At 39.8% G+C, this 217229-nt stretch overlaps 2 protein-coding genes across 3 annotated transcripts; both read right to left on the bottom strand.

Moving 5' to 3' along the window:
- Positions 1 to 19864: 19864 nt before the first annotated feature.
- Positions 19865 to 37275, bottom strand: LOC118684199 (immunoglobulin kappa light chain). Its single transcript, XM_036378963.1, has 6 exons — positions 36907 to 37275; positions 36466 to 36783; positions 29714 to 29755; positions 22247 to 22537; positions 20763 to 20816; positions 19865 to 20005 (listed from the first exon to the last, which is right to left on the bottom strand). The coding sequence occupies exons 1-6, from the start codon at positions 36947 to 36949 to the stop codon at positions 19872 to 19874; spliced, it is 882 nt and encodes a 293-aa protein (XP_036234856.1). The 5' UTR covers positions 36950 to 37275; the 3' UTR covers positions 19865 to 19871.
- Positions 37276 to 59650: 22375 nt separating this feature from the next.
- On the bottom strand, positions 59651 to 183806 carry AMPH (amphiphysin). 2 transcript variants are annotated; one of them, XM_054516542.1, is made up of 23 exons: positions 183637 to 183806; positions 125018 to 125098; positions 114687 to 114741; positions 108316 to 108410; positions 103384 to 103479; positions 101951 to 102058; positions 101479 to 101564; positions 99804 to 99879; positions 98844 to 98926; positions 95146 to 95284; positions 93535 to 93663; positions 88247 to 88354; positions 85562 to 85585; positions 84277 to 84300; positions 83489 to 83989; positions 81631 to 81663; positions 80183 to 80233; positions 78051 to 78161; positions 72100 to 72156; positions 67153 to 67290; positions 65744 to 66007; positions 63308 to 63409; positions 59651 to 60817 (listed from the first exon to the last, which is right to left on the bottom strand). In XM_054516542.1, the coding sequence occupies exons 1-23, from the start codon at positions 183703 to 183705 to the stop codon at positions 60710 to 60712; spliced, it is 2538 nt and encodes an 845-aa protein (XP_054372517.1). In that variant the 5' UTR covers positions 183706 to 183806; the 3' UTR covers positions 59651 to 60709. The 2 variants fall into 2 exon arrangements, with proteins under 2 accessions (XP_054372517.1, XP_036253044.1); XM_036397151.2 differs by lacking the exon at positions 83489 to 83989 and having other exon boundaries at positions 183637 to 183802.
- Between the last annotated feature and the right edge of the window lie 33423 nt (positions 183807 to 217229).

Raw genomic sequence — 217229 nt, 5'->3', positions numbered from 1 at the left:
TGAGAGTTAGTACCTTTGCTTCACCAGAGTGGTTTTCAAAGAACAGCCATCTTGACAACATAAAACTAAAGCGTTCTGTCTCAGGATGTCTCCTGGACTTGGAAAATAAAATTCCTTCCCTGTTGAGATACCTTGTAAGTAGCAGGTCTACTTAGGCCTTTTTATTAAATAGGAGACACACTTTGGTGATCACATAGATCATTGTGCTGTTAACTCTTTGCTTTTTGTTGTGTACTTACTCAGTAGAAACTCATAACTCTTGATTAGTTCTTAATCATAGGTATTCTGAAGATACTTTGGAAGTTTTCAGTATGTACAAAACTCTGCTAAAACCTTATTTGGTTCATTCACTTTTCATTCACTTCCTCTAAACCGCCCCATTGAAGCTGGACGTTTTATGGCACAGGGAAAACTGCAGCTTCAATATGAAACTGTGAGAGTCAGATAAGAACTTTTTCTGGGGTAGAGGTAAAGTATCAGTACATTCTTTCTTAAAATCAAGATTTCTAGTAGATTTTTTAAAGAAAAGTTATTAACAGTTCTGTTAGCAGGGGCATATTAATTGAAGAGATTCCAAAGTTCTTGCTACCAGAAAATTAAAACAAATTCAACAAAATATCCAGAACAAGATTCCTAATAGGAGGTACCAGGAAAAGCAATAAGAAGGGAGAAAAAAAAAGGCATTATTATTTTGTCTTGGTCCAGTATGGGCATGAGAAAAAATGTAAGTAATTATGACTGACAACTGGATAGCAATATGGAAAACTTTTTAAAATTTATTTTTACCAAAGCACAATTCATTTAATCAGAACTGCAGAACCACTGTATCTGTGATGAACAAATGAATAGAACGCGACAGTACCAGTATTGCTGGAGACCACACATTGCTTAATGGCCAAATAAGAGTCAAGCATTAGGTGTAATTATGAAAAGCTTATGGAGTAAGTTATTATATTTGGTCAGTTCAACTGGGGCTTGGTTGAGGGTAGGTTATGTTTAATTACATTACTCAGGTAATTTTATTGGTGGTTGCAAGGCAACAGGGACAATTTTTAGTGGCTCTTGGATGTTGGGTTATACCAATTTACTAGTCACAAAAAGGCACGAGGTTAGTACAAGGTAGGCATAAAGATAACTAACATTACATAATACCATTATTGAGGGCATGTTTTTTTAACGCCCAGCATGGTTTGTCCTTCCCTCAAGTTTATATGGTTTTGTTTAGTCTATGGAGGGCTCAGTGAAAGATTTGGTGAGTGTTGTATTACAGGACAGACAGCAGCACCAAAAAGGTATGTGCTTGAGTGGCAGTTCAGGGGCACTGAAGTAGCCACTCCGCTTGGAAACAACAGGAGCTGTTGTTTCATTTTTTGACGCTTAAAAATTAAAAAAATAAAAAATAATTTTTGGTTGCTTAACCCCCATGCAATTTCCAATAAAGGCACAATTTTTTGTGTGTAAAGGACACAAAAATTATGCTAGAGGAAGGAGATCAAAAGCTTGGAAAATGACAAAACGAATACTCTGCTTACAAAAAAATTTATTTCTGACAGCAAATAAACATCACCACCACCAAACTGATAGGTTCAGTGATGCTGTTTTGCTGTGATGAGGTTCTGGCACTTTGGGGAGAGAAATCAGAAAATGGTCAGTTGGAGAAGGCTCCTGTCCAGCCTTGCCCATTTGTAGTGCCCGGCCATGTTAGTGGCCGTGCTCAGAACTCCACCCAAACCTACCAATCAGCCCTTCATTCTGAAAGAGAACAGGATGGCAGGACTAGTGCCACCTCCTCCAGTTAACCAGGAGATCAACCTCTTCACACCTGCAAGGGTGAGGGGAAGCATGTATGCCCATTGCTGTCTTTTACTACCCACTATGCTACCCATGCAGTGAGGCCAGGTACCCACCTTAAGAGACCCGCTGCTTGAAGAAGATGTGATCCCAGATGATGTTCTCATCCATCTTGAAGGAGGTGTACCTGCCAGGGTGGCACTGGCAGTGAATCCATTCTGCAGACAGTCACAACACTTCCCGATGCAGTCCAGGCACCAGCTAGAATCTTCCTTCAGAAAAAAAATAACAAATGCATGAAAGTAAATTAAAACTAAAAACCTGGAACCAGTTACAAGGTAAAATGTTATCACTGTATCACAGGCCCGAGGAAGACTGAACCATTATCTTCAAGGAATAAACCTCCCCACAGGTCAGGAAAAAACTTGCCTTTGCCTTTCCCAGCCCCTCTGCAAGGGCCTGCAAAGCAAACCTGTTGGTGCGTGGATTCAGAACTTCTGCCTCTGCTACCCCCAGGGGTAGAGGTTTTTATCAGGCTTCCCCAGCCCATGCCAGGGTGGGTGGTGAAAGCTGTCAGCAAGGCTAGGAACTAGCTCCCCTTCCACAGCACTCATGCCCTCCCCTACAAAAAAAAAAACCAACCTGGCAACTGGCTGAAAAATTAATCCTGCTGCACCACAGCAAATCAGGGAACCTCCAGTGCCCAGCCAGGCTGGACTATGCAATGCCTGGGACCAGGAGCATTCCCTCTCTCACTAGGTGTAGACTCAACCTTGATTTTAACTAGGCGTAGACTGTCCTCAAGGAAGGTGCTGCAACCACAGTCAATCAGCTTTGCCCTGCTGGTGGCCAAGCCAAGGATGGTTGTGCTACAGGATGCTACAGTTTTACTCCAGGTTGCAGGAAGGCCACGAAGTCAGCGATCTGCAGTGGGGATGTTTCCCCTTTTCTGGTCTGTGGAAACTTCACTGGACTGCCATTCTCAAATACTATGGAGAGTGCTTTGCCACGTCTGCAACTTCCCCCAGGACTAGCAGAAGCATCTCATCAGCTGTGATCCCTACTCCAGGCTATGCTTGCAGAGAAAGTCTGATTTTCTTGGCTTCTTAATGCCATGAGATGTGTAGAGCTGTTACTTGCTGGATCCTACTGTGCAGAGGGATGGATCTTTGCCATCTCTTGGAGTAGGTGAATGTTCTGTAGCCATGAATGGTTGAAAAGGTCTTCCAATGATGGCCTGTCCAAGGGACAAATGGATTAACACGATTTGACAAGGTGCTGGCGCTCTGGGAAGAGCAATAAAAAAAGCTGCTGGACAGTGGTCCCCTCTTTTCAAGGGTCTGCAGTGCCCAGGCTGTGCCCAAACCTTCCAATCTCTATTTTGCAGAGCAGGATGGTAGGACATGTGCCAGCTCCTCCAGCTAACCATGGGAAATCAATCTCCTCTGTAGTTGCAAGAAGAGGATGCTCGTATACCACCTGTAATCTCCTAAAACTGTTATTCCTACTGTGAGGCAAACCAGGTACCAGCTCAAGACACCCATGGCAGGAAGAAGATAATGGCCCAGAATAATGTCCTCATCTCTGTTTAAGGGATAGAACCTGCAGACCATGTCATAGAGCAGAATGGCCAGGGACCAGATCATCACTGTATGTCCATGGTAGCAGAGGAAGATTATCCTCCCCTCAGGTGGGCTGTACACCTGCTTTCCTGTGACATACAGATGGAACTCATACAGGTGCACACTGCCCTTGTCTAGCATCCCTGAGGATGCAGGGACTGCACTGGTGGAACACAGGGTCACCTGCTGCCTTCTTGCCAGCACCTGACTCCTGTTGACAAACTTTAGGTTGTAAAAGAAAGCCCTTGATGCTGAAAGAGGGCAGAGTGAGCCCCAAGAAGATCCAACCTTATGCAAGGAAAATACCCATGTAGGAGTAGGGAAAACACTGCCTTTTATCTGCCCCCACTCCTGCACTGGTCAAGAAAAATATCATAGGCCAAGGCAGAAGAGGGGGCTAGAGCATCACAAGCCCTTCCATGCCTGCAAATGAAAGTTGCCAGCACAAGGGTTTTGCAAACACGCCTCTGCTAACCTCCACAGGTTGTTTTTGTTGGGCTGGCTCCCCCCACATCAATCCCAGCTGGCTCCCATTCTACAAAATCCATCCTCACTCACCCTCCATGAAAAAAGCAACTTGAAAAATTATTCCCACCCCAGCAAAGGCTGCCCTTTTGTGCCTGACCAGGCCCTAGTGTGGGCTCACCTGAAAACTAGGTACATAGCATGTCCTTTGGATTTGTGCTGTGTCTCGGTCTCTCTGCGAGCCTCTCAGGAACCCTGGGCCAGTCTCGAGTCGGCAGACACCGGGGAGGGCAGCCCCAACACGGCCGACAGCGGGGAGACACTCTCTGTGTGTGCCCCAAGAGTACTGAGGGCACCTGGGCTGGGCGCCTTTGCAGCACAAGAGACACCAGAGACATCGGTAGAAGAGAAAGGGCTGACTCTTAGCAGGGGTTAATCCAAGGTTTTATTAGGATCCCAAAGGAGCTCCTGCACCTCAGGGGCCTCCTGCCGAGAGCCCCGGGAGATGTCCGAAGGTCACATTTAAAGGGAGGAGGAAACCAAAAGTAGATAACATTTTACCAACCAATAGGTATCTCTGAGGGATGGGAACTGGGGGATAGACATATAGGGCAGCGTATGGGACTAGGCCTGGGGGGCTGACCCCTGGCCTCTGGCAAATCACTCGACAACTTGGACCGAAACTTCTGGATGGGGGGGATGGGATGCTGAGTGATTGACAGAGAGCCAGGGTGGGGGTCTTGGGGATGATCTCATCCCAGGAGAGGGATAACACAGGTAAAGGGAGGGGAATACAGTCTGGGATAAACCATTTGGGAAAAATATTGGAATACAAAACAAAACTACTTCAAAATATTACAAAATATAAAAACGCACTACAACAGTGCTGCAAATTGTGCTGAAAAAAAGTTGATCAGCTTCACCTCACTGGTGGCCAGGTTGAGGATGATGTTTTCAGCCTTGACGTTGCGTGAAGTGCAGGCCCTCCTGACTGGTGTGGGGAGAGCCATTAGGGTTACAGGCCTGTAGTTTCCAGGATCTTCCAGTCCTTGTTGTAGATAAGTATATTTGTCAGCTTCCTGTAACCTGGGACCTCCCCAGTTATCCAGGACTCCTATAAATGATTGTCATTGGCTTGGTGAGCTCTTCCACTAGTTTCCTCAGTGTCCTGGTGGGCAGTTGTCTGGAGTGCCTCAACCTTCCCAAAGAAGCATCGTGAAAAAGACACCTCGGTGGCACAGGCACATCTGTACTCACATCAAGTGATTAGCTTTTCTGTGATCCAGGCATTGTAGAAGGCAAGACAGGGTCCTCGTGTGGGATTTCAAGGAGAGCTTTATTGAGCATCTTCCTCAGAAGGATCCAGGGTCAAAGTCTCACTCTGTCAGGGAAAGCAGGGGTTTATATATGGATTTTGAGAGGTGGGGCAGAACACCAGGGCCAATGGGATGAGGGCACAGCTGTGGAGTGAGGGGGAAGGGCCAATGGGATACATTGAATCTGCATGTTGCAGGAAGGCATGCTGGGAGAAGCTTTTTCCTCACCCTAACAACAGTAGTTATTGCTTGAGGGGTTTTCCCTCCAGGGCAGTGTTGGGGACTCTTTCCCTGTAGGCCCACTGGCCTCCACACCTCAGTACCCTTGAGTGGAAATCATCCCGTTCCATAGACTCATGAATGCCTAAGTGGCATATCAGGTCGCTGACCATTACCTCCTGAATTATGGGAGATACATTTCTGCTCCTGCTGTGCTTCTGTTCCTGTCTTCCAGCTTGAGAGGCAGGGTACCTGGAGAACAATGGATCTTGCTATTAAAGACTGAGAGAAAAAAGGTATTAAGTATCTCATCCTTTTTAACCATGTTTCCTCCTACATCCAATAAGGGAGGGAGATTCTCCTTAGCCCTTCTTTGTTGCTGGTGTATTGTGAAAACATCTTTTGTAGTCTTTTATGACAGAAGTCAGATTAAGTTCTACTTGGGTTTTGACCCTTCTAATTTTCTTCCTGTATCCTTGTACTCTTCATGAGTTGTTGAGCCACTTTCCTGAGTTCCAGCCAATGCTCTTTTTTTCAGCCAGGCCAGTATTTTTTTTCATGGCTTATCTTTCAGTACATTGGGGATAGCCTGGTCTTGTGCCTTTAAGGTTTCCTTCTGGAAAAATATTCAGCTTTTCTGGACCCCTTTGCTTTCTCAGGACCGCCTTCCAATGGACTATGTCAACCAGTGTCTTAAACTGGCTGAAGTCTGCCCTCCAGAAGTCCAAGGCAGCATTTCTGCCTTGGACTTACTTTCCTTACTTTTCCAAATAACGAAAGCTGTATCATTTTATGATCCCTGTGCACAAGATGGTCTCTAACTGTCACATCACCCACCAGTCCTTCACTGTTTAGAAACAGTAGGTCGGCAGAGACTTATCCAGTTGGCTCACTTACCGTCTTCTTGTAGAAATAATGTTTGTTATTTTTCATTTTAGAAATGTCTCATGTAATGATGATTGACCAATAGAGATGGACTTTCCTAACATGTTCAAAGTGGCGCTTTCATTACTTTTAAGGGATTTGGAGTGTCTAGGACCACTTGATTCTGATTTTTTTTTTTTGTGTCTCTCAGGTCTACTTTATATCAGGATTGGTGTTTACTGTTGAAGCTGGTAGTAAATGCATTAGGAAGTACAGTGGAGAGCTGATGGTGAATCTTATATAGCTTCAGGGGTTGCTTTAAGTGTACTCTGCCAGGTTCTAGAGACCAGTCTGGGCATAGGGAAGCCAGTGCGCTCTTTTCCTCCTGTGTTGTGACTGTGTAAGCACCTGTGTGTAAGGCTCTAACAAAAGGAATTTACAGTAGTTCATGTACCCTGGTTTAGACACTTGGGAGAAACACTGACCAGATATTCTCAAAAGGCCAAAACAAGACAAAAGTTTACTGGCAAACTGTAGAAAGTCAGGGAATTTTGGCAAAAGATTTAGTACAACGGCCAATCAACATTAAACACTGCTCAAAACATTAATTTGGCCCATTAAATTTAGCAGTTTTTAAACCCATTCAATGTTAAGTTACTCAAAATATTTCAAGAAGAGGGAATTAGAAAGCAGAAAGACAGGAAATATATAGAAAAGCACACATATGAAAGATATAGAAAAGCCAACTCCTGCATTCCAGCAGCATTCGGATACAAACTCCAAGGGGAAGGTGTGCACTGGCCTCATTTTATACCTTAAATACCTCTTGTCCTTCCTGGGCCTTCCCCACAGGTGGAACTTCTGGTCATTTGACCACTCAGAAGCTGGGTTAGGCAAGAGTGGAGCACTGCCTCCTATGTGCTGATGACTGGCAGACACTGGAGCTAGGATACAGGCTCTTGGGGTAGGTGGTGGAGAGCAGTTCACTGTCTTACCAGGGCAAGGTTTAACCTAGCCTGCCTTCCCCCCATGCATCCCAAAATACCTTGGCACATCAATCTTTTCAGTGTATTAGCTAGCCTGTCAGCTCTGATATGGCTATCCAGCTAGAGCAGAAAATCAGTTGTCACAGTGACAAATGTGGTTTGAGAAACAGAATCTGGACTCTGCCTTGATTTGGTGCTGATATGGCTTGCCATGAAGACTGAGAGCTCTCAAAACTCTGCTTTGAGGCATGGGCCAGGGGGTATTTTAAGGGTAGAGCCTTGCAGCAGAGAGCTTCCCTGCTTGTTCTAATGGGCTTGATGCATTTGTCCCTGATAAAATGTAACTTCAAACACCAAGGAAGTACCCTCTATTTGTGATTTTGCACTGTTAATACTGCAGTAGGTGACGTGTTAGGGGAATGTCTATTAAATTGTTTTAAGTATATGTAGCACTGACTGGTTTTTATTTGTCTGTGTGCTACTTTTTGAAGTGGTGTCCTGGTTTAGGGCAAATGTGGGAGAAAACCTCCAAAGGGAGCCCCTCCAGGAAGCAAACCCACACAGCCCCTCTCCCCAACCGGTTCAGGAAGGATTCCTTGGAGACAAGTGGAAAGAACCTGTTTATTTAACAGGCACAGCACCCCCCAGCTCACAAAATTAACAATACCGGATGACAACACTCTTTCATCTCTCTGAAAAAGATGACAAATTCAGAAAGTCTCTCCTGGGAGTGGTTGCTCTGTTATTGGTCCCTCTGGCCCTGGGAATGGCTGCTGCAGGCCACAAAGTGCAAACTCTTGGTGTTTCCTAGGTCCCAGTTCGGAGCAGGCGCGAGTGGTTTCAAGAAAGGGAAAGAGAAATAGTCCAGAGAAAATTTGGGCTGCCTAGCTAAACTAACTAACAAGCAGGAGCAAAAGCAGGAGCAAAGTAGGAGCAAAAGCAAAGTGAAAGCAAGTGCAAAAAGCAAAAGCTGCACTGTGTACTGCCCCCGTCTTTGTGTCCCGCTGACTCTTGGAGGAGTGAGTAGACTGATAACTGATAACTAAACAAAATAAAGCTTCACTCTTCAGAGCCAGTTTTGAAGGTATAGAACATAATATCCAGCATAAACAGAATGACGACTGGGGATACAAGCAACATAACGTCACCCTAGGACAAGTGGCTTCTTCCAATGTGAGGATATGGAGAGACAAGTACATCCCAGGGTTATGGTGGCAGAGGAAAGATTCACAGCCTCATCTGCCCCATGTGAAGAGGCATGAGACTCCTCTCTTTCTGTACTTGGTAAACAGAAGTCACTCTTATGCTTAGTTTGTCCATGTTAGTCCCTGCAGTTCAGTACCTGCTGAATGTTTTATGTTCCTCCATAATACAATGTTAGGACTATTGACCTAAAACTTACAGGCTTACTCCGAGAATCAGTAATTCCAGTGGGGGGTGTAAACCTGTCTGTAGTATCAGAAGAATGTAAACAGGGTGAACTCTTTCCTCCTTTTGTCACTTTAATATCCCTGCAGCCTGCAGTAACTGTTTCCTGTAACTAGAAAGCAAGCTTTGTGTGAAGCCTGCTTTAAGCATAGGAAACCCCTTCAACCTGAGTGTGCTGCTGCTTCTCATTTCTGTGTTGGTATGCCTACGACTGTCAAGAAAGCAAGGCTGGTCTCTCTCTGGAAACTGCTGTAGAACCTCTAGTAAATGCTGAGTATCTCATATCATATACTTTCTCTGCTCTTAGGTGATGGAGGTCCAGACTAAGTCTCATTGTTCCATATTTTTTGGTGTGCCTCTCTAACATTGGGGAGATGCAGCTTTACGCTTTAGAGGGTTTCCTTCCAGTGTGCCAAAAAAAACTTGTATATCAGTAGATGATGGTAGGTACATTCAAACTCTAGATGGAGTGGTTGTTATTTCTGTTCATTGTGTATTGTTAGAAAGGGGCAGTTAGTGGGTAAAATACATCTAGCAAAGAGCGCTGTACCCATAAAATAATGATTTGAAAAATATAGTTGCAGGTTTTTGCTTATGGCAAGAGGTCACTGGTGGTTTGGGAGAGGATGGTGATAACCTTGCAGAAGATATCTTATTTGAGGAACTAGTGATCTTGAGCAGACCATGTCTGCTCTATTGCACCTTGTACTTGAAGCCTGAGAAGCGCATAGCATTCTTCATACAGTCTCTAATGTCTTAGGGAAAGGTAAACTCCATGTGGATCAATATGTGGAATGTAATGATCCTGACCAGAGGCCCCTGTGTATTGTGGAGTGGTAATGGTTTTGGTTCGCCAATTCGAAATTTCGCCAATTTTGAGATTTCCTGGCCAATGCACCAATGAGCATAGTGGTTCGGTGCTGGCCAATTACCAATGCACTCACTTCTTGCTGTGAGATAGGATTAGGAGAAAGGCGAAGCAGGCTCAATACCTTAGAAGGGTATAAAGAAAAATTTATTAACAGTAACTAAAAGAAAGAGTAACGAAAATCAGGACAAAAGCTTCAGAACATTTCTCCCCTCACAACCTTTTCTTCCCATTGACAATGTAAAGAAACAAAACCTAAAATTGCAGTCACTTTACTTCCTCTAAAATAGTCTTTCTTCAGTTCACTTAGCGAGAGAAGTCCCTCTTGTTAACATTATGGAGACTTCTCCACAAGGAAATAAAAGTTCTCTCGTGGCTCTCAATTTTGTCATGAATAGCAGCTGCCTGGGGAAATCTGCAATCATGAAGTGCTTCCCATTTTCCACAAGCTTTTCCCACACCTGTGTTTATGGGCCATGTCAACTTATGAGGTACTGTTTTAAAGATGAGCTGCTCAAAGGTAAAACTTCTCATTATCTATCTCTAAAATCATCATCTCTGGGAACAGAGGTCCTCTTCTTCTCTCCCTGGGGGCACAGGGTCTCATCACTCCTCTCTCTCTGTTCAAACTTCTCATAGATTACAACTACTTTATCATCAGCTTACTTTGGCATGGAAGTCTTTGCCCGATATCAATTTGAACACTTTCATCTCCCCATACCTTCATGCATCATAGGGAAAAAGAGTCTTTCTCCATAGCTATTACAAGAGGATTTCAGCCCCAAGATTAAGACATACCCTCATCCCTCCCCTCTAGGACTTGACTTCTTCACTGACCTCAATGTCTTCATGTTGCTCCTTTGCATGCTTGCATCTTTTTCCTTTCTCTCACTCGAGGGTGGATTGAAGCACTGCAAGAGTTAACATCTTGCCCTGGGCAGATGGTCACTCACTGCTTGCAATGGTGGGAACTGTGGCTGGGGCTGTGTCAGGATTGGCTGCATGGCCAGTCTTTGGTTTTCTCTGCATGGGCTGCGGGGCTGCCTCCGGTCTCAGCCACATGATCTCGTGTGGTGGCCGCACTGCAGGGAGGGGACCTGGTGGCATGACGTTAACAGCCATGGCCTGGCCCTGCTTCGGCCAGAGCCCCTGTGGTCTGCCATCCCCCTGCCTGGCAGCTTCTGGGGCCCAGCCTGGCCAGGGCTCCTCGGAGAGGGACCTGGCCCCGTGGCTGAGCCTGCCCGGCCCAGCGCAGCTGAGACAGGGCTCAGGCCAGCCTTGCTACCTGTTCCCAGGCCGCAAAGAAAAGAGGCAGTTCCCAGGTTTCTTTCATCTTTAATGTGTGTTTTTTGCAGAGGTGTGTTCAGCTTTCCAGTGACTGGAAGCTTTGCATCACTTCCCTAAATGTCTTCCATGCAAAACCATGACATTGGTCTATATATAACACTTAACCTCAGCAGATGCAAGCCTGTCCTACAGATACAAAATGGCCTCAGGCTCTGTGTGCTGCACAGGTTCCATGGCTGCAAGATGAAGTCAGCCAGCTCATTGTAAGTTAGTAGTTGCAGGCAAGCTCCCACTTGTTAGCAGTGGTTACGCCACTTCCATGGTGTGGTTTCATCTATAAACACAGCAAGAAATTCTTCTGTGATCATCCTTAATGAATAGAGCTATTGTCCTATAAGAAAATTATAAGATAACTCAAATGACCAAATAAAAAAGAAGAATCTCACCTATTGACACAGTCTGTCCAGCATGATGGATCAGAGGCCTGTTCAAAGCTACAGTGCCCAGTGTTCCTGCTACCTCAAGCGATGTAAGATTGCCTATAATATACTCTCCTTATAGTGTTAGTTTTAGTAAATAGCACTTCTACCTATAGTTTAGAGAGCCTGAGTACCTCTGTCTCTGAATTGTTACATGCTAACAACTTCTTGTGCAAAACAGAGTCTTTACCCTATGGATAAGTAAGCTATAGCTAAAGTATTTTTCAGTTTGAAATTAGGAGTCTACAGTTAGAATTCTATCCATCTAACTTGTAATCACACTTGCAGTCTATTTTATGTACCCCCCACAATGTATTAAAATAGAGCAAGTTCATACTGTCAGGAGCATTTATTCTGTGGAATTCGGGGGGTCTCAGTTTATTAGGAAGATTGAGGCAATACCTTAACAATTAAGGTAATATCTTTGAAAGATAAAAGTCTTCCAAGGGAGGCAGAAATCCTTCTGGAATAGAAGGGTCCCTCCGAATGATTGTAACTATGAAATTATGGGGATTAAAGAAAAATAAAGAAAAAGAAAATATAGAAAAAATATAGAAAACGGAATAACAGTTCTTTATTAGAAAATAGAACAGAACAGGACAAACAACAACACAGTAACAGAAGTTTCCAACGCGCTGAGCACTTTTGCTCTCTGGGTGTAGTTATGATTGCTGCCGGCAGGGGGCGCGGGCCAGCTGCGGGCAGCAAAGCCGTCGCACCCGACCCGGGCCAGCGGCAGCGCTGGGATGAGAGCGCCGGGATGCGAGCGCTGGGATGAGAGCTCTGGGATGAGAGCGCTGGGATGAGAGCTCTGGGATGAGAGCGCCGGGATGCGAGCGCTGGGATGAGAGCTCTGGGATGAGAGCTCTGGGATGCGAGCGCTGGGATGAGAGCTCTGGGATGAGAGCGCCGGGATGCGAGCGCCGGGATGCGAGCGCTGGGATGAGAGCTCTGGGATGAGAGCTCTGGGATGAGAGCGCTGGGATGAGAGCGCCGGGATGCAAGCGCTGGGATGAGAGCTCTGGGATGAGAGCTCTGGGATGCGAGCGCTGGGATGAGAGCGCCGGGATGCGAGCGCGGAGCTGCCCGCGGGGCGCGGGCTGGCGCCAGCACGGGGCGATAGCAGGGGGTGCTCTGTCTTTCAAAAGGTTACTGCAAACTCAGGCTGGTGGTGGGGGTTCTTAATGCTGGCCGTTGCTGAAAAGTCTGAGTCCGCCGGGGGAAAGAATGCTCTCGCCAGCAGCGAGCGCAGGCAGGGGAGCAGGTGGAACTCGAGCTGAGCTGCTGCATAGAAAAGAAGCCGGTGAGACTACACGGCTCCCGGCGGCACACCACGCGACAGCTCCCGGTCTCAGAGTGGATGAGAAAAAAACCCACCAGCTAAAAAACCCCTGCCAAACCCCTATTCCTCTCGTCAAAAGGATTTCGTTAGTATGCCAGGGCTATCAACCACCTCCCTTTAACTTTATCACTGACCATCCACCCCCAAGGAGCCTCCTCCTGCTTCTTCATGATGCAATGGGAAAAATTCTCTAAAAAGCCATAATAGGTAATAATAACCCATAAAAACCCATAATAGGTAATAAAGTTGTAGGAAGTCCATTAAATCTGTTGTTTTTGTTGCAGTAGTCCGCTAACACCCATGAAAATTTTTCTTGAAGCAGAGAAAACTCTTAGTCAAAAGTGATTGCAGAGTGACAAATATGAGAACAAAAGGTATTGTGAGATGAAGCCCCAGCCTCTCATCACCATGAACCTCTCACAGTCCCCAACTCCCAGAACTCTGACACCTATACCCAATATAATTTAACTGTGGATTTAGTGGTCCACTGTGGAGTTAGTGGCACGGTTTGCTACCTCCTTGCTTCCCAGCAGAAAGCACTCTCTGGGTAGATGAGAAATGTAGCGAGGGCTCATTAGAAGGGAAAACACAACCAGACATCAATGCTGAAATGAAGAGTACCTGGAACACGAAAGACCAAAGATCCATTTTCCGGAGATGTTTCTCCATAATGTGAGAGTTAGGCTGGACAGAAGTCCCGTGTCAGTCTAAAAGCCAGGGAATGGGACTGGAAGCTCTCTTTTAGATTAGCTCCTTGGTCTGAGCTAATATCTCTTTAGCTCCTTGGTCTGAGCACTGGCTTTGTCACACCTCACTCTTAGACAACCAATTTTCCTTCTGAATCACACAGGACAGGCACTTTGACTCTATTCCAGGCTGTGCACCTAAGTCCTGAGCACCTAACCCAGGGACCTAAGGTTTACACTTCCCCTAGTCCCCCTCCCAGTAGTAAATATTGTACCAGAGAGCCATCTACAGAACAGAGATAAGGGATCAACTGTGTTCTGACACCCCTGTGGTGAAAACATTCAGCCAAGTTGCTTTTACACATGTTCCAAGACTGTGCTTTGTCTCTGCATTTGCAGACTGTTACATTTCTTATTACTTTGTCTTGGATAATCCACATATTAACCCAGAGTAATGCCCATTGAACTTAGTGGGACGTGGTGTAGTAGGGTAACCAGACAACATTTTCCCCAGAAATTCATGGCAGGAATGGTTAGGGAATTTGCTGTGAGGTACTTAAAAAAAAAAAAAAAAAGAAGCCCATATTGCAGGAAGAAGCAGCTGGCCTTAACACTTCTGTGTTTGATGAATACATGACTTAAACAGCTTTCAGTGAAGCATTGCAGAGGTGGGACCTCTACAATAGAAATGTGGCCCCTATCAAACGTGGAACAGCTATTTGTGTCTTATTGCATGTCCTCTATGGTCCTGTCCTTAGCTGGAGGGGATACATGATCAGGTTTCCCTTCTTGTGTAGGAGTGACTGGTGAGTTGCAGTCAGGAATATTATGCCTTCAGCTTTGAAAGAACCGCTGGACACTAAATGTATCCTTTGGCACCTTTTAGAGTTCTAAAGTTCTAAAAAGTTGATATTTTTCAGTTTAATTGATGCCTTACCAGCTTCTAAGTGTTTTTTTTTTTTTTTTGACAGCACTGTGTCATACCTTAATCATATTCACTTTGATAGTTCACCAAGGTTTCTTAGCACTCTTAATGGTGTTGGGTAGAAAGAAAAGCAAAACTATTGGTCTGAGTCATGTGGAGACTTAATCTGCCAGGAGTCTGAGCTGCCTCTCTTGCTTGGAGATGCTACTTATTTGACTCCTGAAACCTGACAGCCCTTTTGCTTTCTGACCCAGAATTTCACTGGAAGACCTTTGCTGAAGGAAGGATTTTTATTCCTGCCAAATCTTTCATTCAGAAAGCACATTCAGAATGAATGTGCTGTCTGGCTGTTGCTCTGTCCTTAAATTTGCCTAAAGGAATGTGTCAGAGTTTAGAGAATGGCCTTTCGCAAAGCTTTCTGAAGGAAGTGGATTTTTTTTCCCCAAGAAGTAGAAGCCTGCAGAAATAGAATTGTCAGCCTGGGGCAGAAGTCCTCATAACCTTTCATGGCCTTTGTAAGCCTATGTGCAAATTCTATGTGTTTTTCCTTGCACTGAGGGATTTGCTTGCCTATGTGCAAATTCTATGTGCATTTGTAAGCCTATGTGCAAATTCTATGTGTTTTTCCTTGCACTGAGGGATTTTGCAAACTTATGTGAAGATGAGCAGGTATGCTCTGTACCTATTCAAGATATTTATTGTGTATTCAAGTATATTCAAGATAGATGTTAAAAGCTTTCTCAAGAGGAATTAGAACTTGATAAAACAGCAAGACCCTTGGTGTAACGGTCTTAAAGCTCTGCCTTGGGGTGACAAAGCATCAGGATGATGAAGAATATAACACTGTGCAGTACCAATGAACTGTGAATTAAGGTCTGTTTTTGACATAGAAAACGGAAGGGGAAAAACTTGGGTTACCATAGTACAGGTGATGAATTAAATAACCTACTTACTGGTCAGGATGATGAGGCTCCAGGTACAGTCAGTCTTTCCTGCATGGAGATTCTTGGAATTTTATGCAGTGGCATGATCCCTGGGAATACTGTAGACTAAAAAGCTAATGACTCAAAAGGAAAAATATGTATTTTAGTAAACATAATCAGTGATCTGGTTTTGATTGCTGGTTTAATAAGGCCTCTAGGTGGAAACAGTGCTTTCACCAAAAAAAGCAAATTGAAACTGCAGGACATAAGCTGTTCACATTTTTAAGATGAGGCCCAGCCTTTTGCTGTGGGTGTAGCAGTCAAACTTGAAGATTCAGAAAGTTTTGAAAAACTGTATGTTAATTTTGGAAGTGTTCTCCTTTTGTTCCTATAGGTGTGACTGTACTTGAAGGTAGGAATGTTTTCGATTCTCCCTCCTTTTACTCCTTTTCTTCCCTGTCCACATGCATGAGTTGAACAAACTGTTGTCCATTACAGTTTAACCAGGTTAATGTTGTATGTGAATTCAGGTATCATGCCTCATATTCCATGTGGTGGGGTGGGGCCTGTGACCACCATTATTCTGACTTCGAGAAGCTGCTGCTTGGGCCTCAGTAACAGCTTGAGATGTGTCAGAATAAAAGCTGACACTTTTTTTCTGCTAGTCTGCTGTAGCTGTCAAGTAAAAAGTGTTGGTTGGTTCATTCACTCTTTATGGGTATAAGAAATGAAATTAAATTAAAGTATATGAAAGGTTAGAGACTTAGAGACTTCATATTAAATGTGAAGGGATGAGATATGTAATCTTGGTTGCTGACTAATCATTCTCCTAGTAGCAAGTTCGAAATTGTTCTGGAAGAAGTTTATTCCTACTGTTATTTTACAATTTGAGCCTCAAAATGATTGCTAGTTATATTATTCTAGAAGGGGAAAGGAAAAATCTCCCTGACGTTACTAATTCATCAAGCCACATTCCTACAAGGCAGTGCCTCATGCAGGAACTGTCTCTGGACACACTGTCCTGTGACCATCTAAGCTTTTTTGGGGGAGGCCTCTGAGCACTTTGTCACATCAGAGACCTGTATCTTTTTGTAGTGCATTTTGGTTCTGTGTAGAGATAATTTCCTCATTTTGGGAAATGCTTCATTTATTTTCAGGATTATCTTGCTCAATGCATTAACTTTTCCACAAATGGCAAAGCTCCAAGTGGCATAAGAATGAAATTTTCTTTAGAAGCTGAAGCTTCTGATTTGAAATCTTCTGGTGTTCTTTTAGAACAGTAGGTCACCTTTCCTTTTGAGCCCCCCTATTTTCACATATTTGAGCCCCCTACCACATATTTGTTGGTTTGAATCTCATTTTTATTCATCTTCACGTCTGTAAAAGAAAATCTTTGTGAGAAGTTATTGGGATTTTCTGGTGGAGCTGCTAAGAGAGTTCCTTTATTAGAAAACAAACAGAATGATTCCCATATGCTGTAGTATCTCACAACAAGGCATCTTCTTGACATATGTGTATTAGGTTGGCTCCCTGTTGGTATGAAAATACTGGTCTGAAATGTATTCTCTGGTTCCTGAGATTAATCTCAAGAACTAGGAAGTTACTGGAAATTGTGTTCTCATGTACCTTATGAGGAAACTGGTAATGAAAGAAGTAAAAGTTATCTGTTGTAGAACTGTATTTAATGACAGTTTGGACTCATTAGTTAAAACTTGACAAGTACTTGTTAATTGTCATTTGATTTATTTCCCTGTAACTGTCTATAGGTGCAGACATACAATTGCTTGGACTATTCCTCTGAGGTTTTTTGTTTTCTCATCACTTTCTAAGTGTATGTTGCTTCTCTAGCAGTTTCAAAAATCCCAAACTGAATAGTCTACAATTTGAATGTCTCTTAAAATTTATTAGTGTTGGTACCTAGTATCAACAGATATTAGCCGTTGGCAGACTGCAATCACCCTTATGTAGATCTTTCTCATTTACAGCTACATGTGAGAAGAATGCATGAGAGGGTTTCTGTATCACCTGTTGTAGGTCGTTTTGATTGTTGAGAAGTCATTATTCTCAAGCATGTGTAAGTAATAGTACCATATAGGACACAAAATTATTGTAACATGATAAAGAATATGCAAATGTCTTTACACAAGTAAATTCATTTGTGCTGATGACTTCTTTGTACTCTCATAGCAAAAGTTTATTGTGTTCTATCTTCTTTTCTTCTTTTCTGGAAGCACCAGACTGCCTGTAACCATTTCTGTAGCATTTGCATTAATTCTGCAACTCTATAACAGTAGAGCAGCTGTAGTAGTGCTCATACTCGTAGAAGCTTGAAATCGCTGAGAATTAGTAGTGTAAGATAAGTACTTGAGAAGTCATGTCTTTCAAGTTTTAGCAAAGTCCCAACAAGAGAAGTTTACACTTCATAGATAACATCTAACTCTGTCCTGCACTTAGGACAGATGTCCTGCAGCACCTGAATTACTGGGGTAGCAATAGTCCCTATGTATCATAAATATGCAATTAGACCAGGGTGTATCAGTGAGTTTCACCGTGGTATTCAGAAGTAACTTAGGCATGTGGTTTTTGTAACTTTTTATTTGTATTAAAAGGAAATGGTTTAGAAGCCTACTGTGTTAAAAGGCTGTGGTCTAACTGTCCTCAGCTAATCACCCATTCTCATCACAGCCCACCTCCTCTGAACCAGTTGTGACTGGTTCAGTTTATAGGGTTTTTCCACTACATAACCAAACCTTCCTGTAAACAAACACCCCAGCACCCAGAAGCCTTAAAAGTCTACTTTTCCTCTTATTTGTGCTAAATAAATAAGAATTAAAATCTTAGTAGGAGCTGTTTATGTTTGTATAAACAAACTTAAGGCATATGTGAACTGTTGGAAGGTGTAAAACCTGCAACCAAGTATTTGAAAAATACTTGAAACTGAGAGGTGATGGTTTAGGGTTGCATGTAGGCAAGGGGTTTCCTGTGTATTCTCTCTGTTTTTCTGAACTGCATGGACAATATTTTTCAGTTTTGTGTAGGAGACACAAAGAGTGGATTTGGGGATCATGTAGTGAGAGAGCTTGGTTCCTTAATGCAGTCAAACATTTGTCTAGCAGAGACAGAGGAGATCCATGTAATACCCAGGTAAAATCCATGATGCTACTGAAATCTACAGTTACTGCATTCCAAAAATACCTTTGTAGATGGTTTTTTAAAATTTTGATTGGAACCAAACCTTAATAAACAATAGCATGGGATCCCAGGTATTTCTCAGAGTTTAACTGAAGACTACAAATCACAGCTTTTTTCACATTGAAGAGCAACATGACATTGAGGGCAGTAATTAGTTGCTTTGCCATTAGTAAAATAGCTGTGTTTGTTAGAACTCAGCCTCGTATGTTTTCTTTCCCTTATGATGGCATGAGCCCTAGGAGGTAGTTCTGTTGTAACAACATTTTCTGTTGGCATGGCTTAGCTGTGTTACAAAGATTAGCTTTCTGTTTTATAACAGAAAAGATGTCACAAACTAGTATTTATTATTCCATGTCAAAGTGTTCTTATTAACATATTGAAATGCAGAAAAGTGATGTTTTAAGGACCTTTGATTTCCTGAGAAATTTATATGAACAGAGAAATTAATCAGGTTTTCTAGACATCTTTGTACAGGCTGTGGAAATGCTGGAGAACAAACACAGGCCTCATAAAGACAGCTGGAGGAAAGCTTTTATTGCCATCATCATTACAGACACAGTGAATGTAAATGCTGCAGAGGCATATTTCCAAAACCTAGGGCAGTGTTTTGCCCAAAACCAAGCAAGTGACTTATCCCAATATGTCTACTTCCTATTTTTCCACATAAATTTGAAAGGAATTGATGTGTGGAACTGGGAGATTAAGAGTTCAAAGTCTCTTAGAATTTTTCTTCCTTTGTGAAAGTTAGAGATTCGTATTTGTAGTTTTGTTTCAGTTTTAAAAGGTGTCTTTAAACAAGGTGATGCTCATGATCATTGTGATAATTTTCTTTTTTTTAAATTACAATGTGCAGATTTTCAGACCATGTCGCTGGTGGATTTCTTCAATTTCTGCACATGTGCACCTTAGAATTGCTTTTATTCTCATCTGACTTCTTAATTCAAAATTCTTTTGTTCACTTTTTAAAGTTTTGTTTAATTGTCTATTACAGCATACCACTTCAGAATAATTAATTCCTCATCTGTTGGATACATGAGAGTTGCAACAAGTCACTGAAAGTAAAAATTAACCAAACCTGTGAATTTACCGCACAGGAATGCTCCTAATTAAGCCTTAAATGCAGTGACAAAACACATCTGTGCTTTATATGTCAAAAGCGCTGTTATATCCCCAAGCTTCTGGATGCATAGCTACTTCTGACATGGCTACCGTCTTCATTTTGCAATATGGACTTGGATTAAAATGCATTATTCCTATTGCCTATCTTTATTCAATATTCAGAAAAAAATAAGAAAACAAGACTGATATAGAAACACTAGCAGTAAAGCAAAATGAGCCCTTATGCACTAATAACAGAAAATTATTTTGGAATATTGTTTTTGCCGTTACATCTAACACTGAGAGCAGGGGATTCTATATGGATAAACGTACTGCAAAGTAAGTTGAAGATCAGTTTGTAGCCTTTCTTAAAACAGCATTTATGCTTTCTTTCCTCGGTGCTTGGTTAAAGCCCACATTCTGTAGATGAAGAAGAGTATGATAATATTGTACATGGAGCTCTTCAGAAGAAGGATGACGTATACTAAATATGCTGTCCTGTGCATTAATTGATCTGTAACAAATAGACGACAGAAAAGTCTTGTTTAATGTCAACACTGTATAGCATTCTAAAAATGGAAAAAAATGGAACAATGCAGTCAGTTTACTGCTGCAATTACATTGACACCAGTACACAGTATAAACACATACAAAATCTGTTCTGTTCTTTAAATGGGTTTGCACTGCTAATGAGTTCTAGACCTAGTGGGTTTCTTAGCACTAAACTGACTCTCAGTATCACTGGGTTATACTTCCTTGTAAAGACAAGCTGTAAAAGCATAACTGTATGCTTTATGTAAAAGCATAACTGTAGTGCTTCCAGCAGTTAGTACAATGTTTGTTTAAATCCTTTTGTGTTGTATTTATTGAAGATAACAGCTCATGATTCTTCCTAAATACCATTCAAGCAAAAAAAAAAAATGTTTGTCCAAAGTTCTGGGCAATTGCTAGGCTGATGTAGCATCAGCCAAAGTGTTTAACTTGTCCAAGTGTTTAAAAACTTGGCGGTGCTTAATGCAGGCTAATAATCTAGTAGCCCAAACAGCATCTGTAGCATCTTACTAAAGCTATCTGATAAACGTAGGAGAATCCCTATTAAAAAGTTAGTTAAGAGTAGCGCTGAAAGTTTTTTGAGTTGCCAATTCCATATTTGAAAGATTTCCTGCATACTACTAAGAAATATAAATTTTGTGATGTTCAGAGCATATTTAGCAATATCTAACTCTTGCATGACATGAATCACTTTCCCACCTTTTAACACATTAAATTACCTCTATTAAAAACTGTTCCACAGTCCTCTTCCTGAGAAGCAGTCTTCACAGAATCTGTTGGAAAGAGAGTTTAAATGCCTCAGTTAGGCTTTTCTTTAATTTTAACAAACATTAATTGAGAAATAGGGAAAAAAAGAGGCTGTACAGGAACAAGGCTGGGAAAATGGTTAGTTAGTATTAAATAAAAAAACTGGAGCCTTAAAATGGGTCTGCAAAGCAGATATCCACAAGATATTCATTTGCAGAGAGAATTTGAAGAGGAGAAATGCTTGAAGAAGTGGCTGGGTACTTGTTGCCATAAGTGGGAGAAGTATCTTTGCTCTTTCAGGCATGTGCCCATTAGGCTGTTCCTTGGCAAAGTCTCTTTTATTTGGAACAGGAGGCAGTTTGACCACCTGACCTTGTCAGTGAAGAAGCTGAAGTCCATTTGCCTTCACAACCTAACTGTTCTCAGAAACGAAGAATCATTTACATTGGAAGAGACTTCAGTTAATATGTTAATATTTTTAGTGGTTGTTCAACAGAAAAGAACTACTGGGAATTCCCCTACTGGGAATCTTGGTGCTGTTTTTTTTCTCTAAAATACATCCTTTTTGTTCTTGAAGTAGCAAATTGGAGTTTGTTCTTGGTTATGTTGTTTGTATGCATTGATACAAACATTAAAGACATTTATATTGCATCTCTAAATACATCCTCCATCTAAATAAGCTTAAAATATATTTTTGTCAGAATATATTTTGAAGGTTGAAATGTAATTGTTGTTTATGGCCATGCTCTCACTCATTGGAGTTAGGTTAATTTTTAGCAAGTTAAGCAGAGATGGGTATGGAGAGAAGATTAATCTAAACCAATTTAGACCTCTTTTTTATAGATGATTTAAACAATTTTCATTGAGTAGAAGTTAATTTTTCTTTAAAGTTGCATTGTCTTTCAGATTTGGCTTTGCATAATCAATCTTTCCACAAATAAAAAAAAAATCTTATTTTTATACATGGTTATTAACTTATTATTTCTGGATTGTGGGCAAGTAATATTTTTAAACTTGCTATCAGTAACCTCATTTTTAACTTCTTAGTTTTTTATAGCTGTGACTAATGTCAGGGGGTGTCAGAGGGACGTAGAACTGTAAGCTATGAGAGGTAATACTGTTTTCAGAAACTTCTGTAATGTGGAAAGTAACAGACATGTTTCAGTGCAGATCTGTTGGACCTGTGCTAGTTTACATCTGATGAGGTTCACTATTTTAAAAGAACTATTATTTTTCTGTTACAATGGGATGCTTACTTGGGGACTATAACACACGCTGACTTACTTTTCCTGGGAAAACTTCCGGTAGTTTCTCCAGTTGGGTACTTTAGCTATTGTGCCTAGGAGCACAGATGTCTTCATCAATAATAGAAAGCATTATTACTCCAGTTTTATAGAAAAGAAAAATGATGTTTATAATAGTACACCAAATTACATTTTTAACATGTGGAATATACCTTGTGTTGGCAGTGAAGTACTTTTCTCTTCATGCTCATATTTGCAGTAGTATTTCTTGTCTTCACTCTCTGCTGGCACAGTTAACCAACTGGCAATTGAGTATTCATCCTCTTTTGTGGACTGCCAAGTGTCACCTTTTACTACGTTGTCTGTTACCTCCTTTTCATCTTCCGTCCATGTCACCCTAATAACTTCTGGATAGAATTTCTCAATAAAGCAAACATACATGATCTGATTTTCATGTTTTTTCTGCAGGATTTCAGAGCTTTTTGGGGGAGAACTTCTTTTTTCTGGATGGTTATTGATGAAGAAAATTAACAAAACAGAGAGTTGGAAGATTAGTAGTGTACAGCAAATAAATACACAGACAAAAATACAAATTCTGAAGAGCAACAAAATAAATGCCTTATTAACAAATATTAATATGCTTGTAAAAAATGTAAATGCTCTTTTGAGGAACATTAAGAAACTGAAATACTGTTGAATATGTCAATAGCTGTTAATGTCACTGAAAACTGAGTTAGAAAACTTAAGGTGGCTACTGAAGTGCCTATATCCCACAACCTTCCAAGCAGTTCTGCTGTCAGAGTGTATTTGACTGTTCAAGTCTCTCACAATTAAATATTTCCTGAACAAGCTTCATTTATTCAATAAGAGGAATTTATTATTGCTTTACAATATTTATGCAAAACAAGTACATTAAAATTTTGTCCACAGAATATTAAACATAGACTGCCTACCTTTAAAATCTTAGCAGTCTTATGACCCCAGTATAAGTCTCCACTGCTATATAATGAACACCTGCTACACCTATTAATTTTTTAAAAGCCAATATTAATTTTGTGATATTTTTTAGGGCACGAGAGAAGGGAAGATAACAATGATTGCTCTGTTTTTAAGGCATTCCATGTATTTGCCAGGTGAAGATTTTTATCAAGACAGGAAAATGGAATCACAAAATGCCCTACACACCAAAGGCTGGCAATGCTATTCTGCCATACTAGATCTGTTTAAATTATTGAATTAAAACATCTGAAAATTTAAAACCAAAACTAAACTAAAGCAGAATATATGCTATAGCAGGATAACATTGTCACATCTAAACAGTATATCTAGGCAGACTTGTCTGCATAGATGTTGTGCTTTGGGAAAAATGCTCAGTATGAATATAGATTAATATATTTAAAATTAAAAGTGAGCTGTTTCCACAAGATTATTTGACCTAATCTCCATTTCATTTGCCATTCTGGATTAAGCCTGGATGCTCTCTAGATTAGGAGGAGACAAAATCATCTAAATTTTGTCCACACTGAAATGACATTTTGATATTATTTAAATGTATAGTAAATTTAAGGGTCTGATTTAGGTAAATGTCAACTTCTGCAATGAGTGCATAGGCAGTGCTCACAGGCAATCATTTCTGCCTATGCTTAAATACAAGTAAAGGCTGAATACAGTTTTCAAAACTGACTTTTGTTACATAGAAACAAAGAAAGTACTGCTTAAGACTATTTTTTAAGGCGGCAGAGACATTTTAGGTGTCCCCTTATCCCACTTTTTCTCTTGAATTCCTATGTAAGTCTCTGCCACTGAATTTGAGCAAGTAGATGCATGGGGTTTAAGTTGTGGTCTGACTGATCGATGCAAATTTAATGCATTAGGAGAAAATACATTACTATAAAATGCATTTTTGCCAAAAAGCTTTCACTTTTCTTTAAATGATCTGGCTGTTCTAGAAAAATCTTCTATATTGCATTCTCCCTGAAACAACTTACTGATCCTTGAAGTATTTCAAACTTGGTGTTTAAAGAGAAAGGTTAACTACCTACCTACCTACCTACCTACCTACCTACCTTCAAAAGAGTGTCTACCTTCTGTATATTAAGAATTTCCTTCATTTTAGAGATGCCATTAAAATGACAATGTGGACTGAGCTATGTTGTACCAGAAATAAAGTTGCTGACAACTTTATAGTTCTCTAACATTAATTTAGGAGTTAATTTTATCTTCTTTATGCATCGGTCCTCCCAAGGATGAAAAATTAAAGTAATTTCTAAAGTTATCTATTTGTTCCAGAGTCATACATATGTTCACAAGATCATGAAGTAGCTCTTGTCTGAGTGATATTGCACTCTGCAAAGCTTCATGAATATTTTAGAGGTTTCTTTTAGATTTTTTTAGTAACTTGTTCTAGCTAATTTCAGTACATATAATAGCTTAGTTTGACGTTATTCTCTTAGGATATCAAGTTTAAATGGAGAGGCGAGAGAGATTCTTCCAACTGCTAGTTCATTCTGCTCATTTTAGAGACTTCTGTTATGATAGAATAATTTCCACCTCTGGAATTGCCAATGTCATTCCATTTACTGTAAAAACGCCCTAGGTATGCAGCTTACATGAAACACCTACATCATGCCACAATACTTAGGAAACGCATTGCTTGAAAAATTGCAGCTGTGTGCATGCATTGAAGTGTTGCTTGTATGTATATGGGTAAATGGATTGCAGTGGAGAACTGAAAGAATTAAGTTTTGCATCTATCTATCTAGCTATCCATCTATCTATCTATCTATCTATCTATCTATCTATCTATCTATCTATCTATCTAATCTCCCTATCTATAGCTTTTTATGTGAGAAAAAAATCTTTGTATGCATGTTTCTGAAAAAAAAAAAAGAAAACTTGTAGAATTGGCTGTCTTCTAAGTCTTTGAAGTCAGCAAGATAGCTGACACTGGATTTTCTAGGCAAATTAACTGATTCCTTCTGAAGAATTTTCAAGTATTGAATTTGCACTCCTCTGTCAGTTTTGATTCAGGTAAACATTGAAAATGTTGTGGTTTACCTTGTTAAACAGTTTTCTAAGGCAGGTTTTAAGAGGTATATAGATGTTACTTTTACACATAAAATAGAGGTATGACCAGGTATTTCTTAAGCTAACATTTGTCTTTTCTCTTATGTAACAATGCAGTGAGGCTGTAAAACACTATTCAAACTATATACTGGAGTTAGGTTCATAACCAATGAGCTGTTAAAAAATTAAGTTCAAAATATATATTTATATAGATTAGCTGTCAAAAGTTTTCTTAATGAAACTCCTCTATAGTTTCTTTATAAGTATCTATAAATCAGATTTATGAATAAAGTCACTGTGTTCTTAAACTGAAATTTTAATTCTCACTAATTGGATGATCCCACAAAATGGAGTAATTTTAGACTGACACTCAAAGCTCCTCTGTTTTACTCCAAGCCAGTGGGACCTGAGGGCACTCAGCACCCTCAGCTCATAAACAGCATTCTTGTCCTACTTGACAGCCACTTCAGGGATTATAACTGGTAATGATACAGTATAGTCCTGACCTATGGTGAGCCTTTCCAGACACCTTAAAGAGCTGTCAGCCTTCTTTCCAAAGCTTTCCTATTGCAAAACTTTTAAAAACATAAAACTGTGAAAAAACTTACTGGAGACAATGAGTTTTGCGCCAGAACCAAATACCAAATTCCCTCCCACACTGGTACATTCCTTTACAGAAACGGCCATCTGAAGGATGGGATGACATACAAAGGGACCTGGACAAGCTCAAGAAGTGGGTCCATGGAAATTTCATGATGTTTAACAAGACCAAGTGCAAGGTGCTCCACATGGGTCAGGGCAAGCCCTGGTATCAACACAGGCTGAGGGATGAACAGATTGAAAGCAGCCCCGCTGAGAAGGACCTGGGGGAGTCGGTGGATGAGAGGCTGGACATGACCCAGCCATGTGCACTCACAGCCCAGAGAGACAAACGTGCCTGGACTGCATCAAAAACAACATGACCAGCAGGGCAAGGGAGGGGATTCTGCCCCTCTGCTTTGCTCTGATGAGACCCCTCCTGGAGTGCTGAGTCCAGTTCTGGGGTCCCCAGCACAGGACAGATACTGACCTGTTGGAACAAGCCCAGAGGAGGCCAACACATTGATTAGACCTCTTCTATGAGGAAAGGCTGAGAGAACTGGTATTGTTCAGCCTGGAGAAGAGAAGGCTTTGTGTTGGATCTTAGGAAGAAATTCTTTACTGTGAATGTGGTGAGGCACTGTAACAGAGCGTCCAGAAAAGTTGTGGATGCTCCATCCCTAGAAGTATTTAAGACCAGGTCGGATGGAGCTCTGAGCAACCTCATCTAGTGGAAAGTGTCCCTGGCCACAGCACTGGGGTTTAAACTAAATGATCTTTTTCAACCCAAGGCATTCTATGATTTTGGGCAGTAAAGTACCATATTTAACAACTATAATATGAACAACAAGATTCTCTTGATTTGGCTTTGTGAATGTAAACTATCTGGATTCAATCTCAGCTAATGCTGCTAATCATGAAGACCCTTATCTTAAATCCTGGCTTCCTCAATTTCTTAATTAAGTTCTTAAATATGAAGTAACTACAGCCCTTTTACTCAATTAATGATTCAAAAGCCTTGGGCTCATAAAGACAAAATCCTACAGAATTATAGTGATGATTGAAAATAATTTATTTTAAACTGTATATAGGAAAAGCATGGCAACTACCTGATTAGGTAGGTAAGAGTTTTCACTAAAAGCAACACGCTTATCATGCCACAGATATTTCCAGTGAATTATAGATGTGATTTACTTAGTCCTTCTGGAGTAAATCATTAAACCAATCTTTGCTTGATATGTTAATATAGGTTTATGTATTAATCAGGCTTAAAACTCTTGATAGCAGTACTTCCTCTGCCTTGTATTTGTTTAGTTGTTCACTTCAGGATTATGGCATTTAAAGCACATGTGGAAAATGGGAAAAAATATTTTTGTCTGCTACTTTCCATTAATATAAATGTCTCTGCAAGAAAGACAAAAAAGGATCACTTCTTCATTAAGTAATTATTAAGCAGTAATTCACCATAATAAATGCTGAATAATTAATTATTTGTTAAGCAATTATCAAGCAATGAGAAGAACATTTGGAGGTACTAATTTATTTCTAATGGTGAAATGTCATGTATGTGATAAAATACTTATGAACAAGTTATTTATCTTTTTCTAGCCTAATCCAAAAGGATTTTTTGCAATGTCCATTGCATACTGTTCTTTGTATCTGTATTAGAAAGAGGTTTTCTTTTTTCACGCTTAATTCTCAGCTGCTTGATTCGCTGCTAATTCCTTCAGTACAGCTGGAGGAAAGAATGAGGTCTCTGAAAATTATTACAGACCATTTTCCACCAGATTTCTAGGAAAACTATGATCAAAAGTGGCTTGAAATAGGTTCTTTTTAGGCATGTTTGTGATCCTAAACCACTGCATTACAAATACAAGGATGAATGTAGGAATGGTGAGCTGGGAAGGAAAATCCTGCACAAGGAATGGTGCTGACTGAGGCTCTAAGTGGACTGAGTGACCTCTGAGATAGTATAATACTCATCTATATGACCACTCCAAGCTCCTATAGCTTATTGTATGAACAATATATGTACAACTTACCTGAGACAATGAGTTTTGTACCTGAGCCGAACACCTTGTTGTAATAACCAATCACAGTGAATAAAGCCTTTACAATATCAGTGCAGCTCAGTTGTGTTTGCATGGCTATATAGTACTCTTTAAAGAAAATCAGATTTGCTGTATAACCAATTTTTAGATGCTAGGGAAGTGAAAAAGGAACAGTCACCCAAAATAAACTAAAGTTAAAAAAATGGAAAAATGTGGAATTTTTGGAGGGCATATAAGTTGTTAAATGAATAGAACTCATCTCAACTAATTTGAGTCTACTGAAGGTTCAGGTGGACAATGCAGATGGAGCACCTTGGCTCCATCTCTGCTTTCTGGAAACAGGTAGCATCACCCTAAGATTTATTTGATGAGATACTGATAAAGTAATTTGCTCCTTATACACCCCCATAAGATCAGACCCAGAGCTGGTGAATATTATATAGAGATCTGAGGACCACGAGACTACTGACCAATATTTTTGTTACCAGTAACATGAAGCAAAACCGCATTGATTGGAATCAAAATTCCCACTAACAAGATACACCATTTCAGCTGGTCAAAATTAGACAAACTATTTTCATCTCAGATGCTTAGCTGAGCCAAATTACGGACAAGTATCACAGCACCTAGGGTTTACTTGAAGCAAAATATTTTGAATAGTAGTAATAACTGATAATAAGCAGTTTCTGCAAAATCTAGGAAGAGAGAACAGCCTTTCAACTCTGCCTATCTTAAAAGGTGCAACTTACTGTTCTGGGCATATCTGAGATAACTCTCATTTTCATTCATAGTCAGATACAGTCCAAAAGAAAAATGTTTAGCTTTTCAAAGAATATGTGTAACACAGAGGTTGGACATATTATTTTAGAATGAATTAGGAATATCACAAAGGTCAAATGTGCATACATTTCTCTGTTCTCCAAATACTGTCTTTGCCATATTTAAATTCATTTTTACATAGGAAATCATAATGGGATAAGTTATAGGTCTCTGCTGCAATAGCTGTTGTGTTTCCCCCATTTCATGCATAAATACAGAACAATTACAATGTGTCCTGCAAATGCAAATGGAAATGCCGTTTAAGGGGAAATCCTGCAAAGTATTCAGAACAGTTAGAATTAGAGAGAATTAAAATAGCAGAGCACTTCATGCCAGCCAATATCTAGTTGTATTAAAAAGCATTTCAGAAGTAGTCAAGTTTTACATTTTGTACTTACTTGAAACTCTAAGTTCAGTTCCACTTCCAAATATTTTGATGTCAGGATCCCACAGTCTGATAATGCTTATCAATATCTCGTGCACTGCACTTTTCTTGCATAGGCTACAGAAGAAGTCTCTCTGGTTTAGAGGCTGGTGATAAATCTGACTGAGTGCTTTAGCTGAATTTTCAACTTTGCTTAGAGTGCCATTTCTAGAAATACTTTAATTTTTGTAGTGAGTAAAAAGTTCTGAAAATTTTTGGTCAGAGGCATGGATAGAAAACATTTAAATTTCTCTGCAATTCTCCCCAGCAGTTTGCAATTTGAATTAATTATAGCCACCTTGATAATGTCATGTAGTTTCTGAGTAACATACTCTTGGCATTGCTATATGCTTTATACTGAAAACAGCATTCATCCTTTTGATTGCATAGCTTCACCACAAGTGAAAATAATACAAATACAAAAGTAAAACAGTTGCTTTCAGTACAGTCAGGAACTAGAAATGTATTGCACTCAGTGAATTTTTCTTCCCAATCAATTTAGACCACTTCTGTCAATAAGAAACTCTTTCATTTCTCACATGCAGTTCTGGAAGTTAACTTTCAAGCAGTTTGCTATTGTTTCCTAGAACAGGATGAAACCATCCCAATATATTAATCTACCTACCCAATTGGGGCACCATGCGCTATGCACAAACAAAATATGATTTAACAGGGACAAAATAATTTTCCCAGAACTTGAATGATTATCTGAAAATCTGTTCAATGATAATGGTACTTACCAGAGACAACTAGCTTTGTTCCCATGCCGAAGTATTTGATCCAGGTGCTCCACACTACGTTTTGACTTTACAATAAGCCAGCATGCTCTCTTGATATACCATTGGTGAAGAAAATCCCAACCATCCATGGGAGTCTGCATGAAGACCAGGTCCTTGGCTGCTGGGAGGTCATCGGGAATTTCAGATGTGCATCTGTATATTCAGCCGATAGCTAATGTCCTTCAGAAAAAATCTCTTTCTTGTTAGATAACCCTCCACCTAATGTCTTAGAACTTGATTATGAATTCTCTTCGATTTTAGACAGTAAATAAGACACAGAGTTCTGCATATAAAATAAACATGTACCTTCAGATGAAAATCCTGCTCTTTACCAAAGGTGTCCACCTGCAATTACATGATATCAAGTACTACTAGCATGGAGTTAATTTTCGTTGTCGGAACACAGAAGAGAGAAAGGAGGGCAAGCCAGCGCCAAAAGCATTGTGAAAGTGTCTGTGTGCTGCATGCGGTCCCAAGTAAGTGGTTATTGTCTGCCCATCTCTTGGAATCACTCCAGGCTTTGCTACAGCAACTCACTGGCAGCTTTTTTATATAACAACTGGTGGGAAAAGGAGGCTTTTCCTTGAGTGGGTTTTTTTATAAAACAGCCCAAGATAACATCAGAGGAGTCACTACTACTGTCAATCAAACAGCCTGCATGCTTAGTTTGGCATTTAAAATAAACTGAATTAGAGTTTACTTCTGGGATCTCTTGTAGCATACTGACTGCAAAATTATGTTGAGAAATTACTATTTGTGGAGAGAGAGAGGAACTAGAGGGTGAAGGTCTTTCAACTGGAGTACGTGTAAAAAACCCCAGTGGTCTACTTTGAAATCTTCTGAACAGAAACATCCTAATCACAACCACAAATCAAGGGCAGGAGTGACGTAGACAGAATGACACTTGCTGGTGTTTTTCCTGCTACACCCTTTGACATGCAGTGAAGGAAACCATCTCAGTTCTGGCCAGATAGTGTTAATTTTTGCAGTAGATGGGAGAGTGCATGGCTAGGACACACAAGTTACTCTACATCACCTCACCTTATTACTGGATGTGGGGGAATGAAGTCTCTTCTGGGGGATAAGGTGATTACCTGACTCTGACATTATGTCCTTCTGGTCAAGGACATGTAGCAGAGTGAGCAGTTGGGTAATACTGGTTCTGGGCTGGAGGGAGCAGTCAGCTAATGCCAGTTTCAAGCAATCACCTGGGAATTGTTTTGTATGTTACACACTTCATCATTAACATTGTTGCTGTTATTGTTTGGTTTTTATCTCATTGCTGTTTACAGTAAATAGCTCTTATCTCAAGAGATAAGATTTTTGCCTTCTGTGCCTTCAATTCTAATCTCAAGCCCTCCACAAGAGAGTAGGGGGAGCTAGCAAGTATAACATGGATTGAAGAGCATGGGAGCACTACACTGGGGAGTACAATTCCTAAGCCATGACAGCCTTACTTGGTGTTCAAACGGAGTATGAAATGTTGAGATAACAACAGGTCTGTCCAGAGATGGTTAAAAACAAATTTGCTCGATCTGTTCACATGGTTGTGGTACCTAACCCTGTTTATATTCCTTTGTATGCTCCTTGCAGTGCTCTTTTTCAGAGCAGGGAAAAGGATCAGGGTTTCTTTGTTGATGCATTAGCTAATGACATGACAATGTCAAAGTCAATGAGGAACATTTGGGATGTGTATTCAGTGTTGCTCTCCTACCCTTACCTTGGGCACAGCCTTTGGGGGTCTATTAATAATCATAGCCAGTTTGTGGAAGGAGGAAAAGAGGATGATTTTCCCAAGATTTTCACCCCCCTTTCCAGCTTCAGGCCTGTTGCAACAGCTTTTGAGAATTCTGAATTTCCCTTGGGTGTTAAAGAAAACATGTTCTTGTTGTCAGATCCCCTCAGTGCGGCCCGCACCATGTTTAGAGTCAGGACAGAGATACATAGGGGGTTATTCAGAGATCTAACTTGAGAGTGGATAGTCATGACTGCCATGAGGGTAGGAGATAATGGGGCAGTTTTGAAGGATTACTCTGCTCCAATGTTTTGGAAGTTCACCCACCCCTGACATCCACAGTTTTGGGGTTGAGTGAGATGAAGATTTTGCTCTAAGGCTGTGGGAGAAATCCCCTTATGGTGAACAAAAACTCACCCCCATTGTCCCCTGTGAGTTCATATGTAAAATTATTACTAGAAAGTTCTTTGTTCCTCCTATTGTTATTGGTTTTTATATGCTGCATTGATATTAACATTCCTAACCCCAGTTTGTGATTAGTACCCTGCCCCTCATATTCCTCCCCTAACCTATCCTATATATATATCACTGATCCTACCCTGACCCTTGCCTTTTTAGTGCACCCTATACCCTGGTTTGCAGTCTCTGCTCTTTGTTGTTTTTGCTGATTGAAACTATCTCTTATTTTCAGGTCACTAAATCATGCCTGTCTCTATTTATTTGCCACGCGGACTTTCTCCGAATAGTCCTGAGGTGACATCTCCGAATAGTCCTGGCATGCCATCCAGGCCTGGTGTGCCACACTGCAGGACACTGGCAGAAGTGTAACTTACTGCAATGTGCCCTGTCTACTCTTTACTGGACATAGTTCAATACCAGACAGCACCCTCAGGGGGGAGAAGAGGAAAACAGACCAACAGGCACTGTGGCCACTCAAACTGCAGCTGAATGAGAAGAACAACCCATGCTAGTACAGAAGAAGAAATCCAAGACAAAATCAGTTTGTTTAGTGAGGGATGAAAAATAGGGACCTGTAGTGGTTTACTAATTTTAGATTTTGCTAATTATTTCTGGTTAATGCACTAAGGAGTGTGGTGGGTTTAGTGTTGGCTAATCACTAATGCACTCACTTGTTGTGAGATAGGATTAGGAGAAAAGCAAAGCAGGCTCAAAACTTTAAAAATGTATAAAGAAAAACTTATTAACACTAATTAAAAGAAAGAGTAGTCAGAACAAAACCTTCAGAATACTTCTCATCCTCTCACAGCCTTTTCTTTCTTGCTGACAGTGTAAAGAAAGAAAATTTAAAATTTCAGTCTGCTTACCACCACTAGAATAGTCTTTCTTCAGTTTATTTAGGGAGATAAGTCCTTCTTGTTAATGTCATGGAGACTTCTCTACAAGAAAAACAGTTCTCTCATAGCTCTCATGAATAGCAGCCTCTTGGGGAAATTTGTAATTGTGAACTCTCTCTCATCTTTTATAAGCTTTTTTCACAGTTGTGTTTATGGCTATGTTAACTTATGGGGTATTGTTTTAACAATGAACTGTTTAAAGGTAAAAGGTCTCATTATCTGTCTCTAAAATCATCTTTATCTTTAGGAGCAGAGATCTTCTTTTCTTCTTGAGGGCACAGGACTACTCTCCTCTGTTCAAACTTCTCAGGATCACAGCTACTTTAACATCTGCTTACTTTAGTATGGAAGCTTTTGCTCAATATCTACAATTTGAACATCTCTCTATACCTTTATGTATTATAGGGAAAAGGAGACTTTCTCTATAGCTTTATAAGAGGATTTCAGCCCCAAGATTAAGGCATCTTCTCATCCCTCCCATCTGGGACTTGACTTCCTCTTCACTAACTTTAGTGTTTTTATGTTGCTCTTTTACATACTTGCATCTTGCTCTTTTTTTACTCAGGAGAGGATTAAAGAACTGAAAGAGTTAACATCTCACTTGAAGTTTGTATACAGTTACCTAACCTACGACTAGAAGGGCAGCTAAAATTTAATCAGTCAGTCTAAAACTCAGCAGCAACACACCAAAAGAGGAGGGAGTGGTGTATAGCTTCTCTTTCCCCCTGCCCAATAGCTATACTAGCAGAATCTAATCTGAGCTGTCTCGGCCCAGGCTGTTCCTGAAAGTTAACAGACTCAGCTCAGCCCCAGGATAGTACCAAGATGTTAGAAATTGCAACCATAGCCTGACCTCTGACACTCCCTCCCCTGATCAGCAGCCAATAAAAAGCCAGCGAGCGCCCAGCAGGGAGAAAGGAGGTGGCCCCGCCCGGCCTGGCCTAGCTAAGACAGGGGCTGGGGCCTGTTACCTCTTTACCAACCAGAAGAGAAAGTTTTTACAAAATTTTCCATATTTAACATGTGTTTTTCACAGAGGTGTGTACAGCTTCTCAGTAGTTCGGTAGACTGTCAGTTACACAAAAGCTTTTACATCACATCTGTAGATGCCTCTCAGGCAAAACAGGAGCTCACAACAGGAGGAAGAGGCAAGGCCAGAGATAGACACTAATCCCTACCCCAGGTGAGCTGTGAGATATGTGAAAAGATTTCAGCTGCCAGTCAGGAGAGCCCTTGGTGACCTTCCTGCTCTGATGCTGGGAAATCGTGGCCCACAACATAAAAGGAGATGGTAGTGAAGCCAAGCAGCTGGGATCCTTGTTCTGGGATCTGAGCATTGGCAAGGTGATTGGGAAGAGGACAGAAACTTTCAGCCTCTGGAGGCAACTCCTGTCAAGTGGAAGGGAAAGGATTCTTTCATTCTCTCAAAGATGATCCAACAGGGTACCCAAGTAGGTGGAATACCATGGAAAAAGGTATCCAGTACCTGAGCAAATTAGCTGTGCTGAAGGTAATCTTTAAGGATTCAAATAACAAGCAGTCTCTTGTCCAGCGTACACAATGTATGTGGCAGAAGTTTGTATGGAGCTTAACATCATCGTATACCAACCCTTTGAAATCCTTTTCATTGATGTCAATGAAAGAAGAAGAATCACTGCTTCAGGTGATTACACGACTCTAACAATATGTTCTTCTTTTTTCCTCCCTTCCAACCTAAGCTTTGGCTGTGGAAACATTGCCCAAGACTCTGGACTGACTCAAAAGATTCAAGCATGTTAGAGAGGAAATGTCTGATGTTCTGCCAGTGTGGACCACAGTCTCTTCTACTGGGAGCATGCAGCTCCCTGCTCAAGAGAGAGGTATGTACCACGAGGTAACCTAGAGGCGGTTTTACTTGTATGACTACAGAGAGGATATGAGGAAGCACCTCTGCCCTAGCAGCACAAGTACACGAGTGTGCTGGTTTAAAAACACAGGTGGAAAATTAAACCCCATTTAAGCTTCTCTTTCCCCCCAAACCCCTTCTTAGGTGAGAGACTAAAAGCAGAGATTCTGAGTTAAGAACCATTTACTTGAAAAAAAAATATGAATAAAATAAGAAAAACGACCGGTAAGTATATTAAAGTACACAAAATAAAGGTGATTTACATACAGAAGGTTATTCACCAACCAAGACCCTGCACAACCTGAGACAAAGAAAGTGAGACCTGGCCTCTCCTCCCATGCGCTGGGCCATACACAACCTGGGAAACTAGCTAGGGAGTCTGAATGGCAGCCATGCTGCTGAAAAATGCTGGCTCTATCAGTTGCAGCAGTGGTCCAAATGCAGGGGTCCCTTTCCCCAGGGCAGTGGTTATCCCAGTAGTGGTCCTGGTGGGCACTGCAGCTTGCATTGGGGTTCTTGGCAGCTGCAGAATTAACAGCAACAGTAGCAGCAGCTGTGGCAGTAGCAGCATTTTCCCCTTTTGAGTTTCTCATGGCTGTGTGTTTAAGGGAACAGTTTATTCTTTCCTACCCAAGGTGAGACTGACTGCTTCCAGCTTCTGATGCATCTTGCTCAGCCTTTTCTGCTGCAACCAAACTCCAGCCATGATGTAAATGGTATGGAATTAAACAGTGTTAGAAACTCCACCCCTCTTTTTTAGCTCTGTATCCAGGACAACCTCTGCAGGAAATTCTTCAAGGATAAATGCCCCTCCACCTTACAGTGGGCAAATCCTCAGACAAAGCAGGAAGGCTGATGTTACTTCTGATCGTCTTGAAGGGACCTCCAGTTCATGTTTACAAGAACTGAGAAATGAGTACTATGAGCAGAAGTAGAGGGGACTCCAGCCAGGTGGAGAAAAGGGACAATCAGATCTATTGGACTCTATGAATCTGATGGCCTGATGCAAGACTGTAAGGCTTTAGTTGGCACTGGCACACAATGTACCCTGATGCCATTAAGATCTATAGGGACAGAATCTGTGATTATAAGCAGCACATCATCAGCTCTGGTAGGTAAGACATTGCAAATCTCTAATTTGAACTGGTCTGTGTGGAATTTTGTGGTAACTGAATTAGGGTAGACAGGGCTTACAGTTTTTCCAACAGCTTACAGTTGCTTACATGTACAGCAGGGAATATTACATGGTAAAACTTTTTCTCCAAAGTGCTAGGCAGTGGCAAGCATATAATTCCCACCACTAAGGTACTTCCTTCAGCACACTGTATTTCTTTTCTTCCTACTCTTTCCTATGGAGAAAAGTGGCCAGACTAGAAGATTACTGCTTCTCTGTTTGCTCCCCCAAAGACCACCAGAATTATGCCATGGCTGTGTAAAAGCACCATAGGAGCAGGTGAATGTCCAGTATTTATGTGCTAAGTTTTAAGGCAGTGAAGATTTCCTTTACCCTTAACATAGTAGATGTGCGTTGAAGACAGAACTGCTAATGATAAACCAGACTTTGAGAAGGACATCTATGTGGGATTACCCACTCTTTTGGAGTAGCAGAAAAAGGTTGGGCTTTTCAGCAGCTCACTCAGATGCAGTGAGAAGACTGGTGGGGTGGCACAGTTACAACCTTGTGGTTCAGATGTTGCGGGTGTTTTTTTTGCCTTGATGATTGTGTTTCTACCACAGTGAGGATCCCAGTAGGCACAGTAGTAAGTAGCAGCATCATCTGGAATTACATCTTTTATTGTAAGAACACACCGCTTCTGGACAGAACTTAACTCAGTCATGTATCTGTTTGCTTGAAAGCCACTTTCAATGGCAACTTTGCCTCCTGAAACAAACAGAAGCCTCTCTGGAGCTTCACCCTCCTTCTGCTTATACCAGTGTATGACGATGTCATCAAAATTTGCCTCTAATGTTTGAATTTCACATGTCATCCGTGCACTTTTTTCAAACTTGGTGATGGATATAGGACTCTGCATGGGAATTTCCTGTGCAAATCCATCTAGGAAAGAGAAGAGGATAAATTATGTAATTAGCTGGAATTCAGGGATTTGGAAAGATGCCTGTGATGGATGCAAAGCCATGGGTCCTGTGAAGAAAGGTAGGAAAATAAGGAAGTACTTACAAGACCAAGAGGCTGTGGCCACAAACACTACGAGCAGCAGCATGTTTGCTTGTCACGCTTCGCTCTCATAGAGATTCAGAGGAGGAAGAAAGGGACTCCAAATGGGAACCGTTTTGTACGGAAGGAGGAGGTGGCTCTCTTGAATGGTCTTCAGTGATGAACTTTCTGTGTGCAAGCAGATGGGATGTTTTTGCAGAAAACCCTCTCCGGACTGTCAAACATTAAAATTGGTAAAAAGGCTGTCCTGTCTGCTTTTCAAGTAAATATGGGAAATATTGATAAAATCCAAGGATTGTGGCCCTATAAAACTCAGTCAAAGTGACTGAGAAAAGGTTGCAACCAAGAGCATGTCCAGATATGTATGGTGGAGTGAAGGTTTCAGCCAGGAGGTTACCCTGGTGGGCAGTGATTGCATCTCACCTGAGAGGTGCAGAGAGGTGCACAGTCTCAGAGCAGGTGAGGACTGCCTTTTGCTGCTTCAGCTTAATCACCTAGATGCAAGGTGCAGAAGTGCCCAGGGTGCCCCTGTGCTGGTATTGCCCTCCACCAAAGCTGAAGACCATCAACCTGCAGTGACTGCAGTGACTGCAGAAACTTGACTGTTGGGACTTGCCTTTGCTTTGATTTGGGGTGCGGGAGGAAGTGCATAGCCACAGGATTTCAGTTTCATAGCTTAGCTGAGATGCAAACAATTCTTGGAAAAAAGGCTGGAAAATAAAAGAGAACATCTATTGTCAACAACCATTGCAGAGAGACATCTTGAAGAGTGGGTTTGATGCAAACAATTCTTGGAAAAAAGGCTGGAAAATAAAAGAGAACATCTATTGTCAACAACCATTGCAGAGAGACATCTTGAAGAGTGGGTTTGCTGCTGTGGGGTCTCCCCTGTGACTGATGAGCCCAGGCTGATCCTCCTCCACCAAAGGCTATATCTTTCTTGCTCCAAACTTTCCATCTGGTCTCAGGTGTCTGGGATACCTGAAGGCCATTTTATGGGTAAATGCTGAGGCAAAGGAAATACTGAGTACCTCAGGTTTTTCCATGTCATACATCACCAGTTTCCCTGCCCCATCCAGCAGCTTTCCCTAGTGTTTCTTTTGCTGCTGCTGTATTTAGAATCCTTTCTTGTTCCCCTTTACCTCATTTGCCAAATTCAATTCTAGCTGGTTTATTGCTTTCTTAAGTCCATTCCTGCATGGTTGAACAGCAGCTCCATACTCCTCCTGGATCACCAGCCCCTGATTCCACCTCTTTTATACTTCATTTTTATGAAGCTCTTCTCTGTCCAGAAGTCAGCAGATTTTTGCTCACTCTTGAGAAACTCCTGTTGCCTCTATTTGGTTTCCTAGGTGTCAGACTGGACCTTTCTTGAACTTGAGAAGATTCTTGGATATCAACTAGCATTCCTGGACACTTCAGGGTTGTATTCACGGTGATGTTTCCAAGCAGATCTCTGAAGAATTTTAAAGGCTACTCTCCTGAAGTCCAGGGCTGAGGTCCTGCCTTTTGCCCTGCTGCCTTCTCTCAGGAGTTGAATGCCACTGGCTCATAGTCACTGCAGCCAAGGCTGCCCTTACCTTTCCATCCACAACAAGGTCCTTATTGGCTGCCCAATCATCCATGTCAGGAAGTTGCTGCCAGCTGACTCCTGAAACCTCCTAGACTGGTTGTGAGGAATTCTCAGATGCCACAATACAATGACAAAAGGCAGGCTGACTGAAGTTAACATCACAGGTCACATGTACCACAACCTATTTTTCAAATAGTTGAGGAAGACAGAAACATCCATAGCAAGATGTTATATACTTAAATCACATAGAAGCTTTAGCAAAAAATGTTCAGAGCCTGTAGAACTAAAAATCCATCACCGTGGAGGTATGTGTGCTCATTTTTAAAAGATACTGAACATGTGCACTCCAATCCAGGAAATGTAAGACATAAAAGTATCTCAGTGTTTTGACCTAGCTTTCAGGAAAATGCCAGCTTTCCTGGAACCAGTCTTTGTAGAATCTGATTTCTAAAACTCAGCACACTTAATCCAAAGGCTCTGGGAGTATTTGCTTGTCTGTGGTACAGCTCGTGGCTGAGGATTTCAATTTATGCCTTGGACATATCAAATGAGGAATCGTGATGAAAAAATTAGGTTTTCTGTGCCATTGTAGGACTTTTTAGTGACTGAGATGCAAAGGAAGGCAAAAGGAAAATATGAAGGAGGATGTGCAAGATCAGCTGGTCTTCCCCCCTTCTTTCCTATTCCTGCTTTTTTTCAAGAGAAAATACTAAGGGATGAAGAAATGTTGCTCTGAGAATGCTGCAGAGAACAGAGAAGGGAAATCTATAACTGACACACAGAGACTGTGTCACTGTCAGGTGAGTGCTTTCAGTAAAATATAGACTTCATTTTAGGAGCAATGTTTCATATATTTATCTTAAAGTGACAGGAAGGCTTCACTTTCTGGATATTGCAGAAAAATCTGAGGACAGAAATGATACACTGATTGTCAACATCAGATATTTAACACTTGTCATAAGGCTTTGTTTTTCCTCTCGTGCTGCAGAAAATCATGAAAGGGGTGGAATAAGGAAGTATTTGAATTTTTAGCAGAGTTCACAGCTTGCGGTTCAGAGCACAACAAAGAGTCTTTTTGTAAGGCTTATCTTTGCCAAACTTATGCTGTGGTAAAACCAGTATGCACAGTAGTAAGTGCCAGAATCCCTCGGGGTTAAAGAATTTATCACAAGATCATACACAGGCTGAGTAGGATGATTCCGAACTTGAAATCTATTTCTATCATTGTTGTCCTCAAAAACAGCTGTCCCTCCAGTCTCGTACAGTATCCTCTTTGGCGGCTGTCCGGGAAGCTGCCTGTACCAATGCACAACATTTTTCTCTCCCAGTTGACATGACATGCTGGCAGACATGCCCTTCATCTGCATCTGCATCTCTGGGGTTTGCACTGGCACTGACTGCATGTCTACACCTGGAAGTGAAAGCAGAGAAATTGCATGAGGGGAGAAACTTCTGGAGTTTGGAAAAAGGCTTATGTTCACTGTAGACAGGAAGGAGAGAGAAGAGGAAAAAGGTCTTACAGGACCAAAATGAAGTTGCAAGAAGGACTGGAAACAGCAACATATTGCCTGTGCAGATTAGACCTGAAAATGAAATAAATAGAAATGTTATAAAGCCCTTCAGGTGGACAAATCATCAAATGACTGGGAGGAGGAAATTACTCAATTCAGCGCATCCAATGGTCGTTCTTCAACACACTACCACAGAGGGTGTTAAATTTACTGACAAGCTAAACCATGGCAGAAGCAGCATAGAAAGGACAAAAAATACTCAATCTGAAAAAAACTTCTTCCTCTGTCTACTACTAGACTTATATCAGACTTACCTACTGAGCATACTCAAGTTGTTCAGCCTGGCCCTTCCCAAGAATGTTTTCCTCTCCTCAGACACCTCAAAGATGTCCCAGAAGAATGTTTCACCTTTCCTTAGAACTTCGGAGAATCACAGAATAATAGAATGCTTTGGGTTGGGAGGGACCTTAAAGATCATCGAGCTCTCACCTCTACCCCTCTCATCCCTACATATGCAGGGATGTCACCCTCTAGGTCAGGTTGTTCAGGGGCCCATCCAACCTGGCTTTGAAGACATTACAAGGGATAGAACATCTAGATCTTCTCTAGGTTGTCTGTTCTAGTGCCTCACGACTCTCAGAGTAAAGAATTTCTTCCTAAGATCTACTCAAAAGCTCTTTCAGTTTAAAACTCTTCCCCCTTCTTCTATCACTCTCTACCCATGTAAAGATTTGTTTTATGTAAGTGCCCTTTAGATACTGGAAGGCTTCAATAAGGTCTCCCCTAAGCATTTTTGTGTCCAGGCTGAACAGCCCCAACTAAGCCTTAACTAGGCCTGTAGTGTCTGGCAAGGTTCCATACTGGGTCCAGTATTGTTTAACTTGTTCATCAATGACTTGGGGGAAGGGGCAGATGCCTCCTCAGTTCACTGATAGCATGAAGCTGGGAGGAGTGGCTGATACTCCAGAAGGCTGTGCAGCCCTTCACAGGGATCTTGACAGGATGGAGAGATGGTCAGGCTACTTCCCACCTGAGGGCATCTGCCCGCAACAGCATGGCAAATGGACGGAATTGTACAGTGTTGCTTTAAGTAGGCGTGGAATTTATGAGGCTGGTTGAGGATAACATGACCTGGGCTCTGTGCTGCCCTTACATCTGGCTCGAGCAAGGTCTCACAACCAAAGGATGCCTGGGGCGAAGTGGAGGTCTCACAGCCCTGTGTTCAGTGGCACAGAGAAGCACCTGTGCCTATGTACCACCCCTTGTGCTCACCCTCCCTTCACCCTGAAAGGTGAGCTGTGTTGTAAATCTGGTCTGATGAGAAGAAAAGGCACACAAAAACTCTCTGGAAAAGATCAGACAACAAAGGCTGCCTCAGACATTGGAGAGAGACCAAACTGTTTATTTTACCTTTGTGTTAATAAATTCTCACCAAAAGTAAGTGACACTCTAATCGGCATATTTAACTTTCATGTTCCTTGGAATGCAAATGAAGAAGAAGATGTGATATATGTATCAGCAAAGTTACCAAACCCCATCTACGGCATGTGATTGTTCCATCTCATTGGAAAGGGCCAAAAATTTATAGTATAAAGGGGGGGCTTTGGGGCAGTGTTGGGAGTTGGGTTTTTCTTTCCTTTTCTTTCCTTGTTACTTGTGGATTTTTTTTTCCCATTGAGTTGCTAAGAAGCACTGATGGCGGGGTGCTTGAGAGGCGTGGAGGGGGAACTCCTCTGTTTTTTGGGAGTTTCTCCCAGAGGGACAGAGATACCGCGAGAAAAGAGGCAGGTAAAAGGACAGGTGAAAGGACAGGGTTTGGGGCAGCGGGGAACTCTCTCTCGCTCTGTGTTTTGGAGGAGGATGGTTGGACCTGCAGCTTGGAAAAGGAATTCGCTGGCACTGCCATAACCCAGCTGGGAGCTTCTTTTCGTCTGCTCCTGGGCCCCGCACCCCCTGCCCTGCCGGGACATCCCACAGTTTCCAGCTACTGCTGCAGAGCTCCTGATACATCTTGTCCACCTCCCCAGAATTTCTGCTCATTGCTGCCGTCCCAGCTTGCTGCTTCCAAGAGTCCTGCTGGGGCCCCGGGACGGACAAGGTCCGGCAGGTTTCCTGAGGCAAAGCCTCTCTTCCATCCAGCCGTGTGGGGAATCTGCGCAGGCGCCCTGCCCGGGAGCGAACAGCGCCCCCTGCCGGCGGTGACCGCAACTGCACCGAAGGGGAGCCGGCGGCCCGGCGGGCTGTCACCGGTTCCTGGTTCTGTTTGTTACTGATGCTGTAGTTGTTGTTGCTGTTTTATGTGCCTTGTTATACATATTAGTCAAAAACTGTTATTCTTATTCCCATATCTTTGCCTCAGAGCCCCTTAATTTCAAAATTATAATAATTCAGCGGGAGGGAGTTTCCGTTCTCCATTCCAAGGGAGGGTCCTGTCTTCCCTAGCAGACACCTGTCTTTCAAACCAAGACAGGCAGAAAGAGATGGAGGGGCAGAAAAAAGTTTTGCCTGCTTCAGATTGGTCTATGGACTGTGTCTCTCCCCCTCTCCTGAGGGGAAGGATTTTGGTTAGCTTTGCACCTCCAAAGCTGCAAAGCTATGCACCTTTGGATAGGAACAGGCCTAGGAATACTTAACTATATCTGTCTATTTAGGTATCTTAGAAAAAAACAGGCAGCTGTTAATTTCACTGTGCATGAAGAATTACAGATACAGAAAATACCGTGTAAATGTTTGACTGCACTGACTAGCCATGACACATTTCTTTTGAAGATCTTTGCATTTCTGTTGCATGAAATGAGGAGCTCCTCTGGCAGTAGTGTCTTGCCAGCAGTGAGGCGATTGGACCTCTGTGCAAGTGCCTGGCTTCCTTGATAATGGGGTTGTAGCACCAAATAGGAAAAATACAGCTGGTGACTCTGTTGCAAGACAGCCTCAGTGGCTGTGGCAAAACCAGAGCAAAGCATGCATTTCTACCAGATAGTTATTTGCTGCCCCTTGCTTTTTCTTGTACTTTCCCTGATTCCAAAGGCTGAAAGTGGAAAGACTTTGTAGCAAATGGTCCCATGGGCAGCAGCCGTCATACATCATGCTCTTCCCTGAGAAAAAAATTCACATTTTCTGACCCAAAAGAGAGAATCCTCTGGATCTTTTTTAGGACTTTGTCAATAGCACTGTACACAAATAAATCTCATGTTACAACTGGTACAGAAAGTTAATATTCTTCTCTTGTCCTTGTGATAAATACATGAGTTTGTGTCAGGTCCTGTAGTGCAGATATATCCACAATGAAAGAACAAAAAAAGAGCTCACATGGATGGGGGTTGTGAATACCCTTGCCACATGAAATTTCACTGCAGCTCTCCTCAGAGCTGATTGAGCAGTGCTGTATCATCATTTCTATATGTTCCTAGGTTTAATCTGCAGCTTGTCCTTGTAAATGGTCTTCACAACTCTTTCTTGGAGCAGTCTTTTCAGGTTTGCACAGTGTAATATCCTTGCCTACGAAAGTCATTGTCATCATAACCATTCAGTTGGAAGTTACTACTGATAAGTATCACCTGTATCTTCACCATCACCTGTATTTGAAGCCTCTCAGGCTAGATCTTAAGTGCAAATATCCTTCTCCTATGCTCCCTCCCCAATATTTCTTCATTTTTGCTTTCTCAGACTGTATTTGGGAAAGAACCTGTATTGTTCAGAGATTATCTGTGTTACTATATAATTTAGCTGCAATGCCATCACCCACAGGAGTGCTCATTTTCCCCAGCACAGAGCAGTATACCACCTAAGTTGTAGCACATCTTTGCTTTACTCCTTGTCTGATATTCATGTAAACATACTCAGCATAAACATGTTGAAGTGTTTTAGAGGTAGGAAAGTACAATTATGATTCTCTGTGTTTGACAGAAAGCCTTCCCCTCATGGCGCAGGCAGCTTTCTGCACTGGCTGCCTGTCACCTGTTAGTTCTGTGGAAATGCCAGTAGGCACAGTAGTAGGAACCTACATCACTGGAGTTAAGGTCATTGATTGTGAAAGTGCAGACGTTTGTACCTTTCTTTGAAGAAGAATACTTGTTCCTATAGGAATTGTCATCATAAGAAACTGCACTTGGTCCAATGTACAGAATCCATTCTGGAACTTTGGCGGGTACGTGTCGGTACCAATGTACATTTGCATACTGGAGGTCAGGAATACCCTCGGCTATACAGTCCATTGATGCAGTTGTCTTGTGCCCTGTGTTAATGGATATTTCTCTCTGCTTCAGAAGCACTTGTGCTTGGCCATCTAGAAAGAAAGAGAGAAAACAGAACAAATACTCTTAGCTTGCTATTCATTCACACACATAAACATGGGATGCTGCCTTCCACTGCCCTGTGTCATGGTCACAAAGGGAACCTACAAGACCAGGCTGCAGCCAGGGCCAGGAGAGGAAGCAGCAGCATCCTGAGTGCTCTTGCTTGTGTGTGCCCTCAGGAGGAAGTTTACAGCACTCCCAGCAGGGGCAGAGCACAGCAACTGAGGAGAGGAAATTATCACTTGGGCCTTTGGAGAGGTTGTCCTGGCAGGTGTTGTCTGAGATAATGCAGCCTGATTGAACCCTGCTAAATTAACAGTCAGATTATAGCTTTACATAAGCAGCACAAACCTCTCCCTCCCTCCCCGCTCCAATTACCTTAACTCATCTACAAAGTAATTTTGTAGTCTGAAGCAAATTTTACCACTGCTTGACTAGTTGAAATCTTCTAAACAACTCCTGGATTTTCCTTGGTCTTTCGGACCAAGGAAATGTGTAAGAGCCTAAATGAGAGATGTGGGACTCCAGGAGGCTCTCCAAAATGCAGTTTATTCCATCCAAGAGGTTACAGCAGTCCAGGGTCGTGGCAACAGAGCCTGTGCCTAGAGCTGTCAGCTCCAGCTGCAGGCAGGCCTGGAGACCCTTTGGCCTTGGTTACAATGCATTATATACTTTTCTTTGCTTAGCATCTTAATAGAGTAGAACCAGTCTATACCTTAACTATTATCTACAGCCTATCATAACTGCTATAATTACCATATTCATGTTTATTATTCTCCAATCACTAAAAGAGATTAATATGTTACAGTTTAAGCTAGAAGTTGTTTTTCAGTTTTCATGCAGTGGAAAATTCTGAGACCTTTTTTCTTCTTGCAACTTTGCTGACTTGTTTGCCTGTGGTATCTTTCTGCTTGGTAAAAACATCTTCTTGCTTGAGGTGGGTTTATCCTTTGCTCTAAGTCATAAAAGCCCCTTCTATCTAACACACCCTTTGCCTCCTTGGTTATCCATCCAATAAGACTGGCTCAGAAATTCTTTTCTTCTATATCAAAACTTGCTTCCATCTCTATTCCTTCTTCAGACTCTACAATTAAAAGCATACATATCTGTGAGACTTTCTTGTCAGACTTTCATCCTTCCCAACAGAAATGGACTTTTCCTCAGGTTGGCTGCCAATAAAACATAAAAAAATAAAACTCAAATCATGGAGCTAAATGAATTGGAGGGGTGTGAAATTACTGCTCATGACACAGATCAAACATTGAAGACAGGAAAATATACAGCAGACATCTGGGAGCTCAAAAGCAGGATTGTTGAGTTTGTGACTGTTTCTTGTCACAGGTAAGGTGAGATGCTACACCTCAGAGTGGCTTCTCCAAATGCTGGAAAGAATCACAATGCAAAGAAACACAAATGCTTTACAACCCCCATAGGCCTAGTTTAAAATAAAGACAATTAGGTCAAGCAAAATATAGAAATTATTTTGTGCAATTCAAAGCAATTTTTCAGACACAAGGTCACTTGTAGTTCCCTTGGAAAGAAAACAAAACCAATTCCCCTTTTCCTCTTGTTATCATGTCGTTTTACTTATGTTAGCCAGCTTTTTTTTTTTCTTTCCAAGCATTTTTACACAGATTCAGTAACTGTTGTCCTACAGTTGTACTAGGAATCTGTTTTTTCAATCTCCTGTGAAATGCAGCTGGTGCCCCAGTGCTCAGTGTGCTCTGAAGACATCATACTTGTGATTGGCAATACTGAGTCCTTTGGGATAGGAACACAATGGTCCTGTGACTTTATCTATGACTATATCTATATGTCCATAAACAGAAAGAGCTGAAATAACTCAAAGAAATGTTTTTCTGTTTGCAAAAATAAAAACACCTATTCCTTGGCTACAGTCATGCTATGTAGGATGAGAAGCCCCACTGAAGTAAATTAGGACACTTGTATATGAAATTGACACTAAATGAAAATTTGATCAACTCCAAGAAGAAAACAAAGAGAAAATAAAACCAGATCCTCTAGTGACAAAGAAGTACAAAATGGGTATATTGCATCTGCAGTCTTAATTGGTGCTTCAAGTTTATTTTTATGTATAACCTTCTATTCTGTCACACAAATGACAGAACAGGGGTTTTATTCCAAAGATGTAACTTGAAGGGTAGTGAGAATAGAAAGATTTTGCCTGCTTTTAGTAGGACCCTGCTTTTAGCCAAACCTACCATCTTATAAACCCACTCAGAGGCAATCCATCCTGGCCCAAAAAATGCCCTTTTTGTTGGCAAAGTGAAATAACAGGTCTGCTGCTACTGGCTGTAGTGTGCATCTGCAAAGCTCAGCAGCATCTTTTATATCTGGCTGTCTGTGGCTTCTGGGAAAAGTAGGGTGACTGTTCTTGCGTGTTGTCGAACACTTCAGATTCTTATTTGGAAAGTAGAGCATGTCTTTGTGCAGGTCCCTTGTGGCTTTCTACTACTGTGCATCCCAACTAGCACAATAGTAGGTGGCAGAGTCTTGCAGTGTTACTTTGCTCACTGTAAGGGTGCAGACAGATTTGCTGGGATCCTTCTCAACAGTAAACTTCCCCTCATCAGACTGATCTTCAAGGAAAAAGCTGGAGAACATGTAGGCAACACGCCTGGGAGCTGCATTGACCCTCTTTTGGTACCAGTGAATAAAAATGTTGCTAAAATCACGACTGGAGACATGGCAATTAATTAGCACTGTTTTGCCTTCTGGCTTGGTGATGGATATAGGGGTTTGCTGCAAGTCTTGTGCAGAGCCACCTGTGGCAGTAAAAGAGAAAAAACAGAGAAGCTATGAGAACATCCCCTTTTCCTCTGGTGACTGTGCAGGCAGCAGGATAAGCAGGGCACATACAAGTACAAGAAAAAAGAGTTGCCAGTAAGAAAGTGCTCAGCAACCACATCACCACTGTTCTTCTTAGGGCTTCCTTACAGACACAGGGTCAGGGTCAGCCTCAAGAGGGGGTGGAGCAGATCTGAGTGGCTAAAAACTATCCAATGAGGCTGTGCCAGCTACAGGTCAAATAATGATGCATGAGCCATTTCCTTTTGGTTAACTGAAACAGAATAGAAAAAACCAAAAAACAGGCAACCTCCCCCCCGCCCCAAGCCCAAAAACCACTCATCTCCAAAACGCACCTTTGTAAGAAGAGAGCTCACTACTGAGAAAAACTTCTTTTTTTCCTTTGTTTTTATTTCCACAGGGAATTTGCCTGGGTGATGAGTAGAGTCACCTGTTTTTCCTTTGCTTGTTGTACTGTGAGCCCTGCTCTCCAAGATGTATTTGCCAGACAAGGTACTAGACAGAGATCAGCTTAATTTCTTACCTCTCTTACAGACCAAGGTTATATAGGATGATTTTTCATCCCATGACGATACCTCCAAAATGTTTCTTTTAACAATTTGTCCTATTTATTTTGAATATTGAACATCAAATAGAAGCCTGTAATACAGCTTCTTCCAGAAATCCCTCTTCTTACAGTCATTGTTTGGAGTTATCCAGTACAGCAAAAAAAAATTCCCAGTGTTTTCAAACTTTTACTGATGACTCCAATAATTAAAATATCACAAATATACATCAAAAGTATGCCCAACCAGCAAACATCTTTTATTACCTGGCCTTACAGCTGCTGGTTTTCACATTACTCAATAGGTGGGATTTCTCTCTGCCTATCAAGGCCACTGTCTTCATAGTCAGGCTTTTCCCACAGTCTTGTTACCCTTACACATTTCAGCAGGCTGAAATGTAAGTTTAGCTCTCCAGCTTAAATGAAAATGTTTTGTCATATAAACTTATATGACATGTCATCAGTAGTAATATACTCATTTTCATGTTCTTATGTTTTGAAATCAGCAAGAGACCCCTTTTTAGAACATGCTTTTTATGCATCTAGTGCAGTTTACTGTCTGATTTTTAAATCAAAACAGTGATTAAAACTGTTTAACAGGAGATTGGTCCTTCCGAAGCCAAATGCAGTACATAGGTCTAAGTATTTTTATATCAGCTGGCATTAATCAAACAGACCAGAAAAAAAAGTCCATACTGAAGTCTGAAAACCTGCTAATGAACAGCTGTCTTACACGGCTATCTCCCATCTCCACTGCTTCCTCATCCAGATAATCTGAAAAAAGGTATGACAGTTTACCGATACTGTTGCTATTGGGGTTCTTTGTTTTTAAGGTAGAAACAAATCGCTTATACAAGATATAATTTTCCCAGAATAACAAAGTAATTCCCACACTTCCACACTCTGTAATTCAGTTCCCAAATTTGTTTGTATTTCACAAAGTCTAAGGGGTCTTCCTATGTGTCCGCTAAGAATGTATGTTTAAGACCCTTGTTTCTGTAAATAGGTCTTGTTTATACTTGACTTTTATTTGATAAATATACCACAGTTTAGCATCTTCTCCCAGCTGCTTATTAATTGTGTGGCTTACTTCACATCATTTAACAGCCTTAGAGGGAGGAGGCAACAACCTGGGGAGGGACAGGCAGCATAGTACAAAGTAGGATACTCTGTACTATACTAGTTCATGATACCTCTCATTAACTCTCGGAAAGACTGCACTTGTATTGAATTGCTCTGGAGTAGCAAGAAGGGGCTGCAGCAAAACACTGCTATGTGGCTGTTAGAATGGCCCCTTGGAAATCACAGGTATATGCAGTCCCTTCTGTCTCCTGTCCAGGTCTTCAACTGAAGATAGTTTGGGAAAGACTCTCAGCTACACATGGATTTCTCTCATAAGGATTTCCCAGCATTTACTTTGCCCTTCCCAATTCACACCTGGACATCATTTTCTTTATCCATTTCTCTGGGTTTTGCATCTGTAAAGTTGCTTATCCTGGGGTAAAGCTTGGAAACTGCCACAGGACATGTAAACTCAGCAATTTCATACAAAATTCCGTCTTTCCCCTTTGTCATTTAGAATTGCTTTTCTCCCTTCTCCTTTCCCCCATCTTGGATGTCCCCACTTCCCTATCGAGCACTTCCTGACATTTCTGGCTGCTGTTTTCCCATGTCCAGACAAAGAAGCTGGCATGTCTCCATGCAAAAAGTTCATGTCATTTTTTGATCATTCTTCTGCCAACACATTACAGCTGCAGTAAATGACAGAGGTTGAGGGAATGGTTGTGGGTGCAGTCCCACACCATGCAGTGAGTGATAACACTTGCTGAGTTGGTCGTCCAGCTCATGCACCAGCAGCATGCAGGCATCTGTGTGGGTAGATACTTCTTTTGGAGGAAATCTATGATTCCAATTAATATCAGACCCAGAAAGGGTGATACAGACCAATCTCTGTGTATGTAAAGGGGGTCCCAGGTGACATTTGGTACCAGTGGATGTAGGTGAACTATGACCACCAGTTACTTTGCAGATAAACTTGACAGTGTCCTCTGGGAGTGACTGGGCTGTGTGATGGAGGCTGGCTCCTGGTAAAGAGCTGGTAAAGGACCCAGAACAGACCTGAAGGGAGAGCACAGAGAATGCAGCAGTGATGAAGTTGCATTAAGAAATCCCCATCACTGGCTTCAAGGAGGCATCCTCAAATACAGGGAGCCCATCCATGAGGAAGAGAGTCTGAGCTTTACTCCGTGCTTGTGCTGGTAAAGACAGAATGCTCCACAATATAAGGAGGAAGAGAAATGCAAAAGCTTTTCTCTGTCTTTTGGCTTATAATGCACACATTTCTCAGCCATCACACAGGGTAATCAAGGTATTTGTGCACAAGTTATCTGCCAAGTGTAATTTGAATTTGAGACTTGGGTAATAGAACATTGTGGATATTAAAATATACAAGTAGGCTGGGTGACAATGGAAGTGTGATATAAACCCAAGAAGAAATATATTCTGACACCCTTAAGAATAGCTAATAAATACCATATGCTTACAAGGCCAGAGACAAGATTGGAAGGTTTTAAAGAAGCCTGTAATTTTATCTACTTCTACTCAGTGGCTCCTCAGAAAAGGAAGTTCAGAGATACTAGGATCAGCATCTCTGATGTGATCCCATTATCTCTATTTTTATCTCTGTGATGATATAAAAACCCCCCAGATATATAACTTTCCCCCTCAAGAAGTCAAATTAATTGGTGAAGAGACAAGTGATTTTTAAATCATGTTAGCCTAATTTCCTGTTAAAAAAGAGCACAGAGGTGTGTGTTGATATGAAAACTTGATGATGTCATTCACAAATGCTGCCTGTCCCTGGAAGACTCTAATCAGAACAAGTCACTATGCTGTTGTTTTGCCTGTCAGGCACCTGCATCTTTCTCTGCTTTGCCTCTCTGTGCTAGGTTATGGCTGTTTCTGAGCCCCCTCATGGCTCTTCTGGATAATAACAGAGAATTGACTGAGGGACAAGTTTTTGAGAGCTGGGAAGCACCCACAGAGGTCTTACTGGAGAGAGATGTGCTTTATTCTCCTGGCATCCAGCCAGCAAATCTTCCCAAACCCAAACTAGCTACATGTACCTTTGTATGAGCACACCCCCCTCCCTGTCCTCTGTCCTTTGCCTGTTGCACTGCCTGAGATTGTGAGTGCTCAGACATCTATATATTTAGACAGCTAGCCTAGGTGTTTTTTAACATACTTAACATAGTTAACAGGCTTGCAGGTTAGTCTGATATTGTGTGATGACATAACAGTAGTAAGGCGTTCATTGTACCAGGATATGAGTAGGATATCATTAATAAAAATAGGAACAATGCCCTTATATCCTGGGAGCAATACTTTGTGCCCAGGGTCTTGTCTTTCTCCACAATACGATTTCACTTCTTCCTGTGCATACTTCCTCTCATCATGGGCAGAGACCACAGCTCCAGGTGGCTAATACTGATGTCTTAAGCTTTAGCTTTCATATTTTTCAGATTTTGAGCTGCTTAGGGGTGTAGCTCTTAGCATCATATTAAAAGTTGATAGGTTTTCTTCTCAGGGTAGGTAGACAAAATAATCCTTTTCCAGCTTGAGACCAAGGACTACTGTTACAAGGTTCATGCTAAAAGGTATAAACAACAGGAAACTGAAGAAGAGGCAAACAAGGAGGATGGGACTTCCTATAACCTGAAGCTATAATTGGACAACTAACTCCAATATGCAAATGGACCAAAACTTATAAAAGTGTGAGATCTTGTGACTGGTCGTCCATTTTGTGACCATTTTGGATCCATCTTGGGTGTAGCCCTTGCCAGGCTCTTGTACTGCCCAAGGTGTATATCCTTTAAGGCCTTTCAATGCATACCTCTTCTATTCCTTTAGCTCTATCTAGTCTCTGTTCCAGGTTCAGCCCCTCAAGGCATCAATACTCCTCCCATTTTATCTTATAAAGTACAACACAATAAGCAACATGCCTTCACCCCATTAAATCTCCTGCACCACCCAGTGTCTGAGACATAATCAGTGAACACATCAGTTATGTTTTAGTAAGAAGTGATACAGTTTTGACAGATCAAGGGGTTTTTACAATTTTACAGTAAAACAATGGTGGAGGAGGGTCATACACACTGTACTGAGCTGTGGTCTCATCAGACCATGTATTGAACGGGAATGTTTCTCCAGACATCTCCCTCCTCCTGAGGAAGGGCTTAATGATCTGGCTCTTTCCTCCCTGCTAGCCCAGGCACGCCCATGAACAACCTCGAGAAAGAGTGTGGCTGCAGCTCTCTTCACAGGAGCAGCAGGCACAACTTTCCCTGGATTTTTCCTGGGGAAGGCTGTGAGAAAGCTCAGAGAGAGAAGAAAAACAATTCTTATCTTAATCTCTGCACCTGTTGTTGTGCATATGTGGAATGTGTTATGGAGATTGTTTACCAAAAGGTAGTTTCCTAATTGGACACTGCTGATGGTGGTTTTGATTGATTGACCAATTAGGTCAAAGCTGTGTCATGACTGTCTGTAAGGGTCACAGGTCTTTCTTTAGTACAGTGTTAGTTTAGTATGTAGTATAGTATAGTACAGCTTAGTAATGCAATTGTTCAGCTTTCTGCAGTCATGGCGTCAAGGCTCATTATTCCCTGCATTGGGGACACCTTGCCACAATGAAAGAGCCCTGCTGGAGCCTAACCTCCAGCCCCCTCTCCCTCTCTCGCTACTCCCAGGTCACTTGCAAAATCTTGGACTTGTAGTGGTGGAGAAGGCTGCCATGAGCTCAGCTTGGCTTGATGATACCCTGCCAGAAACTTCTCTGTGTTGAAGTGCCACACTTGAAACAAATTAGTAATTTTGCACCCTTTCCCTAGTCTTCATATCTTTTGTCTTTTGACTGGGAGCATAACTCCCCAGAGGTAAGCATGGTTTCACAGACGTTACTTCTGAAGCACCAAACACAGCAGTGGGTCACTCACAGACAGACATAACCATGACAGCAAACACAACAACGGAATTAAGTTCCTGCTAAATGTTCCTTTTATGACATGGAGGATTTTGTTTAAGATAGTTGGTTCTCTGTTTTGTTTGGAGAGCAGTGTGGTTCCCGCCTGGAGTACTACTAATGAGATTGTATCTAGCAGGCTAATGAGAAAGGGTCAGATTGAACATAAAGACAACCCTATTTTCATTGAATGATAAAATCAATAGGAGAGCAAAGTTTGGACTTTTTCAGGACTAAAGCAAAATATCTGATCAGTGCAGGCACTACTTACTCAGATATAGGAAAAATATTATTACACCTTAAAGCATATGAAAAGGTGTATCAAAAGCGTATGCACAAATCTCTAGCCACAATTCATAGTTACAGGGAAAGACATCCTGTGTTAACCTGGGTACATTAACAGCCATGAGCAATCATGATTACAGTATGACAACTTCTCCATCAGTACTGAAAGCAAAAATACTTAATTCTACCCTCTTCAAAGTGAGTACAAACCGCTGCAGTCTTCAAGCATTCAAACTGGATGAAAGAAAAGACTCAGTTTTGAAATCTGTCATGTTAATAAACTATCACAGCATTTGCTAAGGTGTCACCCCCTGCATCTACCTGTAGAGTCACTGCATTTTGTGACCATTTGGTAATAGGCTTAAAGCAACTGACCACAAAAATAAATCTTTCAGTCGTTTCACAGGGTGTGAGGGTTTGCTCAAAAGGTCATTTCTAAAGAGTAAAATCTTTGAATAGATGAAGAAAAGTTATGTAAAGCAGACGTTGTTTTCATCTGATCATTCATAATGAGAACATCAAACTTCCATTAAACTTCAAACTCATTCCCCTGCCATTTTATTAGGGAGAGTTTTAAGTCTGTCAAAAAATGGTATGAAGTTGCAAATCACTAAACCTGCTAAGCTCTGCTCAAAGTGTTTAACGCTGGAAACCAAGTTACTTCATCAGTCCATTCTTTACTATGCTGATAGGACTTGCTGCCCACTACCTACCAATATTTCTGGAGTTGTTGCAGAGCAAAGAGAACTGCTGCCAGGCCTGACAACCTTAAGGGAAGCCATCTGGAAATATGTTTCTAGAATTTCATCTTCTTACCACTCTCACCATCACTGCTTTTCTTAGCTTGGAGAGGCCAGGATGGCTGGGATGGCTGTCAGGACAGCAGCACTGAGGCTCCAGCATGGAGATTGTGGGCTAGGAGGAAATGGGAGTACATGGTCATGGAGCTGCCACAATGAGGCTGCTGATGACAGGATGATGATAGTCTTTGCTGAGCAGAAAACTTGCCGAGGCATCCAGAGAGGCATCCCTTTGGGAACCAGCCCCTAAGGATATTTTTTTTGGGGGGGTCTCTTCTGGCTTGTTTGCCCCCTCTTGATCTTTCCATCCTTTGTATAAAATGCATCCTTTAGTATAAAGTGCCCTTGGGCACTTTAGCGTATTTTAAATATTCCTAGGACCTTCTGCTATGGCAGGGCATATTACATAATCCTGACAGATAACTTTTCTTGGTTGTTTCAAAATACTTTCCCGCAACTAATAATTTAGCTATTTACTTAACCACAGGTAGACTATAAAACTATTTAAAGCAGAAGTAGCATGTAAAATTATTTTTCCTCTTAAACCAACATTGTCACTTTGAATTGAACCAGCTGAACAACTTATTTGGTGCAGATTTACCATGTTTGGTATACAACATGTTTCAACATGCATGAAATTCAAGGATATGTTGCTCTAGTTACTTGAGCTGCAGCTTGATAAAGCAGTTTTCTGTCTTTGTTTGCCTGCAGATTGAAGAAGCCAGTTAGCATGCATAAAACAGATTTTTTTTTCTGGTATGGCACTGAATTTGCTGTATGTGGCTGCAGACATTAGCCAACTTCAGATAATGAGAGATATTAATGAAACAAACTCATAGTTGAAGATCGAGCCAAATGACAGTTTATTTGGCCAATGCAAATTCTAGCGTCTACTACCCTCTGCTGGGTGTAAAGGAGTAAAACGCTCAGAAGCCCTTTGTGAGCAGCTGTGCAATCCATAGGCATGGATGGATGCCAAGGATTTTAAAGGAAAACTATTTAACATCTGTCTTTTAAATTTGCATGAGTTCTTTTTAGGTGGACAGTAGTGTGATATTCTTTCTTGGGCTAGGAGATATCTAAAGATCCTCAGTATTTGTACAGCCTCTCATGTGAAGCATCTTACAGACTTAAAATACAGGGTTCTGAATCTCTGCCAAAGACTATCAACAACCTCCACTTCTGTGTGTATCTCTATGACACCATGGGAGTTACAGAACCCTGACAGGTCTGTCAGATTTTACCCACTCAGAGAATTTTGCATGACCTTCTGTAGTGGAGGCTGGCTGGATGCCACGTGCCCACCAAATCTGGTCTCTTACTCCCTTCCACAAACTGGACAGGAGAGAGAAAATGTAACAAAAAATTTAACAAAATTTATTAAATTTTTCTCATGGCTTGAGATAACAATGGGGAGAGATCATTCACTGAATTGGGCAATGGACAAAACAGACTCAACACAGAGATTTGGTTTAAATTTATTTCTAAATAAAATCAGACCAGGATAATGAGAAGTAAAATAAAAGCTTAAAAACACCTTTCCCCGACCTACCCTCCTTCCCTGCTCTACCTCCTTCCCCAGTGGGGCAGGAAGACAGAGAATAGGGGTTATGGTCAGCTCACTCACTGCTCAGGGAGAGGAGTCCTTCTTGTGCTCTGCAGTGGGGTCCCTCCCACAGAAGACAGTTTTCTAAGAACTTCTGCAGCATGAGTCCATCTCATGAGCAGCAGCTCCCTGTGAACTGCTGCAATGTGAGCCCATACCACAGGCAACAGTCCTTGCCAAACTGCTGCAGCATGGGTCACTCTTCCACAGGGTGCAGTTCTTGAAGCACAGGCTACTCCAGAGTGGGCTTCTCTCTCCATGGGACTCCCACGGGGTCACAGTCTCCTCTCAGGCATCCACCTGCTCTGGCAAGGGCTCCTCTATGGGCTGCAGGTGGATCTCTGCATCCTCTTGGTCCTGCATGGGCTGCAGGGGCCCAGCTGCTTCACCATGGTCTTCACCACAATATGCAGTAGAATCCCAGTTTTGGTGCCTGGAGCACCTCCTCCCCCTTCTTCTCCACTGACCTTGGTGGCTGCAGAGTTTTTCCTCTCCCATATTGTCGCCCCACTCATCTCTGGCCACAATTACAATTGTGCAGTAACTTTTCTCCTTTCTTCTTAAATCTGTTATTACAGAGGCATCACCACCATTTCCAACTGGCCCAGTCTTGACCAGCAGCACATCCCTCTTTGGAGCCACTAGGGATTAGCTCTGCCAAACATGAAGGAAGCTTCCAGCAGTTTCTCACAGAAGCCTGCAGGCCATGCAACCCCAGTACACCTCATCATTTGGCAATTATGTGTTAACCTGCACAGTTAATTCTTCAAAATTACATGTTTTGTTTATTTTTTCATTCACTGACATACAGCCAGATTCTTCCTTCCATTGGAGGTCAAAATGTTTAATTTAAAAACCTTTAATACAGAAATGTTGACTTTCTTATGAATTAAGTTTGCAAATCTGGACTATCTTAACCTTCTCCTTTGCAGCATGTACCTTGGAAATGTAATAATTTAAGTACATAACTACTTACCTTTCCAGTGCTTTGATGTACCTTGTACCTCAAGCAGTCTGTCTAGGCAAATATAAAGGCAAATATAAATATAAAATATAAAGTGGTGACTGGGGGTTTATCTGGTTCACACCAAAGCCTACGCTCTGACAGCACCAAAAGAAACCCCAGCCTCTTTTCTCCTCTGAAACCAGGCTGAGGACATAGAGGATTTTGCATTTTGGACTGTCTTCAGCAGATATGAGTACCATTGGCTCCTGAAGACTCAAGTTTTGGTGGCTACACAGTACTTTGTTGTTATCTGCATTGCATTTAGTGCCTGTGGCTGGATAGAAAGCCTGCATACACACAGAGTGGTACTTCTATTACTGTCTGGGGCTTTTCTTTCATGAAAGTTTCCTTTAACTGCTATTAAGCATCTGAATATGAAGTACAACCCTCTTGTGGATAATTTCAGCTTTTGCAAATTAATGCTAATTAAGAGGTCTTCCTGTTGGTTACAGGAGAAACCATTTGGAAAGTGCTGCATTTTTCCCTGTGTGATGCTTCTGTGGTGTATAAACAGGCCAGAGTGAAAAGAGGGAAATAGTTGAGATGCTGGTAGAGACAAGGTGCACAAAGCATCAGAGCTCAAATTACATGGATGAAGACTGTTGGGACAAAAGAGTTAAAAGTCAAAGAATGGTGAAGATGGTAGATGCGCTCAAGTGAACTTGCAGCTGGGAAAAGATAGATCTTTCAAATCTATTTTAAAAACTGACAATAAAATATGATTTTGTACTTCAAACAGCAAACTGTGGTGGGTTTGAGGCTACTGTGGTACTTATGCCTGCTACTTGCTTATGCTCTGCCTGCACAGAGCAGATGTGACAACCTTGTAAAGTGCTCTTCAGCCAATGGTTGCTCCTTCCCAATCCCATTCACCTAAAATACTCATCACAGTGGCTTTCTTTTGATGCCTTTTTCTCTTTGGCAGCAAGACACTACAAATTTTTTGTTAAGAATGAGCTTAATGAGACTTTGATTTATTTAACATCTCTCTGATAATTAGGGCATCAGTAATCAGAACATCCTGGAACTGAACACCCTGCTATTTGAGTAGGACTGTACCCCTCAGCCTCCCCTCCTTCTTCTGTGGCAGGGACAGATGCACCTAGTGGAAGAGATGAAGCAAGATAGGGAGAGGAGGAGAAGAGAAAGGACAGAAGCGTTGCTCAGCTTATACAGTTTTCATTATTCAGGAAAGGTCGTAAACCAGATAGATGAGCTGCAAATACACAAAATTTATTTGTTTATTCACACAACATGTTCCATGTTCCTCTATCTTCAGTTACTTTGTCTTTCTTTAAAGATCTTACCATGAATAATCAGTCTGTGGGATTAGGAGATTGGATCTCTAAATCTTTCAAGGGGTTATTTTATGTAGAATTATAAATTACACCTACTCAAAAAGGTTAGTAGTATATGCTCTCTTAGGCGTAAATAAGCCTTTAGAGAAAACAAGAAACAATGTGTTTTACAATTCTGAAAGCACAAAATTCAGTAATTTGACAAATGCAACACTGTAAATCAAAAAAAAATCCAAGTAAAGGGAGAAATAATTTTGGGCTAATATAATTTCAGATGGAGTGTAACTCCAGCTAATGCAGTGTAACACAAGTGTATCATGTATGTAATAGCAGTACATAGTGGAAAGTATTTCCCTTGCCTGTTCTAGAATAAAGTTTTATAGATCACAGAGAAATACACTTACTGCACAGGACTCACCTCATGAGCTGTAGACATAAGAGTGTATCATCCTAGTAAATGGAATTTTGCAAACAATAATTTTCCTCATCCTTTCTGCAAGACACTTGTGGCTCTGGGTTATGTATGTTAGATGTGAAGACATACTCAATGTCAGAATGGTATGCCATATACACAGTAACCTGCAACATTTAAATTACACAACATGAGTGATACCACAGCTTTTGGAACATTACCAGTACATCTTGTTGCCAACAAATGATGACAGTACCATGAAAGCTCTTTGCTGTAGGCCAGAGACCTTTTCTATCTATGTACAATCTTAAGTGTACTTGAAAACCCTCTGTGAATCTGTCACATTGCGCTGTGACCAAGGAGATTAGAAGAATCAAGACCAAAGGTGTTTGACTTTGACATCAATACTTCTAAAACCAAGAGGGCCCCTAATAATAGTAACTGCATGTGATGGACACCTGGTAAAATAATACATTTGGCTGATCATAGCAATGCTTTGGTCTGATCATAATGACCTTAGGGTTAGGACTGTCACACATAACAATCTCACTTGACAGTAGGTCCCTTTCAAAGAGGTGGTGACACGGTGTCCACAGGGAAAATGAAGCTCCATTGTACAGTGCTGGGCTTTTCCAGTGATACGTAGAGCAGCCATTACTGAAATGTAAGTGTTGAGACGCAGTTAAGCAAGAAGCTAGCCTGGAGGTTATCACGAGTATCACTGTAAACCAAGTGTAATAGGTTACTATGTCCACCTCAAAATGGCATGCTGAAGTCTGGAATTTATTGTAAGAAGAAAACCAAAAGCAAGTTTTGTCCTTGGAGAGATCTTGGCCCGAGATCAAACCTGTTGAAGGAAAGAACAGAAAACCAGAATGCTTTCCTGTAACCTCCTTAGACTCACTGGATATTTCAAATCCAAAATCCCAGCCTTCACAACTGAGCCATTCAGCCTCTTCACAAAACACAGCTATCATTGGACTTACCTTTGAAACCTAATGAGAGAGACCCTGAAAAACAGAGAAAATCAACCCTCCTCTTCTTCAAGAAGCACAGTTTCTTCAACTGAGATTTAGCAAATTAGGAATGGAGTAGAAACACATATTGTTTGCATACGAGATGACAAATATTTAATGAAAAATAACTGAATTCTGAGGAAAATATAGATATTCCTAAATATTTGCAGCTTCCATGCCTCAGCAAACATAATGGAGCAGATTTATAGAAAACTTACTTATGAAAAAAGTGGACAAGTGAAGAATCAATAAGATACAGAGATCTTCAGCTTGAGTGATGGTTAAATACAGATAATCTCCCTTTCTTACTGGACAGATATTAGCTGGTGGTCAGAGCTGGGAACAGGAAGAGCAGCAGAGAGACATACTGAGCTGGGGTTCAGACTTTTTGGAACTCTAGCCACAACTTGGGTTGAGAACAAGAATTTAGAGGTTGCACCTGTTATGCTATATTCCTTTGGAAAAAGAGGTATTAAGATTAGATTACATAACACAATGTATAAATTATATGGACTTCTTACAAAACTTCAAAAGCACCACAGAAGAAACAGCTTCTTTGGAACAAGGGTTTATTTTTAATGACACAGCACTGGAAAACATAAGTTACAGATGACTTTTTGATACAGGATATCTATATCTTACTTTAAAAGGTTCTGTGAAGGTATGCTGCATAAATACATATAGTGAAAATATATTGTGTTTATTTATTCTCAGAGATTAGTTCTGGTTTTTTTTGAAAATGTATTCAGCCAATTAAATAAAAAAGTATAGATTAGCATCATAACAACTCCCCCCTCCAGGTTATCTCATTGTAACTACTGCAGCTGGAAGAGGAGACTGAGCCATGCCTTCTCAAAGGTTAGCAGCTTTGAACATGATGTTATTCATCATCTAAGAATGAAAATTCCACATTACGAACGCACATATTGTATCATGTTTTGGCAATGGAGTAGTTAGTTTTGCTTTGAACAAAACTGTTTCCTGTAATGCCAGACAATGAAAAAGCAATGCATGTACTGGATGATACTACACAGCCAAAGAGCTACAATGAAGTTGTGAAAATGCATATAGCCATATGCACTTATATATACACATATAAGTTCTTGTGTATATATATTATGCATGTCCAAAAATAACACTGAAAAACGTTGCAGTAGTTAACTATCTTTTTAACATATGGAACTTGTAATAGTTTGACCTTATAACTACAGGATAATTAATTAAATCTTCTGCAGTGCAACGGAATACAATACACTTAGTGCAGAGAAGTTAAGGTTTTGGTATTGAGGAAGCTAATTTCAGATTTCTTGGGAAAGGATCAAATACAGGATCACCATAGCTCTGACAAAGCACAAACAAACCTGTTGCCACATACTCGTGAACAAATAAGGACATTTCATTTTTATCTGTTTTTTTTTCCCATGTACTGCTTCAGAAATTACAGCTTAACTGTTTGCACTCATGCTCATTTGATATGTTTCAACTAGCTTTGTCTGGCACCAGTCTGTAAACCATTAACAGCTTAAACAACAAAAAGGTGGGCTCCTGTGTTTCAAAGAGGTTAAAAACCTACTGACTGAGCTTCATACTATATTTGTCTGCCTGGGAGAACTACTCCAGCTGGCGTGTGAAGTTCTCTGGGAAAAGTCCTTTATAACTATTTGCATCTCTGTACTGAAGCCACTCGGATTCCTTAATGCCAGTCAACCAGCCAGCCTCCTGCAAAGAAAAAAGACAGAGACTCTTAAATTTTAGGTATCCCATTCCTCACTATGATCTTCAGACTTAAGATGTTTCAGAAAAACATGGCTAAAAGGATTTGGTGTTTTGGTTAAAAAGCTGCCTCTAATTTTGTACAGATGATAATCTCTGTTCTACCGGACTACAATTTTGTGACACCAAGTGACTGCAAGCACACGATAGCCTTTAGCCCATCTAGGTGGGGGAAGAATGGTTCTGAATCCTAATTTTTTCCTCTGAGATATTTTTTCTCTCATTCATGTATCAACAGTCAGAAGAAAGAACAGTTCTTGCAGTCTCAGGAGTTACTATCTCCAGAAAGTATGTAATTATTTTTCAAAAAATTCCTGGAAACATAAACCAATACTTGATAGATAAGCAAAATATCAACAAATCAGCAGCTGTCCAAGCAAACAAAAGAGAGATTTCATATTGGAAAGTACTGGATTCTCTCCAGTGTGATAAATTCTACCTAGAATAAAATAATTTTGTATTTTAAAAAATGACCAATCTACTCTCATTTCACTAAGAAACTCTGTATCTTTTTCCTTTAAAGAAAAGGAACTGAAGCAAAGCCATGGCAAACAGAACTTCTAATGTTGTCATATTATTATTGTACAGACAGTACATATGCAGATAGAACAGCTTGAACAGATCACCACATACACCATCAAATCATGATTATGGGGTGGCAGTGTGTGCTGGTGGGGGCTCTCTGCCCCAAATAAGCATCATTAAAACAGATCAAGCTTATCTGTGACATTGACTGTGTACATTTAAGTGAGGCATGTGGAATATCTAAGAGGTAGAGGAACTGCAGCTCTTCAGCATAGGCAATATAGACCGTAGAAAGGAATACACAGTTTTACTGGATAATAACTTCAACACAAGTCTAATGGAAAAAGCCACTGGCTTCAAATGGAGGTTGATGTTACCAGGTGTATTGGAATTACGGCTTTAGACAGGTCATTTTTGAAGGAGAATAAAGAATAACAAAGATAAGCCTTTATAAAAATCAACAAAGTATTGGGCAAAAGACAAAAGTATTGAGCTTTATGGTGATGTTAAACATGAAGGGGAAATATGTAATGTGCAATAAATATAAGAAAAGAATGGCTTCAGAAACATGAATACATAAAGGTTTATTTTCTCCATCACTGCACACAATTTACTTCAATTAATGCTAATGGGAATTTCAGTGCATACCCAGAAGAAAAATTACACTTCATGGACTCACCAAGCATTATCATGTATTTAACACCCAATATCCTAGCAAAAAATAGACTAAGTCAGAGACCATATTTTGCTATCCTTAGAGTAGTGTCCTATTCTGCAAACACTGACAGTGAAATCAATTGAACTGCCTATGAGGTAAGACAGCATAATTTGAGTAGGGACAATAGAGTTCATTCCAATAAAAAGAGTTATGTATCTGCTGTAGTATAAATATTTTGTTTTGAAATAAGTAAAAAAACCCCACTCACAAAAGCCAAGAATTTGTATCTTGAATTAAAGAAAGCACAGCTGAGAGGACTGATAATTACCTAACTTCAAACAGCATCTAGCAGCAAAACAATTTCAAACACAGTTCTCAGGGCTCATATATGCTTAATTAGTATTTAGGCCTGTTTTAAGAGATATTCTTCTTTCAGAGCAGTTCTCTTGGCTACCTGATCAGGCAAGATCCAGTCCCCCACTTCTCAACCCCCAAATCAATTGGGAGACTTCTTACCAACACTACAGGCACTAAGAGATGCCCATGGAATGGCTGGTGCTAATAGTGTACAGTACAGTCTTCTCTTTTAAAGCAGCAGCCAAAATCAACATACTTCCCTGCAATTCAATTTAACATATGGAATACAATTGTTTAAAAATTCACCTGACATACAATGTTAGCACAAAATTATAGGCCTTAAGTTAAAGTATGGTTTAATTCAGATTCAGGCTTCCGAGGGGCGAAGTTATCTTATCAGAAGCACCTAACACAGAGCACCATCTCTATACCTTTAGGCTGTAGGACACCCCAGTTTGTGTGCATTTAGTGCTCTCTCTGGGTGAATTTGCACTATTTCTACAAATCACACATAAAAACCGAACATTTAGGGATCATGTAATCAATTCTACTGGAATGCTGACAAGATGATATAGAACAATGTAACAGAGTTTGTAGGTCATCCTCTGCATGAAATCTTTGTGTACCTGTGTGTCAGTATAAAATACAATGTAGCACAAAAAAGCCCTAAACATATGCAGAGGTCAGATCCTGCTAATAACATGTATCTGTGACTCCAGGTATAGTCAATTGTGCCACTTAGTCTCAAATGAAACTACATACAAAGGCATAAGTAAAATCTTTGTGTTTTCTTACAGGAACATAATTTTGAATACACATTTCCATTAACTATAACCTGTAAGAAAAAAAGTTGAGACAAATAAAAATGGCAACAAAAGCAAGAACCATGTTTTTACCTGATCAGCTGTGGTCTCAGAAGGAATCACTAGCACAATATCTCCTCGTTTTAAATTAAGCTCATCACTGTTAGCTGCCTCAAAATCATGTAAAACTTCAACCTAAAGAAAAAAACACCACACATATAGATGTGATCTAAATCAAGACATTTTCTCAACAAAATTACCTGTTAAATCTGGACTGAAAAAAAAATCATCTTTATGCAAACATATGGCTATAGATGAGTACATTCAAATTATCATAGAATCAGGGAATGCTAACAGGTTGTAACGTACCTTAAAGATCATCTAGTCCCAACCTCCCCTGCCTTGGGCAGGGACACCCTACACTAGGTTGTTCAAGGCCTTATCCAACCTGGTTTGGATATTGCCAGGGCTGGGGCATCCGCATCCAACTCCCTGGGCAACTGGTTCCACTGTCTCACCACTCTCCCAGTAAAAATTTCTTCCTAATACCTAATCCAAATTTTGCCTCTTTCAATTTGTACCCATCGCTCCTTGTCCTACAAGGAACTACAGTTCCTGAAGAAGAGTCCCTCTCCAGCTTCCCTGTAGGTCCCCTTCAGATACCGGAAGGTTGCCATGAGTTCTGCATGAAGCCTTCTCTTCTCCAGGCTGAACAGCCCTAATTTTCTCAGCCTGTGTTTGAGGTGGCACTGTTCCAGTCCTCTTATCAACCCTCTTATCAACCCCTCCTCTGGATTTGTTCCAACAATTCCATGTCCTTCTTATGCTGGGGACACCAGAACTGTATGCAGCACTCCAGGTGGGATCTCACAATAATAGAACCACCTCCTTTGATCTGGCATAAATTGATAATAAAGACATTGATTCATGTCAGTTTTTAACACATTTCCTTAGAAGCAGGGCCAAGTTAAGGATAGTTTATTTTCCTGAGACTATCAGAAGAAACTTAAGATCCTTCCCCGAGATTACAAGATCTCAAGGACAGATGATAATGCAGCATTCCACAAGTCCTGCCTCTTGGGCAAGGCCTGTCGCTGTCATTTTTCCCATGTAAGGAACTGCCTTCCATTCCCCATTATCATGACAAGATCTGCGAGAGGGGTGGCAGGATTTTACAAATAAAATTGAGAAATGTTCTCAAAAACTTTATATTCTCTCATTCTCTTGTTGTGGCCATTATTGTATTACTCTTCTTGTGAATATCTATAAACATTTGAGTCAGATACATAGTACCCATTGCAATAGATGATCCAAGAGGTGAGTAATGGGAACCCGAATTCATGATTGCCTTGGAACTCCCACTTAGCAGCAGATGGGTATGCCCATAATATGCCCAAAAATATCTGCCTTTCAAAGGGGTGAGCATTCAAACACTGGCAAGATCAGCATGTCATTGTAACAGACCATTTTAAGTAAATGGTTTTATCTCCTTAAAAGATAGCTAGTCTAATTTTCTCAATGCACAGACAGCTCCACGATAACTCTGCAATTATGAAGGAAAGTGGCATTGGGAACCAGACTGAAAGCATGTATTTTGCTTCTCCTTCTCTATGTCTGACCCCAGAGAGTGGGATGAAAAGCAAAAGATTTACTATGACAGCATGTTGAGTTGCATAGTGTTTACCTTTACCCTACTGCTATCCACAAGTTTGCAGAAAATATTGAGCAATGAGAATAAACCAAAAAGAATGGCATACTTAGAGAGTGCTATGGGACTAATTAGTCTGAACTATGCAAATTATAGTAGGAAGCATGTAAAGTTCATCCATCCTCAAGGAGTTTTTTGCTGCTCAGTGATTCTAAATGAAAAGTATTTTCAAAGAACCTTGTGAACCAGGAAACCCTGGGGGTTTTGCCAGCCAAGGAAAAAACTTCTCTTATGCCTCATTAAATTTTTCTGTTTGATTACCATAATAGTTTATATTATTAGTAAAGTTACTGAATGACATTTTGGCTTCATTACCATTAATTGTAGCCATGGGTTTCAATAGAGTCAGTACTTCCACTAAAGATTTTCAGGCCAGAAAAAAAGCCATTTTTTAAACGATCATAGAATCATAGAATGCTTTGGGTTTGCAAGGGACCTTAGAGATCAAATATACTGTTAGCATATCAGATATATAATTAGCATATATCAACAATATTCCTGATTAACTATGCAGCAGTGCAGTTTTATTCCATATATTAATTTTCAGCAGTCATCTGGTGAGATTCAAGTGTTCTTGTACTTCAATGAATCTTACAGCTATGTAATATATGCACAGTAACAAGCATGCAGAAAATGTATCTTCTCAGACTTTATTTATGAAGCAGCAACACAATATTACACTTGTAGTTGCATGTATTTGTGCATGTATGTGGCTGATAAACTATGAATCCTTTGCCCTCAACATATCACAACACTACCTGTGCAGACAAGACTCATCCACAGAAGCTAGGGATATCTAAAAGAAGAATGGAGAAGCAGACCTTATAGAGAAAACCAGGTGGCATTGCTGAAGCTGCATCTTCTGCTGGAACAGGCTGATCCTGAGAAAGTACAGCCTGGATTTCTTCAGCAGGTTTCTGATCATTTCCAGATTGGGAAGTTTCACTGAGAGAAGTGTCAGTGACCTGAGCACCCATCTCTGTTGTGGCATCTTTGGACTCATTCATGATGACTTCGTGTTCTCCCTCCCCCTCGTTGTTTGATGCTGGATCTATTACTACTGCAGGGATGCTGCTGACCTTCTCCTGGGGGAAAAAAAAAACAAAAAACAACCCCCCCCCCAGAAAATAAATACAAAACTGTTTAGTACTTTATTTCAAGCAGGAAAACACTATCGTTTGTTTATTGCATAGGGCATATATGGGGATGAGAATTTCTTTTTTTCTCTGCTATGAATTCTTAAGACAGAAAACAGTATTCGTGCAAGAATGTCAAGGAATAATCCCCTCCCTTTTATCACTGCTCCCCTTAGTCCTCCTAAACCTACTTTACACATTATTGCACTAAATAATAAAAATGCTCTGTAGGTAGCTTGGGCTACCTACAGAGAATTTTTATTATTTTCAACATTCCTGGAAATTATTAGACCTTTTTCCTTCACTCTGCCCTTTAGTTTCAGCAAGTTTGAGTGAAGCCAGTAGTTCCAGTAATCACTGTACTGTTTTTATTTGGAAATTGAATTCAGCAGGATAATAGTGATAGAAGGTGATGAAACAAGGAAATATGACCTATTTCTTTGACTGAAGGGATCTCTCCTGATTTACAACAATGGAACTGGGAACAGAGAAAGCAAAAAATCTAAGCAGCATCTGACCAATCATGAATCCCAGCAAAAAAGCATTTAACAAAACTTGTTGTAGCACCCAACCTGAAAAAAAGAAAGTTCATAGATACTTTTCCAAACCATCTTATCCTGGAGCACAGATGAAATAGAGTATGCAATGAAATCAGGTGGTGACTGGCTGCTCAGCTACAGGGTCTGCTCTAGCAGGTGTTTGTCAGCTCCTCAGAGGCTGCAGAGGAAAAGGCAGCAGGCCAGATATGGATACATGGCTTGACCACCATGACTTACAGGAAACAAAGTAATGCTATTGATAGGACATGATGCCAGGATATAAGAAAAATCAAATTGTTTCTCTGCCTATTTCTCCAGAAAGCCCTGTTATGTGATAAATGTTATCGGCACAACCCAAAGTAAGGACTTAGAAGAAAGGATACCCTGTGTGAGACCTTTCTAGGGCCATCCCAAGAGAACATCAATCTTGCTGCTGGTTGAACCTGTATTGGTTGAACCTGGGGGCACAGAGCTGCAGTAGCCTTGCCCTCTCTCAGGCTGTTTAATCTGTCCTGATTCCCCTAACACACTCTCCCATGCACTGACATGAGTTACCTGAGACATATCAGCCTCTTTTTCTTCTCCCTGAGGTTTGTCACCTTCAGCAACATCCTCCTGCTCAGTGGTGGCAGCTCCTGCTGCCACAGCTGCACTGTCTTCTGACACCGCAGTGCTCTCACCAACAGGCATCACCTAAAAACAACAGAAGGGAGCGACCTTTCAGGATATGAGTTACAGATACTTGCTGGAGAGAACATGGGCCAGCCTCTGCTATGTGACCTCCCTGTGTGATGCTGACCTATGGTCTTGAGTTCTCTGGTGTTCCTCTTGATTTATGGAGAAGAGCAGGGCTGGGGACAAGCTTGTATAGAAGAAACTGATTAAAAGGTGGGAGAGAGACATTTTATGAAACCTCACCAGGCAACATTTAGCAAAGTCCTCAGGTGTTCTGAGTGGAGTAACTGTTTGTCAAAGCTGTTTTATTTCTCTTGTCTTTCAGCTGTATTGTGGAAGAAATTTACCACTGATTTTTCTGCAGAGGAGGAGGAGCTTGCAAACTGTCTAGGGGTCCACAGGACCCTGCTAATGGAGTCTGTTCTTAGGAAGAGCCTTCAAGCCTTCTCTAGCTAGTCACCTACTTCACCACAGACCTTGCCTGGCTTCAAAAATCATGTAATCTTAGTTACACATTCTTTTCTAACAGAGAGACTTACAAATCAGGTCATGTTAGGAGAAGTAAATATATTCTACATCTAGGTAAGTATCAGAAAAAAATTAACCACAAAGATCTATACTTATGTCAGCATAAAAAGATACATTTAAAGCCTGGCTGTGACTGAATAATTTCTTATCAGTCTGTGTTAAGAAGTTAATGCATGATTTATTCAAACTGATGAAAAGTGCATAGAAAAGTAACTGCCTAAATCCTTCATCCAGCAAAAACTGTTACTTGTTGTTGTGGGTAACTCAAAAGGTTATTGTATTCCCTATCTATCTGCTCCCCAAATTGTTACTGTCTCTTTAAGACCCTGCAGCTGGAAAAACTGGGGCAGGACGCTATCGTGGGCATTGTTACAGTCTGCCCTAGCAGGGCAGGCTGTCTCCCTCTTGCTGCTTGGTTTTTCTTTGCTAGCTACCTGGGCTTTGCTTAAGCAGAGGCTTCTCCCTTGCTGGGTTCTCTTTTCTTATTTTTTTCTTCTTCCTTGTCTTCGAGAGACTGAAAATGGAGGCTTTAAGCTGCCTTGGGATGAATTCCGCAGGTGCCCATCTGCAGTCGAGGTATCGCGCCGACAGAAGCGGAGCAGCCCTGGCACTGGTCCAGACTGTTATCAGCCGTGAGTGGCCCCGGCCCAATTGCTTTGCCTGGCCCTGCCTGCCCTGCTGTCTCCTGCTGTGAGGAGGGCACTGACCCCAGAGGGGCTGTCGGGTCTTCATCTACCACTGGAATTGCTCCATGAGCTCCTGCCTTCCTGGGAGGGATCGGACACCATCCTGTCCCTTTGTCTTTCCCATACTGTCAGGCGCTATCTCAGGAAAGGGTGTTTGCTGGCATTTTGGAGCTCTCTTTGTTCTCAAGGGTTCGTAAGATTTAGCTATTTTGTATCTAGCAGTTATTTATTGTTGGCTTTTGCCTGTTACTGTTTAATTTATTAAGAAACTGTTATTTTTCACTTGTATCTACTTTTATTCATTTCTTAGTGGCTGAAAGGGATTGGTTGAACTTAAAAAGGGAGGTAACTCATTCCACAGTGTTCTCCTTTTAAGCTGTCTTAAACCAAGATGCTTGTAATTCATGCATCCCCCCTAACACTTGCATTGCTATATACTGCTTATGGTAGCATATTTGGTATATACTTAAAATGGATTAATTTTAAGGTTTGGTTGAAGGTAAATGATGAAACTCATTGTTTTAATCTAATTAAGTTCAAGACAGAATTTTTACCTTACAGCAGATGGCTCAAGGATCAAGAAAAAACACTGAAGGAAACCTCTTTTCAAGGTACTAATGTCAAGCCACAGTTAGTAGTAATCTCTCTGATCTCCAGTGAACAGTCTGATGCTATTTATTTCCTCAGTTTGATCTTTCCCCTGTGGATGAAGCTAACTTCACTACCCGAACTCAGCAACTGTTCAAGGGCACTGTTCAGGCATTGCCTTTTAGCAACATTAAATATTCACCGCTACTCCTATTTGCTGTTATTAATCGATGTGATAAAGAAATCCTCCTGGAATCCATGAAGACGGACAATATTGTATGGATTTATAGAAATCACTGGGCAACTTAAATTCAATTTAAATGGAAACTGCTGCTGCTGAAGTATGCTTTATTGTAAGAGGAAATAACATCAACAGAGAAGGTCAGATGTTGACATTTTCTCCTATAAGGCATGCAAGTCTGCCACTCATTAGTATTACCAATTTTAGCAGTCTTGATCCAAGAAGATACACAAATAAATGGTGAATGTTAAAGTCCTGGAAGAGGTTAGTAGGAAAGAGTGGGAATAAAGTGCACATCAGATTGATTTGACACCATGCATTTCTAAGACCATGCTGCAGAAATTGGTCTTGCTGTCTATTCTGATTAAGATCAACAACTTCTTTTCTGCTTATTGGATTCCTATGGATTGGATTCCTAAGGAGGAGGATACTATTTTACCTGAATTGGCTCACATATGCCCCACAGTGAAAGAGAGTGATACTCTCACAGCATGCAGTCATGAGTCACTAAATGTATATCACAGTTCACAATCATTTTTCTTGTGTCTTAGTGTACAAAACCATTAAAAGCTAGATGATTAAAAAAAGCTTTTATAAAAAGGCATATGAGGTAGCACAGAAGGAACCTCATTATCAGCCTCAAATATCTGATTAGGATGGAAGAGTAAAAAAAAGGGCAGAAGGCTGAATTCATAACCAGCTGTGTTGAACCACATCCTTGCAAATACAGCTACTTGTATTACCTTAATTCACACTGTAAACCAATCCTACAAATCTCTTTTATATAGGTAATTAATAACATTAGGCAGTCTAATAGTACTCCAAATTAGCTATCTCTAGCTGTCCAAATTTCAAATTATTGAAATTTGGACAGCTGTCCCATTACACCAAGCACACAGGGGCAAAAAAAAGGATCAACCAGTATAATGAGGGGTGTGATAGAACCACTCAACTGTTTTAATTGCACAGATGTGAATTTTTCTTTACCCAGGATGCAGCTTATCCACACAGTTGTACTCTCATAGCATTACTGTTAGCTCAACACAATGCCACAGATTCAGCAGTAGCAATAAAGAGCCCAGGAGAATGGGCCCAAGCCTGTTGCTGGGGTCTGCCAGAGGAGCACCCTCAGATACATTCATCTTCCAGAGGTGAAGTTCTGGATTTAGAACTGGAATGGGTAATTTTTATGACAGTTGGTCATAATCACAGCTAAGCTATCTAATGTCAAGAGAGACCAATCATCAAGTTTGAGGGAATGCATCAGTTGCAAAGTCTTGGAAAATTCTGAAGTAGTACTGAATAATTTGTTATGCAAGTTACAGAGTAGCAAAGGGACCACGCTCCATTAACAGTCAAATACTGGCTTAGCAAATACCTGAATCTCTTATGGCAGCTCTTCTGCATACAGTAATACTGTTTTAAACAGCTGTTTTAAACAGAACATGGGCAAATTCACTCTCAGAGAGTGAACAAGTAGTATCAGAATAAAGGGGGAATATTTCTAAGACTTAGCCTTAGTGCTAGCACAACTATGAGGCATTTCTTGCATATTTCTTCTAGAACCAGACTTGTTGGGAGTGACAAGGAAATGCTTAAGGAACAACACAACGCTCTCTTGCACTGAGTAGTCCACGCCAAGCTGGGCTTGATCTACCACTCCCACTCTGCACTTTCTTCCAATGCAATTCCACTCGCTTCCATGTGGATATGGCAGTGCTGGTGAGGAATACAGCACCAGTGAGTCCCAAATTCACTTCCAAGTGACACTGGTATGCCCTACAGCATACCACAAATATATCCTTGGCTCTAGCAGACCTAATATATATCCTTGGCTCTATCAGACCTAATGCAGGACAATGAACCTAAGCCTGGACAGATGAATGTAGCTTATTCTGAAACCAGTTCATTACCTTTTTGTATATATCATGGCATCAAAATGAGTAACAACAAAAAAAAGCAGATTGCTCTAGCACTGAGATATAGATTGCTAGTCTTGAGATACAAATCCTGAGCGATTAATACCTAGGAGTTATTTCCCAGCCCCTATTTCTATTCCTGAGTTTAATATGCAGCCAATCCTCTTGTGCTGCCCTCTGTGCACATTTGAACACATTGTAGTTTCACTTTAGTATACAAGGATTCAGAGTAAGTACTTTAATAACCCCTAAAGAAATATAAGCAACATGCAATCATTCAAGTCCACATATGCACAGCCTAAAGTATGTCACTGAGCTTTTAATTTGCTTTGTAATTCGATTTTAACTGTATCTAATAATGCCAGACTATGCTTTAGGAAACTAACTCATAACATGATTATTTCCAAGTATCTGTTTTAGCTCAGTGCATATTGTGCTAGGAAAAATAAATGATTAACCATAGGATTTTTTTAATAAAGGAATTTACAGAAAGACTAGGTAAACAAATATACAGAAATTTGTAGGAGCTACTGGGAATCTATGCAGCGTATTTCCAAATGTCAACAGAAACAGCATTATACCTCCCTTAGCCATGGAGCTGCTTTATTTGCTGCCCTGAAATATTTGTCACTCTATACTGCTACAATAGGCAGCTTCTAAAATAAATCCTGCATTGAATGAGAGGTGATATGTTAGAATATATGCCATGGGTGGAGATATATCTGTGCAGTGTTAGACTTACATACCACAGCTAGGTCGCAGTTGCATGGTACTGGCCTGCCTATTGATGACATGCAAATGACAAATATTTTGCCATGGTTCAAAATATCAAAGCACAACCACACTCGAGTCTATTCATATGTACCTCGCTTTCCTTCTCGGCAGCTCCAGTTGTCTCCTTATCTCCTGCCTCAACATTCTCCTGTATAAAAAGGAAATATGGTCATCACCTTACACATGCTGAAGCAATGGCTGCAGAGAAATTGGTATTAATCAAGCTAATGGAAGCGTGCCATGTATGGATGCAATGATATGAATGGCTAAATGAGCTAGTATAGACTATCGAGCAGAAAGATACTGCCCCATATAATCTGAAATAGAAGTATTTATGTGCTAAAACAAACCCTTTACATATGTTATCATCATCCCACTGGAACTGTTAAGGACAATCTGACTTTTACTACTACCATTCTCATAAAAGCACCAGCTTTGAAGAATTGTTTAATAAGGAACCTTGCAGTCTCCACCAAGCTCAAATTTCTGCCACTGGTGACTCAAACTGTTTCCATTATTATCTGCTGCTGTTTCTGTAATTCACCAGGGCCTCAGTGTAAACTTCATAAAATACTACTTCCACTCATGTTGGACTCATTTAAAGGGGCTGTTCAAATGATGTGGGTCACAAAGTTCAGATTTTTTTGGTTTTTTTTTTTTTTTTTTTTTAGAATCACACATATTCAGTGGTACATGCAGCAAGTACCTGACATTAAAAAATTAGACATTAGTGGTTTGCCAAATCTGACACTCATTTAGGTGTTCAAATGATTGAATGTACTGACCAGTAACAAACTCCTCCCAAATAGTACTTGTTACTAGCACCAGGTCTTTTTCCACAAAAGGTCAACAGTCAAAACCACTAAAATTCAGGTTTGGTATGGAATGGTTGGAAGTGCTTTTTTAGCTGTTTGGGTTTGACTCTCTGCAGACATGGTTATTTCTAAAGACACTCTGCTAAGCAAAACCAAGTCAAAGCCCTGTTATGGAAATCAATTTTGCTAATAAATTTTGACACAGCTAGGTCAGATTTTTCTACAGAGCTGTAAGGGTGAAGAGAAGTTATGCAAACATACTTGGGTCATGGTATATTGGAGTGTCTGCTTTGGCAGTCAGGAGCCAGGAAACCTCACATACTCAGGGCTCCAGCTACCTGCCTTCACACACAACTGTCACGTCAAAATTCCTTAAAGTGTCAGCTGAAATGGTTGCATATTTCTTTTTTAATAAAAGAATGGTGACTTACATGCAAACTTCATTATCACTCTTTTTTTTTTTTCTACTCTAACCTAGCATTGTTTGCAGTCAGTCATAAGCCCCAAATATGCTCAGATGTCAGGACAGGGCAGCTGCTGACACTAGTGTTGCCAAAGAAATCTCTTAGAGCCTTATCCCTGTTAAAATTGCAGTATTATATAACTTTTTAAAAATTAATAATTCCTTTTTTTCTTAAGTTGCCAAGCCTCTGATATGTGGTCTTCAATTTTATAGTTTGAGGAGGCTGTAGAGGGTCTTAAATAGAAAAAAACAAATATCAGCAGGAAAATATAAATATTTCACACTCTAGTAATGTATGTATATACAGAGACACCCAGAGGAATTTTTTTTTCCTAGAGCAGAGCAAACTGTTGCCCATAAAAGCATTATGTCCAACTGCAAGTCCGTACACAGATGACTTCCCTAATTGTACTATTAAAAAGTGCTGAATTTCTGCCAGCAGCTCTATTTACAATTTGCCTTCAGAAATTAGTATGATCTTGCACTTCAAAGTCAGGAACATGTTGGCCTTTTTCATTTTCTTAGTAATTCCCCAGCAATATTCTCTGGTAAGAATGCCACCAGCCCAGCTTTGGGTATCTTTGCAGAACGATTTAATATACACATATGCATATTTTTGAATAATAACTGTTTTCTCATTAACTAAAAGCACAATTATAGTTGGAAAGGTGAAAGTAAGGAGAGCTTCTTTTATTTCCCAAAGCTTGAGATTTCCTGAAGCTAATTTGACTATTGTGTACTAGTCAATTTAGTAGGGTTTTGCTTTTCTGATTACCTGGAAGTTGGGATTTTGTGATTAATGGAGTTAACCACAAATGGAGAAGAGAGGCATGATAAACTGTATCACTTTTAGAGCATGAAGCCCTAGAAAAAAGGATGACTGGAATAACATTAGAGAACTAACACCCTGGTTCCAGAGAGAAAAATCTGCTTCTGGAGACTTCAACAGAAAGACACTATTCTACACCAGTTCTCTCCTGTAAAAGAGAGCCATATATTTTTAATGGCCTTATGCTCCCATTTTTCACCTGCACTTAGCTTCATGCTCAGAATCTGGGCATAGCTGACTGCTCTTCTGTATCTAATCATTGTATTGCTCTCCCAAACTACCCATTCCACCATTTGGGCACTGTGAATAGTACCTGAAGTGGGATTGAACCCTAATTAGATACACTTGGTTGCAGGCTGTTCCCTGGCCTCTGCTGTACTCACTCTGTCTGCAAAGAGCTTATCAGGAGGTCACTTCACGTATGCTTATACTACTCTGAATATACTACTCTGAATATACTACTCTGAAAACCACAGCATTTAGCTGAGTGTCTGACTGCTTTAATGGGAGAACATCAGAGTCCAGGCAGGCATCAGACCCAAAGCACTAGGAAGCTTTTTCCAAACGAATAAGTGCAGTGGAAGTAGAAAAGTTGATCTCAAGCATTATGTCTCACATGCAGGAAAAGAAGAAAGGGAAATAGCAACATTTCATAAGCATTCACTATATTATGATGTCCTCATGATATCTTTGATTGAATGTGAAAACTTGAGAAGGGCGGAGATGTCCTCATGACATCTTTGCTTGAATGTGAAAAATTGTGGTGAGAAGGGCAGTATTATTTGAAAGAGAAAGAAGCCAGTGGTTAAGGCATTATATCCTTCAGACTAACCTTTGGATTTATAGCTGCCTTTGGGGATGCTTTAGAAACAGAAAAACAACTCTTTCTGTGCGGAGAATTCCATGCATAAACTGTTTACCATGGTTAACTTTTCTTCTGTTGGCACACGCGGTCATCCTGTCCCTTTAATTACCCTTTCATCCCCTCCCCAAAAAAGATCAACTGTTGAGAGCTACTAATAAAAACTTTATTTGTTCTATGGCACTGGAGATCTGAAGGACCAAGACAAAGATATGTAGAGATCCTAGGCAACAATTCTGACGAGCTCTTCTAATGAAGTTTTGCCAATCTCGATCAGGCAGACTATGAAACAGCAAACTGAATCCAAAATGCCCAGACAGGCAAGTAGTACCCTATCCCCTGGACCATTCTATCTATAATTTAAATGAACACCCTGCCAGAAAATTTACTGTGAAGTTCCTACAATGAGGGATCTGTGCAATAAATTTTCTGGGTTAACAGGATGTGACCAGAAACTTACCACAGAAAAACTCAGCTGAGGACTGGCTGTCACTACAAACTGGAAGCAATTAAACTCAATAAAAGACTGCCAATTATTATTTTACAATTCTACTTTTAAAGGAAACTGTCACTCATAAAGCAAATGAATGTACAAGTGCTGCAGGGAAATGATATGTTTTCATCTTTTGCAATTCAGTGTACTTTTCCTTAGCTTTGAACATATTTGTCATTAATCCTAATCTTCAAAACTCTTATTTGCAAGTCTGGAAAACCCTCTCTGAAATAAAAACCTTTCCGAAACAAATGCAGTCGCTCCATTTCAGGCATTTTTAAAACCAACACTTTGGGTTTTTTCCCAAATTAGTAAGGACAACATGATTTTGAATTAGCAACAAAACAACAAGAACAAACCTAATCAAAACTGTTTAACTTCTATTTAATGCCTACGCTCCTCCTCTTGGATTGCTCTTAAATCATCTGTCTCTTGCATTGTTTATCTCTGCCTCTCTTCCAATAGCTCTGCACTCCTTTGACTCAGCCAGAGCAGCTTACAACATGACCCAGAACTCCTCAGCAGCAAAATGGATCAACTGAAAAGGTCATGCCAGCCAGCAAGAAAATGCATAGTACTGCAGACAGAGACTGTTTAATTAGTGCTTACGATGTGCAACAGGCTTCAGAGTATTGCTTTGTCTTAGTGCAGGACAAAAATGTTTCCTTTTGGAAAAATGGGGAACTTTTACATTTTTTTCTATATAAAACCACTTTTCTGGCTTCAATAATATCTTTTCTTCCACATTATTCCCTGCAATGCACTCATGGGAAGAGAAGAGCTCCAGATCAATGACCAATTTTCCATTTCTTCTCTCTCCACCTTCCCTCCCACTTTCTTTATTCCAAACCATCACATTTACATGAGGCATTTTTATCAACAGTCTGACAAAAAAATGTGCCTCAGATAGGTAATTTAATTTTTTTGCCTTCCTACAGAGCTGACAATATGAACCGGAAACACATAGAAAGGTTTCCAGAGCCTGGTCTACACAGACCATGAGCTTTCTTCATCTAGTTATGTCAGTAGAAGGGGATGATCCTGAAATAATTTCCTCCAGTGTGAACCATGGAGCCAAGCAAAAGTGAATTAAAATATGAAACAAATACTCAAAATTCATGCAAGTGTAATCAGAACTAAACCTAAATGTAGTTCTGGGGAAGACACTGTGTCTGCTTCCCTCCATAAGGTCCAATGATGCTAGGTGTCCCCAGAGAACGGGTAAGGCTGGACAGAGCCAGGAATTATCTGCCCTTTCCCCCAAAGTCCTGCAGAACAGCCCACCTAGTCCTGCCCAACTTTCCTCACACAATGAATTATTTTCCCTCTATTAGAAAGAGCTCAGTATCTTGATATCTGATAATTAGATATCTATCCATGCTCTCTGCTGCCACATTTATAGCTGCATCTACAGATACTTCCACTTTCTTCAGCTAATTTGCATGTACATTAGATTAATATTGATATCCATATGGCAGTAATCAAGCACTTACTGAAAACTACCTAATTTTATGGTCATTTGGGTATCATCACCCCTGCTTAGAAGCAGAAGACACACAGGGTCTCCCCCAAGTCCAAGTGCAGCTCAGCAAGCTTAAACCTTCTCTTCTAAGAACGCTTATAACACCAAACTATGCTTGATAGACAAAGAGCACAGTTATGTATCTTCCACCAGCTTCCGTGGCAGAGGAACTGACACACAAAACAACTCCTTTTTTCCATCCAGGTTTTCAGTACTAATCTTCATATTCTACCAGCAACTCATTAGAGCCTCTGGATATGTTACTGTCTTCAGGAAAGCATGAAAGATGTCAGACTATAAAAACAGATGCAGTTTTCATCCAGGGTTTCTTAGCCTGTGAGTATCATCCACCACCAAGACTTTCTGACACTAGTGTGTTGGATAAAAAGAATATGCAGTGAGATACCTGTATAAAAAGTAATGCTAGTCAGCAGGCAAACTCCATGCCTACTGTCTCAGACCATCTCTTAATTTTCAGTGATATTGGATGCCTTGCTTTGTTCCTCATGCAGAGCTGTAATTTCTTCTTCATCTCCTGAATTCTGACCTGTAAAAAGTCTCCGAACTGGTGTTTGGTGTCCTCTTCTCTGGCTCACAACTGGCTTCTAAAACTCTGAGCTTTGTAAACCTACTACAATAACTTTTTAATGCAATTTTCCTGCTGTAGTAAGGACCGTACAAGATATATATTATCCTAAATATGAAATGAAATTTGAAATAAATTGAGAATATATCCTAAATTTGAAATGAAATGAGAAAATTGCTAATAATGTAATTTAAAAATGGCACCAATTCTTTCCCATTCTGAAGTTCATCTGACACCAAACAACTTGTGAAACCACAACCACTCAGCCAAACTTGAGCCTAAGATGCCCAGTGTAAGAGGAATGACATTTTAGGGCTGAAAGGGGCACATGCTGGAGAGGCATGCTATGCAGAGAAACTATCCATGGAGGATGACAGTGGAAAGAATGGCTGAAATGCAGCAAGCACATTCACCATAACAAAAAGTGGCTCCAATGAGGCCTGGGAGATGGCATGGAGGACAGATCACTCACCACAGCCTGCTCTGCTGGCTCAGCAGGGACGGCCTCCTTTTCTACAACAGCAGCAGCAGGCGTTTCCTCAACCTTAGGTTCCCCAGGTGGAGTTTCTTCAGCCTCAGTCTTCTGTTATTGATTTTTAAGTAGATAGTGGAAAAATTGTTGAGGAGCATATGATGTTGGGAAGAAAGAGGGAGAAAGGGAACTGTGCCTGGCACAGTGTTGCTTCAGGCTCAGTCTTGCCAGGCTTTGTCCCAGTAAAAGACAGCATGAAAAGGGCATTTTCATCATCAGTGTAAAATGAGCCAGTCCTACATGCCTCCCTCACAAGGAAAGCTTCCTGAGTTATAGTGAGAGGTCATGGAAGTGGGGGAAAGCACCCAGTTTGCTCAAAAATGCTCCAGAAACTGCTGGCAAGGCGAGAAATTGAAACTGGCACCCATGTGTACCAATCCTAGTCTTCAAACATGAGTTTTAAAAATTAACTCTTCCTCCCTGGTTCTGTCTGTTCTCAGACAATATACCCTCCTCCAGTGAGGGTAAGAAGCAATGAACAGAGAGTGAGACTCAAACAGTTTTTATTTGCACAAACAATGACTGATTGAATACTAGCAATGAATCCTAGCAATCACCGCTGTTTTTTTATGAAAATGCATTTTCTCTTGAGCTCTTAATCACCTATGAGGCACTCATTTATCAACGCACTATTGGGACTTCCACCCTTTTAAATTCTGGCCTCAGGGTGTTTTCCAACAAGAGGACCTATAAAATATCACCAGCCTTGCAACATGTTCAGTCTTGTGGCAAAACAGCTCACAGCAGAAGAGTGATCTCCAATAGAGATATTACTCTGCAAATACATGCACCTAACAAGAGGAGAGCTCTAAGCTGTGCTCAGCAGATTTGATTTATAAAGATGGCTGACTCAATCAGATTATCATAAGCCAAATTGATTAATTTGCCATGAACAAATTGCTCAGCATAATATGAAGCTCAAAAACAATTGCTTTGCGGATGATAACAGGTTGCTGGCTAGAATGTGATATCTCCTGTGATGAAGAGTCAGCTTCTATGAAATTCTTTAACATCTTAAAGACCTTCTCCTCCTGATATTTTTCAGGAAAAAAACCAATCACATAGCCTCTCAATTCTTTGCATATACTCCTTAAGCAGTCTGATTTTTAATGAAGTACAGAGAAGTCTGCCTATGCAAGACCTTCACGAATTGGCATAGCATTAAGGACCATTCACTCGTATATTATACAATACTTTGCAAAAATTTCTCTGTGTGCATCAATGCACATTAATGACAACTCTAGAGAATTTCCTAAGAAATAGGACTCAAATGAGAAACATAAAGTACATTTATCCCAGGTAATGTGTTTCCTGACATTTAATGTGGGAAAATTCTTTCAGACTTAAAATCACAAGTAACATAGAGCAGACTACATTGATGCGCTTCGAGTCACTTGTTGAAAAGCATATTCAGATGACTTACCACATTGCAGCTATGAGTAAAAATATTCTCACTATATTCAGTAACCATCATGAGCACAAACACCACATTAAATAACATTAAATATCACCCTGCTGCTATTAAGTAAACTGCAGCAATGTTGTTATTCTCATCCTTGCCCCATGCTAAGCAAAGACTGTAAGAGGAGCTAAGAAACTGCTAAGAAACTGATCAATTTTGAGAAGATTGTGCCCTCCTTAGAAGTAGGCTGTGCCCACTATTGATATGGAGGTGAGTCGATAAAATTACAGCAATTTTGGAGATCTATAACAGCTATCACGTACTATCAGGTCCTTGCTGTACACTGGACCATAGTACTCATTCAAGTATTTTCTTAAATGCAATAAACAACCAAACTGTTTGACTACACCTTTATAAAATAAACATACCTTACAACGTTCTGGTTTTCTTTTCTTTTGCTCTGTGCTATCCTTGTGAAAGATTGTTTCAGTGAATATGGATTTACAACTACAATGGTATCACCAGCTCTTCCAAATGGAAGACTTGCATAAGGTGGTGTGATTTAAAGGATAGAAAACAAAAAAAAAAAAGTGAAAATATCTTTGCAAAAAGGAAAAATTTTACCCTTTTTGACAAGACATTTTAAAAGGAACTAAAAGCCACAACTTACCAAAGGCTCTTCCACATTTTCATTTGATTGCACTGTAAATGCAGAGATATCCTAGACATAGAAATGAAAAACAATCACGTAAAAATATTTGAGACAGTATATTTGCAGGTGTCCATCAAAGACCTGATTTTTTAATGGTTTATTCCGATAAAATCACTAAGTACATTTACATAGAATAAGATGGCAAATAAATGGAACTAATATGATATTTATAATTTATTTAGATTATCTGAGTACTATTAATACTAAAACTATTATTTTTTCAGTTTTATATTCAATGTTTCTAAACCAACATTTTTCACCTCACTAAAGGTAGTGAATACATGTGATTCACACCCTTCATAAATACATGTGATTCACAAGGACTTAATTTAAGGTGCAATGCACTTCTAAATTGTAGAACTCTGAATCCTAGATTACACATGGCTGTGCCTGCAGAGTACACCAGCTGTAAGGTACTTCCCTCTTGATCATGGGCTTTTATTTGAATAATAACTATGGCAATTACAAATACAAAATTTTACCTGTACTAAGCAGAAAAATGGAGGTGTTTCCCAACATCTCGCTCACTCAAAACCAATTAATTTGCAAAATACTGGTGGGCCAAATTATTTTCCTACCACAGAGGACAGAGAAAATACATATTTTCTCCAGATAAACATTTTGTCTTAATTATCAGATCCTTGTGCTTTGCCCCTTCCATCTGGATCCTTTACTACACTAAATACCCTGGAACAGAATGGTAAATCATAGCGAGACTCATTTCCATCCTCGTGTAAGCTGAGCCTTTTTGGGTACTTCTAAAATTCGGTGTACAGAGGGTGCTGTGGTTGAGTCAGTCTCTAAGAGAATGCTGGAAAATAATGAGGCCCTAGGTAATCCACCTGAAATTTGGGATCTTAATACAGCCCGGGAATCTGAAAGCATAAACACAGTGTGTTCATGTGCTGTATCTCTGTAATGCGTACCACAGACTCACCATCAGCACCACAGCAGATAAATAACTTAGGTTAAACTTTGAGAGTAAAATGTATCTTAAGTGAAAATGAAGAAAAAAATAAAACCCACTACATATTTACATACAGAGTTACTAAAAATAGGTGAAACTGAAAATGTGCTTTACAGGATTTTGGGATTGTGAGAAAAATAATCCACAAAAGAGCACAATAAAACAGCTAGACTAGCCATTTTAGGAGAAAATAGCTGTCCCACTAAGGTAATCAGATTTTTTGCTTTAGACTCAGTCAGGCCAAGAGTCCTAAGGGTATTATAATCTTTCTAGCAACATCGAAGAATTTCTGACAACAGACAAGGTCTGGATTTGAGACTAAATGATGTTTCAATGCAGCTTGTCTGTAGAACAGATTTCCTGAATTTGTATAGCCAGTTCTAGTGCCTTTCTAATAGCACAGAAAAAAAAATTATCTCAAAACTTGTTTATTTCTTACCTGCGCAAATCCATTAAATGCTATGGTGGATGCCTAAGTAGAAGTGAAGATCACAACAAATTATAATTTGTTTACTAAATCTGAACATGAGCTAAAACATTTTTATTTGCAAAATAAAAATGTAGGCCAGACATTAAAAAAAAGGAACAAAAAAAGAGAAAAAAAAAAGAAGGGTAAGCCAGTAAGAAATTTTTACAACAGTGGTATTTGATAACAGACATCAGAGGCTTAAAGAAAATGACAAAAAGAAAAAGCAGAGTACCTTAAATATTTAAAAAAAAAAAAAAAAAAAAAAAGACCAGGTGCATTTAAACATCTACAGATAAAACACAAAAGCTGCCAGACACAATGTGTCTTCACAGTTCAATGCTTCATTCACCATTTTGAAATGCATTGTTTTCAGCCTGCTTGAAGGGCTGAAGGGCACCACACCATGAAGAGTTGCATGGCAATTTTTCAAAAAAAGAATAGCATGGACTTAGGAAGGGCAGTAGGAAACACACAAATGGAATGTTTTAAAACAACAAGCTTATGCATGGCCTAAGGAACTCTTTGTCTAGACTACACTACACACTGGGGTAGGTACCTCTTCTTTATCAGCCTCAATTTCCTGGTACAACAATCCATATCTCCGGTTAGCAATTTCATCTTCAGATAAATCTGAGTTGTTGGTCTCATTGTCTTTAGGACTAGTTGAACTCTCGGTGCTAGCATTTCTGGAATTTCCCATTTGAAACAGAGACAAGGGTCTAGCTATCTCCTTGCTCGGTCCAGGATTGCTAATGCCTGCCTGCTCCCCGGGCAAACCTTGTTTTACTAGTGCCTCCTGAATTATGTGGCCTGTGCTCGCACCTACTTCCCCCCAGCTGTTATCAGCAGCTCCTAGGTCTTCTGTAGACCATTTATTACTAATGCCTAACCAAACATTTTCCATATTACCTTCCTCTGAGTTTTGCTGCTTGGGGAAAAAGGGCCAATTATCCAGTCCATTGGCTTGGCTATCTGACAGACTAGAAAAACCCCAGGAATCATTAGTAACTGTTGGATCCCAGTTTGCCAGCCAGGGCTCTGTTTCCAAGGCTTCAGGGACACCACTGCTAATCACTTCAGTGACTGCTGTTGTTGTCCTACCTGTCACTCGGTCATCTGCATTATCTAGGCAAGGATTATCACAGCTTGTGCTGGCAGCATCAGCTGCCTTGGGCAGCAATGCCCACTGTTCTTCAGCAGCAGCTTGACCTTTAGTACCAGTACTACAATTTGGGAGGTGACTGATGCTATTATCTTCAGTTCCTTTACCAGACTCTTCTGCATTGAATAATTCAGCATCACATAGATCACTTCCAGTATCTGGAGGGTACTTGCCTGTGTGGTCTAGGTCAACATGTGCCCTCATGTTTATACACTCCATGGATGTACTCTGTCCAGTACCACTGTCAGTTTGATCTAAGGCCTCCTCAAATGTATTTTCATGGTCCTCATCCCAGATACCAAGGACTCTCTCAGGTTCAGAGCCAGTGCTTTCTATAGTCTTACAGTTGTACACCCCTATTTTGTCCCCACTTTCCAGCCCTGTGCTCAACAGTGGTATTTCTCTATCCGTCTCCTCAATGACATTGACCTGTTTGAATTCTTCTTCTGTAGAGTTTTCTAGGTTAGCACCACTAGCTCTCTCAGTATCCCCATAATTATCTTCAAACTCATGTAAACCTTCTACCTCTGTGCTGACTAAAATTTCAAGATCTGATTTTGCTAAACCGTTATGGAATTCTGCCTCACTGCTTCCTTTGGTTTCATAACCTTGCTCTTCCAGTTCCTCTGTATGTTCTACCTCCTTGTAGTTAGCTCCAGTCTCTACCTTTTCACTTGGCTTGACACCTGCCCACTCGTCTTCCTCACGCTCTTCCTCTGCCTTTTGCACATCACATGGGAGTGGTTCATCCAACAAGCTATCAGTTCCCAGGATGGGTGCCTCAAAACTGGTTACATTCTCTAAAGGCTGATTGGTCACCACATCTTTCCACATGACACTTTTGGCATCCAACTGGTCCTCCAGTGAAGTCCTCTGGTTTTCGCTTACAGAAGCTGGCCCTGGTGCAGCATCCTCCTGCTCACCTACTGCAGGCCAAACATTAGCAGGCAGAGTACCCGTGGATTCGCTTGAGGTTTGCTCTGCCCTGGGGAAAAGCAAAGAACTGCCTGCAGTAATTTCCTGGCTGATACTGGGTGTGCTAATATCTAGGCCCCAGTTGAGTGAACCTAGATCAGTTTGAGATCGGTTAGTATCTTCTGATGACCCACTGTTTGGGGTTTCCTCCATGATCAGGTTACACAGGGAAAGACTTTTTGAAGAATCAGGCTTTAAGCAGACAGAAAGCAAAGAAAAAACACAAGATGAAAAAGATAAAGGCGAACTTGATGAGAAAACACAACATTTATATTTTACAAGAGCAATTTAAATCTAAAGAATGAAGTGACTAGATTAGGCAATTTTAGGAAAAGCTATGTGATTTGCAACATCTGAAGGCAATAAATTTTAATGCAAAAGAGCAGCACTGATACACAAAACCAGAAAACTATGTATTGCACCACAGTGATTAAAGAAGTCTCTAGAGTGGTTGTGATTTTGGAGGGAGGTTTGCTTACCGGCTGCACCAATTCGCTGCTTGTCTGTAGAGAACGAAGTCATACACATAAAACACAGAAAAGAAGAACATGATTTACTTTGATACAGCAGCAGTTCATTAATTAGCAGCTCTCTAACCAGCTGCGGTTACCTATCAGAGTGGGGAAGAAGCAGTGGGTCCTTTCCCACCACTCCACCCAAGACTAATTCCAGGCCTGTGAATTTCAAAACTCTGAATTACATTATAAAAAAAGTTCTTCATGTATGTTGAATATTGATCACCTCTTGCTTTCCCCTGTGAGTCACCAACATTTTTATTTCAAATGTTTAGCTATGAAGCACACTGGACTTCTTTAAAAATAGAGCAAAGATGAAAAAAATGATAATACAGAATGAATACATAACATTAAAAAGCTATAAATAAAACTGTGCAAAAGAAGACATTAATAAAGCTATATCTAATCTAATCTAAGTTTAGAGCAATACATTCTCAACATTTCTGGTTTATTTCATGTGGTCCAGATATTTGCAGCCTTGAAATTTTGGCTAGCCTACATACATGACTGTTTTTATCAAGCTTTATTTAACCTCACTCAATATAAGGACATACGCAATTAATGCACATCATATGTGGAATGTGAAAAAAACAGTGCTGTGTATCTGAATACATTCACAGATTTCTGTACTGGCTGAAGCTACAAAAGGTCAAACATGAACATATCAGGCTCCATGTCAAGTCAACCCAGGTAACTCCATTACATACAGTCAAAAGAAAGCTCACAAAAATGGGTTGTTTTCTCTCTGCAGATCATTTAATGTGATTTGGCACCAGGAGGAAGAAGGAAGGATTCATTCAGTTTCCTATAGCAGCGTTTTCTCTTGGGAGTAACTCCAGTTCACTGTATTGCCCACAAAGACAAGCTAAATTCTGTCTTTACTCCTGGTTTTGAGAAAATGGTTATCCACTGGGTTAATGGACACTGTCAGGTATTTAAAACAAGCGACTTATATCCATTATTACCTTCTAATAGCTGTACTTTGGGCATAATAAAAGCAACACACTTAGCTGTAGTGATTGTGAATCTTTTAGCCTAGATTTCTGACATCCTTTAGGTTTTGCAACCTAAGAAACAGATTATTTTTTGTTGTATTTAGTTTTAAAAGATACTGAGTGGCTTCATATACTTGAAAGAGCTTTTTCATGGTCTGTGAATTCTTTATCTTGGATTTTGGTAAAAGAATTGTAAATCTGAGTTTAACTTACAATTAGAGGCACAGAAATACTATTATGTATATCAGGCTTACCGTCCATAGATCCCATGGCAATGTCTAGAAAAAGTAGTGAAAAAAAGAGCTTGTCAGAAAAATACCATTCCTGTACTCTATGTCCAACATGCTACGTAACAATGCCCATTAAATGAGGAGAACTTATTTATAAGCATGCTTATAGTACATACATATTTTATATATTAGCACATGTCCTGTGTGTGTGTCTCTGTATGTATCTGCATAATGCTTTTGGTTATAAAGGATGGGAAGTATGCAATGCATTGTGGTATTTTCCATTTCAAAGTAGTTGCTGCTTTCCAGCAAACTCACATTGTTGTGTCCATGAGTAATGACCAGGTTTGGAGCTGGGGACTGAGTAACTTTCAATAGGTATATGAGCCTCTGCAAGGTGTCAGCCTTAAAGAGCTAACAAAGTTGGAGTTTTCTAGCCAGTTAAAAATGACACAGCTATCTACTGAAAGTGGCCTTCCTCACAACACTGACACTAGAAAGGAAAATGGCATACTATTTGTGAAAGGAAATAAGAAAGTTGACCAATATTTTATTTTTCTTGATCAGTCTGTTAATCAATGCTAGTGACCTCTCAACAGAAGAGCTAAACAGACAAATGAAAAAAAGCAGCAGACTTCATGCCAAATATTTATGGCCCACCACATGAGACGGAACTCTGCCGGTTCGTATCAAAAGAGAAGAGAACCAGACAGGTTTAGAAAGGTCCCTTCTAATGCAGCCATAGAAAGAGAAAAGCAGCTGAAGGAAGGACAGACCAGGGCTCACCTACGATGGTTGGATCACCCTGGCAGAGCAGTGGAGGGAGGTAATTAATTAAATTAACAACAGACAAGTCATGCCAGGCCTTCCAAGGCATCATGCACAGATGACTATTCCTGTCTTCACATTCATACCTCAGCTGTTTGCTGAATGGAAAATATCCATGACTGAAGCAAAAACTATACACATATGGAAATACCATATAAGGCTCTCTTCTTAATCTCCCTGCAAGCACAGGGCTCTGCAGCCACAGGTTTCATTCTCTCTATACTGCCATAGTAATGACCCTGTCAGTTCCAGGGAAAACAAGACCCAGAATGCAGGGCTGTCTTCCCTTCTAAAATCACGGTGTTCTGACTCATCCACAGCTCTTGTAGATGTGGGCCATTCTTTCTCATATGCCTTTGTTCTGCAGAAAGGTGACAGAGTGAGTAAAGGTGCTCAGTGGATTCTTCCTACGACCCTAGATGAAAAGTTACTATGTAACTTTTTTAATACAAATTTTCTACACAAAATTATATTCTGTATTTTGTGGCATAGTTGAATATAAAATAACTGTTTTTCACCAAAGTAATAAACTTTTCTACAATCTGTACAATATGGTGTCAGAACAAACATGTTCTGTCATAAAAGTTAAGTATCTTTTGTTTAATGATCCCACTGCTCTAATCAGCATTGTTATAAAACAAGCTGAAAGAGTAGTTAGCAAAGTGCCACTTAGTCTTTTCTGTCACTGCTGAATGCTATGGAATGTCATTTGCCTTCCCCTTCCTTTTCTCTGTTTAAAGGGAGAAAAAGCATAACAAGTAAAATGCACAAAGCTTTTGCTAGAATGGAAAACATCTTGTAGCAAATCTCAATAAGAAAATTCAGCTAATGTTCAGAGTGTTGACAGTACATTCTTTTTCTGACAGCACATACCTTGTCAGAGATCACTACAGATCTCATTACATAACTACGGCTTCACACTGAATAAGAAATTAACTGAGGTAGAGATCAGCAGAGAATCAGGACTATCTCAGCCTTAAAGCTTCTTGTCTTCTCACTCCTTTCCTGTGCTGCACTTCTGAACTGCTGGTAAGTCTTCTCGTGTCTCACAGAATGAGCCAGATTAGTGATAGGTCTTGCTAATAGTGTATTAACATCATTTCTTTATGTACAAAACAGGGATACAGACATGCTGGCCACGAGATCTTCCCTACTTTGCTACCTGCCTACTGGGCAGTGAGGGTGAATTCTACTTTTTAAAATAGCATGTCCTGCAGGATAAGCCAATGAATATCAGCAACTTGATATATTAGCATTTTCTTTTTATTTTTCATCTTTTTTTTTCATAGTGCTGCGAAAAACTACCATTAGAAACATTACTATTGAATGTAGACTTTCAGTAACACAACATTCTACAAGAAAACACCCTATTCCATACTCTAATTTTCCTTGAGATTAGGTCTAAAGTAGATTAATAGCAAAAGCACTTAGATCATACCACTGCTTGATACAGAAACTCCATCACAGTAAAGCAACTGCATGCTGACTCCTAGAGACCTAGGTCCTCTAAGGCATCTTTCCAGACATGAAGAATCAAAGGCAGGTCAGAAAAGTTGTCAGAAAAACAAGCACTGGAGAATAATAATGTTTACACTAAGAGTTATTCTAATAATGGAAAGTAATAGCATGCTAAAGTCAAGGCCAAGGTACCAGCAACCATTCTCATCAGCAGACATCTCATTTTACCACCTAACAATTTCCTCTCCTTCCAGTACATCATCAAGTACATGGTTACTGATGGGGAAGACAGAAGGCTGACTTGTGCTTCTCAGGAAGATAAAATTTTTCAGATACTTCCTATTAATTCATGAGGCAAAGCTTTTCTACCAAACACAGTATATTGCATTCATATGCTTTGATTATGTCAAGGCAAAGAGATACCTGAGACATGGGTGAATGACCAACTCCTGTTGATACTGCTTCTGGCTTGAAAGGGTCGAAGTCCAAATCCAGTAACGATTCCTCTTTCTTAGCTTCAGGTACTTCATTCTTTTAGAAGAGAAATATAATTCTTGAAAAACTTATCTTTTAAAAGCTGCTCTGGGCAGTAAAATATTAAAATGATTAAGAAAAAAACCAAAACACTCCACAGATTTACTAGCTGTGGTGCACACAAAGGGGAGGAAGCTCTGAAGATTTTCCTGAGCTTTAGTACAAGTCTTACTTTTATGAGATTCACTCTTATGATGTCTTTGTTTTCTCTGTAGTAGAGCTTTGCCTTTTCAGGCTAAACAGTCACTGCCCTTTCAAAGAAACGTTGAGTGTGCATCACTTGTTGGTGAAGGCCCTTTTAAAGGGCTTTGAGACATACATCAAAGTTAAAAAATACATAAATGACACCCAATGTCCATACATTCTAATAAGTTAGCCTCTCCCCAAACACAAACATTAGTAAAAAGTGAATACAGAAGGATCTAAAGGCATTTGAATGAAGTTTTAATTCTGAACATGTATAGCAATTTACAATTAATATTGTCTTTGGCTCTAAACTTTAGGAAACATCTGATGGTAAGGCACTGCAAGGCTGCCCAACAAGGTTGCCCACTGGAAGGTTGCCAAGTAAGGTTGCCCAGAGTAGTCATGGATATTCCATCCCTAAAAGTGTTCAAAGCCAAGTTGGATGGGGCTTTGAGCAACCTGGTCTTGTGAGAGCTATCCCTGTCCATGGCAGAGGGGATGGAACTAGAGGATCTTTACGGTCCCTTTCAACCAAAACCATTTTATGATTCTATGATATACTCTTATTAAACCGGATTACCATGGTAGAGTCTTTTTGGTTTGCGATTAATAAATTAGCCAAGGCCTCTGAGATCACTATAAAAATATATACACATATATGTTCAATGGGCTACAGGTCTTATCTGCGATAAATTAACCTGAAAAAACTATTAGAGTGTTTCACTATTAGTGTGAAACTATAGCTGAGATTTAATTATCATTAATTGCAAATATTCTAGGCAAGCATCTTGGCCTTGCTAACAAGGCTAGTACTGCCTACTGCTAGTTGTTCAGTTAAACAGCGAGAGAGCTTGTACGACTGGGCAAGTCTACTGCAATATGGCACATATAAACCCAGCAAAACTAGGAGATAATAATAATAGTGATGATCACAATGATAGTAAAATTAATGAGCAAAGATTTTGTTATTAAAACATTTAAGAGTATAAACGTTACAAAATACTGTTACTATTGGTAAACAGATGTTCAATTAGGTAATTAATGGCTTCCATTATCCCACAAAACACCTTAACTCTCTGTGTAACCTGCAAACATGGTCAAAAGAGCTACTCAGCTCCCACGTTAGGAATGACAGAGTAACCTAGAACTCTTCAGTTTGTAAGAGGTGCTAGGGGTGATGTCTATACCAGTGTGAGAGGCACAGAGGTTTGGCTACTCCCTGATTCTTGAAGGAGGCAGGAAAGCAGTTGGCAGCAAAGTTGATGGGGGAAAATGTAAAATAAAGAAGTGGTGCTGCTCCATGTGGCACAGGGTCCAGCTGGGGACCTTCTTGGCTTCAGGTAACGTGAATGTGAAAAATGCTGAAAGAGTGAATAAATTTGTGGCAAAGTAGTCTGCTGAGGCTTACTAAATTGGTAGAAATCATGTTGAGGAAACCCCAGAGCAGCAAAAGAATGGAGGCTAAGAGATTAATAGAAGAGGGTGTCGGGAGTACCAACATTGCTTGCCCTGATTTATCTTCTTCCTTTAGCCTTCTGGCATCACTGGTGATGAAGGATAACTGGTCTGATACACTGAAGCTAGCATTATAGTCTCACACTTTAAAAAGTCAAATCCACCACTCCGACCAGTAACCAACATAACGTTTATTCTCTCATGCCTTCCATCGAGTGTATTTAGATTTCATCACATGTGCTCTTGAGGCACTAATACTCATATGGTCATACAACTTGATGAAACAACAGCATCTGCTGGCATATAATCAGAATCGGGTGGAGACATAAAAGATGTCTCCTTTCACTGAGATTTGAGAATGAAGTTGCTACCTTTGAGGACTGAATCAAATTAACAAGAGTCTTCCTTAGGCCATAGACCAGATAAGGTATTGGAAGTCACAGGATATTGATCACTGATTGCCAAATTACCCATACCCCTCAGACCAAAATGAAATGAACACTCAACTTTAATGACAAAGCCCCAAATAAACATACAGAGTACCTAAGATACCACATTACCTGGAGATGCAGGAGAAACAGGAACATCAGGAAATTCCTCAATAAGGGACAAAGCTATGACAGGAAGGTCTGCCAAATATACTGTATTTATTCCACAACAGCATGATGAAGCATGAAAAAATTAAACATTTGAAAGAGGCAGCTGAGACGGAAGCAAGGCTGTACCTCTCAGATGTATATACAAGGAGTGAAGAAGGCACAAGAAACCTTCAAGGACTACAAGAACTGTTACCTCTCTCTGTACACAGTCTGTACAAGCCTTAAAATAGCTTTAGCAGTTATGGATCATTCACTTTAGAGCTGTCAGGCACACTCAGCCACATTATCTATCTGTAGGGGGCATATAAAGGCCTACGATGTCCAAGTTAGTAACTGGACAGTAGGGAGAAATGTGATGTGAAGAAAAGGAGAAATAAAGCAAGGAACACACATTTCTGAATGATCCTTTCATCTGGTCGACCAAATATTTCATCTTCTCACCTCCTTCTTTTACTTGGCAGTAATTAAGTCCATTTTTGACAATGAATAACCTGAATAACTGTTGAATCAGTGCACAAATATTCAACAGCATCAAGGAGAGCTGCCTTTAGCCATCTTGCACTAATGCAGTGAATGCATCAGTACTGCTTAGTAAAGAAGGGGGAACAGCAACAATTATAGGATATTTGTGTTTCAAGAAACAAAAGTTTGGCCTGTTTGTAATCCTCTCCCAAACACTGTACTAAAGCAGCAAAGCTCTTCTCATCTGTCTCTTGGTTTTGTGCCTCTGCAGGAGCAGTGTCTGCAGGAGCAGTGGTGGTCACTTGGGAAGTACCATTGGTAGGCTCTGCAGGCCAAATAGCTTTCTCCATACTGCTCAACAAGGGCTTAGAGAGTTTGGGAGGAGCCCTAAACATAAGAGGAATAAGCCCACATTTCCTGTGGATTTCATGCTACGTATTTTCCTTAACTGGTTCACATACACAAGGATACAAAATCTATACATCACATTATTTGAGTATGTCCGTACATACTCAGAGATCTCAAATATAGTAAAGATGCTTTAGTGATGCGGGTGGGTTTTGTGGAGGCAGAAGTGCAAATGATTGATGAGAAGGTGGTCAGGGAATAGCTTAGGATACTCCCTGGTCATTGACTGTGGAGGAGGGAAGGACATAAATCACTCACTAAAGAGAGATCCATTTTCCTTGAGAGACGAGGAAAAGATTTCAGTTCTCAAAAGCACGCCCACTTTAATTATGCCATTCCATTTCTATGCCAATCTCTCACAGAAAGGTTATAAGGATTCTGGAAATGTGACTTAGACTAATTTAAAGCCTTGTTCTGGTGTCATCTCTTAATGGAAAAGCAAACCAGTTTCATTTCTGCTTCCTTGGATGGCCTGATGTATGCATGTTAGTTAGATACAGTATTTAATGCAAGGGGCCATATCTAGCACAGGTTACACCAACTCTTACCAGTGATTTCAAGGCTCATGCTCCTACAGCAATTAATTCCTATGAAGGCAGAGTACAGTGATGCCTCACATCTCCCTTCAGAAAGAGTGCCTACCAGCAGCTACATTCTGGGAGTAGCCTTTAATTCTTTAATTGTTTAATTTAACTTGAAGAAAAAGAAGTCCTTTCCAAATAGATCTCTACACACAGCAATGCCTGTTTCTCCCTACCACAAGAAAACAAAGCATCACATGTTCAAATTGTACAAAATGCATTTTTCATTGCTCTGCCTTTGTTCTCCTGTGTTGTCAAATGAGTTAGAAGAAACCAATAATTCAAATGAAAACAGATATTCCTACATTTTGCACAAGCTTCAGATCTACATACTATCCAATCTATCAGATGCAGGCTCGGATTTCAGAGTTACAGTTACCATGAAAGAAAGGGTCCATTATTGGAAAAAAATGGTAATCAATTTAACTATGTAAAAACTGAATAGCTGATTACAAATTTTATGGACTTATTTTGCACAATTCTGGCTTTTCTGTTTATTATATGCAACTTAGAAATACCATTATAAGATAAAATGAATTTTGAACCCTTCTCTGTGCAGCTACTGTTTCTATGAGCAAAGCCAAGTGAATGAATCATCTAGGTGGTTTTTATACCTATAGAAACCAGCCGAGTTTCATTTTTTAAAAATCACTCAACAGAAAGACAGAATACTTTTAAATGAAGGAAACAGAAGAGATTTTGATGAAGGAAACAGAAGTAATGAAGGATCTCTGTGAAGTTCCACTTGAGATGTTTAGCATTAAAAAAAGCATCTTAGATCAACTCTCAGCTAGTAACGAGGCCACTTCGATGTGATACCGTTGGATAAGAATAGGGGAAACAAGCTGGGGATTAAGCAACCAGTGTCCAATCACTGACAAAGGTCATAGTGACCTTCGCTGAAACAGGATGATGGGGGAGAAAATCACTTGCCAGAAAATGAAGATAGCCTAGGTAGAGTAGCTATAAGAATGTAAACATAGAAACAAAATAATCATTAGAGCATAGAAGTAGGTGTGGTTGATCTAAGTGTGCTTTAACCAATAATGAGCTCAGCTTTTGCAATATGTATAAGCTTCATTAACACCAATATAAATATGTGTGAGCTATCAATAAACTTTGGGATTTGCTGTTCACGCATATTGTGTGAGGCAATTCCTCTGCCGACCACGACAGTAACGCAACCTGGATGCATTTAAATCTCAAACATGACTGTATCACAGTATTTTCAGTCAGACCTCTCAGAAACTGCTCTTTTTTTCAATATGTTAGCAGTGTTAGCCCTTTTGAGTGATTATGGGTGACCTATTCAAAGGCAAAACATCATAAGTGTAACTCTTTCATGATAACAGAAAGTGTTAATTGTGCCTCTGCCTTGTACCTCGCCCTCCTCCTCCCCCCCCCATGAAGATCAGCCCCCAGGGCACTATCTTGGAGAACAGGGCGATTACATGGCTGGACCTCTACACAATTCACTGAAGCTTACCTGTGATGGGGTCGTCACATTGATTTCTGGGACAAAGTTGTCGTCAAATAAGTTAATGATGTTCTCCTGTTGCAACTCCTTTGTGGGTGTGAGCTTAGGCAGTGGTGGGACTGGCGGACCTTTCCTCAGCTAGGCAGACAGCAAAAATGTCACAGACTAGTTCAGGTATAAAAGAAAATCTTTAAACTAGACCTAAACAAATTGTCTTAGGTTTTTACTTTGGCTGCTTCACCCTAAATAAGCCATGGGAATAAGCCATGTATGGAATGGAACTGTTTAGCTGTTTACCACCAAGTACTTGGAAATAAACATTATGGGAAGAGCAAAACAACCCTATGTTTCAAAGTCATTAAAACTCAAGGTTTCAGATTTGATACAAAATCAAGTCCTGGTTGTTTTTTCTTCTGCTGCGACAGGCACCCAGCGCAAGACACTAGCTCTTCTATGTGGCCCATAGCTGGAAGGGTGATACTGAACTCTGCAGCTTTTTGGCTTCTTGAGTTCATCTGCGTTTAGCTTTGGGATTTTGTCACTACCCACCTGTTACCAGTGTACTTAATGCTAGGACCATATCATCTCTGGGACCTACAGCACTTCAAAGGTGCCTAGTTCACTACATTCCTCCTGCTCTCCAGAGATTCACATAACTATGACAAACTAATTGCTTGGAATAATACAAAATAGTATTGGATGATTTTTAAATCTATCAAAACCCCAAGAAAATAAATCCACAAAAAAAAAAATCCTCAGGTGGTATAGGGATATAACACCATTGGCACCAATGAGGCTGAGTCCTACCAGGTGAATACTCAGGCAGTGAGTTGTCACACTTTGGGAGACCAGAGAAAATAAGCATGCTCATTAGATACAAAATTAATTTTCTTCTGATGTGCAGGCAGCATAGAAACAGCAATCAGCACAGAAGCAATCACAATTCCAAAAACATCCAGAACATCAACACAAATCTTTGAAGTATCATATACAACTCATGCTACAGATGGAATTGACGAATGAAACCAATTCTTATTTTATCAATACTAGTGAGAATAGAAGTTACTCCATTCATTACAACAGTGTCAAACTTCCCAATCAGTGTTTAAAACAACCAATAAGACTAACTATCAGTAATTAGCAGAGCAGTATTTCAACTAGCTTTATTTTTCATTGTTTTAGAGATTGGCCAGATCAGTGGTACTCATTGGCTAATTTTTCCCAAGGTACGCATAAATCTGAAGATGAATGAGGAGCAGAAATATATAATGTACAAAAATTCATAAGGAGGTTTTAGAAATACGCTTTTCAAACTGTCATTGCTGGTATATAGGCCCTTAGAGACAATGCAACTTTTAAAGTGTTTTGCTTCGTCACTGCACGTCCCACCAATTCACCGGTCACCTAACATTTTCTTCCTTCCCCTAATGTAAAAAAACATTTTCTATTCATGTTCTGACACAGGGATGAACAACTGATGAACAGAACAGACTGCAACAGAACCAGTAGCCTCCCTGCCACTACTCAGTGACAGCCTAGATGAAAAATCCACCACATACATGATCTCAGCTATCTCTCACTGCACAACAGGTCAGGCCCCTCTGCTAGGTGTCTCCTTACCTGTGTAGGTGACTTAGGTCGGGCTGGTGCCGGAGATGCTGGTGCCAGCATATGATTGGGACCAGCAGTAGGGCTAGGTAGGGGAGAGACCTCCTCTGGTGGTGACGGTGTTTTTGCAAAGCGGAGTGGGCCTGAATCACTAGACAAAAGCAAAGGAATGGCAAGGACATATATATTTTGCTGACTTACAACCTTCAAAATCGGATTCAACAGTTGAACGGCATCCCTGATGTAATGTCAGGGACCACAAAAGAGAGTACACGCTGGAGATGAATCAAGCATTATATAGTGACTAAAATTAAAATTGCAATTAAAGACAATTAAAATTCAGTGTCAAAGGAAGTTTTAATTTTGAATGATCGTGATTTTTGGAACATTTGTTTACCTGATCATTCTAACTTGAAGAAAACAAGAGTACTTGCATTTTTTCAGATTCTATACTTGAAATACCTCTTCACTTATAAATTTATAACTATTACAAAATGTGAAATGGATTTACTGTCTTCATTTCACAGAACAGAACACTCTAAAGATTAAAAAACCCACAGGAAGGCATAATTTTAATAACACTGCAATAATAACACTGCAAATAATTTTAAAAGCTCAGCAACTTCAGAAAGGTTTCAATAAAACAGAACACAGTCAATATTATTATAAAGATATCACTATTTAGAAGGACAAATCGCAACAATTAAAAACAAGCAGCAGTCTAGTGACTTCAACAGAGCTCTGCTGATACTAAGAAAAGATCTAATGAAGTAATAGAAAGCATCTGCACTTCCCATGAAAGGACCTGGTGCAAACACTGAGAAAATATTCAGCTACCTAGATATGCTTAAAGCTTACAATGAGGGAGGCTATGAATTACAGTACTCAACAACCACAGTACTCAGTAGAAGCGACTCGTACACATACTCAGGGAGAGCAGAAGCACTACCCGATTGAGACCACAGCATAAACATGATCTTAATGCTAACACAAGGAAAAACCATTCTTTGGAAGGACAAACTCAGCTCACACTCACCACCTCTTTCTGTGGAAATATTAAAAGAGAAAAAATAAGCAGTCATTAAGAAATTTATGTTCCAAGTTGCAATCTTTGCCTTCAGGACAGAGTATTGAGTAGCACACAAGTTCATAAGATGTTTCTTTTTATGCAGTTCTTTAAAATAAAGATTAGATATTGTACTTGTCTAGTATCAACTTCTCATGCATCTAAAATGGAAAGCTTTTTTATCTCATGAAGACCCACTTCAGAAATTTTTAGAGTATCATTACTAATAAGGAAAGTCAAAATCTATCCAGATTTTCACACAAGGCTCTGCAAACAGGACAGCAAAAGACTGAAGTAACAAAGTAAATGAAAAAATGGATTTTAGAAAGCTTTTTTAAAGTAAGTTCACAATACATTAAATGACATCTAGTAATTTGTGGCAAAAATAATTTTGTTGCATAATTCTTTTGCTCCCAGCAATGGAAGGAATAATTCAGTAGGAACAAGCATGTGCATGTTGGACATGGTCTAAAAGACAGAGGTGGATAAAATACCTGCTGGTTACACAATGTGCTTGAAATCTTCCAACACTACATTTTCTACATTGCATAAAAGTGCTTTACAAATCCTTTATGGGAACATAGTCCAGATTGTGAGTCCATCCTAAATGGGCCAAACTTAACAGCACCGAAGGCAATATGTAATATACAAGCATGCATTATCACTGAAGTAATCTAAAATACAAATTCTAGTGATGTGCTTATAGTAGTTCTGAATTTTGCATTATGTCAGAAGTTTCAGATTTCATTCTTTGTTCTTCCAAAGTGAGATTAAAACAAATGGAGAAATATCTTCCATATTTTTGAGGCAGACATTACGCTGCTTGGTTAGTCTTAATTGTTGCTAATCTACCTCCATCTTGCGGGCAAATTAGCAGTAGCTAATTTGAATAGGAACCAATTTAATTTTTATTTATACCTCAACATTATCTGGCTTTTGTGTTATAAACCGATTTTCTGATACTGGGTGGAAAATTTCTACATGGGCTGAGCACTAAGACGTGCAGATGGTGCCTAGCACACATGAGGGGGCGGAGACCACTGACATTACAGTCCCTAAGCAGGCAACCCCTTTAAAGAATGGAGACTTCGCCTGACAGGCAATCAGGGCATCCAAATCTTCCACCACTGCGCTGCCACAGCCTCCCTCTGCAGGGGGAAACACCTGCTGTCCAGCGCAAATTCCCTGACTAGCCAAGGGTCGTCCCACAAAGAGCGGCCTGTGGGAGGAGCCTGAGCACATAAAAGCATTTAACCGCGGTCCAACCACCCCCCCACTGCCTGTTTCTGAGCCGAGCGGCTCGTCTAGAGGTTTGCCTCGGTCGGCCCCTGCTGCCTGCTTCTTCCCTGACTCTTCGCCCTGTCATCTGTTCCGTCTACTCTTCTAAGCTTCCCCGATTCCCGCAGCAGCCTGCCCGCCGCTCCGCCCCAGCGCCTGCTCCGCGCCTCCCGCCGCCCCTCGACGCGCATCGTCCTGGCTGCGGCCTTCGCAGCCGCGCTCTCGCGAGAGCTGGGCAGCCTCCCCCGGCAGGGAGCGCGGGCTCCACCTGCCGGTGGATGCCGCCGGTGGGGCCCGCGGTTCTGACGGTAGGGTTCTGACGCTGGCCTCCTTTCTCTCTCTCTGTCTTTCTTTTCACTTCTCTGCTTAACTTTCCATCCCTCTCCAGTAGGGAGACACATATCCTTCTTTATCATTAAATAGTTCTCAGATATAATATTTGCCTCGTTTGTGTTTTTGTCCAAGAAATCCATTTAAAAAATCCTCTATGGTTTCCCTTAGAGTGGGATGTGAAAAGCTATAAAACATTGTTCAGATTGCTTCTGACTAGCTGGGATTAAATGGAAATTCAGGCTTTATATATTAACTCTAAATATCACTGTGTCTTTATAAGTCTCACTGTTTTACATTTCAACCTTTTCTGCACATCAGTATTAGAAATAAAATTATGGCAGAAAGGCTACATTTGTTGAAAGTACAGAAAGTACATATCTGTTGTCAGTACAGAAATACTGTACTGGCATCCACTGACCTTTAGAAAGCACATCTGATTTTAAACTCCTTTTGGTTTTGTGCTTTAAAACAAGATTTTTCTTGAAAGTCTAAAAAGATTGTATTTTGTGACATTCTCTTTATTTCAGGTTTTTTTGCTTTTATGATGTACCCTCAGATCTTTACTTTCCCCCCATAAGTAGATGAGATAAAAGCTGATGTTCAAAGTTTGGGATTCTCACCTAATAATAGGAGCTAAAAACATATCTCAGTATTTCAAGGCTTTAAACAAGTTATGAGAGTTAGCAACATAGCTGATTTTCTGACATTCTGTGCATCTAAGAATAAATGAGCTATACACCTAGTTGGTGCAAATTGATGTAACAGTCTACAGTGAGCTTGGCTAAATTGAAACAGCCTTCATTCTTTTTTGGTTTTGAAAGGACTTTCTAGAAAAATAGTCAGTGAAGAAGGAAGCTTTGCATATTTGCTCCTGTTGAGAAGAACTTCATCCCAGATACGTTCATCTACCATCCTGAACAAATAATGCCTGTCACCATGCGTAGGTGTTACACATGGTGTAGGTGGTTACTGCCTATGCTGAAACCCACAAAGCCTACAGCAATGCAATTCATTAGAAAGGCAATAAATTCACCTTGGTGCCCCTTGAATGGTGAAGGCCTTGTCTGCATGCTGATCCCCCAGCTTTGTCATCACTTCATATAGTTTGTGACATAACTGTGAAAACAAAACAGTTGCCTGAGTTTATGTGAACAACTACAGTCATGATTAAAAAGACATGATTAAAATGATAAATCTGGTTTGATACATGTTAACTTGATAACTTTATGTTACAGTATAAAACCTTCCAAAAATTCTGAGTGCCATGCATAGCAAAAGCCTAAACAGAAGCCCATCAAAATCCATAGAATCAAAGATAATAGCAGTTCTTAAAAAACATGAGCTGTTTTTCAGAGAACAAGTTCATAAGTATAGCTGACTGCTATGTGAGCTCTGATGAAGGAGGTCATCTGAAGTTTAAAGCAACATGGGCAGCCAAGAAGATCTGTGTTTTCCCCTCAAAAATCTAATCCAAATTTTCACAGAGCTTCAGTAAAGTGAGTTTTCAAAAAAATTTTGGTTCCAATTTGAAGGTTGCTATAGATAATATGTTACTGTTTAGCCAGGTACATTCACAAGATCCTCAATGAAACAGCTTGATTTGCCTGACAGTCACTGATAGAATACTGCATTGCTGACAATGCATATAGCAGACTTGAAGGGAATATTTGACATGTTTTTTTTCCTGCTGATTAAAGCAAAGAGGTGCTTAGCAATTGGACACAGCAAAAATACTGAAGGCAACAGTAAATTATCAAAATAGAAAGTGAATTTAGTGCTACAACTGATAATGCACCGCAGTACAAAATTGTAGGGGCTGCTCCTTCCTTAAGGAGAGAACAAATAGGGCAAGTAGAAATGAATATTATGATTATAGCACAAATCTGGATCTATGGCAAATTCTCCTGTGTGCCTCTGCTAGATTTTTACTATAAGGTATTTTTTAGCTGTCATGCATATCATAATCCATTATACATGAGATAGTTTTACTCACTAAAGCTATTTCCTTGTGAAACTTGGCTTCAAGGCTGGATACATTTTTGAAGGTGTTCACATAGAAGCCAATTCGTCTACGGAGGATGGCACAAAAAAGGAAAAAGAGAATAAAAGGAATGTGTGGGAGGGGCACAAAGGCAGATTAATTAACTGTTTTCTGGACTACAAACAACATTCTTGAGTATTACCCTCAGCAAAAAAAATGATGAAATGTCAAAATTTCAGACTAATTTGTTCATGATTATTTCCATTAGTGCTAAGATATGTATTCCACACCATCCAGTCAACCAAGCTGAGACTACTTCACATCAGATGTCTTCAGCTTTTGTTAAAGAAGAGTGGAAAAGCATGGTCTCAACTACAGCACAAGTGCAGTGAAGGCAAGATGCTCTGGGCTTCCATCTCCCACCAGACAGCACACAACCATTTCTTGAAAGCAGAAAGGTACCATTCCAGCACTGTGAGCCCCTGTGCCCAAATCTTATCACAGCATCAAGGTGATGCAGTTGCATCTTGGGTCAGCTCAGTACAGCCCAGATGTGGGTGTCCCAAGCTCAGCTCTGAAACACATGCACAGGTATATAAAAAAAGAGAATTTAATATAGACTAGACATTTCTGTGCATGTCGTCAAGAATCTGCTTACTTGGGGTGAATTATTACATACTTCTCCATTTCAAAAGTAGAAGCTGTTTTCTTATGTTTTGTTTTACTCTTTTTCCTATTTAAAACTTCCATTTATAATTTCTCCCAACTTTGATTAACAAAAATTGTCTTTGGAATAAGTATAAGCCTGAAAAAATGTCAACTCAATAGATAATTTTCTTCCTGAAGAATTTTAATAACTAAAATAAAGGACTCTGAAAGCAATTGCTTACTAATTAAGCATATTGCTCAAATTAGATTCTACCTTTCCCGGAGACTAGCTACTGATTCTTTACACAAAATTTACTGAAGTAAAAGGGCCCTCACTCTAAGTCATTCATATGCAGTTTTACTTTTAGTAGGCCCATAAAACAAATATCCCTAAATGCTAAGAAGGTTTACACTGAAATAGGCAGAAACACAGCAGGGAAATCCTCTGTTGGTCTGAAATTAACAGGATTTAATTTAGAAGACTGAGAAGACAAAGGATACTTCCATTTTCACTTCAGATTGTCAACTGTTAAAAGAACATAACACACTAATGAGATGCTTATTTTTCTACTGCTTTTGTTCTCCCATTCATATTGTCTGCATTTTCTGTATAAACACAGTTCATGATTAAACATCTTGACTGAATGACCTATGCCATCAAATCCTTTAACATCACAACTATTTAACATCAGTGCAGAACTATAAAATATGTCTTCTGGTGTAGTTATAATAAAAAATGACCTATAAGTAGACCCAAATCACCACAGACTACTCTGTGCTCTAGCATAATTATTTACTCACTAAATGGAAATCTTTTTGCATCTCAGAATGAAGACATGCTAATGAATCTTAAGTGCCAACATACATTGAAAAAAATAAGCATAAATACACTTACATTACATATATTTTTGGAGCACTTGCATACATTTTTTCTGTTATTAATCCAGCAATCCATTTTCTGTCAGCTCATTAAAATCCCCTGATTCCCTTTCCTTAATCCCCATTTGAAGCCTTGCATACAGCATCTCTCTAGGCTTACCGTGACCACAGAGATGGCAACTCTTCTTGCAAGTCAGTGTTAAACTCTTCAAACACTTTCTGTGCTTTTTGAAATTCTTCTTCAGCCTAAACCAAAATGAAACAGATGACTTCTAAAATCACTATGACATAACAAAACTAAAATTATTTTTGTGTTGTTTTCTTGGGGGGTCTTTTATAATTTTTATTAACAAAAGATGTTACCCATTCTTACACCATCAAGGCCAATACAGGATTTGCTGTCCCCTCAGTCTCATCAAGAGAGGAAGTTAGGTCCAAAACAGGACTCCTTAATGAAAGAGGTGAGCCTGACTATCACATGAACCAAAGTACTCAATACACATTTTTGCTTAGAGATATCATTATTTCTAAGGGAGTAAAAGGAAGAGAAATTTTGTGCTCTGTCTCTGTACAGAAAAAAACACCACCCAATCTCCCCAAGTCTTCTGCCAGCATGTTTCTGGTTGTTCTACCTTGGTGATTCTGCCCTCATCTTTTCTTTTTGAGCTCTGCAGGGCTTCTAGATGATGCCTTGCACTGTCGTAATCCACTAGCTTTCTGCTTCGTTTTGCAATGCGAGTCTGTACAGGGGTAGAAATGAAAGTAAATATGAGGAGCAGTTTTCAAAAAGCCATTTTACTTATGTTGTTAATTTAGTTTTTGATATATTTTTATTCTCCCTTCTCTGTTGTTAATATCTGAATTATTATATCATGTAGAAAGAATATGGAAATGGTAAAAATGATGAATCACATTATTTTAAATAAGGAATCAATTTACAAATAGTTTGGGAAGGGTTTTCATGGGTATAGGGCTTGCAGGCCTTAGAATTGAGGTATCAGTGTTACATAAGACTTTTCACATTCTCTAGAATCAGTGAACTTGTTAAACTCATGGTAACACTATCTTTTCCCCTTATAGATGGTGTGAAAATTCAGCAATTAATGCATTTTTTCTAGAGTTGCAAAAATGCTAATATATACTTCTCTGTATAGTTGTTCTGACACATATCTAAAATACTGGAGTTCAAGATATAGATACAGATATAGATATAAATATACTTTGATATAGACTTTACAAAGCTGTGTAATCCACATGCTGAGAGGGCATAATCACAACTTGATTTAAAAGTGATTTTAGAACTGTATATCACTAATGTTGGTATTCTTTGGTATTCTTAGATTATTTTTTCTTTAGTCCTTGATGTAAATTACAAAGGGTATGACTGTGTGTTACCAGTTCAGTTATAAACCCTCACAGAAAAAAATCCAGTTATGCCCATATAGTCATATTGAAATATAAAAGTATTTTATAAAAATATAAAAGCACCTATAGTGCTTCTTTATCCTCACACATTTCATTTATCTGTCATTTCTCTGGACTGTACACTAGATGGGCATGTGGCAGAGGCTAGAATCTGTATAACATTCTCTCGTGATGTGTATTACAAAATCTTTTTATAACTAATTAAAAGACAGGAACCATGGCTTAGATAAAAGAAAGATACTCACGGGTGCATCCATCTAGCCAATAACAGAAAGCCTGCTTTCCATGTAATTTGTCTGGCATTTTAACAGCTGAAGAGCTTAATGTGTCCCTATTGAAATTGGTTAAAATTCTCTCATACCAAAGAAACAGGAGCAGAAAAAAGCATAGAAGTTGCCTCTACAAAGGCTAATTTACTTCCATGTACTACTGCATGAAAAATATTTTCATTCACTTGGAAAATCAGTCCTGCCTAATGTCAGGAATTTACTTACAGAACAATATCTCTTACATTACAGGAGAGCATGGCTTTCACCTCCCACCCTTTTTCATTTTTTTTTTCTTGTAATCTCATTTTCAATTTATTTTGTAACTTAACAGAACTTTAAAACTTGTCCTTTATAGAAAATCATTACTCTACTTTGATATCAGGAAATTGTCCTAGATATGTATCCAGCGTTAACAATGACCCATCCACCAGTTTTTGATGGAAGTCTTCCCAAAGTTCATCACATTTCTGAAAAGGTAGAACGGAGAAAAATGTACTTAGTAGTTTAATGCCACTCTAAACATAGGAGAAATACAAATGTAATTGGCAAAGATTCATCTTTCTGAAGTTTTAAAATGTTCTTTATGGAAATAAATCAGAGCATAAACATAAGGTGAATGAAAAGGAATACCTTGATATTGCAAGTTCAATTCACAACAAATTAAGATTAATTAAGATTAAACTTAATAATTAGTTTGTGTTTTCATTATTTCAAATACTAAGTGCTATGTGAAAATAAGGATGCTATGGATTCAAGGTGCTGCTCGGGGTTTCAGGTCCCTGAGGATCAGTAACACAGAATCTGTACCTGGTGTAGCTTTTATGTCTAAGTATGTTCCCTGATGATGAACCTTGCTTACAGAGAAAGGAAGTACAACAAAAAAATAGAAGAGAAAATAAAGGGAAAGGTCTTTCCATCTCATTCTTTTTGTGCCATTAAGGTACATTTGATGGAATGGCTGATGCAGACAACTACTCTACCTTGTGCTGCTGGAGAACCGGAATTACAGATAGGAAACATCTCAACATCAGCTGGCAAAATAAACAAAATCTGCACCTCTGCCGCCCTCCTCTGCCCTGAAGGTACAGTGCTTTTCCCCAGTCCCCTTTGGAGCTCTGGGCTAGTCACCAGGAGAAACCCCCTGTAGTTTTCTGATTTTCATGAACATATTAATGCAGCTCATGTGAAAAGGACTCAGTGAGTAAGATTCCTTATTAGAAGCAAATCCTGCTACATAGACATAGTGCTTGAGGTCCTGGATTCTCCACTGAACAAATCACAAGCACATGTTAAACATCCTGATTCCCCCTTCTTTGCACATTTCAAAAATCACTTAACATCCTCCCCTTTGATGGGAAGGAGGTTAATGGGTGTAAGCACTGCTCTGCAGGGCTGTTATCCTCACTGACAAGTCTGCAAAACGGTCACATTATGTCACAGTACAAGCTGGCTTATACTGGGCAATTAATTTGGCTACAAATAAGAACCCCAGCCGGTTCCGTAAACCAGCCCCTGGGTTGACAGATAGGAACCTCAACCAATTACATTCCATCCTAAACTGTAGACATCTCCCTGATCTGGGAGCTGGGCGGTATCAAAGATCAGACCAGGGTTTTTCAAATCCCCTTTATAAAGAGGGGTTCATATAATAAACTCTCTCTATTGCCACATGGACATTGAAGTGTGTGTTGTCCCTGTCTCTGACCACTGACCCCATGAAACATGTGGCCGTCCTGTGTAATGGAAAACTGTTCCCAAGTGTTTGTTTTATCATAATCTACTATGTGGCATATTATTAATGCTGTGTGATGCCAGCTTTCGGTTCATTCATTTCCTACTCTAACAGAGTCCCTAATGAATGACTAGAATCTATTAAACATGTTTAAAAAAACCCCTAATTTATTAACACAGCATTTAATCACAGTGGTCTACAAAGCATCACAGCATTAGATTGTAGCAAGCAACTGCCTATTTTTGTATCTTGCTGAAACACATTTTGAACAAATTAAAATAATGGAGATTCTGAAAGCTAATGGACTCAAACAACATTGCTGAAGGATTCTTTAGGCCATCATCTTTCCTACCATACAGAATAAGGTCTTTTAAGGAGATCTCTTTTGGAATGATCATTTATAACCTAAACTGAACAGATACATAATTATTTTTTACCTTAGGCTGATCTCACAGAATCACAGAATTAACTAGGTTGGAAAAGATCTTTGAGATTATCAAGTCTAACCTATGACCAAACACCACCTTATCAATTACAACATGGCACTAAGTGCCACATCCAGTCTTTTCTTAAACACCTCCAGAGATGGTGCCACCACCTCCCTGGGCAGGTGATTCCAATGCCAAATCACTCCTTATGTGCAAAAATTCTTCTTAATGTCCAGCCTAAACTTTCCCTGACATAGTTTAAGGCTGTGTCCTCTTGTCCTGTTGCTGGTTTCCTAGGAGAAAAGACTGACCCCGGCACTTGGCTACAACCTCCTTTCAGGCAGTTGTAGAGATCTCCCGAGCCTCCTTTCCTCCTGGCTAAACAACCCAAGCTCCCTCAGCTGCTCCTCATAGGACTTTTGTTCCAGACCCTTTACCAGCCTTGTTGCCCTTCTCTGGACATGCTCCAGCATCTCAACATCCTTTCTAAATTGAAGGGCCCAGACCTGGACACAATACTCAAGTTGTGGCCTCACCAGTGCTGAGTACAGGGAATCACTTCCCTGGTTTTGCTGGCCACACTATTATTGGTACTGGGCAGGATCCCATTGGCCTTCTTGGCCATGTGGGCACACTGCTGGCTCATGTTCAGTCTGCTGCCAATCAGTACCCCCAATGTCCCTTTCTGACTGGCCTCTGTCCAGTCTCTCTCTCTGTCCTCAGCCTGCAGTGCTGCAGGGAGTTGTTGTTGTCAAAGTGCAGGATCTGACACTTGGTCTGGTTTAACCTCATATCGTTGGATTCAGACCATTGATCCAGCCCACCCAGATTGCTCCTGCAGAGCTCTCCTACCCTCCAGCATATTGACACTGGCATCCAATTTGGTGTCATCTGCAAATCTGCTAATGGTAGACTCAATCCCTTCATCCAGATCATCAGTAAAGATCTTAAACAGGACTGGGCCCATACACAGATCCCTGGGGGACACCGCTAGTGACGGGCCACCAGCTGGAGACAGCACCATTCATCACCACTCTCTGGGCCTGGCCATTCAGCCAGTTCTTAACCCAATGAAGAGTGCATCTGTCCAAGACATGGGCTGCCCGCTTTTCCAGGATTATTCCATAGGAGAGACTGTCAAAGGCTTTGCTCAGTCCAGGTAGACAACATCGACAGCCTTCCCCACATCCACCAGGTGGGTTACCTGGTCATAAAAGGAGATCAGGTTGGTTAGGCAGGAACTGCCTCTCCTAAATTCATCTGTGTGGATGCCATGGGACAGAGAGAGAGAAACGGCAAGCGTTTCTCACAGCAGCTTGTGAGAATTTTCAAGAAGTTGTAAGGATGTGATAACTTGTTAGTATAAACAACCTGCAAGTGGTGTTTTTCTACTTAGTCTTTCTGTTGTTCTCAAGGACAGTGTATAAGAAAAGTGTTTTTGTTAACTAGCCAATCAAATAGAATGTATTGTATAACTATATAAACCACACAGTTCTCTTGAATAAAACCTTCTTTTACTCTTTCTACAATACTGCCTCTTGCCTGTTCCTGTGTCATTCTCGGTGCAAGAGTGACACATCTGGCTGGGTCTGATCCTCAGGCCATGCCTGTAGGTCCTGTGTAATCACACTCAAGATGATCTGTTCCATAACTGTGCCAGGCATCGATGTCAGGTTGAGAGATCTGTTGTTTCCTGGATCCTCCTTTCAGTCCTTATGGATGGCTATTACATTGGCCAGCTTCCAGTCATCTGGGACCTCCCAAATAACCAAGACTGATGATAAATGATGAAAAGCAGCTTAGTGAGCTCTTCGCCAGCTCCCTCATCACTCAGGATGGATCCCATCTGGTCCCACAGGCTCGTGAACATCAAAGTGGCTCAGCAGGTCACTAACTGCTTCGGTCAGTTAGGATCTTACAGGGGATCTATTCTGCTCCCTGGCCCAATCTACTAGCTTTAGAGGCCATCTCTCCTGAGGATGACCTGTCTTATTGTTGGCAATTGAGGCAAAGAACTTGTTAAGTACCTCAGCCTTTTCCTCATCTTTGGTAACTATGTTCCCCACCATGTCCAATAAAGAATGGAAGTTTTTCTTGGTCCTTCTTTTGATAGTAATATATTTATATTTATATATATATATATCAAACCACTTTTTATTATCCTTTACAGAAGTGGTCAGGTTAAGTTCTAACTGAGCTTTTGCCACTCTAATTGATGGATAAATCTACCTTTGTGATTCTGTATCCAAAAAAAATAATGAGATTTTATAATATTGCCCATAAAACAATATAAAAACCCTAAATCAATCAAACAAAAAAGTATGTATCTTAAATTAGGCAGTTTGGAGGTTGGGTACTTTTAAAATTAAAACCCTTTGCAGCAGGGAAATATAGGAGAACACATCCATAGAGAAAAAAAGCAATCTGTACACTGCTCTGTATTCCGGTTTACTGTTAACTATATTATCAAGGAGTCTTTGCAAACTGAATGCCAGGTGATGAAAAGCTTTATTGACAACCATTTGCACTTTCTTGTCACCAACATCACATTTGCTGACAGACTTCCTACAGAACTGAGGCTCTTTAAGCAGGCAATTCAGAGCATCTCAAGGTAAATTCCTGCTGTGTTGTCTAGAAAAGCCTATTCCTCTCTAATCACTGGAAGAAGGTAAAAAGTAAAATAAATAATGTCCTGAACTCTAATTTGCCTTTAAATTCCATATTCTTCTCAGAGAGAGGTGAATGTCTCATAAGATATCCTGTTTTGTACCACTGGCTCAACAGTTGTTACACAGCACAAAAGGATAAGCAGCTTTGATAATTTTTTATTACATTATTTTGAGCTGAGAATCCTGACTATAAAATTACATGTAAGATACCTTTGTAAAAACTTGTCAGTCAAATGCTGTCAGGACCAATTCTGCTCACACTGAGTTATCTCAGTGAGAGCTTTTATCAGCTAGTTCATACAACAGACACTGCAAGTGCTGCATCTCACAAGATCCATAATTTATATGCTGAGAAAACAGGATTTAACATGACATGAAGAATTAAGGTAAATTTTGGATGCACACTTCTCCTCAACAGCTCAGATTAATCCATTTGCATACAAAATATTTTTTCCCTCTTTCCATACATCTTACCTCTCCAATCATTTTCACATCTTCACGTCCATACCAGTCTGGCTCATACACTTCATGGAGAGACTCTGTAAGCTTCTTTGAGGCATCTTGCATTCCTGCAGTTAGGCAAAAAGAGGAATATGTAAGTGCAAACTACAAGAAGTAGTTGCTAAATATCTTTATTTTCAGCTACATGTACCCACTATGCTATTCCCTCTGGCAAATTTAGAAAAGAGATACCTGAACTTGGGGAGAGCACTGTAATGGACGTGGTTTTATGAAGAGTCTTGTATGGTCACCCAGTAGGTTTAGAAGTTTGTGGAGCACAGTGCGTATTTATGTTTGCAACAGGGTGGTGCCTGCAGAGGATTGTGTGAAGCCAAACTGATCAGTCACTATTGGAGCTCTTGCTTTGACAGGTGGAACACAAACAGGGAGTATTGATGCTTATCACTCTGCTTTAAACGTAAAATATCTTCAATGACATTATGAGAACGGGCCTAAATCTATTTTCAGTGAGATCAGTTTGACTCCAATGAATAAATAAACACCCTTAGTGAAGGCATTGGAGTTTGAATTTTGATACAGCATGATTGCATTAGATTCTTAATATAGTTCTGAATCCAGTGAAACCAAACTTATCTAACATTTTAAGAGTTCAGAATAAGTAATTTTAAAATTTTAAAATGACAACTTTTATTTCAACTTCCTTGGAAAATCTCAATACTTGAATTTCCTACGTAACATTAACTTTTTTCCTTAAAAAACACTTTTTTTCTAGTCAAAATCTGTTTGCTACCTTGAAAATATCTCTAAGTATTATATTCAGATTTAACTGCTCAGTGAATGAATTTAGGAATAACATCAATATTTTTATTTTCTGCACAAAGAAACATTCACAAATAGAAAAGGAAAACTAATTTGAAACTTGAGTGTGTAGAAGACCAGACTTGATCTAGTCAGTTGCTATTCCATCATGCACTCCCAAAACACATGCTGTTAATACTAGAGTAAATAAATACAGGGATGCACACTTAAAAGAAAATCGTAGGCTATGGAATGAACAGGATAGAAAACAGATACTAAAAAAGCTGAAAGTACATGCTTGTTCTCAGTCCTTGAGTACAAAAGAGAGAATGGCATGGGGGAGAACAGGTACAAAGGAAATACTGGTGTTTAGAGGTACAAGCTTTCACCCTTAAATCAAAAGGTACTGAGCCAAAACAGAATATCTGATCTCTTCAGAAATTGTCTTGGGGGTGGTTTTTAATGACAGAGCTGATCTTAGACTCTTAGGATAGCACAGAATTAAGATGTATTTCTTCCTTTTCTCCTTCATGGTTAATTTTTAGGATGATGTATCTCCAGCTAAGAAAGTGTTCTCCTGAATAAAAAGGACCTTTTTTTTGGGTTTTTTTTTTGCCTTAGAAGTTACCAAATTACAATAAAATACAGATGATCTTCACGTATATTTTCAGGCAGGACTCATTTAAAATCTTTAATGTCGCTGCAAATTAATAAACTCAAGAGATAAGGCAAAACCAATAGAGTATCTCTTTGCTTAAGAAGGTTGCTTCTCTCCAATCAGGGTGAACATACAAACCAGGAGGGTTTGTTCATCCCTGCTCACACTTGATCCTTTCTGATACCTGAACTTCTGCCCTTAAGCACTCTGAGTGGTAAACCTGTGGCAGAGGTTCCTGTGGCAGGCAGGCTAGCATAACTGCTAGATAATCCCTCCTGCAGCTTGCACTCAGCTCAGTCACAGACCATGTTGACACTTTTTCCTGGACTTTCTTTCTTAAGTACTACAGGACTCAGGCATATATCTGCTGAAGAGAATAAGTAAAACACACTTAATGTGCCATGCTTGAGTTATATCAAAACTGCACCAACTTTTACACTTTTTTTCTGTTCTGAGAATTGGAAAATCCTTCATTCCACCACATTCCTGTAAAAAACATCAGTCAAATCCAGCTGCAGTGTCAGGCAAGTGGGTAGTAAAGTATTTGGCTTTTTCAGTCAGGAGCTTCAATCTGAAATTTCCAGACTAATATCATCCATCCTACTCCCTCTGACTGTATCTATACCAGGTTTACTGCAATACACCAAATGAGGGAAAAGGTAAATACCAATCCAGTGAATTCCCATTCTTTTTCATACCTCTGGATATAAACTTACAGTGTCCAATGATTTTTTGTTTGGCAGGTTTTCACATAGAGTTATTCCTTACACACTGATACCTTTTGTGTTATTCAGCATGAAATTTAAAAGGATTAGTGTCTTAGTCATAGACTGCAGGCGCTCTCTCTTGACTGTTTTTAACTGTTACTACTGAGAGAGAGAAATTGTTAAAAGCAAGTCATTAAAGTACTAAAAAATATAAAGTACTAAGAAATGTGAAAAGAATTTTTACTGCTGACAAACAGTTAAAAATTTATATTTAGTATCAATTTTTTCATTCAGTAGTACTTCTTGGTAATTGGGTCCTTTATTTAATAGCTAAAAGTGCCAAAATATTTGAATCACTTAGGAAAAATGTTACTTAATAATCCAGTTACTGAAGATTGAGCTTCTCAGATTAAATGATCCCTATTTCTATGGGAAAGAGTCTCTGTCCCTGGAGCCTCCAAAAAATTCTACAGGCCTCCTTGTGATAGGGATCCTGGGGGTGGCAGTACAGAGACATTCCCATTAAGCATATCAGAGAAGGGGGAGAGTAGGTGACTCTTTACCATCACAGTTCCAATGTACTCAAGCTCCCATGGAGAATGAGACAGACCAGGAACAGCATGTTGGCTCTAAAACTCATATACTGTGGGGTCTCCTCACTCCCCTGCAGGATAATCTAGCCTGAATGATGGAGAAATTTCCATTTTTCTGATGGGGTGAGACATCTTGATCTGGCTCTTAATATTACTTATGTGGTTCTTCAGGGAAATGACCTTCCCTGCCATAAGGGTTGTATTTGTTATTGCTAGTAATCCATTAGAGTTTCCAGTGGAACAAGTCAATAATTTCATTATTCATTAATAAATTTTGCAAAAAGATGATGAATAGTTATATGGCTTTTAAGAAATTACATTGCTGATTTTAAGATTTCTGTGTCTGAAGGATATGTGCAGTTCTGTCAGCCACAGACAGACAACTAGGCAACAGAACTGCCTACAGACCTGAAAAATCTCCCCTCCCCTTCCTGTACACCTTTATCACTACAGTAAGCCACCTGAAGTGTATGGTGCTTTCTTTTCCTCATGCAGGACTACTTGTTACCTCTGTCACCTTGCCACCTGCATGAAGATCCAGGTTTATTCTTCCCCATCTGCACTGGTACTTGCAAAGAGCTTGGGGTAGAAAATGGGTGACTGATTTAAGGTTTCTATAACAATTGGCCCATAAAACCATTCAAGTCCTTCACAGCTCTCAAAAGCTTAAAAAATAAATCATGAAGTATAAAACCCAGATACACATTGCCAAGGAGACTGGAAGACACAAAAGACTGAGGCATGAGATGACTAAAGCTATGGGGGATAGCACAGTCTCATCAGTACAAACACCACTGATACACAGCAGACATTAAACTATCATGCAGGTGAAAAAAAATGGCACATAAAAGCCATTCACAAGTTCAACAGCTTTATGGCAGGGTTCCTCTGAGTCCTTGAATAACCAACAAGAAAGATCAAGGTCCAGCTAAGACTGTCAGTGATCAAGAGAAGGAGTCTGAATACAGCAAAAATTCTTTTAAGAATGTGTGATACTCAACTCAAACCTCAAATTGTGAAGTATATTAAAATGAAGGGGACAGAGGGTCATAATAAGGCTTAATTTACTCTTCCTTGCTTAAATCCCCACCTGTAGTATTGTGTCTACATCTGGAGTACACAGCACAAGAAAGATGTGGACCTGTTAGAGCAGGTCCAGAGAAGGCCAGAGAAAGACGTCCAGAGAAATGGAGAACCTCTCCTATAAAGACAGACTGAGACAGCTGGGATTGTTCAGCCTGGAGATAAGGCTCTGAGGAGACCTCCCTTTGGCTTGACAGTATTTAATGGGAGCTTATTGAGAAAAAGGGAGAGCAACCTTTTACACAGGTAGACAGTGGTAGGACAAAGGGGAATGAATGAAACTAGAAGAGGGAGATTTAGATTAGATGTTAGGAGGAAATTCTGTACTCAGAGGGTAGTGAAACACTGGAACAGGTAGCCCAAAGAAGTGGAAGCCCCATCCTTGGAAGTGTTCAAAGTCAGGTTGGATGGGGCTCTGAGTAACCTGGTCTAGTGAGTGGCATCCCTGACTATGGCAGGGGGATTTCAACTAGATAATCTATAAGGTCCCTTCCAACCCAAACCGTTCTATGATTGTATGAAATCATGCCTGGATTTGTACTTACAATATCAAGTCACTCAGATGTCATGCAGCAAAATGAAACTTATTACAGAAGTTAAAATCCCAAAACCCTTTAAAATGAACTGCTTCTCTCATACATCCAAGAATATTAGGATGTCAAGTGTATTATGTTATTTTCCAATAAATCCAATATATACGGTAATATGATTGACCTTTTTTCCTGCAAAATGAGCCCCCAATGACAGTGTGACTCCAAGTCTGTGACATCTTTGGTGCAAAAATCCCACTCAAGTTCCTAAATATGATGGTTACCATGTTTTTGTGCATAGATACTCAAAAATCTTTCAATGATAGCAGACATTCAAAGAATTGCAACAAAGACACTGTAGCAGGTGCTTCAGTCATCCAAAATCTGGTCTTTTGCACTACTGACCTAGTTATCTTTGAGGAAGCCTCAGCCAGAGCTGTGTATTGTGCTCTACTGTCTCAGGTTGTGTGCTCATTCCACAGCAGTAATGTGTGCCAATATGTGTGCCAAGGATGCCCACGGCTGGCTTGTTGTCTTTGACATTTTTAGGGCTCTCATGAGTGCTTTTGACTAGATCTTTTTCAAGACATGTAGATAATAAGGTGCTAGCAAACACTTCTCATTCTGAGTAAGAAAGTCAGTCCAAATTACTTAAAGGCAGCAACAAGAAAACAATGTTTAACAGAAAAGCATTGCTAAAAAGGCAAAACTAAAACAAAGGAAAATTTTACACAAGATAAACACAAAACTTGGTGAAAAAAGTAGTCCATTAGAGACCACAAGAGCAAAAGGACAATGAGTGAGAGTACTAGGAAAAGAAGAGAAGGATGGAGAAAGAAGATGAAACGGAGAGAGGAGTGTTATCACCAATACAGAAATCAAGGCAGCATGTAAACAGTCAGATTACGTGACAGGTAAGATATCTAGCAAGACAGCATCATCCTACTGCTTCTGAATAACCACCATACAATGTATGTGGGGAAGAGTAAAAACTGTGAAAGCAAAATTAGCATTCAGTGCAAAAGACAAAGGCTATAATTTCCTCTAAGAACAAAAGACATCAGCGCAAGTTTGTCTGGTATGGAATTTTTCTTGGGCAGCTCATACAGAAAACAATAGATGGTCAAAGACAGTAAGCTACTGCTTTGCTTCCCATTTTATAATTTGCATCAAAAAGAGCTTTCTTCCTTGCCTGTGAACAGCTGATGATGTTACTATGACAATGAGTTTCAGGGATATTAATACTGATTTGCAAAATTTTCCCTATTGGACTGGAGCCAGATAAAAAATATACACACACAGACATATTTATCATATATTTATATTTATCTCAAGAAGCTACTGTCTCTCAATCTGTCACCACCTCTTATTCCTTTTCCTTTAGCCTCCAATTCCTCCAAAGAGCGGTGGTATGAGAAAGAGATCACTTTGCATACAGTGCTCTGTTGAGTGTGCTGGATTTACAAATATCTAGTAGGATTTAAATGACTATTTACTTGTCTCTGATATTTAAGCACTGGTTAGTGACTTCTGTTATTTAGATTTTTAATGCAGTATCAAGAGACATCACATTTGACTTTTGAACTTAAAAAAAATGGATTAAGCGGCCAGAAATAGATGAGAAATCACATTATCACAGGGAGTGTGGTTTTGGAGGAAGCTCATCATCCAACTAGTAATAACCTGGAAATGTTCCATTTGTGGAGATCAAGCAATCCCTTGCCTTGCATGAGATACTTCATATTATAGCATTTGCAAAGATGAATAATAAGGTGTGTAGACTTTGTGGGTGCTAAAAATGCATGCACCATGAGAATCTAGGGAGTGGAGGATGCACACAAAGGACAGTCGAGGATGCAATACATGAGTTGACATTGAAGGTACAGAATCCCTAGCATTAGGTTAAAGAGAATCTTACTTGTATCTGTCTTTGTATACTTTAAACAAGCTTACTTGTCTCAATTTTTAAAAAAAATTTGTTTTATGAAAGCAAGATATAAAACTTAAAAATCACCTTTAATGGCTGCTAAATATGCTCTCAGTTCTCTCTGGAGTCTGGAACCCTCTGCCTGAAAAAGAAGAAAAAAAAAAGCATGGAAGTGAAAATACATGTCAGTTATGTTTAATGCCTTGAAACATGCATGCAGTATGTCTAACAACAACTAAAAGCAATTTCAGGGCTAATAGTGTCAGATGTTGAAAGCATGCACAGATTCATAAAAAAAGAAGGCCCGGCAAAGGAGGCTTGCATAGTGTACTCTCTAGGCTAGAATTTCTGGGTTTATTTTATCAATCATCTGTACAGGGAAGAACTCCACCCAAAGAAAGACAGGTATATTTTACAGCTAAGTTGCAGTTCAAGTCAGCTGGGCCTATGGCCTAATCTGAAACACAAAGAAGTATAATCAAAACTGGTGAACTTCCACTGGAAACCACTCAAACGAGGCCAGTCTAGACCTGAAGAAAGTTCTATCCTTACACAAGTTGTTTACTATATTTGGAAACAATTTCCAAAGTATTCTAATATTTCAACATTTTGCAAGCAAATAACTATTAAAATATAAGAACAATGTTAGTTATTTGTTTTGCTTGATTAGTGCATCTTGCAGTCTACTCTGAATTCTCAACTTTCTTTGGCAAATACATCAAAATTATTTTTCTTTCTCTTACACCTTCTCAGAACAGAGAAAACAATGGATTTTGTTACTTTATCTCTGACTGTACCACAGATTGGACTTCATAGTTCCTAGGATTTGCAAAGAAACCTGTGCTACACACATACTTATTGCTAAAAAGATGCTGTCCAGGACACCTTCAATAGCCTGAATATTTTTGAAAGAGTCCACATTTGCCAGTTTCCAATATTTTTCAAATAATTTATTTAAGCAGCTGGAATCTACAGGAGTATCAACTTGCAGTCACATTTTCTCACATACAGCTACACCATATGGAAAAATCAGAAGCAAAATATGACTGATTGGTTTGGAGTTTCATATTTTCCATGTGAAAAACAGAACCTAAAGGGTGCATGTGAATAAAGTGAATATTTTAGAAGGCAGAAGGTATAAGCTGTTTTAACTCCACTTAACTCAAAGGATGTCTGACACCAGTAAAGGATTTGCCATCAGCAGCTTCAATGCTCAGAGAATTCAGACACAGAGGATCATAAGAAATTCAGTTTGATAGGGGCTATCTGATGCTTAAAATCCATCATAGCTGCAGCCATGTTAAGTCAAAACTGTGGTTCTGAAAAAATACTTGTCTCACCAGTACTTAGAATACAATGCAGGTCACACCCATCAAACTCAGTTCTTTCAGCTTTTGAAGGGAACTGTAGGCCTTTAGAATGGGATCATCAACAGCCCTCACCCCCATCTCTCAAATTGTAGTGCACTTTAAGAAGAGAGCAACTGTTTAACCTCCTGGAAATATTTAAGAATTTTTAAGGTAAAAATGCCTGTGTGGGCCTAGAAAGCTGACTGAATTAAATTTATGGATTCAACAAACAGAAGCTTGCTTTTACACCCATGTGATCTGAAACAAGTCACATACAGCTCTCAAATCCATTAATCGACTCAAGTCTGAGCTCAGGAATAGACCCACCAGGGTGGTATCTGAAAAGCTGCTGGGTAACAGCAGGTGTGAAGGAGCAGCCAGCCCACTAACCATTCTCTGGTTTGGAGCCATATTTGATGCTCCAAGGAAAGGCAACCTCTTCCCCTGCTTTGGAATCAAAGCTGCCTATCAAAACAAGGGCCAGACAAGTGCAGGGTGAGTATCAGTGGATTTAACCTCAGATTTAATTACTTATAGAACAACCGAAAGTTCTCGAGTAGTAGCTTGGTGTTGTGTCCATTAAGAAAATATTATGCATACATTTTAATACTTTTGTATTTTATTTACTACACTTTAATACTTTTAGCAGGAGCTACTACCCCAAAGTGTCATTACAACACATTTTTTCATGATCCATAACACAGCAGAAGTTAACTTCATTCTGTGCTCAAGTGGTAGGCATGGGGATATCAGAAGTTGACTGTGTTCCATGGACCAAGACATTAAGTGATCAATGCTTCCATAAAGGAAAGGAGATTGTACCCAGGAGCAAATTTCTTGATCTCATGTCTGAAGAGGAGGATCAGCAAATACTTGGCAGAAACTAGATGGAAGTTGCCCTTTCATGCATGCCAGTCTCCCTCTGGGAGGATCCCTTGTACTGTGAGAAGTCACGTTAAGGCACAGAAGTTATCTTTTAATTTCATACCTTCTTTGGCCTGAGCTACTGTGGTAAAAATCGAAGGTATAGAAACTTGGTTCTTCATCATGGTCCAGCTGAATAGGTGACCATATAGTAACAATTTTTAGTTATTAAAAAATCTCTGGTGTTCCAGGAGCAGCAAACCGCAGCTGGAAGAGTGAGAGCCTCCTTAGCTGATTTCATGTCCAGTTTTATTAATACACATGATGTTTTGTCACTAGGACTAAGCAGCACACCACAAATGTCAGGGAAACACATTGCTCAAACACTATGTTTATAACTATACTGCTGTGCAGCTTTACAACTCCTACCCTAAACCACTATTAGATCTGTTCTGCTTGGTTAGCATTGTGCGTCATCAGGAACTGCTGTTCAGGGAAATGTGTAAGAAAAAGTCAAAGTAGTAAAACATGATGTAAACATTTTGCCATCTGTGCTGTTCTGACACTTCATTCAAAATAAATAATTTTAATATGGATCTCCCTCAGTCTAGGTTATTAACAGGCCACAAACACCTGAAATATCTAAACATGATAGAGTCATATGACTTTTCCCTCATTATCAATTGTGTGATGTTACACTGAAAAATCCATGAGCAAGGGCCAGCTCCTACTGAATCTAAGAGATATTCTCTCAGCTTCAATGGCAACAAAATTAGACCTTTCTAAAAATATCAGAAAAAAATTAGCATCAAAAGCCCTCAGCCCTATAAATTCTAAAAAAATGTGCATCTGGTCTATACATTTTCTATAGTAAACTCATTATTAGTGAAGACAGATATACTTTTGTCACCTAACAGATTAATGAAAATTCATAAGGTGAAAATACTGCATTGCTGACTATGCACATCAGGCAAACTGTTACATACAGGTTTTAAAAAGTACTTTTGAAAGACTGTAATGTATTTAATGTTGTCCCTTTACAGTGTTTACTGGTACACTCCTACTTTCTGGTCTATCAAATGAAAACATCCAGTGGCTCTGAAACCACTGCTCCAAGTATCTTCATTAAAGCCATGAATTTTGTTAAATGAGATGCAGCTTCTTGAGGGAAAATGAAAGGTAGCTGTCCTTTCACCAATGTTGTATCCCTCTGAAAAGAAGTTTCCAAGAGAGTGCTGATGCTTCCTTTATAATTTCATAATTTCTTTCATTTATTCTACATAAGTCAGCAAAATGAGTCAGTTTTATAAGATGTAAGAAACTCCAGAGGAAAGCGTTAATAGCAAACTTCTTACAACCAGTTTGATAACACTATGCATGTTCTACCAGACTCCAGCACCAAAAATCAGTGCTCTTAGCTCACCTGATCAAAGTCAGTACACAAATCACCAAAAATCTAGTACATAATCCTGTTTAACTTTACATAATAGCAAGGGAGGCATACCAACAACCCAAACCAGCATCCATTTTTGGGAAAGTCAACACAGCTCTTCACAACAATGTCCCAAATAATAGTTTGTTGCTTTGAACAATGTAGCCTATCACCTTTCTACTCTCTGGTCTCATCATACAGTCAGTATTATACAGCTGGTAAAGACATATGCACTCAGTGGGATAAGAAGGTGCAGTGTTTAAGAATCTAGGAATCTACAACCACAGGCCTTACTTACATACCCTGACAGCAGCATTAGGCCTTTTCAGTACTATTGATTCTTGGATATGTTTAGTTTCACTTTTCTTTTAATTTTGTAGTTTTTAAGCATATCTTAGCACTGGAAGTTAAAAAAATGAGCCACAACACTGTTGGCTGTGAGACTGACAAGACCTAAAAAAAAGTTAATGATGAAAACTAAAACCCCATAGTTTCCATCTAACCAGCTCTTGCTTCCTGATGGATTAGAAAATCTGTTGCATCCACTCAGAAATTAAAGACCACCTTGCCTCCATAAAAGCTGTAATTGGATGTCCTATTTGCTAGGAATCATGAGTTTACAGCTTTCCAGTCAGAACAGAAGAGTTTGATTTTTCTATCATGTCACATACGTGATGTAAACACAATACATCTTTCCAGGAAAGGTCAGCACATGAATGACATAAAAAACCCAAATATATCACTCCAATTTAGTGAGAGGCAAGAGCATTAAAAATATTGAAACTGGAGCAAAGGGTAATTAATAAAAAATACAATAATAATAACAATAACAACAATTAAAAATTACAATTATTAATGCAGCTCTAATTAAGACCAGAATTTCATCATTCTATTGCTAATACATCAGAAAAATAGCTGAAAACATTTTCTGTATCACCTGGAAGATATTCTTTATTATAATGTGCTGCTACTTGACACAGTGTTGAGCAGTGCTATGTCTTGTTCATAAACACTTTAGGTACTAGTTACTGCTAGGTCTCTTCCAGAACTATGTAGGATGAATGAAAATAACTATTAAATTAAAAGAAGCTTAACATAATAAAAGGCTCCTTGGATGTAGGGGGATAGACCATGAGTAAATAAAGGTAGTACAGAAAGTAATCTTACCCCCTAAAGAGTTGCAGCTGAGCCAATTATTAAGGATTAGGAGCAGGCATGATGTTAACAGGCTGCAGCTGTAGCCAATAAGAAGAGTGTTATAAAAAAGTAAATTGGCTGGTTGAGGGGAACTGGAGTTAGTTGGCTACTGTGAGGATGTGGAAGAGTTAGTGCCTAGAGGAGCTGTCTACAAGAAACATCAAGGAGGTATGAAATTCTAGCAATGTGGAACCCTTGCAATGTAATGATAATAGAACTCTTGCTCTACAATGACAACACTTGGATAAATCTGTAATTCAGTCTAAAGTCTATCTTCTTTCCAGAGTACTCTATTTTACCATTCAGCAATGTCTTGGTTTAAAAGACAGGTGTCTGCTAAGGAAGGTGGGAACCTCCCTTGCAAGGGAGAGTATGACCCCCTTCCCTCTGAATTCTTGTAATTTTGAAATTAAAGGGTCTTCAGGCAAAGATATGGGAAAAGGAATAAATTCTTTTTATCTCTAAATAAATTCTTTAAATAATTCAGTTCTTTACTAGTAAGTATATGGATAACAAGGCAACAGTGGGAGTGACAGCAAACAGAACCAGAACCCAGTAATGCCCTTCACTCGGCCGCGGCACTTTGCCTTTGGTGCAGTTACGGTCACAGCCGGCAGGGGCGTTGTTGGCTCCCGGCCAGGCAGGGCAGGTGCGATGATTCCCCTGCAGCTGCAGGGGGCGCTGTGGCGCGAGTTTCGGCTGCCTCTCTGCGCATGGTAATAGCGTCAGTAAAACAGTCCGCAGCAGCAGGTACGGATCACTCAACAACAGTAAAAAACGTTCTTCTTTTTCACCTAATTCTATAAGCTATCAACAACAGCCTTTGACATTTTGCTTTTTTTCTGACAACATGCCATGAGAAGCTGCTTTTGTAGTAGTAACTGTTATATCTCCCCTGTGTATATATATAGTACATAACATTTATGAGTTTAAGCACTAAAATAGATTTTAACTGTCACATGTAAAGTAAAAGTCTCATAACTGCATAAAGAAAAATACAGGCAAATATGCATATACCTGAAATAGAGTATTGCCTTCTTAGAACAATAAAATGTGACTTTTAATGACTGTGAGTCATTAAAATAGACACAGGGATAAAGGTAATTGCTACTGTACTCCCTGTAAAAAAAGAACACGTAAGATGCAATTGCTTGAAAAACAGAATACAGATGGAATTTCTGGTAAATCCTCAATGGCCTTTGATGATAATTTCACAACAGAAATGAGAGAATTATGCGGAAATTCTCTTCTTTTCCCCCTCATTCTCAACTTCAGAGTCGATTAAGAGGCCAAGCATATTTACAATTAGCTGTGCAGAGATAAGTGTTTAAATCTCAAGACATTTCTTACAATAAAATGAAAATCTGTGTCATACTGTCATATATGAGTTTATATGTTCCACAAGCTTTGATTTAGAGTGGGAATTTTCAGTTTACAGTTTAAGTGGAAGATGAAAACCAGTTGTATTCATTGTTTAAAATATAAATATTTTTCTGTTGTCATCAGCTGCAGGGGTTAAATGGTTTTGATAGAGAAAGTCCAGGGGCTCTGCAAAACAACTGTGCTCTGTTCTCTCTGGACATGGGATGACTCAGTTTCTCCATGGTGATTCATGTAGGTAATTCAGCTCTGGGTTGTCAAGTCCAGAAGAGGCTCTTATGTAACTGTATTCAGAAAGAGATGGGAATGGATGACTGGGGAATCTAAATAACCATTTTCCCCCTATAGATCTGCTGCACTACATTGGTTTTACCTGGCCTAGTTTTTGGCAGCCAGAGGTGGCTTCTGTGAGAAGCTGCTAGAAGCTTCCACTGTGTCCTACAGAGCTAATCCCTGATGGCTCTGAAGACAGACATGCTGCTGGCCAAGGCTGAGCCAATTAGAGATGTTGGTCATGCCTCTGTGATAACATATTTAAAGAAAAAAAAGTTTAAAAAGTGTGCATGCGCAGATTTGTCCTAGCCAGAGAAGAGGAGGAGGTGAGGACATGTGAGGGAAACAACATGGAGACACCAAGGTCAGTGGAGAAGGAGGGGCAGGAGGTGCTCCAAGCACCAGAGCTGAGATTCCTCTGCAGGCTGTGGTAAAGACCATGGTGAAGCAGCTGTGCCCCTGCAGCCCATGGGGGTCCATAGGGGGTGTAGAGATCCACCTGCACCCCATGGGGGAGGTGCTCACACTGGAGTGGATAGATGCCCTGAAGGAGGCTGTGATCCAGTGGGAGACCCGGTGGAGAGAGTTGGCCCCTGCATCCAGGCTGGAGGAGCCTGTCCTTGGAGGATGGCACCCCATGGAAGAGTGGCCTACACAGCAGCAGTTTTGGGAGGACTGTCTGCCTTGGGAAGGAGTCAAGTTGCAGTAGTTTTGGCAGGACTGCTGCTCATGAGATTTGGAGCTATGCTGGAGAAGTTCACAGAGAACTGTCTCCCATGAGAAGGGACCCCATGATGTAGCAGGGGAAGGACTCCTCTCCCTGAGTAGTGGAGGAAAACCTCAGGTGACAAACTGACCAGAAGCCTCAGCCCCATGTCTCCCTGTGCTGTTGGTGGGAGGGGTTGGGGGAAAAATATGTTTTTAAGGGCTTATTTTACTTCTCATTTTCCTTGTCTGACTCTGATAGCAATAAATTCACTTTGTACCTTTAAGCTCAGCCTGTTTTGCCCTTGGAGTGTTTTCTCCTGGTCCTTATCTCAACACATGAAGCCCTCATTAAATTTTTCTCTCCTCTGCCCAGCTGTTGCAAGGGAGGGTGAATGAGTGGCTTTTGTGGGTGCCTGTATCAAAACACGGCATGCATCTATCCTTACAAATAGCCTTCTTCTGAGTTTGGTAGAGGCCCACTATCTAATCTACTATTCAGGCAAAGATTTCAGGTTTTCAATTTTCTGTTTCCTGGATAATGAGCAACATGCTCTTTCCTTTATCCTTTCAGTGGGCTAAACTGGGAGTCCTTATTTATTATCTTTGGGGAGTAGTAATAAAAAGATCATTCTATCCTTAAGGGTAGTTGGCCTCTCAAGGGTTGCATGCTCAGTAATGCAGGCAAACAAGATAGACAGACAATGTTCACAGCTTTCAGCTTACCAGGATCTCCAGGGCACACATAGCACCAGCCACAACAAAGAACATGTAAAGAGACATAGAACTGAAGTGATAGTGCTCCTCAGAATGAACTTGACAGTAGGTAAGGTGGCCAGGCAACAGACAAATCATTGGTAAGTGAGATTGCAAGAAACAAAGTAAAGCTTGGACCTCCTCTCAAACTTCCTCTGCCATGGCCTTGTTAGGTCAGTGACCATCACAGAGATAAATAATCCTGGAGGAAACTGAAAAAGATGGCACAGCCTCTAACAGGGTTGGTTGTTCTTGCAAGCTTCCTGAATGGCCCACAGCAACAGTTTGGTGAGCTTCAGCACAGAGATACATCACCTGATTGCCTTTTTATACTTTAATATCTAGAATTTGACCTTTATCTAAAGCCTCTAGAGTTGCAGAATGAACTTGAAAGCAGGACTGAATGTAAACCAAGAAGAGATGGCTGCCTGAGTTCACAAATGACAGCAGTTCTGCATGGCATAAATCAGTATGAGTGATAATTCAGATGTACATTGTAATGCTTCATATCTTTGCATTGCTATTAAATTGTAGATCAAAGCATGGACAAAACTTAGAAAAATTAAACTATTTATATGCTTCTTCTTGGTGAACATGGCAGAAACGGCGCTTTTGCAGCATTTTCCCTGCTGCATTTGAAGAATTGAGCACAACAGAACTTCTTGAAAGCACAGTAAGCATGTGTGACTAGTTCAGTAAATAGTCTCTCTTGTTTGGTGTGTCAGTGCACCTAGCCTAATCTGCATAGGACTGTCGTGACAATTGTAGTAGTTCCCTTTGCAGTCACCTCGCCCTACCCAATTCTCTCTCTGGTCCCTACTCACATTTGCATTTAGGATTTAGCATCATGCAGTTCCTGCAGAGTCCTTTACTGTTTATTACTGCCTCCATGTACATCAAAGAATGAGGAAATAAAAAAGAAAGTAATGCTAATATCCTCCTTAGATCTAAGCAAGATTTTCAGCTTAAAATCACCATTACAGAAAATTCTTGATAAAGGGCAGAAATACTTGAGATATTGTTTTGCTTAAAAGGATTTTTTTCCTCTTTCCCTTCTTTTTTGTCCCAGAATTTTGAACTAAAAAAGTACCACAAATTCAGTTTTCTCATGGAGATGCTCTATTTGTTCCTACAGTGAAGAAACTCCTCAGAGATGCACCATATTTCTACACAGTTACTAGCTGTGAAACAGCTGGGATACGGAGAACAAGGATAAGCAATGACATCGAATAATCAAAAGGTCAAGTCAAGAGGACTTGCAAAAGTGGAAAGGGAAGAAAAGGGAAAATATAGCATCTCTGTAGGATTTCAAAACTTCTGTTTAATCCCACCATCTTCCTGACCTTGGGAAATTTGAGGAAAGAACTACCCATCTCAGAGCTACAGATTATTTTACTTCCCAGTATTCTTCTCTTTGGTGAAGAGGAAAGCTCAATAGCTTTTGAAACGTCCCTCTCTTCTACACTGAGAGGAAAATAAGGCAAAGTGACAATAAGATGCAGAAGAGTTAATAAGCATCCTAGCAGTTAGGATGTTTACATGGAAAGGAGGGAAGTGCATTTGGTAGAATAGGACTGATTCAGAGCAGAAACTGCAAACACTGATATGAGCCAAATTTTAGATTGTGTAAAATGTGTGGGAGCAGTTCTCACTCTCCAATTCTTTTCTATAGGAGCTCTAAATAACAGCTCACAAAAACGACAGATATGTTAGTTCATACTTATGTAATAAGACTGTTTTCTTGGTGGTATTACCACAGTTCATGGGAGGTATTATTTTTGTGCTAGAAAGGTGTACTGTATATTAAATTGCAATTCATCACCTTAGAGCCAAAAAGTCTATCCAACAAAGCAACAAGTAATTGGGGTTAGAATTTAGGATTGCACTGGAAGGAGATTATAAACTCCTTGGAGCACCTTTTGTTTCCTGTGTTGTGGTTATAACACTAGGAGTAATTGAGCATTGCTGCCTAGTTATGCTTCATCAGACTGCCACCACAGACCTCAGCACCCATGGGGAACTTCACAACATATGCTGTAGTCTGAAACTATTAATCTGCTCACTCTTATAAAACCGGCATTATTATATAGCACTGATGAAAGTAATCCACAAAATGAAACCATATAAATACTTCTCTTGCTTTGTAACAAGGCGACCACAGAGCTGCATTTAGTTGAGGTTGGGTTCTATTCTTAATTACTGGTGAAAATGTCACTCTGATCTCAAGCAGTTTAAGCATGATGATGTTACATATGACAACAATTGTCCTTTTATTTTCAGCTCATATTTTAGTGGTCTGCATGGACAAATGCAACTGTTATCTCTGTTTGAAAACTGCACAACAAAATTTTGTACCCAAGAAAAAATAGAATTCTATCTGTTCCCTGAAACACCTTCAAAACCAGCAAGTTAAATATATTGCATTCTTAAGACCAATTAAAGAAAGTGAAAAAGTAACTGACCTCTTGCCGTTTGAAATTTTGAACGTATTCTTCAAACTGTTCATCTTTAGTTTCGTCTGCTTTTCCTAATTTTTGAAGAACCTATAGTGAAGGGAATAAGGAATAATTCAACATTAATGACACAAATCAAAACATCTGCTACTTTCAACATTCTGTTCTTGCAGTTAGACATAAATAGCATTTTACTTTTGGGAGTGTTTTGTGCTCTACTACTTCCAAAATTCACACAAGAAACTATTCTGTAAAAAAAAAAGAAGAAAAAAAAAAGATGAAAGCAGGAGTATGGGGGGGTGTGTGTGTTTGTGTGTAAATATACTTCCAAGTATGGAGTCCTTGGGGTAATGGTTCTTGTTTTTTCAAAGCAAGAAAGAATGACAGAATTTTGCTGGCACTACAAATTGTCCTCCAGTTCAGATAAAGAAAGAAGAAAACCTCATCAGGTTTTTGTTCTCATTACATTGAACAGTTTTAACATTATTTTTATTGGCATGATTTTCAACATAAAGTCATAAAAATTAAAGAACTGTAAGGCTGATGCCTATTTAAAACATAGCATTCATTTTGCTCCCCTCATTAATTCATGAGTAGATTGTCATCCACTAGATAATAAGCATGCTACAATAATTCAGCAATAAGGGCTATTCAATCAGCAATCTCAAAAGTAATTTGACGCAGCTACACGTTGCACTGCATTTAATCACAATAAATGCATTCTATTATTAAATCCCATTGCTATCCATTCATTATAATACTGAAGACTTAAACATAGCTGCAAATAGGCTTCACCCTTCTTATAAAGCAATCCTCAAATCTTTACAGAGTACTTGCTTGTAGGAGTGAACCATCCCACAGATTGATTGCTCTCCCATTACAAATTGACCAAATGATCTATTTTCACAGTTAATAACAAAACCAAACAAAACTAAAACAAAACCCAGAAGTCCCACAAAATTGAAACAGTAACAGATGCTATGAATACACATATAAACATTAAAATGCATTCTTCTCAAAACAAAGAATGTACAGCTCCAGTACTACCATATTCTTTCTCAGACCACCTTCTTCTCCAAAGTCCAGCCAGCCTCACAGCTGGCAAATCAGGCTGCACAAAGGAGTGATGAGCATTGCTACTGTGGAAACCAGAGGTCAAGATAATAATGAAGGTGATGCAATGCCACCTGTGGACATGCATATGAAAGGAAGTTTTGTCATATTACCACAGAAAGACTGAAAGAGTGATATCAGAGAAGAAAAAAAGATATAGACTAGCCTTTTGCTGCCAATAGCTATGTTCATTTTTAGTTGCTTGTAAGAAAGTTAACTAGTCAAAAAACCCTCATACACTCTTATCACCAACCTCTTCATAAAATATTAATAAGTATCACAGAAAATTATAAAGAGAAATCATTTAATATTTTGAATCATCACAGGCCTTCACATTGCTCCTTGTCACCAATGAGCCAAACAGGCTGCCCACAACCGTGGTGCAGCTCTGATCCACACCAGGGGGCTTTCTGAAAATCCAACACATTTTTTTCAAAGAGATGGTGGCCAGGTAAGCCTCCTGACCATGGCAATGCATTCAAACCACATTTGGAGCAAGAAGCATGTTAACTGTAGCATGAGCATTCATAACATAGATAACAAACTACAGCATCAAAAGTTGTCATGATAGACTCTTTTTTTCATATCAATGGCACACATCCACATTTTCAAATGTGCACTCAGGCCCAATAGTGCAAGGCTCAGAACGGAACAACCTCCCACAGCACTTACATCCTATGGTTTGGGATTTTTTTATCCTATCTCCAACTTTCCATTGATATACAGATATTTAGCTGAACCAAGATGCAGTGTTACAATTTAGCCTCTACAAACACCAACCCTAATCTTAATACAGATAATTTATAACACAGTTTCTCAATTTTCCCAATCCAAATCAGAACAATATATATGTCATATGGTTGGATCTAAACGTTCCAAGCCAGAGACTAAAGAAACTTACCCTCATGAAGTCCTGCAGCTCATGCCATGTACACAGATAACTGGGGTTCACTTATTCTTTTGCTAAAAGCACTCCTAATCCCATCCCCACAATTCCATATAGAGACGGTGAAGCAGACTGGGGCTAAAGTAAACAATTCCTCACAGGTTCTTTTAGATCCCACCCATATAACTCCGTGGACTAATGAATGTGTAGCTCAGCCTTTTAGAACCAACCTACTCACAAGTTTACCATTGGTAGTTAAACAGAAAAGATGCCAGGTTGACAGTTGTAGAAACTGACCTACCTTTCAGCTCTTGTTTATGCACTCTGTCTCAAAGTGGAAGTCGCTTGTCAATAGAAGTCTATAGCTTATATTTTATTTTTGCTCAGTTAGGTCATCACCTACAGGTTGTTTTTGGGGTAGGGCTACAGCTGGATGAAGGCTTGTCTGCCTTTAGAGAAAAAGAAAGCAGAGAAATCAAAGATCTTGAACATGTGGTGGCCTGAAGGGCTTGAGTGAATCTAGAACTTAGTGAAGGCAAGTGGCTAGCATTTTTTTTCTTAGTATACCCATACAGAGAAATAAAATTTGAGGTTGAGAACATTTATCAATGTGTATGAACAGTCTGTATCATTTACAATAAAATAAAATCTAAAAATTAAAGAAATGGACACAAACTGAATCTCAGTAAATGTTTTATATTCAAGTTTTTGTCATCTACTGAAGACTGTATGAAATAGTTGATGAATATGTTCACCCTAATAAAATAAAACAGGATAAAAGCTACCTCATTTCATATAATTAAACTATCTCAGCTACCACTAAGCTTTCTCTTAAAAAGACAGAAAAAGATTTTTTAAAAAGTATCTAAAATGAGTATTAGTGTTCATCCAGCATGTTGCTAAGAATATATGAACTAAATAGTTAATTCCAATTAGCATTGAGAATGAAGTAAAAGCTAAATTTAATACAATGGTAAATTTAGATACAGTCAAGTAAAAACATGTAGAGAGGAATTGCCAGGAAATGTGGTACTGACTTATCATAGGGCAGATTCTACACTAAGACGCAAAATTTGAGTAAGAACATCAATCATGTCTGATGTAATTTATAAATGTCATCAAGAGTACTTCCATTTGGGGTTGCTGCATCTGCAAAAACTTTCAGATGATTTAAGATTAAACAATATGCCTTTAATCTTAAGTGCCTTTATTTACCATATAATACATTCAGTTTTATGAGGATCTTGAATTCAACTGAGCAATTTTAGAATAATTGTAATGTGAAGGTTGTTAAGTGTGTGCAACATACTGAAGAAACTAATATAGTAAAATAAACCACAGATTAGCTTGAGAAAGCTTGATTACACTGAAAACTCTTGTCTTGAGGCAAGAATGAGTGTTTTACTACTTACTGAAACTACCACCCTGAGAGGCTTAGCCTCATCTCCTAAAAAAAGTTTTTAAGACTGTGGCAATACAAGGAAAGAAAAAAAAAAAAGAAGAAGAAAACCCAGTACTGAAACTGATTCTTTGATGTAAGCTGTGGCCACCCTGGAGCTGCCTCAAGGGCAGCTCCGCATCCTGCAGGGCAGCAGCAGGGTGGACAGGAACTGACTTCATCAGACATCCCAAGATACATCACCCTCAGGCACACATCAGTATTCTTAAAGAACAACCAACATGTTTAAAACCACTCAGGGCAGGAAGATTTGACTGCTCAGACAGAGGAGAAGTCTTCAGGAGAAGACTTCATCAGAAATTCACAGGACCATTAAAATCCTGAAAAAATTAAGATAAACTAATTTGCCAAAAGTAGCACAATTTAGGGTATAACAGAATAACCCCAGAAAAGCAAGACAAACACTTATGAGAGTTCAAAACCATTGTCATAGACTCTCTGTCCAAATTTTTTTGAGAGCAGTAAAGTGCTCTGGATCTCAAGAAAAGCACACTCATGCATCTATAACACTGTTCCACAACAGTTTTACAACACCATTCCACAACATTTTTTTTACCTAATACCATACTCTTCTACAACCTGCAAAAGAAATATTAGGGCTGCATGACTAATATGTGCAATTTTCAAGATGGTACTTCTGGGCAGAAATCGGTTAAAATGAAAACCAGCCATGCAGGAGAAATAATTTTAGAGTTACCCTACATCATATGGATATCAGCAAATGCTCATAAAATTTAAAGAAGTATTTGGCCAATATAAAATAGAAGCTTTGAAAGAAGCTTCTTATGCTACACAGCAACGCTTATCTGGCATTTAAAAAAAACAGAAACGCAGTGGGTTAAGTTTGAAGTAAGCATGACTGTATTTTAACTTAATCAGCTATGAAGTAGTATATGTCAACTCATAAAGGAAAAATTCATGGCCCTGTTATAAATAACTATGTAGTTATTATCTTTTGTTATTATTAGCTTTTGTAAATTATTTTGATATAGAACAGTTTGTAATCTCTTTTCAACTGCTTTTGATATAGTATAATTTGTCAGCCTTTTATAGTTAATACCCTAATCCCTGTGTAGATTGTATATCTTAGTGTGATAAATATATATGATAGTTTAAGCTTCTGCAAAATATTAAATTAGAGGATATGTACTGTGTATTATAACATTAACTTTATTAACTTTTTCAGAGGCAATTGTATTTGTGAAGTAATAATGAATGCCTTTATTTTTGTAACTAACTGACAATAGTGAAATAGCTAATGTTGATTTAAAATACTTGTAAAGACAGCTAGAATGTCTGTATGATAAGATAACATTGAACGAACAAGGCAAAGAACACCCAAAGAGCAAAAAGGAATCTACCACTGACCCTTCGGCTCTCAGTAACTGTCAAACCACAGACCAGGGGCCCTTGTAAGGAAATAAAATACAACACTCTCAGAATCACATCTGCATTGTGGCACATACTCTAAGAAGATAAGATAAGATAAGGGGTCGAACTAAGATACAGAATTTTGGGACATGTAAACTCAAAGGAATGTTTGAATACGCATAATCTTCATTTATATGCATTTGACCAACGCAATAAGAAAGTACATAAGAAGAGTTGTTATAGTTAAGGTGTGTTTCTGGCAGCTTGCTGAGCACCCCAGTGCTGGATACTGTCTCTTTTATCCCTTATTAAACTTCTAAAAATTTTAAAGAGTGAGCCTTGTTTCTCACAGACACAAGCTTTACCAGAGCCTGACAGTAATTCCAGACAGACAAAAAACTCCACCCCACCACTCACCTTGCCACAAGCCAGCCATCTCCTCCCACCAAAAAACCCTACACAAGCACCACAAACACCTCCATGTTTTAAAAGACAATTATTTTCATTCAGTGGGACGCTACACAAGGTGTCCAATATCCAAAACTATAAAACAGTGTCAAAGTAGCAATGTTAAGCATGGTCCATGATTCCCAGCTGGTATTTGAGAAGTGTGGGAACAAAGTTTAAGAAACCCTGTTCGTTGCAGAAATACAAGCTATCTAGGAAGAGAACATAGAAGTATTAACCCCAGCACAGAAATAATTTCAAAACTTATATACTGACTCTCACTCAAGCATGACAGCAAGGTGTTAAAAACAAGAAACAGAATACTCAAGAGTATTCTAAGAGTAGAATATACATAGAGTATTCTATATGTAAGCCACACAAGATTCCAACCTCCTCACAGTTAGCGCATGGGATGCTGAAGTGAAAACAGGGAGAAGCATTACAAAGATGCTGCTTAGTTGTTCTGCTCCAAAGAGGGACAGGAAGAGACAGTGCAGTAGATTACAGATATGTAAGTATTAAGCTTATGGACCGATTTGTTTTGTCCAGCTAATAGAAAGCCTCCTCTCCAAAGAGGTAACATTCATATCTAACTACTCAAGATCTAGTTGGGTGGCATTTAAAAACAAAACCAGTTTTTTTCTGTCATGATGTCAAAGTCTACAGTCTTCTGCCTCCATTTCACTTCAGCACTGAAATCTCACAATATGGTCAGTAAAAGAAGATAGGCATTAAGATATTTTTCAATACTGTTACATTGTAGGATTAAAAATTGGATGGATTTTCATTATTAGAAAAATTGTAAGATTTTTTTAAAAACTGTTTATTTTTCTCTAGTGCTGAAGACATCCAGTAAGTATAAATTACCATTTTATGACAGAGTTAAGATTCCTGTGTCTGAAATAGCATAATGTATTGTGCAGTTTCAGTTCTGCTATGAATATTTTGATCTCAGCATAGCTTTAATGCAACAAGCTCAATGGCTTTTCTTCTCTAAGCAGTTGACTGAATTTCATACTCTCCATACTATACAGTCACACACTTTCCAAAAACACAGCCTTGCCGTTGTACTCCTGCTGCTATTTCACCATTGCATTCCTGCAAAAATAACAGCTGACAGCGAAATGTTTGCTGAACCCTCTGTTCTCATTAATATCTGCTGTAAAGTTGTGGAAAAAAATCCCTTTGTCATTGACAGACTCTCAAAAGCCTGAAAACCTGATTAATACAGAACAATGAGCATTTTCCTATAAAATTTTTGCCAAAGAAAATGCAGAAAGACACTACAATTAAGCTCTTCACTTAGAATCAATTACTTTGTGAGGTGCTGGTTTCTGTTACTAATCTTACAAAATGACTGAACTTAGCTCAGGTTTCCAGATCAGCTTTAAGCCATCTGTGGTTGCCAGTTCTTTTTTCTGTACACATTGGCACTACTAATGACACACAGAGCAACTGAATATTCATCAAATTACAGAAAATCTTCACTGTCCTGTATTATTACTGTATTGGTAATGGTTCCCCAGACTCCTCCTTGATCTTCTCTTACACTGGGCACAATAGTGCTAATTTGTCCACCATATACAGTTGAGTTTTATTGCTCAAGTTTGACACAGTGGATCATATCCTAGAAGAAAGGCCATCACAGTAAACTGCATTTGGGAATGTATCATTTAGTGGATTAATGCAGCTCCACAATTGCTATTCTAATATATAACATAGGCAATTTCTGCTGTACAAAGAGAAGTCATATCCTGAACTGCATGAATGCATGAAATATGGCCCAAGTAATGGAAGAGGGAAGCTGCAGGGTACCAGGCATTCTCCAGTATGGAAGAGCATAAAGACAACTCTACTGGTCAGACTAATTGTCGATGTAATATGGATCTAACCTCTAACAAACCTCTTTCCAATCCCCCTCAAAAGAAGATGACTAGGGAAGATACATGACAACTGTACAGTGATGCTACTTCAGAACCTTCTCCCAACCTCCTCTCTCACTAAAACTGAATTTCAATGAATTTATGTTGTCTCTTCACATTTTATAGACCCAGTGGATTTTTCTTATTGAAGGACTGTTCTGCTAATTGTGAAGTTCTGGTAAGGTATTCACTGCTTAAAGAAGCAAAAAGGTGTACTTCTCTTACAAATGCTTTTCTTTTGTTAATTTTTTGTAAGCTTTTGCTTGCTGGTGCTTTGAGTATTGCAAAATACCATCATGCATTGGAACAGTTTGCTTAAAAAACGAGAAGAATACTGAATAATATCCAGACAAGCATAAACCACTATGATAAGCTCCATTCTCATAATAAAAATGTAAGAGGGAAATGCAGCCTAAGTGACAAATGTGAACATTATGCAATGAGAGATGATCATAGTAACCTTTCTGCAAATCACAGAATCTAATTCTTCATCATTGCCCAGATAATGTAAAAATTCTCTAAAGAGATCCACAAAATAAACAAGATCATGATTGTTTTTGGAATGAAACCACAGACTCCTACCTTAGTCCTTGGTCATTTGGTTAAAACCAGAAAGAACTTTACAAAGGACACTGACCTGCATATTGCAGTGTACCACAATATTTTCTTTGCAACATCCAGCAAATTTCTTTTACTGGAAGTATGCACCTTTGCAAAATTTAACACAATAGCAGATGGTTACTGTTCAGCATTAAGTGTGACCCTAAGAGGTGCAGCACTAAAACTTAGCTGGGCAGTAGAATTAAAAGGAGACGGAAGGATGAGCTTTTGAGTTTACAAAGGCCTCATTTTGCTTATGAGAAGGGAAGGAATACTAACAGCTATGTCAGTATACTGCTAGGGACTTCTGCTTTTCTCTTAAGAACTTCACAAGAGAATGCTGTGGGGTCCCACGTGATAAAATGGCTCATCAGATACTCTCTGTCTGTATCCTGAACAGTGCTTATCTCCAGTGGATGTGAAAACCTGTACAGGTTTGAACAATAAAGAAGCTGTTCCCTAGACTGTGTGTGAGGATAGCATATATAACAGAGGACAGCATCAAGGTAGAGATGCTGGAATGGTGCATTTTCATAGATTGTAGCTTAAACAGGAAAACAAAATGGAAAGAAACAATAAACAACATAGATCAAAATATAGAGAGGAAAAAAGAGTGAGAAATCAAAGAAGGAATTAAGTAGGAGTGAAACAATTATGAGAGAATAGAGACCAAGATGAAAACAAAAAATCAACTTTGAGAAATCACTAGTTTGATTCATTTGCCTTCCCATGGTCATCTCAGATCACAAAGGTTACCTCAAACACCTCTGTGCAGGTGGCAAACATGACATGGGATGGCAGCTTGAGGCAAGGCAGGATATAACTCAAGCAGCCTATGTGTGGGCGGCTGAAGTGAACTATTAATAGCATAGCAACACCTATGCTCCTCAAACTTTTGAGTTTTCTGTTTCCTCACAAAAATGCTTAATACAATAATAGTGCATTTCTTTTGGTCACTTTACCATTGGGCAAAAAAAGTACAGAAAAGGCAAGGAACTCCTACACCAAGTTCAGAGAATTATAATCATATGGCAAAATCTGATTACTCTAGACTAGCATGTTAACTTCTGAGCCATCCTCCTGTGAATAGCAGTACAGAAATCTGCTGTGTTCAGAATATCTGCACTAGAGCTATACAGAAGAGAAAGAATTAGACAAAAAGGAATCTCAAAGAACTGCAAAGACAATCTCTTTGCCCTTCTCTGCTTCATATGAGTTGCTCTCATACTTCTTGAAAAGATTGATTACTTCTTATGACTGAACAAGGTCAAAATTTAACTTAGCAGTGATATCCTCAGCTGAATTACCGTGTCCTTTACTGCATCCCAAATAAAGCAAAACATTACTCTGCTGAATTAAAAAAAAAAAAAAAAAAAAAAAGATAAATACTGTTATCTGTTGTTTCTGCCTGTATTTACTAATGTAGCTGAAAAGTAACTGGATAGCTTCCTAAAAGTGACCAGTGTGTCTCAGCCTTTGGCATACTAGCTGTGCACTCAGATTCACGTTCTCATTATTTCTTATTTCGATCCCTCTTACCAGTTCCTCCACTTTTCTACTACCCTTTGGTATGTCCTCTGCTCTTACTGTTGAGCAGACACTTTCCTTAAAACTGCTTCCTCCAAAAAACATCAACACTAGAAGAAATACTTTATTTACTGCCTTTGATAGCGTTTCAGTTTGTTCACATGACAATTTAATTTACCTGATCTACTGACTTTTGAGTTGCAAGCTTTTCAAAGCAAGAGACTATCTATCTGAACTTCTGCCCCTTATAGCACTGAAGACAAGGGGACCATCCTTTCAACTTGTTTGAAGATCCTACCAAAAACCATTAATTATAATTTAACTTCTGATGGCTATATTTACCTGGTGACCAGCTAGTTCTTTTGCTATTTACTTGATACTCCTAGTCCTTAAGATTGAGGAAAAAAAAGGCTTAAGCAGCCACTTGATAAACTTTCTTCCACCATATTTCCAAGAAATAAAAAGCACAGAATCAAATACAAAACAATTGCCATTGACAAAACTTCAATTTGAAACTTTTCAAATTAGATTTGGATTGTTATTTTAAAATTAAGTAACTGCCTATACAGAACTTCTTAAAAATATGCTTCTGAGATCTTGTCAGAAGAACATAAAAATCAACTACAAAAACACAACAAAAATCTTTTTAAGCTGGAAGCAGCCACAATGCAATAAACAATTCATTCTCCTGTACAGAAGGGCCACTAAGGCTCATCCTTGAGCGAGTTGACTAAGACAATTTATTGTACCAAAGTCCTCTGCAGTGATACCTAACAGACAGTGTGGTAATTCTAAATTAAACTTTCTTTTTCTGAGCAAAGAAGATATATATATAGGTTTCTAATTTATCTGTAGCTACCACAGTTACATTTCTTAATCAAACATTCAAATTCTACCTAGAAAAAGAAAACTTTGTCCTTTACAGACTGTCTCTCTGGATTTATCACAGCAATATGTGTTGTTCTTGGCTGTTGGCAGTTAAAAAAAAGCAAACAAAAAGCTTTTCAGTCACATGGCCAAATAAAATGATCTCATTCAATAATTCAATATAACAGACCTTTAAGTGCACATGGATTCTCCCACTGTTTAGTTTCACAGGATATATATAGCAGAGTCTTGTTTATTCAGCTCTGATGACACCACTTCAAAGGATAACAATTTAAGGAAACTAGGCTTTCATTTTCAATAGTGATGCTTTTCAGGCTATTTCCCATTTTCTCAGTTCCAAGATTAGTGAAAATATTTCCTATTGGTCTTGGTTAAAATAAAACAGAATCTATTTTTAATAAAATAGATGGATTTTTGTATTAAGTAGGTAAAAAACATTCGTGGCAAAATATGTTCTTTCAGTAGAATGATATGAAGTTGGTAAGTCTTATTGATAGCATTATAAGTATCTCTTGATTACGTCTCATCACAGAAGGCAGACAGAGGTAATTTATGAATGACAACAATTTCTTCAATGCAGAGGAAGAACCAGATAAAATTTTTAAAGAAATTGTCAGAGTGGCTGGGAAAAAAAATTATAGAAGATATATTTTGATTTGATATAATACATTTTTCTAATGATTGCCTGTAAGACTATACTGTACTAAATTACATTGCATCAGTAACTATGCAGAAATGATGCCAACTAGACACAAGATTACAGCCATTCATGACATGGGTAAATTAAAGAGCTCACTTATTTCTCATCTCACAGTGTCAAAGAGCTAACAGGTTGATTTATTTTCCTTCCACCTACATCACTATTTCTATAAGACAGGCTACTAGTGGTTTTGGGTCTTATCAGTTTGGCTTCTGAATTAGGCCATATGATCAAAGTAGCAATACAGATGCCTGATCTTGACTGCCTCCTCCAGCCTGATCTGTGACATTTCCACAGATACTTCTTGGAAAGGAATTGGCTGAGGCTAGAAAGAGACACCCACATTTGATCCAGCATGCACTGAAGTGAAGATGCTGCCCACCTAGAGGCTCCTTCATGCCCAGCAAAGATGGGATTTCTCTCTGCAGACTCAGATCCACCTTCATAACAGAACTGATATAATGGAGCACTGGGGAAACAAAACCAAATGTTTCCAGCATGGTTTGGTAACTTGCCAACAACATATTTCACCACCTGTTGAGACAATCTCATGTCATGCCACACATAGCAATGCAGTAAATGAAGATAACTTTTTCTAGTGCTTTGCAAAACATTTTCCAGATTGATGCTCATCTGTAGAGGAATTTACTGTTTCTTGACAGACCATGAAAATACTCCTATTAAATATCAGTGATGTTCCTGATATATCAAAAGTTGCTGATGAAGTACTTTTTACCACTGGGATGCTCAAAAACTCCCTCCTCTTTCCTCATCTTAAGGAAGGCAGTGACACTGATGGAACACTTCCAGACAAATTCATTCTTCTTTAGATGGAATGCTAAATAACTCTTTTGCAAAAAACTGAACTCCCAAAACTATGAAAATTTAGATAGAACATATATACTTGGTTTAGAAAACCTAACAACTTGGGAAACCTTTAAAGCCAGCCAGGTCTGTCTTCCTTTTTTAAAAATAGCTTTGTCAGAAATGCATTGATACAAAAGAGATTTATTTCAGACTTATTGGAAGAATTTGTGAAGGCATAGTCTCCTAATAATCATAAATTTCCCAAGATCATCTCCATTAAGAAATAATTAACATAAGCATTATGTGCTAGCTAGGTATTTCTGAAGAAAGTTACCATATTTCCTTCTCATTGCTTTTCAGAATTATTCAGCATTTTTGCATTACTGAAGATCAAATAATGTAATGCTAAAGTAATCTAAGGCTGCTCAGCTAACATAGTATATTTCTACTTTTCTTGTTAAGTTCTATTAAGGATAAGCTTGCCTGTTCTCAGGAGTTTATGTGTATCATTTCTTCATGCTGACCCCAGGTCATGGACTTGTAGTTATCAAAAAGGAAAAAACCACTGAAGTGATGCTGAGATCATCAAGGACTACCAGCAGTGGAGGTGCCAGTGCTCCAGCTTTGACATTTGAGACACTGTAGACAAGTACAACTTCATCCTCCCCCATGGAGCTTGGGGAATGAAACTCCAGAATTAGCCTTCAGAGCTGCTGAACATGGAAGTAGATGCTCAGATCAGCAGCACGCACAGTACATATAGGGTCTCCTTTTTAGAGAAATCTTTTCTTTGCTGAGGCAACATCAGTCCCCTTCTACTCAATGTGCTGCTGTGAAAACAACCCATTTAAGAGCTCTCTAACAATCACACTTTCCAGGCAAAAAGAGGTCCAGAAAAGGAGCCTATCTGCCAATGATGGAAAATAAATGGTAGGAGGAACACTGTTTTACTGCAAGAGAAGCAATGTTCTTCTGAGGATACTGTTCATCTGGAGCAACATTCTGATGCCTTTTAATGGTCCTTATTAAGACAAACAGCAAGTCAGAGGAATATACCACAGTGAGAGCAAGATTAACAAGGAGAAAAATTCAGGTTCTGGACAAAAAACATTTTCAATACAGAAAGGACTAGGACAGGTAAGAAAAAATGTCACAAATTCAGTTAGGTATAAGGAGATTTGGAAAACATAACTTCCATAATTGAGAGAAAATAAAATAACAGTGGGATGCTGTGGCCTTATAACCTATTAGTGTAGTCACCAAGGCATGCTGGAGAGACAGCAGCAGCAAAGACAAGCCTTAGCAACCCTTATCAGCAAGTCTGGTGCTGCAAGTCCTGTTGCGCTCTTCAGAAGCAAACTCTGTCCACTGACACTGAAGCTATGTCTCAATGAACAGCTCAACAGAAATCTCTCACCACACATAAGATGGAAGGAAATTGGCACATGCTAGAGACTATGAAAGCCACTGGGAATATGGCACATAGTGAATTGAGCTGCGGGGAACAGAACACCAAGTGGACATTTGCACATTAAGTGTCATGGAACATCATGGGAGTGTGGCAAAAAATTCTAGTCTTTCTGTTGTTCTCGTGTCCTACATCCAGAGGCAAAAAATTGGAAAAAATGATCACTATTCTTTTTTAAAGAGTGTTGTCATTTCTGCTTTCAGTCACTGCTTTTCTATACTAGCCAAAAGTTCTGACTTCAACCTTCCATTGTGGCCAAGTTTATTTATGTTCAACTCTTTTCTTGGCTTTTGTCTAGACTCCTTCCAGCTTCTCTTATAATAATATGCCTAAAACTGCTTGATACATTTTAAAATCAGAGGTAGAAAGAAATGTGTTAAGCACTGAAAATCAGCTTACATGTGAAAATGGATCAGAAAATACTGCCTGACCTGAAAAAAAAAATATTAAACTACAGCAGTTTGATATTCAGAACTAAATCCTATGAAAAAAACCACTGCACATGTCTAATGAAAAAGTTACCCATTCCTCAGTGTCTCATTCATTTGGAACTCAAATATACAGTCAGTCTAAATACCCCTATCCACCATGATCACCAGAATAAATAACTGTTGTCCAAGCACCTTTAAAAATCACTTCAGGATTGGATATAACACCTTAATTTCTGGAGGAGAAAACTGAGGTATAGAAATTGATTAAGCAGCTGTGCCAGCCTTTAATTAATCATGCAATATACCAAAGGGACAGCTTTAATGTAGATGTTGTGCATCAACACTGTGTCTAAACAACTACTGAGCAACAAAAAGAACTAAAAAAGCAAATATAACAAATATATAAGAAGGTCCACATCTCATTTATTTCACTCAAGTAATTAAATTTGTGGATCTGAATGTGTGAGAAAGAGAAGCAGGATTAGTTTCTTTACTGTTCCCCAAAATAAACTGATACATATGGCAACTATTACTTAATATTATCTATCATACCTACTTAAACTGTCATATTTCATGTAGGAAAAAGTTAAAATTTAAAGATACTGGTTCAAAACCACCTCAATCAAAGCTTACTGGAAATTTTCTAAGTGTAAAGACTGATTTTATTTTTTTTCCTTTGGCTCTGAAACTTTCAGCTGTGTAAAATTGCTCCTGCAGCAAGTAATTTCTGAACAAATATATGTTTTAAGTGATTTGTATTAAATGCTTTCAAAAAAGATGCTTTTCACATAATGAACTATGATGACTTTAAAAGGCAGGTAGAACTGTAGGCATTTATAAATATAAATTTAACTTCTGGCAGCTACTAAAAGATTAGAAAAGCACCACAGTCATAACATTTTGTTCATTTATATAAATATAAATGAGTTTTTCTAAGAATACAGAAGTACCCCACAGGTGCTGAAGACTGTTAGGAGCACTAGGAAACATGGTGGTGTTTTTAGGTGACTTTAAAAACCTACTGGTTTTGTTATTTTAACATATAGATACATTGTTTCTGACTAACAAAGATGACTGACTTCATGCATTGTAAGAGCACAGAAGCTGGTTTAATAAAACAACTGAAGTTGCAGGGATAAATTGCCTGTCTGGATGTATTTATCTCAGGTAGCTTCTGGACTCTCTTGACCAAGGAGATGAATTATGTAGAGAGAAATGGTGTTTTGGCCTCATCCCATGTGCAGCAGAATCAAAGTCTGCCAGTCCTATAGGAGGGGCATCTGGAAAATCAAATCTTACACCAAAGACTTCATAGTATTCACACTCGGGGTGAATATTCTGATTATCAGATGCCTTATGCTGTTGCAAGTAAAGAGGAAAATGAACAACTTTATAGAAAAGGAAGGAAACTTCCTTCTAAAACCCACAAAACACAAACTGAAACAAGATCAGAGCCATTGATCACGGGACCATGGGATATTCTTTGCCAAATCCTGTCTATGTGAGGAAAAAAAGGTCTTCTATGTATTTGCAGTGATACAGTTGCTTACTCTGGAGGCAGTTTACACTCTTAAGATCATGGATCAGAGATCTCAAAAAGTTGTCAGGCCAGCTCTTTCCTCATGAGGTAAAGGTGCAAAGTGTTGGATTGGATTTTCTCCAATTAACTAATCCCTGCCTTGCTCATGAAATGAAACTATTGCAGCAGTACTCTGACACCGAGTTTCCTTCAAAATGAGCAGCATTTGCTGCCTTTCTGCAAAGACTGCATCTTTTCTTCTCAGCAAAACAACAGGTACTTTAGATAGCTAAAAGTTTGCAAACTTTAGAATGGGGTCATTACACAGATTTCTTGTCACAGGAGAAGTTTGAATATTAAACAGTGAACTTTTATACTTTACAGCAAGTCTCTGTTCTAGATCAAGATGCTGGGATCATCCCTGCTCTGACTTTACATGTGGGATACACTCTGTAATCACAAGGCTATAAATCTGCAAGGACTGGAGTGCTGCAGGGGATGTTTATAAGCTCTTCAGAAGGGACAGGTGAGGAAGGAGAGGTGGGTGGCTCTGTAGATTAAGGAGAGTTTTGACTGGATAGAGCTTAAGTATAGTGAGGGTAATATTGAGTGTCCTTGGGTAAGAATCAGGGAGAAGTCCAGCAAGGCAGACATCCTAAGGGGAGTCTGTTACAGACCACCCAACCAGGATGAAGAGGCAGAAACACTTTATAAACAGTTGGCTGAAGTTTCACTATCACTAGCCCTAGTTCTTTTGGGAGGTTGCAGAAGGTTCCTGGATTGTGTGGAAGATAACTTCCTGGCACAGCCTCGTAAGTGAACCTAACAATGGGTGGTGCTCTGCTAAACCAGAGAAGATGGCTGGTGACAAATGTGGTGGTTGGAGGTGTCTTGGGCACAGTGGCTATGAAATGATGCTTTTTCATTCTCTGTGAAGTACAGGAGTCAACAAAACCTCTACTTTGGTCTTCCAGAGGACAGACTTCAGTCTGTTCAGGACACTGGTTCTGAGATTCCCTAGTGAAACAGCCTCTAAAAACAAAGGGATCCAGGAAGGCTGGACATAAGAAAAACATGGTAGAGGTGCAGGAGCAAGCCATCTCTATGTACCAAAAGGCAAGCTCTCAGGGAAGACTGGCCTGCCTGAATAGGGAGCTTTTGCTGGAATTCGGGAAAAAAAAAGACAAAAGGGCAGGCAAGTTAGGAAGACTACAAGGATGTCATTAGGTCATGCAGAGAGGAAATTAAAAAGGTGAAAGCTCATCTAGAACTCATTAAGGGCCACTGCTGCGAAAGATTTAAAAAAAGTGTTTTTTAAAAATCCATTAACAACAAAGTGATGGCCAAGAAAAATCTCCATCCTTTATTTTATGCAAAGTGGAATATTGTAATCAAGGATAAGGCTGAGGCACTTAATGCCTCCTTTTGCCTCAGTCTTCAACAGAAAGATGGGTTATCAGCCAGCTCCTTGAGCTGGTGGACAGGGACAGGAGCAGAACAGACTGCCTGTAATCCAGGAGGAAGTAGTAAAGTGACCTACTGTGCCACTTAGACACTCAGAACTCTAAAGGGCTGGATGAAATCCACCTGAAGATACTGAAGGAGCTGACAGAAGAGCTTGCCAAGACACTCTCCATCCTTTGTCATCAGTCCTGGTTAACCAGGGAGGTTCCAGATGTTTGGAGGTTAACCAATGTGATGCCCACCTACAAGAAGAGTCTGAAGGAGGATCCAGGGAACTACAGGCCTGACCTTGGTGTCTGGGAAGGTTATGGAACAGATCTTGAATGCGATCATACCACACATGCAGGACAACTGGGGAGCAGGTCCAGTTTAGCACAGGCGTAGGAAAGGCAGGTCCTGCCTTACCAACCTGACCTCCTTTTATGACCAGGTGACCTGCCTAGTGGATGAAGAGAAGGCTGCGGGTTGACCTGGGCTACAGCAAAGCCTTTGATACTGTCTTCCATAGCATTCTCCTGGAAAAGCTGACAGCCCATGGCTTGGACAGGTGTTCTTTGCTGGGTTAAGAACTGGCTGGATGGCTGGCCCCAGAGAGATGTGGTGAATGGTGCTGGCTCCAGTTGGTGGCCAGTCACTAGCAGGGCTCCTGAACATTCAGTATTTAGGCCAATCCTGTTTAGTATCTTTATCAATGATTTGGATGAGGTGATTGACTGCACCACCTGTAAGTTTGCAGATGACACTAAACTGGGCAGCAGTGTTGATCTGCTGATCTGCAGAGGGACATGGACATGCTGGATAGAGGAAGCAAATTCAGCAATCTGAGCTTCAACAAGCCAAGTACTGGCTTGTACACAACAACCCCCTGCAGCACTACAGGCTGAGGACAGAGTGGCTGAAAAGATCCCTGATGGGAAAGGACTTGGGAGATGCTGATTGACAGCAACTGAACATGACCCAGCAGAGTGCCCAGGTGGTCAAGAAGACCATTGGCATCCTGACCTGTATCAACAATAGTGTGGCCAGCAGAACCAGCGCAGTGATTGTCCTCCTGTACTTGGCACTGGTGAGGCTGCACCTTGAGTACTGTGCTGCAGTACTGGGCCTCTCACATCAAGAAAGACACTGAGATGCTGGAGAGAGTCCAGAGAAAGGCAATGGAGCTGATGAAGGGTCTAGAGAGTAAGTCATATGAGGAGCAGCTGAGGGAGCTGGGGTTGTTTAGCCTGGAGAAAAAAGACTGACACTTCCTTTTACAATGCTAAGAACTCCACTCGTACTGAAACCTGAACTCTGACATTAAGGAAATGTAACTTCATGAAGTAACACACAAAAGCCTCATCTGACTCCATTAATAAATTAAAATAAGGGAAAAGCTTTATTTAATATACATTATAAACTGAAGGAATCAGCTGTTAGTAAATGTAATTTTAGAGATGTAATTTCCTAATTCTTAGTAATAATCACAGAGCTAAGAGACAGAGAACTTACACTGACTCATTATCAAATTTCTTGTGATATGAAATAGAAACACACATTAAAATCTGATCCTTCTTTTAGACTTTATGCTGTTGAGTGATAAACCTTTAGGACAAGACTTTTATATCAGCACTCCTGGTCTATTTATGCCACCTCCACTGTAATTTCAATGTGACTCACACTAATGTAATCCATGCAACGCTCTTGACCGCTCTGATTTCTATAGGCCTGCAGGCAGATCAATGAAAATAAGGGCAGCTGATTATGTGAGATATTCCTAAACTGTGACAGTATTAAGGCAATCAAAGCTGAAAACATGCCCCCTAAAGGGAAGGTTGCCTGAATAATGACACTATTCCTCTAAGCATAGTCCTTGCCAAGTTACTCCCATGCTCCTCTTTATAAAAACCCAGGATTATACATCAAAAGCTCATAGAATGCAAAGTAGTAAAATGAGAGATTTGTTATATAATTATAATTATTTATTATATTGTAGCTTTATGTCTTTTTATAACTTTTATCTTTTTGTTCTCCTTGTGAGAGGAATTTTATGAACAAGATAGCTACTAAGGTTGATAACTACAATGGAAATTCTGGGTGCTGCAAGAAATCATGTTAGCTGTTTGGTAGATGTTTGGCCCTTGTTTCCTCAAATTTAAATTAATCTCAGCATCTCAGCAGATTGTTAGGAGGCAATCAGAGATGTCTTTCTATAAAAGTAGCAAAACTAAATCTTGATAATCTCAGGTTTACAGCATATTTTTCATAGCAGTCAGAATAAAATGGTTCAAGTAGTTATGTTCTACCTTTCTTAACTTTGTCTTTCTCTTCCTGCCCTCAGCCACTGTCAGCAGTACTATGGACTGTGATACATTTGCCACATTCTTCAAAAGAAAGTTGCATTTCAGTAGTGCCTGAAATGGTGTCTGCATAAAGCACTGTAGTCCTTGCAGACAGTAAGACAATATAAATGCAATGCTAGTGATTAATGTAAAACTGTAATTAAGTACAAGTACCGGTGATTAACGGGGCTACAAATACGAGTCATAATGCTTTCTCTTCCCATAACTAACTAAATTGTTTCTAAATCTGCTCTGAATCTAGGATGAAATGACATAATTTAAGTAAGATTTTTCAGATTCAAAGTAGCATGCTGATAGAGAACTTCTCATTCTAACCTTCAGTGACTTAGACTTTTGTTTCAGCATAAATATGCATCTGTGAATGCCTGAAGATTTTTCTCAGTGTCACAGTGACAGACTTCTGGGAAAAATCACTGCACATGGATTACAAAGCTGGTCTAAATATAACATTTCAGGGTCATGTTTGGGTAAGAAAAAAATAGACAGTTTTACCACAGTGATACTGTGGTAATACTCTTTATGAATATGGACAAGGAATATTTTTCCTTACCAGCTAGGAAAGTGGCATTTGAAAGTATATGAAATCTATTAAAAATCACAGACCAGAGCAAGAATTTCCTCAATCCCTTGAAAAAGATGGGGAAGTGTTCAGAAATCATATAAATAGACAAACTTGTACTGCTTGAAGCAGTAGCCTTGTAAGAACCAATTATCCTTAACACGAGTCAAGCTTTATCAACCAAAAAGCTTTTTTTTTTTTCTTAAAACCACCTTCCTACATCTACTAGGCTTTCCACAGAGAGAAAAAACACAGACAGTTTCACTAGAAGATTATGTTGCTGCTGCAGGCAACACTGGGCACCACTCTGGGCTCTGCATTCACATGACGTAAGTCAGAGGTAGCTTTGCTGAGCACAAATCGCTGTGGATTCAGCACCTTACGTAACGGCATCAAGTGACCATGGCTACCTGCTCCCCTCACCCTGCTGAGCAGGAGCCCTCATCACAGCAGCCACAGTCAAGTATTAATAGCCCACAGAAAATCCATAGAAAGGATCAGTGGAATGCAGAGAGATCCCAGCAGCTGCTGCCTTCCCCCTGCACCCCTCCTCTCTGTTCCCCCCTTTTTTGTGCTTTTGTGTCTTTTTTTCCTTTCTCTTTTCTCTCTTTTTTTCTTTTCCTTTTTTTTTTTCTTTGCTTCTTTTGGGAAAAAAAAATGTGTAAATAAGAACAGTTTACTGTAGAATTTGGGTTCCAAAATCAAGCACTTTACATCCAGAACACCTAGACTAAATTACCTGTCTCAGATTCAGCCTAAGCATGGTCCCCAGACAGGCACTTTCTTGTGAGAAGTGGCTCTTCTGCATCCTGTAGGATGGCTCTTGTGCTGTTCAGGAGCAGTTGGGAAGTGCTGGGCATATTCTAGGATATGATAACCCCTAGGAAGCCTACTAGTCTCTGGTCAGAGAAGATTTTTCCAAAAATTTCACACCTCCCCTTCCTAGTATGCAGTGCACACTCAACACTATTATGCTTTGGAGTTCTTGTCAATATATATCCTTTCAGAAGGAAAAAAGTAGTTAAGAATATTTTTTTTCATAGTAGTGAGTCTGTCCATTCCAACAAAGAACAAAACCAAACAAACAAAAACAAAACTCCCAAGCCAAACCAACCAACCAACCAACAAACAAACAAACAGAAAAACAACAACAACAACAACAACAAAACCAAACCAAAAAACAAACCAAAAGAAAAAAAACACCCAAAAAACCAAAAAGGAAAAAAAAAAAAACCCTCTGGGGAATACTGTTAAAATTTAAAAGAAAACATAAAACCCCAGCAAATGTATTTTTAGCATAGAGTGGACCCTGCAAAACTTCACCTCCACATCAGGACAACTTGGAAAGCCATCACTATTACATTTAAGGGGTATCATAAGGGAATCAATCAAGTAATCAAAGAGATTATGAATATGAATGCAATTCTGCCTACATGGTAATTTAGAGAAGAATTTGAGGCAGTGGTGGGGGAATTTACCCTCTTACAGGATAGAAAGTCCAGGAAGGAGTGGAGAGATTATTAAGTGAAAGAATGAAGTATGTTTTCCACAACATGTCATTAAATGTTAAGCTTTAACTTTCCAGCACTTTACCTCATCTAATTTCTGCCCAAACAACCACGCAATCACTGCCAGATAATTTCAATGCAATTATTTCTCCTGTGAGCAGATTTTATATTATAAAAAGATGCCAGTAGAGTAAAGACACCAACAGAAAGAGATGAGGACTGAAACATAATTAGACACTTACATAGCCACACTTCTGTGACCTGAAGTTGAGTCACATTAATAAATATTTAGACATTAAATGGAAGGTAGCTTAATGTCCAGTAATTGACAGAAAAACTTGACCATCAGATAAACTGGAACCCTTTACCTGTACAGAAGGTGTAACATGTTTTGCCAGTTTGTGAGGTGAATTAATACTCAGAAGGATTTTTCTATCAGTTTCAATCCAGAACATACTTCAGTAAGACTTACTGTAGATAACTAGCTATGAAGAAAGTGAATATTCTGTGAACAGAGATTTTTCACAAGGTTTAATCTGAAATAACAGAGCCATCCTAAATATCCACCTTCAAGAAACTTATTATCTGAGGAATTTTCTTCCCTTTTCACCACATCGTTCCAATCACAAAACTGGAAACTCATACACAGCTTTCAAACAATTAAAGAACCTTATCAATAGCTATGGTATGAAAGGTAATAAACATTCAACTCTTCAGAATTCACTTTTTAACTTGCCTAATTTAAAGGAAATAGATATTCCTCAAGAGAGTCACGAGATGCCCATGTCAGGAGAATACATTGTATCCTATACACAGCAAGGGATAGGGCAGGAGAAACTCTATCTTGCCCCTTGCTCACCAACAGCGCTGGCATTTCTTCCAAGCTTGCAGGACCTAGATCTCCTATTGCAGTCAGAGTTCCTCCTTTCTCTTTTCGCAAAGTACCATAGTGTACATAGATCAGATATAAATATGCTGCTACATATCAAGAAAATTACAGTCTTAAAAAGCCCCCTTAAGCCCAAGGATAGAACAACTTTGGTTAAGTGAGAGAGACATGATGGATATGGTATTGTTCTGCAGTACCAACTCACACTGCTTTATTACTGTGTGCTATATTTTTCCATTGGATTCAGAGCTTGATCTTTGTATGCTGCACAGAGGTCATTACAGTGACATATACAAATCTTAACTGTAATTTGAGGTGAGAGCTGAGTAATTCAGGGATGACATTCTTTTGAGAACAACAAATCTTTTCAGTCCTCCAATATAATGTAGTTTAGTAATCTACAAAAAACCGAGCAAGAGTCCATAATGAAGGATAATCAGGATTCCCCTATTCAATGCTGGATACTATTTTCTTTCCTCTCTGCAAGGTTTGCAATTTTGAAGTCCACTTTTATTTAAATTGACCTTTTAGTCAGTAAGAGCAGCTTCCATGTGATTAAAACCCATTATAATAAAGGACTTCCTTACTTAGAACAATTTCCAATGCCTTTCTAGAAGCATGTCTAATGTTGCCCTTTAAAATATAATTATTATACCTCATTTTATTAGAATTGCTGTGCCAGTGGGGAACTGCATTGTATTTTAAATTAAAATTCCCCATAGACTTCAAAAGATAAATTCTGGTTGAAAAGTCTATTTTATCATCAATGAGTATGACAACAAAAACTTAATTCCTATAGTTTGCGTTGTGTATATCAATATATTAGTCCGGGAAAGTTTTGGTGCTTTTGTTTTCTTGTTTGGTTTTGCCTTTTTTAAAATTGTAAATTGAGACAGGTTACCCTTGAGAAATATGATGAAAAACTTTGAAAGAAATTCTAGAATTTCTTTCTTGTTCAGATTAGTCCAAATTGATGAGTTTTTCACATGCAGAGGGAGAAAATAGATACAGGAGAATGTTACTGGAAAACTGAAAACACATCTAGACATACAGTGAAACTTCTATTATGTATTCTTAACATTTACTGGGTAATTTACAGGACTGTTCTTGTAGACCCCAGGTTAGAAGGTCTTCTGATAGATCTGTAGTGGTTGAGCTGGTATCAGAACACTGTATCTTAATTTTCTTTATCTTTTCTTTAGATAATCACTTCCCAGATGATAATATAGTCTCTGATGGGAAGATGTAAATCAAATGTACTCTTGAAAAGGACATTTTGTTGGACTGAAGCATCTGCTCAGTTGTTTTTCTTTCTTGAAAAATAAGAGAGCTTTTTGTAAATAAACATATTTTCCACACCTATGCTCACCCAGTGTTTGCTACTCTGGTTCAGCTCCTCTGCACCAAGCTGTTCTGCTGACTCACCTTGTCCCTGAGCAAGGTGAGTCCCCTCACTGCCAGCTCAGGAAAAGGCTGAGTATGGAAATGGAAATTTACTCACTGTCACTGATTATGGAATCTTGTGGGAAGGAGGATGCTGTCAGGAAGAAAATTTATGAGCAGCTGAGCTTAGCTGGAAGCCCTCGCTGAAGGTTACCTGCATCTTAGTTATATTTAATAAAGCACAGGGGAGCACAAATCCTGACATATATTGAGAGCCTTCATGCACAATGGTATACCAGTGACTCACAGGGTGAAATATTCACACTGATTTTTGTCAAGAACATAAGAGCATTTTCTTCCTGAAAAAAGATACTGGCTGTACTGCTAGCAATATGTAGCATTCAATTGATACTCATCTGTAAACGGAGCCCTTGGTTTTCTTATAAAATAAATCCCCTGATTTCTGCCATTGGAAAGACCAGATTGCCCCAGAAAATTACAATCAAAATATATCTTTTTCTAAAATTGCTTATAAATTGATATTTCAATTATGCTGTTGTCAAATGTCTAAAGTTGTTGTTTGACTTAGAGGATTGGAAGCTGTTGCAGCAAAGGAAGGAGGCCGATATAACAGCTAAATGAATACCAGATGGCTGATCAAAAAGCGTACATGCAAGTGTGCACAGAGACACCAGACATGGGTGGGTTTTTGTAACTTTGCTAGAGCTGAACCTCCATCCTGACTAATGAAATCCCTCTCCAGCTCTGGTGGGCTTGCTACATGACTATACAGCTCTCCGAAACATAGTATTGGTATCACTGTACTGAGTTTACTACACAGGCACACTTGGTTACAAATTTGGTTAAATGCTAGCAATAGAAGTACTTATAGAAAGGAGTGGCAAGTGCAAAAATAAAAGCAACTGTAACCAGATACAAAAAGTCCTTTGGAAATTAACATTTTCTATTACAACAGGCTTTAAGGAAACTATGATGACCGGGGTTTTAGCAAAGTAACCTTTGCTAATTCAGAAGATTATATGTCAAGGAGCCCTTAACAATAAAGCATACCAATTGTTCCTGTGAATCACGTCTTTATTTGTTAGAAGTCTTATTGATGACAAACAGGTAGTATACAAGGTTACATCAGGATTTTCTGTCCTCTTATAAATACTCCTATGCAAGAGTGAAATACTGCATCAAGCTCCTGAAGTATAACATGTGAGAGAAAACTGAAACTAGTCAGCATTTCTCAGAGAAAGTAACTGTCACCCTCCCAAATTAAACATGCATACAGATATTAATCAGTGATGGGCAAGGGATGTATAGTTCTGCTCTCTGCCCCTTTCTCTCCATCTGCAGCTCCACTAACAGTTTCCCTTGAAAAGTTGCCTTTAGGTTTTGTTATAGATGAACAATGATATGGTTGGCTCTTGCAATTAAGAGATAGATATTATGTGTATGTTAAGAGAAGTTTTGTAGATGTATAGTGATGCTACTGTAATATGTCCTCCCATAGTCCTCTTTCTTCTCCCCCTTGTAATAGCCTTGGTAGTCAGGACATTTGGGGAGGGCCAGCTTGTTACCAGGAGGTGCAGCATAGCAGCACCTGACCTCCAATCAAGATGTAAGAAAGTAATCTCCACCAATGGACAGCAGAGAAGGACTTGACTGAAACAACTTTGGGAGGGACTAAGGGTATAAAAGGCTGAGCATCCATTTTCTAAATGAGCATGTGGCTGCTGGTCACAGAGACTCCTGGTGCTGTAATTTTTCCTTAATCAGTCCTTTATTGTATTTTTGTTAAGGTTTAATAAACCTTTAAAAAACCTTGGAAATTTTAAAAGTGAGTGCTGTTTCTCACATGTTTTCACTTTTATTCTTTGTTTGACCCTTTTATTTTGTAGCAGTGTTCCCAAGATTTCTGTTTTCATGCTCTGTCCTTAGTCCAACTCTTCTTCCTTTCTCTCCAAAGAAGTAGTTTCTCAGCTTCTTTTCATTGTACCTACTTTGAATCACCTCTTCTTTTAGGGTAAGCGCTCTGGACCTCCAACTAAAAATCTCTACTGCACAATCTATCTTGGTACTACTTCTTAGATCCATTGCTTCAATTAAACAAAAGCACCTCTCATGACCAAAGACATAACTGTTTAGCTCTTAATAACACCTCCAGCTCAATAAACATCTCTTTCCATTTTAATTACAGTATATTTTTCCCACTGGTAATTTATTCTTAATAAATATTTAAAAGCTGCATGACTAGCTAAACTATTTATTTTTTTAAATTGATTTAAAAAAAATTATTGTCTCTTTATAGCAAGCGAGGGACCATGAAATAGAACAGACAGATACTCCATTTGGAGGTTAGCAAACCTGAATGAAAAATAACTGAAGAGCTTTTCTAAAAGTGCACTAGAGCAATAACTACCTTACAATCTGTTCTCAAACACAAAAGATTAAAGATTTTAGATTAAATTCAGAAATATACATTATTTCCACATGAATAATTCCTTCAGCTGTAACTAGACATGTGCTCACACTTTGATGTCATCTCCTCCCTGTGCAATCACAGTGTCCCCAGCCAGAATCTCATGACTGAGAATCACTCCCATAGTGATGCAAGAGTAAAACAGTTTCATATTACTAAGGCCTTTCTTGGGAATAAGTCACAGGAGGCTTGCATCCTTTCAGCAATAGCCTGCTACTGTTTGATCCAGTTAACTTTAAGGAGCAAATTTGGCTTTAGTGCTTTTCTTGCTGTGCATCTCTCACCACATAGTGGAACAACTAAGAAGTTTTTGGGAAGGACAGTGAAGAAAACTCTAAAAGAAAAACTTCAGCATCAATCCACCCCTAGTAATGATCAACACATTTAATAGAATCAAATAATAACTGCCTGATCTGGGAATTGCATTACAAACTGTGGTGAAAACTTTATCCAAGAATGTCTTAGCATTATTTTTCATTTCCTGCACCATTCCTTTTTCCCCCCCCTCCTTTGAAGTAGAGACTATGAATACAAGAATCAGAGCTTCAGACTCTTTATCTGAACTTATCAGGTCTCAGAATGACCAAGGCACAAGGCTTTCAAATCCTTGGTAGCAATATACAGCTTCTATTCCTCATTAACAAGTTATGAAGCACTAATTGCTGATTAATCACATGAGATGTTTATTGGCAGTGTATAAATCAGTCAGGAGGAGTTTAGAAAAAGTAAATAATAATAAATTTTTAAAATGTTTCATTTAACTTATCTCAGTTTTCCTGGCTTCTCTCAACATTTTACTATCTCACTGCAACATAGCCTAAGTTGCTTCTCAAAAAGCATTTATTCCTTCAAATACAACCTCAAACCCAAGTAAACACAGAGGAATATTTAAACCTATTTAAAACAGAATTGAAAAATACTGCTATTTGTTAGTAAGGTTTGTTATATTTTTATAATATAGATACTATATTTTTATAAATATTTTTCATGTAATTACATCTAGGGTGCAAGTGAGCAGTCTTTTCTGAGAAATGCAGGTATGATTTCCTGGCAAGTTTTCTTCCTTCATGAAAGCTAAAATTTAACAACAAACCCAACAGGAACACAGCATGGTGAGAGGAGATGTGCAGGCCAATGCCCATCTGTCATAGGTAACCCAAAATGTTTTATTCCATATCTATCTGTGCCCAAAAATCATTACTGTCTTTTTGATATCTGTTGCTGAAAAATGAAAACGAGGGGAGGGGAGGTGTGTGTGTGTGTTCCACGCTCTCTAAAAGTGGAGGCACCCAGGCAGAATCTCTCAGGTCGCCTCTGGTTTCTTCTTACCTCTGCCTGCAGCGGCCCCGAGGAGCACACGGCCCATCTTGTGCCAAGCCTGGGGCACCCCGGCCGGCTGCTTCTCTTTGGCTGCCGACAGGAATGCCAAGTCCTAGCCATCCTAGCCCCCAGCCCCAAAGCTGAGCTCCAGGCACTAGAAAGTGCCAGTCACACTTGCTGATGGAATTGCTGCTGCTGATGGTCCCCTGCAAAGGTTGCAATCTTGGAAGGGAGGGATACTCCAGCATTTTAAGTTTCTTTTCGTTCCCGCGGTGTTTGGGAGATTTAAATTTAGCAGTTTTGAATCCAGCAATTATTTACTGTAATTTTTTTTGCCTGCTGCTGTTTCTGCTGCTTAAAATGTTACTCTTTTCACTTCTATCTACTGGGATTTTGTTTCCCCTTATTGGTGGAAAGAGATTGGTTTAAAAAACTGGGGAAGAACTCATTGAAGAGTGTTTGTTCCCCTTGGACTCTCTTAAACCAAGATAACATCAGAATCCAAAGATTTGAGGCAGCATAGAGGAGAGGATACGGAAGACAGACTTGTGACTCAAATTTATACACTTTCAGATAATAGTTTTGCTTTCTAGGAATTTGTGAATGATGTGAGCCAACACTCTAAAAATGTAAGCCTTTTCTCATCAGTGGAGGATTACACTGAGCAGAATACACGAGCAGCTGTGTAACTCCACTCTGATCTACTTCAGCAAACCTAGAGACCCAGTAGCATGGGGTCTCATCACCATAGCACAGCGAGTTCCCAGACACTGGTAAAGAGAGCTGGATACCACCATGCAATGCTGCAGAGCACACAGCAGATATCCCCAAATGGCCTAGTTAACATGCTCTTCCAGTGCACATGCTACCTCCAAAGGAACCTAGAGATAAAATCACTGCTTTATCTTAAAACTCACTGAACAATGTGTTAAGAGCCTTAGGAAAAACAATCAAACTGAAATGCAATCCCAAACAGGTATTAGGAACACATTTCTGAAATAGCAGGCTTGGACTCCAGTGTTTGGTAGACACATACCAGCAAGGACCACTTTGGATATATGAAGATATTGAAGAAAGACTGCCATGAAATCATTTGAATACAATTTTACAAATTGTATTTCCAGCCTACTAGAAATGTTTTGACACATACAGAACCCTGTAACCCTTGAAACATACAGGATGTTTTTAAGCTTCTGGAAAAAAACTGAAGACAAGGTGCCAGATAATTCAACTTTGGGATGCCAGGTGGAAAGAACACGGAAAATGAGGAGATAGATTGTAGGAGGTGATACTTTCTTCTTCTGTTTAACTCCACCAGCTTTAGTCTTTGTGTTTTACACCTCTGATTTCAGGCACAGGAGAACCACAGTGCTCCACACAGAGCCATACTACTCAGTCAGCATTCACTGGAGGCTCAGTGCTGATTCAAGAGTGCGTATCTGTACATTAAATGCATCCCACCAATGAATTGTTATTCCTCCTTATTTTCTATTGGACTCTGAATAATTTTGTTTAAAAACATAAAGAAAATCCACATGAATCAAATCAATAAAGACCTGGGCATCTGAAGAGAGGCATACAAAATTCTTCAAACTAGTGGAAAATGAAATAACAAATATCGTTACAGATAGTTGTTTCAAGATTACAAGATTTTATTCATATGAACTCTTTCAATTTGACTCACTTCCCTTTGACATTTGCAAGAAGGGGGAGAAAGTGGTAAGTACTGTAAACTACAGTGAAAATTAACACTTTCAATTATATTTCACTTCAGAAAATACATATACAGTAACATAAGACGCAGTGTTTTTATACAAACCACTGCTCAAGGCATAGTTGTCCCAGTTATGTTTACTATTTCCACCTGACTTCTGTCATGGCACTTTTATTCAACTCCTTTTCCCATTCAGGAGGAGGTCAACAGGGTTACAGGAATGCTGGAAAAATATAAGTAACAAGGAGCTGTGAAATAAACCTCATTTGTAAGGGCCTGACTTAGCAAGACCATACTGGGGTCAGCAAGCAAGCACACCTAGTCCTTAAGTAAGCTGGTACTGAGAAAACATGTTAGTTTAATGTCTGGAGCATGTTTTCTACTTAAGACCATTTAACAGCTTTCAACATGGGGTTATCAGCTGGATATGGTGGTCCCCCACAACCACATCACACTAGTGTGCTTTAGTGAAGCAGCATAGATACATCAGAGCAACATGAGACTCATTACGGGCATGTATTTAGTATTCCATCACACGCTTTTCCTCAGCTTATTCCATGGTCTTTATTCTGTGGTCTTTACAACAAAGACAGTATTTATTCAATAAATACCTCACTCCTCTGGCTGTGTCTATAGCTTAGGCATTTAGGTTCATCCTGTTACTGATGCCCACACGCTTCTCTCTGGGAATTACATATTCACTGAAATGAAAATATGTTCCCTGGATTCCGACATCATAATCAAAGACTGAGAGCAAAGCTGTGAGCAATCAACACATAAAATCATTCCAGACTTGGCAGAAGACAATAGTGCTCAATTCAATAAATAATTCATGCTCAAAATAAATAATTAAGGGCTATATTGTGCTTTGAGACAGAGTCCTATCCTTGGAGTAGCTCACAGATACACCACCAAGCCTGGCACCTTCTGCAGCCTCCAAGGACTGTCCGAGTAGGGCAAGCTGCTGATACCAGGCTCGAAAAAGTCCTTTTCTCCTCATTATTGGTGTGAAAGCTAGAATCTAACTCACAGTCCAGACACTGCAAACAAACAGCCATTAGAAGTGTTACACTGTTCTGTGAATAAGAAACCAAGTGTATGCCACCTGCAAACTACTGAGGCTGGTTGTAACTGAAGATAGCACTTCTAGAAAATTACTTAGGATTTCCAGTCTTAAGGTTGGAAATTTCCATTTGGATCCTCCTACTTTCACCCTTGAATAAACCTTGACAACATTATTATGCCATGTCACAACAGATCAAGGTGTGTTACATGTTCTCTAGCTTTGTATGTGACAAGTAGTGAGAGATACTAATATTGCCCAATTGAGCAAAATTTAGGGAGAAATAAGTATTATTTAATATAGTGTTATTTGATAAGTGTTACAGTCTGTCTCTAAATGACAAAAGTATCATAAATGACAGGGTACGTTATACTATTGTTTTATCCCTCTTCCCTCTACAGGAGCAAGGGAAGATATAGCCTCCTTGTGGATGCCCAAAAATCCAGTCTAGCAAGAACGAGCATTGCATCCAAGGAACAAAAAAGTTCAGCAGAAGTCAAAGAACTTGAAAAATATTAAAAAATGTTCCCTTCAGGCATTAGCAATTCCAGTGGCTCACATTTTGCCTAAAAGTAACAAAAATTTAATTTTGTTCATAAATGAATTCATGCCAGTATTCAGATTCAAGATTGTGCAAGATAAATATTTATAAACTGGCTTTTGAAACTTGCAATATTGTAAAACAGACCTTCATTAGCAAACCACAACAGTGGTTTAGAGAATGAAAAATCTGAAGTTTAAGAAGATAGAGAAATCCACTTTTCATTATTATGGCATTTTCTCTATTTTCTATATTAAATCCATCAAACATACAAAATGGTTCATGCTACGAATGAACTCCAATTTTATTTCAGTCTCAAACTGATGAGATTTAATTCCTTCCCATTAAAATCAGCGCAGTGAATACAATCCTTATGCCACAACTTATGGACCAAAATTTCAACTTTCTGTGAAGATTAAATTTTATGTATAGAGTTCCCATGGGTTGAATAGATACTGAGCTGTTTTCTGACAGACTCATTAGCTTGTATAAAGTGTACAATCATGGTGTTAAACTTTGGGGAGGATATGTCTGTCATTTTTATTCTGGTTTCAAAATTGCTTCTGTAAGAAAACCAGAAGACTTCCGAGAAAACACCATAACCAGAAATACTCTTTATTAAATGAAAATAGTCTGAATGTCATTGTGACAGGAGACAAAAATTTTACAGTGCTCCTAAGGGAGTAAAGAGCATGTGCAACTGTGCCTCTTAGAAACAGCAAAGAATCAACACTCAACATAGAGAAACTCCCTTACCAATATCCCCATTGCTTCCATTAATAGATATTACATTAGGTTGGAGACAGGCAGGACTCACCTGTAGTCACTGACAAATAGCCTGGTATATTGTTTCAAACCTCTTTTATAGGGGGCTCTAAATTCCCGTGCATGGACAACTGATTGGTTGGGGTCTCAGCACTGCCCAGCTCTCTGGCCAGTGATACACCTGCATTCAGGATTGAATGGGATTGGCTGAGGTTCCCTGTTTGAGTTCAATCTATCCTATCATTGCTCACCCAGGGACTTGTTTACTTCTGAACTAGGTGAGCCAAATTGGATTTCTGTTTAGGGTCAGATTTATCTGTCCAGATACAAGCCAACTCTGCTATGACAAATAGAGCAATTCCTTTTTCAGTCAAGGTCTTTTGTACAAGTGGACCCACTGAACTCCTGGGTGGTGCAAATGAAGGTTTTCTTGCAGAATCCATCACAACACAGACAAATGAATTGGAACAAGAGACACAAGCCCACTGGAAAGGAAGCTTCAGTATTTCTGGTGACTGTAAGACCCCAGAGGTCCAATAACTTCACCAATAAAATATTTTTGCATGCATTAAAAGCTATGATGCAGCTTTGACCCTACCTACATGAGGATGCATTTCTTCAGGCTTTGCTATTACCACATCACTCACCACTAAGCAATAATTAATACAAAATTTGATTTTTCTCCTTTGGCTATATGTAAGTATAAATATACATATGAATATGTGTGTGTGTGTGTGTGTGTGTGTATGTTTATGTATATATGTGTATATAAACATCTGAGGTGCAGAACTGGGGAGCCACTGGTGCAAGGCTGCCATCTGTGGCACTATGACAGAATGCACTTCTGTGCCTGAACTATATGGTTTGTTTTGTCCTACTGATACCATTTTGCTTTTTACCTGCTTGGTCAAAAGCTGTATTTTTAGGCAATTTCCCCTTCCCAGGGAAAACTACTTATATTTAAATGAAATTTTCAGACAATGTATCTGGTAGTGCATAGCTCACTTTTGTTTCGTGTCATCCAGGTGGCTTAGAGTTTGCACGTATGTTGCTTTGAAGAAAATAAAATAGCAGGCTGCCAGAGCACATTTATCTTACCTACAACTTTGCCTCATAACACCTTTTCCAACAGAGAACAATACTGATATTTCATGAAAAGTAATGAAATAAGTAAAAAAATTATTTCTTAAATAAAACATTCATACAATCACAGAGAATTCAAAGATTTTGACCCACTACCCAAATCTTGTCCTGAACTGAGGCAGAGTCCAGTGGTATCTGCCATCCCTCATATATGTCCACTAGCCTGATTTTCTTGCCACTGGCAAATATGAAGAATCTGATTTTTGCTGCTAATACACTTTTTATACTTTATATTATGTAGTAGGTTACAGCATTTAGAGAGACTCACTTTGGTAGACGTTCTGATCTACCTTCCTATATGGGGGCTTGATCCATCCTGACAGACTGTAAAAAAGGTTTGGTCTTCTAAATTAAATAGTATAAAGCTGTGAAAATATTTATGTTTAAATTACCCTTATTGCTCTCTGAGTTTTTCCTTCAGTTAAAGATTAATTTGTACCTCAAAATCATATGGAATTATAGACCTCAAGACATAATTTTTTTCCATACTTCTGTACTGAAACAGGAAACACATATCCATACCAACTCTGACACCTTGGCCAGGCTTGTTCTATAAAACACAAGTAAATAAAACACAATCTAAATATTTCATGACTCAGTAGCCCATTTCAGTGCTTTTTATCATTAAAGGCAACATTTTTTTCTAATAAGCATCCCAAATCTTTCTTCACAGTAAGCTGTTTACACCTTGTCCTACAGCCAGATGAAGACAGTTGATCACCACCATCTGTAAAAGCAAGCAAAAGCAAGGATTTTCACACTTGAGAATTACCATATCTGCACTTGGTATTTGCCGTTCTAAGACAACTCAATATCCTTAACCCTTTACTAGGTATCATTTTTCTCTGAACTTTTGTGTACATCTTCAGTGCATTTTCAAAGAATTGTTGCCAAAAGCTATACAAAGGACAACAGCTGAGATGTCAATATCTCTGGCTTGAGTAATTTATCTCCTATATTTTCGCAAACATTTCTCCACTAGCTCTTGGACATGACAAAGTGAAATTCTTCCTTGGTATCACCTTGTACTGTTGTTGGCTTTGGTTCATTTTTACTGAATTTGACTTTGTTGGTTCTGTTTGCAAGATTACTTTGGATTCTCATCCCATCCTCCATTCTCCTTGGGAAACCTGCAGCAGTGTGAAGTCAGTCAAACAGATTGCTTATTCCATCAAGGACTGATAGCTGCAGGGCCAAGCTGGCATGATGTTGGAGATATCAGCCAGATGTTAGCCAGAGACAGATCTATCTGCATGTTTGCACCAAGCATTTCTTTACACAGATGTCCTCTTTGATTCTGCTCACTCTCCCCTCCTTAAAACAATGGTTTTCTGATATCCCTGAGTTTACCCTCCTCCCTGTAATGCAGCTGATGTTTTCTTTACAGTTCAGTAACCAACACTCATTCTTTTAGGCCTCCATTTCACAGGTACAGGATGTAAATATTGTTTCTTTCATTGAGCTTTTGTATTCACAACAAACACAAATTTTTGGTCAGTTGTTCTGAGGTATGTTCAATAACTTCTATACATAGGTGGCTTTCAAAGATACTGAAGCGATATTGAAACTCTGTTCTCCTATACCACCCGACCTATCCCTTGTAACTCATAACTTGAGGCAATTTAAATTTCTGAGTATTCATGACAAAAGTGCTCTAGAAGAAGCATGTGTATTTGCCCAAGATACTATATGCCATATCTAAGCTATATGCCATCCAGTCCAGCATACATTAAAACCTTTGTTTGATTCATAGTGTTGCAACTCAGCATTTCGTTAATCTTTTTTTTTTCCCTTGAAAAAACTTGAAACTCCCTATTCATATCTACATTTTTTTATTAACTTCCCTCAAAGTTGCACCTGGATTCCTCTATAGGGCAGCTGTGATGGGAAAGCCTCCTGCCTGAACACTACTCAGAACCCTTTCCTAAGCCAAGCACTCTGAAGTTTCATTGGAAGTGTCAGACAAGAGTAAAGACAGAGGAGCAAACCAAATTGCAAAGTAAACATAGAAATTATTTTTTTAAAATGTAAGACAAATAATCAATAAGGGCAGAATGGCAGACCTTGTTTCACAAAATTACATAAGACAGCAAAGAAAGGAAAGCTACCTGTATTTTGAAGTAGGCCTTTGTTGAGCTTTTACTGCTTACCTAACAGTATCTCTTACTTGAAAAGATAAGAGTTTTTTTTTTACCTGAAACTTTCTGATTTAAAAGGGGAAAATAATATTTTTGTTAGTTTTGAAAATAGATGTTATTCTGGACTTAAATAAATTATGCTGCTGAAGTATTTTGTTTAATGCATAGAAGTTAAATGGAAGATTAACTTCCAGTAGAAATGGTTAATTAAAGTTAGAAAAATTAAGTACCTAACTTTATGCTGGAGACTCAGGCTTTTTAAATAAGGGTTAGGGTTAGGGTTAGGCTCAGGCTCACAGAGCAGTGAGAAGTAAAATTTGTTTGTTGATTTTGCTGTGAATTAATAGTGTAATGAATATAATTTCAGGACAGGATGAAATTAAGTGAAAAAATATTCTCAATGCCTTATGCATTAAGGGGACCTTTTCAGTTTAAAACACAGATTGTTTTCAACTTAGAAAAGAGTTTCAGTGGGAAAAGGTGTACCACCCATAATAATTTTGTACTCCTCACAACATATACCACAAGAACTACTTGTAGAATATTTAATTTACTTTGTCACTGTGCTGTGATTTGAAATTGCAATTAAAAACAAAAAATTTTTCGCACATCTCAAAAGATGACCTGCAGAACCCCAGAAAAATAGGGCTTGGAATTGGGGGGGGGGGGGGGGGGGGGGAGTTACGGGGAAGTGGAACAAAGATGAAGTCTTTTTAAAGTTGGTGACATCTAAAGATTTCCTGACATGTCTGCCCTGTAAGGGCAAATTGCTGACACTAGCTTTTTATCATGTGAGCTGTGAAGGGTTAACAATTTTCGGTTGCCTCTTTTGTTCTGTCCACAGAGAAAAACATTGACACCTAATGAAAAATGCACGCAAGCGCACAATATCAAAGGCATTTTTTGATTGTCACCAGGAATCAACCTGAGCTTTTCATATGAAACTTCACTGAAGGACTGACAGCGTTACTCAAGAGAGGAATAAAAAAACATTGTTTTTTGAGGTGCCCTAGCCTCAAGGGTCTCGTGCCCACTCTTTCCCATCCATGTATTTTGAGGGTGGAGAAAAAACGTAAGATAAATATGACATACCCAAGAAAAAACAGTTATATGCTATGTACTCTTTTATGCTTTGATCAAAGGGACAAAAACATATATTGCATGCTCTTAATATTTCAAAATATTAGTTTTAACAAATCTTTGAAACTGTTTCGAAAATAATGTATAGCCATTTCATTTGCTAACATCTTGAGGGTGAAAGGATGCCACAAACTACTTAAATGCAGATCTCCAGACCTCTATGCTGCAGTAGAAGAGAGCTTTACCAGTAGCTTTACAGTTGGTCTCCATTTTGGCATTCAATATGCTAACTGCATATTAAACACAAAAATGAACAGAAATTGCAAAGTGCATGCTGCTTGAAAAGTCAGTAAAAAAAAATTAGGTAAAGAACATATGGGGGTCTGTCATGTGCTTTAGAGTATCTGTTTAGTCACGAAAATGAAGTAAATCAAAATAAAATAAAAGTAAAATAGAACTGAGAGAAAAATACATTGCAAAAGCATGAATATATTAAAAATCTAGACATGTAAATAGTTAAACATGAAGTCATACTCTCTGTCAAAAGGGAAAAATAAAAGGGGAAGTACAAGCCTTATAATGCCCTTGGCATGTGTTTGCTCTGGCATCAAGATCCTCTTAAAGACACAGGTATTGTGAGCCATAAAGTCTTGGTTCAGCCAAACTCTTTGGTTTGCACTTAGCTTTAAATTCATTGGACGTGAGCATAGATAGTTTTGGGTTTTTTTAGTATTTTGATTTATTATTTGTAATTTGAAGAAAAGCATATCTTGTTAAGGCTATGCTTGGGATCCATATAAGAAAGCAGACCAATATGAATTTTTGCTGCCTCAGATTCATCCTTGATCATGGACTGGAGCCCTTCCTGAGAATGCCCCTTCTCTGTAAGAGACTACAGGTATGTCAGTAGCAGCTCTGTATGACAATTTTAAGTAACATTCCCTCCTTAGACAGCTGAAGTTACATGCAGTCCACTGCTATATTGTAAAATATAATCAGTCATGTATCAAGTACCATGGCAACTGCATTAAATATTGTAAATGCCTTGTCAACAAAGAAGCCAGTGAAGAGATGGCCCAGAGCCCGCATGGGTAAGATGAAAATAATGCAAGTAGTGGTAGCCACACATGAAAGATGGATAAACATGTTTCCAAAATCTTTACTCAGATTTGACTTTGTGAATTACTCTGAAACAATTAAATTTTTTGTTTGGATGCTTTTTGCATTTCCCTTTTTTTCACCTGATGCTTTTGGAATCAGAAACAGTGCTTGCCCCAGATAACTGAACATCTTAGTCTATCTCTGAATAAAGCATGATTCTTAGAAATCAGGTAGGCAGGTCATATGTATAATGATAAATGCTGTGTTTACCTCTGTGATGCTTAAATAAATTTTCAACAAGGCTCTACATGTCTGTGGGACTCTCCCAGGGTACAGAAGCTGCTGCAGCAAGAACATTACACTTAATGTAGATAAAATCACCAGCAGTCAGCCAGGTTTTCACCTGTGTAAGATAACCAGCATAAAGCCAATGAAGCCACCAGGCTGACATGAGCTTTCAGCATCTGGGAATATATTTCTGTATTTTCACTTCGGGTTGCACCATGTTACCTTCAAATTATTAGTTTTGATATATAACATACACAGGAAACATTTCCATAACAGAAATCTAGCATCACAGCAGGTAAGGGCAAGATCTAAAGAAACAATCTTTCTGGGTCCAGAGTTCCCAGGAAGGAAAGTATGTGCTCCTGAGTTGAATACATCAATACAGCTTACACTTACCAATCAGCCATACAGTACACATAGAAAAAAATCTAGCCTAAAATTACTCCCACACAGTAAATGCTTCCAGGAAATTTCAAATAAAATGTAAAATATCTCTAGCTCTCCATATAAAGTATGTCTTTGTGGAAAAGAAGTGTATATAGGGAGAGCCTTTTCTCCCTGCTGTGGGAAACAATAACATTTCCACCTGGTATATCATTTGTGCAAGGATGTTACTTCTTGTTATTGGACTCTCCAGAAACCTTATGAGACCACAGACATTGCAAAGTTGGTAGGTGCTGCAAATACCTTGAAGTAATTCCTAAGCTTTCTTAATGTCCTGGAGTGACTTTGTGATGCTCGTATCACCATTTTCTCACAAATTTGCCCTAAACCAGGACACTTAGTCAGTGTGCAAAGCGGGGTCCCAGTATTTACTGACCCACCCCATATGGTCCCTCCACTAATTTGCCCTGCAGGCTGACTAATAAGGGGATTTGTGTCTGAATCCTGATCTTCTCCACAGAGGCATTGCTATTGCCTTGCCTCTCAATAGAACTGTTCATAAAGCCATTAATAAAGAAGGAACAACTCAGCCCCTGATTAAGCAAAAGGTGCTGTTGAGATGAATGGATGTGTTAAAAAAACAAGCAAACAAACAGCCCAACAAAAACCCAACAGAAAATAAAAGAACAACAACAAAAAAATAGACAAACCCACAAAGTGTGACAGCTGAATTAATTTCTGTTGTCTCAAAATTATTCCAGAGAACTGGCATACCTGAGCCAAAAGCTGGCAAAGGGGCAGCACAGACCCTGGATTTCATGTAGGCATTTCAGGGATCTTTCTCAGTAAGTCAACCCAAAAACAATGAATGAAAAAGAGATACTGAGGTACCCAGTAACTTTTTCCCTCCTCCATATTTGTCTCTCCTTACTCTAAGTTCTTCTAACCAAGGAAAACTGCTGCAGTTCTCCACTGCTGAGGATCGTGCCCTGAGAATTATGTGCTCCCTTGCAAGGATGAAACTGAGAACTACAGTGTAGACATGGGTCAATGGCAACAGTTTCCCTTCGCTGTTTGGAGTTAATGAGCTGGAACTAGAGTACTGTTGCTTCCCCTTCTGGGTTATGCAGTGAAAGAAAGACATGGGAAAACTAGAAGGAAGCCAGCAGAAGACCACTGAAATGCTCAGTAGGCTGGAGCAGAGCATTGGGCATGGGAAGGGAGCGGGACTTCTTCAGCCATGAAAAGACAAAGATAAGGGAAGGAAACCTGGTTTCTGTTTTCAGATATCTACTACCCATTACAAAGAACGACCCAAGCCCTACTCAGAGGCTCACAAGAGAAGGGGATAGAGCAACAGTCATAAGCTGCAACAAAGGAAATTTTGAGCAGATATGAGGGGAAACCATGAGATGGTGAAATGTTGCAACAGACTCCTCAGAGAGGCTGGGCAACCTCCAACCTTGGAGATAGTGAAGACACAACTGGACACAGCTGTTAGCAACCTACCCAAGCTTTGAGATTGTCCCTGCTCTGAGTTGAGGTGGATGAGTCACCATCCGCTGATCTCATCCAACATACTTTATTCTACATACTATTCTGTTTTGAAATAAAAGATCACTTGCTTGTCTTAATTAAAATAAGAGGAAGAGGCAGGAATTGGAATGGGGACTGTACAGTGATTGAGGAATGCACTGAGAAATGCTCAACAAGGAGAAAGGAGAAGAAACTAATTGCTCTCATTTTTAAAAAGCCCATGTAAGGTCATTTTATTTTGTAATATTAAAAATTCCAACATTACTTTTTTTTTTCCCCTCAAATGTGAATAAAACAACCTGGTACACTGTCCTTTATTGAATCTTGTGACAATGCTGGGAGGTTCTGTGGGTTTTCTATTGCTTTTAATTGAACAAATCAACATAAACAGTTTACATTTATTCTGAAAAAAAAGCAAAGGAGGGGAAGAAAGACTTTTACCAGTCTTTTAGGCTGGTAATTGTTTGGGTCTAGCTTACATATTGCACACATTCAGCCACGACTCAAGGGAAGTCAAACAGATAAAATAAGGTGCTGATGTGCGCTAGCAGGAAAGGGAACAATCAAACTGCATGGTACAAACAGGCAAGGAAAAATTAGTGAGATTAAAACCAGTGACAGACAGCCCCAGACTGATCTATTAAGCCTTCTGTATTTGTGCAAAGGTGGTTGTTATAAGGGGAGCAAGAAAAAGGCTTGAACAAGTGAACCCCTGCAAAACATTGGCACAAGTCAGTGTCAGGCATCTCCCCTTAAGTGGATGCAGTAGTTTGCAGCTTTACTCAAATTTGCTGAAGGAGTTATAATTAGCTACAAAATTCAAAGTATCAGCAAATTGAAAGTATTGATTTATGCAGGCCATAGGTAGGTGAAACAGAGAAGGTCAACCAAGAAATTTATGATCCCAGAATAGATTTGCTGCTGCCATAGCAAGGCAAACTCTCTCAAAGCAATGAGAAAACCCAGCTTATAACTGCACCAGATGCTACAACGTCTTCTTACATCCTCAAAGTAAAAATTTCTCTTGCCTCAGAATATATGTATATACACTACTACACCTGTAAGTGTGATTTTCACAAGTGTGATTTTCAGAAAGCTATACAATAAGCTACAATTTAAATCCAGGCCCATGCAGAGCCAGTACAGAGCGTATATGTAGTATTAAATCTTGTGTTAGCACAGTGAACTGGATTATATTTAACCTGCAGAGCCTCACCCTGCTACAAATAAAACTGGCTTGAGAAGAATCAGATCTTTAAAAGCCCTATGTTACTACTATAGCAATTTGATATCAAGTTCATCACAATTTGGATTAGGCATAAATCCTAAAATATTATGATGGATGTAACTGACATTTCTTAATACATGGCTCTGATTTGAATTCTTTAAAAATAAAAAGGTTTTGTATTGAAACAACTTGAAACATCAAAAAAGGCAAATGGAATAAATGGAGCCTTAGTGGAAAGCTGGTTGACACCGGTTTTGGCACATTTCTTCCTGCTATATGTAGATGGGAATAATCCACATAATTCCGTATATCTCCATAAGATCACTGATAGAGTAAAATACTCTTAGTATAAGTATGAATCACAAGCGTACAAATCAATGAAGGATCATCCCCCAGATTTATGAAATACAAATCAACCACTGCCTTTTCTTTTGAGGGGTGAGGAAGGAAGAGCTCTATCACTCCTATGTTTGTCAGAGACCAAAAGACCAGTCAGATTCCCAAATGAGAGTACAGGCATTTTCTCATGTCTCTGATAAAGTTAGCTACTACAGATATTATGGACCAAGCAACAATACACACTCATATATCTAGATTTAGAAAAAAAAAAGGTTTTGAAATTATTATGCTCTTTAGTATCACTCAGGTTTACATAACATAAAGAGTAACTTGGTTTGATATTCTATAACAGACATACTCTTCTGAAAAATATGACACACTAATTGTAAATCTTAACAATTTTGTCTTTTTTTTCTAATACAGCTATAAAATATTTTATGTCAAACACATCAGTGTTGATTTTTATACATATTTGAACCATCAGTCCTCTCTTCCTTACTTTTTAGATTGTGGAAAGACACTAAGACACTTTCCCTTTAATTTTAAACACGTAGCCCCACTAAAAATAAAATTCTCATATGGAGGCACTGGCCCTTGTTAACTATTCTGTCACTTTAGTCCTGTATCAGTAGTATCTTGTGGGTACCATACACAGGTTCTTAACTGTATAATAAATTATAAGTGCTTTAAGGCTGAGTTCTTTAATTCTCATAGCATCAAACACAGCTATCCAGCCATCTGTTTGGGTTCAATTTATATTAAATATGAGTGTGCTTACTCTCCATATTGGCATAAAATTATGTGAAAGACTTTTTTTTTAATCATAGTACCTAAATAATATGGAAAAGGTCATTGTAGAGGATGTGAAATGTTTTACTAAAACTTTAGATAGGAGTTGTATTTTGTTGTGGGATGACCTACAAAGAAAAGTTTATGTGTGTCCCATCCAGGACAGAAGGAACCTCAAGAAAATGTGGTAAAAGTAGGGAACTTACCTAATGGTTTTTTATCTTAACCATATATTGCTTCTCTAACAGCTTCCCATTGCAACCAATATCCCTTGGCAGAGCAGTGTCCAGTTAGTTTCCCAATGATTCCAGTGACTACTCTCTTTCACTTCAATGGATGCACAGTCTGACCCTGTGTCAGTATCAAGTGTTTGACTTTTACATGTCCCTGATTTGTAACTGTTAACAATGTTATTGTTGTGCATCAAACTAGACTGGCCCTAAAGTCTTTGTGCACAAAAGCATTACGTTATGGATAGGAAAATTATGTGCTCTCAACAACTTTCCTAATACTTTCCTAATTACCATAAGGATTATTTTAAATTAAATATTAAATTACTTTCCTAATACCATAAGGACCAGATAAACTGTGTTCAGGGCGCAGATCTGGGTGAACACAAGTGTTAACTCACTCTCCTGCAGTGCACAGAGATAGACACCTGCTCAGGCATGGCACTTTCCATCCTTCATGGGACCTTCCACCAAATGAAGGCTTGGAGAACTTGTTTCACTAGGGGAGACACTGGATGGAGATAAGATGCAGAAAACAGAGCATGCTTTTCCTGAGGAACCTAAACCCGTACTCTTTGTGTCTACCCAGAGTCATGATTTCTAGATAAGTGAAGGGTATACTGTGGAAACTCTCCAAATCACAATTGAATAGGTGCTAGCAGCATAGAAAGGCATGTTCTCACCAACAACTTGAAATTAAATGAGAAAGGCAGTGAGAACTGAGCTCTGTCGAAAGTCCTAGAGCTAAAAACCTTGGATGAAACTTACTGTATTTTTAACAATTCTATTAGTACAGCAAGTAAAAGTGTGATTGGAGACATCCTGTTCACTCCTGGTATAGCTAAAGCTGGCTTAGATGTAGACATAAGCTGTTGGTATGTGATGGTATACATATCTTAGGGTGGAAATGGGTTTGTGACACTTTCAGAAAGCCTTTCTACAATCCTTTGCTATTTTCACTTTTTTTCACAAGATTTAACAAAAAAAGACAGAGATCCATCGCAATCCATCAGAGGTGATCTTGATTTTTTTGTTCAACATGTAATGATAACAACCCCTCTGAAGAACTGAAAATACCCTGTGCTTCAGAGTGAGAGAGGAGGAATAGCAAGTGCTTGGCATTTGAGACTGACTTCACACGGCCTTCTTTTTTAGATCCATTCAATGTGCAAAAGATTCCAAGATGCATTAATATGTAATAAAATTTGCTTGATTGGTGACTGCTTATATGCAAGTAAGGAATCTTTCTGTATAAAAGAGTGCAAAAAATATCCTTCTTTAAGTCAGAGAAGGGAAAAGTCTGAGTTGGGTTGATATGACTACTTTGAATCCCACTAACACTTCTGATAACAGATGCTACTGAGCAATCCAACACCAGTATTAATCACATACTTCATGGTAAGGCTTTGGTAGGATGGGCTACTGATGGGCATTAGCAAAACAACATTGGTGTAAGTACTTTGAGACAAACTGGAAATGGGATACTAGAGGGAAAAAATTATTTATTGCTCACAAAAACATGGCCTTCAGAGAAGTGACTTAGCAATCTCAATTCTGCACAGTGCCTCTTTTAAAGTATCATTTTTCATGGGGTATACTTTTTTTATATCTTTTCCAGATAAACACAGCCTACTGAAAAAAGCCCTTACTATAGAAATCAGTATGATCCAAGTTGAAATGCTGAGAAAAACACACTGTACTCAAGTTTGCATTTGTCCTGCAGTCTGCAAACATGTGTTCTTGATCCAAAATATTTTTAGTCCATATTTGAACCATATTTGATGGAGCTTGTTCCTCTCCATCTTCCTTCAGAGAGTGCTAAGTCATGACTTTTGGAGGAGTGACTTGTTTAGGAGTTAAGATGCCATTCAAATGGCATGTGTGTGTTTGCCATCTAAGGGTTGCCTGAATTTCTTCCTGATTTGCTTCTCAGCTTGGCCGCCAAATCAATGTAGATTCTCAGCCAGCTTTTGAATTACTGTTTATTTTTACCCTTATATGAAACTTCGCATAAGCGATGGTGGCACTATGTTTACAACAGCTATGTTCTTGGATTGATAGTACAGGAAAACATAATGCCAGGGTGGTGTTAAGAATAAAACCCTGTTCAGCTCTGCAAAATATGAGTGAAGTTGGTCTTCTCTGAAACAGGCTTTTCAGACCCTAGAAGCACAAATCTCATATGAGGGAATTTTTTTTAGTACAAGAATAGGGAGCAGGAATAAATTGAAAAGCCCTGGGATACAAACAGCACCTTGACTTCACTGAATCTGGAGTGACAGCACTGCTGGGCTTAACCCTAAGGCTACAAGTTGGGTGAAGTTCCTGTGGACTTAGTTGGAGGTCCTGATAAAAACAAAGGTTAAGAATATAGCCCATTGCAGGCTCCTTCAGCTTGCACATTTGCAGTTCTCAGAGTGCCTAATTACTGTCTTAATTATTTGGCAACTTAGCTCTCCATTTCACCTTCCCTGTCTTTTAGTTTTTCTCCAGATACCCAGCACTACCTGTGTGAGGTGCTGTCACTTTATTCCCAGCTTTCCCCCCACACAGGGAGGACCTTGGTCAGCCCTGCAGACCCTGAGGGAATAAAGCCCTGTTCCAGCAGCACCATCTGTCCCTCCTCTCATGCACAACAGGAGACAAATAAAACAAAATGAACATTCAGTATTCTTTCATAGCCTACAACGTCTGGAGGCTCAGTACTGATTTTTAAACAATCTGAAGTGTGCAACTGGGCTCACCTATCAAGTAACAGAAGTCAAATAATTTTTTAAATGGCTTTGGTGGTTATGTCTGGAACAACTTGTTTGGTGAGATGTACAAGAGAAAGGGAAAGAGCAAGCAGTAAGGAAAGGACGACAGAAGAGAGAGAGAGAGAGAGATAAGGAAGGAAAAAGGAAGTTAAACAAACATGAAGATACAACTTTCCTGATACTTACTCTGCCTGCACATTTTGGCTGAGAATTAAACAGAACAATGTTTAGAGATGTACTATCAATAAAATCACATTTTGGCAGTCTGCAAGACTGTCACATCATAAGGAGTATATTAATTTCTTTACTAATTAATCCAGAAGCCATTGGAGAATAGAGAAGGAGGACTGTACTATTTTTTAAAATCAAAGAAATTTCCTTGCACTGTTAAGATTTCCACAATTCTTTAAATCCAAATTCCGTGTTTTCAATTCATATTGCATCTCCAAAAGCTTGTTTTTGGCCTTCAGCTAACCATGGATTTAACCTTATTCTGTTGTGCTTGTTTTCCACTCACTGCTTCACATAGTATGAATCCACTCCTTTACCATTTCCTGAATGTGTTCTGCAGTGACCATGCTGTGGCAGAATCAGCCAACCATCCTTTGCCTGTCTTCAGTTACTACTGTGCACTTTTCTCCCAATGAGTTTCTCTCCTGAGCAAGATAAACCATGGGAATGGCTGCCCTAAGCCTGCCCCAGACCAATCTGCCTCTAGACTGAGCCATGCTCTTGTGCCTGTCTTCAGGCCTCAGTGTACCTATGAACTTTGGCTTCTGTTTCCTCTGTGTTCTGCCTTTCATCCACAGCCTCTGTCTCCCCTGTGATAAGAATTTTGTTAGTACAGATTTGAAAAACATGAGGCAATCAATTAAATTATTTCCCTTCTGATGACCCTCTTTAACCACTCCTTATGATTTTTACAGGACTAAGATTTATCCTATACAGTTAAAATTACTGGCAACATTATTTTGAAAAAAAATATTTCATACTCTCCAGATCCATTTCAGCAGTTTCTCTTCTGTACTTAAAAAGTTTCATTCAAACTGCAGAGGGTGGCTTTATCAGTATGAAAAGATAACACCCAGAAAAACTAACAAGGATTTAGGTTACTGTGAAAAATGCATATTTTATGATTAGCTTTTTGCAAATATTAAAATGAATATTATATGTGTTGTGTTAGAAAGTAATGCTGTATTAATTCTCTTAAGTAGTGTGTTAAATATAGTTTTAGGTTATAAAAAATGTTAAAATAAAAACTATGCTATGTAGGATACTTTTTTTAAAGAAAGGACTTGCAGCAAGATAGCAGCCACAGGACACCTAAATATTTCAGAGAAAAATAATTGATTGCCCTCTTATCAGAAGAAACAAACTTCTTCTCACCTCGAAGGCGCTGTTAGGATTCAGAGGAAGACGTTGACAATGACCAGGCAGAATCCTGTATTTGAATGAAATTTATGCATCATGTATGAAGTGTATAAATATGCAACAGGCTATTGTTTTTAAAGGTTAATCCTTTGTTAACAGGTGTCCTTTTTTGGGCTCATGCTGCCTAGAAAGAGGTACCCGGACGTCCATAATTTTTTGTCCGGAAGTCCATAACTCTTTGTCTCTATTGTCTCATATTGTCCTAATTCAAGTTGTCCAAATTATTATTACTCTAATTGTATTACTATTTTTGTAACCATTTTATTACTATTAAACTTTTAAAATTTTAAAAACAAGTGATTGGTGTTTTTCACAGTTACAATAGCAAGTTGAAAAACAGGAAGCCTAGTTTAAATATAAGCAACAGCATCCACACACAGATCTGTACAGGTTTAAAAGGAATATAATATTTTAATTTATTCCTCTGCATGTCCTACATGCAAATAAGTCTTTAAACCTTTTCCTGGATCTAAAAACTAATGCATGCATTTTATGTGAAAAATCAGGGTCATTTTTCAGCTCTCAAAGACTGTGTATTCTCCACAGGAAATAGACTGCCTACATTTAATCTTCTCTGTATGCAGTGTTTCATCTCCTTCCTTAATGCTAAATATGTATTAACCCTTGTACATGTAGGTCCTTTAACTGAGCTTTGGTGAGCCATAAAGCATGAATCATCAGTATAAATAACTTTCTCATGGCATTACAGACCACCACCTACTTCTGATACATACTGCTAACCCCCTATACTTCTGTGAAGACACAACTAAATGCTTACCAATTATCACAATCTAGAAAGAAAATTCAGATTATCTGTGTTCTTTAGCAACTTTTATTTTCTCAAACCTCTGCTTCATTAAAAATACATCAAAACACTGTTTTAATGTATTAATTTTTAATGTTTTAAATTAAATTAATGCTTTAAATTTAATGTATTAATTTAATGTTTTAAAAACATTAAAAATAAAACCTAACTCCTAGCATGTTTTTCAATTTATCCTGGGAAAAACAGGATAGTCAGTGTCTTTCAAGCATGTGCAGGCTCATGTGTACATATTCTCCACTTTCATATCATAGATAAAGAGGATAGACTGCAGTTCATTGACTGTAGCACTGGCCTCTGGATCTGTACAAATCGGAGATTTAGCAATATTGTGGGTACAAAGAAGTGGGGTTAGAAAGTGAGAAAGCTGAGACTTCAAGGGAGCACCAAAGGAATTAATCTACTACAGAAACAGGGAGAACAAAGCAGAGGATCTTATCTGGGGGTAAGCAGGAGCTTTTTGTCAGAAAAGAAGTAGTAAGAAAAAGAAGGCACAACAATAAAGAGTAGTAGCAGGGCACTAGAGAGTTTGAGCCCAGAGCCTTGAAGTGTGGTACGATCCCTGACTTTTTTGTGACCCTGCCCACTGAAAGGCCTCTGAGCATTCCTACTATCCAACATTCTGAGAAACTGCCTATACAGTATTTGACCAACTAAGTGCTTGTCCACACTTGTAATTGGTTTTGTCCCCAATTCTGCAGAATCTCACATGTGCCTAATGTCCTACAGATAATGAAGAATAATTATTGAGACAACAGAAAGAAAGGTAGAGCCAGCAGGAAGAGGAACAGGGTATTTCCTGCTTAGCTTTCTCATAGCACAAGCAGAAATGTGTTCTATGTGTCTTCATGGCAGCCTAAGTTTTACCGTGCCCTCTTAGACAGATTAATAAACTCCAATTAGCAGAGATCCAACATGACCAAACATGAAACAATTGCTTTCCAGAGTTGGTCTTTGGTTTATCATTCTGACAATGACTGACTAACTAGCTACTCATTAAGTCTGGAATAAATGATTTAGTGTTCGAGAACAGCAAAGATTCAGTGTCGCACAGCACTGATGCTGATGCCACAGAACATTTAGGAAGAGTGACCCAGCACTCGAAACCTCTGGATTGGAAGCTCCTAGCAGCTGAGTTTGCAGCAGAGCCCAATGAACTAAACCACTGCTCTCTAGAGAAGATGCCCTCTGTATTGAAGCAGCACAGCCACCTTCTTGTACTCCTTCTCCCTGCACACTGCAATCCCTGAGGTGAGTGAGGGTACTGGCATAGCAGGCAGTAACTGCTGCCTGATCAGGCTTCGGGTGGAGGTGAATCCCCCTGTGTATATTTTAGGCAAGTGAAAAACCCCCCTGCCATCTTCAGGCGTGTTCAGGGAGCTACAATCCTATTCATATAGGCAGCTGCAAAAAATGTGTTAAAGGGCATTTTTCACTCTTTATTTTTGTTTTCTCCCAAGGTCAGTATACTGTCCATCATCCCACACTGGCTTGACAAGCCATTAAGAGAGGCTCCCCACAGCCTGGACAGGTGTGTTGCAGGAAAGGCAAGCACAGGCGTGCTGGTCTCCTCTCCATGCTCACCCACACCTTATACGTAGCTTGCTTTTCTCTGCCATTTATCTCCACTGAAAGATCCTGCTATGACAGATCTGGCCAGTTTTCTTCACTATTCCTCCTAGCCAGTGCATAAAATTTGGTCCACTGAGGTGAAAAGTAACTTTATTCTCCTTTCCTGCCCTCATCTACTGCTATCTCACCCTTTGCTATCTACAACAACTGGTTGCACCAGGATTCAGAGCACATCCTAAAAGGCAGGCACTGGTGATCAATCCAGGCCAGAAATTCCAGCAATTTCCAGATACACAGGTTATCACCATCTCAGCATTTCTCCTCTATGTGCCCATAAAGTCTCACTTTTAATAGTATCACAACAGGAAGATGGCATGCACTGTGCAGTGTCTGCAGACCACTGACAACTACCATGAGGCAGTCCTTGTCAGAAACATTAGGTCTTAGATAATATAGCAATGCCAAACAGACGATCTGCTAGATGGACAAGATGTAGTGAAGAAGGCAGTCCAGAACCAAACCAAACAATTTAGCAGATTTTTTAAAAAATTACTTTATTTTTTAAGATAGGATTTAAATGAAGTGTAGAGAGAACAGTAGCGGAAGGGACCCATGCTAAAAAACTAAAAAGGAAGTAGGAAAGAATAAGAGAGAAAAGATGAAATTGTCAAGCAAGAACAGAGGCTGAGGCCACCTTGATACTAATAATGCTTCAGCCAATGAACACAGAGCTATGGACCCCCTTGACACTTAAGAATCAGCACTTCCTTGTCTTGTGGAAACTGAGTGACAATGAGAAAGAGTGTATTATGTAATAACTTACAGGATCACGGTTAATACTACATATATGGGAAAAACTGGGAAAGAAGAAACAGATTTCCTTTACAAAGATTACAAAGCAGGGAAAATATCATATGAGAACCTAACAGGAAGGAGCCTTGGGGATTTTCTCTCTCCTTTCTTTCATGCTTTGCACCCAGAAAACCAAAATCTACCTCTCCCTTTTAACCTGTACATTAGAAACTAAAGTAAGTGAAAGCAATCAATATTTTATTAAGAGCTACTGTTTCACCTGATTGAAAGAGTCATGTGATAACTCCAGTTAGATCAGAGGGAATGCTGACAAAAGATGAAAAACACTTCTAAATTTTGAGGCAAGAAGAAAGAACACATTCCTCTACAACAAGGAAACTTGAACTGCAAAAAAAGACATTTACATTCTATGAGAAGAGAACTTTCTGACTGGAGGTGCCTAAGCAAAAGTACAGAACAATTTAGGGAATCTGCAAAATCTCCACCATTACAAACTTTAAAAGGCTGGCAAGAAAGTAATTCCTGAGGAATAATTCTAAGTACAGTTGATTCCACATTCGTTTAGTAGGATGGCCAGATGACCACCTGCACTCCATTTTTTCTATAATTTCTATTTTAAAAAAAGAGAACTTTTAAAAAGGAAATTTAAGTTTTCATTATACTTGAACCTGAAGACAGAAAAATATTGTCTGCATAGTTTAGGCCATACTATCCATATGAGAAATGATTGACTTGTTATTGGTTTTGTTTATAAACACAGAGATTAAGAATTTGCTCTTCAGAGGTGGAGTTTCCTCATCCTTGTGTGTGCTTGTGCCAGCAGGGCCCCAAATGTCAAGGCCGGTCATAATACTATAATGACTTCAGTACAAAACATTTTACAATATCTGTGCAGCCAACATTTTAAATCATTAGACAGTAGGAACCTGTGGCTGCTAGAACCATGTCATTACGTTGCAAGCAGGTCAGCACAGCTATAATAGATGTAGCATGCCTTTCACAATAATATTCTTCCACATACTTCTCTCCTGCCTCAGAGCAGATGTTATTAGTTACAGAACAGAACTTGTACAGAACCACAAAATTTCCTTCCAAATGGAAGTTTACTGTTTCCTTCATAGAATCTCCTCCTTTACTACCCTTGTAATGCCTCCAAAGTTCCCATAAACTGGAGTATGTACTGGTTTAAGTTTCAGATGAAACTACATATATTACTGACTTAGAAGTTAAACATCAAAAACACATTAGCTTGATTTTCAGAAGCTACGCAAGAAATGTCCAGGAACAAACCTTACTGAAACTGAGTTTTGGAAATGTTGTGACAGCACCAGCTGGGTTTATTATGAGACAATGTCAAACCCTGGAAGAGACCTCTTGGAGAGGTGGTCAATGAACCCATGTCTATAAGTGTTGAAAAGGCATTTGGACAGTGCCCTTAAGGCCATGCTTTCACTTTTGGTCAGCCCTGAAGTGGTCAGGTAGTGGGACTGGATGATTATTGTAGGTCTGTTTAAATTGAACTATTTTATTCTACTCAAATCTGTCTTCTCCTACCTGCTCCTTTCCCTACTAGTACACACTGGGGAAATCTCTGAAGACAATTCTTTCCAGCCCTGCACTAGCAGAAGGGACTGAATACCCATAACCATCTCCCAGCCTAGGCACTGGCTCTGTCACCTTGTGGGAAGGAGGTGTGTATCTTCTGAGAGGGGTCAGGGCTGTGGATCATCTCAAGATAAAGGGACCATCTGCACAATTTTGCAAAAGGCAAATGTCATGCGTTTTTTTTAAACTCATCAGTGTTCAACTGAGGTTTTCACAGCATGGCAAACCACCACATCACTGACACCAGCGATTGCTGGTAATCAGCTATTCCCTAAGCATGTGACCAAGGCCTCACTCCTCATTGCACAATCTGGTCATGCCTTCCAGGATATGCCTAAACCCTATTCTCTCTCAACCTGGACCCATCTTGGGGCTTCCAAGAGTGGCCAAATGTCCTCAGCCTGATCAGCCTGAAGGTCAAGAATCCTGGCAGGGCACCAGTGGATGTAAAAAGCCCTAGGACCCCTAACAACCTCTCTGCATCCCATTTCTTACAGCAGCTGCCCCTGGCTCCAAAAGGGGCTGAGGACAGAGCTGTGCAGTGCTCCTGAAGAAGGCGTTCACTTGAACTTACTAGTGCTATGCAGCTGAAAAGGCCAGACAGCTTCAGGCACCTACAGGGTTTGGTGGTTCTTCTCCTCTGAAGGGCTTGCATCTGTTCCCCAAAGGCTGAGTCCCACTGGCAGCTGGCCTTGTCTCCAGTTTTCTGCCCCTAGCCTCCTCCAAGTAGTTCCACTGTCTCCTCAAGGACTTCCTTTTGGATGTCTGTGGGCTGGCTCCAGGCCAGCTTTGACAGTGGAACATGGGAGGATGCTCCCTTTTATCTTGCCCCTCCAAGGCACTGCTGCACTACAGGGTGATGACACTATGACATGAGGGTGTCCCTTATGTCTTATGGTTTATGCCTTACCTGTCACGGACCAGCCATCACCCCTCCACCCAACATTCTTTGGACAAAGGCCACCCATAAGAGCTGTCTCTGTGATGGAACTAATGTCCATGTTGCTACCTTGGGTTGTCCAATTCTCAGAGGACAATGAGTGCAGGAACACCACCTTTCCATTTATGGACATTGAAATTGAAAGGGACCAATTATTATCAGCTGAATATTAATAAGTCCATAGGGATTCACCCCAGAGTACTGTGGGTAACTGTAGCAGACATTACAACACGACCACTCTCAATCATCTACAAAAGGTCTTAAGAGGCCCCACCAACTAAAATTTAGCACAGGTTACACCAGTTTCCAAAAAAGGCAAGAGAGAAGACCAAGAAAACTACAGACGTGTCAGTCTAACCTCAGTACTTGGAAAAAATTATGGAGAAAATCACACTGGGTTTTATTAAAAGACATTTGAAAAGCAATGCAATCATCAGACACAGACAACATGGGTTCAAGAAGGGAAAGTCTTGTTTAATTTAATAACCACCTACAATAAGGTCATCTGTGTGAAAAATGCATGTATTTTATGATTGGCTTTTTGCAAATATTAAAATGAATATTATATGTGTTGTGTTAGAAAGTAATGCTGTATTAATTCTCTTAAGTAGTGTGTTAAATATAGTTTTAGGTTATAAAAAATGTTAAAATAAAAACTATGCTATGTAGGATACTTTTTTTAAAGAAAGGACTTGCAGCGAGATAGCAGCCACAGGACACTAAATCTTTCAGAGAAAAATAATTGATTGCCCTCTTATCAGAAGAAACAAACTTCTTCCCACCTCGAAGGCGCTGTTAGGATTCAGAGGAAGAAGTTGACAATGACCAGGCAGAATCCTGTATTTGAATGAAATTTATGCATCATTTATGAAGTATATGAATATGCAACTGGCTATTGCTTTTAAGAATTAATCCTTTGTTAATGGGTGTCCTGTTTCAGGCACGTGCTGCCCAGAAAGAGGTACCCGGACATCCATAACTCTTTGTCTCTATTGTCTCATATTGTCCTAATTCAAATCGTCCAAATTATTATTACTCTAATTGTATTACTATTTTTATAACCACTTTATTACTATTAAACTTTTAAAGTTTTAAAAACAAGTGATTGGCATTTTTCACATCTGCCTGGATGAAGTGAAGACATGGGATTTAAACCCCCAATTTTAATGGGGTTTAGAAAGGCTTTTGATCCTGTCCCTCAAAGCCTCCTTCCAGCAAGTTTTCCAACAGTGTGATGAGCAGGTATGCAGTGCACTGGGTGAAGAACTGGTTGAAGAGCAGGGCTCAAATTATTGCAGCAAACAGGACATCTGGCTGCTGACCTGTTACCAGTGGTGTTCCTCAGGGCTCAGGTCTAGAGGCAGCTCTGTTCAGTCTCTTCATCAGTGATCTGGAGGCTGCAGTTGAATGTGCAGATAGTTAGGTGATGATACCAAACTGGAAAGTGCTGCTGACTCTCCCATGGGGTAAGAGGCTTTGCCTTGCAGAGGGATCTGGATTGATTGGAGCATTGAGCAGTCACCAGTGACATGAAGCTGAGCAAGACCAACCAAATGCTGGGTTCTGCACCTGGATGGAGTAATTCCAGACACAAGTGTGAAGTGGGAGAGGAATAGCTGGAGGGCAGCCCTGCAGAAGGGGGTTTGGGGGTGCTGGTTGGCAGGAAGATCAATGGGATCAGCAGTGTGTGTGCCCTGGCAGCCAAGGGGGCAAACCTCATCTGGGGGTGCATCAAACACAGCATCACCAGCCAGCCAAGAGAGGTGATTATCCCACTGAATTCAGCACCGGTGCAGCCTCACCTCGAGTACTGTGTGCAGTGCTGGGCCCCACTATTTTAAAGGGATGTGAAGGTCCTTGAGTATGTCCTGAGAAGGGCACCAAAGCAGGGGAAGGGGCTGGCAGGAATGTGCTCTGGGGAGAACTGAGGGCACTGGGCTTGTCTGGTTTGGAGAGGAGAGGAGGCTGAGGGGTGACCTCACTGCTCCCTACAGCTTCCTGAGGAGGGAAACAGAATGGGAGGTGCTGAGCTCTTCTTTCTCTCCCAGTGCCAGGACACATGGGGAATGGCTCCAAGCTGTGGCCATCGGGGGAGATTCAGACTTGACATGAGGAAACATTTCATCGCTCTGAGGGTGGCCAAAACATGGAGTAGGCTTCCTAGTGAGGTAGCTGATGTCTCCCCCAGCCATGCCTGTCACTGTTGAAGAGGCATTTGGACAGTACCCTTAAAGCCATGCTTTAATTTTGATCAGCCCTGAAATGGTCAGGCACTGGGACTAGATGATCACTCTAGGTCTCTTCCAGCTGTTCTATGCTATTCAATTAGAGTGGCTGGGCTTGTCTAAGGTTGCAATGCAAGATGTAACCAAAAGTATGTATTCTATTACCATCTGTTAAAAGCAAGTGGGGCAGAGTTCTTTAAGTCTTCCATGACCCATCCTCCCTCCAGGGGGATATCTTCTCTTAATGGGCCATTGTACCTCACTGCAGAAATGGTAAAATTACATCATCCCATTGCGAGATGCTCCACCCAGGGGGAGGAGCAATCCTACCTAGATAAAATCTGAGATTTGTAACACCACAATCTGCTTTCTCTCACTGGATTCCCAGAGGAAGACCAGATCCATCTACACCACCCTGGACCTTCAGAGGAAAACTACACCCTTTGATAGGATCACTGCTTCCACAGAACCACATCTGTCACTCCAGGAGGACTGCAGCCACCATTTAATTGGACTGCTACCAACACCCTGACCAACCCAGTCAGGTTGTATACTGACTCTATTATTGTTTTTGTACTACTGCATTTTCTTTTAATTTTCCTATTAAATTGTAGTTCTGACTTGGGATCCCCTGCTGGTTTGCTTTCAAACCAGTACAGGGTTATAGAAGAGAGGACAAGGAGATAACTAGTGTTATACACTGGGTTATCAGCTTAAATGGAATTTTCCAGAGAAACCTGGAGATACAAATTCAGCCTTTTCATTCAAGTAACTGTCTCCTTAGAATTGACTCAGTCAACCTTGGTTACCAAAACATCTATTCTGGTTTCATTTTAAACACATTGGCATTTCATTAATTTTTATGGCTGGGATGTAGTCTCCTAAATCAATCTGGTCCTTTTAAAACTTTAATCCAGTTTGTTCAGCTGACTTTTGGCAGATTTTAACAGATGCTAAAAGCTCAGCATGTCCACACTTCCTGCATTTTGAGGCAAAAGTAACTGAAGAAATGTGATGACCAGAGGATTTTAATAGATGGCACACTCATTGATTCAAACACATATACTACCACATAAAGCACCATCACCTGGATGATGTGAAAAATAGAGTGGCCAAATAACTCTTAGATTAACACTTCTAATGCAAGACCAAGATCTGCCCAATATGAGATTTTGCAGTTATTTAGCTTTCGTCATATAAATAGTGACTAGACACACACACTATCTACAGTGTACAACTAAAATTTCTCCTAGACAGCAAGAAACTGAAGATAATGGTGGCATTACTAGAAAAGTAGTTTACATAAATGAATCAGGGATTGCAGAATAAACTGAATTCAAAGAGATCCACAAGGATTGAGTCCAACTCACAAGTCTGCACAGGACCATCCCCAAGAGTCACACCATGTGCCCAAGAGCATTGTCCAAACACTTCTTGAACTCTTTTAGGCTTGGTGCTGTGACTGTTTCCCTGGGGAGCCTGCTCCAATGCCCAACCACCACCCTCTGGGAAAGAACCTTTTTCTAATATCCAACCACACCTCCCCTGACGCAACCTCAGACCATTCTGTCAAGTCCTGTCACTGGTCACCACAAGAGAAAAGATCAGTGTCTGCCCTTCTCCCCCTCATGAATAAGTTGCAGACTACTATAACATCTCCCCTCAGTCTCCTCTTCTCCAGGCTGAAGAGACCAAGTGACCTCATCCAGTCCTCATACTTGAAGCTTCCCCTCAAGGCCCTTCATGACCTTTGTTAACTCTCCTTTAGGGTGTTCTCTAATAGCTTAATATATTTCTTATATTGTGGCACCCAAAACTGCCCACAGGACTCAAGGTGAGGCCACAGCAGTGCAGAGCAAAGGGGACAATCCCCTCCCTTGCCCAGCTGGTGATGCTGTGCCAGATGTACCCAGGACACGTTTGGCCCTCCTGGCTGCCAGGGCACTGCTGACTCACATTCAACTTCCTGTCAACCAGGACTCCCAGGTCCCTTTTCTTCTGGGCCGCTTTTCAGCTTCTTGTTCCCCAGTCTGTCCACATATCCGGGGTTATCCTGTCCCAGGTGCAGAATCTGGTACTTTCTGAACTTCATATGGTTGGTGATTGCCCAGCCTTCTCATTTGTCAAATTCTCTCTTCAGGGCCTCTCTGCCTTCACAGGAGTCAACAACTCCTCCCAGTTTTCTAGCATCTGCAAACTTACTTAGAATCCCTTATAGTCCTATGTCCAAGTTATTTGTGAAGATGTTGAAGAGCACCGGGCTGAGGATGAAGCCATGAGGAACCCCACTAGTGACAGCTCACCAGTCTGTCACCCCATTGACTGTAACCCTTTGATAGCAACCTGTGGGACAGTTGCTTACCCACTGCACAATGTGTTTATCCAGCTGTGGGCCAGACATTTTATCCAGCAGGATCCTGTGAGAGACAGTATCAAAAGCTTTACTGAAATCCAAAATGAAGGTCTATGTTTAAGAGCCACTCCATATTTTTAATACATCTGTTGCATCAATAAATAATAGAAAGCAATGCAAAAATGCTTTATAAAAGCATTGATATATAAGAATACATTCAGTAAACTGAAGGTGCACAAATGCAATATAAGCATCAAGATAAAAACAACTAAATGTATTTAAAATCTCTTTAAGCCAGTGTGATATTACACACCTGTCACAATGCCATCCTATTCACACCATCAAGAATCAGACAAATCATACATTTTCAACTCCTAGACAAAATTTACTTGTTGTCATCAAGTACCCAAAACAAATAAACAAAACTCAATCATTCCCATTTGGGGACTGGTTTTTTTTTTGGTTGTTTTTTTTTTTGGGTGAAGTTTCAGCAAAAATAATGAAGGATTTTATGTTGTATAGACATACATGAACTCAAAGCTAACCAGAAACATAGACATGAAAGAGTATACATGCACAGCTCATGCTGTGCACAACACACGGGCCAAGAAGGAGGAGGCAAGTATACAGAGCTACATGGTACTGTGACCTACTCTGTGTCAGACCACTGGTACTATGACTGTGTAAGGCCACTAATATCTTGTAAATAACACTGTAAATAAGCAACTTGTAGACCACTGACATAAGAAATTAACACCACAGATACTATAAGGAGGCCAAAATTGCCAGATGCCTGACTGATACATGAAAATCAAACCAGACAAATTTCCCCCTTGTTAGCATGATTGATCACCAAAGTGGAGGTGGAGCAGACCATCTGTCAGAGCCCAACAGCATCTTTGATTTGCACCCAAGGCACCCATCAGACTCAAGGCACCTGTCCTGGGGCTGGTGCATGAACAATCTTTGAGAAGTACAGGGTATCTCAGATATTCACATTAATATGTTCTCTCTAGTATGCCCACGTATTTCTGTGAGCAGGACTCCCCACACTGGAACAGACACAGCTTGAAGCAGTACGTGTGATTACAACTTGCACCAGTGCTTTTCCAGATGGTTAATCATAACCATACTGACAAAGACACAAGGAAACAAACTGTATTTTTAGGCCTCGACTCCAACAATGAACTCAAGTCAATTCAACTCACACCATAAAGTGATCAGATCTCTTTGAACTATTACAGAGGATTTACGTGTTTTACCTGAAAACAGTTACAGTCCAAACCTGCAAGAATGGAAACGCATCATGACTTTGGTGTTGAAAAGTCTAGTACTTTATAAGTGAGCTAGACAGGAGTATTTGAAAGGGAAAATTAATCACTAGTCTGTGACAGCCTCAACTATTAAATTCTTAAATAATAACGCAATTATGAATAAGACATATTAATTGTTGCGGTTTTTTCTGCCGCTGGAGCTCCACAGAATTCAATGTGTGGCCAAAAAGAAAGTGCAGATTTACGGGCAGTGAAGTGTAAGAAATATGCTCACAAAATAATCTTTCTTAATTCACAAGAGCCCTATTCCCTAAGCTGCATAACAATACAGGATATATGATAGAGGGGTATAAAGGTTTTATTAACCCTCAAAAGAGATGACTTGCAACACGTACTGACAACTATGTCTGCAAAATTCATGCTGGCAATAGCTTTATTCAAACTGTACTAACAGCAGACACAGCTGCTACACATAGTCATACAGAAATGTTTTCTATTGGGCCTAATATCTCTATCTATGATTATGTTTTGAGACACCCAACAGCTACACAGGAGCTATTTGTGCGGAACATTTATACCTATCAGCTTTCATTAAGGAAGATGAGCAAAACAGAAAGTGGTCCGTAAGGCCCTCGTCTTTGGTAAGGAACTCCTGCAAATTCTCCCTGACTTCCCCCGTTGGTCATTTCCAGACTACAATAGCGCTAGAATCGGTACCGACTTTCCTAAGCAGCACAAGCTGTCAGCTGCAGAACATTTCGACCAGCCTCATGACATCCCGAGAAGCTCCCCAAACCCGCAGCAGCCGCTGAAGAAAGCGCGGGCTGCGCCAGCACCCCGGCCCCCGCGGGCTCCTGTCATCACACGCAGCGGTGTCTGTCACGCCGCGGCTGCAGCAAGGCGGATCGCCGCAGCCGGGGATGAGTCGGCGCGGATATTAAAGGAAAGGCAATCCTCTTAGGAGGGCGGGCGGCGGGCGGTGAGGGGAGGCGAGGCGAACCGAACCCGCGTTCCCCGCGCGGGCCGGGGCAGCATCGCGGCCACGCCGGGTGCGGAGCGGTGCCTCCCCCGCGGGCAGCCCCGCGCCGCCTCAAGGGCGAGGGAGCAGCGGCCGCCTGGGGCCTGCGGCAGGTGCCGCCGGCAGCGCCCGTAGCGCCGCAGCCCCGCGCTCGGGGAGCAGCGGCCGGCGGGGGCCGGGGCAGCGCTGGGGTGAAATGGGTCAGTTACGTAATCAGGCCGGCGGCCCCGGCCCCCGCCCGGCGCCCCGTGGGCACCGACAGGGGAAGCTGCAGCGGCGGGCGCTGGGGGCGAGAGGAGCCGCATCCTCTCGCGGACCCCGGGCACCGCCGCCGCGCTCTTCATCCCCCTCCGCCCCTTCCCAGCAGTTCCCCCGCCCCGGAGCGCACCTTCTCCTGGGCGCGATTGAGGCGTTTCTGGACGTTTTTGGCGAAGATGCCTGTCTTCATGTCGGCCATGGCTGGTGGTGGGGATTAGGAGGGTGGGGAGAGAAGGCGGGCGAGGCAGAGCCCGGCAGCTACGAGCGGCAGCGGCGAGGCAGGAATGGAGGGATGGAGAGGAGGAGGAGGAAGAGGAGGAGGAGGGCTTTAGAGACACAGCAGGGAGAGGCGTGGCCACCGCCGCCGCCTCAGGTGAGGCGCGGGTCCCCCGCCTTCGTCCGTCCCCGGCCCCCGGGGAGTCGACTGTCGGGACCCCGCAGGGCGGCTAGCGTTGTCTTCTGGGGATGAGGCAGTTCCTCTAGATAATAAAACATATCCAGAGGGATAATGGGGATGATGATTTCTAGAAGCGCAGCTGATGGCTGCGTCCACTACTGGCACAAGCCTCCTTCTACAGCCGGAGAACCTTAGGCACCGACTTACTCCCTTAGAAGTTTCCACAAAGTCAGAGTCATTCCCAGGTCCAAGCTCCTTTAACACTTTTCACTGGTTTGGGGGCTGCAGCATCACGTGCAGTAAATGGGTGCTGCGGTTGAGGGACCTGCACCCCCCAGCTCGGCCTGGACTGGGCTTCCTGGCACAGCCATCAGCTGTTCTGCGGCTACCATGCCCGTGCTGCTGAATGTGCTACACTTGACTTGCCATTCTTCTGCTCTCGACATCCTCCTCCCATCCATTCCTCACTCTTACCTCAGCATAGCAACCAACAGCAGTAAACTGGTTCCAGACTGCTTTTGTGTTTTTGATCTTATTTCTGAAATTACAACTTCAAGGCAAAACTGAAGGGCAGTCATAAAAAAAATCTCTGTCCTCCCCTGACACTAAAGAACCCCAAAATCTTCTAGGGATCGTGCAGCACCAGTCACTCAAGGTTGGCAAAGTCATCCTTCCTAGATACCAAGCCCCAAATTCACTCCTGACATTTATTTCTGTTGTTTGCCCAAGTGTGGAGTTCCCTGATAGAGAGAGTAGAAATCCAGCAGCAAACATAGCAAAGCAAGACAAAGCAAAACACTGGAACTCAACTCTTTTACCCTGAGCCTGTATCCTTCTATAGGGAACTGTCCTATTTTCATAATACTTTTCATTGATTTTTCAAAACACAGATCAGGTCTTCTACTGCCAAAAGAAAATGTCTCATACATTTAGTAAGTCCAGCTGTGCTTCCTGAGACTATGTATTTCTGACATGTGCTCAGTCCCACATGTGCCTTGACGCATTTTCCTGTACTATTAAGAAGTTGATTTAACATGCCAACTGCAGCAGTAATAATGTTTAGTAAGAATAGGTACTTACTTAATTCTCACGTTAATACTATTTAGAAAGAAAAAAGTAATCACACCAAAACCCCCAAACCCAAAACTAATGCAGAAAACCAAAGAAAACATATCACAGCAATCAAGGAAATTATTTTGTCTAAAAGATTACGATAGTGTCTTACAATGCTGTTAAACTGGTGAAAGATAAAAAACAAAATTTCAGTGTGCATAGGGCTCCCAAATTCTTTGAAGTATTTTTTCACATCTTCAGAGTATCTCTTTCTGGGCAGTTTGGCTTCTGATTCCACCACTTTAAGAGTGATTTTAAAAAATCATGAAAAGAAGTGCTCTTAACTGATTACTCATGCATTTTCTTCACCAAAGGGTAACAAAGGTAGGAAGTATTAGCAGAACAGAGTGCATTTGGTTTCCTTTGGGTTAGGAGGGGGAGGGAGGAAACTCTCTTGTGCTTTTTAGATCCCTTTTGTCTGATATAGTAGTACAACCCTCATCACCAAGCCCAAAAATGCTTTTTCATGCCAGTGGGTGAGGAAATTGAAGATGTGTACTTAGTCAGACAGCCAGTCTCTTCCTCCTCAGTCAGTTGACCTGCACTGGCTTTGCCCCATTTAATGGCCTTTGACAACAGCCAATGCTTTTTCACCAGCTAGTTTATCAGTGTGTGTGTTGCTCTCCATCAACTAGATGGAGACTATTTTTCTGGAAAAAAATAATCAGCAAATGATCAGAATGTTCTCTCCATACTCTCTGTCTGTTGTATATAACATTTATTGTAATTAATACTGCAGAGAAAATTTCTCCATTAAGATGTCTTTCAAAGCAAATTTTTTTCTGTGCATTGTTCATGCTTTAATCTGAAATAGATGATATTTAAAAATGAATAATCCTTTACTACAATTTACCCAATTTTCTCTCTATTTTCTTGTAATTGTTTATTTGGTGCTATTTTAAAATGAAATTTTACTTCAGTTTCCCTTCTGAATAGCAGTCATTCATAAAAAAATGCTCCTAAGGGAATGGTGATTTTTCAACATAAAATCTTTAAAAGGGAAGGGAAGAAAGTAAATGTAAGTACAACTGCTATGTCACCACTTTTTCCAGCTGTTGATTCCTGTTCAACCAAAATGCTAGTCAGAAAAAGAAGAAATCTGGATAATTTCTGGCTCATCAACAACATGGTTTCTCATCACACATTTTGTCCCTATAGACCTCACATTGGAAGTAGAAATGAGATGGGACGTTTGTTTCTTCAAGCAGCAAGCCTAATCCTTCCTGTTCCTTCTACAACCAGCTGACTTTTCCTCACAGCACAGCCAACAAGCCCTCACCAGCAGACCCTGACTGTCCTCACAACAAACACTCCTCTCAACTGGCTGACCCACTCTTCTATAACACCCATCCATACTGGACATAGCTGTGACCCTTTAAGGACAAGGCCGCTCCTCCTCTTTGGTAATTAGAACAGCTGCAACTCATCAGGGGCAAAGTTACTTGCAATTCATTCTCCTGCAACATTTCTGCTATTCTGATCACTCTTCATTTGTGTAAAGCAGCAAAATTAAAAGATACTGGTCCATAGGAGTAAATTTTATAATGCTGATGATAGAAAAAAATTCGCAGGTGTCTTGCAGCCGTCTCCATTGCAATAATAATTAAAATACAGATATCACTTGCTGCAGAGTAACAAGAGACTTGCACCTTTACAAATAATAGCATATGGACACTCACAATTCACACTACAGACATGGCACATAAAAGACATCCCCATTATAAGCACACCACTTTAATATTCAGTGAAGTGGAAAATTGGAGTGGGAAATGATACTGCAGGGCAGCCTGGGAGTTGAAGTCACACTGTAGTGTGGATTTGGGGAGGCAGAATGTATGGACAAAAATACAAGATGAGATGGGACTAATAGAATAGCAAACATGGGGAAACAATATGAGAAAATGAAAGGTTTCAGGTGTACAGGACTTGAATTTTAAATCTTTTTTACATGTGACAACTTGGTACTATACTTGTGGTTTAGGTCAGCATGTAATGGGCAGCAAATGACTGTCTAAATTATCTGGACAGTTTCTGTAAGTCTTGCTGACTTTTGGATGTGAGTCAGAGAGGGCAGAGCTGTCTGTTTCACGGAAAAGGAAAGTAAGGAACCCAGTGGAAAACATGCATCAAAAGAAAAATGTTTTCATAAAATAAATGTAGTTCTAAATCCTGTAAAAATCAAGGAAAATTTTAATAAACATCCCAAATTAAAACCCATACATGTTCTATATTTTAATATTTAGGCCCTTCTTTTAAATTAAAATTTTTCTTATTGAAGACAAATACAGATTTTAATTTTTTTTTATATTTTCCTTCATTACCATACCTTCAGATCAACACCTCTCATCCATTAAAGTGCTAACATATGTTGAACTGGTACTTACATTCCGACACAGAACACCACTTACATCACGGGGAAGCATTTTACCTGAAAGGTACCCTTTGCTTTCAACTTCATTATTTGAATCTGAAATTTTCATGATTTGAATCTGTATCTGGCTTCATATAGCTACATGCAGGTAGGTGGTGTTCAGCATTGGTCTCACTTTGTTACTCCGGAAAGTCTGTCCTGCTGACTTCAATCACCAAATTTCTGGGTTGACACCCCAGGCTCCGAAACTACATAAAATGAGCTTTACATGGAAAAGTATGACTAATGAAGGGCTGCAGAGCTCACTCACAGAATGGACACCAGCGATGTTTCCGTAAGAAATTAATTCCATGACATGGATGTACATGCTGGACTTCTGGGGGAGGAGGTTATGTTCCTTCCCTCCTCCAAGTCCTCTTCCCTGAAATCACAGGAAGTAGATAAATTAACTTCAAATAGAAGAAAAACTTCTGGAGAGAGAATTCCTGGAATTACTGCTGCCTTCAGGTGAATCTTTTCAGGTATGAGGCAGTGCAAGTAGATAAGAAGACATGACAAGAAATCAAAAATCCTTTAGGATTGGCAGGTGGGGTAAGGAGGAGTGAATAACTAAATATCACTTAGTTAATGCCAGCCTATTTTACTTTTTACACAGCTGGTGTGACATCAATAAAATACAAACTTAAGGAAAAGTCTAGGGTGATAAAAGGACAAGATTTCTTGAGATCCAAGAATGAGTTTCAGCATGGACAGAGCTTCAAGGATCCACAGTTCCCTCCCTCCCTCAGCGAGGATAACTGGCAATTTGGACCTGTTGCAAAGGGGCCTGTGCCAAGAAATTCGTTTTCTATTCATCATTTAGATGACAACAGTGCCTTGATAGGCTGTGCATACAGTAGTGATTCCAGCATTAGGAATGAATGCTGATCAAGATACTTGTGCTCTGGTTGGCCGCCTCCCGATGCTCTTTGTGATTAAAAGTACAGTGAGCTACATAGAAGATGAATTTTGGAGAATTATACTGATAACATGAGCTGTTCCACCTAAATAGGAAAGACACCCACCACACAATAAGTACCAATCACTTTTAGCCAAAATTCAGGCTTCCTTAGTCTATCTGAGGTCAGCATCAAAAGATCATTGAAAATTGCTTTTGAAAAATTGGAACTTAAATGTGCTTGGCACATTTTATCTTCTCAGTCAGAAGAACACAGGCCAGAACCAGAAATATATTCCTTTTTAACTGTCAGGTAAAAGGGACAGAGTTTCTGGAGAGCATCCTTTGGATCTTCCCTGAAAGAAAAGTCAGTCTCAGTTAAAAAGTTTTTTTGTCCACGTGCAATTTTCCATACCCCACTTCTTCTCTTTCCCATCAAGTATATTTACAAAATTCCTAGTATTTACAGTATTATCTAGAAATGCACACCTTTTGGTTTTCATAACAATAAAAATAAACATTGTAACAGTTAGTCTCTCTCTTTTTTTCATTTTTCTTTAAAGCCATTCCAGCACAGTCTTGCCTTTTGTGGGGAATGCCTCACCAGTGGTGAGTTTCTCTCTCAGGTTAGGCACTTGAGAAGGGTCTTGGCATGCATGGCACCAATATGATTCCCTAAGCTACTCTTTGCTCATGAATTGGCTGCTAATGGCATCATGCACACATCACATAGCATAATCTAGCCTCTATGCTCTTATTCCTAGTGCTAATACACATTTACACAGTGCCATTGCTTCCACCACTTATATGGGCTAGAAGGAGGGATGTAGCAAAAAGACATGCAGTCCTAATATTGAAATTTTTAAAATTTGGAGAAAAGTGACTAGCTGTATCTATTCTGTGTGTGTCCCTAATTTAGAAAGGCCATGAAAAGATAATATATACATGCAAAATAATGAATACATTTATGTAATCATGAAGGTCATACAATTTATTTTTTTTCTTCAAGAAGATAGATGCATGTAAACCACTGTGAGTTGATTGTGCTGGTTTAGTGTCTGACGTCATTTTCTAAATATCAGGAAATTTTTCTTCCTAGTCACTTGAAGCTAGACTGTGGAGGTTGGAGACCTCCCCTCCTGCAGCAGTTCTTCTTGCCTTGACACTCACTGCTTTCAAGGAAGCAATAACTATTTAGAGCAACCAGGGACATGCTTGCATGGGTACAGAAGATGGCTTGCAAAAGCAGCACTGCCCAACTCTTGCTACTAGTCCTAGATGCATCAAGCATGTCCCAAAAAGCCATGATCTGCAAGGAATAATGTGACTTCCGGCTACAGGAGAGGCACTTTCATCATGAATACCATATAACATAGCAAAGAGTTAATCCAAACTTCAGAAAGGCACCCCTGGAGTACCTGTCTGGAGACTCTGTCAAGTTATAGGTTCTGCTGCTTTAAATCATGTAGTCAAAAGTCAGGTTTTAAATCTATGCATTTTCCAAAGATGATCCCAGCTGTTGATTATCAAGGATCCTTATTCAACTATCCCCACTCTTCCTTCTCAGTACATTTTTTTGCTTCTAATTGAGTTAGATTTGTCCTGACTTCCCTTACAACAATCCATAAATTTTTTGAAGGAATCCCAAACTGAATCTGATGCCTGCTCTCCATCAGGACTTTGAGAATGCCAGCACTTCCCTTATCAAAATTAGGAAGAGCAGCACACTGAAAAGTTGCAACATACATTTCTCTTTACATAAAGAAAATCTTTCATTTACAGTGGCTCCATATATATTATTATTATTATTCATTCCAGTCTGTCCTAGACAGATGTTGTGAGAAGTAGTCTCTGGAATCAGAAAAATAGTCTTACCTGTAAGTGGCCTGACTTATTTAAGAGATTCTTATTTAGCTGTGGCTAGTGTATCCCTCAGCATATATGAAAAGCTGTGTTCCACGTCTCTCTTGTTCTGGTGGGGTTTTTTGTTTTGTTTTATTTTTAAATTGTTTGTTTTGTTTTGTTCTTTTTCCCCAGAAGATTTCTGCAGCATTTAGAAGAGCTACAAACAACAGGGATTGGAGGCAAAATAGTCTTTGCATCATGATTACAGCAGAACTTTCTTTGGTCCTCCCCCAGTCTCCATTTCTGATCTGTTTCACCTTATTGTCAATGTATGCATAATAAACACTCCACTCATCCAGTGACTGTCTCCAGAAAGAAATTTGAACTATTTCTATCATTAGATGAAAAGACACTTTGGATGCTAACAGTTGCTATAACAGTCACTATAGGAACCAAACTCTTCCTAGTCCTTGGCATGCAAGACTGATTTTTCTCACACTGTGGGGAAAAGAAGTCTTTAGCTAATAATCTTATGCTAGTCTTATTTTAGAGGCATCTTTTTGCAGCTTCTTGCAGCTTTTATCAGAGGCAGCCTTGGTAAAAATGAAAATTGAATTTCAACACCTTCTCTCTTCCTTTTCCCCTCTTCAAAACAGTGTTGAGAAATGTTCACACATTGCTACTCTTCTCTCTGTTGTATCTCAGAAATGACGTGCAGAAGATGAGAGACCTAACTACACAATAATATCTCCTGACTGTAGGTTTCAAAAATGTGCTTTCAGAAGGAAAGCCTTTGGTAAATCTTAACTACCAAAGAATTAATAACTTTGACACATCCATTATTTTTTTTTTAACTGCAATGCCTTTAGATGAATGCATCTTGTATAATCAATAATGAATGCATTGCTGTGTAGAGAGAGGTCATGGACTTCGTATACTACTCTGTAGTCCCTGAACACCTGTAAAACAGGGAAACTAAAATAAAATCTGTCATACCAAGGAAAAGGAGGATTGAGGTTAGAAAGCAGACTGAAGGTTCAGGCAGGTCTTCTTGGTGCTGTTCTAGAATAAGGGTTTTCTGTAGATGAGGTAAGGATTTGCAGAAAATACATGAGCAGAACCTGCTGGAATATTTTTCACTGTGCCCAGGTTTCTCTTCCCTTCAGTGTAGCTTTGTTCAAACCCAGTATTTTCAAGTACCATCCTACTTTTCTTTTGAAGCAAAAGATTTAATCATGTCAAGGGAAGAATTCAATGTCAAGGGAAGAATTTTCAATGTCAAGGGAAGAAATTTTGATCAAGGTTAGTGGAATAGTAGATGAGCAATAAATAAATTTAAGAGTGTTAGTAGACTGTCAGTAGTCAATACATCAGAGCTGACATGCACCAGTTGACATGCACCTTAACAAGGAGAACAAAAGGACTGCTGAGTAATGGTGCAGAGGCATGGGTCAAAGCCATGATACACACAAAGCTAACTGTTGCAGTATACTTTGTATTCTACCCATGAAAAAGTCTTTGAAGCCTGCACCTGTTCTGTATATCAAGGAAAAAACAAGTTTCTTCTGATTTTTCTCTACATGTCTGCCAAAAACCCTTTCCTCCTGTTAGCTAGTATCTGCTAAAATAAAATCCAAAAGCAAGCTTAAAAGTTAAGGGTATTTTTGAAAAGGAAGAAGTCTTCTTGGGAAATCTCTTTTCTTATTACATCCCCTCAGACTTGGTGTAAAGTTGACTTTCTGTTACTCCACCTTGCTGGCAGCAGAGAGAACTGAACTGAACTGTCTGGAGTTCCATTTTGCAGGTAGAAGTCATGGGAAGAAATCCATAGTATGACCAGGCACTTCTGTCCTTTCAGTTTAAACCCTGGGGCAGAAAAAGGATTAAAAACTTGGAGGAAATATTTTAAGAATGTCTTAAGAATTCATGGGAAGGTTAGGGATACCAATTTTCTTCATGAGGACTAAAGCTGTTAGCCATTCATACTGAATTTCTCCCCAAATGATCCCTCCAAACTTTGTCAAATAGACTTGGAAGGCCAACATACCCAGATTTCTGAGTATGTAAAACTTAAACTGTAAAACTCAAGAAATTCCAGCCTGACTGCATATTTTTGGTCTATTTGTAGGATTTCCTTGGGATGGTGGGGAAGTAAGATCTACCTAATGCCAGGAGACTCCCTCATAGTCTTCATCATAGCCCTGTAGAGAGCCATACTGGGACATGGGTTGTTTCAAAGCTGTTTATGAGCTCTGTCAAGGCTGCCCTATGTGTGCAGGCACCCACTGAAAATCCAGGAACAGCTGTTGCCACAGACTGCAGAATAACTGTTCTCCAGACTGCCACTTACAGCACTCTCATGGGACCTGAGAGACAAGGTTTTAAGCAAGTCCCAAACCTCATACTGCCCTTTGCAGGGTAGATGCTCCAAATGCTAGACTATTACTAGACAAGTGGGTGGTAGCAATTTCACCTCCTGCTCTTCCTACCCAGACAAGAAAAATCATGATTTAAGGCATCAGGTGCTGAGTCCTGGTTTCACAAAGACGCCTACCTACGCCCATGTTCACATGAGAAAAACATCCCAGTCTTCAGAATTTCTTAGCAACTGGCAGAAATGCATCCACAGTCAGAGATTCTCTGAGGAGCCTGTTTTCAATCTGTATTCCCAGGCTGGGGCCTTGCATTACCTGAAGGCTGAATATGAAGTCCAGCTGCCCAATCTGGGCTCAGGCTCTTGAGACGTGAAGAGACATCGTGAGAAAGCACATTGGCTAGAGATATGCAAAAGAAAACATCAGGCAAAGACAATTTCATTGAGCCTAGGGTGAGCAGCAAATAAAGAAATTTCACTGGAAAAAGTGTCACCTGGAAAGATATTAAATGAAAGGGAAAAACAAGTACTCAGAAAAGCAAAGTAAAGGTTCAGCCCCTCAAAAGGTGGAATGGAGGCCTGTTCTTGGCCTGCTAAGATTCATCCAGTGCTTTACTGGGGTGGTGGCTCAGCAACTCCCCAGTCAATTAGACAGCAGTGAACTGTTTTACTATTTGTCCTCTGTGTGTGGGATATTCTGTGTAAACCCTGTTTTTAGTTTCCATCTGCTTATGGTTAGAGCTGCCTGAAGAAAGTGAGTGAGTCTAGGCTGCATAGTTATTGGGTCTTTTCTTCCTTTTCTACACATCAGGGCTCAGGAAATTTCAAAAACTGTCTTAGTCCCTCTAGACCCAACTTTGCAATGCAGTGTAGGATTTGCAGGACTGAGCTGCTGAGGTTTTATTTGCATCTGGGCCTAATGAAAGGTGAGGGCAACATATGGAGATGCAGGATTTTTCAGGGAGAAATGGAACATGATAAAGATGAGCAGACCTAAACTGAACCAGATTGGTGTAATGTAGATTTGAAAAGATATTTTAAGTTATGCTTTATATTATATGACTCATCAATATATTGCTCAACTTGTAGAATTTACATGACACATTTCCACATGCTTTGAGATATAACTCAAACCTTGATCCAAAAATGCTACCAATTCCAGGGCTCTAAATTTAGCCTGTGGATGTCAGAAGGGCAGTAAGATGGTACCATTTATCATTAAGCACAAACCAACAAAACCTCTCTGCTGACATAGTCTTTTGCAACATCATTACCTTTGGAAAATCTCCCCCACGTAAAGAGTTTGGAGAAGGTTAACAGCACTCATCCAGAGAGAGGGAGAAGTTGTCTATGCTATTATTGAAGCATATCACAATGCGATTGAACATAATCTGCTTTCTGTATTGATTATAATTTTTCTAAATAAGATACACAGCTTTGGCATAGTATGAATATTGTTTTAGAAAAAAATTAAAATGAGAAAAAATGAGAGGAAAATAACTTTCCCAAAAGCTTTCCCAGGGAGTAAAAAATTACTGGATCACATGAATAGCATTAAGAGTGTCAAACCTACTGCCTGATTCTCAAAACCAAATCAATGCCCTATTAATGCTGGTCTCTTTTGTAATCTGAAATGATCAAGAGGCAGCCCTTGGTAGAGGACCAGGTGGAATTGCTTACACTTTTCATGGTTTTTTTAATTTCAGTCATAGGGAGCTACCAAACTTCCTTGAAGTTCTGGGGCTTCGAGGCCTGTCCCAGTTGCTGTCAAAGTAAATTAAAACTTATGTTAATCTTGAATATGCTTTGGTTTAGGATCTCATTTTCTGAGGCAGAGGATGTATCTATCTATGTGTCGCCGCTGGGTAATAATTAGCATTGACTCTATGATTGCAGAAGGCTGATCCATTGCTTTATTATGCTATATCATACTGTACTGATTAATAAACTCATCACCTTTACAGCCGGATCCAGTTGGTCAATCAATCAAAACATCACTGGCAGTGTCCAGTTAAGAAATCACCTTTTGGTAAACAGACCTCCATAACACATTCCACATGTGCACAACAACAGGTGCAGCAAGTGGAGATAAGAATTTTTTCTAATTCTTTTCTCTGATCTTCTTACAGACTTCCCCAGGAAAATGCCTGGGAAAGTCGTCTGTTGCTGTCTGTAGCCAGAGAGCCGCTGCCACATCCATGTGTTTTGGCTCTGTGCAACACAACTCCACTTTATTTTAACATAGGCTTTGGTACTACCCAACATTAATGCTGTTGCCTTTGCAAATATGATGAAAAGTTTTGCTTTGAAGTTTCTCTGCAGCTTTTAATTTGTCTTTAATGTGAGTTTAAAGTAGTAAACTTTAATCTTAGTAAAGATTAGTAAAGGAGTAAAACAGTGTCACTAAGTAAAAGTGAAACATACTCTGTTTGAAATGGAAGAAGTACAAATCTAATCCCTCTAATTGTATCACATCCTAGAGGGAACAAAATCAAAGCATCAGGCCAGGGTTTAAGATTATTGAGAAAATCAAATTCCTTTTGTAAGCCTTTACACAATTTGTTCATAGTGGGTCTCATCTCCCCTCCCTGCAGCCCTCTGAATAGAAATTAGATTCTATTTAGACAAGTGGATGGGTGGACACTCCTAAAGCAAATGACATCAATTGCCTATGGCATATGTGCTGTGAACTTTAAAGCTAACATTTTTAAATGGTGAGTGAAAGTCATCACCAAGAAAAGTCACCAATTCAAACTAAAAGGCAGGTAGATGCTGCTTAGTGCCCGAGAGACCAGAGGATGAAAGGAAAGAAAGAGGAGAGGTTGGGATGCATATCAGATGAGGCTATGGTATCTAGTTATCTAGTTCAGTCAGCACAGTTCAGGGTGATGGCCACAATGAATATTTAAAGACATGTAGCAGGTGAACTGTAACGGAAGCAGAAGTAAAGCTGATGTCAACATGAAACCATACAAATTTTGCAGAAGACCAGCAGTTCAGACGTTTTACATTTTTAAAATATTTTTCATTGTCCCAGGATCTCCAACATGGTTTTTACATTGGTGAACCATCACATGTGTTACACCACTGCCTTTACAAATTCCAGATACTTTGTGCATCCCTTGTAAGGTAGTCATAGAAGCAGTCCCAATATATAACTGTAATATCTTAATAAATCAGGTCATAACTATATATAAATCAGATTATGACTATACTGGAACAACAGAAATGAGAGGAATATTCTTGGAACAGCTGTGATGAATCCTGAGAGATGCTGTGCATGACTTACCATAGAAAAAGGAAAGGCAGCTGACTGAGAACTAGTATGATGTCAGAATAAGCAAGACAACAAAAGGCAGCAAGCTGATCACCAGTATTATTTTTCCTACCCCTACAGAGGTCCTTCTAAAGTGCGTAATTAACTTCGTTAGGAAAATCTTCTTACCAGTCTTTGGTAATTCATCTGCCAATGGAGAAATTGAAAAGTTGAATTATCAGAAAGATTTTATTAGTTATCTAAAATTGTGTGAATTTGATCTTAGGTTTACTGACTGAGGTTTACTGGCAGTGAGACTCTTGGAACTACCTTGTCAATAATCCAGTGATTTTTTTGAGTATTGTGCAGATGAGAGCACAAGGCATGTGCTTATAAGAACTACTGATGTCAACATATTTAGTGCATTGTAGCAGTGGTCAGCAGGTAACAGAGGAGAGGATTCGAATGACGGGATAAACTAGAGAAAACAAGTTCACTTCGGAACACACCCTTTGCTCTGAAAAGAGCATGTTATGCATTCATTAATGCTAGTAGCTGAAACTGCAGAAGTATCACTTGAGGGAGGATCTCCAGATCTGATCATTTGGTTTCAACCTGAACTGTACTGAGCATTGAGAAATGTAAGATAAAGCTAAAATCCTGGAAACAATGGCAATGCCTATACAATGCTTTTCCCCTGCCCATTTCTGCTTTAATTGAGAAGCTAAAAGATAACTAAATGAAAAATGGATTTATGTGTGAATAAAAATGTACCATATGAAAGATGCATCACGAGAATATTTTTACACATTTTTATATTTATTTTCTCAAAGGTGCTCTCTAAGATATTCAAGTGAAACTGATTTAATTTGCAAATTGGGGCTAATTCTGCACTCCGGCAGAATACTCACTGGCAGCTTGGGGTGTAAGTGCTTTGCAGACACAAGGAGACAATCTTATAAACAGATTAACATTAAGAGGAGGTGCTATAGTTGGTTATGCACCCCCCTTTTGCTTCTTAAAATGCATAACTGAGAAAAGCAATCAAATATATTTTGAGTAAGACAGTATAGTTTTTTTTTCTGTTGCTTTTCACAGTTAAATTAGGCTTAAATATTGTATTGAAAATAAGGATGAAAGCTTGAATATGAAAATTACTGCAGTGAATTTAACTGTTGCTTTATTGAGGTTCTGCTTTCATAATTCTTGCTTTACAAACTCGGTCCAAATGGAGTCCAGAAAAACAACAAATTGCAGATGTAAAACTGAATACATCTGATGGATCACATCTATAAAAACAGAATTAACTATGTTACCATACAAGGTATGAATCTACCCTTACCATTTTTCCCTAAAACACATTATAAATCAACCAAACCAAGTTTCCACACAGTTCTGGCTGAGTTTTGTTATCTTGTCCTCATAGGTGGAGAATTCAACCACAGCTTGTCACTCATCTGTGTTAGTCTTGTAGCTCAGGTTATTCTTCAATCATGCCCATTCACAGTGCTTCAGTTCATGCCTCCAGCAGTCACAACATGCAAACTGGATTCCTTTTGTATGTGACTAAATCAGAAAATGTGCTTCCAGAGTTGACTTTATTTTGCTCCAATTGACTGCTGGTGCACAGCCCAAATGACTAAACTAGACTGATTCTAAAGCAAGACAGGTAAGACAGCATCTGTAAAGTAGACACTGAATTGTTAGTTCTACTTGCTTTGCTCCATTCACACTAGGCTGCTCTCTGATGCCAGCCCAGCTGTTCTCTGTTTTTCAGTAATAAGAAATCACTCCACAATATGGATTTCTGCCACCTCACTCTGGTATGGTTGCTCCCAGGTCAGAGTGCAAGACAGAGATTTTGCTTTCACCCCAGTAATGTTCTGTGTTACGTATTTTTACCTGCATTTTTACAAAATTTTAAAAAATTATTGTTATTTTTAGTTGATTCTTGATTTTAGATTTACAGTTCAGTCACATGATAGAAAGAAACTGAACACACATAAACAAGGTTGCAAAGAGTTATATTCACTTCTTTGAAAAAAGCACATGAAGAGGACCTAATGCCTATGAAAAGTGTACCCTCTACACTTTTCATGCATTTATTTTAATCCTAACAGCAAGCCATAATTTATGTGGTCACCTTGGTCTTATGTGTGTATCAAGCTGATGCCAAATTGATTTTTGCCTTTTTTGCTTTTATATATTCTCTATATTCTTTACACATAAAATTGTAGCTCTGTAGCCTATTATTGTAGTCGTAGCTAGCCCCACTACTTTTCCCTACCCTCATAGGCAGGAAGACAAAATACATTTTAGAGGCTCCAAAGCCGGGGGTTCCATGGCCCCTACCCTATCTTGGTTCTTACTGGGACCCAAGGTTGAAACCAGCTCTTTGAGATACATTTTCATAAACTAAGTTTAGTTCCTATTTAAGAAGGGAGAATTTAGAAAAGGGTTGAACCGTGTGGGAATTACCTCACCATTTATGTCTCTAATTCGGGATTTTTGTCAATAATGCAAATTTGCTAAGCTTTTAAAACTATTTTCACTCCATGTGGGGGGTGGGCATTTTCTGTATTTGCCCCTGGAGGCCTCCAATAAAAACTAGCCTTTATGTTACCTCATATATTAATATTATCTCAAAAGTTTGTTGTTTCATTTCTAGGTCTCTAAGGCATCAAAGCTGTTTTGGTGTCCACGGTTCTCAGAATTAGCATCAGCTAATTTTCCTTTCACCATCCTTCTGAAACCTAACCATCTATCATTTAGTGAGCTTTATTGGCCATTTGAAGTGAAGCAGGAATTGAACAGTTCACTTCTCAGGATTGCAACTATATTAGCGTACGGGCTTCTGTTGTACCACCCAGTAGTCTGAGGGGGTGAAAGTGTTGCAGCAACATTCTCAATGAGAAATTTTGGCTGAACGAAATCATTAATTCTATTTCCTCCCAATTCAATGACATTTCTCATGCCAATGAAAGATTAAATACAGTGGAGCAATGATGGCTGTCTCAGAAGGACTGCAATGCTCCCTTCTAGTGCATCACCTCCACCATCCATGTGTAAAACCAAGTAGCAGCCAGCCAGATGCCGGCTACAGTGAGATGCAGTGGGAGGATAGAAAAGAAACAAACCCAGGGACAAATCTTGGCATGAGCGAAATAAGGATCCAAGTTTTCTACACTGAGTAAATAAAACAAGGATTGTGCTCCACATCTCCTTTATGCCTAGAGCAGGAACGCTAACTTGCTTTTACCGGCTCCTTCATTGGTGAGAGTTTAGAATCCTGGCACAACTGGTACCAAATGAAGCAGATCAAACAGCTTAAGGTAGGGGACCTTGTGCGCAGGCAGGGCTGGCACGTGTCTCTTAAGTGAGCTGTCATTGCAGTAAATGGGGCAGAATCTGACATCATGGGGAGGGAAGGGGAGCCTGCTGCCATGAGCTCATGCAGAGCATGTCAGAGACACACACACACATGCTGGTTTTCTGCTGACACACCAGCCTGACACCAGTCACTACCAGAGTCCTTGTGGACTTCATGCCTGAGGACAGGACACTCACCCCCATGTAGAAATCACTGAGGTTCCACTGAGGAGTTATTTCAGATCACCTTCCTGCTTCTTCAAAGCATTTTAACTGAGTTCAAATCAACATCAAAATAGATCTGCTACCTTAGAACAAATTTGAATGGAAAAATGTTTCCTCTGATTCATTAACCCCAAACAGTCTTTCATTACAGGGACCATGGGAAAAGTGGCTGTCCCTGATGAACGTGTATCAGAGGAGAAGAGTCGTGAATGCAACTTTGAATGGAGCCATTATAATCCCAGACTAATTGCTCTTTTGGTTATGAAGTTTAGCTGCACATTATTTGTGTGAAGTAGTAGTGGAGATAAATGCAAGCAAAGAAAAAAAAAAGGCTATAGTTTGAGGAACTAAATACTGTAGCTGTCTTGGGCCCACAGCAATTTCAGCTGCACAGCTCAACCTTTTCTGGAACAAACCTCTGTATCATATGAGAGGCAAAAAAGATGAAAGACATTCACATGCTCAGTGTAAGTTTTAATAATGTGATCTATTGGACCTTATATGTAGACCTTCAAGGATGCAGCTTGGAAATACCTAAAAGACGATTCTGGACTTCTAGTCAACATGCTAGCCCATATTATGTTATTTCAAGTCATTTTGGAGCTGAAAACCTCTGCCATCTATAACAGTCTCATCATTATTCAACTCATGCTAAGCACATGGATAGGATAGAATAGAATAGAATAGAATAGAATAGAATAGAATAGAATAGAATAGAATAGAATAGAATAGAATAGAATAGAATAGAATAGAATAGTTCAGATATAATGACCATCTAGTCTGACTGCCTGACCATTTCAGGGCTGACCAAAGTTAAAGCATGGCTTTAAAGGCTCTGTCCAAATGCCTCTTCAACACTGACATGGCTGGGGGAGACCTTGACCACCTCTCCAGTAAGCCTCCATGCTTTGGCCACCCTCTGGGTAAAGAAGTGTTTCCTTATGTCAAGTCCAAACTTCACACGAGAGACAGTTTGAATTATTCCTGCATGTTCTGGTGCTGTGTACCAGGGAGAAGAGCTCACTATCTCCCTCTCTACTTCTCCTCCTCAGGAAGCTGTAGGGAGCAGTGAGGTCACCCCTCAGCCTCCTCTCCTCTCCAAACCAGACAAGCCCAGTGCCCTCAGTGCTCCCCAGAGCACATTCCTGCCAGCCCTTTCCCCTGCTTTGGTGCCCTTCTCAGGACATACTCAAGGACCTTCACATCCCTTTAAAATAGTGGGGCCCAGCACTGCACACAGTACTCGAGGTGAGGCTGCACCGGTGCTGAATTCAGTGGGATAATCACCTCTCTTGGCTGGCTGGTGATGCTGTGTTTGATGCACCCCCAGATGAGGTTTGCCCCCTTGGCTGCCAGGACACACACACTGCTGATGCCATTGATCTTCCTGCCAACCAGCACCCCCAAACCCCCTTCTGCAGGGCTGCTCTCCAGCTATTCCTCTCCCACTTCAGACTTGTGTCTGGAATTACTCCATCCAGGTGCAGAATCCAGCATTTGGTTGGTCTTGTTCAGTTTCATGCTGTTGGTGGGTGCCCAATGCTCCAATCAATCCAGATCCCTCTGCAAGGCAAAGCCTCTTGTCCCATGGGAGAGTCAGCAGCACTTCCCAGTTTGGTATCATCACCGAAGTTACTTACAATGCATCATGTCTTGCCTTCAGGTCCTTGATTTTTTAAAATCTTGTTGAAGGATTTTAGCATGAGCTTTTAGATTTTTTCAAGTGTAAAAAAAATATATCATCTGAATTAGTTCCTGACAGGTTCATCAAGTCCTTAGAGAAACTTAGATTAATGGGAGGCATAACTTCATTATCCACGCTCACTTTTCCCCAATACAAGATATAAAATAGATGTATCTATGTGTTCTTTTTTAAAAGTAGAACTTCTGTTGATTCATCTAGAAATTCTGGTGGGCACAAGAGGGAGTCAGCTCTGGTACCCTGACCTTTTGAAGAGACCAGCATCTCCTGACTGCCCTGCAATTCTGGTTCCAGCTGCACTGCTGGGCCTCAAAGAGGCCGTAATCATTTTTGGCACAAATGGATATGGAATACAATTATATTTTGGGTTAGCCAGGACAATTCTACATCCTACAAGGACATTGAGTTTGATCACATAAAAGATTGTCTTACTAAGTGCCCTTCAGTTGTAGCATTCTGGTTCTGTGCAGATCCCTGGGCAAAAGTCAAGTACTCTGCCTCCTTTTGTGCTCCTTGATGAGGTGCTTTGAGAGAGAGTGTTTTGTAGCACTGAAAATGGGGTTTTCTTATGATGCTCCACTTTGATTACACAGGCATGGCTGAAGGCTGACAGTGTTACTGCATTTTCTATCCCTGACTCCTTGCACTCTGTGCTACCATATTGGTCAAGTATATCAAAGTATATCCCTACTATTATTATGCTTCATACTCACGTATAACATTGAGGTCATTATTGATTCTCTATTACCTTGTGATAGCATTCATTTATTTATCTCCTTTGATTTTAATTTTCCCTAAACAGCACCTGCCTTTTGCTCACAAGGCTTTCTCTGATATTTCCACATAATTTTAATGTTGGTCCCATGGTGTCTTAGTGATACCTCCTTCTCAGCGAAGCCTCAAGCCTGAACTAGATGATATTCAGAAATCTCTTCCATACAGCACTTCTATGAACACATTACATTTTACTCTGTATCTTATGTTACCAAATTACAGATTTTAGTTTTTGTTTGTTTTTTAATATTCCCTGTGTGAAATTTATCAAAATTTGTCTTTTTGCTTTATGGAGATTTTGCAGCTTCACTCTTCGAATCTTCTGGGTAAAGAATAACAAAGTTCCTTGCTAGTTTTTGGTTTAAAACACCTTTACATTATTTCAGTGACTGAAACTTAATTCCATACCAGCTTAGGTGGAAAACACCTCCTTATAATCACAGAATCCTTTTTTGCCACACTGTTTTCTCGAGAATCTTTTGGGACTTTGCCTTTCTAACTTTCATGCTGCATCTACTGGGAATATTCAAAAATGTTAGACCTAAGTGTTCAATATTTCAAACTCCTTTTAGGTTATTTCTCATTTGATCATGTCCTGGCAAGTTACTGTGAATACTCTTGAGATAATAATGCCATCATCACAATAGATAAAAAGGGAAATAGAAGTTTTTTTTGTTTTAGATTTGCTTTTCTTTCCCCCCCTGCCCAAGATATACAGAATTTTGCAGTACACCAGAATCAAATTATAAGAATGAATCACACCAGAAATTAGTGACCAGTTTTGGATTTCATTTGCTGGGATTCATCCCTGTTGGGGGTTGACGCTGGCCAAATGTCAGTGCTATAGTTGAGCAGAGGAGGCGAAAGAACAATTAAAAAGTTCATGGGGTGAGATAAGGATTAGGAGAAAAACATTTTAGGGGCAAAACAAGCTCAAAACTTTAAAAGGCATACAGAAAAAATTATAAACAGAATTAAAAGAGGATGAGAACTCAAACTTTTAATTTTCGTTTCCTTCCCCCACCCCCAGCCCTTCTTTCTTTCCCACCGACAGCGCTGGGAGACAAAAACATGGGGTTTTTAGTCAGTTTGTTATTTCTAGAAGTTCTTCTTTAGTTCACTTAGGGAGAAGAGTCTCTTTTTCTATGCCATGAGGTCCTTCCCAGGGGAGACAGCTCTCTGTGAACTTTTCCAACACCGTTCTAATTTTCACAAGTAGAAGTCCTGCCCAAATCTGCTGCAATGTGAAGTCTCTCCCACGGGCAAAGCAGTCTTCCCACAACTGCTTTTTTTTGTGGGCCATTTAGTTCATGGTGTTATAAATAACAAATATAGTTATTGGCTTTTGCATTTATGTATTAACTTTTGTTGTGCAAGTGATTATTGATTACAAAAATTCTGATATAGTACAATTTGTAATTACTGCTTTTGATATAGTATAATCTGTCAGTTTATGTATGCACCATATAGCTTTTATAAATATTAGTGTAATATATACAATTTTAGACCATAGCATAATAGACACTGTGAAATGCTGAAATGCTTTTTTGTGTAACTAACTCATAAAATGGTGTAAAGTAATTAGGTGATTTCCCACATTCGGGGAGTATCTTATCGGAAAGACAAGATAACAGAAACCAGAGCACCAAAAAGAAAAAATTATTAACCCTCATTATCAGGGAGTGAAAATATAACAGGATGGAACCACAAGAAGAAATAAAATATATTAATTTAATCTACAAGATGGCACGAAGACAAGTCAAAGGTTAAAACAAAGCAAAATAACATCTAAATTCAAAAGAATGGTTGAATATGTATAAACTCTTATGAATATGCATGCATGTGCCCCCTGTAATGTAACAGTATGTAGGAATATGGTTTAAGTTAACAGGGTGCTTTTAGCAAATAGCCAAGCACCCCAGCACTGGATTTTATCCCTTTTATGCCTTAATAAACTTTCATAAAAATTTTAAATAGAAAGGCGTGTTTCTCACAATGGGGTTTTGTTTATAAGGATGAGCTGTTCTAGGATAAAAGCAAGGGTCTTCTTTCTCTAGAAGCAAGGAATGCTTCTCTCTCTGTTCAAGCCTCCCACCTGATCACAGCTTTGCCTTTTTTCATGGGCTGTGGGGAAATGCTGCATCCCTTCATGCACTTCATGGATTACAGGGAAACAGTTTTTTGTATTATATCCTCACTATGGCTTGCAGAATGTGAGAAATGGCTACTCACTTTTCATAATTTTTGAATGGTTTATTAAACCTTATCCAAAATACAACAGGAGACTGAATAGAGAAAATGTTACGGCCCTGGGAGGATTTTCCCCATCATGTGCTTGCCCACACAATAGAGGCTTTGCCTTTTAACCCTTTAACCCTCCCAAAGTTCTGTCCATCGACCCCTTCTTCGCTGTCCAGTGGTGATCTCTTCCTCAAATCCTGATTGGAGGTCAGATGTTGTCATACTGACAAGCCAACCCTCCCAGATGTCCCAACCCCGGCTGTCCCTTGATAACAATGCGAGGGGGTAAAACGTAACTATAAATCTATAAAACTTTTCTTAACCTATATATATGATATTTGTCTGTTAATTGGGAGAGTTAATCATCACATTACTCATCTATCACAATTCCCCCTTTTCCTTTTCTACAGATTATTTGGCTTGAACAATTTATCTCAATGAGTCATACTAGCATCTGTTGATGTGGGCAAGGACAGAGGGAACCAAAAGAAAAAGAAACAAAATTTCCCTAGACACCCTTATCCAGAATGAACAGAAGGACATTACAGAGGTCCAATACGGCTTTCACCCCCATCTACCTTGCCTATGGGGTTGCTACCCATAAGAGGTGTCTTAGAGGTCAGTACAGAGGCCAACTCAGCCTTGCCGTCAAGTCCCTTTTGTAATTCAAAGATATTTGGGGATTTACAGAGGTCTGGCATGGCTTTTTGTCCCTACCTTACCATGCCTACGGGGTTGCTACCGGCAGCAGGGCTATGGAGTCTTCTTGGTAGCAAACAAAGGGGCCAACCTGGTCTTGCCCTCCTTCCTTTGTCTTATTTTCTTAAGGAAGCTGCCCCATTACTTTTTATGGTCCCTTGTGTACTTCCCCTCAACAGATGCTTGTAATTCTTCCTCATTAAAACATGAAAACAAACAAACAAACAAACAAAAAACCAACAGCTCTTGGGCTGGTTGGTGAAAGCTTGATTCTACTTTTTGGGTGTCTTGGTCTTTTCCTGGTTTTCTTTTGGTCACTGCTTGAGAGTCAATCTCATTTCACCCAGCCTGGATGTTATAGTCCATTCTTTAGGTTCTTCTACTGGGCCTTGAACTCTATTGGCATGAGTCCATCCCCGCTCTGCAGTTCACACGGCTGATTTGGTGGTGAGCAGTACCTGAAAGGGACCTTCCCACTCAGGAGTTAGAGGATGATCTCTCCATGACTTAATCATCACCCAATTCCCACGATTAATATTATAGATTCTGAAATCCAGGGTGGTAGTTTGAGGAATTGTCCCTTTATGTCTTAGCCCTTCTAAGGTTCATGCTATAGACATATTTCTTGGCATTGGCTTCCCCTTCCTCATAGGTGGCAACCTTCTGGGGTGAGGTCAAGAAGGGTAACCCAAACAACATCTCATGGGGTGACACCCCCAAATCTGACCAGGGTTGGGTTCTAATTCTTAATAAGGCCAAAGGGAGACATTTTATCCAGGACATTTGGGTTTCAATCATTAGGTTAACTAGAGCTCTTTTAAGAGATGGATTCATTCTCTCCACCTGACCGGAACTCTATGGATGCCATGGAGTGTGTAACTCCTATTTCATTCCCAGGGCTTGAACCACTTATTGCAATATCTTCGATGTGGAATGAATTCCCCAGTACGAATAAATCCTGTTTATCATCCCATATCAGGGAATGATTGATTCTAGGAGTGTTTTACTCACAAAATTGACATTGGCTTTCACAGTGGGTGGGTACTGCCTCTACCCAATGATCTACTGTCACTAGCAAAACCTTCCACCATTGTACCTGGGGAAGCTTGGTAAAGTCTACTTGGATGTCTTGAAAGGGTCTTAAGCCTAGTTCTTGCCCTTCCCTGGGTGTTTTCCTCATGATGCTCTTATTCACTTGTTGACATACCACACACCGTTCAATCACCTGCTTAGCTATCCCAAAGATTCCTATGCAGCCCCAGTCCCTTAGAAATTGATCACTTGGCACTTGTGTACCCCAATGTGTTGTCCCATGTATGCCTTCCAGCATTTCCTTGGCAAGGGGCTTATTACATTTACCTCGCATCTGCTAATCTCCACTTTCCTTATTTATCTTTCTTTTCTCCTATTTTGAGGAGTTCATCCTCTTCTGCCCCACTAAACACCGAGACTTCTTGTATTTCTCCCATGGGGGCTAACACCATCATTAGTTTTTCTGTCCCTGATTCAGCTGCATTTTTAGCTTTGAAATCCACTAAATTGTTGCCTCGCACCTCTTGAGTCGCCCCTTTTTGATGCCCTTTAACATATACCACTGCTACTTCCTCTGGTAAATGTAAGGTTTCTAACACTTCTAAAATAACTTCTTTGTGAATCAGTCCCTTTCCCTTTGAATTTAATAGTCCACTCTCTTCCCAAATTTTTCGAAAGGTAAGCACAACGCCAAAAGCATATTTTGAGTCTGTATATATTGCTCCCCTTTTCTGTGCTATTTCCAGAGCTCGTTTTAGGGCATATAACTCACATGCTTGGGCTAACCAGTTGGAAGGGAACTTCCTTACTGTGGCTACTAACCCATCATCCACTATAGTGTACCCCAATACCTAGTGCCCCTGGATTACCCTTGAAGATCCATCGATGTACAATTGTTTCCCTCCTTGAAGTGGTTGATCTGTTAGGTCTTCTCTTACTCTAGTTTGATAGTTTATAACTTCTAGGCAATTATGTATTAATTCCTCATCTTGTTCTCCATATAAAAACCGGGCAGTGAGTTGGTTACTCACAATCAGCTCTAAATCACTATTTATTAAGATGGCTTCATATTTTAGCACTTGGGAATCAGTGAGTCATTTCTCAGCCTTTGGATACTTCTGCGTGAGGAGTATATACTTTCAATTTTCCCCCAAAGGTTAATTTTTTGCTTTCCTTTACAAGTACGGCAGTTGCTGCCACTGCCTGAATGCAGGTCGGCCATCCCTGGCTGACAGGGTCTAGTAGTTTAGGTAAATAGACCACTGGTTTCATGGATCCTCCCCAGTCCTGGGCTAGTACCCCATGAGCTACGCCTCTTTGTGCATCTATAAACAGATAAAAAGGTTTGTCTAATGCAGGAAGACTCAGTGCTGGTGCACTGACTAATTTTTGCTTTAAAGCTTCAAACATTTGTTCATCGTCTTATTCCCACCTAATCTCTTCTACTAGCTTTTCATACAAGAACTTGATGGCTTGCATGTATCCCTCAATCCATAGTCTAACTTCCCTCTTAGTTTTTGGCCGTGGGAGAGAGGCTATCCCTGCTATTCTCTCAGGGTTCAGCCACCCGCTCCCTTGAGGAATCACGTCCTAGGTATTTTACTTCCCTCTCTACAAATTGGAGATTCCCTTTTGATACTCAAAGTCCTTGGTTCCCCAGAAAATTTAACAATGCTATGGTAGATTCCTGAACTTCGTTTTCTTCCCATCCTGAGAGAAGCAAATCATGTACATATTGGATGAGCTTTATCTCAGGTTTGATGGAGAAGGGCTGTAGTACTTCTCCCAAGGCTTGACCTAATAAGTTTGGGGATTCAGAAAACCCTTGGGGTAACCGAGTCCACTGAAGCTGTTGCTTCCTCCTGGAATCGGGGTCCTCCCATTCAAAGGCAAATATATCCTTGCTTTGCCAGTGGAATGCCCAAAAAGCATCTTTTAGCTCTATCACACTGAACCACTGGTGTGATGGGGGGATATAACTCAGTGGTGTATAGGGGTTTGGCACTACTGGGTACCGATTCACTGTACTTTTGTTCACTTCTCTCAAATCTTGGACAAGCCTGTCAGTCCCATCTGACTTCTTTACTGGTAATATGGGTGTATTATGGGGGGGACATACATGGTTCTAAGGTCCTCTCTTTGAGTAGGTGCTGGATCACTGGCCATAGTCCTTGTTTCCCCTCCAGGGAGAGTGGATATTGTTGTACCCGGACTGGATTGCTGTCATCAACTATTTTTATTAGTATAGGTTTCATGTTCAATTTACCTAGATTTTTCAGTTTTGCCCACACTATCTCATAATTTTTGCTCTCATTCCTCTTCTCTTAATTAGAGAAGCTTAACTGCTACTTTTTCTTCCTCTGGAAGTACTCCAATGTCTAACTTCACCTGTAAATACCTAATAGATTGCACCTTGCTTCTGGAACTAATAGAACATCCCCAATTCCTACTTGATTTGCCCCTTCAAACTTTACTTCCTTTATAACTGAGACCTTGAGCCCTTACCCTTTTGCACCTACTACTTGTATGGTATCTTGACCCTTTTTGTACCTGTTTGGGATTCTACAACACAAGTTCTTTCAGCCCCCGTGTCTACTAGGAATTCAAGTTCTTCCTCCTGGGGGCCTATTTTTAAAGTTATCAAGGGCTCCTGATGATATTCTGGGTGCCCAGGAGGTAGAGCCCCTGACACCCCTCATCTTCTGCTTCTCCTTTTTTGCTCAGTCTCATAGACCTCAGGTCCTTTTCTTTCTGGGGGCAATTCTTTCTAATACGTCCATTCTTTTACAGTAAAGCAAACTGGTCATTCATTCCCCTGTTTCCCAAACTTTCCTTTTTGTGCCCAGTCCCAAGGAGCTGCATCCCCCCTCCATCTATCTTCCCATACTTGGAATCTCCCTCCCTTACCTGGGTAGTTCTTGTCATGCTGGTTTCCTTCCCTAATGGCAGTTACCATTACTTGGCTTTTGCCTTGGCCTTCTCTTCGTCTCTCTTTAAATACACCTTCTGTGCTTCCCTTAAAAGATCCTCTAACCTCCTTTCTTGCCAACCATCCAACTCTTCTAACTTTCTCCATATATCTGGCCAGGTGTGTGTGACAAAATTTATCTTTATTAAGGTCTGTCTGGTCACTGTGTCAGGGTCAACTCCTGAATACTGCCTCATATTTTTCCTCAACCTTTCTAACCACTCTGTTGGGGTTTCTTCCCTCTTTTGCTGCTCATTGAAAGCCTTACAGGCATTTTGATTACATGGAGCTGCCTCTTTGATACCTCTTATAATCCATGTTCTATATTCCTCCATGTCTTGCCTCCCCCCAGTGCTGTTGCGGTCCCAGGTGGGGCACACTGTGGGCATTTTCAGATCCCCAGGAGGTCCTTGCACATGCTCCCTTTCCCATATCCATATCCCAGCTGCCCGGATCATCCGTCTTTCCTCTGGTGTGAACAACATGGTAATTATTGATTGCATTTCCTCCCATGTGTAAATATTGGGCCCCAGAAACTGGTCTCACTGCTCCGCTAATCCAATGGGGTCTTCTAATAGTCCTTCTAATAGTCCTTTAATTCCTTTTTAAACATTCTCACATCAGAGGAACTAAGAGGTACAGTTACAGGGGTACTTTCCTCAGGGGGTACAGTCTCAATGCTTGGCTCCCATCCTTTGATCTGCTTTCCTCTCTTTGTGCTACCCTGCTCCTGGCTAGGCCTATGAGGGGGCAGCAGAGGTGCAGTTGGAGCTACTGGATGTGGCAGGGGTAAGTGGTCTAACAGGTCCCACTCTGTATGTTCTGCTACCTTAAACACGCTCACCTTCTCAGCAAGCAGCATAGTCACTCTTCCTGACTGAATGTTTTCTTAGCTCTTCCACATATGTTTAATGCTTGGCATATCCATTCCTCTTCTGACCCATATCTCAGGCAGTATACATGAACATTCCTAATTTCCTTTCTGGTCCTTTCCAACACGCAGTACTGAACCATTTTGCTCTCATCCTTATCTCTGGTGTTGGGGTCATATTTCCACTGGCCTAGCTTCCTTCCCAGTGGACTATCTGGGGACTATCTGCCCATTGGTTCCTCTTCAATCTCTGCTTCTTCCTTTGGGGATTCACTACTCACCCATGATCCCATCTTGACCAGGTCTTCCTCCGACAGAGCCCACCTTTGCAACCACAGGCCCTTCTGGCAGAGCTCGCCTCCCCAGTCATCCAACTACACACTCTCTCAGCAAGGCCCACCTCCCCATGAAGGTGTGAGGGAAAGGGGAAGAAAAGAAACCAGGAAAGGAGGAAAGAAAGGGAAGAGAGAGAGAGAGAGGATAAAGGGAGAAAAAAAGGGGAAGAGAGAGAAAAAGCTAGAAAAAAACTACTCCGAAAAAAACCCCTATAGTCCAGGGGCTTCCATCCCCGCCCCGCTCCAGCTTGGCTCACTCTGTCCCAACTTGCTGTGGCATGTGAAGTGCTACACCTAATATGGGGTAACCACTGCAGCAAACCTCTCAGCGGTTGTCCTGTTTCTAGCCCGATCTTGGCTGGCTCCGGGAACCATGGAGCTGGTTGCGCCCAAAAGCTGTCCCCACCTGAGCTCAGCCACCGCTGGCGCCACTGGTGCCTGGCCCACCGGTGCTTCCCCCAAAACCGCCGCTGGCTACTGCCACTCAGCCAGCCCGGTGGCGCTGCCCACGCCACCCCCAAAACCACCGCTGGCTCAGTGCTACAAAACCCTTCACAAACCCTTCTACGTCACATATCCTGCTGGCCATGGGGGAAGATCCCCACTTTTCTCCTCACCACATATCCTGCCCTTTCCTCCAACCACCCAATATCCTAAAACTCCAATGGACCAGGATAGGTCTAGTATAGATATGTAACTGGCGTGGAGTTCGCTTTCATATACTGGAAGTACGGAGTAATTGTCTGGCCAAAAAATAGTACTCACCCCTCTTCATCTCTTTATCCAGCCTCCTATTGTCTCTGGGCTTCAGCCTGCGACCACCAGTGGTCCTGGGATTGTCCAATAGAGCCCGCCAAACTTTTGTGGCATGGGTGCACCTCTTTTTGAAAACTCCTAGCACCACTGGGGCGAGATGTTTATCCAGGATGAGCACCCCAAAATTGTGAGAAATGGCTACTCACTTTTCATAATTTTAGAAAGATTTATTAAACCTTATCCGAAATATAACAGAAGACGGAATAGAGAAAATGTTATGGTGTGGGAGCAAAGGATTTTCCCCATCATGTGCTCACCCACATAATGGAGCTTTCACTTTTTAACCCTTTAACCCTTTCCAAAGTTCTGTCCATCGACTCCTTCTTCACTGTCCAGTGGTGGAGATCTCTTCCTCAAATCCTGATTGGAGGTCAGGTGTTGCCATAGTGACAAGCTGGCCCTCCCACATGTCCCAACCTCAGCTGTCTCTTGGTAACAACACAAAGGGGTAAAACATAACTATGAATCTATGAAACTTTTCTTAACCTATACACATGCTATTTGTCTGGTAATTTTGAGAGTCAATCATCGCATTATTCATCTATTGCAATAAGAATCTCAGCTCTGACACTCAGAGCACTTCCTTGTCCCCTTCCCTCCTTTTGCACTGACCTTAGTGTTGCCATCTAGTTCTCCTCAAGTGTCTTCAGTTTTTCTCTGACTCGGGAGACAACTGATATACATAGGTTCATTTGTTCTCAAGTTCTATTAATTGAAAAGATGTTATAGAGTTCTGCAACACTGAAAGATTGATCCTGTCCAGGGAATTGCTTGCCATCCCTCTCACTGCTGGTCATGTGGTCCCTGCTGGTACCAAGCGGGCTGTGCTGGCCACCGGCTCCACTCGGCACCTCTTCATGTGGAGTGCCAAAATGGAAAAGCTGCTGCTGCCACATTTACCCTTCTGTTCACAGTATGGCTCGCTAAAAGTGGCTAAGGAAAAAAAGATCATTGCAAGCCATGCTGAAATAGCTGCAGCCGCGTGTTGCTGCCCCGCCGCCCCAAGCTCGGCCGCGTGGTCCCGGCCATGTGGCCGCTCTTGGACCAAGATGGCAGTGGCCACTGCATTTTTACCACTGCTAAGGAATTCAGTGGTGCTTCTGTGAACAACACTTCTGCCCAAGCCAAGCATTTAGGAGTATCTCCTCTTTGGCTGGGGAACATGATTTAGCCCAACAGTAGTTTATACTGGCTTCATTTCTGGTCTGACTGCAACACTATGAAATACCGAGGCACAAAGCCTACAGCATAAAAAAGATGTTTTTGATTATCTTTGAAAGACCATGTCAATCAGAAGAGGTTTTTGAAGGCTGAAAAAAAGTAAATCTTGCTCTTCAAAGTTCTAGTTCTCATTTTAACCATATAATTAACTTTAGAGAGCAAGAAGTAGGATCGGAATAACCACAGGCTTGTTAGACTCACCTGGGAAGGTGATGGAGCAACCAGTGCTGGAGCAGGGGAATTGGATTAGATGATCTGAAAGGTCCCTTCCTATCTCAGTGATTCTCTTTGCACCACTGAAAATGTTGTCCTGGAAAGTTTGCCTCTGAAGGAAAATGTTTTCCTCAGCTTGACACCAGATAATGAACTCCCCAGGAACTAAGGATGAACAGGGTAGTTTCCACAGGATATACAAAGGACATACTTTAACACACAGCACAGCATGTTTGCAGATAATGACTGAAAATCACTACACAATTCAAAAATAGGCACCCACTCCAGTGCATATATTCAGAGAGGAGTGGTTAGCGGTGAAGAGAAGGAGAAAAGAGAGAAAGAATAATTATGAAATATTGTAAATGGAACATACTTCTCTTAACCCATCACTGGAAAGTCTTTTGATACTGCAAAGAGGATGAAAGTCTGCACAGCATAGAACTAAGTTATGCCAGAAATATACTTTTGGTTGAAATGTTCAAGGAAACACAGGGAAAATGCTTCCCAGCTTTGGCTTTGCTTAACTAAAGATCTTCATGATTTTGAAAAAATTCCAGATGAAGACTCAATAGAGACACACTAGAGTTGGATACACTGAAAAGTGGTTCAGTATTTCTTGTGCCAGCACATGCAAAAATGGCTGCTACTGAATGGGTCCTTACACAACAAAAACACTGTTGTCCTCTGCACCACCCCATGCTACTACTTTATTGCAAGCACAGCACAATAAAATGTGAGACAATTGCACATTTTTAAGAACATTTCAATTAAACTGATTTTTAAAAAATTCTCAACTTATTTATTGTGGCTCCCATCCATCATTCTCACCAGAAACAGATACATCTGTATCCTATGTGAACACTATTTGGAACGTCATCCAGTGGACATCTTGCTAAATGTGATTTCACGGCTATCAGACACCAAGCTATCACTACCTTATCAATCTAACTGGATTTAAAATCTACTGGGATCTGACTAAAAGCAAGGGCAGGAAAATCCTACCAACAATTCAAGTGCCCTCTGCAGCTCCTGCCACTTCCTAGCCCTTAACTATACTACTACACCTCCACCTCTGGCAGCTCCTTCAGGCTGGAGGGGTATCAGCCTCCACTCAGCACATTTCTGACTCCTGCACCGTGATTGGGCCTAAGCACAATCCAGGAGCAGATGGCACTGGCAGCCTTGTCCATTCACATTACAGACTCCTGGGTCAATGTCGCAGTCAGAACTTACCAGAATGCCTAAGACCTGCTCTACTGCAAAAACTTATTATGATCCCCATTTATGGAAGGCTTTAAAGGCTAAATTTAGGTCATTCCCCTATGACTCATTAACTTCTCTTAGAACTTCTCACACACTCTATTCTCTTCTACATTTGATGCCTCAGACACTTCAGATGTCCTGTTTTCTGCATAATATTTGATTACAGTAAAAGAAAGCACACATTGTCTTGAAGAACAGAAAAAACATAATCTATGGATATTTTTAATTCCAAAGGCAAATTAATCTTTCATGGCACAGTAGAATAAACAGTAGAATAGACAGTTCCAAAAGTATATAATTAAAGCATCATTCTCTACATAAGGTACTTATTTTCTTACTAATCTTGTTTAAGTTATTTTGAAAGTACAGCAGTTGATTTACAGCAAGTATTTAGCAAAGATACAGTCTTTGAGAGGGAAGCTTTCCAGAGAGGAAGGAACCCCGATGTTATGCCTAGCATTTACAAACAGGGGTAAAAGTTATGCTGCCTGAATAAGAGGCCAGAACTGTACAACAGGAGACGGGAAACTAGCTTCTCAGAGAGATTTTTCTTCATTCAGATAATCACCCTTGTTCAGCATTAGATAAGAATTTTTCTGCAAGTAGTTTTCCAAGGCATAGGCAAGGACCAGTGCAACCAACCTGCAGAGATGGCACTGTTTTTCCAAGGTGACTGAAGACATACAGTATTTGAATGCTAAATCACATCATTTCAGAAGCAGGAAATCCACTGTGACATTTTTATTCAAGAGATTATTTGCAATTCCAGCTCCCTTGAATTACAGTCAGGAACTCTACATCACAAGCAGAAAACCACTGTGGTAGTCTACGCAATAGCAAAAAAAAGAACAGTGCCTGCTTAAAAGACTCTGGCTGAATAAACATTAAGGCTAAGATGGAAAGTGATTAAATTTCCTATGACAAAAATTTGCTGGACCAACCTGTGCATTCTATACAGAATACTGACAACCTCCACCCAATTATCAGCCAAAATGTATGGAATATGATACCACATGGAATATGACATGCATCCAAAAATGGGGAAGCAACTGATTTTGTATTTGCTCTTGCTCTGTAGCACAAGATCAGTGTCAGGAACTGAACTGATGTTCCAACACACAATACCCAATGTATTCAAGGTTTCCTGTAGAGCAGCTTTAGAAAACATACCTTTGTCTATAGAACAACTTCTTGAAGTATTAACTGACCCACTGAATCATGTCATGGTGGACAGCAGACTATTGCACAATTGCCATACACAGTTGATTCAATACATCAGTGATCCAGTAGAATAATTACCTCCTCCTTTTGCAGAAGTCAACCTTTATCATGATGCTGTCCACTTTAACTGAGTTCTCAGCAGGACTAAATAGCCTCATTCTGAGTAGGCACCTCTAGCTCCCCACTCTCTTGGGCCCCCCAAAATCTTCAGTGTAGCCCAACATTTTCACCAAGCCTATCACACAGCATTGGGGGTTTAAAATAATAAAACAAGGACAGATGAGAAAAATAATCTGAAGACTCACTTTAGCCTGTCACAGGATGAGCGGGAGCTTTAAAGAAGCCCTGCCTTAGGCTCGGATTTTGACAACAGTTTAAATTAATCACTTTGGCAAGTTCTAAGGATGGCAGATCAAGGTCTATTTATAAAATGAACTATTTATTAAACAGACATGAAATAACACAAAAATCTTGATCAGAATTACTTACTGCAAAGTATAAAAGTTAAGAACTACTAGTAGATTACAGCATAACATATAATGCTGCACTATATCAAGGTACCTATAGTAAAGCTACCAAAAGAAATACTATTGATTAGGAGTCAAATGTAACTTACCGCTGAAATGAGAGTAATGTACACAGATTCCTTCACTTAACCCCTGGAAAGTAACTGCAAAGCAGGCATTCCTACTCATGGGGAAAGCTCCATACATTTCCAGGAAAATGTATAGAAGATTTCTGCTCTGTGAAAGTTTAGCCTGGCTTTTATTGTTTGTAAAGTGAGTGTCTGTCAGTCAGAAATCCAACCTATTTTGCTAGATCTCACTTCAACAGCAAGATGGTTTTTGCTGGTTGGGAGACCAGTATAAACCCCAAGGCATAAAAATAACTCTCTACAAGACAGCTTGTCCTGTTTAAGTTATCTGACTAGTTAACAACATAATTTCTTATGGGGGAGGGTGAGATGTCCTGCTTACAAACAGGTAATAGTTTTCTCTCTTTTGATATGATAAACCAATTTATACTTACTTCATCCACCACAAATCATTTTAGTTACCTTTATTGGTCAAGAACTCACACAGAACTGGATGTATCAGAGAAAAAAAAGCTTTTAAGTTTATTTGAAGTTTACCTTAGAAGGACAAGAGCTTTGGCATCTGAAGAAAGTGCAGTTGAAACTGATCCAGTGCTACTCTGTACTTTTCTGATACGTTCTGCAACTTTACAGTTAATTCTTACGCAAGTTCTTCTTCAGAAGAAAAGCTCTTGGGTAGCTGAATATTTTAGACTCTAATATCAGATGTTTTCTATGATGTAAAGGCTTCTTAGGAAGAAGAGTGTATCAAAGTCAAGTCTGCACATATCCTGCTGAATCTTAATGAGCAAATTTAGACTTCAGGAACATGAAAAGGGTAGTCCCTGAAGCCCAAATGAAAGAAGCTTTGGATTTAGAGAAGATTTTGATTAGATTTTCATACAGTGATTTACTTGCATAATGCAAAGAATATGCCAGGCTATAATGCAGTATAATTGCTGATGATGGCAGAGTCTAGCAAACTGAGTCACAGAATGATCAAATGCTTTAGTGAATTTAAGGCCAAGCTGAAGTAAAAAAAATAAACTCTCTTGAAATTATCATGTAACTCTAATCTACAGGACACTTTTCCATATACAGCTATGGAAGTAGGTTGACTTTTTCCTCCTGTAAGCTGACAGCTTATTGCATTCTTAGGATAGAACATAGAAAAACTGTTTAAAGCTACTGAAGAAGAGGGGTTTAAAAAAGTTTTTTAACTTTTACATGCATGGCATGCATTAACTCAAGCATCATGGTGAAAAAACCCTTGAGGTCACTGGAACATTTCATTTACTAGGACTAAAAGCAGCTTTCCTGATCAGTGTAGTGAAGAATGGATAAAGGAACAATATACCTGAGAATACATACTAGCTGCTGAAAATGAACAGCTGCAAAGCCAGGCACAAATTCTTATGGGTGAAGCTTGATGTATGCAGACTATACCCTGCACTACAAACCTCCTACCCTTCTGTTATTCCACTCAATCTATGTTCATTAATAATTTGCAATTTTTTAAATTTTTTCCTCAACTGTCTGTGTTAACACAAAAGATTAGTATGCTTTTGAGAAGATCTATTCTTTTAATGATTGTTTTGCCTATGTAATCATGCAGAGTAAATCCTAGCATTTCTAAACACATAAATTTTTATTCCAGTATTATACAGATCTGCACAGTGGACCAGATAAAATCATTCTTCAGATTTCTATACCAATTGCCCAGAGGATTTTAAAAGATTATTATGAATATACATAAACTAGAAATCCAAATTTCCAGTTTTTATTATTAGTAATTATTTAGTAACATTAGTATTAGTAATATTACTAATATTACTAATAATTACAAATTATTTAGTAATATTAGTATTAGTAATATTACTAATAATTACTAATATTACTATTA

This window comes from Molothrus ater, chromosome 1 (assembly GCF_012460135.2).
Source record: "Molothrus ater isolate BHLD 08-10-18 breed brown headed cowbird chromosome 1, BPBGC_Mater_1.1, whole genome shotgun sequence".
Taxonomy (NCBI): Eukaryota; Metazoa; Chordata; class Aves; order Passeriformes; family Icteridae; genus Molothrus; species Molothrus ater.
The sequence above is the reverse complement of the archived record's forward strand: the minus strand, read 5'-3'. Positions and strand labels throughout refer to the sequence as shown.

What these genes read in the sequence shown, in the direction of transcription:
- AMPH (XM_054516542.1), bottom strand. Translation starts at nt 183,705, where the DNA reads ATGGCCGACATGAAGACAGGCATCTTCGCCAAAAACGTCCAGAAACGC. An exon ending in TTGCCATCTCTGTGGTCACG is followed by an intron (nt 99,880 to 101,478) that starts GTAAGCCTAGAG and finishes CATCCTCCGTAG; the next exon opens with ACGAATTGGCTTCTATGTGA. An exon ending in AGCCAGCAGAGCAGGCTGTG is followed by an intron (nt 72,157 to 78,050) that starts GTGAGTGATCTG and finishes CTTTTTATACAG; the next exon opens with GAGAATGTTGAGGCAGGAGA.
- LOC118684199 (XM_036378963.1), bottom strand. Translation starts at nt 36,949, where the DNA reads ATGCTGCTGCTCGTAGTGTTTGTGGCCACAGCCTCTTGGTCTT. An exon ending in CTGTGCCTACTGGGATCCTC is followed by an intron (nt 29,756 to 36,465) that starts ACTGTGGTAGAA and finishes TGTGGAGCACCT; the next exon opens with GGATCAAATACTTCGGCATG. An exon ending in TGGAACAGTTTTTAATAGAG is followed by an intron (nt 20,006 to 20,762) that starts GTAATTTAATGT and finishes TATTTGTTACAG; the next exon opens with ATCAATTAATGCACAGGACA.